The 288,358-nt window shown below is 40.1% G+C and overlaps 1 long non-coding RNA gene across 1 annotated transcript; it reads left to right on the plus strand.

Annotated features, from left to right (window-relative positions):
• The first annotated feature begins 33,370 nt into the window (after nt 1-33,370).
• LOC134810486 (uncharacterized) lies at nt 33,371-173,739 on the plus strand. Its single transcript, XR_010158731.1, has 3 exons — nt 33,371-33,519; nt 161,331-161,363; nt 173,639-173,739. It is a non-coding gene; the product is annotated as an uncharacterized LOC134810486 (long non-coding RNA).
• The last annotated feature ends 114,619 nt before the right edge of the window (nt 173,740-288,358 follow it).

Genomic DNA, 288,358 nt, shown 5'->3' on the forward strand with positions numbered 1-288,358 from the left:
CCTCTTGGCACAGTCCCTCACAGCTTCCCTTGGCTAGGGAAGGGAGTTCCTGACCCCTTGCGCTTCCCAGATGAGGTGATGCCCCACCCTGCTTCTGCTTGCCCTCCATGGGCTGCACCCACTGTCTAACCAGTTCCAATGAGATGAACCGGGTACCTCAGTTGGAAATGCAGAAATCACCCACCTTTTGTGTTGGTCTCACAGGGAGCTGCAGAATGGAGCTGTTCCTATTCAGCCATCTTGCCAGCCCTCCTGACTTCCTGGTTTTAGTTGGTATGTGGTTGCTCCTCTATTTGGAAGTGGTATGAAAACAAAAAAGGGTAGTTTGGTGTAATATAATCAGGTACATATGAGTTAAACAGATTTATTTAGCACAGGATTTCTCAGTACCTTTACAATGCAAACGTTACAATTGAATTTCTGAGAAATAGAATATAATTCCTTCCTATTCTAACTCTCCTTTTCATCTCCCTGTCCCTCCCTGTACCTTTCTCTGAAGTATCTGTTGAAACTAGTATTCTCAGCAACACAAATTAAGAACAGTTGATGTAGACATTGACAGTAAAATTATAGTCATTTGCCACATAATGACATTTCAGTCAATGATGAACCAACTGCATATATAATGGTGGTCCCATAAGATGATATTACTGTATCTTATTCTACCTTTTCTATGGTTAGATATGTTTAGATACAAAAAATTTACCATGTTTTACAGCTGCCTATAGTATTCAGTGAGTGATATGCTGTACATGTTTGTAGCCTAGGAGCAGTAGGCTATACCATATAGTCTAGTTGTGTAGTTGGCTACACCACCTAGGTTTGTGTAAGTCCACTCTATGGTGTCACACAATGACTAAATCGCATAATGATGCATTTCTCAGAGCACATCTTAGTTGTTAAGTGATGTATGACTGTATTTGTTTTTTAAAATTATTTTTATTTTTATTATTTTTATTTATTTCAATAGGTTTTTGGGGAACAGATGGTGTTTGGTTACATGAATAATTTCTTTAGTGGTGATTTCTGAGATTTTGGTGCACTAGTCACCTGAGCGGTGTACATGCCTCCCAATGTACAGTCTTTTATCCCTCACCTCCCTCCCACCCTTCCCCTTGTGTCCCCAAAGTCCATTGTAAAATTCTTATTCCTCCGTATCCTCGCAGCTTAGCTCCCACTTATGAGTAAGAACATACAATGTTTGGTTTTCCATTCCTGAGTTACTTCACTTGGAATAATGGTCTCCAGTTTCACCCAGGTTGCTGCAAATGCCATTTTTCATTCATTTTTATGGCTGAGTAGTATTCCATAGTATGTATGTGTGTGTGTGTACACACACACATATATATGTATATATATATATATATATATATATATATATATATATATATATATACACGCCACATTTTCTTTATCCACTTTTTGTTTGATGGGCATTTGGGTACAATTGCAAATTGTACCACTATAAACATGCATGTGCACATGTCTTTTTTGTATAATGACTTCTTTTTCTCTGGGTAGATACCCAGGAGTGGGATTGCTTTTAGTTCTTTAAGGAATCTCAACATCATTTTCCATAGTGGTTATACTAGTTTACATTCCCACCAACATCCACACCAACCTCTATTATTTTTTGATTTTTTTACTATGGCCATTCTTGTAGGAGTAAGGTGGTATCGTATTGTGGTTTTCATGTGCATTTCCCTGATCATTAGTGAAGTTGAGCATTTTTTCTTATGTTTTTTGGCCATTTACATATCTTCTTTTGAGAATTGTCTATTCATGTCCTTAGCCCACTTTTTGATGGGATTGTTTGTTTTTCTTTTGCTGATTTGTTTGAGTTCATTGTGGATTCCGGATATGAGTCCTTTGTAAAAATTATAGATTGTGAAGATTTTCTCCCACTCCGTGAATTGTCTGTTTACTCTGCTGATTATTTCTTTTGCTGGCATAAGCTTTTTGGTTTAATTAATTCCCATCTATTTGTCTTTGTTTTTGTTGCCTTTGCTTTTGGGTTCTTGGTCATGAAGTCTTTGCCTAAGCCAATGTCTAGAGGGTTTTTCCAATGTTATCTCCTACATTTTTTATGGTTTCAGGTTTTTAGATTTAAGTCTTTGATCCATCTTGAGTTTATTTTTGTATCAGGTGAGAGATGAGGATCTAGCTTCATATGTGGCTTGCCAATTATCCCAGCACCATTTGTCAAATAGGGTGTCCTCTCCACACTTCATGTTTTTGTTTTCTTGGTTGAAGATCAGCTGGCTGTAAGTATTTGAGTTTATTTCTGGGTTCTCTATTCTGTTCCATTGGTCTATGTGCCTACTTTTATACCAGTACCATGCTGTTTTGGTGACTATGGCCTTATAGTACATTTTGAAGTTGCGTAATGTAATGTCCCCAGATTTATTCTTTTTGCTTAGTCTTGCTTTGGCCATGTGGGCTTTTTTTGTGGTTCCATTCATGTGGATTTTAGAATTTTTTTTTCTAGTTCTGTGAAGAATGATGATGACATTTTGATGGGAATTGCATTGAATTTCTAGATTGCTTTTGGCAGTATGATCATGTTCACAATATTAATTCTACCCGTTCATGAGCATGGGATGTATTTCCATTTGTCTGTATCATCTGTGATTTGTTTCAGCAGTGTTTTGTAGTTTTCCTTGCAGAGGTCTTTCACCTTTTTGGTTGAGTAGATTCTTAATTTTTTTTTTTTTTTTTTAGCTATTGTAAAAGGGGTTGAGTTCTTGATTTGATTGTACGCTTGGTTGCTGTTAGTATAGAAGAGCTACTGATTTGTGTACATTAATTTTGTTTTCTGAAACTGCTGAATTTATTTACCAGTTCTAGGAGTTTTCTGGATGAGTCTTTAGAGTTTTCTAGGTATACGATCATATGATCAGCAAACACTGACAGTTTGACTTTCTCTTTTCTGATTTGGATGGCCTTGATTTTTTTCTCTTGTCTGATTGCCCTGCTAAGACTTCCAGTACTATGTCGAATAGAAATAGTGAAAGTAGGCGTCCTTGTCTTGTTCCTGTTCTCAGGATGAATGCTTTTAACTTTTGCCCATTCAGCATAATGTTGGCTGTGGGTTTGTCATAGATGGCTTTTATTACCTTAAAATATGTCCCTCATATGCCGATTTTGCTGAAGATTTTAATCATAAAGTGATGTTGGATTTTGTCAAATGCTTTTACTACATCTATTGAGATGATCATGTTACTTTTGTTTTTTAATTCTGTTTATGTGGTGTATCATATTTATTGACTTGTAGATGTTAAACTGTCCCTGCATACGTGGTATAAAACCAACTTGATCATGGTGGATTATCATTTTGATATGCTGTTGGATTGGGTTAGCTAGTATTTTTTTGAGGGTTTTTGCATCTATGTTTATCAGGGAGATTGACATTTAGTTTTCTTTTTTTGTGATGTCCTTTCCTGGTTTTGGTATTAGGGTGATACTGGCTTCATGGAATGATTTAAGGAGAGTTCCTCTGTCTCTATCTTGTGGAATAGTGTCAATGGTATTGGTACCAGTTCTTCTTTCAATGTCTGATAGAATTCAGGTGTGAATCCATCTGGTCCTGGACTTTTTTTTGGTAATTTTTTTTATTACCATTTCTATCTCACTGCTAGTTATTGGTCTGTTCAAGATATCTAATTCTTCCTGATTTAAGGTAGGAGGATTGTATCTTTCCAGGGGTTTATCCATCTCCTCTAGATTTTCTAGTGTATGTGCGTAAAGGTGTTTACAGTAGCCTTGAATGATCTTTTGTATTTCTGTGGTGTCAGTTGTAATATTTCTCATTTTGTTTTTATTTGAGCTTATTTGGATTTTCTCTTTTTTTTTTCTTGGTTAATCTTGCTACCGGTCTATCAATTTTATTTATCTTTTCAAAGAACCAGCTTTTTGTTTCATTTATCTTTTGTATTTTTTTTTGTTTCAATTTCATTTAGTTCTGCTCTGATCTTGGTTTTTCCTTTCTTCAGCTGAGTTTGGGTTTGGTTTGTTCTTGTTTCTCTAGTTCTTTGAGGTGTGACCTTAGATTATCTTTTGTGCTCTTTCCGTCTTTTTGATGTAGGCATTTAGGGCTATAAACTTTATAGTTCTTTGAGGTGTGAACCTTAGATTGTCTATTTGTGTTCTTTCAGACTTTTTGATGTAGGCATTTAGGGCTATAAACTTTCTTCTTAGCACTGCCTTTGCTGTATCCTAGAGGTTTTGATAAGTTGTGTCACTATTGTCATTCAGTTCCAAAATTTTTTAAATTTCCATCTTGATTTCATTGTTGACCCAATGATCATTCAGGAGCAGGTTATTTAATTTCCATGTATTTGCATGGTTTTGAAGGTTCCTTTTGGAGTTTATTTTCAGTTTTATTCCACTGTGGTCTGAGAGAGTGCTTGATATAATTTCAGTTTTCTTAAATTTATTGAGACTTATTTTGTGGCCTAGGGTATGGTCTATTTTGGAGAAAGTTTCATACACTGATGAATAGAATGTATATTCTGCAGTTGTTGGGTAGAATGTTCTGTAAATACCTGTTAAGTCCATCCATCTCTTCCAGGGTATAGTTTAAATCAATTGTTTCTTTGTTGACTTTCTTTTTTTGTTTTTGTTTTTTAGATGGAGTCTTGCTCTGTCGCCCAGGCTGGAGTGCAGTGGTGCAGTCTTGGCTCACTGCAAGCTCTGCCTCCTGGGTTCACGCCATTCTCCTGCCTCAGCCTCCTGAGTAGCTGGGACTACAAGGGCCTGCCACCACGCCCGGATAATTTTTTGTCTTTTTAGTAGGGACGGGGTTTCACCGTGTTAGCCAGGATGACCTTGATCTCCTGACCTCATGATCTGCCTGCCTCGGCCTCCCAAAGTGCTGGGATTACAGGCATAAGCCACTGTGCCTGGCCTTTTCTTTGTTGACTTTCTATCTTGATGACCTGTCTAGTGCTGTCAGTGGAGTATTGAAGTCACCCACTATTATTGTGTTGCTGTCTATCTCATTTCTTAAGTCTACTAGTAATTATTTTATCAATTTGGGATCTCCAGTGTTAGGTGCATATATATTTAGGATTGTGATTTTTTTTGTTGGACTGTGATTTTATGATTGTAAAATGTCCCTCTTTGCCTTTTCTAACTGCAGGTGCCTTAAAGTTTGTTTAGTCTGATATAAGAATAGCTATTCCTGCTCAATTATTGTTTCCATTTGCCTGGATTATCTTTTCCCATGCTTTTACCTTCAGTTTATGTAAGTCCTTATGTATCAGGTGAGTCTCTTGAAGACAGCAGATTCTTGATTGGTGAATTCTTATCCTTTCTGCCATTTTGTGTCTTTTAATTGGAGCATTTAGGCCATTTACATTCAGCGTTAGTATTGATATGTGAGGCACTATTCTATTCATCATGCTATTTGTTGCCTAGAATACTTTGGGTTTTTTCATTGTGTTATTGTTTTATAGGTCCTGTGAGTTTTATGCTTTAAGGAGATTCTATTTTGGTGTATTTTGAGGATTTGTTTCAAGATTTAGAGCTCTTTCTAGCAGTTGTTGTACTGCTGGCTTGGTACTGGAAAATTATCTCAACATTTGTTTGAAAAAGACTGTATCTTTCCTTCATTTATGAAGCTTAGTTTCCCTGGATACAACATTCTTGGCTGATAGTTGTTTTGTTTAAGGAGGCTAAAGATAGGACCACAATTCCTTCTAGCTTGTAGGGTTTCTGTTGAGAAATCTGCTGTTAATGTGATAGGTTTTCCTTTTTAGGTTACCTGATGCTTTTGCCTCTCAGCTCTTTAAATCCTTTCCTTTGTCTTGATTTTAGATAATCTAATGATTATGTTTCTAGGTGATGGTCTTTTTTGTGATGAATTTCCCAGGTATTCTTTGAGCTTCTTGTATATGGCTATGTAGATCTCTAGCAAGGCTGGGGAAGTTGTCCTTAGTTATTCCCTCAAATTTGTTTTCCAAACTTTTAGATTTCTCTTCTTCCTGAGGAACACCAACTATTCTTAAGTTTGGTTGTTTAACATAATCCCAAACTTCTTGGAGGCTTTGTTCATTTTTAAAAATTCTTTTTCTTTGTTAGCTTGGGTTAATTTAAAAGCCTTGTCTTCGAGCTCTGAAATTCTTTCTTCTGCTTGTTCAATTCTATTACTGAGACTTTCCAATGCACTTTGCAATTCTCTAAGTGTCCTTCATTTCTGGAAGTTGTGATTGTTTTTTATTCATGCTATCTATTTCATTGAAGAATTTTCCATTTATATCCTGTATTATATATTTCATTTCTTTATGTTGGACTTCACTTTTCTCTGGTACCTCCTTGATTGGCTTAATAGCCAACCTTCTGAATTCTTTTTTTGGCAATTCAGATATTTCGTCTTGGTTTGGATCCATTGTTGGTGAGCTAGTGTGATCTTTTGGGAGTATTAAATAATCTTGTTTTGTTACATTACCAGAATTGTTTTTCTGGTTCCTTCTCATCTAAGTAGACTATGTCAGAGGGAAAATCTGGGACTCAAGCTTGCTGTTCAGATTCTTTTGTCCCACAGTGTGCTCCCTTGATGTGGTGCTCTCCCCTTTCCCCTAGGGATCGGGCTTCCTGAGAGCTGAACTGCAGTGATTTTTTTTTTTCTGGATCTAGCCACTCAGTGGAGCTACCTGACTCCAAGATGGTACTGCGGAGTGTGTGCAAAGAGTCCTGTGATGTGATCTGTCTTCAGGTCCTTCAGCCGTGGATACCAGCACCTGCTCTGGTGTAGGTAGCAGGGGAGTAAAGTGGACTCTGTGAGTGTCTTTTGTTGTATTTTTGTTTGGTGTGCTGGTTTTGTGTTCATTGGCCTTCAGCCAGGAGGTGGCACTTTCAAGAGTGTATCAGCTGCAATACTATAGGGAGGATGCAAACTTGCCCTAGGGTTGGTTGGTTAGGTATTCAGATTTCTCAGGCAGTGGGCAGGGCCATAGAGCTCCCAAAGGATTACGTCCTTTGTCTTCAGCTACCAGGTCTAGAGAGAGACCACCAGGTGGGGGCAGGGTTAGGCATGTCTAAGCTCAGACTCCTCTTGGGCAGGGCTTGCTGTGGCTGCTGTGGGGATGGGGATGTGGTTTCCAGGCTAATGGAGTTATGTTACCAGGAAGGTTATGACTGCCTCCGCCGTGTCACACAGGTCATGAGGGAAGTGAGGGAAAATCAGCAGACAGGGGCCTCACCCAACTCCCACATAGTCCACAGCCTGAAAAGCTGGTCTTTCTCCCACTGTGGCCCCTCAACAGCACTGAGTTTATTTCCAGGCAGCCAGTGAGCAAGGCTGAGAACTTGCCCCAGGCTACCGGACTCCCAGCTGAGAAAGCAAGCCGACTCAACAGTTCCTCAGCTGTCCCACAGAGCCTGAAGCAGCAATCCACCTACTTCAAAGGGTCTATGGATTCTCTCAGCTTTCCCGGCATGTTCCTGTGGTAGGTGTTGGAGCAAAAATTCGTGATGTGGGTCTCCACATGCTGCTCTGTCCATCTGAGTGGGAGCTGCTAGTTTGTCCTGCCTCTTATCTGCCATTTTCCCTCAATAAATTGCTTGACTGTATTTGAATGTGGGGAAATGATGTGCCAACCTCATACCACAAGTGTTGGAATTTCAACCCTGCTACCCCCAACTAAAATCTGTTAAGAGAACGTGAGATTTTCCAAACAAATGCCTTAGAATGCAAACATTGAGCTGAATGATTGGAGGTGGTGGTGAGGGACAGATGGTGTCTGGGGTGACAGACTGGGTCTGTATCAATTTCTAACAGAGATGACCTCTGAATCAAGGCAGGAAGAAGCCTTGTACTGCCTTGTTTTTCTCCTGATGGAATTTTCTCCATGGAAATGTTTTTGAACTAAAGGGTGTTTTGGAGCTTGGTATGGAGCTAATGTTGTGATACAAATATATATATATATGTATATATATAAAATTTATATATATAATTTATATATATGGAGAGATATACATATCTCATATAAACATATATACACACATATGGAGATATACATATATATATATATATCCATATATATATATTTGTATCACAACAGAGAGAGAGAGAATTAAATTGAGTCTTGAGCCGAAATCATTTCTCGTTATTTGTTTGTGCCAGAGCGTGGTGCAGCTGTGGTTGTTCAGTGCATCCCTGGATATGGCCCTGTTGTGGTCCTGGCCCCCACTGCAGAGCAGAGGGAGGCCTGGAGGACTGGGCTGACAAGGGTGTTGGAGTGTGTTTTGAATGGGGCCTGACAGCTGCATTGTGTGCTCACTCCTCAGCTGGGCTGGGTTGAGGTTTGAGAGGCTTCCTCTCCTCTCCTCTTGGCCAATTACTCATCTTTGTTGACTCATCAGATACAACCTTTTCGTTGAATCCAAGATATGGTGTGGGAATGACAGCAGCCTCTTTTCTTTCAACTGCTCTTTAAGAGCATGAGCACTTGATTTGTAAGTGCCAGGCAGGGCTCCTTTCTCTCTCACGTATTTCTTGAAGGTTTGTGTCTATAAATGTCCTCTGGGGGACTGGCATATGGCTTTCTTTTGAAGCCAGGTTTTCCTGAGGAGTGGAACTTTTGCAAAAAGAAGTTGTCTTGCTGAGGACTAGGCCTGCCTCTGCTGAGATGACAAGACAGCGAGAAGAGATTGGTGATTCAAGCATGCTTGACTCAGGGCAAGGCAAGAAGAAAAAAGAGAAGGCATACCTCCAGGGAGGCACAGGCTGTCTTTCATTTCTAAGCAGTACTTAGCAAGGCTGTGGGTTATGATTTGAATAAGGTTAACATTGAATTTGGTGAGAGAATACCTGAAAACCCTATGAAGACATTCTGTAATTTTCCCCTAGCGACTATGTCAATGTTTTTTAAAAAAACAAATTTCCAACAGTGAATATCAGAGCTGGTGAGGCTACAGTGGCATCAGCAGCATTAAGTGAGTACTTGCCCTTTGTTAGTTATCATACACACAATCACTTCTAATCCCGATCTCTAATCAGCAGGGCTGACATTGGAGAAAGTGGGAACATGCCACCTTGAAGTATGCCACTTTAGCATGGGGGTTGTTTTGAGCTCAAGGCAATTAAGAAGCAGCACATTCTGCCTGTATCTTCCTAAAAGCAGTACATAAATTTTCCTTTGTGAAGGTCTTCCCCTTTTCCTACTCCATACCAGGAGGGGGAAAAACAACCATTATCTGTCATTGGAGAGAGAAGGTTAGCATGGAGATGGGTTTGTGTAAACAAACCTAACTGCAGTCACCCTTGTTTTCTGTTAGTTTTTCTTATATATTTACCTTTTCACAATTTACCATGCCTAGAAATCCAAGCCCTTTTTCCTTTGTCTTATTACTTTTCCATAATTTATCACTCTTTGTTGAAATTGTATATGAATCCACCAAATATCACTACTTCTTTAGGGTCTTCTTTCCTCTGAAGGCCTTTGTGCACATAAAAATTAAAATATTAACATCAACTAAAATTTGTTCTCCTGGCTTTTGTCAGTTTAATTTCCAGGTCCTAGTCAAAGAATATAAGAGGGTAGAGAAAAAGTGTTTTCTTTCTTATAACGTAATTGCTTTATAGATGAGGGAACTGGAGCTCATACCCTACCCAAGGGATGAGGCCAAGATTCTAACTCAAGGCTGTGGATCTACAAATCTTGTACTCATTCACATTACCTTGTTTCTGGTAATGCCACCTGTGAGACTTGTCTACACAGGACTGCATGCCAGGACAAAATTTTGGGACACAGCAGAGCTGTGGCACAGGGTCCACATTGTTTAGACAAGCCTTTGAACACCACAATAAAGAAGTTATTCTATTTGCTCTCAATATGACATAACAGGATCAGGAGGCAGCTCTGTTTCCACCCTGTGTGTGTCACAATCATGGGCTTTGGGGTTAGGCTGACCTAGGCTGGAATCAAAGCTTTCAATCCCCTTAGGTTTTTGAGTTTAGATAAATAGCTGAACTCTTTAAACCTGCTTCCTCATTTAAGATAAGGGACACGATAGTTTTCCCTATTAGAGTTGATGAAAAATTTTAAACAGATATAGAGTACCTCATTCATTGTAAGAGCTAATACTGTCTCTCTCTCTCTCACACACACTCTCTATCTTTCTGTTTCTGCTTTGGCCACTAGGAACCTCAGAGCCAATCTAGTGGCTCATCTGTACCAGTGGCATAGGCTCAAATGGGCTTTATTTCAGCAAAATTTTATTTCACTCTTCTCTGGACTTCCTGTTGCACTTCCACTTGCACTGAGCTTTTGCTTAACATTTTACTATTTACTTGCATGGATTTCTGCTAAAAGCTTATAAAAGAACAATAAAATAAGTAATAGGAAATTTCATGAATTATTGCTTTCTATTCTCTAGGAGTTTGAGATTATTTTCTCTGTGCAATTTGGAAAAGCTATGTGAGTATTTGAGATGTGCTTCTTGATATGCAGGGTCAAGGAGACACTGGAGCTGACTGGACAAGAGGAAATCCTAAACCGGTAGGGGATGTGTTAATTTCACAAAGGACTTGGTGTAGCTGACAGTCTAACCCACACAGTGAAAGAGCCAACCTATAGCTTAGTGGTTTCTCATTTTCAAAGGGGTTGGTTAGATGATTTATTATTATTAATATTTTTTCCCATGGTTCTGATACTACTTTTTCTAATCTCACTTAATGGGTTACACTGTAATCTTCATCACCTTACCCTTTCTGTTTACCAAGAAAGAACTCTATGTTTGTTTTTAATAGTCATTAATCAAAACAATATTTGGGAGTGTCTATGTCAGTTTCTGGCTTGGATAGTTTGGTCCCTTTGTAGGGATCAAAGCTACCAAGGCCCAGCAGATTTGTTGTGGAGCAGCTGCAGAGCTGAGGAGAAGTGTGTCTGAGCAGTTCTTTACTGACTTTGTGGATGGAGCGTTGGCTGGAAAGCCGTAAACCTGGATTTTAGCCACATATCAGTGTCAACTTTCTGGGTACTCTGCAACAAGCCACTTCTCTGGTTTGCAAAGCAGGGACTTAGACAAGATGGTCTCTACAGTTTCTTCCAGAGCTGCTAACATTCCATTGCTCCACACTTTTTGGCAGATGCAGTAGGAACAGCCTTTGGGAGCGGTATCATTTCCCTTGGTGTAGGTTCAGTGGCCCTGTGGGCTCTTCTCCCATCTTTTCCAGCAGTGTCCATGCCCTCACTACCCCAATACCATGCCCAGCTCCAGCCCTTCTGAGAGACACCCCATGCTGAAGATTTTCCTGACCTTCTGTCAACCACATTTCATTTGCTGCTCATCTGCTGGAAAATACCATTTCCTCTCAGGGACTTGTTAGAACATACTCTGATAGGAAGAATATGATTCTTGCCAACTTCCCAGGTTCATTCCAGGTTCTTTGCAAGAGAATGATTGCTGGGAAGTACAAATTTAACTCCCTCCCTTCAGTGAGTCTCAAATGAAAATTTTTCAAATTTGAGATATGGAAATGAGGATCTATTTCTAAGATTGCTCAGGGCACACTACAATCTTTCCCTCATTTCTGCAGATGGGACCGCTCCACACAGCAACCTGGAAGCCCTTTCCTGGCAGCGGTGATGTGCTCACCTTTGCATCCTCCACAGCCCCTGCCCTGCTTGTACAGGGTAGTTGCTTAATGAGAGCATCTTAAGTTAAAGCAGTGCATTTAGTTTGTGAATTCCGACTTTCAGCTATTTCAGGGGTTAAGGATAAACTAAAAAATATGTAGATAAGGCCGGGCATGGTGGCTCACACCTGTAATCCCAGCACTTTAGAAGGCTGAAGCAGGCAGATCATGAGGTCAGGAGTTCGAGACCAGCCTGGCCAATATGGTGAAACCCTGTCTCTACTATAAATACAATAATTAGCCGGACGTGGTGGTGCACACTTGTAGTCCCAGCTCCTAGGGAGGCTGAGGCAGAAGAATTGCTTGAACCTGGGAGGTGGAGGTTGCAGTGAGTTGAGATCGCACTACTGTACTCCAGCCTAAGTGACAGAGCAAGACTACATCAAAAAAAAAAAAAAAAGTAGGGAAAGTGCAGGGGGTGGTGGGTGAAAGAACATGATGGAATGAATTAATTGATGTCAAGCTCATTAGTTGAGAGTTCTTTTCATAGTGACTTCAATTTATTTCTTTTTTTGTGCAAGCATTTGTGAAATATTTTGAGTGAGTATAGACTGCTGAAAAGTTATTTTTCCTTATTACTATTATGTTACCTGTTGCCAGTTACAATTGTTAACTTCTTTCAGAGTAGGCAAATTTATCTGTAGCTAATCTCAGCAGTTTCTGGATTCCTTTGAATTGTTTTGATTCTAAAGCGATAGGACTTGCAAAATATAGATCATTTTAGGTGAGCTCTCGCTCAAGTTGTTGCATTTTTTAATCTATGCTGTTGTCAAAAGCTGCACCCAGGTTATATCTTCACTTCCCATCTAACTTGATCCTTGATGAGTGCCCTCCAGCATTCCAACTCTGGCACAAACATCATGTAGTGCAATTTAATCTAATCCAGCCCAGCAAGACTGAACTTTCAACAGTGTTATTTTGGAAAGTGCCTATTAAGTGCCAGAAACTATGCTTGCACTGAGAATATGAAAATGATTGGATATTACTCTTGTACTCAAGCCCATCTGATGGGCATGTCACCTACAGTCTCCTTCCAGGGCAAGCAGGAGAATGGAAGGATACCGGGCCTGGAGAAGTGGAGAGGGGTGCAGCTTCCCAAGTGCTGAGCAAGGAAGAAGCTGAGCATATGAGGAACAGAAGGAAGTCATTGGGGGAAACATGTTCTGAAAACAATGTAAGGGAAGAAAGCTAGCAAGACCCGAGACTGGAAGAGATGGGATGCCACAACAGCGAGTGAGAGAGAGAGAAGAGAAAATGGTGAAACAGCCAACTCCAGAGAAGAGGTCAGGGGGTTTCTCAGACTCTTTTCATAATTACGAAGAAGCCATGGGAGCAGCAATGCTTGGGTATACAGAGCACTGCTGGGGTGACCCGGCCATGCAGTGCTACTCTTAGCAGAGTTGCAGCCATACCTTGGGTTTAGCCTGGGTAGGGCTGAAAAACAAACCCAGGGGTATTCTTGAAAATAAGGGCCTACAACAAAATTTTTGATGAATTTCAAGAACAAGTCTCACAGGAATGATAGATGCAAATGATGGGAGAGTGAAGCCAGAGGGCAGGATTTTCAAGTTTGTGTCTGTGAAGCGGAGCCATTCTGAGTCACAGCCAAGTTCAAGGATGAAGTTACATTGCTGCTTACAGGTGACTAGGAGTAGAGGAGTTTTGAAGACAAGTGTTACATACATCACCCAGGTGGGTGCTGAAGTTATTCAGGGTCAGGGGAGAAGAAAAGGCAGGCAGGGAAATGGGACAGGAGCCACGGCCCTTGGAGAATGTGAGAGTCCAATAATGCAGGAAATTATGCAGCAAGGGCTGGAGAAGAGTCCACAGGAGAGAGAAGGGGATATGAAAGGAAGGTGCTTCTCTGGGTTTATCCATTTTTCTTCTTTTTTTTCTTTTTTTAAATTTCCACGTACTTGTTAGGGCTGTCAATCTCAGCAATCCTCCAATCCCCACCTCAGGAATGAGCATATGACCCAGGCCTGGCCAATCCTAGCATTCTTATCAAGCAGCTGATCCAGTGTTTCATTCCAAGAAAGTTTAGTTTGGTTTTGTTTTTTGCCTTGTTCTTTATTCTATTGATATAGCCCAAGCACCCAGAACAGAGGAATTTGGTAAACGTTTTTTAAATAAATGGATATAGATATTGGAAAACAATTAGGGAGAGTTGCTAATCTGGAATAATGGGATGCTGGGGCTGCTGCCAGCGACCTTGCCCATCTCATGCGTAAGCTTTTCTACAGAATAAAGTTAACCAGAGAAAATCAGAAAAGAGAGATGAGGACAGAGTGAGAGGAAGGGGAGAGGAGGAAAGAAAGGCCTGGCTGCAGTGAATCCCTGTTCCAGTTGTGGAAACCACAGCCCTGTCAGACCTTCCTTTGAGGCCACCTCAGCATCCTTTCCAGTGTGTAAGCAACACAATCCCTGTTAGTTGCTCTGGTTCACTTTCTATATCTGCAGTTGAAAGAGAGCTAGCACAAGAGGTGAGCCAATGTTCCCCAGTGTCTTCTGGCCATGTTGAGCTAGAACAGTGCCACCCTGCTGCCAGGGATAGGAAGCCTAGAGGAAATGTGCCACCTCCACCTGTGCTTTCAGTGGGACTGCCACAGGCACCCAGCTGGTGGGATGCGGGGCACAGACTTGCCTGTTTCCCCAGCCTCTTGGACTTTATGGACAGCTTTTAAAACACAAATACTCATGAGTACTAGCAGAAAGGCCTTACACTGTATCAGGATTATTTTAAATAAGAGCCAGATGGACCACCAGGATTGAGCCTAATGATCTCATCATATGTCTCAAAAAGCCAAAGCCTAGAGGAATGAAAAGCCTGTCCTAATCACTAGATTAGCACGTGGTCTGGCAAAGGCTGGATACTGCCAAGACATTTATGGAATGATGAATGTGCTCTTCTGAAATGAAGAGTGATGACTACAAGATAGAGACAGGACATCTGCTCACAATTGACTGGACCCAGCATATTTGCTTGGTTGACAGGAATCAAAGTGCTGAGAGAATGGGGGCCCAGGCTGGGGTTGGTGGAGCATATCAAAGGCAGTGGGCGCCGTCTTCCCAGCTTTGCCTTCTGCAGCTTGTGCCAGGTGCCACACAGCAGAAGTAAAGGCATAAAGGGATCTCTTTTATTGACTATGAATGTTTTGTTCATTATTCACCATTAATTTATATTTGCTGAGACTCAGCTATATGCCAGGTACAGTGTTATCTCCAGTAGGGGCCATGGTGATGAATCACCAAAGTAAAACCATTTTTGATATGGTTTGACTGTGTCCCGATCCAAATTTCATCTTGAACTGTAGTTCCCATAATCCCCATGTGTGGAGGGAGGGACCCAGTGGGAGGCAATTGAATCACAGGAGTGATTTCCCCCATGCTATTCTCATGATAGTGAGTAAGTTCTCATGAGATCTGATGGTTTTTTTTTTTAGAAGTTCCTCTCAGTATTTATTTATTTATTTTTATTACACTTTAACTTCTAGGGTACATGTGCACAACACGCAGGTTTGATATATAGGTATACATGTGCCACGTTGGTTTGCTGCATCCATCAACTCATCATTTATATTAGGTATTTCTTCTAATGCTATCCCTCCTCCAGCTCCCCACCCCCCAATAGGCCCAGGTGTGTGATGTTCTCCACCCTGTGCCCAAGTGATCTCATTGTTCGATTCCCACCTATGAGTAAGAACATGCGGTATTTGGTTTTCTGTCCTTGTGATAGTTTGCTGAGAATGATAGTTTCTGGCTTCATCCATGTCCCTGCAAAGGACATGAACTCACCATTTTTTATGGCTGCATAATATTCCATGGTGTATGTGTGCCACATTTTCTTAATCTAGTCTATCATTGATGGACATTTGGTTTGGTTCCAAGTCTTTGCTATTGTGAATAGTACCACAATAAACATATGTGTGCATGTGTCTTTACAGTAACATGATTTATAATCCTTTGGGTATATACCCAGTAATGGGGTTGCTGGGTCAAATGGTAATTCTAGTTCTAGATCCCTGAGGAATCACCACAGTCTTCCACAATGGTTGAACTAATTTACACTCCCATCAACAGTGTAAAAGCATTCCTATTCCTCCACATCCTCTCCAGCATCTGTTGTTTCCTGACTTTCTAATGATTGCCATTCTAACTGGCGTGAGATGGTACCTCATTGTGGTTTTGATTTGCATTTCTCTGATGACCAGTGATGATGAGCATTTTTTCATGTGTCTTTTGGCTGCATAGATATCTTCTTTTGAGAATTGTCTGTTTATATGTTTTGCCCACTTTTTGATGGGGTTGTTTGTTTCTTGTAGATTTGTTTGAGTTCTTTGTAGATTCTGGATATTAGCCCTTTGTCAGATGGGTAGATTGCAAAAATTTTCTCCCATTCTGTAGGCTGTCTGTTCACTCTGATGGTAATTTATTTTGCCATGCAGAAACTCTTTAGTTTAATTAGATCACATTTGTGAACTTTGGCTTTTGTTGCCATTGCTTTTGGTGTTTTAGTCATAAAGTCCTTGCCCCTGCCTTTGTCCTGAATGGTATTGCCTAGGTTTTCTTCTAGGGTTTTTATGGTTTTAGGTTTAACATTTAAGTCTTTAATCCATCCTGAATTAATTTTTGTATAAGGTGTAAGGAAGGGATCCAGTTTCAGCTTTCTACATATGGCTAGCCAGTTTTCCCAGCACCATTTATTAAATAGGGAATCCTTTCCCCATTTCTTGTTTTTGTCAGGTTTGTCAAAGATCAGATGGTTGTAGATGTGTGGTGTTATTTCTGAGGCCTCTGTTCTATTCCATTGGTCTGTATATCTGTTTTGGTACCAGTACCATGCTGTTTTGGTTACTGTAGCCTTGTAGTATAGTTTGAAGTCAGTAGTGTGATGCCTCCAGCTTTGTTCTTTTTGCTTAGGATTGTCTTGGCAATGTGGGCTCTTTTTTGGTTCCATATGAACTTTAAAGCAGTTCTTTCCAATTCTTTGAAGAAAGTCATTGGTAGCTTGATGGGAATCGCATTGAATCTATAAATTACTTTGGGCAGTGTGGCCATTTTCACTATATTGATTCTTCCTATCCATAAGCATGGAATATTCTTCCATTTGTTTGTGTCCTCTTTTATTTCCTTGAGGAGTGGTTTGTAGTTCTCCTTGAAGAGGTCCTTCACATCCCTTGTTAGTTGGATTCCTAGGTATTTTATTCTCTTTGAAGCAATTGTCAATGGGAGTTCGCTCATGATTTGGCTCTCTGTTTGTCTGTTAATGGTGTATAGGAATGCTTGTGATTTTTGTACATTGATTTTGCATCCTGAGACTTGGCTGAAGTTGCTTATCAGTTTAAGGAGATTTTGGACTGAGACGATGGGGTTTTCTAAATATATAATCATGTCATCTGCAAACAGGGACAATTTGACTTCCTCTTTTCCTAATTGAATACCCTTTATTTCTTTCACTTGCCTCATTGCCCTGGCCAGAACTTCCAACACTATATTGAATAGGAGTGGTGAGAGAGGGCATCCCTGTCTTGTGCCAGTTTTCAAAGGGAATGCTTCCAGTTTTTGCCCATTCAGTGTGATATTGGCTGTGGGTTTGTCATAAATAGCTCTTATTATTTTGGGATACGTTCCATCAATACCTAGTTTATTGAGAGTTTTTAGCATGAAGCACTGTTGAATTTTGTCAAAGGCCTTTTCTGCATCTATTGGGATAATCATGTGGTTTTTGTCATTGGTTCTGTTTATGTGATGGATTATTTTATTGATTTGCATATGTTGAACCAGCCTTGCATCCCAGGGATGAAGCCGACTTGATCGTGATGGATAAGCTTTTTGATGTGTTGATGGATTAGGTTTGCCTGTATTTTATTGAGGATTTTCACATCGATGTTCATCAGGGTATTGGTCTAAAATTCTCTTTTTTTGTTGAGTCTCTGCTAGGCTTTGGTATCAGGATGATGGCCTCATAAAATGAGTTAGGGAGGATTCCCTCTTTTTCAATTTATTGGAATAGCTTCAGAAGGATTGGTACCAGCTTCTCTTTGTACCTCTGGTAGAATTCGACTGTGAATCCCTCTGGTCCTGGACTTTTTTTGGTTGGTAGGGAATTAATTATTGCCTCAATTTCAGAGCCTGTTATTGGTCTATTCAGAGATTCAACTTCTTCCTAGTTTAGTCTTGGGAGAGTGTTTGTGTCCAGGAATTTATCCATTTCTTCTAGATTTTCTAGTTTATTTGCGTAGAGGTGTTTATAGTATTCTCTGATGGTAGTTTGTATTTCTGTGGGATCGGTGGTGATATCTCCTTTATCATTTTTTATTGCGTCTATTTTATTCTTCTCTCTTTTCTTCTTTATTAGTCTTGTTAGCAGTCTATCAATTCTGTTGATCTTTTCAAAAAACCGGCTCCTAGATTCTTTGATTTTTTGAAGGGTTTTTTGTGTCTCTGTCTTTCAGTTCTGCTCTGATCTTCGTTAGTTCTTGCCTACTGCTAGCTTTTGAATTTGTTTGCTCTTGCTTTTCTAGTTCTTTTAATTGTGATGTTAGGTTGTTGATTTTAGACTCTTTCCTGCTTTCTCTATGAGCATTTAGTGCTATAAATTTCCCTCTACACTCTGCTTTAAATGTGTCCCAGAGATTCTGGTGTGTTGTGTCTTTCTTCTCATTGGTTTCAAGGAACATCTTTATTTCTGCCTTCATTTCATTATTTACCCAGTAGTCTGTCAGGAGCAAGTTGTTCAGTTTCCATGTAGTTGTGAAGTTTTGAGCGAGTTTCTTAATTCTGAGTTCTAATTTGATTGCACTGTGGTCTGAGAGACAGTTTGTTGTGATTTCTGTTCTTTTACATTTGCTAAGGAGTGCTTTACTTCCAATTATGTGGTCAATTTTAGAATAAGTGCAATGTGGTACTGAGAAGAATGTATATTCTGTTGATTTGGGGTTGAGAATTCTGTAGGTGTCTATTAGGTCTGCTTGTTGCAGAACTGAGTTCAAGTCCTGGATATCTTCGTTAACCTTCTGTCTTGTTGCTCTATCTAATATTGACAGTGGGGCGTTAAAGTCTCACATTATTATTGTCTGGGAGTCTAAGTCTCTTTGTAGGTCTCTAAGGGCTTGTCCTATGAATCTGGGTGCTCCTGTATTGGGTGCATATACGTTTAGGATAATTAGCTCTTCTTGTTGAATTGATCCCTTTATCATTATATAATGGCCTTCTTTGTCTCTTTTGATCTTTGTTGGTTTAAATCTGTTTTATCAGAGACTAGGATTGCAACTCCTGCTTTTTTTTTGCTTTCCATTTGCTTGGTAGATCTTCCTCCATCCCTTTATTTTGAGCCTATGTGCGTCTTTGCATGTGGGATGGGTCTCCTGAATACAGCACACTGATGGGTCTTGACTCTTTATCCAATTTGCCAGTCTGTGTCTTTTAATTGGGGCATTTAGCCCATTTACATTTAAAGTTAATATTGTTATGTGTGAATTTGATCCTGTCATTATGATGTTTGCTGGTTATTTTGCCCATTAATTGATGTGGTTTCTTCACAGCATCAATGGTCTTTACACTTTGGCATGTTTTTGCAGTGGCTGGTACCAGTTGTTTCTTTCCATGTTTATTGCATCCTTCAGGAGCTCTTGTAAGGCAGGCCTGGTGGCGAGAAAAATCTCTTAGTGTTCATTTGTCTGTAAAGGATTTTATTTCTGCTTCACTTATGAAGCTTAGTTTGGCTGGATATGAAATTCTGGGTTGAAAATTCTTTTCTTGAAGAATGTTGAATATTGGCCCCCACTCTCTTCTGGCTTGGAGAGTTTCTGCTGAGATATCTGCTGTTAGTCTGATGGGCTTCTCTTTGTGGGTAACCTGACCTTTCTCTCTGGCTGCCCCTAACACTTTTTCCTTCATTTCAACCTTGGTGAATCTGACAATTATGTGTCTTAGGGTTGCTCTTCCTGAGGAGTATCTTTGTGGTTTTCTCTGTATTTCCTGAATTTGAATGTTGTCCTGCCTTGCTAGGTTGGAGAAGTTCTCCTGGATAATATCCTGAAGAGTGTATTCCAACTTGGTTCCATTCTCCCTTTCAATTTCAGGTACACCAATCAAATGTAGATTTGGTCTTTTCACATAGTCCCATATTTCTTGGAGTCTTTGTTCATTTCTTTTTACTCTTTTTTCTCTAACCTTGTTTTCTCACTTTATTTAATTAATTTGATCTTCAATCACTGATACCCTTTCTTCCACTTGATCGAATCGGCTATTGAAGCTTGTGCATGCTACACAAAGTTCTCGTGCCATGGTTTTCAGCTCCATCAGGTCATTTAAGGTCTTCTCTACTCTTTTTATTCTGGTTAGCCATTTCTCTAATCTTTTTTCAAGGTTTTTAGCTTCCTTGTGTTCGGTTCAAACATGATCCTTTAGCTCGGTGAAGTTTGTTATTACCAACCTTCTGAAGCCTACTTCTGTCAACTCATCAAAATCATTCTCCATCCAGTTTTGTTCTGTTGCTGGCAAGGAGCTGCAATCCTTTGGAGGAGAAGAGGCGGTCTGATTTTTAGAATTTTCAGCTTTTCTGCTCTGGTTTCTCCCCATCTTTGTGGTTTTATCTACCTTTGGTCTTTGATATTGGTGACCTACGTATGGGGTTTTGATGTAGATGACCTTTTTGTTGATGTTGATGCTATTCCTTTCTGTTTGTTAGTTGTTCTTCTAACAGTCAGGGCCCTCAGCTGCAGGTCTGTTGGAGTTTGCTGGAGTTCCACTCCAGACCCTGTTTGCCTGGGTATCACCAGCAAAGGCTGCAGAACAGCAAATATTGCAGAACAGCAAATATTGCTGCCTGATCCTTCCTCTGGAAGCTTCATCTCAGAGGGGCACCCGCCTGTATGAGGTATAAGTCAGCCCCTACTGGGAGATGTCTCCCAGTTAGTCTACATGGGGGTCAGAGACCCACTTGAGGTGGCAGTCTGTCTGCTCTCAGAGCTCAAACGCCATGCTGGGAGAACCACTGCTCTCTTCAGAGCTGTGAGACAGAGACATTTAAGTCTGCAGAGGTTGTCTGCTGCCTTTTGTTCAGCTATGCCCTGCCCACAGAAGTGGAGTCTAGAAGCACTAGGCCTTGTTGAGCTGCAGTGGGCTCCACCCAGTTCAAGCTTCCTAGCTGCTTTGTTTACCCACTTAAACCTCAGCAATGGCGGATGCCCCTCCCCCGCCCGGCTGCTCTCTCGCAGATTGATCTCCAATTGCTGTGCTAGCAGTGAACAAGGCTCCATGGGCATGGGAGCCACAGAGCCAGGCATGGGAGATAATCACCTTTTCTGCTGGTTGCTAAGACCTTGGGAACAGCACAGTATTTGCTTGGGGGTGTCCTCTTTTTCCAGGTAGTCTGTCGTGACTTCCCTTGGCTAGGAAAGGGAAATCCTCCAACCCCTTGTGCTTCCCAGGTAAGGCAGCGCCCTGCCCTGCTTTGGTTCACCCTCCATGGGCTGCACTCACTGTCCAACCAGTCCCAATGAGATGAACCAGATACCTGAGTTGGAAATGCAGAAATCACCCATCTTCTGCATCCATCATGCTGGGAGTGGCAGACCAGAGCTGTTCCTATTTGGCCATCTTGGAATGGCCCCTTGAGATCTGATGGTTTTATAAAGGGCTTCCCCCTTAACTGGGTTCTCATTCTTTCTCCTGCCACCCTGTGAAGAAGTGCCTTTTGCCATGATTGTAAATTTCCTGAGGTTGCCCCAGCCATGAAGAACTGTGAGTCAATTAAACTTCTTTTCTTTATAAATTACCCAGCCTTGGGTATTTCTTCATACCCAACATGAGAAATATATAGCATGAGAATGGACTAATACAGTAAATTGGTACTGAGGGAGTGGGTTGCTGCTATAAGGATACCCAAAAATGTGGACATGACTTTGGAACAGGGTAACAGGCAGAGGTTGGAACAGTTTCAATGGCTCAGAAGAAGACAGAAAGATGTAGGAAAGTTTGGAACTTCCTAGTGACTTGGAGGGCTGAGGAGAAGACAGGAAAATGTGAAAAAGGTTGAAACCCCCTAGAGACTTGTTGAATGGTTTTGACCAAAATGCTGATAGTGATATGGACAATGAAGTTTAGGCTGAGTTGGTCTCAGATGGAGATGAGGAACTTGCTGGGGACTGGAGTAAAGGTGACTCTTGTTATACTTTGCCAAAGAGACTGGCAGCATTTTACCTATGGCCTACAGATCTGTGGAATTTTGAACTTGAAAGAGATTATTTAGGGTATCTGGTGGAATAAATTTCTAAGTAGCAAAGCATTCAAGAGGTGACAGGGCATAAAAGTTTGGAAAAATTTCAGCCTGACAATGCAGTAGAAAAAGAAAAACCCATTTTCTGGGGAGAAATTCAAGCCTGCTGTAGAAATTTGCATAAGTAACAAGGAGCCAAATGTTAATTGCCAAGATAATCAGGAAAATGTCTCCAGGGCATGTCAGAGACCTTCACAGTGGCTCCTTCCATCACAGGCCCAGAGGCCTTGGAGGGAAAATTGGTTTTGTGGGCTGGGCCCAGGGCCCAGGGCCCCCCTGCTCTGTGCATCCTTGGGACATGGTGCCCTGCATCTCACCTGCTTCAGTCCCAGCAGTGGCTAAAAGGGGCCAACATATAGCTTGGGCTATTGTTTCAGAGGGTGCAAGCCCCAAGCCTTGATGGCTAACATGTGTCGTTGGGCCTGCTGGTGCACAGAAGTCAAGAGCTGAGGTTTGAGAACCTCTGCCTAGATTTCAGAGGATGTATGTAAACACTTGGATGTCCAAGCAGAAGTTTGCTACAGTGGTGGAGCCCTCATGGAGAACCTCTGTTAGGGCACTGCAGAAAAAGAAATGTGGGGCTGGAGCCCCCACACAGAGTCCCCACTGGGGCACTGCCTAGTGGAGCCGTGAGAAGAGGGCCACTTGCCTCCAGATCCCAGAATGGTAGATCCACTGACAGCTTGCACCATGCACCTGGAAAAGCTGCAGGCACTGAAGGCCAGCCATGAAAGCAGCCAGGAGAGGGGCTGTACCCTGCGAAGCCACAAGTGCAGAGCTGCCCAACCCCATGGGAGGCCACCTCATGCATCAGCATGACGTGGATGTGAGACATGGAGTCAAAGGAGATAATTTTGGAATTTTAAGATTTAATGACTGCCCTATTGGATTTTGGACTTGCATAGGGCCTTTAGCCCCTTTGTTTCAGCCAATTTCTTCCATTTGGAACTGGTTTATTTATCCAATGCCTGTACCCCCATTGGATCTAGGAAGTAACTGACTTTTGATTTCACAGGCTCACAGGTGGAAGGGACTTGCCTTATCTCAGATGAAACTTTGGACTTGGACTTTTGGGTTAATGCTGGAATGAGTTGAGACTTTGGGGAACTGTTGGAAAGGCATGATTTGTTTTGAAATGTGAAGACCTGAGATTTGGGAGGGGCCAGGGGCAGAATGATATGGTTTGGCTGTGTCCTCAGCAACATCTTATGTTGAATTAGTTCCCATAATGCCCATGTGTTGTGGGAGGGACCCAGTGGGAGGTAATTGAATCATGGGGCAGTTTCTCCCATGCTATTCTCATGATAGTGAGTGAGTTCTCCTGTGATCTGAAGATTTTATAAGGGGCTTGCTCCTTTGCTGGATTCTCATTCTCTGTCTCCTGCCACTCTTGAAGAGGTGCCTTCTGCCATGACTTTAAGTTTCCTGAGGACTCCCCAGCCATATAGAACTGTGAGTCAATTAAACCTCTTTTATTTATAAATTACCCAGTCTTGGGTATTTGTTCATAGCAGTGTGAGAACAGACTAATACAATTATTAATACAAGCAAAAGGATGAATAGATAATCTCACGATAATGTATAATCTTGCAGGTGCTGATCATCTCTTTTCTTCTGCTTGTGTTCATTCTTTCATTCATGAATGACTGAGAGTTTGCACTTTCAAGATCTGAGGGTGAGCACTGAGCGGGAGATGTGATGGGGAATGAGATTTCAACAAATTTATCAGATGGCCACCTTTCCATAAATAATTGTATAGTTTGAGAATCAGGACAGACTCCTACAAAAATAAGAATTAAGGAGGCGGAAATGCACTTTACAAAATTTCACAGCTGAAAGCAGGTTCCAGCTATGGTAGTCCAGCCAGATGGAATGCCTAGCAGGATGCAAAGTTTTCTCTGCAGCAGTTTTGCTGCCTCAAAGATTTTCTGTGCCACCCACATAAACCACTGGAGGATAAACACAATGTTGGATATAGTCTGGAAATGAGCCTCTTGCACGAGGACTGTCTGAATGTTTTTCTTTGTTTCTCTTTTAAATGAAATGCTGTCCACAAATATATAGCTTTATTATTTGACTCTGAAGGAAACAATGACACTTACACCAGTAATGATTTGGAAAGACATTGTTTGCAAAATAAGTAGATCTGCCAAAAATGTTATCACTTTTTCAGAGAGTATGAAAGTCTTCTTGTGGGAGGTGGAGGGGAAAAAGCTTCTGTTTTCTTTTTTTTTTTCTTTTCTTTTCTTTTTTTTTTTTTGAGACAGAGTTTCTCTCTTGTTGCCCAGGCTGGAGTGCAATGGTGTGATCTTGGCTCACTGCAACCTCTGCCTTCTGGGTTCAAGCGATTCTCCTGCCTCAGCCCCCAGAGTAGCTGGGATTACAGGCATGCACCACTACCCCAGCTAATTTTGTATTTTTAGTAGAGATGGGGTTTCTCCATGTTGGTCAGGCTGATCTTGAACTCCTGACCTCAAGTGATCGGCCTGCCTAGGCCTCCCAAAGTGCTGGGATTACAGGTGTGAACCACCATGCCCGGCCAAAAGCTTCTGTTTTCTAAAGCTGTAAAATTTTACTTTTTGTAAAAAGTAATCACTTTTGCACCAACATAATAGTTTCTAGTGAGGCGACATGCATCAGCTATTTATTTTCACAGGAAGACAAGTTTTCTCACCTGTGAAATGGGAGACTTGTATCTACCTCATGTGGTTAAACGTCTGGACAGTCAGTGTTGGAACATAATCATCAGGCTCTGTAGATGGTGGCTGTCACTGTACTCTTTATGTCTAGGCCCCGTATGGTTTGGCAACTCTGAAAGGCAGACTGTGATGGGGAAGAAAAGTAAAGCTCATAAAGTGTTTGGATTCATGTGCTGGATATCAGGTGGTTGTGTCTCCATCTCCATGGTAAAGAGTTATGAGCATTAACATTTTTTCAAACATTTGTTTGAAATTTTATCCTAGAGAAGGTTCCCTCATGAACATTAATCAACTACTCACAGTGCGGTGTCCTTTGGCCTTTGCTGCCAGAGGGTGAGGCTCTGGGAGGAGGTAGCTATGAGACTGAGGAGTAAAACGTGTCTCTATCAACCAAAAATATCTCTATTATTTAAACTTTGAGTAAACTTAAAATACACACTGAGCACCTCCCCTTCCCATACCAAACCAATGGACAGGATGCCATGGTTATAATCCTCTGTGGTGTATCTCAGCCTCAACCTTTTTGGGGTGGAGCTCAGTGCCTGTTTGTAATATACATGCCCTTCAGCCCTTGAATCTTTAAGGGATTCCCAAAATGCATTTCCCTTTGCACTTCAAGCCTCCTTTTTCCTTTATTTCCATATTTCCTCCAATGATTCAATCCTTTTTTTTTTTTTTTTTTTTTTTTGAGATGGAGTTTCGCTCTTGTTGCCCAGGCTGGAGTGCAATGGCGTGATCTTGGCTCACAGCAACCTCCGCCTTCCAGGTTCAAGCTATTCTCCTGCCTCAGCCTCCCGAGTAGCTGGGATTACAGGCATGTGCAACCACACCTGGCTAATTTTGTATTTTTAGTAAAGATGGGGTTTCTTCATGTTGGTCAGGCTGGTGATTCATTTCCTCTTGAAGCTTCACAGTGTGTGTTACAAACAATCCTCTTCTGTCTTCATCTTGTTCCCAGCAAGCTCTCTCTGCTGCTTGCCTTTGTGGACAACAGATCCCTTCTGAGAACCCTACGTCCATGATGGTCCTTTTGAGATGTCTGACCTTTTTTGGACACTCCACATACCCATAGCCTGTTAGGAACAGTGGTGACTTCTTGGCTTCCCCTTGCAATTTCCGGATTCTTCCAGTATTATGCAAAAACCCTTTCTTCCTGTTTCACAGATTCTGGCATCCCTTAAGTGTAGGCCATCCTACACTTATTAAGGATTTTGGAAATTTCCTTCATGCTCCATTAAGTTCTAGGGGAATTTTCTTCTTTTCTTTCTTTCTTTTTTTTTTTTTTTGAGATGGAATTTTGCTCTTGTTGCCCAGGCTGGAGTGCAATGGTGCAATCTCAGCCCACTGCAACCTTCACCCCCGGGGTTCAAGTGATTCTCCTGCCTCAACCTTCTGAGTAGCTGGGATTACAGTCATGTGCTACCACACCCAGCTAATTTTTGTAGTTTTAGTAGAGATGGGGTTTCTCCATGTTGGTCAGGCTAGTCTCGAACTCCCAACCTCCAGGTGATCCACCCGCCTCGGCCTCCCAAAATACTGGGATTACAGACCTGAGCTACCACGCCCAGCCAAGTTCTAGGGGAATTTTCTATCCAACATTCAAGACTCACATACCTTGCTTATTTAAATAAAATAATTTTCACACTGATTTGACTTCTGCCATCTCAGAACCATAAGTTTGAGCAGGTCATAATCCAGGACCACTCCATGTCGACAAATTCAGTCTCCAGCAGTCTTTATGAGGCCCTTAGACCTCACAAAGGGGTTCATCTCCAGCCTCTCTTGTGGCCCTCTTGGGTCTCTGCTCCCTGCTCTTTGCTGCTCTCCAGCTCAGGTGCTGGGGTCGGGGTCACCAGCCTCTTCCCAGGCACCTCCCCTTCCCCAGTCTCCCCAGCTCCTGTCCAGATGGACCTCCATTGCATAACCACTGATGTATTATACATTCTCTTCCAGCATGAAACACTACTTTTATGAGCTCCTCTTTCCTTCACTTTTCTAACTTTCCCTTCTCAACCTCTTCCTTTTATAGCCAGCCCAAGATGTCCTAAGAAAAGTGATAAAAGCACTTCAGAACTCCAGCTGTAGGTCATGGGCATGTTGGACAGCAGAACCTGGTGAGATAAAAGGATAAAGACTGTTGACCCCCCCAGCCCGAGGGGCCACCCCTGCAACTCCACACGCACCATCTCATCCCAGGCAGAGGCTCCACATTTGTAGGCACCCTCAGTTACTAAGGGCCTAGTTCAATTATGTCTATTTAGAAACTTGAATCTCAGATCCAACAGAAACCCAATTTCCTTCCCCAACCCTTGCCCCCAATACTGGCCATGTGCAAATGGACTGTGTAGGGGAGGGCATGGCATGGATGACGTGGTTGTGAAATGAGTGAGGGAAAGGCCTCAATCATCAAGGCTTATTCAGCCAGCTTCAGTGTGCGCTGGGAAAATCATGAGCCACAGACACATGTGTGGCTGTTTTCCCAAAGAGGTTTTCAGGAGGTTTCATATTTATACCATTTCCTTAAATAGGGGAGGGCATGTAGAGAGAGGGGCCAGCAGGTGGTAAGGCAAGTGGTTACATTCCTATGAGACTTTGGTCAGTGCCTGGTAAATCTACATTTTAACTAAGATAAGGTGGATGCATGAAGAGAGAAGGAATGAGGTAGAGGAAGGGCTGATCTCATCTAGACCTGGTTCTGCACCTGGGAAGAGGAGCTTGTTATTGACATTAGTGTGGAATGTGACTTTAGTTATAGGAGCTAGACTTAGATTGCAGGCCTAACATTACAACTGGCATGTCCTTGCTTATGGGAGGGCAGACAAAGAATTGATTTATGAAAGGTCTGTGAGGACAGCCCTGTGCAGATGCCTGAGACGCTTCACCTTTCCATGAGGACCTGGCTGATGCATAGCACTGGTCACAGCTATTCATTTGGAAGGGGGTGTTGCATGACTCAGCCTCCAGGCATAAGTTTGGGGGTCCTGAGATTTTTAGATTTTCCTTTACAATTATAAGGCCCGGGCAGTGAGGTCATCTCCAGGAAAGCCTCATCTATTTTCCTTCCCCAACTCACCCAGCTTCTATCTCTGAGCCAAACCACAAGGCCCCTCCTCCTCACCCTATAAAACTGCAGCCTTGCCTCTGCCTCAGCCGAGTGAGGCCTTTAGTGTCCATTTGAGTCACTTACACTCTTCCTCAGCATGGCTGCCTTGAAGCCTGTGCAGGGATCTGCCCTCCACATCACGCGTCCCTGTCCCCTCCGGATCTGCCCTCCACATCAGGTGTCCCTGTACCCTCCGTTTCTTCAGGTGGCCTTGCCAGGTGCCCACCATGGTCATCTGCTTAAGGTGGCCCTTCCTCCTGTGGGGCTGCTGTTGTTTTATTGCAGTGCTGTTTTTCTTTTAAACTCTTCTTTTGCTTTTAGGCCTAGACATTTGTTTTTCTTCTAGGTTTCATGTTATGGATCCCCCAGAATGAGAAATGTGAAATAAACGATTTCTGGGTCTACCAAAACCATTTGCTGTCCAAATCAATCCTGCAATCTCTGCTTTCTCATTTTGAGAGGAGCTGCAGCCAGGCCACTACTGCGGCCTCTGAGTAGATTTCTGTGGGCAGCAGTGATGCTGAGGATGTCATGGTAACTGGATTTTGTTCCTCGGTGATCCTGAAATAGCAGGGGCAGGTGGGGTGAAGCGCCCCTGTGTACCCCTTTTCTATGTGTCTGGAGGCTGCCTCAAAATTCACATCCTTCTAAGGGAGCCCCTCTTTTTTTTCCAGTATAATCAGGGCTTTTCCTTTTGTCTGCAACTGCCTCTCTTCTGATACTAATGACAAAATCTAGATTCACACCCAATCCAGCCTCTCACTGATCTCCCGAGGAAGCAGGATTCCTAGAGAAAATGTGAGGCCTATGCCCTCTTACAGAGCCTTTAGCTGGGTAAACAGCCACACCCTAGAAAAAGAAGCAGATTCCCCTATAATTGTATAATTGGCCCCTTGTCATTACCTGCTCCTTGATAACATTGATCATTCCCTTATGGCTGAGCTCACTGTCTGAGTCCTTGAAATCCAAAGACAGGCTTCAGGCTTACAATTTGTTTATTTTTAACAAACACTGCAACAGTGGAGTCCTCATGGGGCCATGTGACTTAAAAAAAAATTTTCTGAGGACAAACCCCAAACACCAGGGGGTGACTGTCCTGCATCCTTCAAAGCCCAGCTGCAACACAGTTTGAAACGAGATGAAGACTAGTAAGATGTTTGAGGGAAGCAATGGAGTGGATGGCATTAACAATTTAAAGGCAGGAACTTCAGTGGCAGGGTCTCCACAGCCCTCCTGTAAAGGAACCACCGTGCTTGTTTAAGGCCCCTGCCTGCAGTCCTGGCTGAAAACACATTTTAAACGGAGCAAAAATAGTTCCCACAGCATTGGCTCAAAAGCCTGTGGTCTGTTTTGAGACAAGCCTTTCATCTCATTTCAGTCTCACCTCACAGGCTAAGGTCAAAGCCAGCGGTTGGCATTGCTTGTCCAGAGTTGACTAAAGTTTGTACCTTTTAAAAACAGCCAGGGGCCTATTAAACGCACAACTGGGTACCTATGGCTGCTGGACACAACAGGCTGCTGGGACCCCAAATGGTAAGTAAGAGTCTCCAGCCCCCACAGCCACTCTCCTTCCTTGGCCACCACTGAGACCTTCCACTTCCCACGTGTGAAGTTGATCTTGCCTGCCGCTAGCTGCATGGACATGTCTCCTTTTCAATTTCCAGTTAAAACCCCTTTTGGTGAAGCTTAAAGAGACCCATAAACCACAACCCCTTTTTCCTCTAAATTCAGAAATGAATGAGAAATTGGCCAACATGAGAAGGGGTGAAAAATGAGCTTATTGTGGTAGCACTGGGCTGAGCAGAGCGTAAACCAGCTTCTGGGGCCAGGTGGGCTTCCTTCTCCTCCCACCCAGGTCAAGGTAGGTGGCAGGAATGGGCACCTGCTGAGAAGGGCGTCCCTGTGCGTTCTGGCCTTGAAGAGAGCAGAGGCCACTCAACCAGGAGTCTTGCCAGCAGGGAGAGAGAAGGTGGATTTGAACACAAGGCCTCCAGTCAGTGGGGGAAGGGTAGATGTTGGATGCCACCCCCATAGGGCAGCTCATTCTCCCCTCTTTGGGAGGGTGAGTGGGGAGCTAGAGAAAGGTAGAGATGTGATCCTCCTAGGCTCTTCCTAACTCTGGAAGTGTGAGGTCACTGGGAAGCTTGTTGGAAATGCAGGTTGTCTGGTCCCACCCAGATGAATGGAATGAGAAATTCAGAGAGTGGGCTTGGTAACCCGTGCTTTAACAAGCCTGCAAGATGATGCAGGTGCAGAGCAGAACTTCCCAACCTCGGTACAGTTGACATTTTGTGGACATAATTCTTTACTCTGAGTGTGTGTGTGTGTGTGTGTATGTGTGTGTGTGTGTGTCCTGGATATTGTAGAATGTTTAGCAGTATCTCTGGTCCCTACCCACTAGATGCCAGTAGTACCCTTGACAACCAAAAGTGTTTCCAGCCATTGCTAAGTATCCCCAAGGGGGAAAAGTCACCTACAGAAATTTTTCTTTGAAACAGTAGCCCAGCAGAAAAGCGTATCCCTTACAACACACAGAGAAGAGGAAAACAAACAAATAAGCAAACGAAAACACTGGGGAGAAATTTCACCGGCACTTAACAGCAGTTATTTCCAGGTCATGGGTTTTAAGTGATCTTTTTATTTTATTTTTTAAATTTTTTTCTGTATTTTCCAAATGTGCTAAAATATTTTACATGTATACTCTAAAGAAATTCAAATTTGTCCAGGCGCAGTGGCTCACACCTGTAATCTCAGCACTTTGGGAGGCCAAGGTGGCTGGATCACCTAAGGTCAGGAGTTCAAGACTAGCCTGGCCAACCTGGTGAAACTCTGTCTCTACTAAAAATACATAAAAAATTAGCTGGGCTTGATGGCGGGCGCCTGTAATCCCAGCTATTTGGGAGGCTGAGGCAGGAGAATCACTTGAACCCAGGAGGCGGAGGTTCAAGCGAGCGGAGATAGCGCCATTGCACTCCACCCTGGACAATAAGAATGAAACTCCATCTAAAAAAAAATTAGAATTTAAAAGACAATTTTGACAGCTTCCCTAACCCCCTCTGTGGGCATGTTGGTTGGGGCCCTAAACCCAGGTTTCCTCTCCTCACTTGTCACGGCGTGCCTGGACGTGCGCACTCTGGGGTTTATTGCGGTGCTGATGCTATCCTACCGTACCCCATCCCCCATGAGTGCCCCTTGGCACAGGGTCATCCTCAACCTAAAGCTTCAGGAAGACAGAATGTGGATTCTAATGACAATGCCAGATCTGTTCAGAACACAAAAGACAAATATAGGAGTTAAATAGGAAGTTCGTGTTACCCTTGTGACTGTCATTCTGTAACTATCAATTGTAGACAAACTGGACTTTGTGAAAATGAAAACATTTCTGCATCAAAAGATAATATCAACAGAGTAAAAGGACAATCCACAGAATGGGTAAAAATAATTGAAAGTAGATTAATAACTAGAATATATAGAGAATTCCTAAAACTTAACAACAATAAACAAACAACCCTATTCAAAAATGGATTGAAGGACTTGAATGGACCTTTCTCTAAAGAAGACATACAAATGGTCCATAAGCACATGAAAAGATGCCCAACATCGCTAGTCATTAGGGAAGTGCAAACCAAATTGAGAGGCCACCTCACACCCATGAGGATGACTAGTATCAAAAATCAGGAATTTACAAGTGTGGGTGAGGAAGTGAAGAAATTGGAACTCTTGTATACTCTCTGTGGGAACGTAACATGTTACAGTCACTAAGACAACATGATAGTATCTCAAAAACTTAAAAAATAGAATTACCTTGTGATCCAATAATTCCACTTCTGGGTACATACTCAAAATAATTGAAAGCAGCATATCCAAGAGACATTTGTATGCCATGTTCATAGCTGCCTTATGTACACTAGCTAAAATGTGGAAGCAACCCAGGGGTCCATTGACATATGAATGTATAAACAAAACATGGTGTAAACAAACGATTTGGCCTTAAAGGAAGGGAATTCTGAGACATAATCCACATGGATTAACCTTGAGGACATTATGCTAAGTGAAATAAGCCAGTCACAAGAAGGCAAATACTGTGCAATTCCACTTATATGAGGTCCCTAGACTAGTCAAATTCATAAAGACAGAAAGTAGAATGGTGGTTTTCAAAAGCTGGGAGGAGGACAGAATGGGGAGTTTGTGTTTATCAGGTACAGAGTTTCCGTTTTACAGGATGAAAGGTTATGCAGATGGGTGGTGGTGATGGGTGCACAATATTATGAATATACTTAATATCATTAAACTGTGCACTTCATATGGTTAAGATGGTAAATTTTATGTTATTCTAATGCAATAAAAAATGGAAAACAGTTTTAAAAAGCAAAAATATAAATTATTGTGTTTCTACCACATGTCACACCATGATGAAAAGGAAACGGTCTTCTGAGGCCATTGCAGTGATGGGAGAAGCAGCTCAGGGACATGTGGGAAGCACAAGGAGGGATGTCAGGGGAGCAGCTTCTGGGGAGTCACAGAGCCTTCACAGCAAAGCTGGCACTTGACCTGGGCCCTGAGAGAAGTTTACCAGGCACAGAACATGTCAGAGAGAGAAACACATATGAGTGAAGGCATGCAGGCCCCAGAGAGCACAGGTGATCCAGCAATAAAGCAGCCAAGGGGTTTGGGTGTGGCGTGCACACTGGAGGATCTGGACTGCCACCTTTCCATCCAGGTGATGTTGACAATTTATTTTATGTCTTCGCCTGTTAAGTGGGGGCAGTTTTGTTGGAAAGATTAAATATGTGAAATGAAATCAGGCCTCTAGCAGGGTACCTGGTAGTGCTGAATTCGTGAATGACTTGCAACAAAGCTGTAAGAAATTTCATCCAGACTACATCACGAGGAGACAGCAAGAAGGATGACAAGAGAAAGAGCTCCATGTGTCGTGTAACTTGAATCTTGTGGATTATGGACACGATTCCTTTTAGACTAGACTAGTCCTTTGAGAGGACACGATTCCTCTCAAGATTATCTTGAGAGGCTGTGTAGAAGATCAGCTTGAGGGGCTTCAAATGTAATCAGAAAAGCAATTAAGAAGCAATTTTCACAGTCTAGGCAAGGGCTGGTGCAGGACTGAGCTGAGGCAATAGCAGTGGTTCAGGGAGACAGAGCAGGATCAGAGATGCTTCTGCGCTGGGCTCTTGTTCCACATATTTCTATTTTTAGATCTTAGTGTAATGCCAGGTTCTTTGCAAAAGGCACTGTTATGTTTACTAATTTCCAGCTTCTGGTTTATTCTGTATTATATGAATTGCTGGGTAAATGTATGCCATTTCAAGTAATATAATGTTCTCCCTCTCAGGCCAGAAAGACCTGCCAAGTCTAATCTGTTGCCATATAATAGACCTGTTCTTTCTGAAGTAGTTTTCTCATTTACAAATGGCCACATAACTAATGTGGCCGTGTTATTATTCCTATCTGCACTCCTACAAGTGAAAAATAGATCTACGTATTGTTTGAATGTTGAACACTAAGTAAAGGTGACATGGCCTTGCTTAAAACTTCCAATCCAAGCACTCATATGAGACGGCCAAAGCCAAGGCTCTGACTCCAATCACGTGTTTAAATCCCATTTGTTCCTCTGCAGGTGGAAAATGCAATCTGGAGTGTTCCTGGGGAGCTCTGCTGTGTAAACCTTGGCTTTACAGTGAGAAGACGGGCTGATCACAGACGTGAACCGTCAGGTAATCAGGGCTGCAGTGAGAGCCACAGATTTCATGGGAAGTGGAAGAGGAGGTGTAAAGAGGTGAGTATGGTGATGGGAGTAATGACATTTAGTGTATAGAGTAAGCAGACAAGGAAGATGGTTAGATAAAAAACTCACATGGTGGACTTTTAAATGACAGTAAAGTATAACGTTGTAGATGATGTACCTTCTGGCAAGTGATCCACTCTGTCCCCAGGTCTCAAACAGCCCTGTGTTAATTCATGGATCAGATTCACTGGTCTAATTCTATATTTAATAATGACTTTATAGATATGTATACCATAAAATTCACCCTTTTAAAGTATACAAACCAGTGTTTTTAGTCTATTCACCGGGCTGTGCAACCATCACTACTATCTAACTTTAGAAAATTATTAGCACAAAAAGAAATCCAGTACCCATTAGCACTCACTACCCATTTGCCTCTCCCCTAATCCCCTGGAAACCACTAATCTACTTTAGGTCTTCATGAATTTTTCTATTCTGGGCTTTTCATATAATGGAATCAACAGTTTGTGCTCTTTCATGACTGGCTTCTTTCACCCAGCAAAACAGTTTCAGGGTTAATCCATGTAGCGTAAATCAGTACTTCATTTCTTTTTATGGCTGAAAAAGATTCCATTGTATGTATATAGTACATGATGTTCGCCCATTAATAAGCTGATAGACATTTGAGTTGTTTACACTTTTTGGTGGCTGATGCTGCTTAGAACATTGATACACAAGTTTTTGTGTGGACACGTTTTTAATTATCTTGAGTATACACCAAGAATAAAATTTCTCAGTTATATGAAGTTTATATTTCAGATTTTGAGGAGTTGTCAAACTATTTTCCAAAGTGGTTGTACCATTTTGCACCAAACTAGCAATGTATGAGACTTCTATTTTCTTCAGGTCTTCACAAACCCTTCATCTTTTTTATTTTAGCTATCCTAAAATTAAAAAAAGATAGCTGAAAGAATAGTGTGAACTGGTATCTCATCATGATTTTGATTTGCATTTCGTAATGACTGATGCTGAGGAGCATTTTTTCATATGCTTATTTGCCATTTCTTTTTTAAAATTAGATTAAATTAAAATTTTAAAAAATTTCCATAGGTTATTGGGGTACAGGTGGTATTTGGTTACATGAGTAAGTTCTTTAGTGGTGATTTGTGAGATTTTGGTGCAGCCATCACCTGAGCAGCGTACACTGCATCACATTTGTAGTCTTTAATCTCTTGGTCCCTCCCACCCTTCCCCTCAAGTCCCCAAAGTCCATTGTATCATTCTTATGCCTTTGTTTCCTCATAGCTTAGCTCCCATATATCAGTGAGAACATATGGTGTTTTGTTTTCCATTCCTGAGTTACTTCACTTAGAATAATGGTCTCCAGTCTCATCCAGGTCACTGCGAATGCCATTAATTCATTCTTTTTACGGCTGAGTAGTATTCCATCTCATATATATATAAATATATATATATATATGCTGTGAATGGCATTAATTCATTCCTTTTTATGGCTGAGTAGTATTCCATCATATATATGAGATGAAATATATATATATATGGAATATACATATATGGAATATATATGTGTGTGTGTATATATATATGAGATGGAATATATATGTGTGTATATATATATGTGAGATGGAACATATATATATGAGTATATATATGGAATATATATATACCGCAGTTTCTTTATCCACTTGTTTATTGATGGGCATTTGGACTGGTTGCATGATTTTGCAATTGTGAATTGTGCTGCTATAAACATGCATGTGCAAATATAATGACTTCTTTTCCTCTGGGTAGATACCCAGTAGTGGGATTGTTGGATCAAATGGTAGTTCTACTTTTAGTCCTTTAAGGAATCTTTACACTGTTTTCCATAGTGGCTGTAATAATTTACATTCCCACCAGCAGTGTAGAAGTGCTCCCTGATTACTGAATCCATGCCAACATCTACTGTTGTTTGATTTTTTGATTATGGCCATTCTTGCAGGAGTAAGGTGGTATTGCATTGTGGTTTTTATTTGTATTTCTCTGATCATTAGTGATGTTGAGAATTTTTTCATATGTTTGTTGGCCATTTGTATATCTTCTTTTGAGAATTGTCTATTTATGTTGTTAGCCTAGTTTTTGATGGGATTGTTTGTTTTTTTCTTGCTGATTTGTTGGAGTTCGTTGTAGATCCTGGATATTAGTCCTTTGTCAGATGTATAGATTGTGAAGATTTTCCCCCACTCTGTGGGTTGTCTGTTTACTTTGCTGACTGTTCCTTTTGCCATGCAAAAGCTCTTTAGTTTAATTAAGTCCCACCTATTTATCTTTGTTTTGTTGTATTTGCTTTTGGGTTCTTGGTCATGAAATCCTTGCCCAAACCAATGTCTAGAAGGGTTTTTCTAAGGTTATCTTCTAGTATTTTTATAGTTTCAGGTCTTAGATTTAAGTCCTTAATCCATCTTGAGTTGATTTTTGTATAAGGTGAGAGATGAGGATCCAGTTTCATTCTACATGTGGCTAGCCAATTATCCCAGCACCATTTGTTGAAAAGGGCATCCTTTCCCCACTTTATGCTTTTGTTTGCTTTGTCAAACATCAGTTGGCTGTAAGTATTTGGGTTTAGTTCTGGGTTCTCTATTCTGTTCCATTGGTCTATGTGCCTATTTTTATACCGGTATCAAGCTGTTTTGGTGACTATGGCCTTATAGTATAGTTTGAAATCAGGTAGTGTGATGCCTCCAGTTTTGTCCTTTTTACTTAGTCTTGCTTTGGCTATGCGGGCTCTTTTTTGGTTCCATATGAATTTTAGAACTGTTTTTCCTAATTCTGTGAAGAATGATGGTGGTATTGTGATGGGGATTGCAATGAATTTGTAGATTGCTTTGACAATATGGTCAATTTTCACAATATTGATTCTACCCATCCATGAGCATGGGATGTGTTTCCATTTGTTTGTGTTGTCTATGATTTCTTTCAGTAGTGTTTTGTAGTTTTCCTTGTAGATGTCTTTCTCTTCCTTGGTTAGGTATATTCTTAAGTTTTTTTTTTTTTCAGTAAAAGGGGTTGAATTCTCAATTTGATTCTCTGCTTGGTTGCTGTTGTTGTATAGAAGAGCTACTGATTCGTGTACATTAATCTTGTATCTAGAAACTTTGCTGAATTCTTTTATCGGTTCTAGGAGCTTTCTGTAGGAGTCTTTAGGGTTTTCAAGGTAAATGATCATATCATCAGCAAACAGTGACAGTTTGATTTCCTCTTTACTGATTTGGATGCTGTTGATTTTTTTCTCTTGTCTGATTGCTCTGGCTAAAACTTCCAGTACTACGATGAGGAGGAATGGTGAGAGTGGGCATCCTTGTCTTGTTCCAGTTCTCAGAGGGAATGCTTTCAACTTTTCCCCATTCAGTATTATGTTGGCTGTGGGTTTGTCATAGACGGCTTGTATTACATTCAGGTATGTCCCTTGTAGGCCAATTTTGCTGAGAGTTTTAATCATAAAGCAATGCTGGATTTTTGTCGAATGTTTTTTCTGCGTCTATTGAAATGATCATGTGATTTTTGTTTTAAATTCTCTTTATGTGGTGTATCACATTTATTGACTTGCTTATGTTAAATCATCCCTACATCCCTGATATGAAACCTACTTGACCATGGTGGATTATCTGTTTGATATGTTGTTGGATTTAGTTAGCTAGTATTTTGTTAAGGATTTTAGCATCTATGTTCATCAGGGATATTGGTCTGTTGTTTTCTTTTTTGGTTGTGTCCTTTCCTGGTTTGGGTATTAGGGTGATGCTGGGTTCATAGAATGAATTAGGGAGGGTTCCCTCTTTCTCTAAGTGTTGAAAAGATTGGTACCAATTCTTGTTTGAATGTCTGGTAGAATTATGCTCTGAATCCATCTGGTCCTGGGCTTTTATTTTGGTTGGTAATTTTAAAATTACCACTTCAATCTTGCTGCTTGTTATTGGTCTGTTCAGGGTATCTATTTCTTCTTGATTTAAACTAGGAGGGTTGTATTTTTCCAGGAGTTTATCCATCTCTTCTAGGTTTTCTAGTTTATGTGCATAAACTTACGTGTTTTGTGTTCATAGCAGCCTTGAATGATCTTTTGTATTTCTGTGGTGTCAGTTGTAATAGCTCTCATTTCAGTTCTTATTGAGGTTTTTTGGATTTTCTCTTTTCTTTTCTTGATTAATCTTGCTAATGGCCTATCAATTTTATTTATCTTTTCAAATAACCAACTTTTTGTTTCATTTATTTTTTTGTATTTTTTTGTTTCAATTTCATTGAGTTCTGCTCTGATCTTGGTTATTTCCTTTCTTCTGCTGGGTTTGGGTTTTGTTTTTTCTTGTTTCTCTAGTTCCTTGAGGTGTGAGCTTAGAATGTCAGTTTGTGCTCTTTCAGTCTTTTTGATGGAGGCATTTAGGGCTATGAATTGTCCTCTTAGCACTGCCTTTGCTGTATCCTAGAGGTTTTGATAGGTTGTATCATTATTGTCATTCAGTTTGAAGAATTTTTAAATTTCCATCTTGATTTCATTGTTGACCCAATGATCATTCAGGAGCAGGTTATTTAATTTCCATGTATTTGCATGGTTTTGAAGGTTCCTTTTCGAATTGATTTCCAGTTTTATGTCACTGTGGTCTGAGAGAGTGCTTGATATAATTTCAATTTTCTTAGATTTATTGAGGCTTATTTTGTGGCCTATGATATGGTCTATCTTGGAGAAAGTTCCACATGCTGTTGAATAGAATGTGTATTCTGTGGTCATTGGATGAAATGTTCTGTATATATCTGTTAAGTCCATTTCCTCCAGGGTATAGTTTAAATCCATTGTTTCTTTGTTGACTTTCTACCTTGATGACCTGTCTAGTGCTGTCAGTGTAGTATTGAATTGCCCCACTATTATTGTGTTGCTATTTATCTCATTTCTTAGGTCTACTAGTAATTGTTTTATAAATTTGGGAACTCCAGTGTTAGGTACATATATGTTTAGGATTGTGATATTTTCCTGTTGGAGATGGCCTTTTACCATTATACAATGTCCCTCTTTGTCTCTTTTAACTGCTGTTGCTTTAAAGTTTGTTTTGTCTGATACAAGAATAGCTACCCTCGTTCACTTTTGATGTCCATTTGCAATGAAATGCCTTTTTCAACTCTTTTACTTTATGTTTATGTGAGTGCTTATGTGTGAGGTGAGTCTCCTGAAGGCAGCAGATGGTTGGTGAGTTCTTATCCATTCTGCAGTCCTGTATCTTTTAAGAGGGGCATTTAGGAAATTTACATTCAATGCTAGTATTGAGAAGTGAGGTATCATTGTATTCATCATACTATTTATTGCCTGTGTACCTTGTTTTTTTTGCTTTTTAAATTGTATTTTTGTTTTATAGGTCCTATGTGATTTATGCTTTAAAGAGGCTCTGTTTTGATGTCATTCCAGAATTTGTGTCAGGATTTAGAGCTCCTTTTAGCAGATCTTGTAGGTGGCTTGGTAGTGGCAAATTCTCTCAGCATTTGTTTGTCTGAAAAAGACTGTGTCTTTCCTTCATATATGATGCTTAATTTTGCTGGATACAAAATTCTTGGCTGATGATTGTTTTGTTTGAGGAGGCTGAAGATAGGGCCCCAATCCCTTCTAGCTTGTAGGGTTTCTTCTGAGAAATCTGCTGTTAATCTGGTAGATTTTGTTTTATAGTTTACTTGGTGCTTTTGTCTCACAGCTCTTGAGATTCTTTCCTTCGTCTTAACTTTAAATAACCTAATGACAATGTCCCTAGGTGATGAATTTTGTGATGAATTTCCCAGATGTTTTTTGTGCTTCTTGTATTTGGATGTTAGGTCTCTAGCAAGGGTGTGGAAGTTTTCCTCAATTATTCCCCCAAATATGTTTTCTAAACTTTTAGATTTCTCTTCTTCCTCAGGAACACTAATTATTCTTAGGTTTGGTTGTTTAACATAATCCCAGACTTCTTGGAGGCTTTGTTCATATTTTCTTATTCTTTCTTCTTCATTTTTATTGGATTGGGTTAATTCAAAGACCTTGTCTTCAATCTCTGAATTTCTTTCTTCTACTTATTCAATGCTATTGCTGAGATTTTCCAGAGCATTTTGCATTTCTATAAGTGTGTCCAGTGTTTCCTGAAGTTTCGATTGTTTTTTCTTTAAGCTCTCTATTTCCTTGAATATTTCTCCCTTCACTTCTAGTATCATTTTTTGGATTTCCTTGCATTGGGCTTCACCTTTCTCTGGTGCCTCCCTGATTAGCTTAATAACTAACCTCCTGAACTTTTTTTCAGGTAAATCAGGGATTTCTTCTTGATTTGGATTCATTGCTGGTAAGCTAGTGTGATTTCTTGGGGGTGTTAAAGAGCCTTGTTTTGTCGTATTACCAGGGTTGGTTTTCTGGTGCCTTTTCATTTGATTAGGCTCTGTCAGATGGAAGGTCTAGGGCTGAAGGTTATTGTTCAGATTCTTTTGACCAACAGGTTATTCCCTTGATGTAGTACTCTCCCCCTTTTCCTATGGATGTGGCTCCCTGTGAGCTGAGTTGCAGTGATCGTTATCTCTCTTTTGGGTCTACCCACCCAGCAAGTCTTCCTGGCTCTGGGCTGGTACTGGGGGTTGTCTGCCCAGAGTCCTGTGATGTGAACACTCTATGGATTTCTCAGCTGTGGATACAGCACCTGTTCTGGTGGAGGTGGTAGGGGGTGAAATGGACTCTGTGAGAGTTCTTAGCTTTGGTGGTTTAATACTCTATTTTTTTGCTGGTTGGCCTCCTGCCAGGAGGTGGCACTTTCCAGAGAGCATCAGCTGTAGTAGTATTGAGAGGAACTGGCAGTGGGTGGGGCCCTGGAACTCCCAAGAGTATATCCCGTTTGTCTTCAGCTACCAGGGTGGATAGGGAAGGCCCATCAGGTGGGGTCAGTACCAGGCATGTCTGAGCTCAGACTCTCATTGGGCGGGTCTTGCTGAGGCTGCTGTAGAGGAACTGGACGAGGTTCCCAAGTCAATGGAGTTGTGTACCTAGGAGCATTATGACTTCCCTTGCTGAGTCATGCAGGTTATCAGGGCAGTGGGGGAAAGTCGGCAGTCACAGTCCTCACCCAGCTCCCACATGATCTGAAGGGCTGGACTCAGTCTTACCGTGCCCCACGTAACAGCCTGAGTCTGTTTCCAGGCAGTGGGTGAACAGGGCTTGAGAACTTGCTCCAGGCTACCCACCTCCCCGCTGAGAAAGAACAGGGTTTTATTTCTTCCCCTGCCTGTGAAGTCTGAACACTGGATTCATGCCCTTCCCTGAGTTCTGGGCAGAAGGCTTTTCACCCAGTTCAAATGGTTACAAAATTGGTCAAATTGGAGACTTCCTTCTCCTTGCAGCATTTCCCCCCACAACTCTGGCTGCCCTCCCAAAGGGTCCCTGTGGTGCCAGGCAGAAATGGCCTGCTTGGGGACCCAGCAAGCATGTTGGCATGAGCCAACATGCCTAGCTGTATATTATCTTCTTTAGAGAAACGTGTGTTTGGGTCATTTGCTTATTTAAAAATTTGATTATTTGTCTTTTTATTGTTGAATTGCAGGAGGTCTTTATACTATTTTGGATACTAGGCCCTTATCAGATACATGACTTTCAGATTCTTTGATTCTGTAGATCATCTTTTCACTTTTTTGATTGTGCCCTTTGAGGAACAGAAGTTTTAAATTTATCAAGTAGAATATGTCCACTTTTTTCTTTCATTGCTTGTGCTTCAGTGTCTTGTCTAATGAAACATTGCTTAACCCAAGATCATGAGAATTTATTTCTATGTATTTTTTCCTAAGAGTTTTATAGTTTTAGTTTTTTTATTTAGGTGTTTGATTCATTTTTAGTTTTTGTATATGGTGTGAGGTGAGGATCTACCTTCATTCTTTTGCATGTGGATATCCAGTTTTTCCAGCATCATTTGTTTTTATTTTTTTATTTTATTATTATTATACTTTAAGTTTTAGGGTACATGTGCACAATGTGCAGGTTAGTTACATATGTATACATGTGTCATCCAGCATCATTTGTTAAAAAGATAATGTTTCCTTCTTGATTTGTCTTGACTTTCCTGTAAAACTACTAAATGATCATAAATGTAAGAGGTCATTTCTAGACTCTCAATTCTATTTCTTTCGTGCGTGTGTGTGTGTGTGTGTGTGTGTTTTCCTTAGAATTTTCTTTGTACAAATCATGTCACCTGTGAACAGAGAAAATTTTACTTCTTTCTTTCCAATCTGGATACTTTTTACTTTTTTTCCCCCTAATTTACCTGAATGGTAAAATTTTGAATAGAAATAATGAGTGAATTGAAAATTGCTTTTTCCTTTTTTATTTTTTGGAAGACTTTGTGGCACATTGATGATTATTCATTAAGTATTTGAAATAATTTACCAGTGACACTATCTTGTTCTGGACTTTTCTTTGTGGTTAGCTTTTCTGATTACTAATTTAACAGCTTTACTTCTTATAGATCTGTTCAAAATTTCTTTTTATGTTTTCGTCCACTTTAGTGGTTTGTATCTTTTTAGGAATTTGTCTATTTATTGACATATAATTTGTCACAGTATTCCCTTAAAATCCTTCTTGTTTATGTATGGTCAATAGTGATGTCCCCTTTTTGTTTACTTACATTGGTAATATAAATCTTCTCCCATTTGTTTCTGGCTGGCTAAAAGTTTGTCAATTTTGTTTATTTTTTCAAATTTTATATATATCTATATAGTATATAAAAATTATACATATATAATTATATATATTATATATTTGTATATATAAATTTATATTTCTATATATATTATATATAATATATAAAAATTTATATTTCTATATATATTTATATATAACATATATAAATTTATATTTGTATATATTTATATATTTTTTATATATATATATTTGTATGTTTTTTTTGAGACAGAGTCTTGCTGTGTCAGCCAGGCTGGAATGCAGTATCACGATCTCAGCTCCCTGCAACCTCTGCTTCCTGGGTTCAAGCGATTCTCCTGCCTCAGTCTCCTGAGTAGCTAGGATTACAGGTGTGTGCCACCATGCCTGGCTAGTTTTTGTATTTTTTTAGTAGACAGGGTTTCGCCATGTTGGCCGGGCTGGTCTCAAACTCCTAACTTCAGGTGATCCACCCACCTCAGCCTTCCAAAGTGTTGGGATTACAGGCATGAGCCACTGCACTCAGCCAAATAATACATTTTTGATTTCAATATTTTTTCTACTGGCTTTCTTTTTTTAAAATTTATTTTCACTGTAATCTTTTTTTTCTTCTGCTTGATTTGAGTTTTGTTAGCTTAAGGTGGATGGTTATTTATTTGAGATTTTCTTTTTTTAAACATAGGTGTTTACAGCCATACCTTTTCTTCTAAGCACTGCTTTAGCTACTTCCCATAAATTTTAGTATGTTGTGTTTTTGTTTTCATTTAACTCAAAATATTTTCCAATTTCCCTTGTGATTTCTTCTTTGATGTATTAACTATTTAAAAATGTGTCATTTAATTTTCATTTATTTTTGAATTACCCACACTTCCTTCTGTTACTGATTTCCAATTTTATTCCTTTGCAGTCAGAGAACATATTTTTTATAATTACAAAATTTTGAATGGATTGAGGCTTATTTTATGTGCTGACACATGGTCTATTCTGGAGAGTGTGCTATGTGCACTTGAGAAAACTGTTTTCTGCTGCTGTTCAGTGTAGTGTTCTATGAATACCTGTTAGGACTAGTTGATTTATAGTGTTATTCAAGTCTATTTCTTTGATGATCTTCTACCTATTTTATTCTCCATATTATTGAAAGTGAAGTACTGAAGTCTCCAACATTATTGTTGAATTGTCTATTTCTCCCTTCTTTTCTCTGTCTTTGCTTCACATTTGTTGAGGATCTGCTGTTAGATGCATGTGTTTATAGTTATTATATCTAATGGATGGATTGACTGTGTTATTAGAAAATATATGTTTTGTCTCTAGTAATTATTTTTGTTTTAAACTATATTTTATCTGATAGTAATCTAGCCTCTCTGCCTCTCTGTTTGTTACTGTTTGCGTGGTATCTCTTTCTGGTATTCTTTTACTTTCGACCTATTTGTGTGTTTGATGCTAAAGTCTATCTCTTTTATATAACATATAGTGAGACCATGTTTTTGTTTGTTTGTTTTCTTAACCTATCTGCCAATATCTGCTTTTCATTGGAGGTACTTACTTTATTTATATTAATGTAATTATTGTTTAGGTAGAATTTACATTTGCATTTCACTATTTTGTTCTTTTATATCAAATTTGTTGTTTCTCTATTCCTTCATTACTGCCTCCTTTTGTGTTAAATAGATTTTTCTAGTCCACCATTTAATTTGCTTGTTGTTTCTTTATATATATATGTATGTATATATATATGTGTATATATATAAAATGTGGATTTAATTATTTTATTAATGATTGTTGCTCTGGGGATTACAATTAACATCTTAACTTAAAACATCTAGATTAGAATAATATAACTTAATTTCAGTAAGTTTAATACCATTTTGCCCCAATGGTATTTATTCTCCCTTTCTTTAGGCTAGTATCATCACACAATTCATATCTTTATTTCTTATAACCTATCGATGCTGCTTAATAATTATTGCTTTATGTAGTTTTCTTATCTATAAGATAGGAGATGAAAAGAGCTATTATGTAAATAGAATTATATTTATACTGTCTTTTATATTTTCTTTTATCAATGCTCTTTATTTCTTCCTGTGGATTTCCTCTTTGTGCAAACCTCCTTTCATTTCTGCCTAAAGGACTCCCTTGAGTATTTCTTGTGAGGCAGATCTGTTAGCAACAAATTCTGTTAGTTTTTTTTTTTAATCTGGGAATATCTTAATTTCTTCTTTGTTTTTAATTAATGGTTTTGTTGGAAACAGAGTTCCTGGTTGATAGTCTTTTTCTTCAGCACTTTAAGTATGTCATCCCACTCCCTCTGGCTTGCATGGTTTCTGATAAGAATTCAGCTGTTATTGTATTAAGGATCACTATATATTCAATCATGTCTCTTTTGATGCTTTCAAGATTCTCTGTTTAACTGTCTTTTGACAATGTGAATATTTTTAAATGTATCTTACTTGGATTCTATTGAACACCTTAGACGTGCACATTATTATTTTCATTACCTTTGGAGAGTTTTCACCATTATTTATTCAAATATTCTTTCTGTGCCTTTCTCTCACTCCTCTTCTTTTCTCTGGGACTCGCATTCAAGTGTATGTTGATATGCTTAATGGTGTCCCACAGATCTTTGAGGCTGTATTCATTTTTCTTATTTTTTTAATGTTCTTCAGAGTAAAAGAACCTCAGTTTAACTCTCTTCAAGTTTGCTCTAACTTTCTTCTGTCAGTTAAAATCTGTTGTTGAGTCCTAATCGATTTTGCATTTCAGTTCTTATAGTTTTCAAGTTCAGAATTTCTCTTTTGTTCTTTTTATAATCTCTATCTCTTAGTAGTAGTCTCTATTTGGGCATTATTCTCATACTTAAAAAAATCCTTTAAACATGATTTTCTTTAGTTTTTTGAGCATATTTGTTGTTTAATTTTTTATTATTTTTTAACATTTTTGTGGGTACATAGTAGGTGTATATATTTATGGGGCACATGAGATGTTTTGATACAGGCATGCAGTGTGAAATAAGCACATCATGGAGAATGGGGTATCCATCCCATCAAGCATTTATCCTTTGAGTTACAAACAATCCAATTACATTTTTTTGAGTTCTTTTAAAATATACAATTATTATTGACTATAGTCACCCTGTTGTGCTATCAAATAGTAGGTCCTAATGATTCTTTCTATTTTTTTGTACCCATTGAGTATATTTATAATAGCTGATTTAAAATGCTTGTCTTAAAAGTTCAACATTTGGGTTTCCTCAGTGTCAGTTTCTAGTGACCACATTGTTTCCCTGTGTACAGCTCCCAGTTCCTTTTCCTGTATGTATCTTGTAACTTTTTGTTGTGGGAAAGCTACACATTAAAAATAATATAATGTGGGGGAACTGGAGAGTCTATTCTCCTCCTCTGTCTCCAGCTGCTGGTTTTCAGTTGTGAGGCTGAAAACCTCCTGTTGTGGAGGCTGCTGGTTTTCAGGCTACTGAGGAGGTAGGGACAGGGGATGATAATACAACAAGTTAAAATATCCAAAGCTTACTTTTCTTACAAAAATTCAGATTTTTTCTTGAGTAAACACCTTAAGATTGTTGCAAGCCTGTCTTAATTTCCAGTGTCCTGAACAAATCAAAGTTGGAAATCTCCCAGGTGTTCTTGCTTCGTTCACCAAGGAATATATTTTCAGAAATGCTTCCACCACCATTCTGGAAGTGCGTCTGCTGCTTAACTCAATTGTAGTGGTGTATTTGGGAGTGTCAGGGTGATGGTCATTCCAGGAGATCCTTGAAGAGTAGGATTCAGTCATACTTGCCTATAGTTCCCAAGCTTCTAGCTCAATGCTTGGCCTGCAGCAAGAGGGTAGTAGCCATACAGTAGATCCCATTCATCCAGGGGAACACATTTCAAGAGCGCTTGTGGATGCCTAAAACTGCTGATAGTACTGAACCCTATATATACCATGTTTCTTCCTATACATATATATGTATGTATGATAAAGATTAATTTCTCAATTAGATGCCAAATAACTGAAACCATGGAAAGTGAAACCGTGGATAACAAGGGACTATTGTATGCTGAGGTGAATGAAAGACGGCATCTAAGGAACAATATGAGAGAGCTCCGTGACATAACAACAGAAAGAATGATATTTATTTTTCCCCCATGTTTAGAAGAACAATAATGGAATTCTACAATTTGCCAATATCTAGCTTATACACCTCTGTGTGCATAACGCCACTTCTGACATTTCTGGATAGGCCTTTGAGAGCACACTGTGTTTCTTTCGTCTGTGTTTCCTCCGCAGTGCATGCCAGGTAGTCAGAGACAAGAGTAACTTAGGAGGCAATGGGGGAAACTTGCTTCCCAACCTTCTCTGCTCCCTCTAACTCATTGCTTTAGATTGCTCATCAGTGGACGTCACCATATCTTGTAGGGAAAGCCAAGGTAGATGTGAAGAGAGAGGAACTTAGTCTTGAAGTATGAACAGAGACTAGCCAGAGTTTAACTCTCTAGTCAGGGAGCTTCAAAGCAGGAGAGTAGGGCAAAGCAAGTTGTGCTTGGGCCAGTAGCAGAAGGTGGAAGAGGAAGAGGGGTGCAGTGAAGCCAGGGCTACAGAGAATATCAAGACTAGCTCTTGAAGGGCCTAGGATGTCAGGCTGAGGATGTCAAATTTTATTCTGAAGGCTCTGGAGCTTCAGAGGAGAATTTTAAACAGGAGTGTGAGCAGATGTGCAAATTAGTAAATGCGACATTCTGGTAATTTGGAGAGTTCCAAAAGAGCAGAAGAGCTCAAAGGTTGCTGTGGGAGTAACCAGGGGAGAATTGTTGAAAGATCAAACCGGGAAAGATTAAACAGACCAAAGAAGGAAAGAGCTTCAAGAGATACATAGAGGTGTAATTAACAAGACTTTGGTAATTTACCTGATGTGGAAGACAGCGAAGAGGAGGGAAGCACTGATTCCAGGTTCCCACCTTTGGAAAATGGGTGCAATTCACTGAGGTAGACCCTAAGAGGGAAGATCAGGCCTTGTAAGGGAACACAATGAGACTGCAGAGGCTGTGGTGTACGTACCCCAAGTGACATTGGCACCCAGCTATTGCATTTCCAGGCTGGAAGCTCAGGAGACAAGTCTGGAGTGGTTATATTTATTTAGGATGTATTATATGAATTTTAGCTAGATGAAGCCATGGGAGAAATTAGATCAGCTAGTGGGAGCATCAAATTGAGGAGAGATAGTGTCTGCAAGACAGCTATGAGGGAAAAAACAGTATTTGAAACAGGTGGAAGAAAAAAACCTAAGAAAGACGTCAAGAAGCACACCCATCGAGATCTCTCTAGCTCCTTCTGGCTGTGTGGTGCAGAGCACACACACACAACATTGGGCTGGTGGTCAAGGCTCAGGGCTGGCCCACAGGAGCTTCCTAAAGCCCTGGGCTGGGGCCGCAGTGGGTGGAGTCTCTCTTTTAACAATGTTCTTAATTCTGGCTTATAAACCTTCAGAGTATGCATCATGGCTGTTATGTAAGCACTTGGTTAGATGATAGTATGGTTTTGGAATTGATATAGTGTTCCTCAGCTTTGCTAAAATTGGGACCAGTGACTACACCAGCCTAGCCACGGGGAACATATGAGATCAGAACCCTTTCCTCCTTTAGGACTCCTCCCAGGGCCTTTGAAGTTGCCATCCCTGCTTCCCTTCCCTGCCCTGTGAATGTAGCCTATAGCCCATCTTCTTTCCAGGTAATCTTCATCTAATTCCTACTGTGTTTTTAATGGAGTAATGCAAGTTAAAGCTATAAACTAATTTTGGAAAAATATGCAGAACTCTGCCTGCAGGCAGTTAATAAATATTAACTATTATATCATGATAGCAACTCGAAAAGCAAAGTGATCAGGTAGGATGGTGCCATGGGGTGTCTGCTCACTCTGCCTGGTCTACCAAATGCCCACAGCTCACGTTTCCCTACAGGGCACCCACTGGGCCAATATACCCACCAGAGAGAACAGGTGCAGGGTCTGAGGGGTTGTGGGGTGCCGGGCCACATTGCGCAGTTGCAGGAGTAAGGCTTCCCAGGAAATGGCAAGGGTGGTGACTAGATCCAGTCTTACTCAAAGGGGCCTGTGTGGATGAGCCAGCAGCATGGAGCTTTTTGCTTAGGGTAAGCCAGACTCATGAAATGGGTCTGTCTTCTCCATGTTGTGGCACCACATCCGAGAGAGAGCATGTGCCCTGCCTGCAGCAGAGCAGTGCGTCCCTTCCATAAGGGTCCTGTTTCCCATTCAGTTATTGGAGACTTTGTGACGCCTCCAGTGTCCTCAGGTGATGTGTTGTGGTCAGTTGGGCATGGTTCCCGGCATTCCATGGACACAACTCACCAGGGAGCAGTCATTTGTTTTAGGAAATAATTCACTAATCATGGGTGAGGAGTGCTTTCCCCAAATTTTCACTCCAAGTAATGTGAAAAAGAAAATAAAACTGGCTTGATTGATTTAATATACCCAAATCATCTATTTATTTGGGTAGAAGAACAATAGTAATGTGAGTAAATTTGGCCAGGGCTAGAGTTGAAGCAGCTTTCTAGAAATCATCAAGCTGTAAATTCTGTGTTGTTTTTCTACTTTGCAGCCTCTGGGGAGCTATAGTTTACCCACAGCCACAACATTTCCCGGTTTGACTGTTCTCTTGGGTTCAAGGCTGGGTGAGAGGGGAGTCCTCATCAAGTCCACAACATGAGTTCCTGCTACAAAACCAGAACCCCCAGGGCCCAGCCTTGGGTATGGACTCTGCATCCTCGGAGATCCGGCCTGCTGTTGCTACCAACCCATAAGCGACAGCCAATTGATTGATCAGTGAAGCCTTCCAGGAAGTTCTCCAGCCAATGCTGCCCAGTCCTCTTTCAGAGATAAAACCTAACGAGGATTGAAAGATGGTTAGCATGTAGTGTGAGGAAATTCCCAGAATGTTAATGGCTCCTAATAGCAATAAGTTTCCAGAGAAAGCCCATAGACTGGACAAGCATTTATGTGTTCCTAAACTTGGGGATTTCTAGAAGTCTTGGGACTTGATCTGTCTGAATGTCAAAGAATGATCATAGCCCGGGTAGGTTAATGTATACGAAACTGCCTAAATTTCTTACTCAATTTTGTGGGTTTAGCAATTTTCAGCAAATCCTTTTCTCTTTGTCATAAATCTTGAGTTAAACAACTCTTTTGAGGCTGGAGTAAAGGGATTCGAGGGATGGGGTGGCTGCATTTGCTGTTGTTGACCAGTCCCTGGTGTGGAGAGAGGGCACAGTGGCCTGCTGTCTGCATGGGGTCTTTCTGTCTCTGTACCACCTGCTGCCCCAGTGCAGGTGAGAGGCAGTGCTGTGAGGCCCAGTGGACTGGGAAGACAGACTTTGTACAGCCTACCATCTGCTCTTGTCCTAACCATTCATTTTCACAGGTAACCCAACCAGTTGCCCACCTGACTCTCAGGGCCTTGCCCTGACTTTCCCAAAGCAATTCCTGACTCCCTCCAAGTTTGCTGTTTAAAATTTGTGATATTTTAAAGCTCATTTGCTGCCTTCTCTGGATTCTTTTGTTTTGGAATCATTGTTCTGACAGAATATTCTCCAGGCTGGGCACTTCCACTAGAAGCTTTCTCAGAAAATGAGCTGTAGTCGTTCTTTCCAGTCCTCACCAATCTGAAATGCCTTTCTCCCGGTCACGGAGAAGGAGCTTTGGACAGATGAAGGTTTCTTTGCAGGAAAGCCAAATGGATTACAACATGTTCCAGCTTTTAGTGGCATGTCAGGATTCCATGGAGTCACATGCTTTTTACTTGGTAAGCCATCTAGTCACTCGGGATACCGATGAGGGCCCCTCACGGTCAGTCAGTGCTTTATTTTCATTAATCCTTCTGGGGGAAATAAGCTGTTTCCATTAAAAATTTTAGTCTTTCTTCACCTCAGGGAAAATTTCTTCTATTTCCTTTACTATCCTTCATGCCTCTTCTGAACTACCGTTATTCACAAATTAATTCTTGCTAAATGTGGAGCATTCCCAGGAGTTTATTAGAAAGGTAGACTCCCAAACCCCTTTCCCGAGTTGGAATCTGTGCTGTACCGAGATCCCAGGGACCTGTGTGCATGTTAAAGATTGAGAAGTGTCGCCCTCCATGGCCTGTCCTTCCCATCCCAACTTTTTGCTCATATTATTTGAATGTTTGAATTAAGTAGATGTTCTTTACCTAATGCCCACCTCAGTTTACCATATTTAAAAAGTAGATAACAACAGTGTCAATTTCATAGGTTCAGTATGAGTGTAATTGAGTTAATATTGGTAAGGTACTTTAACAATGCCTTGCATGTAAGTGCTAGATAAACATTTATTAAATAAATAAAAATGATTTCTGGTGCTCAATATACTTTGTTGTGAGGAAGCATCCCCTTGGCCCTTCCAGGTTATGAATTCATGACTTTCCAGTTCTGTTATTACATTTAAAAAGTCAGAAATAATATTTTGCAATATCTTCTAATAGATGTGCTTCTCAACTTTGGCTAAACTCAGGGAGCTTTTAAAAATCCCAGTGCTCAGGCTGCTGCCCACACCAATTAAGTCAGAGTCTCTGGGGGTGTGAGTTGCATCATTATTTTGTATTCCCCTGCCTGCCAGGTGATAGCATGCAGCCGTGTTGCCCTGTACAGGCATTCTCCGCTCTCCTGCACTAGCATACCAGCTGTGTCCTGCCCTGTTCTCTGCAGTGTTTTGCTTCCCCTGCAGGTGAACGAGCTCCAGGACGTTTTGGGCTCTCTCCTGGCTTCTGCATTTTTGTTCAGGCTGTTGGGGTCTCCAGGGAATGGGGAAATTCAAAGTAAGAGAAAGTTTTTGTTTATGTGGGTTGTTTTCATTTTTCTTAGGCTGGAGATAAAGGGACAGGCAACTGTTGGCTGATAGGCTGCATTTTTTGGTTTCTTTTCATCTTTTGATTGAGAAGTGTGGGGCATAGGCAAGGGGTTTCTTGGGCTTCTCTAGGTACAGGGACAGGGAAGAGCAGTCCTTTTCCAGCTGTAGGGGAGAGGTCTGTTTGAGAACTGTGCAGTCCCTCTGGAGGGCAGGGGCTGTCGCTGGGGTCAACAAGTTTCTCACTGGTCTTGAAATTGGTCCATTTGTTTCACAGAAGTAATATTTACAGGTTTTTGAATAAACATAGAAATTGACTCTCCATCTTAAAACTTGAAACTTAAATTTATCTCATCTGAGTTTCTTCCTCAGGAAACTGACCCTGGCAGGGGACTGAAACTCACTGACTCATGGCATCCAGACAATAGACGCCAGATCCCTCATTCCTCATGATTGCTTCCTTACCCCTCCCTGAGTCCTTCTTGCACATAGCTACATTCATTCCCTGCTATATAAACGCCCCAACGTTAGTCAGTTGGGAAGACGAATTTGAGACTTTTCTCCCAATTTCTCTGTTGACATCGCCAGAATAAAAAGCCTTCTTCCCTTGAAATACTCATTGTCTCAGTGATTGACTTTCTGTGCAGCAAGCAATGGGACCTAGCCTAGACCAAATCCTGGCATTCTGGTAACAGTCTGTGTGTAGGGTAAGATAGGACGGGTGTTTGTGCTGACCAGGAGAGTGCAGGGGTCTGCTGGCTGGGACGTTTAGGATGATGTGCTGTCCCTGGAAAGCAGGCTCATCCTGGTGATGAGCTCGTGGTTTTTTCCAGACCGTTGAATAACAGTGAAGGTAGCCCTTTCCCTGGCTTACAAGTCTTCTCAAGAACTTTAGCCTGCAAAAGTGCCAAGGATCCTTGAGGAGAAGAGGCAGGTCCAGCCAACTCTTAAGTTCATTTTTTAAATTAGAATTCTCTTGAGAGGGATTTGGGGGAGAGAATAAAGGTCTGCTCCTTGGTTCAGTTTTCCAGAATTCACACAACATACTATTTTAATGAGAACACCTTTCGTGTGTTTTCACAGAGCAAGAATTGGGAAATGAAAAATGTTGGCAGTGAATGGCAGGCATTTTTCATCTAGAAACCTTCTTGGGGATGCCTTAAATGGACAGACTGGCCTTACTTCTGTTATCAGCACATTCTGCAGGGTTTCATCCCTATGGGAAACCTGGGACCTCCTTTGCCACCTAATATGAGGCCGCCATTGCACCCATCCCATCAGACACCCATGCAGGTGTTGAGGGTAAGCCATTAACTATGTGCATTAACCATATCTTTTGTTGTCTGTATTTGGATGCTTTGACATCTGGGGCTTTGAGGACTCTGGAGGCTAGCCAATTCCTAGAGACACTAAGGGCTAGCCAATTCCTAGAGACACTAAGCAGCTCACACATGAACACGCTTTTCAAATGCAAGCTAACTGCTGTGAACTCAATGTGTCACCCCAAAATTCATATGTTGAAACTCTAATCTGCAATGGGATATATTAGTAAGTGGGGCCTTTTGGGGGTGATTAGGTCATGAGGGTAGAGCCCTTCTAATGGATTAGTGGCCTTTTAAGAATAGACATGAGGGACTTTGCTTATTTCCTCTCTGCTCTCTGCTCTATGAGGATACAATGAGGAGGTGGCTATCTGCACACCAGAATGTGGACCCTGACCAGACACCCGATCTCCTGCCATCTTGATTTTGGACTTCACAGCCTCCAGAACTGTGAACAATAAATATTTGTGGCTTAAGCTGCTCAGCCTATTTATGGTATTTTTGTTATGGCGGCCTAAACTAAGACAACAATCAAACTGGAGCCTACACCCCCAGCCCCGCCTTTATGGGGCTCTGACACTCAGGGTCACCATCCTCCTGCCCTATTCACTCCAGGGCCAGGCAGCAGACAAGTAGGCACAGCCCTATCTGATCCTAAGCCTGTGTACACTGCCATATGCATTTATTCCAGTGGATACCACAGTGAAGGTTCCTACCCACGTTTCCTCACTCCCTCTGCCTGTGGATGGCCGTGGTGCTTCCTTGTGTGGCTCTCAATGGAGTGCCATATTCCTCTTCTTGGGATCTGTGAGAATAATAGTCTGTCTTTCTGGTGGCAGTAATCTTCCAATCTACTGACCTTCCCATACCTACATAATAATAAACCTATATTAAAACAGCATATGTGCTTGGGAGCATCCAAAGGCAATGTATCAGCAAGAGACTGGGCTCTCAGGCATCTCAGACTTAGAGATGTTCAAGGATACCTTTTCTATTAACACTTGCACAGTTGATCCAGGGATGCAGCGTCTGTAGCTCTACTCCTTCCTGCTTGACAATGATGTACAGCCACGGTGCTAGGCCCTTAAGTATAATCCTCTAAATCTTTATTTCTTACTGAGCCAGATTATTTGTCTTTCTGACAATATTAGGCCCTGGAAATGTAATTTTTTAAATTAAAGAACTTTATAACATGGTCTCCCAGAAGAGCTTCATCCAGTCCAGATGAGGACATTTATCTCCAGTTCTGTCCCCTTGGTGATATTTTAATATTGTATAATTACTTAACAATGTGCCTATTAATTTTAGCAGAATCTCACGACTGCCTTCTTGTGCTACTGCAAATTGGATAGTTTGAGAAAAGTTTTCTTTTGTTAAAATACATGCCACTTTATAAAAATGATTTGCATGAAATTATTACCAAGTTAAGACATTTTTTCTAGAGGTTTTCACAATTTAAACCATGCATGATAAAGAATTTCGTAACCCATAGGAAGCAGGCTCCACTGAAATTCTAAAGGTATTTCAGACCTCAGGATTGAAAAAGGTTCTGGAGTGAAGACAGACCAGCTGTCAGGCTGGCTGAACTCGGAGGATCAGAAGGTGTCCCCAGCCTGCAGTTTCTCCATTTGCATCTCACATCTGTCTCTCTTCTGTGTTGCTTCCATTCCCTATTGGGCTGATTCCTCACGGACACAGCAGGTAGTAGCAGCTCTGCCCCCCTCCGGCTCAGGCAAGTGAGATCTTCTGAATGTCTTCCTAGAGGGGAGGAAGCAGGAATCCCAGGAGAAAACGGAAGAATCAGTACTGAAAAAAGAAATAGAAGCTGATTACAAAAATCACATATATTACTATTTTTTTTTCTGAGAGCAACACCAGCCTAATCGTAGTGTTGAAATAATTTCTGATATAGACCAATATTTTGTGATTCCGTATTTTATAAAAGAAGGTGTTTGTAGGAATTTTAAGTAATTTCTACATCTGACCCAGGCAACTAAAGTGTGTCTTGTGCTCCATATAGAATACCTCACACAAGGAAGTGGGGAGAAATCCTTCAAAGGAAGAGAACAATGAAGATCAAGTTTTAGTGGTCAAGGGAAATAATCATCGACTCATTCTTTTCTTTATGAATTAAACTTTTCAAGGAAGAGAGATCAAAAGGAAAAATAAATAAATCTCCACAATGGGAAGGCTGTGAATGCAAACAAAAGTCAACCTTTGAACTAGATTGAATACAGAAAGGAGACTGTAACAGCCTAAAGTAGAAAAACAAAAAGAGTAGTAGGAGGGTAGAGGATAGAAGTATAGATTAGCTTAGCAGTGTTCTTCCTCTGAGATTATATTTCAGCACAATCTACAAATCTACTTGTATATATATAAAGGATACAAATGTAAATATATAAAGTATGTGATTAAGCTTGATATTTTAGGTTAGGAAATAATGAAGAGTATCAATTGTTGACTAGAATTTTTAAAACATATCTAACTGTGACCTGAGATTTTTCTTTTTCTTTTCTTTTTCTTTTTTTTTTTTGAGTCAGAGTGTCACACTTTTGCCCAGGCTGAAGTGAAGTGGCACCATCATGATCTCAGCTCACTGCAGCCTCTAATTCCAGTCTCAAGTGATCCTCCTACTTTAGCCTCCCAAGTAGCTGGGGCTACAGGTGCATGCCACCACTCCCAGCTGAGATTTTTCAATTTTAGTTGACTTTTTTTGGGTGAGAGCACTTGGTGGTTCCCCCAAAGACAAATTAAAGAAATTGCTAAATTATGCCATGTTAGATCACATCTTCCTAGGTCCCAAACGACCTACAATAGCTCTCTTATGATTTGTTTTTTTTTTGAGACACAGTCTTGTTCTGTCACGCAGGCTGGAGTGCAATGGCATGATTTCAGCTCACTGCAACCTCTGCCTCCCAGGTTCAAGCAATTCTTGTGCTTCAACCACCTGAGTAGCTGGGACTACAGGTGTGCACCACTACATTCGGCTAATTTTTGTATTTTTAGTAGAGACGGGGTTTCACCAAATGGTCAGACTGGTCTTGAACTCCTGACCTAGGGTGATCCACCTGCTTTAGCCTCCAAAAGTGCTGGGATTACAGTGTGAGCCACCCCACCCTGCCTCTTAAGGTATTAACACACAAAGAATGTTTCAATGCTGATTGTGTACTCTAAGTCAAAACCAAAAAGTAATTTCATGGAGTCAGGGATGGTCAGTCTAGATCAGCACTGTCCAGTGGAATTTTTGATGGTGATGGAAATGATTTAGATCCACACTGTCCCAATTTGAGATGCCCAGTGCACCCACCATGCATCTATCCATTCCCTTATCTATGAAATGCAGCTAGTGAGTACCATGGCTTTGGGGCACTTGAAATGTGGCTGGTGCAAAGGAGGAGCTGAATTTTAAATTTCATCTAATATTAATGTCAATTTAAATTTAAACAGGCACATGTGACTACCCCTTTTGGGGTAGTGCAGGTCAGGAGTAATGACAATATGAAGCACAGAGACATTGGCTGTTTGGAAGTGTTAATAGCTTCCATATCAAGTTAGAAAAAAATATGATGCCAACAGGTAAAAAAATCCTACAGCTGGGGTGCATTTTAACCATTGAGTAAAAATACTTTGTATCCAGGGATCAGCAGTCCTTACTGATCCTGCGAAGGATTGGCTACTGTGGAACCTCCATAGGCTCCTAACTCTCCGTGGATTCAGCTCAGGCATTTTCCAGCTCAGCCAGTGTATTTGGACGCATGGTGTGTTGAACGTTGTTGCTGGAAAGAGATGACACTGCTGAAGCAATTATGCTCTATTTTTTTTCCAAAAACCCTTCATGCTTAGCAATTTTGAAAATTATTTTATCTGAAAAAATTACATCTCCTAAGTGTGTTGTAGAAGGCTGCAGAGTTGACCTTACAGAAGTGTTGCTAAATAGGAGGATTTTAGAACTGGAAGAAAATGTAGAGTCCATTTGCCTGGCCCCGTGTTTGCATGTCACAGATAAGGGAATGGCGCTTAGAGAAACTGACTTGCCTCTAGCCATATGGTTAATTAGTGGCAGAGATGAACTAGAATTCAATTCTTCTGGTTCTCAGTTTCTTTTTACTACAGAATGTTGTGGCTTATCTGTGTTATATCTGGAATACACATCACATTTTTGACAACATTTCAATGTTAGAGACATGCTACTTTATTAACAGTCCTCACCTAAATCTTCGTTCTCTTCAAATGCCTCCTGAGTAGATACAGCACATTGCTGATGAAAGAATTTAACTTAAAGAACTCACTTTACTGCATTCAAATCAGCCCGTTAAACATTCTGCACTTTAAGCTTTTATTCTAGATTCCATTGTGAGGTGATAATGAGGTGCTGAAAACTAATTAGATCATCAGACAAAACTGTCTGGCCCGCCATCTGCTGAGTCTGGAGAGTGATAGTCCCTGGTGGAAATGAGAACTGGGACTAAAAATAACCACCCCCACCCCTTTTTTCTTCCTGTTCCTTGCCCTGTTCTTGTCTTGGTGCAGAGTGGAGAAAGGATTATGTAAGATTCAAGGCTGGCTTGCCCAGCCAGCCAGCTGTGTGGCCATGTGTTTCTTTTTTTTTTTTTTCTTTTTTTTCTTTTTATTATTATTATTATACTTCAAGTTTTAGGGTACATGTGCACAATGTGCGGGTTTGTTACATATGTATACATCTGCCATGTTGGTGTGCTGCACCCATTAGCTCGTCATTTAGCATTAGGTATATCTCCTAATGCTATCCCTCCCCCCTCCCCCCACCCCACAATAGTCCCTTGTGTGTGATGTTCCCCTTCCTATGTCCATGTGTTCTCATTGTTCAATTCCCACCTGTGAGTAAGAACATGCGGTGCTTGGTTTTTTGTCCTTGTGATAGTTTGCTGAGAATGATAGTTTCCAGCTTCATCCATGTTCCTACAAAGGACATGAACTCATCATTTTTTATGGCTGCATAGTATTCCATGGTGTATATGTGACACATTTTCTTAATCCAGTCTATCATTGTTGGACATTTGGGTTGGTTCCAAGTCTTTGCTATTGTGAATAGTGCCGCAATAAACATACGTGTGCATGTATCTTTATAGCAGCATGATTTATAGTCCTTTGGGTATATATCCAGTAATGGGATGGCTGGGTCAAATGGTATTTCTAGTTCTAGATCCCTGAGGAATCGCCACACCAACTTCCACAATGGTTGAACTAGTTTACAGTCCCACCAACAGTGTAAAAGTGTTCCTATTTCTCCACACCCTCTCCAGCACCTGTTGTTTCCTGACTTTTTAATGATCGCCATTCTAACTGGTGTGAGATGGTATCTCATTGTGGTTTTGATTTGCATTTCTCTGATGGCCAGTGATGATGAGCATTTTTTCATGTGTTTTTCGGCTGCATAAATGTCTTCTTTTGAGAAGTGTCTGTTCATATCCTTCCCCCACTTTTTGATGGGGTTGTTTTTTCTTGTAAATTTGTTTGAGCTCATTGTAGATTCTGAATATTAGCCCTTTGTCAGATGAGTAGGTTGCAAAAATTTTCTCCCATTTTGTAGGTTGCCTGTTCACTCTGATGGTAGTTTCTTTTGCTGTGCAGAAGCTCTTTAGTTTAATTAGATCCCATTTGTCAATTTTGGCTTTTGTTGCCATTGCTTTTGGTGTTTTAGGCATCAAGTCCTTGCCCGTGCCTATGTGCTGAATGGTATTGCCTAGGTTTTCTTCTAGGGTTTTTATGGTTTCAGGTCTAACATGTAAGTCTTTAATCTATCTTGAATTAATTTTTGTATAAGGTGTAAGGAAGGGATCCAGTTTCAGCTTTCTACATATGGCTAGCCAGTTTTCCCAGCACCATTTATTAAATAGGGAATCCTTTCCCCATTGCTTGTTTTTGTCAGGTTTGTCAAAGATCAGACAGTTGTAGACATGTGGCATTATTTCTGAAGGCTTTGTTCTGTTCCATTGATCTATATCTCTGTTTTGGTACCAGTACCATGCTGTTTTGGTTACTGTAGGCTTGTAGTATAGTTTGAAGTCAGGTAGTGTGATGCCTCCAGCTTTGTTCTTTTGGCTGAGGATTGACTTGGAAATGTGGGTTCTTTTTTGGTTCCATATGAACTTTAAAGTAGTTTTTGCAATTCTTTGAAGAAAGTCATTGGTAGCTTGATGGGGATGGCATTGAATCTATAAATTACCTTGGGCAGTATGGCCATTTTCACGATATTGATTCTTCCTACCCATGAGCATGGAATGTTCTTCCATTTGTTTGTATCCTCTTTTATTTCATTGAGCAGTGGTTTGTAGTTCTCCTTGAAGAGGTCCTTCATATCCCTTGTAAGTTGGATTCCTAGGTATTTTATTCTCTTTGAAGCAATTGTGAATGGGATTTCACTCATGAGTTGGCTCTTTGTTTTTCTGTTATTGGTGTATAAGAATGCTTGTGATTTTTGCACATTGATTTTGTATCCTGAGAGTTTGCTGAAGTTGCTTATCAGCTTAAGGAGATTTTGGGCTGAGATGATGGGGTTTTCTAGATATACAATCATGTCATCTGCAAACAGGGACAATTTGACTTCCTCTTTTCCTAATTGAATGCCCTTTATTTCCTTCTCCTGCCTGATTGCCCTGGCCAGAACTTCCAACACTATGTTGAATAGGAGTGGTGAGAGAGGGCATCCCTGTCTTGTGCCAGTTTTCAAAGGGAATGCTTCCAGTTTTTGTCCATTCAGTATGATACTGGCTGTGGGTTTGTCATAGATAGCTCTTATTATTTTGAGATACGTCCCATCAGTACCTAATTTATTGAGAGTTTTTAGCATGAAGGTTGTTAAATTTTGTCAAAGGCCTTTTGTACATCTATTGATAATCATGTGGTTTTTGTCTTTGGTTCTGTTTATATGCTGGATTGCGTTTATTGATTTGCGTATGTTGAACCAGCCTTGCATCCCAGGGATGAAGCCCACTTGATCATGGTGGATAAGCTTTTTGATGTGTTGCTGGATTCAGTTTGCCAGTATTTTATTGAGGATTTTTGCATCTACGTTCATCAAGGATATTGGTCTAAAATTCTCTTTTTTTGTTGTGTCTCTGCCAGGCTTTTGTATCAGGATGATGCTGGCCTCATAAAATGAGTTAGGGAGGATTCACTCTTTTTCTATTGATTGGAATAGTTTCGGAAGGAATGGTACCAGCTCCTCCTTGTACCTCTGGTAGAATTTGGCTGTGAATCCATCTGGCCCTGGACTTTTTTTGGTTGGCAGGCTATTAATTATTGCCTCAGTTTCAGAGCCTGTTGTTGGTCTATTCAGAGATTCAACTTCTTCCTGGTTTAGTCTTGGGAGAGTGTATGTGTCGAGGAATTTATCCATTTCTTCTAGATTTTCTAGTTTATTTGCATAGAGGTGTTTACAGTATTCTCTGATGGTAGTTTATATTTCTGTGGGATCGGTGTTGATATCCCCTTTGTCATTTTTTGTTGTGTCTATTTGATTCTTCTCTCTTTTCTTCTTTATTAGTCTTGATATGGTCTATCAATTTTGTTGATCTTTTCAAAAAACCAGCTCCTAGATTCATTGATTTTTTTGAAGGGTTTTGTGTCTCTATTTCCTTCAGTTCTGCTCTCATCTTAGTTATTTTTTGCCTTCTGCTAGCTTTTGAATGTGTTTGCTCTTGCTTCTTTAGTTTTTTTAGTTGTGATGTTAGGGTGTCAATTTTAGATCTTTCCTGCTTTCTCTTGTGGGCATTTAGTGCTACAAATTTCCCTCTACACACTGCTTTGAATGTGTCCCAGAGACTCTGGTATGTTGTGTCTTTGTTCTTGTTGGTTTCAAATAACATCTTTATTCCTGGCTTCATTTCGTTATGTACCCAGTAGTCATTAAGGAGCAGGTTGTTCAGTTTCCATGTAGTTGAGCGGTTTTGAGTGAGTTTCTTAATCCTGAGTTCTAGTTTGATTGCACTATGGTCTGAGAGACAGTTTGTTATAATGTCCATTCTTTTACATTTGCTGAGGAGTGCTTTACTTCCAACTATGTGGTCAATTTTGGAATAAGTGTGGTGTGGTGCTGAAAAGAATGTATATTCTGTTGATTTGGGATGGAGAGTTCTGTAGATGTCTTTTAGGTCTGCTTGGTGCAGTGCTGAGTTCAATTCCTGGATATCCTTGTTAACTTTCTGTCTCGTTGATCTGTCTAATGTTGACAGTGGGGTGTTAAAGTCTCCCATTATTAATGTGTGGGAGTCTAAGTCTCTTTGTAAGTCACTAAGGACTTGCTTTATGAATCTGGGTGCTCCTGTATTGGGTGCATATATATTTAGGATAGTTAGTTCTCCTTGTTGAATTGATCCCTTTACCATTATGTAATGGCCTTCTTTGTGTCTTTTGATCTTTGTTGGTTTAAAGTCTGTTTTATCAGAGACTAGGATTGCAACCCCTGCCTTTTTTTGTTTTCCATTTGCTTGGTAGATCTTCCTCCATCCTTTTATTTTGAGCCTAAGTGTGTCTGCACGTGAGATGGGTTTCCTGAATACAGCACACTGATGGGTCTTGACTCTTTATCCAATTTGCCAGTCTGTGCCTTTTAACTGGAGCATTTAGCCCATTTACATTTAAGGTTAGTATTGTTATGTGTGAATGTGATCCTGTCATTATGACGTTAGCTGGTTATTTTGCTCGTTAGTTGATGCAGTTTCTTCCTAGCCTCGATGGTCTTTACAATTTGGCATCTTTTTGCAGTGGCTGGTACCAGTTGTTCCTTTCCATGTTTAGTGCTTCCTTCAGGAGCTCTTTTAGGGCAGGCCTGGTGGTGACAAAATCTCTCAGCATTTGCTTGTCTGTAAAGTATTTTATTTCTCCTTCCCTTATGAAGCTTAGTTTGGCTGGATATGAAATTCTGGGTTGAAAATTCTTTTCTTGAAAAATGTTGAATATTGGTCCCCACTCACTTCTGGCTTGTAGAGTTTCTGCCGAGAGATGAGCTGTTAGTCTGATGGGCTTCCCTTTGTGGGTAACCCGACCTTACTCTCTGGCTGCCCTTAACATTTTTTCCTTCATTTCAACTTTGGTGAAACTGACCATTATGTGTCTTGGAGTTGCTCTTCTCAAGGAGTATCTTTGTGGCATTCTCTGTATTTCCTGAATCTGAATGTTGGCCTGCCTTGCTAGATTGGGGAAGTTCTCCTGGATAATATCCTGCAGAGTGTTTTCCAACTTGGTTCCATTCTCCCCGTCACTTTCAGGTACACCAATCAGATGTAGATTTGGTCTTTTCACATAGTCCCATATTTCTTGGAGGCTTTGTTTGTTTCTTTTTATTCTTTTTTCTCTAAACTTCTCTTCACGCTTCATTTCATTCATTTCGTCTTCCATCGCTGATACCCTTTCTTCCAGTTGATTGCATCAGTTACTGAGGCTTGTGCATTTGTCACGTAGTTCTTGTGCCATGGTTTTCAGCTCCATCAGGTCCTTTAAGGACTTCTCTGGATTGGTTATTCTAGTTATTCATTCATCTAATTTTTTTTCAAAGTTTTTAACTTCTTTGCCATTGGTTTGAACTTCTTCCTTTAGCTCAGAGTAGTTTGATCTTCTGAAGGCTTCTTCTCTCAACTCATCAAAGTCATTATCTGTCCAGCTATGTTCTGTTGCTGGTGAGGAGCTGCGTTCCTTTGGAGGAGGAGAGGTGCTCTGATTTTTAGAGTTTCTGGTTTTTCTGCTCTGTTTTTTCCCCATCTTTGTGGTTTTATCTACTTTTGGTCTTTGATGATGGTGATGTACAGATCGGTTTTTGGTGTGGGTGTCCTTTCTGTTTGTTAGTTTTCCTTCTAACAGTCAGGACCCTCAGCTGCAGGTCTGTTGGAGTTTACTGGAGGTCCACCCCAGACCCTGTTTGCCTGGGTATCAGCAGCAGTGGCTGCAGAACAGTGGAGGTTTGTGAACCACAAATGCTGCTGCCTGATCGTTCTTCTGGAAGTTTTGTCTCAGAAGAGTACCCGGCCATGTGAGGTGTCAGTCCGCCCCTACTGAGGGGTGCCTCCCAGTTAGGCTACTTTGGGGTTAGGGACCCACTTGAGGAGGCAGTCTGCCAGTTCTCAGATCTCAAGCTGTGTGCTGGGAGAAACACTACTCTCTTCAAAGCTGCCAGACAGGGACATTTAAGTCTGCAGAGGTTATTGCTATCTTTTGTTTGTCTGTGCCCTGCCCCTAGAGGTGGAGCCTACAGAGGCAGGCAGGCTTCCTTGAGCTGTGGTGGGCTCCACCCAATTCAAGTTTCCTGGCCGCTTTGTTTACCTGCTCAAGCCTGGTCAATGGCAGGCGCCCCTCCCCCAGCCTCGCTGCTGCCTTGCATTTTGATCTCAGACTGCTGTGCTAGCAATGAGCGAGGCTCCGTGGGCGTAGGACCGTCCGAGCCAGGTGCGGGATACAATCTCCTGGTGTGCCATTTGTTAAGCCTGTTGGAAGGGCGCAGTATTAGGGTGGGAGTGACCCGATTTTCCAGGTGCCGTGTGTCACCCCTTTCTTTGACTAGGAAAGGGAATTCCCTGACCCCTTGCGCTTCCTGGGTAAGGTGATGCCTCGCCCTGCTTCGGCTCACACATGGTGCGCTGCACCCACTGTCCTATACCCACTGTCTGGCACTCCCTAGTGAGATGAACTGGGTACCTCAGCTGGAAATGCAGAAATCACCCATCTTCTGCATCGCTCACACTGGGAGCTGTAGACTGGAGCTGTTCCTATTCGGCCATCTTGGCTCTACCCCAAAAACAAGATAATTCTAATTTGTCACTGCTTACCATGAGTCATGAGTAACTGTCCTTATATGGCCCAGTTTTTAATGTTAGTAATACTTAAAAGCAAAGAAAAAATGATAAAAATAAAAATTTATAATTTAGAAGAAAGTTTTACTGAAAACAGTCAACTCTGCTGGGTCACTGTCCCTTTCTCCCACCATATTGGTACCAACACAAGTATACATCCCTGCATCACTTTTCCTGGTATTGGAGATCATCCGTTTTCCACCACGGATACTTATTCTTTCTTCCTTGTCATGAATTCGAACTTTGTCTTTTTTCCAGTAGATGGTGGGTTCTGGGTGTCCCTGGGGAGGCTGGCACTCCAGGATTGCAGGCTTTCCAGCTGCCACTACAACATCTGTGGGGTTTTGTCAGAAATCATCTCGTAACACTCTGCAGTGAACTTGAAACACCAAAAGAAACAATCCAATCCCATTCTTTTATGTCTCTTAGACTATGTCCTGTGAGAGTCCTCTCTTCAGACCTTGAGAATTAATTCCTGCCATAGGAAGTTGTACCACTGTCTCCTCCCTAGGCTTCTCTGCACCAGGCTGAGCCAGGTCCCAGTTCTTCCTCAGCCTCCCCATGTGTCTCTTATGTAGATGTTAGATCTTATATATCCATAGAGTATTGCAACTGCAGTATTGCAGTGTTCTTCATCTTCTAGTAGGTTTCACCTCCACCTCCATTCACATGCCCTACTCCATCATATGTTTAGGGGCATAGAAGATGGTTTAAGTGGCATAGTATTCACATTAACCAAGTTGTCGAGACCCCAAAGCGTACATGGGCAGAATGTCTCCCACTTGGATTTTGGAATGAATTCCTGGATCCTTTCTTCAGGTGAACTTGATTTCTAGCTCTTCTTTTACCATGGATTCAAATGGCTCATCCTTCTGGAACTAGCTAGGCAGCCTTTCTTTGTTCACAAGCACCTGATTCTATTATTTTCCTGGAACTAAACTTGATGGCCACATTTTCTCCTCAGATTATTAAAATCCTAGTAACTGTTTACTTTGTATGCCTAGTACTCACCCAGAAAGCAAGACTGGCCCAGAACAGCTGGGACTTCATTTTTTAAAATCTATGTACCCTTGGCTTCCACTTCCAGAGCTCTCTGGGGGAAATGGCTGAACTTTTGGAAGTCTATACTAGATGACAGGGTGTGAAGTTTGTGTGAGGGACTATTTTGTCAAATTATTGTGGCTGTCACTTTCATGTTATGATTCAGAACTCAAAAGTCAAGTTCCTTTTGAAAATCGGTCAAACCACATGCTCTAGTATAAAGCAAACAGTAAAGGAGACAAATTCAAAATTGAAATTCAAAATTCCAACACTCAGTAAGACATAAGCCAGAAATTAGTCATATTTGTGTTAATGCTAAATAAGCAATAGCACTTTTGGTATTGAATTAATATTGTACTTTATAGGGTATTTTTTTCTCTTACAAACAGGGGGCACTCTTAACTGTCCAATTTATGGTCTAAAAAAAACCCCAATGACTAATACTTAGGTTGTATTTACACAGCACTTTTGATTCAACTCTTTCACTCAGAATAGATTTGTGTTAGCCCCTTCCACAACATTAGCTACGAGGTCTCTCTGCTGCCCGAATGTAACTGACATCTCCAAACTCCACCATGACCAAAAATAAATCAAGACAAACCTACAACCACCACTATGGAAACAGACAACCAACAAGCTGAAGAGATGAACAAAATTCAACTGCTCCAAAATAATAATGGATGTGTGTCAACTTGGTCCCGAATCTCTTGTTTCTTACTGAGGCCAGAATCACTGAGTTTCTTGTAATAGCTCCATTTCCAGTTTTTTGGACTAATTATTTTAAATGAAGCCCTGAATGATGACCTGTCCCATCATTGCATGCTTTAAACTGGCTCCTCCACCCACCTTTTAGTGGACACAGAGGAATGACAGTGAATTTGTGGTGTCATGGCCAGCCGGTTGGTGTGAATGGGAGCCCTCTGACCTCCACTTCATCTTTGTCTTTGCCTACTTGTGTGTCCCTCCATGACCTGCAGGCTGCTGGCTTGTTCCCAGCTCCACACTCACACTATTGAACTTAAAATGTTGACCTTTGCTACTCAAAATGTGGTTCTTGAAATATTAGCCCAGGCCTCTTGTATGAGTTTGTTAGAATCATAGAATTTCAGGCCCACCTCAGGCCTGGGGAATCATAAGCGGCCCTTTAGTCAGATTGCTGTGCACATTACAGTTCTAGATGTCCTATTGGGCACTGTGAGTGTTTTCTCTCTTTGGCTCCAATTCCTGATTCTCCTTGGCTCCACCTCAGTGCCTGCTCCTGCCCCAACAGCCACTTGCATGGGGATTGCCTGACAGCTGCCTCCCGGCATGATGCGGAGCAGAGGAGAAAGCCTCAGCTGTTCCTTGTCTTGGATAGAGCTGTACTGCTGCACAAGTTTTAATTATCATATGTGTGTTTTCCTCCCTCTAATAGTTTATAAATTCCCTTAAGGGCAGAATCCATTTATGATTCATCTCTTTATCATACCAAGTGCCCTGGATGTGCCTCATTTGGCAATAGATTTAATTTATTAAATTAAGGAGTGCACTTACATGATGGGAAATGGCTGAGACTCAGGGTTTGCATTTGAAACATCGCTGGAGGGGATTTGAAATATTTGATGACCAAACAGCAAACCTTGAGAGAAGAGGCACTAATTGGAAATATAACAGATCCCACATTAAGACAGATATCATTCAACCCCTTGTTGGGCTACTCGTAATTGTCTGACCCCACCGTATCTGAATTTCATTTTTCTTCTGCCTTTCTAAAATGGGAGGTTAGTACCACAATCATGGGATTATTAAAATAAACAATTTAAATCATATAAATAAAGCAAATTACAAACTGCTTGACATATGATAAGGATTTAATAAATCTATGTTACCCCTTCTCCATTTCTAACCCAGCTTAAGTAAGAAATGCAAAGCATATTTTTTCATGTGTTTTTTGGTTGCACAAATGTCTTCTTTTGAGAAGTGTCTGTTCATGTCCTTCACCCACTTTTTGATGGGGTTGTTTGTTTTTTTCTCGTAAATTTGTTTGAGTTCATTGTAGATTCTGGATATTAGCCCTTTGTCAGATGAGTGGGTTGCGAAAATTTTCTCCCATTTTGTAGGTTGCCTGTTCACTCTGATGGTAGTTTCTTTTGCTGTGCAGAAGCTCTTGAGTTTAATTAGATCCCATTTGTCAATTTTGGCTTTTGTTGCCATTGCTTTTGGTGTTTTAGACATGAAGTCCTCGCCCATGCCTATGTCCTGAATGGTAATGCCTAGGTTTTCTTCTAGGGTTTTTATGGTTTTAGGTCTAACATTTAAGTCTTTAAGCCATCTTGAATTAATTTTTGTATAAGGTGTAAGGAAGGGATCCAGTTTCAGCTTTCTACATATGGTTAGCCAGTTTTCCCAGCACCATTTATTAAATAGGGAATCCTTTCCCCATTGCTTGTTTTTCTCAAGTTTGTCAAAGATCAGATAGTTGTAGATATGTGGTGTTATTTCTGAGGGCTCTGTTCTGTTCCATTGATCTATATCTCTGTTTTGGTACCAGGACCATGCTGTTTTGGTTACTGTAGCCTTGTAGTATAGTTTGAAGTCAGGTAGTGTGATGCCTCCAGCTTTGTTCTTTTGGCTTAGGATTGACTTGGCGATGCGGGCTCTTTTTTGGTTCTATATGAACTTTAAAGTGTTTTTTTCCAATTCTTTGAAGAAAGTCATTGGTAGCTTGATGGGGATGACATTGAATCTATAAATTACCTTGGGCAGTATGGCCATTTTCATGATATTGATTCTTGCTACCCATGAGCATGGAATGTTCTTCCATTTGTTTGTATCCTCTTTTATTTCATTGAGCAGTGGTTGGTAGTTCTCCTTGAAGAGGTCCTTCACGTCCCTTGTAAGTTGGATTCCTAGGTATTTTATTCTCTTTGAAGCAATCGTGAATGGGAGTTCACTCATGATTTGGCTCTCTGTTTGTCTGTTATTGGTGTATAAGAATGCTTGTGATTTTTGTACATTGATTTTGTATCCTGAGACTTTGCTGAAGTTGCTTATCAGCTTAAGGAGATTTTGGGCTGAGACAATGGGGTTTTCTAGATATACAATCATGTCATCTGCAAACAGGGACAATTTGACTTCCTCTTTTCCTAATTGAATACCCTTTATTTCCTTCTGGTCAGGAAACAACAGGTGCTGGAGAGGATGTGGAGAAATAGGAACACTTTTACACTGTTGGTGGGACTGTAAACTAGTTCAACCCTTGTGGAAGTCAGTGTGGTGATTCCTCAGGGATCTAGAACTAGAAATACCATTTGACCCAGCCATCCCGTTACTGGGTATATACCCAAAGGACTATAAATCATGCTGCTATAAAGATACATGCACACGTATGTTTATTGTGGCACTATTCACAATAGCAAAGGCTTGGAACCAACCCAAATGTCCAACAATGATAGACTGGATTAAGAAAATGTGTCACATATACCCCATGGAATACTATGCAGCCATAAAAAATGATGAGTTCATGTCCTTTGTTTTGTAGGGACATGGATGAAATTGGAAATCATCATTCTCAGTAAACTATGGCAAGAACCAAAAACCAAACACTGCATATTCTCACTCATAGGTGGGAATTGAACAATGAGAATGCATGCACACAGGAAGGGGAACATCACACTCTGGGGACTGTTGTGGGGTGGGGGAAGGGGGGAGGTATAGCTTTAGGAGATATACCTAATGCTAAATGACAAGTTACTCGGTGCAGCACACCAGCGTGGCACATGTATATATATGTAACTAACCTGCACGTTGCGCACATGTACCCTAAAACTTAAAGTATAATAATAATAAAATAAAATAAAAAAAGAAATACAAAGCATAGATGCTTTTTTGTGAAGGAATTACAGAGCAAGGACATTTGGATTCATTATTTGAAATAATTAGTATTTGTTTTCTCTCCATCATGTCAAAACAGAGAATTTGAAGTAATTTCAAAACTAAGAGCAGTGGTCCAAAAGAAAAAAAAAAACTTCTCATAGTTTATCCATAGTTTAAACACACAATCACTAATGAGCAGAACTGTGTCTATAAGATTTCTGGAGTTCAAGGTGAGTAGGGAAACAAGTTTGGTAAGTCACAGTGCTGGAAAGGAGGAAATGGTACTTCTGTGGAGCAAAGCAGCAGCTCTGAAAGAAGTTTCTTATAAGAATCCTTTAGTGGATCATTCCACGAACATATTTCTATATTTCATACAATGACATGTACATGTCATACAATGGAATGTGTTTATTTCATAAACAGACCCCACATGGATGTGTCTCATAACAATGATCTTGGATAAACTTTGAAGGCATAATCATGAAAATCCATTAATGGAAGTTCATTTTCCCTAATCCTCTCCCTTATTTGAAAATCTCTCTTTCTGTAAAGGTACTTTGTGTTCTCATTTAGCAGGTGTAGTCCCCCGTGTACACGATTCCGTCTCAGGACTCACACCCATGCTGTGATAATTTATTAACGAAGAACTTATGCATAGTTCGCTGCAGGTTGTGAGAGTGAGCATCGTCTGGCTTATGTTTTTGTCTTCGTTGCCCACAGCCGTACCTGGTACCTAGTAGTCAGTAATAAATGGATGAACAGGGAGTGAGTGACAGGCACACTGGTTCTCAGCTCTGGCCGCACTTTAGAGTCCTCTGGGGAGCTTTTATATAATATTGATGCCTGAAAACTTTTCCTAGAAATTCAGACTTAATTGGCTTGGGGTAAAGAACTGTCACAGGTACTTTATAAGCTGGTCAAAGTGATTTAAATGTACAGTCAGAGCTGAGAACCAATAGGACAAATTATCTAAATATAGTATTCAACTTAGTGAGATTACAGCATAATTTTAACCAGTTACTATACGATGTAGGGTAGTGTGATGGATATCAGAATGAGGAAGACACAGTCCTTGCCCTCGAAAAGCTGATAATTTGGTAGCAAGAGATGTGATGGACATTCCAATCAGTATCTGGCATGATGATGATGATGACGACGACGACAATAAGAGCATGTTCTATCAAATGCACGTATGGTGCCAGCCACAGGGAGCTTTACAACCTACATTATCTTATTTAATCTCTACAGCCACCCCGTGAGAGAACCATTGTCATTTACTTAATCCCATTTTACAAGATGAGAAGACTGAGGTTTAGTGAATTGAAGGGTTTTGGACATGACTTCAAACCATCTTAACGTGTGCTTTTCCTTTTTGGCGGGATGGTTTTCTGAGTTTCCCTTTTTACTTTCTACTGTATCATGAAAATGGAAGGGAAATAGGCTGACACCTGCTTGGGGCTATTTGTGCGGCCCCTGGTGCCCGTGCTGGCTCTGCCCGCCCGTGGTTGGGTTGGTGTGGCTGTGTGGCCCCCAGTGCTAGCGTTAACTGTGCATGCCCGTGGCTGGGGGGACAAGGCCGTGTGCCCCCCGGTGCCCCTGTTGGCTGTGCCTGCCCGTGGCTGGGGGTGGCGTGGCAGTAGCTGATTGCCCTCGCGGTGCCCCTGGGTGGGGCCGGATGTGAGGAAGCCGGTGGTGACTGGGGGCTGAGCGGGAACCCTCACTTTACAAATGTGGGAAATGAGGGGGTCATGGTTTAAGAACTTTAGTTCAGGACACACAGCTGGCCAAAGTACGCTATGTGCAGGTGCCATTTTAAACCCTTTATGAGTATTGACTCATTCCTCATAAAACCCTTTATGAGTATTGACTCATTCCTCATAAAACCCTGTGAGGAATGGACCATTATCTCCTTTTTACTGTGGACAAAATGGAAGCAACGCAGTTAATCCACTCGCCCATGTCATAAATCAGTAAGAACCTGAAGGCCCATTTAGGAGGTCTCTTCTCACCCACAGCTCAGGCGGCCCTTAGCAGTAGGTGATTGAGTCTGGATTCCACAGAGGCCTCTCAGAGACTGGAGGGAACGCGGCGTTACATTTTATTACGTAGTGAATTGCCGCTGTTAGCATTAAGATTATTCCTCCTAAACCCAAGCCTGTCCTTGGTGGCCAGGGAGGTATAATTGAGGGGGTGGGAAGCAAGGTCTCTGGCCCTCAGCTCACTAAACATTTCCCGACACTCAGCAGCCTCCTTCCTCAGAAATTGTTTTTAGAGTCACAAAAGGTTTTAAAGACAAAATTTTATAAACTGTTAAAATAGCAGAGTTCCCTGTTTTACTTTATTTTCCTCCTCCTCATGCTGCACTCCCAGGGCTTCACTCTTCTTCACAGCCAGATCCACCGCGAGTTAAATTCGCTGTCTCCCAAGGGAGACCTCCAGCCTGTTCTATTTGAGCAGATTTTCTTTTCTTTCTTTTTGCATTTCACACACACGTACACATACATTCACACACCCACACGTACACACATGTGCACACTTGCATACACACGCACACATGTGTACACACCTATGTGCACACACACATACATACACCTATGTGCGCACACACACGTACATACACACGTGCACATACACGAAGAGGCACATGTACACACACAGTAGTTCATGATCCTTCATTCACGTTCAGTTGTGACTCCTCGTCCTTTTCAAGCCTTCCCAGGCATTTGTAGAAAAGCAGATCTGGAAAGCTTTCTGACCCAAGTTCTGGGATGGGAAGGCACTTAGAGAGAGATTGCTTGTTGATTCCCAGTATTTGGAAAATAGTTGCAAAGGGGTTTCATGCCTTGCCCACCTCCCGCAGCTCCTCGAGGGTGACACTTGGACCAGTGCTGGGTCCCTCCTCCTCCACTGTAAGGATCCTTCATTAGGAAGCAGGCTCTGCTCTATAAGCTTGAGTCAAGAAGAAAAAACCCAGCCTTCGAAGGGTTTATAACCTAGCAAGGGGAAGTTTCTAAAAAGCCAGAGATCTACATATACACTTTTATGACAGTTTTCTGCTTTCATTTGCTGGGGACAAGCCTTGGGGAAGATATTAAGACAACTCTGGAGAAAACCGAGTGTAAGGCTGATGTCTCTCCATCTGTTCCTGAAGAACCCCCAAATGGGGAGAGTAGAAAGGGATGTCAATTTAGCTCCATCCCAACTCGGTTCAGCTCATGCAGACAGAGGCAAGGCTACTGCACCACCACCCTGCCATAGCCCTTGGCCACATGTGAATCCCAAGAGGAGATATGGCCTAAGCTCAAGCTGGGACCCGCCCTGGCTGCCTAACCTTGAAAGTGAAGAGGGTGTGCCCCTCTTCACTAGTGAGAAATCTGGGAGGTTGATGGTGAATACAGAAGTTCTTACACCTCTACATCCTAGGGTGCTGAGACTTCCAGCCCCATCCCTATCCCTGTCCTGCAGTGTTAGATTAGACATTTCTGTGTCTCTCCACAATTCTCTTGGGATTCTCCTGGGGGCGGGGCATGTGCCAGGTACCTTCAGTGCTTCTCCACCGTCTAAAGCTGGTTGTCCTCAGCTCTTTTCTTTCCACTTTGGGGAAAGCTATGTGTTCAGTGACTCACTTTCTCAGACTCATCCATGCTGAACCTTTCCAGGTGCAATAAGTTAACCTGGGTAACGGTGGCCAGAGTAGTCTGCAGGGTTATCCATCTCTGTCTTCTCTTAGGGATGTCATGATTTACATTTTGTCAATGATTTATTTATTTGTCCTTTCTCCCCACTTTCTTCCAGAATGGACTTAATACATAAAAATTGTGGGTTGAGAATTGACTTGATTCAGATGAAGAGAGTAGTTCACAGGCTGGTAGAGGTTGGAAAACAATTCAATTTGCCCCTGAGTCCCTTACTGAGGAAAGACTAGTGAAAGTTACCCTGATAAAATTTTCAGCACAGTTTAGAGAACATCATTACTGGCACCATATCAGTGGCCTAACCCACAACCCCTCTGCTTTAAATAGTTTTTTCATAGTGTTTTTCTAATGATTTCCTTTTATTAAATATAACACACACTCCTTAAAAGTGCACAGAACACTAAGGGCAAGTTTATACAGCAAATATCCTGTAACGAAAATCAAGAATGGCTATGTTATTTATGGAACTCAGTGCAAAATGAGAGTGCAAGGCCCCTTATTAAAAAATTATCAAAAATTTTGACCAGGGGTGGTGGCTCATGCCTGTAATCCCAGCATTTTGGGAGGCCGAGGCAGGCGAATCACCTGAGGTCGGGAGTTGGAGACCAGCCTGACCAACATGGAGAAACTCCATCTCTACTAAAAAAATACAAAAATTTAGCCAGGCCTGGTGGTGCATGCCTGTAATCCCAGTTGCTTGGGAGGCTGAGGCAGGAGAATTGCTTGAACCCAGGAGGTGGAGGTTGCGGTGAGTGGAGATCATGCCATTGCACTCCAGCCTGGGCAAAAAGAGCGAAACTCTATCTCAAAAAAAAAAAAAAAAAAGAATTTCAAGATGACAGAGGCAGAGCATTAAACCAAACACAGGGTCTTCTAAGAGTGGGCTTTGTGCAATTGTGCTGGTTGCAGCCATAAAGTCGGCCTTGATGAGAATACAGCACACGCACCCTTTTGTGCTATTTCTTCATTGCAATATCCTTCCTCTCACTAAAGGTAATCACTGTCCTGAACATCTACATCAGTCAATCTCATGGTTTCTTTATGTTGCATTACCTCCCTGTGTGTATCCCTAATGATACAGTCTTCCCTCAGTATTCATGGGGGATTGGTTCCAGGACACCCTGTGGGTACTGAAATCCAAGGATGCTCAAGTCCTTGATACAAAATGGTGCATTATTTTCATATGACCTATGCACATTCTCCCATATGCTTTCAGTCATTTCTAAGTTAATTATTGATACCTGATACAATGTCATTGCTATGTAAATAGTTGATATACTATATTTTTTATTTGCATTATTTTTTATTGTTGTATTTTTATTTTTTATTGATATTTTTCCCAAAAGTTTTTCATCAACCATTGATTGAATCTGTGAATGTGAAACTCATGGCTACAGAGGGCTGGCTGTAATGTTTTTATTGATTTTATACAATAGAAGTGGGATCACATGGTAGATTATTTTCTTCTCGATATGTCTTTTGTTAAATTCATTCATATTGTGTGTTGCTCATTGATTACAATTGCTCTATGTTATTTCATTGTATGAACATAACACAACACATCCACTTTAATGCAGATAGATGTATGGGCTGCTTTCAATTTTTGGATATTTTGAATACTAGCTTACATATATTTGGTTGCATTTCCTATAAGTTTCTCTGGGGTACATAACTTCATATATTTTCAAATATGGACTTGCTTGGCCATAGGGTATATGCATCTTTAAATTTAGCAGAAAACATCAAAAAGTTTTCTGAAGTATTTATATCAAACTCCAAGGAGCATTAAATCGGAGTTCATATTGTTCTGTGATGTTATAAATACTTAGTGTTAAAAGACATTTCTATTTTTCTAAATCTAGTAGGAGTATAATTGTATCTCATTGTAGCTTTAATTTGCATTTCATTTATTACTAAAAAGGTTATCAACTTTTTCACATATGTACTGACCCTTTAGGTTTCCCCTCTTGTAAAAAACCTGTTCAAACATTTTGTCTATTTTTTATTGCTTTGTGTGTCTTTTTCTTGTAGATGTGTCGATCTTCATATACCCTAGATATTAGTCCTTTGTTTTAACTAGAGGAAATATCTTCCCCTACTTCGTGATGTGAATTATTGCTCTCTCTGTTTTTTTTTTTTTTTGAGACAGATTCTCTCTCTGTCACCCAGGCTGGAGTGCAGTGGTGTGATCTTGGCTCACTGCAATCTCTGCCACCTGGGTTCAAGTGATTCTCCTGCCTCAGCCTCCTGAGTTGCTGGGATTACAGGCATGTGCCACCATGCCTGGCTAATTTTTTTGTATTTTTATTAGATACGAGGTTTCACCATGTTGGCCAGGTTGGTCTCAAACTCCTGATCTCAGGTGATCCGCTCGCCTTGGCCTCCCAAAGTGCTAAGATTACAAGCATGAGCCACTGCACCTGGCCTCTTTTTGATATCTTTTATGAATGGATGTGGGTCAATTTTTGTGTCTGGTGTGAGGTAGAAATCCCATTTCACGTTTTAAAAAACACACGTGCAATTTTTCCTACTCCATTTCTTGCAAAGACCCCCTTCCCTGTGGCATATGGGGCCACCTCTGTCCTGTGTCCAGTTTCCACATGTGTGGGGTCTGTTTCTGAGCACTCTCTTAGGCCCCTTTGAGGCCCTGCATGAAAGGCAGGACTGCATTATGTAAAAAATCAAGGATTGACTCTCATTCCTTTGCTCTTTAAAAAGTTTGTCTATAATGAAATGAGTTTTTAGTGGGGCAATAGGCTGTTTTAGTGGGCTGTGGTGTTCATGAATCTTTTTTCTATACAAGTTTATGAATGGCCAAGTGAGGAAGTGACAGGGTAGAAGTCACAAGGCCCAAGTTCAAAGCCAGCTGGGTTATACTTACAAGGAATTCTGCGTAAGTAACTTCTGTATGTCAAATCTTTTAAATCAAAGATAACAGCTCTCCAGCTGACTTAACAGAGCTGTTAACAGGATTAAATAATATAATATAGATTTTAAAATATTTGTTAACAATAGCAGCACAGGTAGTGCAAATGCAGGAGGAAGACAAGAAAGTAATAAATACCCATGTAACAACAGAGCAGTGTTGAGGGTGGAGTTGATTTGGTCTCATGTAGCCGGTAGACACTGGGCATTACTGTGTGTAGTATCAGTAGAGAACTACTGTGATGCGTGACTACTTACCACTTGTCACCACTGCCTACTTTCTGCTTCTACTATTATTACCAAATTCAGAGAGCAGATCACTGGTCTTGTCATGTTTTAATGTGGAATCAGTAGGAAAAATCTCCCAAATTTCTTTTCCAGTGATGCTTGAGTGTTTTCCATTCTTGCTTAGTTCTTTGGACTTAATCTTCACTCTTTCCCTGGGGATTGCTCATTGTCAGTGGTGGTAATGCTGAATTCCTGCACATGAATGTCACCATGTTAGGGAAACTTCCTGGAAAGCAGCAGAGAGGGAGGGAGGGAGGGAGAAAGAGAGAGAGAGAGAGAAGCTAACATTAATGAATGCTCTTTGTGTGGGGTTTGGATTGCTGAGAAGAGGAGAAGGAGAAAATAAGATGGTGCGTGAAGGCAAAAGTCATACTTCACTTTCTTCATTCCTAACAATGTCACACATTAATTAACCAGTTGACCTCTCTGTCAGATCCGTAGTTTGTTCCTCTAACATAGGAAGAGAAGCAGTGCTCTGAGCCTCTGCCCCTTCCCTCTTCTTCAGCCTCTTATCCCAGTGGGTCACAGGTGGTCCCAGACCAGCAGCATCAACATCCCCTGAGAATGTTTTAGAAGTGCACATTCCCCAAGCCCTGCCCTGCCCTACCTAATCGGGGGTCTGAGGTGGGGGTAGGTGGGAGGAATCTGTGCCTTAACAAATCCTCTTGTGCTTCTGTGTGTGTGCACGTTGTCCTAACCAAACTCCGGGACCAGGACTGTCTGTCTCAATGGGCTGTGCAGTGCCCTCCCACACTGATTCTGCAGAGGCTTTGTCAGAAGCACCCGTGCCACCCCCCTAGAGTCACCTGCGTAATGCTGATTTGTCACTTGAGGCTGTACTCAGGGAGCAGCTGTCTCTTATTTCCAGAGGCCACTTTGTGCTGGGGGCTGTGAGCACCTGTGGACAGGGATGAAACCACCGTACTCGTCTCTGGATTCCAGCACCTACCTTAGTGGCTGGTCCAGCATAGCCACCTGATAACCACTTGCTGAAATACTACAGTACAGAGGCAACATGATATAGTGGGAACTAGTGTTAAAGCAGGAGCCACAAAGCTCTCAGTTGAAAACCAGGCTCCACCACTGTGTAGTCAAGTAGCCTTAGGCAAGTCATATCTGAAGGAAAGATCCATTTGTCCTTTTCTTCACATTTTTCACAAAGCTACTTTCTGGTGAGGATTGGGTGAATTTGATCTCTGGAGTTCCCAGGATGGCCATAGACCTTTATCCGTAAATCCTAGTAAAGAGAAAAACGAAAAAGGAGACAAATGTTCATTGGAAGGCACTGTTCTAAGTGCAGTGGGATAGAGCCTTGAGCTGATCAGAATATGCTATTTTTCTTTGGTCCTGGAGTTATTACATTTGCTTCTTCAAGTAAGTTAAAATAGACTCATTTCTTATTGATTTATAAGAACTAGAAACCCACCTCTAATGCGTTTGTGTAGGTGAGAATATACCCATGAGGAGTGAACTCAGAGTTGAATTTGGAGGTGGACCTCTGGGGTGCACTGGCATTGTGAGTACAAACCTGGGGTCAAAGTTAGAGGTGGGGTAGGCAAGGTTCTAATGAAAATGTGCTCTGATACCTGGCTAAATTTCTTGACCTTTCCTCTCAAATGGCAGCTGAGTTGGGGCTAGCATCAACTGTCATCCCTCTCATAGAATCCTGGTTGGCACAGCCATCAGGAGCACTTGGAGGGCAAGTAGGGGGAGATTGGCCTGTTGCTAATGTCTTTGCCCGCAGAGAACTGAAAATGTCCACTCCAAGAGTCTTATCATGCATGTTGAATTCTGTTGGCTTTTGTGGGTGAATTAGGAGGGATTGAGATTAGTTCTTTCCTGCATCTTATTTCTTCTGCCTAGCCCTGAGTCTGTCTATAGAGAGAGGCCAGAGACATGATCAGTGTGTCTCCTCCAGCTCCCCCATTCCTCCAGTCTAAGGGGGCTTCCCTTGTGGTGGGCACTTGGATACCCAAGTACATATGTTGCCAGTGCTGGTTAGTCACGTGGCACGTAGCTGTGGTGGCTGTCAGAGCCTGGCATGGAGCCTTGTTTTCTGGTTCTGCTAACAAACCAAGCTTGAGCCAAGGAAGACAGATTATTCCTGGTTTGTTTATAAGCTTACAGGGGAGTGGAAACAATCTTTCCAGCCAAGCTTCCTTGGGCCAGTTGAAGTGAAACCAAGGATTGTCCACTTATCTCAGTAATTAAGGCACAAAGAGACCCATGCTGTTTGGGTCTGACTTTTCCAAATCTGAGGGATGATGGTTTTAGCAAATTCAGTGTGGACCAGATCTTTGATTCATTGTGGTCATTCAATCGTTTCTGAGTCATTGCTGGACAGCAGAAGCAGACAGCTGAATCACAGCTCAGAAAACCGTAATGAGCTGAGCAGCATTACAGCTTGTTTTGCTTAATATTTATTCTTAAAACATGACTTCATTTGTGATGGCTATACTTGGAGATCAGATACAAGTCCAGCGTGTTTGCTGTAACAAGTTAATGCGATGAAATATGGAAAAACCTGTTTGCCTCTGTCTTCAAAATTTGCACAAAGCTCCTTTCTGGTGAGGATTGCGTTGCACTGATCTCTACACATTTTCCTGGCATGCAGTGCTGTTTGGCCCTTTATGGGATGGGCACAAAGACCCTGTGTCTACCTTCCCAGTGGGCTGCATAAGAGACTGGGCACAGTGGAGACACATACAAAGGGTGAGTATTTATTCTATAGAAAAACCAAGATTCATAAATAGGAAACAGAGACCAGTGTATTATTCTTGATGTTTTATTCATAATGCTAGAAAAGAACTTTTAGTAACCAAGAATTGTATAAGACAAAAAGGTAGGTAGACTTTTCCCAAAAAGCTATGGCCTTGTTAAATAGCTACAGAAATTGATCATAAATGCCAGGTGGAAATGCTTGTTCCTTGACAAGAGTCTTCATTGTCCCAAACATATAAACAGCAGAGAAGTGATTTATTTACTGGGCTAAGCACTCTGCAAAGTCTTAAAAGGCTGTTTCCTTGTAAGTTAAGTGGAAAATTTGGGGTATAAATGTCAAAAGGTCTCACAAAAGCCTTGAATTAAATGGTAGAAATAAAGCAAAAAAGGAGGCTAAAGCACATGTGATATGACCATAGGGCATCTTTAACCAAAGGAGGAAAATGTGATTCTGTCTACACTTCGGCTAAAAGGAGCAAAAGCCAGTAGACAGGAAGCAGGGCAGATGGAAATGTATTAACATAATGGAGAGGGAAGCTGAGGCCAAATACTGAATGCTGGACAGCTAGCCAACCCTTTGGAAAGCCAGAGGCAGGAACACGTGTGGAGAAGCCTGGCATTCCTGAGAGCTCATGGGCTTTTAATAGGAAAATTTGTGAATAGCCCAGAGACCTTGTGTAGCCCAGAGAGGCATCTGAGGCTCTTTTGCAGCCACCACTCATGGTCAGTGACTTGCTTATTTTCTGAGGCCCGGCATGCATGCCAGTGTGAAGTGGTTTTCATTAAACCTGAGCATGACAGAAAGATACAGACAGTCCAAAGGCATTGAAGGACATATTTGCCTTGCCCTGAGTCTCTACTTCCTTAATAGCTCTCTCCGTGTCCTCAATCTGGGGACCATGTCCACCATCCCCTGGGAACATGGGAGAGAAGGGAGAACTAAAGGAGATAAAGAGAGGTCAGAGACAACTTGGCCTGGATTCTTGAGGGGCTTCCTTTTTGAAGAAGTGGAATAAAATTAAAACATTTCATGGTAAAGGAAATTGGGTCAACATTTCCACATCCGTCTTTCCATCTGCTTTTGCCTGAATTTCTAGATGCTTTCTTTGGTAAAGTTTTATGGCCATGTTAGGAGGGCTCCATGGTGTGAGTGCTTCAAGAGCTTTGAAGTCCCCTGGGGAGAAGGACAACAAATAAGCATGCTTTAGGAAGAGTTCTGTGAAGAAGCCAATATCCTGGAGATAATGGGATGTCACAGGGCAAGTGTGTTCTGGGATCAAGAGAGATAGAGTGTCACCACAAGGGAATCCCAGTGAGGACGTGTGGGATTGTCTTGGATTCTCCTCTGCATGGTTGGCAGCCTTTTAGGTAGGACCACCTCTTTGCTGGGCACCATCTGCAGGAGCATTTCTTCCCCCCTCTTCCTTTGTGTTGGGAATCACCAAGTCACCTACTTCAATGCAGTCTCTGCAGGTGGATTTGGGAGTGAGAAGCTACAGGTGAAGCGAGAGACATTGCTGCCGGTGTGGTGGGAGTGTGAAAGGAAGGCATTGTTCTAACATCATTTATGTATGCCGGGCTGTGCACCCATCAAATTTTGGGTGGAGATCCTTTAGTGGAATCTCTCGGTTCTACAAATAAGAAACTGGATTGTGGTAGTTAAGTAGCTTTTCTAAGAAACAGCCATAGGCATTCCCTGCCAGAGACTTGGACAGACTTTCAGTTTATGTTGGTGGAAACTGAATGTTTCAGTCCATTTTCTGTTGTTTACAACAGAATACCTGAAACTGGGTAATTTATAAGGCAAAGAAATTTATTTCTTACAGTTATGGAAGCTGAGAAGTCCAGGGTCAAGAGGGCTGTGTCTGGTGAGAGCCTTCCTGCTAGTGGGGACTCTGCTGAGTCCTGAGGCCGTGCAGGGCATCCCATGGCAAGGGGGCTGAGTGTGCTCATGTGCTAGGTCAGGTCTCTCTTTCTCTTATTATAAAGCCACTAGCCCCACTCTCATGATAACTCATTAATCTATCCATTTATGGGGGCAGAGCCTTCATAATCCAATCACTTCTTAAAGGACCTATCTCTCAACACTGGCATGTTGGGGATCACGTTTCAACATGCATTCTGGAGGGAACATTCAAACCATAGCTCTGACGTTATGGAAACTCAGGTCCCAAGGAGAGTAAAGGAACTGTTTTCAGGAGCAATTGCCATCAGAACCCAGGCACAGAGTGACCAGAGAGAACTGGGGAGAACAACACTCAGGGCCTCGATGTGACCTGAGTGTTGCTGGAATGAGAGGCTGTTTTATAAAGAATGGGCTTGTTTCACAGGGAGGAGAGAGTAGCTTTGAAAGTTGAGGAAAAACAGAATTGTATAGAAATCCATGACCAGAAAGAGTGGGTATAATAGGAAGGGCTTCCATGGTACCAGTGCGCAGATCACACAAACTAGCCCTAGGACAAGGTCACATCTTGAGCTGTCTGCAGACACGTCCTTGGGCTAACAGCAAGGACTCTGACAAGGTTTTAAATGAGCTTAGTACCTGCTGCTTCTCCCAAAGGGAGAATGAAACAAACAACAGCAACAGCGAGGACAGGTAGGGACACTGTTGTCATGCCCAATCCTGAGGAACAGGAAGCCCAGCATGCATTTCTCTAATGCACCTGCCTTCAGATGTAGGCGGACTCTCAGTTGTCACAGATGACCTGTTCCCCTTCCCCGATCCAAGCTGTTGTCCTTTCCCAGACTCCGGCTGTCTTCAGAGATGTCTCATGTGTATTCCTAAGCAATGCCAAGCTCATCCCTTTGGATGCTCTCACTTGACCACTGCTGTCTGTCTCTATAGGAGCCTGTTGACATTGCTGCCCGGGGCTGCCCACAGGCCCTGTGGTCAGAGCTGTGGACGTTGCAGCTGCTGCATCCTCACAGAAGCAGAATTGCTGACCACTTCCAATCTGTGACAAGTGCTGTTTACTGGAGCAGGAGCCTCTGTCCTCCTCCCAAAGTCTCTTGCTGTCTCGGCTCTGAGCGAAGGCCTCCTCCTTATAAATGGACTCAGGCCCTTGGCTATTCTGAAACAGCTGGCCTACACACTAGCCAGGGGCTCAGGCTTGCCTTGGTCCGGTTAGAACCCAGGTTTCCTGCCTCTGAGTCCCTGCCTTGGTCAGCATTATTAAGTGACAGGGAAATGACAGGAGGAGTCCAGAGGGCAGTATGCAAAGCTATGATTAGTGATCATCCCCAGGGAGAGGGCCCCTCAGCTGAGTCACCAGGACTGCAGGAAGACACATTTCAGAAAGTTCCCAGGACAGGTAGACAAGACTCCAAGCCATGATACCAGGAATGGGAGAGCAAAACGCCCATGAGGTGAGAAGATCCTCAGAAGGGAATTTACTGCACACGTACGTGGGGGTGACAAGGAGAGTCCCCTTTGAGTCCAGGGGTTGCACAGGCACCTGCCACCAGATGCACTCCTTCCTTCCCTGCCTTCTCTTAGAGTTGGCTTTGTGGGAGGCTTCAACAGACTCCCTCTGGGTTCGTGCATGTCGTCTGAAATGATAAAATTTTGTTCTTCTTTATCGCTGAATACACTCCATTGCACATATAAGCCACATTTTCTTTCCCCACTCATCCACTGATGGACACTTAGGTTGACTCCATATCTTTACTCTTGTAAATAATGATGGAGTGAACATGGGCGTGTAGATATCTCTTCAAGATACTGATGTCAATTTCTTTGGACACACACGCAGAAGAAGGATTGCTAGATATGTTTTCAGATTTCTGAGGAACCTCCATACTGTTTTTCCTAGTGGCTGTACCAATTTACATTCCCACATTCCCACAGTGTGCAAGGGTTCCCTTTCTGTACATTCTCAGCAACACTTACCTTTAATCTTTTCAATAACAGCCATTCTGGCAGGTGGGAGATGGTATCTCATTGTGGCTTTAATTTGCAGTTCCCTGATGACTAGTGATGTTGACCATTTTTAAAAGTAGCTGTTGGCCATTTGTATGTCTTCTTTTGAGAAATATCTATTCAAGTCTTTTGTCCATTTTTAAATTAGATTATTTGGATTTTTTTTTTTTGCTATTGAGTTATTTGAGTTCCTTATATATTTTGGACATTAACCTCTTGTTGGATACTGTTTGTAAATATTTTCTCCCATTCTATCGGTTGTCTCTTCCCCTGTTGACTATTTCCTTTGCTGTGAAGCTTTTTAGTTTGATGTAGTCCAATTGGTCTATTTTTGCTTTTGTTGCTGTGTTTTTGGAGTTCTATCCAAAACAATCATTGTCCAAACCAGTGTCATGGAGCTTTTCCCCTATTTTCTTTGAGTAGTTTTATATTTTCAGGTTTTACATTTCAGTCTTCCATTCATTTTGAGTTGATTCTTGTAGATAGGGTGAGATAAGGGCCTAATTTCATTCTTCTGCCTGTAGTGAAATAACCCAGTCACAGAAAGACAAATACTGCCTGGTCTCACTTATATATGAAAGCAAAAATAGTTGAATTTATGAAAGTAGAAAATAGATTGGTGGTTATCGAGGTAGGGTGTAGCAGAGGGTGAGGGGATGGAGAATGGGGAGATGTTGGTCACAGGATACAAAGTTTCAGTTAGGCAGGCAGAATAAGTTTTAATGATCGATTGTACAACAGGGTATTTTAGTCAATAACAATGTATTGTGTACTTAATAATTTCTAAAAGGATATGTTTTGAATGTTCTTACCACAAAGAAATGATAAGTATATGAGGGGATGGTTATGTTAATTAGCCTGATTTAATCATTCCACAATATAAACATAGACCAAAACATCACATTGTATCCCATGAATGTTACAGTAGTCCCTGTTGTCCATAGGGAATACATTCTAAGACCTCCAGTGAATGCCTGAGACTGAATAGCACCAAACCCTACATATACTATGTTTCCTACACATACATACCTATGACAAAGTTTAATTTAGAAATCAGGCACAGTAAGAGAGTAACAATAACTAATAATAAAATAGAACAATTATAAAAATATACTGTAATAAAAGTTAAGTGCATATGGTCTTTCTCTCTCTCTTCCTCTCTCTCACAATATCTTCATATTTTTATACTGCAGCTGACCATGGGTTACCAAAACCTGGGAAAGTGGAGCTGAGAATAAGGGGAGTGCTTCTGTAGATCTATTATTTGTCTCTTAAAATAAAATAAAATAAAATAAAATAAAACAGCCTCCTTGCCCTATAGGAGAACAGCTGGAGGGAGGCAGTTCAGGCAGGGATTTATTCCCCTGGCTCTCTCTGGCATTGTCTAGGTCCCTCCCTCACAAGTCACTGCCCACCTCTAGGCCACCACTCTCTGGGCTCTAGGGTTCTGGTAACTTCCTCCTCCCACCGCCTTTCCCAGCCTGAGGGTGATGGCATCCATGCTGCTGCTGGCCCTGTCATTCCCCGCCCCCCTTCCCGCTCCCCCATCTACACCTACACTGTCATAATTGGTGCCTTTGTAAATAACCTTCCTTGAATCATCCTGTTTCCTGTTAGGATTCATCCTGTTACAGGAGCTATCTAATGACCTCCGATTGTAAAAAGGAGCATACAGCATGGAGGGCACATAACTAAGAAGTCCTACAGAGACTGGAGGGACCCTGTGATCAAAAAGAAGAATCTTTGAATGACATGGATTAATAAATGCTAAACAGCCTGGAACTTTTTTTTAAAAATGTAAAAAAAAATCATGGAATTAAGGAGAGATCCACTGTTTGAGAAAAGTAGTGAAACTCCAAGAGCAATTTCAAATCAATACCAGGAAGCACATTTTCATAAATCTATGCCAGATAGAAAGAGCTGTCTTGAGAAGGAGCAGCATGGCCAGGCGTGGTATCGTTTAACCTCTTGGCTAGGATGCTGGAGAGGTGATACTAATTAGATACCTCCTTGTTCTTTCAAACTCTCCAAATCTACACATTCTTTTACGAGGTTAAAGGTTCTGTTTCTTTGAAGAAGGCCATCAACCTGCTATAAATATGTCAAAATAGTATTCCATGATGCTAATCCTGAAAAAAAACAGGACTTAGATTTTCTAGGGCCTCTGTCTGTTGTGATCTTTTGGTGATGGCCAGGATGAGGGGAGAGTGCCTGGGGGCATGTCTGTGGCATTTCAAGACAGGGCCAGGTGTTTGGGAGAGATAGGTGGAGGCCAGTCACCAGCTTCCTTGGAAAGGGCTGGCTTTGTTTGATTCCTCCAGCCTCAAGGGAGAGGCAGATGCCTGCTCAGAGACACTTGCTTCCTACTAAGCCCCCTGTCGGCTGTGAGTGCCATTCGGCTCATTGGATTGTTAAATGAATCTGTTTAATGCGACTGAGCTGCCTGTGCCTGCCAAACCCGACTCCAGACAGCAGCGATATTCCACACACCAACTGCACCCGTGTTGAAGGGCACTGGGGAAGCTGTGAGAGCCACAGAAAGAATTGTTCTTTATCTGAGCAACCTTTGGTGAATGTCGTTTTGTTTAAAAATCAGTTTATTTGATGTTCTACTCCCTCCCGGCTTCCCCCTGGGAAGAAACACAATCAATTTCTCCCGGGAATGGGAAGCCCAATATAGAAGATGGTTTCCTTTTCTTGAGAATGTATGGAAAGCATATTTTTCAAAGTTCTTGTTGTTATTATATAATAATGCTTTTGGCTTTGAGAAAAGGTAGAACATGTTTAACTTGTGTATAGAATATTTATCCTGCAGAATATTATTGTTTCTCTTTCATGGGTCCTGCTCAGTGTCTAGGAAGACACGATTTGTGTTAAAAGTCCCAGAGTCTGACCAGAAAATAATTAGATTTTTGTACTGCCAGCTCTGTTGACCCTAAGCAAGATAAAGGCATTACAGCCAATGGCAGTTACCTTCCCCACCACAGTCCCCACTTATTAGGTAGTGGTTTTGGGAGGCCAGGACCAAGGAGCAGCAGGCCCCTGGCTGGGAGTTATGCCACACTGAGCAGTTGAGGCAGGACCCAGGTGGTGGGTGCTGCCCCTGTTCAGGTGTTACAGGAAAGCAATCCTGATTCAGACCCCAAGAGAGGGTTCTTGGATCTCATGCAAGAAAAAATTCAGGGCGAGTCCACAGTGAAAAGCAAAAGCAAGTTTATTAAGAAAGTAAAGTAGTGAAAGTACAGCTACTCCATAGACAGAATAGGGCGTTCCCAAGAGTAAGAGGAGGAATGCGTCCACCCTAGGTACAAGACTCATTTATATAGGATAAAAAAGACCATGGGGAGATGTGCTCTACTACAAGGGTTTGTGATAAAGGATTAATTTTCTTAATTGCTATATTTTGCAAGAGTCGATACTATTTTCTTTAAAGCAAAATTAGGAATGTGTTTGTTCTTAAGATATTGAGATATCAGGACACTCCGAAGTCTGGGTCTGTTTAGTTGACATTATCAATCTGTTCCCTTAACTGCAAACATCTAGAGGCTAGGAATACCTAACTTTCGGGGAATGCAGCCCAGCAAGTCCAGCCTCATTTTCTTAGCCCTCACTCAAGATGGAGTCACTCTTGCTTGAATGCCTCTGATGCAGGATATGCCTGGAGATCCATATCGACCCCCTGGTTTTCCACATAGAGTAAGGAACAAACTCTTGGTCAAAAAGATTAATATCATAGGATCTCTAGCCAAATTCACCCTTAATAAATAAGTCCAGAGAGTAATTAAAAAAAAAAAAACAAGAAAACATGGGGACCAGGTAGGATTAGGATGAAGGGCAGAGGGTACTAGAACTATTTTTCTTTTGGAGCCTCTTCCATTAGTGAGGATGTCTCCTTCATATTTATTTTTGGTGCTAGGTTTTATAGTGTTCAACACATAGACCTGGGCTGGAGGCTGTGGAGAAAGGGCAGAGACCACATGCAGCTGTTTATCCCAAAAGTCAGTTTCCAAGAGCCAGCCTAACCCTGAAGGTGGATGGTTCAAAATATCTCATTTTTATGAGAAATAAAGGTTCATGATGCATGTCATTATCTACATTCACTCCAAGTCCTCTGTGGGTATGGCAAGACCACTTAGAAATTGTTATTACAGGTGAAATGATGATCATCCATTCATTGCTTCCGTAAGTAGGAAGTGCTAGCAAGTTGAAGCTAGGTCAGTATTTTCATGGGATGACTGGAGACTGAGATTCCTCCATCCTCATCTGCCCTTATGCAAGAAGGCCAAAAGGAAATAGGTTAAGATGTGTCAACTTTCTTCAAGAACATTCCTAAACTTTACATAAACCGTTTCAAATGTAGACCCCAGGTCTTATTTAAATGATAAAAGTTTAGATGCATGACAACAGGAAGGCCTTTGAGCCCGCTAACAAACAGCTACGTGGTGGGAAATTCCAGCCTCCTAATTCCATTCACCCTGATCCCATGATGCTCTTACTCTTTCTCTTTTTTCCTCCTGATATGGTTTGGCTGTGTCCCCACCCAAATCTTATGTTGAATTCCCACATGTTGTGGGAGGGACCTGGTGGGAGGTAATTGAATCAGGGGGGCAAGTCTTTCCCATGTTATTCTCGTGACAGTGAATAAGTCTCGTGAGATCTGACGGTTTTATCAGGGGTTTCTACTTTTGCATCTTCCTCATCTTTTCTTTGCCTGCTGCCATCCATGTAAGACATGACTTGCTTCTCCTTGCCTTCCACTATGATTGTGAGGCTTCCCCAGCCATGTGGAACTGTGAGTCCAATTAAACCTCTTTCTTTTGTAAATTGCCCAGTTCTGGGTATATCTTCATCAGCAGCATGAAAACAGACTAATACACCTCCTTTCTTCAATTAAAACCTCACATACCTGACTTTATAATGCTTTGTGCTGATGAAACTCTCTCTTTATATAAGATATTTCCCTAGATATGTCCCTAAACCCAAGACAGCAGCACCAGGAAGGAGGTGACTGAAATCCCTATGGGACTGACAAGTGAGCTGAGACCCAGAGCAGTTAAGGGCTTCTAAGATGACACCACCAGTCAGTGGAAGGGCCTGGGTTATGGCTGGACATAGGGACTGAAAAGAGCAGGTGGTAAGGAAGCATGTGCTAGGAGGAACCTTGGGTGTCACAGGGAGAGGAGAACACCTAGGGGTGTGTCCACCCAGGGTCTTTGGCTGCAAATCACATAATTGGACACTGGTTTTCTTTAAAAAAAATTCACTGAAAAGATACTGAAGAGCTCCCCAAACTGAGTAGAGTTGAATGACTCGGCCACACGAAGGAAAGACCCTTGGCAGCCTGGCCAAGCAATCACAAACAACCTCCACTGACCTTCTGTGCCTCTCCTTCCCTGGCTTCCACCAGCATCTACTGGGCACCAACCACATGCCAGGCATAACCGTGGGATCCAGGCAGCCGATAGGGAACTGTAAAATGCCCCGTCTTCAGAGAGGACAAATGCCAGCAGATGGGAAGAGCTAAGATGTAGGATGATCAGGTGAGAGTGGAGAGGTTACAGCCTCAGCGTGTGGTCTCCTGGAATGGCCAGGAAGGCTTCTCTGATGAAGTTTAAACTGAGACCTGATAAGAGTGTGGAGCTACAGGAGCAGCTGGGAAAGGAGTGTCCAGGCCTCCAGCAGGACTGAGGTTGGCTTGTATGTGTATAAATATATACATAAGTGTGTGTGTGTATAAGTAAATATAGATATATATTTAAATTCCATATGTGTGTATATGTATGTGTGTAAACATACATATATATTTAATATAATATATAATATAAATATATATATACATATATATATTTAGAGAGAGAGAAGAGAGGACTGTACATACCCAGTTTTTCCTTGATATCTCTGGGGAATTGGTTCCAGGGCCCTCAACGATACCAAACACTGGTGCTCACATCCCTTATTGCTAATAGAGTAGTATTTACATATAACCTACATTGTTTAGGAAATGATGGCAATAAAAAACATGTATGTATTTAGTACAGACACAATTTTTTTCACATATTTTTGATCCCTGGTTTGTTGGATCCACAACTGGAAATCCAGGGAGATGGAGGACTGACTGTGTGTGTGTGTGTGGAGAGAGAGAGAGAGAGAGATTTAACAGAAAATAGACTTACTGCAGAAGAGCATTTACTCCAACTTTAATGTTAGGAGTGAGAGTGTGTGTGTGACTTCCACAGATTTTAATAGTATATATTTGAGGTGTACAACAAGATGTTTTAATGTGTATATCATAGTGAACTGATTACCATAGTCAAGCAAATTAACATATCCATCACTTTCCATAGTTACTTTTCTGTGTATATGTGTGGTAAGAGCACCTAACAGCTACTCTCTTAGCAAACTTCTGGTATCTAATGCAATATTAACTGTGGTCTTCATGCTGTACCTTAGATCTCTAGATTATTCATCCTCCCTAACTGCAAGTTGTATCCTTTGACCTGCTTCTTCCCATTCCTCCCCCTCCCCACCTCTGGTAACCACGATTTTACTCTCTGATTCCATTTATTTGACTTATTTTTTAGATTGCACATTTAAGTGAGATCATGCAGTATTTTTCTTTCTGTGTCTGGATAAGGAGAATAGATTTTAAGGGCTGTAGAAGTTTTGGGAAACCAAGAGACAGGGCTCAGTTGTAAGGCTCTTAGTGCCCCTTCGTTCCCTGAGACGGTGCCAAGTACTGCAGGGACAGCTTCTGGTCTTGTGCCTAGGGAGGGCCTTGTTGGCCCAGCCAGGCACAGTCCTGTTCATCTGCTGGAGGGCTGGACGCTGAGAACTGGCTGTCAGCTCATTTCATCTCCATGGACAGAACCGGGAAACTGTGTCAAAGGGTGGGATGAGCTGCTGACAGTCTGCAGTGCACGCTCCACAGGGTGGACTCACTGGTGACCCTCATGGCACTCGGTCTTCTCATCTGGCCCCGAGAGGCACGTTTCTTCTTCTTGTCTAGTGCCGAAGAAACACAGCAAACACACTGCTCACTGTCTTCAACATGACTTTGATGAGAGATCCTTCTTGTGCTCCACTTCCTATTTTCTTAGTATAGGACTATTTTATGAAAAAGTGGCCACACAGCTTTTGATGCCGTTTACTTTAAAAAGAATAAAAATAGTTACTGTTTTTAATACTTAAATCTACTTTCAAAAGGAAAGAAAGAACATTCCATAGAGTTAGTCAAGGGTCTCACGAATTTCCCAAGGGTTTCCATGACTCAGAAGTAGGAAGATTATAGACTGGCAAGCTAAGTGTTGATCCCAAGAGAAACCCATGGGAGATTTTTAAGGACACAGGCTGTGAATACACCAAGAGGAAGGAGTGGCAAAAGGAGACAGTCGCCATTCGAAGCAGAAGTCAGATTCGAGTTCCGTTTTTCTGTTGTGTCTTGTACAATTTTCTCAAAGCACAGAAGAAAGCAGTGGTGTTTGCTGTCTTTACTGCTCATTCACTTAGTCCCTCATTTGCTCAGTGGGTTCAGGGCTGCCCATGTCCCAGGCTCCACACCGATTTCTTGGTTTAGAGACCAAGACTTGCGTGGGCTACCCTGATGGTGCATCCACACTATGGTAGTTTGAACATGTTTGTATTGAATTTAAATTATTAAATATGACAAATGTCAGTAGCTTTGTAACAAAATCAAACTCCAAGATGGGCAAGTAGCCCTGTAATTGCCCTTGTGTGCCTCGGCTTCTTCAGTGTGGCGGCTTCCAATCGTATCTTGTGTGTGGGAGGCCCAGCTTGTTCTCTGACTTGTCTGCCTCTGTCCAAGCTGAAAGACCCTCCCTCCTGCTGCTGCTTCCCTTCACCCCATGCTTCCAGGTCCACCGTGGCCATGGCTGTGTGAACTCACCCCACTTCATGTCTTGCTCTGAGTAACCTTCCTGCCCAGCTTCCCCGTGGTGAGTCATCTGTCACACACATGGGGCTTCTCTACCTGCCTCCCACCTGAGAGGCATTGGGATTGGTCTGTGGGCTCGGCGAATAGACAGAAAGGGCTGGGGAGGTTGACTGGTCCCCATGAGGATGCAGAAACTGAGGACACTGAAAACTTCCCGTAAGTCTCCTACCAAACTCACTGGCAGAACCACCCATGTCAAGCATTGCAAATAAGAGCCACAGGGTGATTGGAACAGGTCCTGATAAAGTGATTGAGTGCATCATTGAGTAGGTGGGGAAGTATTTTTTGGACAGCAGAACCTTTTTGCCCATTCCCAAGTCACCGAAAACTGTTGGAAGCCTAGCTTGCCAAATGAGAAGTATATTGCCTGAAATTTCTTTCAGGACGAATGCTAATCTTTTTTCTTATATTCCTTAGTTCTTATGTGGTTATTCTGCTTTGGAGGAAACTATATGACCAGAATTTATGTAAGGTATGTTGAAAAATGACACATGGCACTAGAAGGCTCCATTATAGTTTGCTGAAGAATTTTGGGAGCTCATGCAGTATTCATTTCATCCTCTATATATCCCGATAATCACTCATTATGAAGAGACTTAACAAAAGGTGTGCTGTCAGCTTTGCCAATTAGTGTGTCCATCTGCCTTTGTTTTTGAATTCAATTTTGCCTGTGGTAGCATGCTGTACAATAAATGTCCCTTTTTGGCCTGTTCTGTTGTATTTGATTGACAGTTTTATTTTTTTAGTTCAGCATATGCATAATGAGTATGAGCAAATAAGGAGATGTCTGATGATGAGTCCTAATGAAGGAGACATTGAGAGTTAGCTTGCTGGCTCCCGAACAGTTTAAGTCATGCAATCTAAGGAAAAATCAGTAAATAGTACCAAAACAGGGAGCTGATTGAGCAGCTAATGGAGACAGGGCACTCTATTAGGAGTTTACTCACATTATCTCATGGAAACCTCCTTTTGACCTCTTGGGACATGCATTGCCATCTTCATTTACAGAGAAGAAAATTGAGATCCACAAATATTAAGTACGTAAATTCAGTGTCATAATGGTTTGAGTTGTGTACCAGTAACATTAAAAAAAAAAACACTCAAAAGTGTTATCACTTTATCAAAAGTGTTATCTATGTGAACGTGTGTATGCGTGTGCACGTGTGGCCATCTGATACTTAAATTAGCATGGCCTCAAGATGAAGAGGGATAAACAGAGGAAACAGAAAAGGCTAGTGTCAGCCAGGTGTGGTGGCTCATGGCTGTAATCCTAGCACTTTGGGAGGCCGAGGTAGGCAGATCACCTGAGGTCAGGAGTTTGAGACCAGCCTGGCCGACATGGTGAAACCCTGTCTCTACTAAAAATACAAAAGTTAGCTGGGCGTGGTGGCAGGTGCCAGTAATCCCAGCTACTTGGGAGACTGAGGCAGGAGAATTGTTTGAACCTGGGAGACGGAGGTTGCAGTGAGCCGAGCCGAGATCGTGCCACCGCACTCCAGCATGGGCGACAGAGCGAGACTCCATCTCCAAAAAAAAAAAAAAAAAAAGAAAAGGCGAGTGTCTCCTGGCAGAGCATTTCCCTGTTTAGAACTCCCTGAAGATGAGCACAAACCTATTGAAAGATGAGAGAAAGAACAAGAAACCAGAAGCAAGCCCTATTGTGTGATTGAATTACAATAAGACAGACATGTGGCTTAATGATCAGTGGGAGGTTAGGTTATGCTTAGTGAAGACCATGGCCTGGATGGAGACCTTGGTACTAAAGAGAATGAGCCCAGGTTCACAACTAAATTTTATTTTGAAAATAATTAATTTTTGTTTGCTCAGCAGTACTTTGTCCAAAATATTATAGGGAGAAATCTTGCAATTACAAGACCTAATAGATAAATGTGTCCATAGGATGTCTAGCTGTGTGTAATGCGGGTATTGTTGCCAGGCAAAGGAAATTCTGTGCTGATCCCTGGGTGACTACCACTGTACCTATGGCCACAGTGAGTCTAACACTATACATCTCTCTCTAGGGCGGTGTGATACAACGCTGTGTAAGTTGTAAACACAAGGCAGTGAGGCGCAGCAATGCTGCCTTACTGCCCTTCATGTTCCATGGTGATGCCTGGCCCCGGAGGCTGGTGCTGGACACAGGGCTCCTGCTCTGCAGGGCCTGCTCGAAGCTTACTCAGTGATGTGCCATAGGCTAGACAGTTCAGAGGTGCTGGAGGCTGATGGGCTGAATTCAAATCTTGAGCTTAGAGTTGATGGGTGTGTGAATTTGGAGTGGCAAACGAGGGAACATTTTATTAAATGTGTAAGAGCCAAGCACATTATTAAGTCTTGTTTTCACAACACATCTGTGTGGTGTATATTAATGTATGTTATACATATATGTTATCTTACATGTGAGAAACTTGGGGCTTAGAGTATTTCAGTGGAACAAGTAGGTTTCACACCTATTAAGGAGCAGAGACAGGACTCAGATCAGTCTGGGCCTCCAAAGCCCTCACGCTGTAAACTACTCTGACCTTACTCAGTGATGTGTCATAGGCCAGATGGCTCACAGGTGCTGGCCTTAAGCTCCTGCCTTTAAATGCTGATGCTTCCTGTAGGGTGAGTCAAACGGCCTGCTTCTCCATCTGTCAAGGAGAACTGATGACTGCCTCTCTCACAGCGGCACTGTGAGGAGGAAATGAGGAAACAGATGAGTAACTGTGCCTGAGCACCGCACATAGTAGGTGCTCAATGAAAGTAACTTCTCTTGGCCCATCACTGCCATGATCTCCTTTAGTGTGTTCACAATTTTATACACCCTCCCCAGTCCCCAAAGAAGAACATCTTCAGGGCAAAGTTCTCGGGTTCGATTGGTTTCACGGTCATTTTGATCACTCTGTTTCAGAACCACAGAACTTTAGGCCTGGGGTAGATAGGAGATGGGTATATTAGTCCGTTTTCACGCTGCTGATAAAGACATACCCAAGACTGAGATGAAAAAGAGGTTTAATTTGACTTACAGTTCCACATGGCTGGGGAGGCCTCAGAATCATGGTGGGAGGTGAAAGGCACTTCTTACATGGTGGCAGCAAGAGAAGATGAGGAAGAAGCAAAAGTGGAACCCCCTGATAAGCCCATCAGACCTTTTAAGACTTATTCATTATCACAAGAATAGCACGGGAAAGACTGGCCCCCATGATTCAGTTACTTCCCATGGGTCCCTCCTACAACATGTGGGAAATCTGGGAGATACAATTCAAATTGAGATTTGGGTGGGGACAGTCATATCAATGGGGTTCTGAGGTGCAGGATGTATTGGGTAAACTTGAGTTAAGTTGTGTTACTAGAAGAAACAATGCAATTGATTTGCTGTCATGGTGACAGCACATGAAGTCATCTTTATGACTAGGGCCATGGAGCTGATGCAGGCCATGGTGTGTGCCACCACATCTGGCTAATTTTTGTATGTTTAGTAGAGACGGGGTCTCACCATGTTGGCCGGCCTGGTTTTGAGCTCTTGGCCTCAAGTGATCTGCCCACCTTGGCCTCCCAAAGTGCTGGGATTGTGGGTGTGAGCCACCATGCCCAGCTGAATATGAACCTTTTAAGTATTTGCAATAATGATATTTATCCCATTTGTACTCAAAAATAGAAAAAAAAATTGTTAAACCCATATTAAGTTAAATCTTTAAATATATTTCAGCACTTAAAATGTCAGGAACAGAAAAGTTAAAAGTTGTTCAGGTCAAAACCCAGAAAAGTTAAAAGTTTGTGTGTTTGGGAGGGACACAGAATGTTTTCCTCTAGGCAAGGAAAGGCTGAAAACAGGTCTGTCCCCGGTTTCTGTGGCAGGTCTGTGAAGTGCTACGGTGAGGACTCCCCGGCAGCCTCTGCTCTCAACATATCCACCGTGAATCAGTTCCGCCCTTCCCTGATTGCGGCTGTCTGAAAATAAATCCCTCTCTGAAAGCGCTCGTTGGTGATAATCATTGTACTGGACATTTTATCAGGAGGCAGAGCCAATTGATGTGGTGTAACACAGAGCCCTGATGAAAACACCATCATGCTGCTTCCCGCTTCTCTCTTTCCTTCCTCGAGGTTCTATTTCTGCCAGCAATCTCATTTTTGCCACCAGTGCTGACGATAAGGAAATCTCCTTATTGTCCTGTTGCTTTTGGATTCCAACGCGCCTTTCTGAGGGCCACCCAGCTCCTTCCTGCCACTGCGGTGCATCCCGCGCAGATGCCACTCCCACACACAACTGGGCTGCTGTTCTGGTGTCCTTTCCCCACTCTTCGCTAAGGTGCTCTGTCAGCGCTTTTTCTTCTTTTGAGGATCTGTCTCACCTCCGTGCCTTGGGGCCACCGACCTAGTGAAGGATGGACACGTGCCCCAACAAGCCTCCCTCTCCCGGGAATGGGGCTCTCCTGGGACCCGGTCAGTGACCCCACAGCCGTCTGCTCCTGGGGCCTTGAGGCCTACTCCAATCCTCACCCATGTCCATGGCTCTGCATTGTCTTTAGTGGTATCCTGTATCTGAGTATCAATTTTAGCTAGAATATTTTGTATTGCTGGAAAATGAAGAAAATTAAGTGATGGAAACATTCATCAGGATATTAAAACTTTTTGAATTGATTTATCCTAGTTGTACGTATTTTGGGGGGTACATGTGATATTGTGATACATTTATACAGTGTGTAATCATCAAACTAGGGCAATAGGGTTATTCGGTACCTCAAACATTTTATCAGACTGTTACTCTAATGAACGTTTTCCCATATTTCTGCTTATACCGATTAAGTAAATTTTAATTTCCTTGACCATAAAATAAGTGCTTGCTGTGAGAGTAGACAAGGAACTTTGGGATGAATCCATGCTCCCTGCATGACTCAACGTTTGAGGACAAAGCAGCCACCACACACAGGCACACACGGGCACACAGAGTTGCACAGAGTCACACACAGGCACACACAGGTACACACAGCCACACACAGGCACACACAGTGGTGCTGCGTCCTGGCTCAGGGAGGGGAATGTGAGCCGTGGCCCTCAGAGGTGAGCTCCTGCTGGGACTGCCAGGTCAGGCCCTCCTCCAGGACATCACTGGGACCTCACTTACAGTTGCTGTCACCAACCTACCATCACCTCACATTGTCCCGACAGTGATTCTGACCTTGAACTTATTTCTGCTTTCTCCCAAGTCTCAGCTTAGCCTGGCCTGCACAGTGGCCTCATGCTGGTTAGTCTGGTTCAGCACAGACAGTCAAGCCTCTCTTTACATGCTGCTGTCATGCTCCCCTGGGAAACTCCATAAAATCACACACATTTCATACCAGAGGGACTTAAAAGATCATAGAGGTTTGAAAGTTATATTTTGCTTTGCAACTTTCTTCCCCAAATGTTTTTGCAAAAGCCTAAGTGGCTCTTGGAACAGCGGGGCTCCCAGGAACACAGCTGGAGCAGGGCCCTCTTCAGCCTCCCTTAGAATGCGAGGAGACTGAGGAGCAGACGAAGCTCAATAGCAGCTAAAATGGTGGTGGTGGAGTGCAGAAGAAAACTCAAGGCTTTTTTTTTCTATCATTATTCCAATTTTTATTAACTGAAGAATGATCTTTTGGTCTGTGAAGGATTTTTCATTTATACCCTCTTATGCCCTAGTCTAACATTTTGCAAAAATTTAACCCAGCAAAACTAGTATAAGTTAATTAGATGTGTCAGGAAAATGAAACCAGGCTAGTACTTGATATGGTTTGGCTGTGTCCCCACTCAAATCTCATCTTGAATTGTAGTTCCCATAATCTCCATGTGTTGTGGGAGGGACCCAGTGGGAGGTAATTTAATCATGGGGGCAGTTTTCCCCATGCTATTCTTGTGATAGTGAGTAAGTTCTCATGAGATCTGATGGTTTTATAAGGCGTTTCCCCCTTTGCTTCGTTCTCATTCTGTCTCCTGCCATCCTGTGAAGAAGTGCCTTCCGCCATGATTGTAAGATTCCTGAGGCCTCCCCAGCTGTGTGAAACTGTGAGCCAATTAAACCTCTTTCTTTTATAAATTACCCAGTCTCAGATATGCCTTTATTAGCGTAAGAATGGACTAACAAGGCAATTTTATTGGTCCTCTTTGAGGTCAAATTTGAGAAGATTCTAAAAAGTGCTGATGTTAAAAAAAAAACACAAGATCTGTAAATTTGGAAAAAAGACTTCATTTCTCATAAAGAGTTACAGCCTGCAAGGAGGCCATCCTGACAGGCTGGGAAGTGTAACCACTGTTAGCAGATGCTTCAAGGGAGGGAAGGGTGGAACAGGGATTTGTGCTGAACGGGTTGGCTCCATGTACACATTCAACAGGTTACAGAAGTAGCTATGAATACTCAGGAAAGGGTCTCAATGAATGCACACAGAATAAATATTCACAACACGCATGTTACATATGACCCATATTCCCCTTGTGGTGGAGTTTTCACATTTAAATACATTCCCATCAGGTCCTATCCTTCAAAAGGTGAAGCAGGAGAGTGCATGTAGGTGCTCAGTGTGCAGCCTCAGTGAACCATTCAGACTCAGCCCATGGTTCATGGTCTTTTCCACGAGAAAGTCACTGAAATCAGCCTGTGTCCAGTCAAAGCTGTAGTTATGGCTGTGAAGTGAGGTCAGTCAGCGTTGGGCAGTGGATGCACTGCACTTGTTTCAATGTGGCTCATCTCCAGGCCAGTGCTTGTTTAGCTGCTGGAGAAGAAGAAAACCTTGTGGCAGTTAGAACAGAGTTGATTCTTTAAGTGTAGAGATGAGTGACGTAACCCTTGCCTGGCATGGCCTTAGGTCCTGTTTATGATTTGGTATCTTACTGCCACAAAGAGTTCGTTCTGTCAGTCCTATGACCTCTATTTTAATATGAATGCTGGTCAGTTGTTGAGTCTAAAATGAGAAAGGCAGGGGGCATGATGACGTGGGTCTGACCTCCCATCCCGTTGTTACTGGAAAAGTGGTCTTGATCCAGACCCCAGGAGAGGGTTCTTGGATTTCCTGCAGGATGGAATTCAAGATGAGTCACAGAATGTAGTGGGAAGAGAGAGTTTATTGAAAGCTCCTTAGTTACAGAGTACGGCATCTTCAGAAAGCAAGAGAAACAACACCTCGGCTTTGTTTTTGTTTTTCTTATATAGGAGTTTTGTCTATGTAAAGACTAAACTTACCTGTGCCTACATGTGGGTTGGCTGGCAGCATGACAAAACCTATTATTCTGTTGATTTAAAGAAAACAATCCTTGACATTTTAGTGTGTGAGTACATCACAGCATAACTATAATTACCTTGAAAGCATATATTGCTATGGGCATTGGGACATCTGGACTTTCTGTTTTATAGGAGTGTGTCCTGCAGGTATCTTTAGGCTGTTTCCTCCGCTATAAACAGCTTATGACCATGGGTCGTGACTGGCAAGGTATGTGCCTTGTTAGTCTCCAGATGGAGCTGAACATGAAATGGACTGGGCTCTCCTAGCCTCCTGCTTCCTTAACACTGCCATGGCCAGGAACTCAATTTTTATAGTTTCTCTGGAGTCCTCTTGGCTAAGAGGGGTTAGTTCAATCAGTTGGGGGCCTTATAATTCTATTTTTTGTTCTCAAATATAAAGAAGAGAAGGAAAAATACAGTAAGAAATAGATGTCAGGGCACTTCCAATGTGATGTGTACAGACATGGGACAAGCGGAAAATTTCCCAGTAGAATTGCAACGAGGCATGGTCCTGGGGGAGATGAGAGTGTGTGGAGGATTACTGGAATGTAGAGAGTTGGGAGAAGCACAAGACAGAGAGCTGGGTGGTGGGAAGGAGAGTCTGCTGGGGCTCAGTCCTCTGCAGAGCATGCATGTAATTTCTGAGAGTGGCTTGCAACTTGAGCCTCACTCTAGAGTTCCTGATTTGGTAGGCTTGGGTGGGGCCCAAGAATCTACATTTCTAACAAGGTCTGAGCTCATGTGGATGCTCATTTGAGAACCTACTGCTTTATAATATTTATGGTTATATATTCATTGTGATTTTGTTTTTTTTGTGAGACGGAGTCTCACTCTACCACCCAGGATGGAATGCAGTGGTGTGATCTTGGCTCACTGCAGCCTCCACCTCCCGGGTTCAAGCAATTCTTGCCTCAGCCTCCTGAGTAGCTGGCGTGCGCCACCATGCCCGGCCAATTTTTGTATTTTTAGTAGAGACGGGGTTTCACTATGTTGGCCAGGCTGCTCTCAAACTCCTGACCTCAGGTGATCTGCCCACGTTGGTCTCCCAAAGTGCTAGGATAACAGGCATGAGCTACTGGGTTCGGCCAAATTGTGATTCTTACAATAGGACCACAGAAAGAGTACTGTTCTGCTTTTTCACATATTCCCCCAAATTCTGGAAGAATTCCAACAATATTCCATGAAATTTGTTTACTGCAGAAATTTGTCACCAAAACGCACTGGCTATCAACAATAAAGCTAATGTTATTATTTTAATCATGATTACATTTATATGTCCTGTTAAATTTCAGACCTCAAAAGATGCAGGAAACGGACACTGACACATCAGTGTCTATTCACAAATGTAAATTTTCCCAAAAACCTCATAAAAAATAATCAGACTTGAGATATAAAAATAAGAGATATAAGAAGATACAAGTTCAAAAAGTTCAAAGTACAAGCTGCCTCTGACTTATCTTGGTCCAATTTATAGACATATACTATAGATAGTGATCTTGTTTCTCTAACCAGGACTCAGAGCAGAGTGAACAGAAGTGGAACAAATATTTCAATCCTTCCCTTTGAGGCAATCCCCTCCTCTTGTTAAATCCCCTTCCTGTGGGCTGCTGGGGCTTGTCAGCTTTCTTCTCTCTCTCCTCCCCTCGTATTGTCTGAGGTCTGGGAACTGTGTCTGAGACTGTAACCACCTGGTGGGTTCTTCCTTCCTGCTGTACAAAGAAAATCAATACTATAGCATTGCAAGAAAAAGAGTTTAACTGATGTGAGGCCAGCCATGCCACGTGTAAGACGGAGTTATTACTCAAATCAATCTTATCAAAGGCTCATAGGTTAGGGACTTTTCAAAGATAGTTTGGGGGAAATGATGGGGGAGGCTAAGCAGTGGGTGCTTGCTGCTGATTGGTTGGGGTGCAATCATAAAGGTGTGGGAAATTGTCCTGTGAGCTGAGTCACTTCTGGATGGGGTTGCAGGAGCACTGGCAGGTCCACGTGGAGCCATTGGTTGTCAGACATGCAAAACACCTGGAAAGATATTGCAAAAGGCCAATCTCAGGTTCTACAATAGTGATGTTATCGGCGGGCATAATTGGGGAAGTTGCATATCTTGTGGCCTCCAGAATAATGGCTGATGACTATTTATGTCTACATCTTAGCAGGATTCAGGTTCTTCACCCTTCTAGCCTCGTGGTCTCTCGCTAGCTTTACAAATGCAGTTGAGTTTTGGGGAAGGGATATTATCATTTAAACTATAAACTAAATGTCTCCCAAAGTTAGCTTGGCTTAAGCCCAGGAATACATAAGGGCAGCTTGAAAGCTAAAGCAAGAGTGGGGTTGTTAGATCAGATGTCTCCCACTGCCATAATTTTCTCACTGCTATAATTTTTGCAAAGGCCATTTCAGGACACCCCATGGGTCTTCTGCAGCCTACTCCCTTCCTCCTGGTGCCTGCACCTCTCAGTGGAGGGGAAGCAGCCTGGGTGAGAGCAAGGGGAGGTATTCCTAGCTGAGGGAAGCTACATGGGAAGGGGAAAGGAGAGGACAGGCTCCTCATTCCGCTGGTCTGGCTGTGCAGAGAAGAGGAGGAGCCAGAAACCCGCAACCCCTGGTCAGACTCCCCTGACCCCTCTCAGCTCTTCACACTCTTCAGGGCCCCTTTCCCAGTGCACCAAGAATAACAATGAAACCTGCAAGCCTATGAAGATGGGAGACTCTCCATGCGCATTTTGTGGGCTAACAGCTAGCTGAGTCTCTTGCTACTGATTGGGTTTTTGATAGTCTCAACACTGGTTGCATATTAGAATCTTCTGAGTTGCTTTAAAAAATATCAATGCATAGGCTAGGTCCAGTCCTGAAATTCTGATTTAATTGGTCTTAGGTAGGTTGACATGGTCCCCCACTTTTTAAAAAAACGTGGGCTCACTATGTCACCCAGGCTGAAGTTCAGTGGATAGTCACAGGCATGATCATAGCTCACTGCAGCCTTGAATTCTTAGGCTCAAGTGATGCTCCTGCCTCAGCCTCTTGAGTAGCTGGGACTACCATCATTTTTTTTTTTTTTTAACTTCACAGATGATTCCACCATGCGACTGAGCACTATCGCCAGTTGTTGAAGCGTGGTGCATGGAACGGCAGCATCAGCATTACCTGGGAATTTAGTAGAAATGCAAATAATGGGGCTTCCCAGAATCAGAAACCCTGGCAGCATGGTCAGTCATCTGCAGCCATTTGCATTTTTTACACACTCTCCAGGTGACTCTGGTGTGCGCAGTTGAGAACCACTGCTGCAGATCAAGGAAAAGGCCTTATAGAGAGAGAACAGCATGCATCCCAGGAGAGAGCAGAACAATAGACAGGAACTCTTTGAAAGAGGAAAAAAAAGAACAACACTTTTGCCACTAACATTCTCCTCGTTGGCTTCATATAGAATCTCTGTGTGGCACTTTTATTGACCAACAGTAACAGCTGTAAAGGAACAAGGTTGCTGGGGTTGGAGCTTAGGCAGGGAGGAGACCAGGCCTGGGGAAAGTGGGAGCTGGGCACTGGAGTCCCCGTGCCCATTGTAGCCTAGGAGAGAGCACCGTGCAGTGTGGAACTGTCACGTTTTTTACATGAAAGAAGGATAATCTGGGGACCTGGCATGAATGTAGATTGCCACTTTTTACTCCTGGGGATTCAGGTCCGGCACCTGGGCTGATACGAATATCTGGAAAAGGATGGGGGGTTAGAGGCAAAGTCTCCAGAGGAGTCAGAGAGGAAAAGAGATAGAAGGGGAAGCCATGGTGAAGAGGATAAAGGCCGCTTCTTAGAACCAGGGGATCCCTACCCCTCATGGCTTCATGGATAACTTGGGGTCATCAGGAAAGCTGTAGTATGTCTGAGAGCATGCCATAATACCTCCTGCTTTATAGCATCACCATGATAAATGTCTACATCCTTTGCCATTGAAGTATATTGACATCTTCTAATGCAGCAGGGCTCAAACTTTTGCCTGCATGGGCATCGCCTGGAGGGCTGGTTAAAGCAGCTTGCGGGGCTCCATTCAGGCCTTTGGATTCTGTTGGTCTTGAGCTGGGGCCTGAGAACGAGCATTCTCCACAAGCTCCCAGGTGACTCTGGAGCTGCTGCTGAGGGAAGTGTAAACCAGTGCCCTGGCATCCTTCCTTAATCCCACCAGTGCTACTGTGGCATGATGCCAGTGGGTCCCATGGATTTTCATTTTATGAAGCCCCCAGTTGACGCTCCTGCAGATTGGCCATGGACGTATTTTCAGAAACATCATGAAATGTATGAGTTGTAAAGGGAAGCCAGGTATGAAAAATCATCACAAGAGGGCAAAGTGCCTGCAGAGTTGGCATGGCATGGGGCTGGAGGAGCAGACGGGGCTGGAGGAGAAGGTGGAAGGAGGAGGTGAGAGACCAGAAACTCTAGAGGTCCTGTCAACTCATTTCCTTCCAGCCAGTGCCAGGTCCTCACCTACCTGTCCTCTCCTTACCCTGGCAGTTCCAGCTGCCCCATCCTCAGCAGGCCCCAACGCTTCTCCTCAACCCAGATGCCCTGGAGCTTCTCTCCTCCTCTGATTTCTCCCTCCCCTGGAGGAGGAGCTGTGTGACAGCAGCCTGTTCCTCGTTGGTGCGGCCAGGCACGGGAAAGGGGGTTCCCAGAGCAGAATCTGCACAGCATGGCTGGTTTCTAGTTAGCTCAATTCTGAAGAATCAGAGCCAGGAGAAGAGACATTTAAAAATAGTAAGACTTAATGTTTACCCTTAAGAAGTCCATGGGGAAACCTTCACGTAACTATCCAGGAGCCAGGAGAAGAGGCATTTAAAAATAATAAGACTTAATATTTTCGCTTAAGAAGTCCATGGGGAAACCTTCATGTAACTATCCAGGTACAGAACAATATTATAAATATGCTCATAGAAATGAGCGTTTCTAGGAACTGGGGGAAAGTAGAGGTGAGGACTGCCCATGTCCTCTGAGGGTCTCCATGAGGCTTGGTGCCGCTTCCTGTTCAATATTTTCCCACTATTAGGAACTAGGGCCAGCTCTCCTCTCCAGGACATACCCAAGTCTCTTAGAAAGACAAGGAAAGGAAGGTAGGATCCTCAGATGCCAGAGATTGGTGCAGAAGTGAAGACAACTTCCAATTTAAGAATAGGTACCCCAGGAAGGCTGAGCACATGAAAGTGTCAACTTATTCAATCCTTAAACAATTTCAAGAGAAGATACTATTACTGATCTTCTTCAATGTGTGTGATCACATGAGGCTTAGTGATGTTAAACAACTGGTACAAGGTTGCGTAGCTAATCTATCAAATCCAGGCTTTTCTGATGCAGAAGCTGCTGTTCTTAACCGTTCTGCTGTGTTCTTGCTACATCTTGCTACCCAACAAGGGTGCAGCTCTTGGGGAGTGGGATCCTCGTCGTGCTCACCCTTACCCGTGGTGGCTCCTTCCCACCCCTGGCAACTGTGTCTCCTAGGACTGCCTGCCCAATATGGTAGCCACTAGCCACAGATGGGTCCTGAGCACTTGAAATGTGGCCAGTCTGAATTGAGATTTGCTGTAAGCATAAAGTACACACTGGATTTAGATTTAGTTGAAAAAAGATCACTACTCTTTTTCATCTTTATCATAGGTTGAAATAATAACATTTTGGACAAACTTGCCTAAAAATTTATGATGAAAATTAATTTGACCAGTTCCTTTTAAATTTTTATAATGTGGCTCCTGGAATATTATGTGTGACTCACACTGTGTCTCCACTGAATGGCGCTATTCTAAGAGAAGCTGCTCAAAATAGGATTATTAGAGAATTACTCATACAGAAGAGCCGTGCATTTACATGAGGTGCCTCCTTGGGAATTTGAGTTACAAGCTGCAAATCGTTGCTGCTGAGGAAAATATAATTTAAGTGAGAAAAGGAAAGGGCAGAAGTGGAGAAAACATGTGATATGGACTTTGGAAGAAGGGGCGGCAGCTGGGAGTTGGTCCTCCTTTCTCCCTCTCCCATAATGCTCTGTGACCCCCTGAAGCACAGGGAACCAGGCAGTGAGTCATGAAGCCATGGAGACACTGTTCGCACACCACCTCTCAGTATGACAGATGTCCCTGCAAGGTGACAGGTGCCAGTGTCCCATTTCTAACAAGCCCTTTCCCAGCTTTAGGGACGATGCAGTCTCTGAAGCTCTAATTCTGCATCACAATGATTCTGCGTATCCTCCTAAAAATAGGTAAAACCTAACTTAGAAAGGAAGCTCCCTGGCAGGAATAGGAAATCAAATACAACCCATAAATCCAAACTTAATGAATCTGCCTATCGGGGTCCTCCAATAAGAATCTCAAAATCCCCGTATCTAGCTGGGTTTCTGGGAAATTGGCATTAGCTCATTTTTAGTATAAGCAGCCCTTCGATGGGAGCTCATGGAACCTATACAGGCAGCACTGAGTTCTCCATAAAACCCAGAGGAACTTCAGTGCTTTCTATCAAACAAACAAACAAAAATGTTTCCGCATGGCCAGGCACCTTAGAAAAATGTTTACCGGCCCTTGGAAATGTCAGCAGCCACTCACTGCTTCCTGCAGTCTAAGCAATAATATGTCAGAAGGTGTTTTGTCTCTGAGTTGGAAGCAAGAAGCACTCAGGGCTGAATTTTTGGCTTTTGTGTCTTTCTTGACTTCAATCACACTTCTTTATGCTGAGAACATAGGCTTGTATCAAGTTGCCTGACTAATAGTTTTACCTGGAGGGAGCGAGGCTTTTATGCTATCTGAGGAGAGAGTAGAACACAAAATGTTCAATTTGAAGCATTTTGACAGTTGCTCAGGGTGAAGATGCAGGAAGAGCACTAAGGTATTTATTGACCGTTTCCCGTCGCACCAGCCTTGGAACCAGGCCCTTTACCCCGAACATTCTGAATCTCATGATAGCCTTGGGAGGTAAGAGCTATTATCTCTACTTGATAATGCAGGATATCAGCATTTCCTTTTCTTACATAACTTACCAAGGCCACCGCGTGCATGGAAGTCTGCTTGAACTCCCAGCTCAGTTCATTCCAGGATGCAGGCTGAAGCTTCCACCTTCCTGATGAGCCCTGAGAAACAGAGAGGAGGAGAAGACAATCCCATCCTAACTGCAGACATAGGGGCCAGGCCGGTGGCACATTTATAGGAAGCACCTGTTGTAGATTCACTGGGACTGTGGGACTCATGTGAATTGAGAGGGCATGACAGGCTACAGATGCAAATGTATACTTTTAAATTCTATGTTCCAACAAACCAAAGGCTTGTGTGAGCTCAATATGGCTTGCAGAGCTCCGCTTTGCAAAACAGTTTAGAGTTTGGTGACCACAAACGTGATCTTGACGTCTGAATCCATGATCTGCTCCATGGAACCAGGCAGGAAGTGGAGAAATCTCCAGACACTTCATGTTTCTCTGAGCCATCTGTCAAGGAATATGGCCAGGTGGGGATAAGTTTGGCAAGGCCCACTTCAGAACGATGCAAAAGAGGGCTATGTCAGGTGGGCTCCCCTGTCTCTGTTCTCCCCTCTTATCATTATAGGCTTGAGCAGGTAGGGCAGGTTCCTGGCATCACAGAACACTGACTGACCAGTCATTACACTCCTTGCGGTAAGCCTGACCCTTCCCCATAGACACTGCAGGCTTCAGGACTGTAGTCCAGCCTCACACCAAGAGCTATATCAGGAAGGTGAAGTTGACCTTCCCTCACCCCATCCTTTCTAGCAGAGGAACCTGAGGCACGCTCTCATGGAGCCTGTAATTCTGTGTGAGTCCAGACCCTTTCTCTATAGAGGCAAAGGGAAGAGATGGGAAAAAAGGCCCTGGCCCCAGCACTCGTGGCAAGCATCTGTGGAGACTGAATCAGCTCAGATGACAAGACCCTAATGGCCTGAGCAATGGTGTGCCACACCGCCAACGTAGGGTAACACAGAGGTGGACAATGCCTCCTCCACTAAGATGTGTTTGAAAGTCAGTGTCGCTCACGCTGAACAGTGTGAAATCTCTGCTGGGCTGTTAGAATCCTAAGAGTCCAGTGGACCCTGTAAAGTGGTGGCCGTGGTGATTTTCTCCAGCATTTCCTCCTGCCCCTGCGCAGTTCAGTTGCAAGAACATGCATACATCCTACGACCTGGATGAGGCGGTGAAGCCACCCCAAGGACACCCCTTTCAGGGGGAGCAGAAGTGCTTTCCAGATTCTGCCTCTTGCCCCTTTGTTCAACAAGGTCCACTGATAAATCGGGAGAACACCACCACTCAGACTGATGGCTCCCAGACAAGGAAGAGCTGTCCTGTGTGACTGACAAAAACCCAAGGAATGGGAACTGCCCAAACACCCACCATAGGGCACTGGCTGTGTCATGGAGGGTTGTCATCCAGTGTAACCCCAGACAGCCATCACAATCAATATCGCAGCCTTCTAGGAGCTGATGGGAAAGAGTCTCTGAGATTTATTGTCAAAATAATGAACATGGAGCAGCTCAGTGGGTAAAACGTGTTTGCATTTATGTCAATAAGATTATATATGTGCATATTATTATTAACATTATTTGCCTCTGGGAGGAGGATGTGCTGGGGCTCAAAAAAAAAGCGAGATTTACTTTCTACTATATAGGCTTACATATAATTTTTATTCTGTACCATGAAGCACCTATGGAAAATAAAATAAAAACATTCTGTCCTTGCTGCCCTTAAACTTTTTGCTCACTGGCTGATTTGTCCCTGGAAAGCCAGGGGTGGAGAAAGCAGGGGAAGGGGTGGAATTGATGTGAGCTCATGACTATATGGCTTGGACTACAAGAAGAGAAACTAAAATCTTCTTTAATCTCTTGCTGAACCAGAGGATATAATTTAGGGTAATAATAAGCAGAATCGGTTCATTGAATTTGAATACTTTTAATATGCCGCCATTATAAAATTAAATGTTGTATACCCACGACTTTATAGGAGCCTCCATTCTTAATATAATTTAGAAGGAAATTTATCCAGATTGACCAAATCATCTTGACAGCCAATTGCATTTATTCTATTGAGTATTTGACTGAGGAAGGACTTTTTAAAATACGAGATAATATAGAAAAGGGAGTTGGAAGTAAGATTTAGCATGAATAAAGTACAATGCTGAATATACTTATAGACGATGAGAACTGATTGTTCATGGAAAAAGTGCCCGAAAGAGAACTGTGGCAGTGTCTTTTTGTCTTTGCTAAATAAAGTTAATTTTTTCATTTATCCTGTTATTAAGAGAGCAAATTACTTTTTCTGTAACCTTTGCACTGAATACTTCCAGTATCAATTCACCACTTAAAAATTTCTTTACGTATTAATGCATTAATGTGACTCTCTATAGAAGCCAGAGGGCAGGCTGTGGCAAATGGTGTTTTAAAAAAATAGCCATGACAGTAGTTCTGGTTCCACATGCTCCTCCAGAAGCTTGCCCCTCCCCATCAGTAAATTGAGTCTATTTTTTCTTGAACCTGGGTGGGCTAGTGACACTTTAACCAATGAGTGTGATGGAGGGATGCTGAGTGACCACTGAGGCCAGGTCATAATAGGGTACAGTTTCTCCTGGCTCGCTCTGTCTCAGTCTCTGCCTCTCTCTTTTTCTCTGTTCTGTCTCTCTCTTTGCCTGTCTTTCTCTTTCTCTTGTTTCTCTCTGTCCTACTCTCTCTCTGTCTCTCTTTATCTTTCTCTCTGTTTCCCTCTGTCTCTCTGTCTCCCTCTGTTTCTGTCTGTCTCTGTCTCCCTCCATTTCTGTCCCTCTGTTTCTGTCCTGTCTCTCTCTTTCTCTGTCCTATTCTGTCTGTCTCTCACTCTCTTCTGGTTTCCTCACCCTGGAATCTGGCTGCCATGTTGTTATTAAGCAGAGGCCACATGAACAGCCCCAGTGGACATTCCCACTGCCAGCCCCGCTGAGTTGGCCATGCCTGTGGTCTGCAGGAGCCTCGTGGGCAAGCGGGGCATCTTCAGACGCTTCCACCTCAGCCCTCCACCACACCAGTGACAACGAGCGGAGCAGGGATGCCCTGCCTGTGCCTGGCTCAGGGGCTCCAGGATCAAAGTCCTGCCCAAAATGCAGATTCATGAACAAGACCGGTGTTGCTGTTTCATGACTCTGGATTTTAGGTGTTGTGTTCCACAGTGGGGTAACCTTCTCCCAGCCCTCCCCACTGCGTCCACACTGGCCTCACCCACCCTCCTCTCATCTGGCTCCTGTCCCTAAGCCCGTCTGGGAAGTTGTGTTAGTCTTCTTAGACTGCCATAACAAAGTGTCACAGATTGAGTGGCCTGAACAACAGGAACAGGAGCTGGAGGCCTGCCATCAAGATGTGCCCAGGGCCATGTGCTCTGAAGGTGCCAGGAAGGAGCTGCTTCAGGCCTCTTTCCTGGCTCCTGGTTATTCCTTGGCTTGTGATAGCATCACTGCAATCTACACATGCCCTTCTCCCTGAGTATGTGTCTGTCTCCGAGCTTGCCCTCTTTATAGGGACATCAGTCATATCAGAATGCGGCCACCCTAGTTCAGTGTGACCTCATCTCAACTAATTATATTTTCAGTCACCTTATTTCCAAATACGGTCATATTCTGATACAGGGGCTTAGGACTTTAATATATGAGTTTTTGGGGCCCACAGTTCAACCCCTAATGGCAGTGCTACCCCACTTTCTGTTAGAAGCCACAGTCCCCCAATGGTGCAGAGCCCAGCTCCTACACAGCCTCCACTGCACCCACTTCCCCTGCACAGATTGAGAGGTTCCTGGTCATCTTCGCTGCAGGGTGTTAGTTCCTGACCTGGGCTTTGATCTCCCCATTTCATTTTCCAGTAATCTTTCCATTTTCTTTGCAAGGTGAGCGCACCTGCCTGGGACTGCAGCCTGCTCAAGGTTTCTGAATAGTTCTGCTCTGCTGTAGACATTTGCATGCAATGACTGCCTGCTTACTGTACCTTGGTGTATTGAATCTTGCTGGGCCAGATTCACCAGGGAACACATTGCTCCCTATTCTGGGACCCTGCTTTGAAGGTGGATCGCTGCTCTCAGGTTTCTGCATGAGGATTTCTGCTATGGAGCTTGTGCCCTCCAAGTGGGCAAAGCAGGTGCCAGCCCCACCCTGCTCAGGCTCTCTCAGGCTGGGACAAATGCAGTTGCATCTCCTGATGTGCACACAGTGTTGGGGGGTGTCCAGATGATCTCTGCTGATGTATGTCTGGTGTCTCAAGGTTTAAAGCAGCTAAGTGGCTTCATTTATCACTCTGCAGCCTTGTGCATTTATCCCTTATATAAGGCCCCCCTTCTAAGACTTCCAGACACTTCAGATGAACATCAAGCCATAGATAATTTTAATTGCCTTTGTTTACTGAGTGCTTGCTGTGAGTCAGACTCCGGGCCGAGTGCTATTCATGCATTAACCCAAGGAATGCTTTGTGTGATGGTGCTCTCCACATTCCCACATGAGGAAACTCGGGAATGCAGCAGCCCCTTCTCCCCGGGTCAGCCAGAAGTAGCCAGGAAGCCTGCGCCCTGCTCTCTCTTGTGCACGTTGATTTACGTTGGTACAAAAATCTGCCTAGCCCCTCTTCTCCTATTGAAGCCTGGATAAGAACCTGAATCCTAAATGTCTGGGGGCTTTGCCCTGTGCTCCTCAATCTCCAGGGGTGGCATTTCTCCCCAGGTGATTCTGTCACACAGGAGGAGGCAGGTGAGAAGCAGCAGGAGTCGACTTGTCCCGCAGGATCCTGGTCCTTGGGTGTCCCTCCCTTAGGTGGCAGTGTGCCACCGTCCTGGCCCCGCGGGCCCCACCAGCCTGCCGTCAAGCGCTGGATCAAATTCTCTTCCCCCATGTCTCCAAGGGGTTTTCCACCTTCATAGTGACAGGGCTAAATCTGGCCACTCAGGATTAGATTTCTGTGAGACTGTAACAGAAACTCCTCTGAAGATGGGCTGGCGGTGGGTGTGGGGGCCCAGGGAGCCTGGAAACCTGGAGCAGGAGGAAGAATGGCGGATCAGTAAGATCAGCAATGGGGAATGAGAGACAGAGGATGGGAGGGGAGACAGGCAGGTGCAGGTGAATGTGTTCTCACTCATCGCCCTGTGGACATGCTGCAGCTGTAATGGGAGCCCAGGGCGGGAACACACGTGTGCGAGTTCACTCCTAACAGCTCTATGTCTGGCCCTGGTCTCTCGGGGTGGTGGGCAAATTGAGAGAGGTCAATCAGCAATGCGAGCTCTAGTTTCTATTACTATTTCAATTTTCATGATGAGAAAAGAAAAACATAAATTGTATTAAGGAAACAGGTGGAGAGATCATAAGGCACCTCCAAGGAATGAAAAACGTCTGTAACATGGTGACGACCCCGTTCCTGCGAAGCTTCCTGCGAAGCTTAACCTGGCCCAATATGCAAGAGACCTGAGAGCTTAGGGACCATCTACGAGCCTCCCCGCAGAACTTTCTCTCTTTCCTGGGATGCATCAGTAGAGAGCCCTCAAGGGATTTGAGTGAAAAGTAGAAAGCCACGTCTAAACTGTCTTTGCATGGCCCTTGACTCCTATTAGCCACCTTTAACAGAAAATCATCTTCCCGGGAGGATTTTGAGAACCAAACATAATCAGGATACGAGGCACAAAGTGGAAACTGGACTTTCCTTGACTCCTAAGATGTAGTTGTTCTCTTAAGAATTGGGTGAGATAGGAACAAAGACAAAGAAAACCAAAAATGTAACAACCGAAAAACCTGAAGAAGCTAATGAAGTATGATTTTCTAGAAGATTCCTATGAAATTAGTATGGGATTCAGGGTGTTCAGATGACTCATGGGAACATATACTTTTAACATTTTCCTGCACAGAACCATAGCCCAGCCCTTTCTCGAAACAAAGGCTTGTTTGTGTCTGAAATTGCCATTGAGATGGAAGGTATCCTTACAATCGGCCATCGGGTGACCAAACACCAAAATGCAACTATCGGAAAAGAAAACCAATTTAAACTGGCACTAGTGAGAGTGAACATTCTGGAAACCTAGCTCACAAATGGGGTTTGGTAAGAAGGATTGGGGAGTTAGTTAGCTCAAAAGCTCTGGGTAGCCGAAGGTCCTGGGTGAGGGTAGGTAAGACCAGGGAAGACAGTGTGGCCCTGCAGGCAGTGGGCTTGGCATTTGCCCCAGTGCTGATGAAGGTGGTCTCACAGCCACAGAGGTGGGCAGTGGGGCACATCTGGTTGCATCCACCAGCCCCTGCTCAGACATCTCTGAATCACACCGAGTGTCTGTGGGCGGCTATTACCAAGTGCTAATGCTCTCTCCTGACATCAACTCCCACTGCGAGGTCTGATAAATGGGCCACATCACCTTCGTTCCCCTCCTTCCTCCTCCTCCTCATCCAAGGCTGCTAAAAACTGTAATGCTCCTCAGGTTGTTGCTTGTTATTTCCTTTGTCTGTCTTGGTCCCTAGCAGTTTATTTTCTTTTGTTAGAGCCTCTTGATTTTTCAAAGCACACCAGCCAAATGCCTTGAGATGCTGTAAGCCACTGATTTTGCATCGGCATGGCTTTGCTCCCAGCCTGTTAGCTACAGTTGCTAGGCTGGCTCCTGCCACATGTCACAAAGAACTCTGCTAAAGCCTCGGTAAACACTATTAAGCCCTAAACGGATGATGATAGTGAAATCGGCTCTAAGCTGTGGGCTAATGGAATGATATATTCATTGTGCTGTGTAAGAACGAGGACAAAGAACTGGACACACGCCAGATTTCATAAGCAAGTTATGCAAAAACCGCGTGAGGTAACAAATGGCTTTGTGTTTCCTAGAAGCTGTCTGCCTTAGCGGAGCAGGGCTTAGTGGGTGCTGCCTTGTCTGCGAACCCCTACAGGCAGACACGAAGTTGTAGTACAGCTGTCTTGGCTTGCTCCTTTTGGCAGCTTCCGACATCTGCCTCTGGCATTTGGAGGTTGTTGAAATCCTTGTGCAGCACAGAGGGAAGTTGTTTGGAAGTGGGTGACCTGGAACTGAAGCTACGTGTCAGGGGTTTCTGAGTTATCCCAGTAGATCTGGCATCCCAAGGAGCACCTCAGTTTAAGGAGGATCACGAGCCCTGCTGTCCCTCTTCAATACAGGAGCATGGGCTGAACTTAAAATTTCTTAAAATACTGATGATAAAAAACCAAACAACAGTATTTCAATCAGATGCAAATAGGAAAACTTTGTCTTATTCTCCCAAATGAGCATGGTGGGTATTTTAGAATGTGCTGAGGATATGTGCTGAAGAATAATCCAAAATGAGCAGAATTTACAGGCAGGAAAGACTTAGATCATTATATTTTGTTCATTGAAAGAGTGGCAAATTACTATTATTCGTAAGTTTAATTGATAAGTGACTAACCTGGCCCCTTCCATGGCTTCCACAGCCCTTTCTTCAAGACACCCCATTCTGTCTTATTCCATAGTAGTTGCAAGCTCGAGATAAATACAAGAAGCATATTGGAATCCACAATGAATGTTTTTCCCAACAGGACACACATGGTGGTGTCTGGACCCATCCATTTCAAAGTGTCTCCTTCGGGCTAAAAATTCCTAGACTAAGTCATCTGGGGAGTCAGTCTCTTTCCTAATCATAGACATCAGTTGTGACTGTCTGATATATGATGCCCAGGTGACAGAAGTAGTAGGTAAAATTCCAGAGAACTTGCTATCTTGTGGCAGTGTGGTTTGAGGGGCACAGTAGGACCTTGACAGATTGAAGATCCCTACAACATTGACCTGTGACTCTATGGTCCTACCTTGCTATCTGCTTGGAGGTGTCCTCCACAGAGGCCCCTTTTTATGATGCTGTGTTAGAATTCTGTAACTTCTCAGATGTAAAAGGAAGTCTCAAGGAGACCTAGCTGAGGACTGTGAGGTCATTATGTGTTGTCTGCCACATTCTCACTAAGTGGCCGCGCAGTTTCTGCTTGAGTATGTCCATGAAGAACTCACTGCTTGTTGAGATAACTCAGTCTACATTTCCACTTCTCTGGCTCCTTTTTACACTCAGCATAAATATTTTCTCCTATGCCTTGTACTCAGTGGTCCTAGTTTTAGCCTCTGAGATAATATAGATCAAGCTAATGGTACCCTTTCTTCTTCTACTTAAGAGGAGTTTTGGCTTTAATTTTGGCTTTAGTCTTTGCTCATTTGGAGACCAAATAAAAGTGATTCAGATATACTTCTGTTCAAAATCAGCACAAGATATATTTAGATCACTGTGATTTCTGTCAAGGAATAGGTAGGTAATGGTGCAGGCAGCTCAGTTTCCTTTATGCCACAGACTTCCATGCTGTTAACCCCACAGATTTCTGGGCATTGCTCGGGTGTTTCATGGGTCATCAGTTCTTGATTCCAAATATCTCTGATTCTTAGAACCACTGGATTTTAGATGTCAGGGAGACAGCAGCTATAGTTCTCTTAGGCCCACAGCTGAGGAAATGGCTTCCACCGTCCTCTGGCGAGTCAGTAATGCACTCTTAGAACACAGTCACTATATCCTTATGGAAAATTACTGATCATAAATACTCTCAAATCTGTCTCAAGCTCTGACCCTTGGAGATGAGGATTATAGTCATTTGAATCTTCTCTCCTCTTAGCTCCTCAGCACAATTTCTGCAGCTATTTCATATGCAGCAAAACTCTTACTGCTGTATTTCACATGCAGCAAAACTCTTACAGCTGTATTTCCTTTCAGCTTGTTCCAGCTTGTCTAGATATTTCCAAAGCATGGCATTTGAACGCAAACAGACCGATAGTCCAAGTAGGGGGCTGACAAGTTTTCTTTCACGGGCATATTGTTGCCAACAAACATATTAACTTATGATATTACCCTTTTGCAAGGCACTGAGCAGCTGATCCAAAGGAGGTGAGATATAAATCCTGAAAGTTCACACCAGGAAACTCCAATGTGAGAAATGACCATGATATGAACACTGGTGGGAGCCAAATGGGTATTAAAAAGCTCAGCACAGGTGCTACCAATGGGAGGAATGGAAATTCATGTTCGTGAACCACCAATACGTGCCATGCACTGTTCTTGCTCCTTGATATAGTTTGGATGTTTTTCCCCTTCCAAATCTCATGTGGAATTTTGACCCACACTGTTGAAGGTGGGGCCTGATGGAAGGTGTTTGGGTGGTAGGGGATGATCCTTTATGAATGGCTTTGTGCCATCCTCCTGGCAATGAGTGAGTACTCACTCTATTAGTTTCTGCAAGAGCTTGTTGGTTGTTAAAGAGGCTGACCCCTCTCCCTTTTCTCTCTTGCTTCCTCCCTTGCCATGTCATTTCTGCACATGTCAGCTCTACTTTGCCTCCATCATGAGTGGAAGCAGCCTGAGGCCCTCATCAGAAGCTGACGTTGGTGCCATGCTTCTTGTGCAGCCTACAGAACTATGAGCCAAATAAACCTCTTTTCTTTATAAATTACCCAGGCTTAGGTTTTCTTTTATAGCAACGTAAATAGACTAAGACACTCCCCTTATATTGTTAGTTCACATACTCCACCACAGTGTGAATGAAGTATAGCTGTCTCCACCTTACAAAGGACAAAGTGAGGTTCAGAGAAGGTAATTAACTTTCTCAAGTTTACAGCCCAGATTTACAGTCTGTTAGGCATTATTTTGAAAGTCTGCATGAACACTTACAGTACACTAAGTTACTTTTGGTTGCTGGATTGCTCGACTGTGTTCTGTGAAATGGGGTGGCTCAACACTGGGCTGCTTGGGAGCAGTTGAGATTTCTCAGCAACTTTTGTGTCCCCGGATTCTACACCATTCCAGAGTCATCCTCTCATTAATGTTTTTAGAAATCTATCTTGAGATGCTTCTCTTGTAGAGTAAGCAGTCCAGATTCTTTTCCCAAACTAAGAAGGATTGTTTGAGGGCCTCCAGCTTTCCAAGTCTGTTTGATTGTTCTACTGAACTTTCCTTCTCCACTCTGCAACTCTGCTCCTGTGACTGTTAAATTCCCTCCACTTGAATGCAGCTAAAAAGTTTATCACAATGCCTTCCCCCACCTTTCTTTCTGGACAAAATATCACCAAGAGAAGGCACTGTGTAGAGAAGATTTTGCTGAAGGTAGGGGAATAATGGAAGTGGTGGAGGAATGTTACATGACATGATAGCCAACAATACACAATTTAATATTGGCTAGCACCAATATGAGATGCCTGCTACCAGGAATTTCTACCAGGAAAATCCCGGTGGGATTTCCCTCAAGCCTCATCACCAGTTTTCCACTAGAGGGAAATCCTCTTCCTCTTCATAATCCTTTTGAGCACATGTGCACGCACACACACACACACACACACACACACATACCTCCTTCAGAAATAAGATTTACAAAGAAAAAATAAAGTACAACTGTTATATCAGAGTTATATCAGAGTGGTACAAATATGGATTTCTGTCATTATTTTAGATTCTCCATGTTGCATAATTCTTCTCTAATGAATATTATTTCTTTCATTGTAAGGAAAAGAAGAAAAAAGGAAGGATTATTTTCAGTTTAAAGGGAAATAATGTAAGAGTTCTTGTTTCAAGGGAACTGGGCCAGAATAATGTTTCTTACCTAGTTGTTCATCGTTGGCTCTTCTGACCTCAAAGGATTCCACGTTTCAATCTTCTTTCTTTTAATGTTTGAGGAGAGCAACTTAGTAGGGGTTCTGATGAAAGAATTTGAAAAATGGACTTTTTATATATGAAGCCTTACCTACTCCTAGAACAAAATCGTGACTGTTCAGCTAGTAATTGCTCTTGACTTCAGGGAAGAAGAGACTTCCTCACTCAGGAAGATGAAGGGCTCACCAATTGTAAAATCAGTTTCAACAACTGATTAGTGTTTAGAACTGTTAGTTCTTACTCCTTCTCTGTAACCTAACTCCTATGAGGGTTCATGGCCCCCTGGTCATATGTTCGAAGATGACAGCAATGGCTGGCTGCTGTTTGGCTTTTAAGATCTTATGCACCAGTTGCGTCCTTCTGGCTGCTCAGCTTGGATTCTGAGCCAGGCCAAAGCATCCTGGACTGGCAGGTGAGGTCCAGAATGTCCCGCAGGAGGCTTCTCAGGCTCCTTTGCAGCAATTGGCCCCAGATTTTCTTAAATGTTTCCTGTGGGTTTTATTTCCTGGGTGCATTTGATGCTTGGTTCTCTCTTCTCTTTTTGAGCCTGTTCCTGCCCTTTTTATATGGCATGTGTGTTTAGTCTCTTTATCTCCGGACTTGGGTGCCAACACCATTCCAGAGTCATCCTCGCATTAATGTTTTTAGAAACATAACTTGAGATGCTTCTCTGTAGAATAAGGAGCCCAGATTGTTTCTCCAAACCACTAATGATGTGTCAAAGGCCTCCCAGTTTTCCTAGTCCGGAAAGATATTAAAGGGGCATAGAGACTGGGATTCAACTTTGACTTAATTACCACATAACTGGTTAGTTGTAACCACTCAGAACCTCAATATCCTCATATTTAAAATGGTTTCATGGCTACTATGAAGAGTGCACGGTATATTGATTATACACATACAATAAAAATAGATACTATTTTTATCATTCAATCAGATTTCCCTCAAGAGCTGTGATGTGAAATTGAGCTGTCAGATTTTTCTACTCTGGAGTAAATTTGATGGTTAACCTTGGCCTGTGGTGTTATTGGAGACATACTCTTGAACCCTGTCTGTTGGCCTCTGCCTCTAACAGCATATGCAGGCCTCATAACGGGGTGCTTGGTATGAAGCTGTTTATTATTCTTTCCAAGCTGACCATAGGGTGCTGAGAACACACAAGGAAATATTGAAGCCTAGCCCACTGGGGTCTCATAATAAAAGGATTTTTTACCTCTTTGCTTTGCAAGATTAAATTTAATAAAAAATACCATTGATTTTTTGTGAAGAAATCAAAAAAATAATTTTAATTATTATAAAACAAAAAATATAGCTCCCACATTTTTCAGCCAGTGAATTACCTTCCCATAGGCAAAGCCACATGGAAAGTCTTATCCTAGTCAGAAAGAATCATGGTGATAATTGATTTCTTAATGCACTGGCCCAGGCATTAGTTAATTTTATCAGAAAGTCATTACAAGAAAATATCTTCTTTATGAAATGAGGCTGGTTTTTATACAGTGCTTTTTATTGCTCGCCTCTTCTTAATCATGCTAAGAAAGTCTTCGAACATTTTCTTACTCAAATATGAATTGTAATACATGGACCATATACAGTATGGTAATATGCAGACTTTATTTCATAATTTTAATCCTTTCACTGGTAGCAGCAGCATTTTAAAACTTTGATCAAAGTAGCTTTGAATCTCTCCTGGGAAAGCATACTGAAAATTAAGAATAAAATTGCCTGCAGGGGTTAAAGGAGATCACAAGACTGCATGTATTTCCAAGGAAACTGTGAAAAATAGTTGAATTCAAGTATCTGTACTTCTACAACTGGGAAGAGTTTTGTAGTTCTCTTGATTATTGTTTTCCTTGACACATTTCAGGCCACCAATCTCTGGTGCACAAAATAAAACAACAGAAAAGTAAAAGTGTATTGGCTCAGACAGTTTTCTTACATTGACTGAGTCTGATTCTATTCATTGAATGATTAACAAATTGTTGAATATTGGACTAGGAAAGAGTCTTAGCTATCCTTTAGGAGCCCCTGCCCCATGTCCTAAGTCAACACACACATCTTGTTTACAGATGAGAGCATGAGAATGCTGGGGCTGAGGAATGAAGAGGCCTTCCAATTCACACAACCACTGACCCACTGCGTGCTGATCCACGTGTGTCTGTGCTGATGGTGCATGTCATCCCTAGGTCTTGGCCCAACTCTTCCATGTATTTAAAAACATCTTGGGTTAAAACGAGATTACTTTCCTGCAGATACTTGTAACAAAGGATCGTGTGCCGGTTGTAGGGTTCCTCAATAACCTGTTTTATTGACAACAGCGTTATTTTCTACATGTGATAGGAACATGAAAATAAAGGACTCATAGATATTTCTGGATGCCTGCAGGCAGCAAGAGCATTGCTTTCATCAATGTTCTCCTGAGTGCCCTCAGACGTTGCTCAGAACCATTGATCCTGAGCTTGCTGACCCTCTCACCTTCTCTGGCCACATACATGGCCTCCTTCCATGGTACTGTTGCAGCTGAGGCTCAGCATGGCTCAGAAGAAGTTTTCAGAAAGACATGCCTGATCCGAGGTGCTGTTGGGACCTCAGGGGTATCACCTCTGAAGATGGAAAAACACCAGAGAAGAACAGGAACCTGAGTGCTTGTTTCAAAGTCATCATCAGAATGTGTGAAACTTGATTCATTTGTTCATTGTTCTCTCCTTCATCCAATATGATTGATGCCCCACATGCCAGCCACTGGATGAAGGCCTCAGAGCTCAGTCAACAAGAGAGACATGATCTGTTTTCCCCCAACATTGGCCATAGGCAGGGCTGGGTGGGTTAAGATAGACAGCAAACCAGTGATTACTGGTCTAACAGGCAGGATCAATGGGAAATTCAATGTCCTCTGGGAATATTAGAAAGGGATGTCAAACCTGAGAGTATGACAATGCCACTCTAAAACCTGGAGGTGAGTGGGGATTAGCAAGAGCAAGAGTAAACACCAGTGGGGCAGACACTGCCTGTGAAACGGCTCTGATGGTGAGGTGGATTCAAGGAGCTCCAAAACCCCTATGTGGCAGGAGTGTCCGGAGCAGAGGGAGGAGGCACGTGGTCCGTGAACAGAGGCAGGCAGTTTGAATTGGATCACCAGCCCAACCTTTCATGCTACAACATAATGTAGTTTATTATTGCCAGTACTGCATGAACACCTTCAGAATCACTTAAAGTCTTATTGGAAAGGCAAAAGACCCATGTATAAAACAGAGAGGCACAGTGAAAATGACATAAGGTGGCCAAATGCTTAGCAGGAACAAAGAAAGTTCTACTGAGAAATCAGGGCAGAGAGGAGAGAAATCCACAGGATGGGTCCACAGTGAAATGAGTTTTAAGATCGCATATTAGTTAGGATTGTGTATATTGACATCTTTTGTGACTTTCCAGGTGTTTTACAGTCTGGTTCAGGCCCCGCAACAACCTAGTGACTAGGTATTGGTATTTCATATTATCTGCATTTTACCAAATGCAGGAAACTGGGACTCAAAAATTAAGAAATGAGTAAAGAGAATGATTGGAAGAGAAGGGATTTGAATCTAAATCTGCCTCACTGGGGGCCTTTGCTCTTAACCAAGAGATCACACACCCACAAAGAACCGAGGCTAAAAAGGCAGTCATTGCTTTCTACCCCCACCAGTTTTCAGCTCTGAAGAGCAATTGTGACCTTTCCCTGAAGCTGCCATGCCCGCATGGGGGGTTCCCTTGAGGGTGAGGGAGACATTTTATTCAGGATGGGCTGTGCCTCTCTCAAAGGTTACACATAGTGAGTTCTTGATCGTCACACTTACATATGTTTTATGCCATCTGATGGAAAGTTGTGCCTATGTGTGTAGTTTTACAGACTTGGTAAAAAGCAGTGAGTTTATTTGATATGTTAATTCGTTGCAAGCAGACAAGCTAAAGAAAAATAATTGTTAAATATCAGATTTCTCACTGGACTTGTATCTCTTTCACTGATTTTTAAAATTTTTTTTTATTTTGAGGGGAGGGAGAGCTGATTTTAAAAGAGGCAACCATCGAGGTCCAGGTGGAGGAAGGCACAGAAACTGAACCTGACATTTATTAGTTACTATTCCCAGGTAAAGCACTTTACGGTTGCTAGAACTTGACAGATGTCTTTATCCTCCAACTTATTACTTTCAAAATGTTAATCATTGGTATCAATCTCTAGATCTGCAAACAATTGCATAGAAATGCAGGTTTACATCTTAATTACCTGACTTGGTTTGGGATTTAGGTCAGAGAACTCAGCGTATTTGTAAGGCGTGCCCCTCACGGGAGCTGGAACTTATAAAATTGTAAGCTTTAAGCTGGCCCCTTTTGGATGCTTTGTGAGTACCAACGATTTTCAAAGGTAGTGAGGCATTTCACATCAATATTATTTTAAAGTCAAATTTAGAAACCTGACTAAATGTAACATTTGTCTTCAGTGTTTTATAGATTTCCATTGATTTGCAGCCATTCCCCCTAAGTCATGGAATGATAATATTCGTCATCCTGTGGAGTGGTATATCTGGTATAATATTTATAACTACACACACTTGAATATCCCTTAGGTGTATCACTTTATGTAACTTTATATGATACATAAAAGTACTTTTACATATTTCATATGCATCATTTCATAGATTCTAAAGGTTAGTCAAGGGAGACTTGGGGTAAGTGCCTGTTCAAGGCCCTCCACCTGGTCTCTCTGGCTTTGGGTGTCAGCCGAAGTCAGGGTCCCCTGTGACTGCTCCCACTGGGTTAGCACAGCCTCCAGACTCTGGGTCCCATGTAAGGCCATGTAGCCTGACTCCAACCTGGCAAGCTTAGCAATAGAGAATGCATCTTTTAGGTCATGTGTTACATTAATTTTATAACAGCTTGAATTTTAGAATAAAAAATAGGCAGAAAACTTGGAATCAGTACAAGGAAATATCAGAAAGCTTATAGTATACTGGGGATTAAAATGAGAAAAAAAGGAAGAAAATTTGGCCATGACAGTAAAACAGGGGTGGGGGAGGCTTTAAACTTGCTTAATGACCAGAAAGGACAGAAATTAAAAGAAGAGAGTGGAGGCTGGTTTCCAGGGAACAAACCATATAATGAGATGATTGGAACAGTCAGTCTTGCCCTCTACCTTCAGGGAGGGGAGAGGGGCTGGAGATGGACATAGTACCAGTGGCCATGGATTTCATCAATCGTGCCTATGCCATGCAGCCTTCACAAAATCCCTTAACCACGGGGTTTGGAGAGCTTCTGGCTGGTGAACAAGAATGCATCTTTGAGCCAGGAGGGTGGCACACCCCAAACTCCACAAGGACAGAAGCTCCTGTGTTCTGCGTTTATCTGCAGAGAATGCTTTTTGAACAAGGCTAAGGTTATGGTGCAGGAGCATCCAAGCAGCTCCTTCCATGGAAGAAGGGAGGTCTAAGTATGGTGCCAGGACCTGGCTTTGCTGATTGCGGAGCTGGGCTGTCTGTTGTAACTGATGTTTCCAGATGAACACGTGATTTTATGGGCCACTGTTGTCTCACATAAGGACTCTTTGAAGATCAAATCGAACTGAGCCCAAGGATGTAAATTTTGGCACCGCTGAAGTTATTGTCTACATGGAAAACCCAATAGTATCTAATATTACAAAATCTCTCTGCTGACAAGCCTAAATACATCCTATGCAGAAGAATGTTTTTTGAGCATGCCATGATAAAAGGCCACAAACATTCAAGGTGATTTTGATTCATGCTACATTTTGCCATTTTACTTAAGTAGTATCTTCCTGCCGCAACAGTTTATCTTCCTGTGCTAGGGAAACAAGTTTCATAAAAAATATAACTACAAAGCATAAATAGGAAAATCCTACCCTGACATGGAAACTCTCTTTTAGAGAAGAGAATTTTTTTTTTTGTTTTCAAATATTGAGTTATATCGTAAGAAGGAAACACTTGATCTACTTTCAGTGTGGAAGGGTGTTTGGACATCCAAAGATTTAGGAACCTAAGTGAACACACCATTTTCTCCAAACAGTGATTCAAAAGTGCACCTACGTTTTTGGTTGGATTTAAATCTATTCCCAAGAACAATGCCACACATTACACTGGTTTGCTTAGAAACTAAATGCCCATTGCTCCTTAAAAATGAGGACTTCAGGGTCAGATTCCACCTGCTGGGCACCATTCCCATGGCTCCTGCCAAGCGGATATGGGCACCGTCCTCTCACTGGTTCAGCCTGAGGACCAGTAGGAAAAGAGAGAAATGGTTTTCCTGATATCTAACAAATACAACCAAGAATGCTTGCAAGAAATTGAACTTATAATTTATGAAATACTCATGGCAATCAGTCATTTTTTTCTTTGCACTTTTCAGTTATAGAACATATCTTAAGGCAACTATTAGGCCATTTGAAATCACAGGCAGAAAACAGTAAATACAGCCTGTGGCATTTGCAGGGCCTAATGAAGCAAGTGGCAGAGGCAACTGAACTGAGTAAACTGGGGTGCTTAGGGAGGCTGGTCCCTGAGATCACTCGAAGGATGATCACCAATACACTTGAGCAAGTCAAAGGTTGGATTTCTCACAAAAGTTTTAAAGTACTTTCCAAAGGGAATGGCTGGAGTGGGCTCTCAAGCATCAGAGGCAGGTATGTGCTGCGTGCAGGGCTTGCAGGGAACTGTAGAAGGGCCATTTCTCAGAGCCTGGGATCTCCACAAGGGTCTCTACAGTGGCGAGGGAGTCCTGCTGGGGGCCTTGGACAAGCAGGGACTGCTAACAGTGGGGGTCTTGAGGTCCTCTGACACGGACGGCGCAGGGTTCAACCACTTATGCTGAGGAGCAGCCCTGCCCGAATGCTTATGTGTGTGTCAGGCTCCATGCAAACACACAAGAGTACCTCCTTGGATCCTCACAAGAACTTTGAGATGCTGATACCACTGTAACCTCATCTTACAAGGAGAAAACTGAGATGCAGAAGAGTTAAGATATTGGGCAGACGGGCAGATCACGAGGTCAGGAGATCGAGACTATCCTGGCTAACACAGTGAAACCCGTCTCTACTAAAAATACAAAAAATTAGCCGGGCATGGTAGCACGTGCCTGTAGTTCCAGGTACTTGGGAGGCTGAGGCAGGAGAATAGCTTGAACCTGGGAGGCAGCGGTTGTAGTGAGCCAAGATAGCACCACTGCACTCCAGCGTGGGTGACAGAGCGAGACTCTGTCTCAAAAAAAAAAAAAAAGATATTGGCCAGAGCCAGGAGTGAAATGAGGTCTGTAATGCTGAAGTTTGTGCCCTTAACTCTTGCACCCTCCCAGCTCTGTCCACGGAAGGGACGGACTTCTGCAGTGGGGGGCCCAGCTGCTGCGGACTCTGCAAAATGTCCCCATTCCTGTCCTGTACAGGCTTTCCTTGTCACTTGCTAAAGCAACCCAAACCCAAAGCCTTTGAGGCTGTTACTGCTGCTGGTGGCTCGGATGTGTCACTTTTCTCCAAGGTCATATATAGCTAATGGATTCCCTCTTATTCTTGCATGAAAGTTTAACATTCTTAGGGTTCAAAAGCCATGGAGAGGCAGGACATTTTGCTCTTTAATAAGCATTATCTATTGATTTCCATGAACCACTATTATATTGGGTGCTTCTGTGGGCAAAGAATGGTGCTAGGACCTGAGCATACAAAAGCAAGACAGACAGTTCTTATTGATACAAGGCATAGAAAGGAAAACTGAAAAAAAAAGTTTCAGTACTTACTCTGGCAGTCTAGACAATTCACTTATCTGTATTGATCTTTAATTCCTCATGTCTTAAACGGGTATAGAAATAGATTTGTGGGATTTGTTTAAAGGATTACTTTTTAAAATATATTTAAAGTCTCCAACACAATGCTGTATGTCGCAATTGTTTCTTAAATGGCAAACAGCTGACATCTTTCAAATCATATAAATAATAAATTAGGATCCTGAGTCACTGTGAGAGCAATGAGAGGAAAAAAATCCACCCCTGGGTGGTGTGATATAAGAGTTTCTTAAACACATAGAGCTTACTATTTCAATATTATATAACCTGGTTCTGCCAGCTTGTCCTGGGCTGTGAAATTATAACTTTACGTTTCATTGTTATTGCGGTATCATTTCACCCCAGACTCCATCCTGCTTAGGCAGCAATGGGCTTTTATGAGAAGTAGACTAACTCAGAGCAGACAAATACAAACAGAGCTTGTGTTCAGCCTCCAAGAAGGCGCAGGACGGGATAGGAGACAGTGATGAAGCATCTCAGAGGAGGCCATCTGACCCAATAGGTGTCAGAAACCATCCTTCCAGAAAGCTCTTGAAAAAATTTTGGGGAGAGGATTCCTGTATTTTTTCTTGGATGCTAATGGCATGCAGCACCACTAAGAAAAATTTTATGTTTTGACTATCTTAGATTTTGGAGTTAATATCAGTTAGGGGATTATAATAGTATGCTATAACAAAGTAGCACAAACTGGGTGGTGCAAGCAACAGATATTTATTGTCTCTCAGTTCTGGAGGCGAGACGTGGAAGACTGAGTGTGAGTGCGAGTTTGCTCCAGGCTCACCTCCAGCCCCTGCAGCCGCTGGCAGTCTTTGGCGTTGGTTGGCTTGGGGAGCCGTTGCCCTCACCTCTGCTTCATCTTCACATGTATTCTTCCTGTGTGTGTCTGTGTCCAGATGTCCCCTTTGTATACGTTCTAGCTCAGTATAACCTCATCTTAACTAAAGACATCTGCAGCAACCCTATTTCCAAATGAGGGGGTTAGGACTTGTCCCTATAATTTTGTTAGAGAGGCATATTTCAACCCATAGCAACTACTTCCATTGGGAGTTAAACTGTATTAAGACCACTAAAATCTTCTGGAGACAGACAGCCCCACTCTACCTCAATGTGCTTGCCCCCTGGTCTAGAATTGCACTTCTCAAACTTTAACTTGCACAGGAATCAACCGGAGGATCTGATACAATGTGTCTGGGGTGGGCCCTGAGAGTCTGCGCCTCTAACACACCCCAACAGGGCAATGCCCATGGTGGGTCCAGGGACCCACTCAGGGAGGCAAGGGCCCATCCTCTCTGAAGAACATCCGTAGGGTGAGAAGACAGATTTGCAGAAGATACTCAGAAGGAAGGGTAAGGAGGGAAGGAAGCCTGTTCCGGCAATCTAAATGCCTATGTGATTCCAGCAGCCCTTGATGCTCAGGTGATGGCGAGAGGAGCACAAGCTGGGTCTGCGCTCAGCAGAAGCAGGTACACAGCTGCAGATGCATATGCTAATGGTCATTAACAAGCCCATCATGGCCCAATTTCTCTGTCCATCCCACATCACATCATTAGCCAGACAAATCACGTCAGGCTGCTTATTCCAATTGGCACAATCAGCAGGGCCTGATGAGCTGCAGACAGAGTTTCAGAGCCAGAAAGGACTTTGAGTCGATGGGGCCCAGTCATCCCTTCCAGGTGAGGTTCCAGTTCCCAGGACTAACAACTGTCCTGAAGGTGGCAAGGGCAGCACTGGCCTTTGATGCAGTGCCCGACCCCTTCCTTTATACCCCTGCTGCGTTAGGAGACAGAGGCAAGACCCCTAATTGTGCCCTAATAAGAAAATTGTGCCCTAATAAGAAAATTCCTGCTTGGCTCTCCAGCCAATAGATCAAATTTATGGAAAACAAGAGATTGAATGTTCATAAAGGAAGAAAGCCCAGGCAGCCAGCAGGGTTGAGGCACCCAGAGCTGGCACAGGGCCTGCACACACAGCAGCCATGGAGGTGCTGCCAAGGAGGCTCCTTTGCAGCCCCCAACCCCCATTTCTCAGTAGCTTTCTCGACAATGCCCACCTGCAGTGTCCCCAGTGGAAATGCATTAAGTTAGTTAAAGTAAGGACGCCATGTCAAAATCAAATAACAGAAGGCAAATGGGAAAATAAGGTAGCAGCCATTCACCACTTGGTATAAAGTTCATGAGAAAATCCTTCCCTACATAAGGAAATGATCTTCCAAGTCTCTGCTGGCTGAGCATCTCTGGTGCTTAGGAGACAGAGTTCTTGTGTCCTTTAGGAGAGGAAGATTTGGCCATGAGCCCTGTGAGAAAAGAAGATGCATCAAACCTCAAGGTCCCCCTGCATCTTGATGGCACTATCAGGGTTTCAACTAAAAAATGGTTTATCTATTCTACAGTGCTGTTTCTCCTGAGATACAATTTGGAGGGGAGATTGAGGGCACAGGTTGCAGGCAGGGTGATGGGGTGGCACAGGGTCGGGGATCTGGAGGCCACCAGAGCTAAGAGCTCAGCTACGGGAGAAGCAAACCGAGCTGGGGGAATGATGGTGCCACTGCAGGGCTGCAAAAGACGCTGACTTTCACCACTGTCCTCTCAGCTTAATTTCAAGACACTTGTCAATGGATATGGTCTCAATTTAGCAAACTGCTTATGAACAGAGGTCCTAGGATGAAAATGATGGAACACACAATGTGAAATCGGGTAGGACAGAATCCTAAACCCCTCTTGTCACTCTCTGGCTGTGCAACCTGGGACAAATCCCTAATAGTCTCAAGCCTTTTTTTCTCCTCATTTACAGACAAGGATCTACATTACTTTTTTGCAAGCTTTTTGAGAGGATCAACTAAAGTTATTTCCATCAAGTGCAGAATGTAGGGCAGCAAGTGGAGTGGCAGTATTGTGACCAGGGGAGTTCCAGTGCAGTTCAGTAAAAAGCCTTAATTATGCATGATTAAAACTACAATCTTCTTACTTTCATTCACAATGGGTATTCTGGAAGAACTTCTTCATGGACTGATCTTAAGATTTGTTGACTAGTTGGAGTAGGATGGCACCGACGTATCGTCAGTAGCAGAGCTTGTAAGATGCTTAGTACAGTGTGCTGCCTAGGTTTTCAATGACATAGTCTGTCTGGCATTTTTTTCTTCAAGATAGCACTAAAGCAGTGGTTATCAAGTGGGGTGATTTTGCCACCTCGCTGAAACCCCTTTCATTCACCCTATTTGGCCATGTCTGAAGAAATGTATTGTTGTCAGTACTAGGGTGGTGCTACTGGCATCTAGTGGGTACTGGCCAGAGAGGCTGCTAAATGTCACACAATAGGGGAGACCCCATAACAAAGAATTACCTGGCCCAAAATGTCAATAGCACCATGGTTGACAAATCCTAAAGTAATTCAACCAGATAATATCAGAATTATCCAAATCTCCTTCAATTAATAGGATATGTATTCATAAGCCTTAAGGAATTTCTCCTAATAGTATTTATCTATTTATATGCATACAAGAGTATAGGTTGCCACTCTATGATGTTTATTTATTTATTGATGAACATTTGTTTATTACTATTTTTAAGTGTATTTTTATTTCTTAGTTGTTTTAATTTTAAATTGATACATATTGTACATATTCATTGGGTATATAATGAAGTTAAAATACATATAATATATAGTGATCACATCAGGGCAATTAGCACATGCCTCATCTCAAACCTTTATAATTTCTTTGTGTTGGGAAAATTAAATATCCTTCTTGTTCCTATCTGAAACTATATAATATGCTATTGTTAACAATAGTCATTCTACAGTGGTACAGAATGCTAGGACTTATTCCTCTTGTCTAGCTGTAGTTTTATATCCTTTAATTTTTCCTTCTTCCGCCTGCCTTTCCCTGACTCTAGCATTATCTGTTCTGCTTTTTACTTCTATGAATTCAGCTTTAAATTTAGCTTCCACATATGAGTGAGAACACAGTGTTTAACTTTCTGTTCCTGGCTTATTTCACTTAATATAATGTCCTCCAGTTCCATCAATGTTGCCAAGAATGACAGGAGTTCATTCTTTTTTATGACTAAATAGTATTCCAAGATACATGTGAAACTACAACTACATGCATGTAATGTTTCATGCCCTTTAAAAGTGAGGAAAATAATCAAAATATGTGTATCTCAGAAAAGAGCTACAAACAGTTACACACTAAAGATGTGGACTTTCACATCCAGTTACGCTTGAGACACACTGAACTAAAACCTTGACATATTTTTAGACTTTTCCCTAAGATGCCATCAGAATTTCAAACTTGCCAATATCATTTAGTTTGTATTTTTGCATTTGTTGTAATGATTAGGTAAGGACCTATACCAGAGGAGCAAAACCCTGTTGAAATGTGAACACTGGCTGTTGACAAGGTTTTCTTCGTTTCCCAGAGGCTGAGATTAAATCTGTGCTTTAACAACGTTTCTTATTGTAAATACCATGAACAACTGGGCTTACTTCCACATAGAGGGAATTTATGACACCAAAAACTACCTGGTCAACATGGCAAAATCCTGTTTCTTCTAAAAATACAAAAATTAGCTGGGTGTGGTGGCACACGCCAGTAATCCCAGCTATTCGGGAGGCTGAGGCACGAGAATTGTTTGAACCCAGGAGGCAGAGGATGCAGTGAGCCGAAATGGCACCACTGCACTCCAGCCTGGGTGATAGAGTGAGACCCTGTCTCAAAAAAAAAAAAATCAATTCTAATCATGAAAAACCGAACTTTAAGATTTACTTCTGTATAAATTTAAGAAATATTTTTTGTTTTCCTACAGCATGCATGCTAGGCTTCTCTGGAAAACACACCCAACCTCACGTGCATTGTCCCTTGTCTCCTTATGCTTCCATTCCAGTGGAGCAGATGGATGTTTAACATGGAATTGCAGGTGAGCAGGTCAGGGTGTAGTTTAGCATTATTTGCATGATGCTAATAATCGCAAAGGCAGTAGAAGGAATATCACCAGCTATCATAGTGTTCTTCCAAAGAAAAGACACAGAGAGCCCCATGAGTTGAGAGGACCTGTGATTTCTCATGGGCCAAGGAAGTCAAGAATGTCATCAAGGCAATGATGTGTTTTCAGCGGGCATTGTGTGTGGAGCAGGAGCACAAATGGACAATTAGGGAAAAATCCTAGTGTTGATCTGAAGCCGATGGCATATTTTCTGCAAGAGAAGCTATGTTCCTTGGGGGAAACATCCTGTGAAGCAAAACTGAAGTCGGCTACTGTGAAATTTAATTGGTTGCCCCCCATTCCTTAGTGTTGCATTGAATTGTTAGGTGCCACTATTGCCCATAGTGGCGAGGTCTGGCGAAATCTGCTGTGAGTCATGGCATGGTTTCCTGTACCAGTAAACGAAGGTTCACTGGAGAAATGCTGCATTTGATCGATGTATCATCTTAAATCTAGAATGTGGTGCTGCTACCAGACTCTACATTTTCCTTGGGGATATTAGTTGTTACATGCAGAGTGTTAAGCAATAAGCTATATTTATTTTTGAAATTTTGGGGTACGTCTTGTTTTCCCTAAGATGCCATCAGAATTTCAAAATAGCTTCTTTGTTCAAGGACCAGATGAAAGCAGCAGTTTGCCAGAATTTGAATTTCCCTTCACAGCAGCCAGCAGCAAGCCTGCGCAGTGGCCTTTTGTGAACGTAAAGACATCTTCAAAATAGAACTAGAGTGTTTTCCAGGCAGCTTTAGGGAATGAATTGGAGTTAAAAGTGACTTAAACATCTTGTGGCTAATTTCTTCCTTTTTTTTCAAGTTCAATGATTGGCATTTGCCACTATTTACATTCTCAAGAAATAATGATCCAGCTGAAAAATTAAAAACAAATCTCATCTCAAGCACCATTTCTGGGAGTTTCTAACAATGCCTTTTAAATATTCTTTCCCTCCGGGGCTGAGAGACAAGAAGACTGAGAGAAGATGGAATCTTAGGCTTCCTTCCTTTCCTGCTCGAAGAAAGCGGAGCCAAAAGAGCTGAAATTCATAAGAAATTGATTCCTTCTTCATTCAGATCCTTATCGAGAACTCAATTAATGGCTTGCTAAATCTGAGCCTGCTCAATTACATTTCTCGGACCATCACTAAAAATTTAAGTATCTTTAATTAGTTTTTATTGAAAAACATAAATAATGTAAGTATTGACTCTCTTGGATTTAAGTTTCAGCTATTGGAAATAGTAAGGCATTGAGGCACTTTCATTATTGCCTCCAAGTGTCTGGTGAATCACTGTGGGATGGCTTTTTAAAGATATCCTATAAAAATTTCCTGGTCTGTTATATGAGGTACCGCTAAAAACATACTCTCCTTGTAATTGTGAGCTTAACAGTTTTAAACTGTTTTGATGTTGGCTGCATAAGGGGAAAAGGAAATCTACATTTTTATTCTCTTTTATTCCTTGACCTTGAACAACATCCTATCTCTTGCTGCAAAAGCCTTGATTCCTATGGCTAGAACTCCACATATTTTACAGGACTGGTCGAATGCAGCAAGCTGTCAAGGTGTCAGCCAATCTGCTTCAAGTGGCACAGGACACAGAACACTGACACCTGAGATTCCTAAGTGAGCTGCACTGAGCTCATGGCTGCCACTCAAGGTTGTTAATCTGTGCTTTACGAGGGTACTTTCTCGGAACCAAATATTTGGTTAGAAGGCTAGAATTCTAATTATGAATCGGAATGCATTCTTGAATATTTAGCTTTTGGCATGCAAAGCTGATTAATAACCAACCATTCAAAGACAGATTAACTGTTGGAGCTCACCATCCACCCCGCCCGCCATAACCTGTCTTGCTGTTTGTTTTTCCTTCTGAAACACTCCAGGAAACTCTGGAGGCTTGCAAATTGTCCAGCAACATGCCCGCTATATGATTCCTTTCCAAATAGCTTGTGCGTTTATATTGAAAATAAATCTACTATTGACTTGTAAGAATAATTTCAGCATTGAAAACCATGGTTAGGAAATAAAGGCTGTATCCTGGCATCCTGGCAGTCCAGGAAAGTGGTCTGGTCCTGGAGAAGGGAGGCGGTATGCTGAGTCGTGCTGATAAACTGGTCTGTGCCTTCCCAGATCACAGTCTCTCTTTCCAGGCTGCACACACATTATTTCTCTGAAGATGGAGCCAGAGATATTTCACAAAGACAGAAGGGTTTATGAGAAAAGAAGAGCAGATAAACTCATATCTTTTCTCAAAAAGTACTGATAAGCCATGTTTTTCTTACTTGCAATTTTGGAATTGGACATCAGTAGCTCATTCGTTATCCACAACTGTCATTCAAATCAATTAATTAAAATAATTATAAGTACATCTTAACGATAAAAATAGATTTACTTCTCCTTCACTTTCTTTTAAACGAACATCTTTTACACAGCCACATCTAACAGCAAAGATGTATTACATTGTTTAAAATCTTTTGTCTTGATTGTATCATCATATTCTTTATTTCCTTGGAGTTACTGTTTAGTATTTTAGTGAGACTTTAAAAAATGCAATTTCTGTTTGCTGAAAGCCTATCTCTCTCTCTCTTTTCTTCCTTCCTTCTTACTATCTCTCTGCCCTTTCTTGTAATTTTTTAAAGAATGCTTCCTTCAACTCTCTCATTGTCTATCCTCTGATACAGGCAATATTACTGTTGTTGGTCATAAAGAGAGACTATTGCAGGAAACAGCCAAAATACTTATATTTTGATTTAAAAATTGAATTCCTAAAAAGAAAATGGACACTCTTTCTTGGCCGGCTTATCTCTCAGAGGGAAAGAAACTTATAACCTGACTGATTTGACTACAGTTTTTTTATATTGCTTAGCTTTTTGTTTTAAATTGATCAAAGTTCTGACACTTCACAATATATTTCTTCAATGCTTTCACTATCACCTTAATATTAGAATTGTTCAATTCATTGCATACACTAAAATCAATAAAACCTTTGTCTGGAAAAGAATTAAATGATGGTGTGGTCAAATCAGATTTTCCTGTTTTCAGCTTCTTTTAAAATAGCATCTATTAGGGTTCCTGCTAGTGTCAAAAAGAACTGCCTAATCTTGAAAATGAGAATAAACACGAAGTTGCAAGAATGTTCATTACAGATCCTGTCTTGTAAGAATATACTCTCTCTCTATATATATACATATGTACCATAAACATATACGGGTATACATGTATATTCCTTGCCTACCAATACCATAAATACAATCTAATGTACCATATGAGGTATCTACTATACACATATACTGCTTATCTCTGTGAATAAAAAAATGAATTAATGCTTTCATACCTAGACCTTTCAAATATGAACACACCTTACCCTCTGATTGGCTCTCTGGGCTCTGAGTTAGCTGTGGAGCCTGAAAGTGAATCTTCAGAGAGCCAATCAGCGGGTAAGATGTGTTCCAGGAAACTTAGCTGCTTTAGCTATGGCACAGCAGATCTTCCATGTACCATGCCTCATACACAGGCTAGGTCAGAAAGCAGAGGCCTTGAAACTAACTTGAAGATGGGTGGTTGGAACTTCTATGTGCTCTAGGGAGATAAGGACACATTTTGAGGAGGGAAGAGATGTGATTTACATCTGCGCACTAACACCAATGTGGAGAATAGCATGGACTTCCTATGAATGTGCCACATGTTTGCCCTTTAATGTGCTTAAGACATTGTAGCATTTTTATGTCTTGGTTCCAGTAGCCTACTGGTTGAGTCGCAATGGCTCAGGGTCACCTTCTCTGATTCGTCAATTATGCCAGTGTGCATTGTCTTAAGATGGCATGAAGGATAATCTCAAAATCATTTGTCCATGAAATTGTTTAATGTTGAGTATCTCAGAAGATACATAAGAGACTTAAGTATAACATAAGTTTATTCATTCAGTCAGTCAGTCACTTATCCATTTATCTGTTGATTCATTCCAGAGCTATTTACTGAGCACCAACTATGTGCCAAGCACTAAATAAGGCACTGAGGACACAAAGAAACACACTTTGGTAATCAGGGTGAAAACACATCAAAGGCTGAAAAGAAGCCCACTGGCTGTTAGCTACCTTCTAGAAAACCACTCAGATCATGTTTTCCTCAAATGCACACATTCAGAAATAAAAGAGGACATATTACAACAGATGCCTCAGAAATAAAAATGGTCATAAAGAAGGCCTATTATATGACTATTATATATCAACAAATGGGATAATGTAGGAGTAATGGATAAATTCCTGGAAACACATAACCTATCAAGATTGAATTGGGAGGCAATAGAAAACCAGAACAGATCAATAACAAATAAGAAGATTGACAGGGTAATTTAAAAACCTTCCAATAAGGAAAAGCCCAGGACTATATGGCTTCTACCAAACATTCAAAGGAGAAGTAATACCAATCCTTCTTAAACTCTTCCAGAAAATTAAAGTACAGGGAATGCTTCCAAGCTCATTTTATGAGGCCAGAATCACCCTGATATCAAAGTCTGACAAAAGCACCACAAAAAAAAAAAACAAAACAAAAAAACTGCAGGACAATATCTCTGATAAACATAGATGCAACAATCATCAAGAAAATACTAGCAATCAAGAAAATACTAGCAAACTGAATTCAACAGCACATCAAAAAGATTATAACCCATGACCAAGTGGAATTTATCTCTGAGATGCAAGATTAGTTTTATATATGCAAATAAATCAATAAGATGTACCACATTAATAGAATAAAAGATGAAAGCCACATGATCATCTCAACACATGTGGAAAAAGAATTTGATAAAGTTTAACATCCATGCATGATAAAAAAAACTCTCAACAAAATAGGTATAGAATGAAAATTTATTTACTATTATGTAATGGCCTTCTTTGTCTCTTTTGATCTTTGTTGGTTTAAAGTCTGTTTTATCACAGACTAGGATTGCAACCCCTGCTTTTTTTTTTGCTTTCCATTTGCTTGGTAGATCTTCCTCCACCCCTTTATTTTGAGCCTATGTGTGTCTCTGCACGTGAGATGGGTTTCCTGAATACAGCACACTGATGGGTCTTGACTCTTTATCCAACTTGCCAGTCTGTGTCTTTTAATTGGAGCATTTAGCCCATTTACATTTAAGGTTAATATTGTTATGTGTGAATTTTATCCTGTCATTATGATGTTAGCTGGTTATTTTGCTCGTTAGTTGATGCAGTTTCTTCCTAGCCTCAATGGTCTTTACAATTTGGCATGTTTTTGCAGTGGCTGGTACTGGTTGTTCCTTTCCATGTTTAGTGCTTCCTTCAGGAGCTCTTTTAGGGCAGGCCTGGTGGTGACAAAATCTCTCAGCATTTGCTTGTCTGTAAAGTATTTTATTTCTCCTTCACTTATGAAGCTTAGTTTGGCTGGATATGAAATTCTGGGTTGAAAATTCTTTTCTTGAAGAATGTTGAATATTGGCCCCCACTCTCTTCTGGCTTGTAGAGTTTCTGCCAAGAGATCAGCTGTTAGTCTGATGGGCTTCCCTTTGTGGGTAACCCGACCTTTCTCTCTGGCTGCCCTTAACATTTTTTCCTTCATTTCAACTTTGGTGAATCTGACAATTATGTGTCTTGGAGTTGCTCTTCTCGAGGAGTATCTTTGTGGCGTTCTCTGTATTTCCTGAATCTGAATGTTGGCCTGTCTTGCTAGATTGGGGGAGTTCTCCTGGATAATATCCTGCAGAGTGTTTTCCAACTTGGTTCCATTCTCCCCGTCACTTTCAGGTACACCAATCAGACATAGATTTGGTCTTTTCACATAGTTCCATATTTCTTGGAGGCTTTGTTCGTTTCTTTTTATTCTTTTTTCTCTAAACTTCTCTTCTCACTTCCTTTCATTCATTTGATCTTCCATCACTGATACCCTTTCTTCCAGTTGATTGAATCGGCTACTGAGACTTGTGCATTCGTCACGTAGTTCTCGTGCCGTGGTTTTCAGCTCCATCAGGTCCTTTAAGGACTTCTCTGCATTGGTTATTCTAGTTAGCCATTCGTCTAATCTTCTTTCAAGGTTTTTAACTTCTTTGCCATGGGTTCGAACTTCCTTTAGCTCAGAGTAGTTTCATCGTCTGAAGCCTTCTTCTCTCAACTCGTCAAAGTAATTCTCCATCCAGCTTTGTTCCGTTGCTGGTGAGGAGTTGCGTTCCTTTGGAGGAGGAGAGGCTCTCTGATTTTTAGAATTTTCAGTTTTTCTGCTCTGTTTTTTTCCCCAATTCAACAAGAAGAGCTAACTATCTTAAATATATATGCACCCAATACAGGAGCACCCAGATTCATAAAGCAAGTCTGAGAGACCTACAAAGAGACTTAGACTCTACACAATAATAATGGGAGACTTTAACACCCCACTGTCAACATTAGACAGATCAACGAGACAGAAAGTTAACAAGGATATCCAGGAATTGAACTCAGCTCTGCACCAAGCAGACCTAATAGACATCTACAGAACTCTCCACCCCAAATCAACAGAATTTACATTTTTTTAATAGAAAAATTATTTACTTTAAAAATTGATACATACATATCAATCATACATATTGTAATTATACATATTTTAAGGATACAATTCTTTTCAGCACCACACAACACGTATTCCAAAATTGACCACATAGTTGGAAGTAAAGCACTCCTCAGCAAATGTAAAAGAACGGAAATTATAACAAACTGTCTCTCAGACAACAGTGCAATCAAACTAGAACTCAGGATTAAGAAACTCACTCAAAACAGCTCAACTACATGGAAACTGAACAACCTGCTCCTGAATGACTACTGGGTACATAACGAAATGAAGGCAGAAATAAAGATGTTCTTTGAAACCAATGAGAACAAAGACACAACATACCAGAATCTCTGGGACACATTCAAAGCAGTGTGTAGAGGGAAATTTGTAGCACTAAATGCCCACAAGAGAAAGCAGGAAAGATCTAAAATTGACACCCTAACATCACAATGAAAAGAACTAGAGAAGCAAGAGCAAACGCATTCAAAAGCTAGCAGAAGGTAAGAAATAACTAAGATGAGAGCAGAACTGAAGGAAATAGAGACACAAAAAACCCTTCAAAAAATCAATGAATCCAGGAGCTGGTTTTTTGAAAAGATCAACAAAATTGATAGACTGCTAGCAAGACTAATAAAGAAGAAAAGAGAGAAGAATCAAATAGACGCAATAAAAAATGATAAAGGGGATATCACCACTGATCCCACAGAAATACAAACTACCATCAGAGAATACTATAAACACCTCTATGCAAATAAACTAGAAAATCTAGAAGAAATGGATAAATTCCTCGACACATACACCCTCCCAAGACTAAACCAGGAAGAAGTTGAATCTCTGAATAGACATTGGTCTATTCAGGCTCTGAATTTGAGGCTCTGAATTGTCAATAACAGGCTCTGAAATTGAGGCAATAATTAATAGCTTACCAACCAAAAAAAGTACAGGACCAGATGGATTCACAGCTAAATTCTGCCAGAGGTACAAGGAGGAGCTGGTACCATTCCTTCTGAAATTATTCCAATCAATAGAAAAAGAGGGAATCCTCCCTAACTCATTTTATGAGGCCATCATCCTGATACCAAAGCCCGGCAGAGACACAACAAAAAAAGAGAATTTTAGACCAATATCCGTGATGAACATCAATGCAAAAATCCTCAATAAAATACAGGCAAACCGAATCCAGCAACACATCAAAAAGCTTATCCACCATGATTAAGTGGGCTTCATCCCTGGGATGCAAGGCTGGTTCAACATACGAAAATCAATAAACGTAATTCAGCATATAAACAGAACCAACGACAAAAACCACATGATTATCTCAACAGATGCAGAAAAGGCCTTTGACAAAATTCAACAATGCCTTCATGCTAAAAACTCTCAATAAATTAGGTATTGATGGGACTGATCTCAAAATAATAAGAGCTATCTATGACAAATCCACAGCCAATATCATACTGAATGGGCAAAAACTGGAAGCATTCCCTTTGAAAACCAGCACAAGACAGGGATGCCCTCTCTCACCACTCCTATTCAACATAGTGTTGGAAGTTCTGGCCAGGGCAATCAGGCAGGAGAAGGAAATAAAGGGTATTCAATTAGGAAAAGAGGAAGTCAAATTGTCCTTGTTTGCAGATGACATGATTGTATATCTAGAAAACCCCATTGTCTCAGCCTAAAATCTCCTTAAGCTGATAAGCAACTTCAACAAAGTCTCAGGATACAAAATCAATATGCAAACAAATCACAAGCATTCCTATACACCAATAACAGACAAACAGAGAGCCAAATCATGAGTGAACTCCCATTCACAATTGCTTCAAGGAGAATAAAATACCTAGGAATCCAATTTACAAGGGATGTGAAGGACCGCTTCAAGGAGAACTACAAACCACTGCTCAACAAAATAAAAGAGGATACAAACAAATGGAAGAACATTCCATGCTCATGGGTAGGAAGAATTAATATCACGAAAATGGTCATACTGTCCAAGGTAATTTATAGGTTCAATGCCATCCCCATCAAGCTACCAATGACTTTCTTCACAGAATTGGAAAAAACTAAAGTTCATACAGAACCAAAAAAGAGCCTGCATTGCCAAGTCAATCCTAAGCCAAAAGAACAAAGCTGGAGGCATCATGCTACCTGACTTCAAACTATACTACAAGGCGACAGTAACCAAAACAGCATGGTACTGGTACCAAAACAGAGATATAGATCAATGGAACAGAACAGAGCCCTCAGAAATAATGCCACATATCTACAACTAGCTGATCTTTGAAAAACCTGACAAAAACAGGAAACGGGGAAAGGATTCCCTATTTAATAAATGGTGCTGGGAAAACTGGCTAGCCATATGTAGAAAGCTGAAACTGGATCCCTTCCTTACACCTTGTACAAAAATTAATTCAAGATAGATTAAAGACTTAAATGTTAGACCAGAAACCATAAAAACCCTAGAAGAAAACCTAGGCAATACCATTCAGGACATAGGCATGGGCAAGGACTTCATGTCTAAAACACCAAAAGCAATGGCAACAAAAGCCAAAATTGACAAATGGGATCTAATTAAACTCAAGAGCTTCTGCACAGCAAAAGAAACTACCATCAGAGTGAACAGGCAACGCACAAAATGGGAGAAAATTTTTGCAACCTACTCATCTGACAAAGGGCTACTATCCAGAATCTACAATGAACTCAAACAAATTTACGAGAAAAAAACAAACAACCCCATCAAAAAGTTGGCGAAAGACATGAACAGACACTTCTCAAAAGAAGACATTTATGCAGCCAAAAAACACATGAAAAAATGCTCACCATCACTGGCCATCAGAGAAATGCAAATCAAAACCACAATGAGATATCATCTCACACCAGTTAGAATGGCAATCATTAAAAAGTCAGGAAACAACAGGTGCTGGAGAGGATGTGGAGAAATAGGAACACTTTTACACTGTTAGTGGGACTGTAAACTAGTTCAACCATTGTGGAAGTCAGTGTGGCGATTCCTCAGGGATCTAGAACTAGAAATACCATTTGACCCAGCCATCTCATTACTGAGTATATACCCAAAGGATTATAAATCATGCTGCTGTAAAGACACATGCACACATATGTTTATTGCGGCACTATTCACAATAGCAAAGACTTGGAACCAATCCAAATGTCCAACAATGATAGACTGGATTAAGAAAATGTGTCACATATACACCATGGAATACTATGCAGCCATAAAAAAGGATGAGTTCATGTCCTTTGTAGGGACATGGATGAAGCTGGAAACCATCATTCTCAGCAAACTATCGCAAGAACAAAAAGCCAAACACTGCATGTTCTCACTCATAGGTGGGAATTGAACAATGAGAACACATGGACACAGGAAGGGGAACATCATACACTGGGGCCTGTTGTAGGGTGCAGGGTGTGAGAAGGATAGCATTAGGAGATATACCTAATGTTAAATGACAAGTTAATGGGTGCAGCACACCAACATGGCACGTGTATACATATGTAACAAACCTGCAGGTTGTGCACATGTACCCTAAAACTTAAAGCATATTAAAAAAAAAGAAAATTTCTTAACACAATTAAGGCCATTTATGAAAAGCTCACAGTAACATCATAATCCATGGGGAAGAACTGAAAGCTTTTCCTCTATGACTGGGTACAGGGTAAGAATGCCCACTCTCACTATTTCTATTCAGCAAAGTACTAGAAGTACTAGCAAGGGCAATTAAACAAAAATGAAGAAAAAGTCATTCACATTAGAAAATAAGAAGCAAAATTATTTGTTTTCAGGTGACAAGATTCTATGTGTATGTGGAGAAAACCTAAAGATTCTACAAAAAATTATTATAACTAATATATGACTCCAGTAGACTTGCAGGATACAAAATCAACATATACAAATTGGTTGCCTTTCTTTTTTTTAAGTTTTATTTTAAGTTCAGGGATACATGTGCAGGTTTGTTACATAGGTAAACTTGTGTCATGGGAGTTTGTGTACAGATTGTTTCATCACCCAGGTATTACGCCTAGTACTCATTAGTTATTTTTCCTTATCCTCCCCCACCTCTCACCCTCCACCCTTTGAAAAACCCCAGTGTGTTTTCTTTTCGCTCTATGTGTTCCTGTGTTCTCATCATTTAGTCCCCACTTATGAGTGAAAACATGTGGTGTTTGGTTTTTCCGTTCCTGCATTCGTTTGCTGTGGATAATGGCCTCTAGCTCCATCTATGTCCCTGCAAAGGACATGATCTCATTATTTTTTATGGCTGCATAGTGTTCCATGGTGTATATGTACCACATTTTCTTTATTCAGTCTGCCACTGTTGGGCATTTAGGTTGATTCCATATCTTTGCTATAGTGAATAGTGCTGCAATGAACACACGTGCATCTGTCTTTATAACAGAATGATTTATACTCCTTTGGGTATATACCCAGTAATGGGATTGCTTGGTCAAGTAGCATTTCTGTCTTTAGGTTTTTGAGGAATCGCCACACTGTCTTCCACAATGGTTGAACTAATTTACAGTCCCACCAACAGAATATAAGTGTTTCGTTTCTTCACAACCTTGCCAGCATCTGTTATTTTTTGACTTTTTAATAACTATTCTGTGTGAGATGATATCTTATTGTGGTTTTGATTTGCATTTCTCTAATGATTAGTGATGTTGAGGGTTTTTTCATATGATTGTTGACCACATACATGTCTTCTTTTGAGAAGTGTCTATTCATGTCCTTTGCCTGCTTTTTAATGGGGTTGTTTCTTTCTTGTAAATTTGTTTAAATTCCTTATAGATGCTGAATATTAGACCTTTGTCAGATGCATAGTTTGCAAAAATTTCTTCCATTCTGTAGATTGTCTAGGTACTCTGCTAATAGTTTCTTTGCTGTGCAGAAGCTCTTTAGTTTAATTAAATCCCATTTGTCATTTTTTGTTGCAGTTGCAGTTGCTTTTGATGCCTTTGTCATGAAATCTTTGACCGTGCCTATGTCCTGGTTGTCTTTCTTTAAACCAACAACAATTTAACTGAAAAAGAAATCAAGAAAACAATTCCATTTGCAATAGCATCAATAAAATACTTAGAAATAAATTTAACCAAAGAAGTGAAAGATTTTACACAGAAGGTGGTAAAACATTGATTAAAGAATTTGAAGAAGACACAAATCTTATGTTCATGGATTGGAATAATTTATATTGTAAAATGTCCACACTAACCCAAAGCAACCTACAGATTTCATGTAAACTCTATCAAAATCCCGATGACATTTTCCACAGAAAGAGAAAAAACAGTTCTTAAATATGTATGGGACTACAAAAAAACCCCCAATAGGTAAAGCAATATTGAGCAAAAAGAACAAAGCTGGAGGCATCAAACTTCCTGATTTCAAATTATGTTACAAAGCAATAGTAATCAAAAAAATATGGTACTGGCATATAGATAGACATATAAACCAATGGGACAGAATAGCCCAGAAATAAGCCAAACCATAAGTGGTCCACTACTTTTTAACAATGGCAATGAACATACACAATGGGGGAAGGATAATCTGTTCAATATATGGTGTTGGTAAAACTGGATATTCACATACAAAATAATAAAATTTGGCCCTTTCAACACACACAAAGTAAACTCAAAATAAACACTTAAACATAATACCTGAGATCATAAATTTCTGGAAAAAAACATAGGGGAAAAGCTTCATGACATTGGTCTCGGAAATAAGTTTTTTTTTAATGTGACACAAAACTCTCTTTTTGCAACAAAAGCAAAAATAAATAAGTGGGATGATTACAAACTAAAAAGCTTTTGCACAGTAAAGGAAACAATCAACAAAATGACAAGGCAGCCTATAGAGAGAAATATTTTTAAACTGTATATCTAATAAGGTGTTAATACCCAAGATATATAAGAAATTCACACAACTAAATAGGAAACAAACAAACAAAAACCCCAAATAACTCAATTGAAAAATGGGCAAAGCACTTGGATAGTCACTTTTCTAAACAGGACATATAAATGGCCAGCAGGGACAGGCAAAGGTGCTCAATATTACTGATAATCAGGGAAATGCAAATCAAAACCACAATAAGATACCACCTCATTCCTGTTAGGATGGCAATTATCAAAAAGATGAGAGGTAAGTGTGGGTGAGAATGTGGAGAAAAGATTGTACACTGTTGGTGGGAATGTAAATTAGTACAATGATTACGGAAAACATTATAGATGCTACTATATGATCCAGCAATCATTCTTCTGAGTACATAACCCCAAAAATGAAATCAGTACCTTGAAAAGATGTCTGCACTCCCATGTTCATTGCAACATTATTCACAGTAGCCAAGGCGTGGAAACAACTTATGTGCCCATCAACAGATGAATAGGTAAATAAATTGTGGTATATTATTCAGCCTTAGAAACAAATGAGACTCTGCCATTTGTGACAATATGAATGAACCTGGAGGATATTGTGGTAAGAGAAGCCAGACGCAGAAAGAATAACACTGCATGATCTCACTTATGTGCAGAATCTAAAACAGTCAAATTCTTAGAAGCAGAGAGTAGAATGATGGTTCCTCAGAGGGGTGGGGAGGTGAAGGAAATGAGGAGATGTGGTGCAGTTACGTAGGATGAACTTGTGTAGAGGTATAATGTACAATGTAATGGCTAGGAGTTGATAATTCTATATTGTGTGCTGGAGATTTTAGGTTTCAAGTGCTCTTACTACAAAAAAACAAAAATGGTACAATGAGATCACTTGGACACAGGGCAGGGAACATCACACACTGGGGCCTGTCGAGGGGTGGGGGCTGGGGGAGGGGTAGCATTAGGAGAAATACTTAATGTAAATGATTAGTTAATGGGTGCAGCAAACCAACATGGCACATGTATACCTATGTATCAAACCTGCACGTTGTGCACATGTACCCTAGAACTTAAAGTATAGTAATAAAAAAAAGAAAATACCAAAAAAGGTAACCGTGTGAGAAGGCTATGTTAATTTGCTTGACTGTGGTGATCATTTCATATATGTATACGTATACCAAAACATGTCATACACCTTAAATATATACAGATTTTATTTAAAAGTAGCAAAACACTTAAAGGTCTTTGGGAAGGAAATAAATGACTAAAAAGCATTAGAGAAATTTAGATTGAAGTTGTGAGAGGTAGAAAAGCTGATGTGAGCAAAACTATAGGCTATATGAAAATAAAAATTCAGAGGAAATGCTGGCCTTTGGAAGACATAGATGCATTATCCTGGGTAGTCACTGAGTTGATGAAAATACAGTGGTATTTTGAACTGGATAGCAGGGTATGTAAAGATGATCATGCTTTTTTCTCAGGAAGAATAAGGACAGGACATTGAACATGAGGTGCTTCTGTTGAGAATTATGTGTGTTCCCTGTTAACCTAGGAGTTTCTGCCCTTACTGAGAACACAGGGCTGCAGAGAGTGGATAATGAGATAGTCATTAGGCTAAACTCAGCCAATCAAAGACTAGGCAAGGATACTCTTTAAAATTTAAACTACTAATATATACATATGTAACTCTTTTTAAAAAATATTGTGCTTTAGGGAAAATTTTAACAATGTTTTTGTTTTTCTATCAAAATTCATCTGTCATGAATTCATAGTTGAAATAGCTACATTTAAGATTAGAAATGATCATGCTATTTATTTAGATGATCTGCCAATGAAGCCTCATTTAGAGTGTTCTCTAAATGAATGTTTAGAAACCAAAGCAGGTTAGTAAATATTTTCCACTAAAATGTGGGGAATATATTTTTTAAAAAACAGAAATCTTATGATATAGCTATAATTGGTCTAGTTTCAGCTAAAGGAAATTGAGATAGAAACATAACAAGTATCTTCCTGTGGACATAAGAACTTCCCGTGAATAACAAGTTACCAAAAATGCCAACTAATATGTATTACAGCACACTTCTTATCGTGGAGGTAAAAAAAAATATGAAATTGATCTTCAAGAGTGAAAGAGTCCCCCGTGAGACTGGAGACTGAAAAATGACCATTTTGTTTGGTATAAAAAGATGACCAGAGACCTCCAAAAATGTTCAAGTAGAGTGTTGGAAAAATAAGCCACGTGACACTGGCATTAAAGGGTACTAAGAAAAATCAAGACACGTGAGGAAGTCAAGATGAAAGAACAAACTTGTCAAGGAGCTCTGAGAGTGCGTCTGAGTTTGGCTGGTATAAACTTATAGAGGTTAAGGTCTCCCTGTCTCTCTCTGTGTGTGCGTGTATGTGCATATGCGTGTCAGGAGCAGAGGGGTTGGAGGAAGCGGTGGTGGTTGGCGCATAGTTTGTGCCTGAAGGGAATAAAGTCCCACGGCTTTTGCATCTTTGAAGTAGCTGACCAAGGGACTAGAGTCTTCTTTTGGAAGTAGGGAGACGTATGGAGAGATAGAAAAAACATGCCTTTGGTGTCAGATAGATCTAGTTTTAATTCTAACTCTTCAGTTTACAAGCTTTGTAAATTTAAGCAGGCTACACAGCTTCACTGACTTTCAATTTTCTCCTGGTGAAGTGGAATGAATAATACCTATGAGATAATGTAACAGAAGTCCCTCCCACATAGCGAGGGTTCATTATCTTCTAGGTCTTCCCTGACAGCTACTAGACACATGTCACTGTTGGGCACTAGGAATGTAATTAGAATCACATATTAACAGGATGGTATTTTGAATATATTGAGTTCAATCATTGTTGTTTAAATGAATTTATCTTTTCTCATTTGTTTTCAGTGTGATTACTAGAAAGTTAAAATTACCTATGTTGCACTCATTGTATTTTTATTGAATAGTTCTGTTCTAGATATTCTCCTTATTTGGAAGGGGCTGATGATCTTGGTAAACTGTTAAGATGAAGACAGTGATCAGAGCTCCCAACAACCTTGGGAATAGGCTTAGAGAATGTTGTGGAGTAAACAGATGTGTGAAGGAGATGGCAGAGAAGGAAGGGATTGGAGTGAGGAGAGGGGATAAATGTTTGAAACAATGATTACAAAAATGCTAACAAATAACGTCATTGACTTCAGCTGGTGAGAGACGCTGCTCTGCACTAGGGGAGGTGCCATTGGGTCTCCCTCTCTGAACTGGAAGGAGCTAAAGGTGAGGCTTCTTGGACACTGAAGCTGCTGCATTTGGAGAACACAGAGTGTGTTTGTGGAGTCCTGAGTTGGCTGCATGTGTTTTACCTTTAGGGTGGGCAAGCTGGCAGCAGGCAGGATACACTGAAGAGATAATGGAAAGGCTACACACGGTACAGCATCACCAACAGGGACACTCCCTGGGATCCCACATCCCGCAATTCCAGTGGCGCATTCATGTGAGCCCAGGGTCTTACTGGCATAGTTTGTACATTGCCTTGTAGAGCTGTGTGTCAGTAAGTGGGAAGAGGTTGCATGCGGTTTGCTTTTAACTGCAGTACATGGGGAAACATTTTTTTAAGAGCTTTAAAGAACTGTGGAAAAATTAGATTATAGAAAATGTAGTGAAAATATCTAATTATGGTTAAAATTTAAAAGCCTAACTTCAAGGCCAGAGGGAGAGTGAAATTGAGACAAGAGAAAAAGATGTACTTTAGACCTAATGCAGTTTGGTTTATAAGCTCAATTTGAATGTTTACTTCCACGATTCAGCATTTTATTGCTTTTTTTTCTCACTCTCGGCTTGGAGTCAGTATCATCCTCTCAAGCGCAGATGGCTGGCTTTGGCTTATTTTGCTTTCACCATGTGGCTGTGTGGAAATCCACTCAGACATTTCCTCTGAAACCCTCCACCAGCCGCCTCTCCTCTGCTCTCAGCTGGATTTGCCCTGTGAATTAGATCTTTAATTGCACATCCCTTTTTACCTCGGTGGGTGGGATCTTTGATGCAGAAACTTTTACAGTTGCATTTTTTTTGCCTGAATTTTGGATTTTAGCTTGTGTCTGTGTGGACACTCTACAATATAAAAGCAGTTTCACAAATAGGATTGAGAGATAAAGTGAAATATTAGTACAACCCAGAAGTCTCAGAAGTAATCAAAGTGTACTGTGATAGAGCAAGCATTGGGCACCAAGAGCAAGGGCAAGAAGATGGAGGAACAGAGCAGCAAACATGATTGGTCCATTAAACGTGGCTGACTCCTATTTGCTTGCTCTTACCAGTTCCACTGATTCTTTCAGGACCATCTGGGTTAAGTACAAAAGTGTGGCTCTGTGATGGTTTCACCAGCTTCTCTCTCTGAAGCAGAGATTAAAACAGAGAGTTAGGTTTGGAGCTGCAGCCTTCTGTAGAAGATACCCCAACTGTCCCACCAACAGTGTATCACACTGATTTTCTATGACTGCTGACAGATGCACACACAGCCAGCCTTGGGGAGGAGGAGTCTGAACCTGGGAAGCCAAGAACACTGGGTAGAACTTACGCTGTGGCCACTGACTGGCTGTGTCATCCTGGGCAGCCTCTTTTTCTCTCCAAATGCAATGTTTTCACCTAGAAGTGGGGATAATCGTACAGTGCGGGGGTATCCTGAACATAGGATGAAATGTCTTTGTAAAGAATAATGGCCAGGAGGGCATTAGGCAGGAGAAGGAAATAAAGGGTATTCAATTAGGAAAAGAGGAAGTCAAATTGTCCCTGTTTGCAGACGACATGGTTGTATATCTAGAAAACCCCATCGTCTCAGCCCAAAATCTCCTTAAGCTGATAAGCAACTTCAGCAAAGTCTCAGGATACAAAATCAATGTGCAAACAAATCACAAGCATTCCTATACACCAGTAACAGACAAACAGAGAGCCAAATCATGAGTGAACTCCCATTCACGATTGCTTCAAAGAGAATAAAATACCTAGGAATCCACCTTACAAGGGACGTGAAGGACCTCTTCAAGGAGAACTACAAACCACTGCTCAAGGAAATAAAAGAGGATACAAACAAATGGAAGAACATTCCATGCTCATGGGTAGGAAGAATTAATATCGTGAAAATGGCCATACTGCCCTAGGTAATTTATAGATTCAATGCCATCCCCATCAAGCTACCAATGACTTTCTTCACAGAATTGGAAAAAACTACTTTAAAGATCATACAGAACCAAAAAAGAGCCCGCATCACCAAGTCAATCCTAAGCCAAAAGAACAAAGCTGGAGGCATCACACTACCTGACTTCAAACTATACTACAAGGCTACAGTAACCAAAACAGCATGGTACTGGTACCAAAACAGAGATATAGATCAATGGAACGGAACAGAGCCCTCAGAAATAACACTGCATATCTATAACTATCTGATCTTTGACAAACCTGAGAAAAACAAGCAATGGGGAAAGGATTCCCTATTTAATAAATGGTTCTGGGAAAACTGGCTAGCCATATGTAAAAAGCTGAAACTGGATCCCTTCCTTACACCTTATACAAAAATCAATTCAAGATGGATTAAAGACTTAAACGTTAGACCGAAAACCATAAAAACCATAGAAGAAAACCTGGGCATTACCATTCAGGACATAGGCATGGGCAAGCACTTCATGTCTAAAACACCAAAAGCAATGGCAACAAGAGACAAAATTGACAAATGGGATCTAATTAAACTCAAGAGCTTCTGCACAGCAAAAGAAACTACCATCAGAGTGAACAGGCAACCTACAAAATGGGAGAAAATTTTCGCAACCTACTCATCTGACAAAAGGCTAATATCCAGAATCTGCAATGAACTCAAACAAATTTACAAGAAAAAAACAAACAACCCCATCAAAAAGTTGGCGAAAGACATGAACAGACACTTCTCAAAAGAAGACATTTATGCAGCCAAAAACACATGAAAAAATGCTCACCATCACTGGCCATCAGAGAAATTCAAATCAAAACCACAATGAGATATCATCTCACACCAGTTAGAATGGCAATCATTAAAAAGTCAGGAAACAACAGGTGCTGGAGAGGGTGCGGAGAAATAGGAACACTTTTACACTGCTGGTGGGACTGTAAACTAGTTCAACCATTGTGGAAGTCAGTGTGGCGATTCCTCAGGGATCTAGAACTAGAAATACCATTTGACCCAGCCATCCCGTTACTGGGTATATACCCAAAGGACTATAAATCATGCTGCTATAAAGACACATGCACACATATGTTTATCACGGCACTATTCACAATAGCAAAGGCTTGGAACCAACCCAAATGTCCAACAGTGATAGACTGGATTAAGAAAATGTGGTGCATATACACCATGGAATACTATGCAGCCATAAAAATGATGAGTTCATGTCCTTTGTAGGGACATGGATGAAATTGGAAATCATCATTCTCAGTAAACTATTGCAAGAACAAAAAACCAAACACCGCATATTGTCACTCATAGGTGGGAATTGAACAATGAGAACACATGGACACAGGAAGGGGAACATCACACTCTGGGGACTGTTGTAGGGTGGGGGGAGGGGGGAGGGATAGCACTGGGAGATATACCTAATGCTAGATGATGAGTTAGTGGGTGCAGGCACCAGCATGTCACATGTATACATATGTAACTAACCTGCACATTATGCACATGTACCCTAAAACTTAAAGTATAATAATTAAAAAAAAAAAAGAATAATGGCCAGGGTTTGATGGACAAGGTGCCTGGGGAATCTGGGTTTTTCTGCCTTAACTCTTCACTTTATTCCTGGTCACATTCTAGGCATAGCTAGATGGGGTTAGATTTTGGTGTGCACCATTTGCTAGCCCTTTGCGTGTATGAGAATCAAATTTCTTTAGGAAAGAATGAATCTATTATCCAGAACCCATGAATACAGTATTCTAACCAAGTGAGAAAGAATGATGTACGTATCATGTGTATATAGTGTTTAATATACACAGGTAATCATGGGTGTATCAGATGTGGTGTAACCTCCAGAGGTTCGGGTAAATATAGGTGTAGACTCCTAGGCCCTGTTTAGGGGTCAGATCCCTACTGCAGGTTCCAGTGTCCCCCTGGTACTTTGAGCCTGGAATGCAGTGATAGGATGGAAAAAATAGTTACAGCCAATCAATTCTTTGGTTTATAGCACTGAAGGAAACTAAGTTGTTGTGGATAACAATGATGGCTCGTTAGCGAGACTTCCTGCCTCTTACCACTTGTCGCTTTAATTTTTGGCAAGATGATTCTTATTATGTCTCTATTTTCTTTTTGCAGAACGGAATAATAATAACTACCCCCTAGACTAATTGTGAGAATTAAGTTACTTAATTCATGTACAGTGTTTACTATAATATTGTTACATAGTATTCTCTCAACAGATAAAATCTATCATTATTATTGTTATTGTTGCAATTATTATTATTACTATCATTATTAAATTCCTACTCTCAAGATCCCTGAAGCTACCCAGATTTCTGTTCTTTTGTGACCCTGTTTTTCTAGGCTTCTTGATGATTCTGCTGTACTTGATATCCTTCTAAAGATTTTTTTTTCTATTTACACTAGTCAGAATCATTTTTCTTGTTTATTGTAAAAAGATACAGGGGTTTGATCAGGGAGCAAACCCTAATATTAAAATTCTTTCCCACTAAACCTCAAATATTGTTTATTATACTTGACTAATGGTTTTCTGTCCTCAGTACAGGAAAATCTTTAGTTTTCCTTTATTTAAAAATCGAATGTAATTCTTCCTGAAGTCACTCATTGTAAATTTTACACTTGTCATTCCGTTAGTCTTCTATTCCTAGACACTTAAATAGAAAGAAAAGAAACACTGGTAGTAGAAAGCTGAGTCCTAAAATATTCTAGGGGCATTCACTGTAGTGGTCACTTTCCAATCTGGAAAAATTAATTCTGGTAAGACTACCTCTAGGATGCACACTTGCTATCCACTTTTTCCTGTTCCTTGTTCATATTTCTATTTCATAGAACAATTCTCTGCTAAGCCAGAACTTACTGTAAACTATGGACTTAATAAGAACGATTTCATTGTTTTTTTTTTCTTTTTTTTATTATACTTTAAGTTTTAGGGTACATGTGCACATTGTGCAGGTTAGTTACATATGTATACATGCGCCATGCTGGTGCGCTGCACCCACTAACTCGTCATCTAGCATTAGGTATATCTCCCAATGCTATCCCTCCCCCCTCCCCCCACCCCACAACAGTCCCCAGAGTGTGATATTCCCCTTCCTGTGTCCATGTGATCTCATTGTTCAATTCCCACCTATGAGTAAGAATATGCGGTGTTTGGTTTTTTGTTCTTGCGATAGTTTACTGAGAACGATGATTTCCATTTTCATCCATGTCCCTACAAAGGACATGAACTCGTCATTTTTTATGGCTGCATAGTATTCCATGGTGTATATGTGACACATTTTCTTAATCCAGTCTATCATTGTTGGACATTTGGGTTGGTTCCAAGTCTTTGCTATTGTGAATAATGCCGCAATAAACATACGTGTGCATGTGTCTTTATAGCAGCATGATTTATAGTCCTTTGGGTATATACCCAGTAATGGGATGGCTGGGTCAAATGGTATTTCTAGTTCTAGATCCCTGAGGAATCGCCACACTGACTTCCACAATGGTTGAACTAGTTTACAGTCCCACCAACAGTGTAAAAGTGTTCCTATTTCTCCACATCCTCTCCAGCACCTGTTGTTTCCTGACTTTTTAATGATTGCCATTCTAACTGGTGTGAGATGATATCTCATTGTGGTTTTGATTTGCATTTCTCTGATGGCCACTGATGATGAGCATTTTTTCATGTGTTTTTTGGCTGCATGAATGTCTTCTTTTGAGAAGTGTCTGTTCATGTCCTCCGCCCACTTTTTGATGGGGTTGTTTGTTTTTTTCTTGTAAATTTGTTTGAGTTCATTGTAGATTCTGGATATTAGCCCTTTGTCAGAGGAGTAGGTTGCGAAAATTTTCTCCCATTTTGTAGGTTGCCTGTTCACTCTGATGGTAGTTTCTTTTGCTGTGCAGAAGCTCTTGAGTTTAATTAGATCCCATTTGTCAATTTTGTCTTTTGTTGCCATTGCTTTTGGTGTTTTGGACATGAAGTCCTTGCCCATGCCTATGTCCTGAATGGTAATGCCGAGGTTTTCTTCTAGGGTTTTTATGGTTTTAGGTCCAACATTTAAGTCTTTAATCCATCTTGAATTGATTTTTGTATAAGGTGTAAGGAAGGGATCCAGTTTCAGCTTTCTACATATGGCTAGCCAGTTTTCCCAGCACCATTTATTAAATAGGGAATCCTTTCCCCATTGCTTGTTTTTCTCAGGTTTGTCAAAGATCAGATAGTTGTAGATATGCGGCGTTATTTCTGAGGGCTCTGTTCTGTTCCATTGATCTATATCTCTGTTTTGGTACCAGGACCATGCTGTTTTGGTGACTGTAGCCTTGTAGTATAGTTTGAAGTCAGGTAGCGTGATGCCTCCAGCTTTGTTCTTTTGGCTTAGGATTGACTTTGCGATGCGGGCTCTTTTTTGGTTCCATATGATCTTTAAAGTAGTTTTTTCCAATTCTGTGAAGAAAGTCATTGGTAGCTTGATGGGGATGGCATTGAATCTATAAATTACCTTGGGCAGTATGGCCATTTTCACGATATTGATTCTTCCTACCCATGAGCATGGAATATTCTTCCATTTGTTTGTATCCTCTTTTATTTCCTTGAGCAGTGGTTTGTAGTTCTCCTTGAAGAGGTCCTTCACATCCCTTGTAAGTTGGATCCCAGGTATTTTAACCTAGGAATACCTAGGATTTCATTGTTTTTTCACACATAGATTTTAAGTCATACACGGACTTGTATTTTTGCTAGACTTTATCTCATACTTTTTGGTGTTGCTATTTTCAGTTACAAAAAAAAGAAGTGCTGTCAATAACAGGAGATAAACAGTAAACAGCTGATTTGATTCTGATGGAAGAGACTACTAAGGTAGGAAGGAAATCAAGTGAACACAAGTTTTAAGGTAAAATTAGGATAATTTTAGTGGTTGTGAATGTTTCTGAGAACACCAGGTATGAAATTTGATTCCATTATCCATTTCTTTCTCTTTCGTCATCTTCTCTCAATCTTGGCACTATTCTGTTTTGAATTATTTATGCAAATAAATCAGAAATTTTACCCTTTAGTTAGCTAAAAATATGTCAGCATTCGAAGTCCATTTAATTTTATATTGGAAATGTAGATTGTATAAGTTTTGCTCAAGCTTTTCACTGGGGCTGGAGACAACAGAGCAAATTACCAACCTGGAGACGGAGCATCCCCAGGTTCCAGCTGCTGCCCTGCCATGGATTCCCTAGCAGGGGTTCCGTGTGTAACATGTGCATGAACAAGCTGGTATTTGCTTTGAGATTTCATGCTGTCAGCATATTCTTGACTTTGTAGAATTGAAGAACCATAGTCGGGCCTTTATATTGACTTGTGAGCAAATTATTTTCATGTTGTTTTCATTGGCTTTATTATACAGCTTTTCCTGTGAGGTATAACCTATGCTCAATTGTTATGCCACATCATCACTAAAAACATCTCTTAAGCATGGCATTTAAAAAATCTAATAATGAATTTTAATTTTCAAATCGTGAGATTTTATTGTCTCAGCTTTAGAAATACAACCTGGTAAACTATTATAGGAGAGAGAAGGAAAAAAAAAAAGACATCTGTATTTGCATTATTTTAACAGAAAACTTCCTGACATTTGAACACCATTCAATTTCTTTCTTAATCTTTTGTTTGTATGTTTTTTATATACTGCTAATCATCATCCCAATTCTCTTTATGTTACCAGGGCTTTTACATTTTCTATTAAATCAGTTTTTCCCAGATAGCAGAGTATTTACAATAATCATTTTTAATTCTTTTGAGTGAATATCCCATATTTATTTAACCATTCCTTGATTTTTGGTCACTTATGTTTACCCTTTGATATATAATAGTAAAATAAGGATATTTTACATGTAATTATTCTTCAAAATATGAGTTACTTCTGAGAGGTGGAATTAATTATTCAAAGACACGTGTAGTTTATAGCAAAGACTTGGAACCAACCCAAATGCCTATCAATGATAGACTGGATAAAGAAAATATGACACATATATACCATGGAATACTATGCAGCCATAAAAAGGGTAAGTTCATGTCCTTTGTAGGGACATGAATGAAGCTGGAAACCATCATTCTCAATAAATTAACAGGAACAGAAAACCAAACACCACATGTTCTCACTCATAAGTGGGAGTTGAACAATGACAACACTTGGATAGAGGGAAGGGGAATATCACACATGGGGGCCTGTCGGGGGGTGGGGAGCTTGGGGAGGGATAGCATTAGGAGAAATACCTAATGTAGATGATGGGTTGATGGGTGCAGCAAACCACCATGGCACATGTATGCCTATGTAACAAACCTGAACGTTCTGCACATGTATCCCAGAATTTGAAGCATAATAAAAATAAAAAGTGACATCTAAACAAAACAAAACAAAGATATGTATAATTTTTTTCTAGATACATACTGCCAGTAAATCACAATAATTTATGAAACAATTTTAAACAGTACTTACTTTCCATCTCATTATATATAACTTATTATCTATCTATCTATCTATCTATCTATCATCTATCTATCTATCTATCTAGTAAGCAATCTCCATGGGGTCTATATGTGGAATAAAAGAGGGAGGACAGCCCATCATGTACTTTACTTGTCTCAGGGTGTTCATAATCTTTTGAATTAGATGATATCAACCTCTTTCAATTTTTTCTCATAATTTTATCTCAACCCTTGTGTTTGCTTGGTTTTCCTCCTACCTTAGAAGCCTCTTCCATCAGGATCAAATCAGCTGGCTTCTGTTTATCGCCTGGAGCAGCCTAGGGCTCGGTCTTTGAATTCCTTCTCTTCTTGATTATATTTACTTCTTCAGTGATCTCATGTAGCCTCCTGGCTTTAAATATCATCTACATGCACTATTGATATTGATAACATTTCAAATTCGTATTAGAATTCTCTACCCAATAGCCAACTCGAGTCTCCACTTGGAGGAGTAATAAGCATTTCCAAATGTTCACAACTGAACTGCAGACCATTTTCCCTAAACTGGTCCTCTCACAGCCCTCCCTTAGTTAATGGGTGCAGCACACCAACATGGCACATGTATACGTATGTAACAAACCTGCACGTTGTGCACATGTACCCTAGAAATTAAAGTATAATAATAATAAAAAAAAAGAAACTCCATTTGCTCATGCCAAGAACCTTGGAGTAATTGACTCTATTTTGTCACTTCTACCAGGCAAACGATCCATCAGTCAATCTAATCAGCCCCTCTATGAAAATACATCCAGAGGCTAACAACCATTCATTACCTGCTCTGCCATCCCTCTTCTCCAAACCACTGTCATCTCCTGCCTGAATTACTGGACTCTCTCCTATCATCTTTGGCCCCTACAGTTGATCCAAAACACAGCTGCCAGCATAATCTTGTTAAAAACCAAGCCAGACGATGTTCATTCTCTGCTCAAAGCTCTCTAGTAGATAATTGTTTTATTTCGAATACAAATGAAAGACCAATGGCTACCAAGGGCAAACCTTGCAAGACCTCATGTCCTAATACTCTCTTGCCATTCCTATTGGTGACATGACTGATTCTGTCCTGCTCTCCTCCAGGGGCTCTTACACATGTGGCTTTTGCCTGGATGCTCATTCCACAGATGTGCACATGACTCTCCCATCAACTCCACAAAGATGAGAGCTTTTGTCTATTTTGTTCGCTACTGCATTTCTGCTACTTAGAATTACATAGTATGTGCCAAATAAATATTTGTTGAATGTATGATAGGGAAACTGTACAGGTTAGATAACTTATTCCAGAGTTCCAGCCTAGTACTTGGCAGATTTGGAAATTCAACCTAGGTCTGGCTGAAACCATATTCATATGACATGAAATAAATGGGAATATTCTCACTTTTCTAGTCTCTGAATTTATCTTTTTCTTGAAACTTTGGTAAAATCACTTGTGAAATCATTTAGGTTAGTGTTTTATTTGTTGGAATATTTAAAGAGTCAAAGTTTTGTTGCACATTCTGATTATATATTATACCAGGTACACAAGCTTACAATGGTTTTATCTAATTGTCTATGGAGTCTTTCTCATATGTGTTGACACTCATATTTACAAATGTACTTTGTCTTACATTCTCTTTTGTTTGCTATGATTATTGCCACAGTAGTATCATTTTGGTTGCATTTGCCTAAATATTTCTCCATCATTTTACATTGAAACATTTTGTGTTTTTCAAGAAATAACTGGATAACCATACTTGGCAATGGTTACAGGTACAGCCCTTTTCTAGCTTTACAAACATTTCTCTTATCCATTTGTATGAGAATATCTTCAGGAGCTAAACCCATGAGTACACATTTTGCAGATTATATTATGAATATTTTAAGTTGAACTCAACACTGCCAAACTGCTCTCTCGAATGTCTGCACTGGTCTACATTCTCCCCAGCAGAGCAAGCGGGTTTGCATCTATATACATCCATTCCCACTAATACTTGACATTTTCCAGCTCTCTAAATTTTCTAAATTTAATTTGTGTACAACGATGTATCATTTTTGCTGTAATTTGTATTTCTCTGATTTCTGTAGAATTTGAGCACCTTTTCTTTTTACTTTTTTTTTTACTTTGAGATTTTATTTTCTGAAAATTATCTTCTTTATCCATTTTTAATGTAGAGTAATTGTTCTCTTATTTTTGCAAGAGTTTGCTGCCTTTTCTAGATATTAATCCTTTTCACTTTGGGCATTAGAACTGTCTTCTCTCAATTTGAAACTTTTCTATAAACCTTGTTGAATGGGCATAAAGTTTTAATTATGCAAGCTTAATGAGTTCTAGAGATCTGCTGTACAACATAGTGTCTATATTTGACAATATGATATTGTGCACTTTGAAATGTGTTAAATGTGTGGAGCTCATGTGACGTGTTCTTACCACAAAAACAAACAAAGGGACACAAAGCAATTTTGGGAGATGTTGGATATGTCTGTTACCTTGTGGTGATGGCATTATAAGTGCTTGCGTAAGTGCAGACTCATCAAATTAAATATGTGCAGTTCTTCGTATATCAATTATACCTCAATAAAAGTGTTAAAAATAAAGATAACATTAATTTTTATATTATCAGATTCACTATTGTCTTGGTTATGTGTACTTTTGAAGTTTTCTTTAATCAGTGTTCTTCCCCTTTATGTTCACAAGTTTTCTTCTACAATATTTTCTATTAACTTTGAAAATTTACTTTTATACTTGAGTCTTTTTTTAGTTTTTTAAATATAGACTTTATCTTTTAATCTTTTTAAAAAATTTATAGATTTAGAGGTACAAGTGCAGTTGTGTGACATGGATGTCTTGTGCAGTGTGGTGAAGTCTGCACTTTGAACGGATCCATCACCCAAACAGTGCACATTGCACTCAGTAGGCAGTATTGCCTCCCCAATCCCCTTCCCCCGCTCCTACCTTTCAGAGTCTCCAATGTCTATTACTCCACTCTGTTTGTCTGTGTGTACCCATTGTTTAGCTCCCACTGTAAGTGAAAGCGTGTTTTTTGACTTTCTGTATATGGTTCATTTCACTTAGCCCAATGGTTTCCAGCTCCATCATGTTGAGGTAAAAGACATAATTTTATTCTTTTTAACGGGTAAGTAGTATTCCATAATGTGTGTGTGTGTGCCCTATTTTTTAAATCTGATTATCTGTTTGATAGACACAGGTGGATACCCATGTCTTTGCTATTGTAAGTAGTGCTCTAATAAACATGTGAGTGCAGGTTCCTTTTTGATATAATATTTTTTCCTTTTGGGTATATACCCACTAACAGATTGCTGTATTGAAGAGTAGTTCTATTTTTAGTTATTTCAGAAACCTCCATATTGTTTTTCATAGAGGTTGTACTAATATATATTCCCACCAACAGTGTGTAAGTATTCCCTTTTCTTCACGTCCTTGCCAGCATCCGTTGTTTCTTGACTTTTTGATAATAGCCATTATGACTGGTGTGTGATGGTATCTTATTGTGGTTTTAATTTGAATTTCTTTAATGATTAGTGACATTGAGCATTTTTTCATGTTCGTGTTGCTTGGATGTCTTCTTTTGAAAAGTGTTTGTTCATTCTTTGCCCACTTTTTAATCAGGTTATTCAATTAATTTATTTGTTTTTGGTCTTATTGGGTTGTGTAAGTTCTTTGTAGATTCTGGATATTAGCTCTTTGTCAGATGCATACTTTGCAAATATTGTTCCTCATTCTGTAGCTTGTCTGTTTACTTGGTTGATTATTTCTTTCACTGTGCAGAAGCTTTTTAGTTTAATTAAGTCCCATTCATCTATTTTTATTTTTGTTGTGTTTCCTTTTGGGGACTTAGTCATAAATTCTTTGCCAAGGCTAATGTACAGAAGAGTTTTTCCAAGATTTTCTTTTAGGATATGCATAGTTTCAGATCTTATGTTTAAGCCTTTAATCCATCGTGAGTAAACTTTTATATATGTTGAGAGATGGGGGTCCAGTTTTATTTTTCTGCATATGGCTAGCCAATTTTCCCAGCACCATTTATTGAATGGGGTGTCCTTTCCCTTAGTGCATATTTTTGTCAACTTTGTGAAAGGTCAGTTGGTTGTAGGTATGTGGCTTTATTTCTGGATTCTCTATTCTGTTCCCTTGATCTATTGTCTATTTTTGTACCAGCACCATGCTGCTTTGGTTATTATAGATTTAGCCATGGTTTACCTTATATATGACATTAGGTCAGAAACCATCTTTATTTTTCTCTATTAAGTGAACGAATTTTCTCAACATTATTTTAAACTACCCATCTTTTCTCCATTTAATTCTGGTGGCATCTTTACCAAATGTAAAATTTGTATATACATGTAAGTCAATTTCTGTCATATCTATCCTGTTTTATTGGCTTATTAGCCTGTTCGTGTTGGTCAATAAATTAATGTATTTTACCAAGACTTTGTAATATGTCTTCACAACCGGCAGGGAAAGCCTTTCCACTTCACTTGTATTTTGCAACATTGACTTAGAGAGTCACCAATAACAATGCTAAATTTAATTTCAGCCCTTTTCTTTGCACATATTTTACACATATAAAAATTAGCATTATATTTTCACATATTTTAACTGAATTTAGGTCATACTACCCATAATTTTGAGCTTACTTTTCTCATGATTCTTTTTTCCTATTTAATTTGGTATTCTCGCACATGTCTGCTAATCACTCTCTTGAATTTCATCATAGTTTATATGTTCCATATTTTAAAAACCAATTTCTTATTGGCAGCCATTTAGATTGTTTCCAATTTTTCACTATTATAAATTATGCTGCAAAGAACAGTACTGCACATGCATCTTTTTAAACATCTGTGATTGATTCCTTAGGACAAATTGCTAGAAATAAAACTCCTTCATCAAAGTGTATGCTATTTTTTGAGGCTTTCTCCTTGTGCTGCCTAATTGCCCTCCAGGCAGTTTGTACTAAGTTATACTTTCATCACAAGAGTATATGAGTGCCTATTTCCTTGTACTGCACAATACTGAGAATAATTATTACTGCAATTGTTTAATACTTAAGTAGGAAAAATAGTATAATTATTACTAGATGTTGAATATTTTAAGAATATTTTTGCTGCTATAATCACATATGCAGATTTCATTTTGATTTTGTGTAGTTTTTTTGTGCAAGGGTTACTTTTTGCATTTGCATTGTTTCATTTACATATCAACAATAATGCTTAGTTATACAACTCTATGCTTGACAGATATTACTGCTCTGAGCCAATCAATTCTGCCTACTCCTCCCAATCCTGAATGATTTGATTTGACTTATCCTTCATTTTACTGGGGTACATGTGAATAATTCCTCTTCTTGAAAGCTGAAACACTCTACTCCTCTCTACATGGTCGTGCATGACAACAGGTAACTGGAAATAAAATACATTGCTCTCAGTTGTTCTCCATAAAGCTCTGTAGACATCAATAGCTTCCTTGGGCAGTGAGTGGCTAAAGGAGTCTGACCCTCATTTTATTTATTTGTTTGTTTATTTTATTTACTGGTAACTTTTCCCCTTTCCTTCATGATTGTCCTTTAAAAAAACACAACTTGGAATTAAAAAGCACAAAAATATCTGTAGAAATATATTTGCTTTTCTCCATTTTATATTAATGATCAGTTATCTTTCTCAACCTTCATAGTCTCTGTTCAGCTCAGGAAAGTTATCTTCAGTTCATCTTGCCAACCATTCTTCCATTCCTTCATCCATCTATCCACAATATTTACTGTGCACCTATTACACTCTAGAGATACCACCAGGCAGAGTTTCTCCACCTCAGCACTATGGACATTTTGGACTGAATATTCTTTGTGGTGGGAGTCCTCCCTGTGCACTGTAGGATGTTTAGCAGCATTTCTGGCCCTTGTCATCTAGATGCCAATAGCATCCCCTCTCTCCCCAAGTTGTGTCTAGAAGCAAAAAATGTTTCCAGACATCCAAAGCCCCTTTATGCCGTATCCAGAACCACTGCACTAGGGAACAAAACAGACAATGTGCCTGCCCTCATGGGGTAATTGAGAAGAGATGTAAAATAAGTGAATGCACTAACACAGTGTGTTCTCTGAAGAAGAGTGCTGTGAAGACAAGTAGAGCAGGCAGGTGGAAGAGGGGGTCCCTGCGGAGCACATGCAAGGGCTGAGTGTCGGGGAGACCAGGAGGAAGTGGGTGAGCGGGTTAGGGAATGAGCAGGGCAGGGTCCCTCAGCAGGGCATGTGCTTGGTGGGACCCATGAATGAAGGCACCCTTGCAGCTGGGCCCAATGAGCGAGCAATGGGTGGCAGGTCCGAGAGGAAGCAGTGGCCACAAGGTGGACGTCCTTGTGGGCTGGGCAGGGGTTTTGATTTTACTCTGTGAGAGGAGGGAAAAATCTTTGGATCAGGAGAGCTGCACTGTTATTTCTTTGGTTACTTTTCCCCCCATTTTCCTTACTTCTTGGATCCATATTGCAAGTGGAGTGGGTTTTCTGGTTCTCTCTTCTTGTTCACTTTATATGCTTGTGTATGTTTACTTTTATATGCTAAGCTTTTTAGCATCTTCTCATGTGCTTTAGGACACTTCCCTTCACTTTTGCTCTACTTTCTTAATTCACCTTCTGAATATCCAATCAAATATTCCTTGCCCCTATTGAAATGTTAAATTTGGCAACTATAGCTTGTGCTTTCATTTGTTTTTTTTTTTTTTTTTTTGACCTTACATGGCTTTATCTTCATGACTATCTGGCTAGTTCATAGCTAGTCCTTTTTAAATATATATATTTTTAGCACTCAAATGGATTCAGTCCAGATTAGTTATTGGTGGAATAACATTTAAATTTACTGAAATGTCATTTTCAGTTCAGTCTCTTTATTTCAGTGACTCCCTCTTGTGTCTTTGGTATGGTACGTCAAAGCTAGGTAGGGACACGTTGTCTAATCATTCCCACAAGCAGGCGTCACCATGACGTGTGAGCAGGGAGCATGGCTCTACTGCCCCAGGACCACATCCAAGCAGTCCGGGCTGAATGCTTTCAGATTTGCTGTAGCAGGTCTGGATAAGCTGTGTGTACTCCTTCTTCCAGTTCTTCCCTCCTCTAAATGGGCGTATCAATAGGCTTCTGCTGCATCTCCTTCATTTCCTTTCCAGAGGAGCTCTTTTCTCCTTCCTTCAGTTGATGCCCTCTGCACCATGTGCAGCAGAAATGCTTCTGTTTTGATATTCAGACTGTCTTACTTCTCTTGTTTTCAGCATCTATATGGGGGAGAGTTTTCTCTTTTATATTCTGTTATTTTAATAGGTCTCTGAGAAGGTAGAAATTAGACGTGCCCGATCTGCGATCTTACCTGGAAGATTCTTTATCGTGATCCATCTGCTTACTTGAGTGGGTATGAATTTCTATATGGAAACAGTAGAACACTACACAGGTGTTTGAATGAGCGTCATTAGACACAGATGAAATGTGAAGGAACAAATCATTGAGGAGAGTGGTTGCTAAGCTGCACACTTTGAATAGAAGATTTGATGCCTCAACAGCTCCAGGAGAGAGTTGTCTTTCTCCATACAGAGTCTGAAACGACTGATTGTAATAACTCCTGTTTGACCAGGACTGAAAGGACCTTTGCCCACTGCATGCTGTTAGACTGGCAGTATCCGAACTTGGGTAACACTTCATATCTTCTGTTGTCCCACTATTTTCCACTATTTTGCTATTTTGAACAGTGTATAGTTCTTATATATAGGGTTTTCTTCTCTAAACAAAAACACACTTATTGTTTTACTTATGATTATAAAGAAGACATTTGAAGTAATATCCATGTGGAGACTGACATTTTAATGATGTTCTTTTCAGGCATTTTCTTGTTTTTTCTCACCATATATAGCACTATATTCTTATATATGATAATTTTATCCTCTTCTTTCCTGTCAGATAGGTCTTCTAGATATTTCCTCATGTGGATAAATAAGCCTGTGCCATCTCTGGTGGATGAAGTTTATGCTTTTTGGATATGCTATAACTTCCATTGATTAGGAGTGATTTCCAGTTATTCATGCTTATAACATGGTTTCAATAGACTTCTTTTTATATCTCTGTATGCATATTTTTTCAGTTACCACTACATTAAAAAATTCCTGAAAGTGGCTTCACCAGATCAAAAGATAAACAAACACACACACTTACACCCATGTACATGTGCATCATATATATGTGTGTGTATACACGTTATGTATATTTTGCTATTAATTGCCTTCTGGAAAAATATACCTATTTATGCTTAGAATACTTTAAAGATAGTATAACCCACAACTTTTTGTGTCATTGACCTTTACAAAATGAAAAAATCATTCTCCCCAAATTGCCTTAGTATTCCTCTGTAGAACAACTTGACTCCAAATCATGAAGGTCAAGACGTCAAACTCCATGAATTAATAGCCATCTCCCATATTTGAGATACTATCATTGGCATAATAGAATACTGAGAAAGAAAACAAATCTGGATGGGTTATTTTTTGACAAGTTGCTAGGTTCCTAATCAGATTTTAGCTTCTTTTAAATGTTGTTGGTACAGGAACTTGTTTCCACATTAATTTCCTCTAGAACATCTATTCAAAGGCCAGTCACTTAGGAAGTTTTCTTCAGCAGGTCTAGTCATGCTAGAGGGATACATTTGACAAACACAAAAAATCCATTTCATTCATGCGAAATTTCTTGCTGGGGGCAAAACTACTGTTAATGAATGTGAGAATCAGAACAAGAACAATAGAATTTGGTATGTGTGCCTTCAATCATGTATGAGGGGGAAACCAGGATTGTGATTAGTGTGTTTTTATAACATTATTCACTTAAAAATATATTATAAGTAAAAGATATATGGTGCATAACAACAGATGATATGCATAGCATATCTCTTTTATTTTTCTAGGAAACAGCATTGTCTAACAACCAAAGGCAATTGTGGCAGAAGCTTTGTCACAAGCTCGGTGGTTACTATTTCCCTTTCAGAAACAGATCCTGGCTTCATCTAGCAATTTCTCAGGATCAAGCATAGAGGAAAATGATCTCAACCCATAAATGCCTATTAAACTCAGGGAGTCAGAGCAACAGACAAAAAGTTCATGCACACTGGATTTTCTTGCTAAGTTTATGTACTTTCTCCCTAGTTAATTCAGACTTTTTTTTTTTTTTTTTTTTTTTTTTTTTGCTACCTACCAAATATACAAAACACTCCTGACCACCAAACAGAGAGGGAGTCGTGTAGATGGTTAAATGTAAGCCTGCTCAGGTAAAATCAATTAGCACTAATTATCAGAATCTTTCATATTTTAAACCCACCTTATCATTGAGGTGTTTAAAGGTCTGAGAACTGCAGATGAGTGACTGCTTGTCATGGTTCTGGGAGGTAAGTGGTCAATTAGTAAGCCGGCGTTCGGCCTCCATGGGCAAAGATGCGGTGACCTTTCCTTCAGGGTGATTTTCCATCTCTCTCTGACTCTGCAAAAATACATTCTCTCCCAGTGCCTTGAATTGCATGCTTGAAGTCTGTTATTTCTGATTCTGTTTGCAGTCTTACCCTTTTCTGAGTGAAGGAAGGTCAAGAGATTTTGGCCTTTTTTGCCCTAGAGGGTAAAGGTGAAGGAAGAGGGAGTGTGAAAAGTTGTCAGGGAGCTAGAAAGCAGGGAGGAATCAGCCTCTGTGAAATGGTACTTAAAATGCCACAGCATTAGGATTTGTATGTATGACTCCCTGAGTCCACTTTGATGAAGAGGAAAATACTATTGATTTTGATTTTTTTCTATTTTTTTCTGGGATGCAGCAGTTTAATGATAATGATAACTCATTAGTTGGTGATAATTTAATACATTAAGTAGCTATTTTATATCAAAATAAAAATGGAAAGATCAGTCATCTTTTTGTCATATAAACAGAAACTGATGATAATATCTCAAACAGACTGAAACCTTAAAAAAACTTTCTCTGTCAATGATTGGGTCTGTTCTTTCTCCTCCCCAGAAGTCAGATTGTGAGGATGCAGCGATGGAACAGGTCAGTGCTCTGTCCCTCTGTCTCTCTTGCTCTGAGCAGACATTTGATATCTGTTTATTGAAATAATTGGTGAACTTTTGCAAATGGGAACAAGTCCTGGGGTCATTTTCCAGCTACTTATATGGTTGTACTCTTCCACAGTATGTAATTATCTCAGCAGCTAATGAAAGCTGTGGCTCTTCTTGCATAAAAACATATATACAAAATATCTGGGGTCTCAAGGGCCCCTTGAAGTTCATCTATGAACTGCAGCATAAGAACCCTGGTTGCAGAGTAAGTCCCTGAGAGTGAACAGCAGACACTGTGTAGACCTACTTCACTCTGACTGAAAGGCATATGTGAGCTATGGCATTCTCATGCCATATGATATGTTTCATTCTCCCCCAAGTCTCCACACTGATAACAATATCAGCACCTTTTCTGCTTTACTGAATATCTGACCAGAGACTTCTGGGATATACAATGGGTGTAAATAATGGCAGTATATTACTTCAAGTTACCCTGTCCTAATTTTTCCCTGCCAAGCAAAGTTGCTGTGCAGGAGCCAGCATCCCCTTGTAATTTCTTGAATTCTAAGCCTCTGCCATCAGGCTAATCTTTATATGATTCTGATTGGATATGAACATTTCTCCACTTGTTTTGTTCACAAATACTTATGAGCACCCAATGCATCCCATTCTGTATACTAAGTACAGGGGATAAAAAAAGTGACCATAAGAGACACCTTACACAATTTTCCCTAATCTTAAGGGAAAATTGACATCTGTAATGACCACTGGTTTGGGATTTGTAGAGCCAGAAAATAATTATCTTACAATTTACTGATTAATGGTCCCCCCTAACTTTGTGAATACAGCTCATTAGGAGGAATTCTTACTTTATCATGACAAGCACCCCCACTGTGTTGCCTGGTCTTGAAGGCTGCAGGCATCATTCTAATTTTACTGTATTAGACATTCCACCAGATTCTGTGAGTACATGCCTTATACATAGTAGCACTCTGAAGATATGTGCTGATTGATCAAAGATAAATAATTTTTCCACTGGCATTTTCATTTGATCTGGCATCTCAGCCCAATGGTTAGTTTCTAAATTTAGATTCTATATTCTTAGATGAATTGAGTGCATGAGTAGAGGAAATGGAACTGGCTTAGGAATAAGATCTGGTTTTGAGGTTAGTGTAGCAGTCTTACCTCCGACCAGAGTCAATTGACTGTAAAGATGATCAGAAACACTAACTCAGGAAAATATTTTTGGGTGTTATGAAACATAGTTTTAGACATTTTAATGAAATCAAGGAGCTTCCAGTTTCTGCTGCTACATGGAAGGTGCTTGGAAGTCATCAGTTCCAAGGAAAAAAACTGAGTAAAGAGAAAGTCAGCAACTTGACCTAGATCTATCAGATAATTAAGGTCACAGGGCAAACTCCTACTCTGCAAACTGGAGAGACAGGCAGATAGATACAGAAAATCACAGCATGGAGGCAAGAGAAGGAGCAGAAGCAGTCGCTGAAGCTTGAATCTGTAGAATCATTTTAAGATTGATGAGTTGGTAGGGAATCCATGTAGACGAGGTTGGGAGTTCATTTGGAAGGGACCCAGTCTTAGTGGCCACCCACTTTCATGAGTTTATCTACAGAATCCCTACCAGGTCCTCACAGTGAATATCTGAAAAAAATGCCCTGGAGCTCCAGGCAGAGAGAGGGGAAAATAAACTATTTTAAAATACACCTAGATTTTCTGTTGTCTTCAATAAGGCCTCCCCTCACTGGAAATTATTTAAACTAAGCCTAACCTACTATGTTTTACCAAAGCCTAATTGCCTGGAGAAAGATAAACACGCAACTCCTGCCATGTCCAGCTTTTGACACAGGGGATGGTAATTCAAACTCACTAAAAAGACTGAGACTTAATAGAGGACCCTAGAATGCGAGTCCCCTCCCACCACCATTGCCACCACATCACTGCTCTCATGAGCAGTAACACTTGATTACAAGTAAATGAGCTGCAGCCTCAGGTCCCACTTAAAATGTCTCTAGGGACGCTCAAAGATGATATGGTAACAAAAACAAAGGCCCTAAGGAGATTTTAGCCTATAAAAACACAACTACAGCAATCAGTAAATGCAGCCTAACTCCTAGCCAGATTACCATCAAAACATACATTAAAGCCTTGTCTACCTCAATTCCTACTTCCCAGAATGTCATATACAGCTTTCAACAAAAAATTACACGGAATTCTCAAAGCAGGTAGAAAGCATAGAACAGAGACAAACCAAGCATCAGTTTTGCCAAACTCAAATATGGCAGAGTCTTTGGAATGATCAGTCCGGGAATATAAAATAACTATGATTCATATTCTAAGGATTCTAAAGGGAAAAATGGACAACATGCAAAAAAACCAGGAAAGGAATCAGTGAGCTTAAAGGTATGTCAATAGAAACTTGAACATCTCTTCAGAAACAATGCAAACAAGAAGAGAGGGGACTACAATATTTGTAGTGCTAAGAAAAAAAAAAAAGTGCCAAACCCATCAATCTAGAATTCTGTATCCAGAATAATTATCTTTTAAAAGTGAAGGAGAAATAAAGACATTCTCACACAAGGAAAAATTAAGGGAGTTTCTCACCAGCAGATTGTCCCTGCAAAAAAAAAAAAATGTTAAAAGAAGTTCTTCAGAGGAAAAGAAAATGGTGTAGGTCAGAAACTCAGATATACATAAAGAAAAAAAGTGTTAGAGAAGAAATAAATGGAGGTAAAAGAAAATCTTGTAGTTTCCTTATTCTTAATTGAACTGACAGATAACAGTTTATCCAAAATAATAATAGCAACAATATTGGCAACCATAATGTGAATGGAACAGAACAGAACGGAACGGAACAGAATGGAAAGGAATAGAATGGAATTGAGTCAACCCCAATAGAACGGAATGGAATGGAATGGAATTGAGTGGAATGGAATGGAATGGAAAGGAATGGAATGGAATAGAATGGAATGGAATCAAACCTAGTAGAACGGAATGGAATGGAATGGAATGGAATGAATGTAATGAAATGGAATGGAATGGAATGGCATGGAATGGTATAGAATGGAATTGAATTAACCCGAATAGAACGGAATGGAATGGAATGGAATGGAATGGAATGGTGAATTACAGCAATGTTACAAAGGATAGGAGAGAGGAATTGGAAATACTTTGTTCTAATATACTTGCGCTACTTGTAAAGTGGAATAGTATTATTTGAAAGTAGATTTGGATTGGTCATAAATACATATTGCAAACTCTAGGTCTACCAGTAAGAAAATTTTAAAAAGAAGTATAATTTATATGCTAAGGAGAGAAAATGGAATCCTTTAAAGTGATGGCTCAATTAAAACCAGAAAAGACAGAAAAATAATGGAAGACCCCCCCAACTACCCCCTTAAAAAGAAAAAAGAACAGGCCAATATATAAAACCCAGTTACATGAATAGAAGATATTAATCTATTTCAACACTTTATATTAGAATCTTTTTAAAAATATATTAATCTATATCAACTTTAAAAGGTCAATAATCTAAATGTGCCGATTAAAAGACAGAGACTGCCACAAAGGATTAAAAAATAAGATTCATCTGTATGTTGTCTGAAGAAATATACTCTAAATGTAATGACATAAATAGACTAAATATAAAGAGAAGGAGAAAGGTATGATGCTAACACTAATCAAAAGAAAGATGCAATAGGTATATTAATTTCAGTTAAAGCAGATGGCAGAGCAGATAAGATTATCAGGGATAAATAAGGGCATTACATAATAATAAAGGGTGTCATTTTTCCAGTAAGACATAGCAATTCTGTCGAATAACAGAGTATCAGTTTACATAGAGGAAAACTGACAGGATTGCATGGAGAAATAGACAAATTCACTATTACAGTTGGAAACCACTACACCCCCATCTGCGACTGACAAATCTAATGGAAAATCAGTAAGGACATAGCTGAACTGATCACTATCATAAATCAACTGGACCTAACTGACATTTATAGACTAATTCATCAAGCAACAACAGAAGACACATTCTTCTCAAGCTTATGTAAAACATTCAGATAGACCACATTCTGGGCCATAAAACAAACCCAAACAAAATTTAAAAGAACAGAAATCATACAAAGAGAACACTCAGACTTTAATAGTACTAAAGCAGAAATCAGTAACAAAAAGATAGATGGAAAAATCTGAAAATCCTGGAAGATAAGAAAACACACTTCTAAATAACATATGGATCAAATAACTCTCAAGAGAAATTTTAAAATGTTTTGAACTAAATGAAAATACAACCTATTAGAATTCATGGAATGCAGTGAAAACAGTACTTAGAGAGAAATTTATTGAAATGAATACCTAAATTAGAGAAGAAGAAAGATCTAAAATCAATAATCTAAATTTCCACCTTAGGAAGCTAGAAAAAAAGGGAGTAAATTATATCCAAAGAAAGAAGAACATAAATAATAAAAATCAGAGCAGAAATAAATGGAATTAAAAACAGAAACACAATAGAGAAAATCAACAAAGCTAAAAGCTGGTTTTCTGAAAATATCAACACAATTGATAAAATCCTAGCCAGGGTGACCAAGAAAAAAAGAGAGAAAATATGGATTACTAGTATCTAAATAGGCTATATATATTAAATAGATTAAATTTAAAAATTATAAGCCTTTCAAAACAAAGCACCAGGTCCAGATGTTTTTATTGTGGAAGTCTACCAAACATTTACGAAAGAATTGATACTAATTCTCTACGAAAAATAAATAAATAAAGCAGACAGAAAACTTTCTAACTCATTCTATGAGGCTGGAATTACCCTAATACCAACACTAGACAAAGACATTACAAGAAAGAAAAACTACAGACTAATATCTCTCATAAACCCACATGCAAAAATTTTTAACATTTTGTTTCAAGAATGTATACAAAGAGCTATATACCATGAATAAGTGAGATTTGTGCCAGGTATGCAAGGTTGGTTCAGTGTTCAAAAATCAATTATTGTAATTTATCACATCAATAGACCATAGAAGAAAAACTATATGATGGTGAGAAACTAGGTAATTCCTTCCTAAGAGTGGGAACAAGGCAAGGACACGGTCTGTCACCACTCATATTCAACATCATATTGAAAATTGTAGCTAATGCAATAAGACAAGAAAATGATAAGACAAGAAAGATAAGTAGATAAAGAAATTAAATAAAAATCAAAGTTTGCAAAACTTTCCTATGGCACAATAAAAGTATCAAGTACACATAAAATATTTTTAAAAATACACACATACAGAAACTGTAAAGATTTTTCAACCTCCTCATTTTTTTAATCATATTTATGTTTAGATAAATTATTTTTTTCTCAAAAATTTACCAAAGGGACATCTTTGAATATTTTCTCAAAAATAATTAGAAAGCTACTGAGGTGTGTATGTGGGTATGTGTTTAATAGGTTTAATAATTAATATTTAATTAAATACTTTAATAGGTTTAATTTCCTTTAAATAAAAGAGGTCTTTCTATAACTCCAAATATTTACAAAACACTTAAAATTTATTAGTCAGACGATTTTGGCATTATTCAAGTTGCTTTTGACTGAACACAACAGAAACCAATTTGAGCTTGCTTAAGCAAGGGAAGGAAGCTTACTGCGGATCAGAACGCACATTCAGTGAAACAGCTGAAACTCAGGAATGGAACCTAGCACACAAGAGAAGTTCAACATCCCTGCATTGCTAGTGTCTCATCTGATTCCTACTTTATTTTATTGTATTTTTTGCTCTGCAGACCCCCTTTTGATTTTTTTTACTTCATGTGTGAAATAGGGATTCCCCCACTTTCAGTTCCTGAATTTACACAATATACACATTACTAGTCTAGTCACATGCAGAAACCAATTAACTATGTTATGAATCTCAATTCAATGGACTACCAGAAGAAATACAAATGGCCACTATAAACATGAATAGTGCTCAATATCATTCTTCATGAAGGAAATGTAATTGGATACCACTTTATAGCCACTAAAGTGACTAAAATGATGAAGACCGATAACACTTAATGTTGGTGAATATGTCCAGCACTTGCAACTTGAATATAATGCTAATGAGAATATAGAATTACTTTGAAAAGTTGATGAGCTGCTTTGGTCAATGAAGTGTTTTTAAAAAGCATAACAATCCAACTCTAGATATTTTCTGAAGAAAAGTGATGACATTTGTCTACATAAAGATGCATTTAAGCATGTTCATATCACTCTCTGTTTTCTTTTTGCATAGTAGTCTCAAACTGTATACAATCTAGATACCTGCTGATAGGAGCATAAAGAAGCTATGGTTTGCTCATTCCACAGAACGGTGCTCAGCAGCATGCAGGAATGACTACTAACATGTACAGCAATGTCAACAAATCTCAGAAATATTATGCTGAATTAAAAAGCCAGACAAGAAGGAATCAGCATTATTTTATTTATGTGAAGGCCTAGAACAAGCAAAGCTAATCTGTGCTGATAAAAATCATAGAGGTGGTTGTGGATGGCAGGAGGTTGACTGGAAAAAGGCACAAGGAAGTTTTATGAAAAGATGGAAATGTTTTATATGTTGACTTGCATCTTAACTACACAGGTAATGCGTTTGTGAAACTTATCAATCTGTATGTTTAAGAGCTGTGCATTTTGCTGTATATAAATGATATTTTGATAAATAAAAGTAAGCAACATACGGTTGAACCATATTAAATTGCTTATTTTTAGCTACTTTTAGCTACAAAAATGGCAATTTTATATGGTCCAACCTACTAATAACTTTTGTCTCTGAGAAAAATGTGAAAATTGTTTTTGAGGCTTTTTGTACAACTGCTTTACAGCAGATGGGAGAATAAGAGGTAACCTGGGAAAAGAATAAACTATGTACAAGGAGCATGTCCTAGGAAGGTCTATTGTCCCTTCCTTACTGGTGTGTGCACATGTGTATGCATGCATGCATGTATAATAGCACATGCATTTATGTGTGTACATTGCATGTGTGGTGTGGTGGAGGGCACCAAATAGGCCTTTCCACAAGAGACAGATGTTGAGCTTGTGACAGATTGGACAATGTATCTGCATTAACTGGCTTTATTTACATGGCATTTTGCTCAGTCAATTTATGGCATTCTTCTGAGCACCTGGATCTGGTTGTTCTGTGTAAAAATGGTTTTCATTCTGAAAATCACAAAATCCACTTTTGCTTGGAATATGGTTTTCTACTGGCTGAGATTTATTTTGATGCTGAAAAGCCGGACCCAATTTATTGTGAGTTTTCAGCAAATCCTTCTCAGATTGCCAGGAATCCCACTGTTTGAATGCACATGTGGAAAAATATTGAGACTGAGCTGTTGAAATGTGTTGAATTATTGAGAAACTGAAAATAGTAAATAGTTAATTGAGTAGAAAATAGGTTGGGCAAGGCTTTATGAGCTAGAGAGAAAAGCTGATAGACTGGACCCTGGAACCACACATATGAGAGAATTTATATTGTTGAAACTCAACTCAATGGCCTGTAACTGCTGTGGGTCAGTTGTGAGTGTGGCCAGAGCCTTGGGAAGACATTCTGAGCACATGTGCTCAAATGACCACTGAAGATCCTGCATGAACAATCCTTTCTCTACCTGTGACCGCCACCCATTTTTGCTGATTGAAAATTAACCCATAATAGCATAACCTCATAGTGCTATGTCAGTTGGTCATGTTGTCCTGTCTGTGTTCAACTGTGAAGAAGTCTTCTTCTGGGCAACACAACAGAGATTCCTATTCTGAAATATAGTTGAATGCTTTATAGCTTTAGATAATTTTGGATTATAAAACCTGTTGGAAGTCCTTTATGGAAAAAAGAAAGCTGTAAACAATGAAACAATGAAAAATTAAGAAGGAAATAGTAAACCACTTTCCAATGAAACATACGAGTAATAACAATAGCTAACAATTTTATAACAATGATAATTGGCTAGGGAAAGTTCTAAGCACTTTAGATACATAAAATCATGTAATCAGAAATTCTAGTAATATTGGTACTAATATTATCTTCTTTTCACAGCATATAGACTGAGTCACCAAGAATTTTAAGGACTTGTCCAAGATAGCACAATTACTCAGTGGCAAACACAGGAAGTTTGGCTTTATATGAGCCTCTTTTGATTATTCTATAGCAATTTCAGCATAGCTCTGTAAATTGCTGAACTGGAGTTTGATTTATATTCACATGATAATACACTGACTGAAATACATATGTATGGACATGTGCACATACACGTAGTTCTACATATGCATGCACAGGCATCCACATGGTCACACACATACACAACTTCTTAAGGGTCAAAGTTTCACAAGAGAAAGGGCAGCAACGCTGGAGTCAGATCTGAGACTGAATCCTGGTCCTACCTTTTCCAGCTGTGCACATCACTTAAACTCTGCCCCTCAGTGTTTCTCATATGGAATATGAGTTTAATGATGGTTTCCTTGAAGGATTAAGGAGACGAAGCTGGAGCTAGTCATTAAAAACCCTGGTATTTTTTATTATTTTGTTCTTAATATCTTATTAAGAACAATTTTCTTTTTTTGGTGACTAAGAAAGAATTGTTCTCTAGACATGGCTTATTAGAGTTGGGGCCTCCATTCTGATTTTTCTCCCTGAATTATCCTGTTTCTGTCTTTGCCCTTTTCTCTGCTAGGCTACTAGATGTATTTGTGGCTGTCTCTCAGACCTCAGAATTTGAAATCTCTCTTCAATTTCCTGCTGTTACCTGCTTGAGTTTCATTTATAAAGAGTGGGGTCAGCAAGAAAATGGACTTATTAACCACATTCTCTGTTGCTGTACCAATTCTCCTTAAGGCTTCCCAGCATGGCCTGGCTTGTCCTCAGAGTTTGGTGGTTCAAGGGGGAGGGGGAGCTGGGGAGGCTGTGGCAAAAACTAGGCCAACCTCAAAACAAAAACTCTCACAGAAACCTTTGCTTGAGCATCTAAAATCTCTAGTTTTAATACTGAATTCCACAGTTTCTTGGGTCCTGTTATGGAAATTAGGCACATCTTCTTTTTGGATATTTTACATTTTGGTACTATCATTGGAAAACAAAGCAAAGCAAAGCTAGACACAAAAGCCCCCTTTTCCCTCATTGCTTCTGATAATTGCATTGTTATTTTGAAACTAGAGAGTGACATTTGATTTCCTGTTAACTGTTTTTCTGCAATGTTTTGGAATTTTACCTTTTGAACAAGGTTGCGGCCTGGAACAAAATTTGGCCTGTGAGTAGCCCTAAAATAACAGGTGGCTCTAAGTATTTCAAAACCAAGGTTCCTAATCACAATCGTCTTCTTTATGTTTATACTATTTCTACAGCATAGATCTTGTTACATTGAATGTAGAGAGGCACAAAAAATCTCATAAGCCTTCCATGATTTCTCCTTGCTGAGTTAATAATTTCTTTCTCTATTTCTAGAGCTTATTTGTATTAAATCCTTTATTATGGTCTGCCTGTGTCAGAGCTATCTATCCATTTATTCGTTTTTCTACCTGTCCATATATCTGTATTATCTATCTATCTATCTACCTACCTACCTACCTGTCTATCTATCCATACATCTATCAATACACCTGTTTATCCACCTGTCTATCTAGCTGTCTGTCATCATCTATCTGTCACATTCCTGTTTGTTCTACTAATGTGTGGTTTTCTGGGAGAGCAGGGGGCAGAGCACATGCCTTCTTCTTCTTTTCTTTTTTTTTTTAAATTAGGTCTCACGGATACCAGCTCAATGTTTTACAAACAGTAGTGCTTTAAAATACTTGTTCTTTTGGTTGCTTTGATTCGAAATAAACACATGTAAAAAACAATAATTTAGACTTTCACTGAATACTTTTGTACCTGTCCTTTCCATCTCTTATCTCCGACAACAGAAGACCTTCTTACATACCACTTTCAGTACTATAGTGCAAAGAGATCATCCAAAAAAAATCAGTGGGAGGCGATGAGTTGGGAAAACGCCAGCTGGATAGTGTGAGGTGAAACATAGCTCTAAAATTTCAACATATCTTGGTTAGAACAATGAAAATTGTTATGCCCAAGACATTTCAGGAAGGAAGGAATATGGCTGTAAAAACAAGACCAAAAATTGTTACGTTTATGAATTTCAGTGCCAGTTGTGTTTGTTGATATAATAAACACATTTAAAAAAATATTTTACTTTACTTTAAGTTCTGGGATACATGTGCAGGTTTGTTACATAGATATACACGTGCCATGGTGGTTTGTTGCACCTATCAACCCATCATCTAGGTTTTAAGCCCTGCATGCACTAGGTATTTGTCCTAATGCTCTCCCTCCCCTTTCCCTCCAGCCCCTGACAGGCCCTGGTGTGTGATGTTCCCCTCCCAGTGTCCCTGTGTTCTCATTGTTCAACTCCCACTTATGAGTGAGAACATGCAGTGTTTGATTTTCTGTTCCTGTGTTAATTTGCTGAGGATGATGGCTTCCAGCTTCATCCATGCCCCTGAATAAGCACATTTTTATTTTCTGTGTTCTTAAAGGAAGCATTATATCTGAACAAATCAGCATTGCTACAAGATGGAAGGCTTTTCTTTGGAAGAGCAACATTCAATTGCAGTGGTTTTGAATGCCTCTTTTTTTTTTTTTTTTTTTTTGACAGTCTCTCTCTGTCGCCCAGGCTGGAGTTCAGTGGCATGCTCTCAGCTCACTGCAACCTCTGCCTCCGGGGTCAAGCAATTCTCCTTCCTCAGACTCCTGAGTAGCTGGGATTACAGGCGTGCACCACCACGCCTGGCTAATTTTTTTGCGTTTTTAGTAGAGACGGGGTTTCACCATGTTGGTCAGGCTGGAACCACTGCGCCCGGCCTGAATGCCATTTTTGCCTGATTGCCTTGATTTCAGATCGTCGCTTGCTGCCACACTTGAGGCATCTGCATATGAATCTCACATGTAGTTGAGAAATCATGGATGTGGCAACTGTGAGTGTTTGAAGAAGTGAAGCATTGCTGTACTCACAAAATGCCATGGTGAGGCATTTGACTTTCTGATTTATAGTTACAGTAATGAGGATTCCAAGTGTGATTTTCTGAGCCAGGTTTGAGGCCGTCTTCTCATTCATTTTTGTTGACAGTCACCAATCGTTAGCCTGGTGCTTGTCTGCCACCTACTAGATAAATATTTGTTGAATATAACAGAATTAAAGCAATGGGCATTGATGTGCCAGACCTAATACTAGATGCCAGAAGGTAGAGAGATAAGTTTGTTGTTAAATGCAAATGACAGTGCTACCTAATAGGTACACAGAATCAAGCAGAGACATTCTCCATGAATTTTGAATGTTAAAGAGGAATAATCTCTGGGGAATGGGAAAGGACTTTTCACCGTATTAGCAAGCATGGGCAGAGACATCACTGTGTGGAGGAGCAGGGCGTTTCAGGGAGGAGGGAGAATTTTAGCCATTGGTTATAGCATGGTGTAGAGAGTGTGGCCACATGGAAAAGAGGTATAATCTAGTGGCCAAATTGTGTTTCAGTTCCAGGTTTGGGTTTTTCTCCTGAAAGTGACAAGGATCAATTGAAGCATGGCCATGCAGAAACATGGGCTGGGATGCTTTCTCTCTAGATCAAGCTTTTCCAACCCATGGACTGTAGGCCTCATGTGGCCCAGGACAGCTCTGAATGTGGCCCAACACAAATTCATAAACTTTCTTAAAACATTATGAGGTGTTTTTTTGCAGTTTTCTTTTTTCTAGCTCATCAGCTATCATTAGTATTAGTGTATTTTATTTGTGGCCCAAGACAATTCTTCTTCCAAGGTGGCCCAGGGAAGCCGAAAGATTGGACACTCCTGCTCTAGATGGTGAAAAGATTACCCAGGGCTGGAACAAAGAGAAGGTTGTCTCTATGGGACTTCCAGTTCTCTGCTGTCAGAACAGATGCATCTCTGGTGCCACAGTGTGTCTCTCACTTTTTCAACCCATGGGCAGTAGCCAGCAGCTTCTACCACAAGTTACAGTGAGACAGAATCAGTGGGAGGAAATTTTTTTTCCAAGTGTTTATTATAAAATGTTTCAAAACTGCAGAAAAGTTGAAGAAATAATAAAACAAACACCCATTTACTTACCATCTAGCTTCAACAATTATTAAAATTTTGCTGTATATGCTTTATTTTCTTTGTGTATGTAAATTACCTGGACTGTAATTTATTTTTTTCTTGTATCTCCTTTATTTTCCAGAAACTTGAAATTAAACCTAAATACCTTATTAGACTCAAATCACATATTTTTGGCAAGAAAATTGTATTGTTCATGCTATCAATTGCCTTTTGTGTTATATGAGAAGGTAGGTGATAATAAATTATCCTTTGGACTTACTTGTTTCTTGGAGCATTTCTTTGATTTCTGGTCCAAAATATCCAAAGTTTATCTTGTAATTCTCTTGCTTGATTCCTGTTAGTAAGGAATATTATTTAGAAGCCAAGATCTGATTTGATTGATATTGGGATGACATTGCTTCTACGTTCATTGTATGGAGCTAGGAAATATGTGTATGTATATATATATATGATATATATACAAATACATATATATAATTTGTATAAGAAAAATAATATATACATATTCATATTTCCAATTAAAATTTAACCAAGTAGTATATTTTGTGGAATTTCTTTGATACTGTCTCCTTCTTACACTGAAAAATCTGGGTATTTCACAAATTGCCATTTTTACATAATCATCACAAGATGCATATTTTAAAAATTATAATATTAATGCTACTATTAAAATCACCAAAAGAGGCTTTGCTTTCTTTGCACGTTTACTTGTATCCTGAATAGATCCCTCTAAGAATGTATACATATGCAGTCAGAGCATTCTGTTACACAACAGCTTGAAATAATTATTTTCTATGTGATTATATTACCAGGTTCATAGTTGTAGATTCATTTGTTTCAGTTCGTTTTTTAATTTTTTAGTTTTCTTGTTTCCGTTTTGATCTAAAGTGATTTTTTGATCACATAAAATATTGCATTCAAAACAAGGTACACTCAGACACTCAGAGAAGTTTCATTCCCATCCCTTTACCCTTCACCCCACTTTGACTCCCATGCTATTTCCTTCTTCATGTACCCAGAATTTCTTTTTGCAAAAATACATCACTAGGTGTATTTGTACTTTTATTTCTACTACAACACTGAAAGGATTCAATATTCACTGCTGTGCACTTTAAAATACAGTCTGGGACTATCTCTATTTCAATACATAGAAATTTTGCTCATTTTTTCTTACAGCTGAGTGATATGTCATTGTGTGAATATACCACATATACAAGCAGTTCCTTAACTAAAGGTATTTGAGTTGTTTCCTGTCTTCTGCTTTGTAAACTGTGACACAGAACATGACCTTGTTCATATAATGCTTCATATTTACAGAATATACCATCTGGATAGATTCCTAGAAGGTGGATTTCTGGTTCAAAGTGTTTCTGTGGTGTGTGTGTGTGTGTGTGTGTGTGTGTGTGACAGAGAGAGAGAGGGAGAGATTTTTATAGATACTGCCAAAATATCCTCTATAAGACTTATTCTATTATACAATATATGACTATGCCTGTTTCATCATAGCTTCATCATGAGTTTTGTCAAACATCAGGACGTTTTACTGATTTGATGAATGAGAATTGGATCTAAATCTAATTTTCACATGTATTGTTCTTATATTTATTAGGAGTAAATTTGATACCTTCTGAACTTGTTTCTTGTATATAGATTTGCTGATTATTAATCTACAGTGGGTAAACATTTAAGAAACTGAGCAGATGGCTGCAAAACATCTAACTGGAGCTTTTGAAAATCTCATGGTTCTAAAAGGCAAAATTATGTTTCAGGACCAACTCAGGGAAGAAGTTCATTGGTACAAACCCCACACCATGGGACCCCTGGAGGACTATACCTTAGAAGCAGGGATGAAAGAAAGGTAGGTTGAGCCTTTAAAAGTCTGAAAACTGACCTCAGGCCAAGGCATCCCTGATGGGATTAAGGTGATCTGTTCTAACCCCAGTAACTTGCCAAAAAAAAAAGTAGAGGTAATGCCCAGTCATCACCAGTATGCAATACATTCATGTAACACAACTGTACCTGTACCCCTTAAGTCTATAAAAATAAAAATAAGTAAAAAAAGAATAGCTAACATTTTGTCCTTTATGTTTATAAGGCTTATCATCTGGCAAAGGAGTCATTAAAGTAATAAAAAAACCCCAGCAACACAATGTTTTAGAGTTTATAATTGAAGACAGCATTGATCCTAGGATAGCGCAGGGACACTGATTAAGGTCCATCCTGGAGGAAGGGGTTTTCTTCATTGACTCTTATGGGAGATGATATTTGAGATAAATGATAAGACATGGAAGAAAGTCACTGGGTAAATGAGGGATTTCTGTGTGCTTGTGCTGCGGGAAGACAAAGAAGAGATTGACAAAGGCAGCTAGGTGTGAAATTGTGGATTAGGACAATGGCAAGAATTTCAGTGTCTTGAAGCTTGCTCAGCACATGGGCAAGTATCAGGACATGAAGTGGGACAGGAATTAAGTATTTTTCTTTACCTTGAATGATTTTAAGGAAGATAGTCATAAGGTTAGTGCACTTTAGAAATGTGACTCTGGCCACTGTATAAGGGTTATGAGTCAGCTAATAAAGAGGTAGTTTCAGTTGTGAATATTAACTACGGTGGGAGACAGAATTGTGGACACCCAAGAATTAAAGAAGCCTTAGTTTTTATCTCACTTTATCTTCATAACGACAGTAGGGGTATTAACTATTAGAGATTCAAATACTAGGTTATAAGGTTAGTTATGTTTAGGTATATAATAAATGCAGCTTTATTTGTTCCGTATTTAGTTTCAAAATACTTTGAATCCCTTTCCACTAGTACGGGAGATGTAATTTCAGTTAATTGGGTAAAGTCTGGTAACGGCTCATTCCTGGCATCTGCCGCAGCCTTTCAGCTGAGGGCATTCGGTTCTAGGCAGTTGTTCCTTCTTGGGGCATAGGGACGTTGTCTCTCTTTTCTAAGCTGAAATCCTTTGCAGCATTCTCACTCCTTGTCAGTCCCTGGCAGGTTTGCAGGGGTCACATCCAGACCTTTGTGTCTTATGCCTGGACCTCAAGTTTTAAAACTTCAAAGCCAGTATTTGTCTGTTTTATTTAGTTCTTTACCATCCATTTTGGAAAAGCATTTCCTGGAAGCAATGGATGCCTCACGGTCTAGTTCCCGAGTTGGCATTACTACAGGGTAACAGGAAATACTGCAGGAAAACATGTCAGTTGATATTCCAGAATTTTAAATTGACACATTTTTGTCTCCATATTTACATGTGAAGAGTCAACACTTAACGAGATGACTGTCAGCAGTCAAAGATGTGAGGAAGGACTGAGAGGACAGATTTGATGTTTAGATTTCACATCAGAATATATGTGGTTGGGGGAAGAGGTATTTGACTTGAATAAGAAGCTAATGTGAACAGAAAGCCAGGTTGCAAAAAATACATAAACAAGTAATTCAACCAAATTGCCTTTTAGAATCAAAATGGAGGGGTGAGGAACTGTGTAAGTTGATGATTATGTTGCTATGGTTCCTTTTCCTGATTGGAACAATGCTATTGAAGAGTTGGTTATTTTAAGCTGACATCTGGTAACATTTAATTTATTGGGAAAAGAACTCGGTTTGCATTCAGATGTATATTTTAAAATCATAACTTCTATTGCATTTTGGTGTAGGTATGCAAATCAAAATTAGAAATTAGTTGTTTACTGTGTTAGACTTCTTGAAAGTAAATATATGTACTTTTCAAGAAAACAATGCTGGGTATTTGGCATATTTGAGAATATTATCCCAGAGGTAGTAATGGAAACATCATCAGGTTGGGAGTGGGACAGAACTATGGCCATGTTATGTTTCCACCGCCTACTAAGCATGCAGCCAAGACTAAGCTAATTAAACTCTTTGAACCTTACTTTTCTAATTTATGGAGCAGTATAACATTCTTTTACATGCAATAGGATGTGCAATATTCTGACGAAACTCTGTTTCCATTATCCTAGACTGCCATTCCCGTGGTTACAGCTATTGAAATGACACCCATAGAAAACAGAAGAAAATAATTAGCTTCCACTCATTTCCAAACCCAGTACTGTGAGTTAAAAATTAACCACAAAGCATAAATGTATTTTTGTATGATACATCCTAAAGAATATTTAAAGGCATTCTGAGTTTGCTATTAAATTTATCTTGTGGTGGAAAAATCTTTCTTTCCCACACACAGTGGCTTGCATTACTTTGTTAAATGTACACTTATTGAACCCTTTCTTGGCACATTGAAAGGTACACTTATTGAACCCTTACAGGGCACATTGCAAATCTTGGGGGAATGGCACTTCAAGTGACATTGTGCCAAGTAGGAGATATTATAAGACATAAGAGCAGTGCCATGCCAAGCCAAATAGGAGTCTGAGACAAAAAGAAAATCAATAACACGGAGCCAGGCTTTATTTAAATTTTTTTTATATTTTGTTTATTATGATGGCTGGTTTTATGGGCCATCTTAACTTAACTGGGCCAAAAAGTGCCCAGGTATTTGTTTAAATACTATTCTGGGTGCTTCTCTGGGGGTGTTTTGGGATGAGATTAACATTTAAATTAGTAGACTAAGTACAGAAGATTGCTCTCTCTAATGTGGGTGCGTTTCATCCAATTGCTTGAACGCCTGAGTAGTACAAAAAGACTGACCTTCCCCAAGTGAGAGGACATTCCTCTTGCCTAATAGCCTCAGATTGGAACATCAGCACTTTTCCTGCCTTCAGATCTGAACTAAAACATTGGTTATCCGTGAGTAGTTAGCCTGCCAGCCTTTAGACTAGAACTTACACCATCAGATGTCTGGGTCTTCGGGCCTTTGGACACAGGCTGGAGCTACACCATAGCTCTCCGAGGTCTCCAGCTTGCAGGCAGACCCACCCCACAGAACCTGGGACTTTTCAGCCTCTATAATCATCTGCCAGTTTTTCATAATAACTCTTTTCTTTCTTTCTCTCTGAAACTCTAATACATTCATCATGGATTTTTACATTGATATGGTTTTTTTGAATATTACATTAAAATATTATATCTCTTGATAACTAAGATTTTTAGTGCTTCTTTAGATTGTGCATCAATGTGAGTGTCTAACTCATAGATCCGTGCATCAAATGTGAGTGTCTAACTCACCTTACCCAGACCTGGACTTGCATAGGAGATAGTAAAGCACAACTCCCCATCAAATTGCCTCTTGAGAAACGCAGAAGCTTTCCTCGCCTTCTTTCTGCCTCCATTCTTTACAATTCTTCACATCATGTTTGCCAAATCCATTCTGTCTCTCACTATTGCCAATGGCTCTAAACCTCACTCTTATTATTGCAATAGTTTCGTTTTGCTTATTTTTTCTCCAGCCATTAATCCCTCAATCTGTTCTTTACACACTTTTAAGGGGTTATCTTTTAAAAACACAATTCTGATTTCATCAATACTCTCTTTAAAATGCCTTTTTTTAACTCAACATTTCCAATCTTCTTAGCACTGTACTTAATTATGTTTCCAACTTTGTTTTATGCCTTTTGCTCTTGATAATACCCAGTTAGCTCAAATGACACCACAGTGCTTACCAAGATTAAACAGGCAATGCTCTTTAACAGTGTTAGCTATGTTCATGTGCAGCTTCTCCTGCCAGGCTCTGATGAACTCTACTTATTTTTCACCATGATGCATAATTGCTATCATCTCAACTTTGATTTTTACTCCCCCTACAATGAAAAGTTTTATCTCTTCTCCTCTGTATTTCATAGTACTTATCATTATCTTGAAAATAATAGTAATCTTTACCCTGGAATTTTAATTATATGCTTAGAAATTCATCTCCCCCAACAAGCTGTTGGGGAGGGAAAGACGTTGCTGTCCTTATCCATGAATCTTTTACACATATCTCAGTGTCTAGCCTAGATGAGTCTGGTTGTTGAGCAAAGAAGTACCATAAAGTAGAAAGTCATAAGTGTTATGAAAGAGGATGGCTTTACAGGTATCAGATGATGAGAGAAATAAGTGGAATAATGGGGAAAAATCCCTAGAAATTATAATTCTCCAGGAGCTTGGTATCTAAAATTTGGTATGTCTGGCACCAAATGACAGTGATATATTGGAGACTCTATAGCCAAGAATCTTATACATGTTAAAACAAGAAATAAGAGATCCACACCATTTATTTTGAATGCAATTAATATATATATATAAATCCAAATTTCTATTTAAATTGGAAGATATAAAGAGCAATGTTTAAAAGTATGAGAAACTAAAAAACTTAGCTATTTGGCAAAGAATTCTAACTTCTTAATTTTGTATATATTGTACTTTGCCCCAAGAAACTAAAATCTCTGGAGCTCTATTCATCTAAACACTGGTCTTGCTTTATTAGTGGATAGTCTCACCATCACTCCATTCTATCCCTCCACAATTTTTCTACCAGAATCTGTGTTGGTTACCCTAAAATATTTTGCATATACTGACTGCCTCCAGCCAGTAACTTATTTCTGCCTGTGTGAGTTGTTTTCAATAATGGATCCTTAGTTCTTATAATCTGAGTATGGATTATTTTCCACAACTCTCCCCGTGGCTTTATTTTAGACAGGGAGCCTCCAGGAATACATCTTTTCTTATGATTCTAAACTTCAATCAAGATAAATGCAACATCACTAGTTTGTGTCACCTGACTTTGGTCCCAGGTTTAGTCTTATTTGTCAACCACTGAGTAATCTGCTCACAGATTCTGGCTAAGAAATCTGCGTCTAGCTAGAGTCTATTCACCTAAAGTTTCCATTATTTTTAAAGAAATCAAGTATTTTGCATACCATATCTGTCATTTCTTGAAAAAGAAAAGTGAAAACTGATCCAGATTCTTCTTCAATAGGGATCTTAATTACGGTAAGTATTTGAAAACATCACTTTTCTGGTCTTCTTGAGCTCTGAAGTTCAGTGATCATATAATCTCCAGAGTCAACACTGTGTATATTCATTTAAAGTATGTGCTTTTATGCAAGTACCTCAGATATATGTTTCCAGTACTGTGAATACTGAAGAGGCAAAAAGCAGTTTATTTTATGCCTATCCTTTCACTCTCTAGGATAACACTTTTTATTTATATAGTTTTTAGTTTTTAAATACTAGGTAAGGATGAATAATTATCTCCAAATTACAGATGAGGTTAAGAGACCTATACTCTAGGTCACACAGAAGAGAAGAGACAGAACCATAATTCCAGCTTAGCGTCTATGATTGCAAGTACAACATTCCTTGTAAAATACTATTGTATAATCTTTCCCCTCAATGAGACAGAAAATTTGAGGTTTAAAAAATTAATTAAAGTTATTGACTTTGAATATTTGTTGATTGCAATCACCAAAGATTTTTCTACTACAAACGTTCACTTTTTAAAAAGTAAATTATAAGTTAAGATTCTCTTTTTAAAAAAAATCCCAGAACACCCCCGGGGCAGTGGTGGGTGCACATAGTCCAGTGGGAGGATTGCTTGAGCCCAGGAGTTCTGGGCTGTCATGCACTGTGACCATGAGGTGTCCACACTAAGTTCCACATCAATACAGTGACCTCCTGGGAGTGAGGGACCAACAGGTTGTCTAAGGAGGAGTGAAGCAGCCCAGGTCAGAAATGGAGCAGGTCAAAACTTTCATGCTGATCAGTAGAGGAACTGTACCTGTGAATAGCCACACTGCAGCCTGGGCAACATAGCAAGACAGTCTCTTAAAAAAATCCAGAACAGAGAACATATTATCTTGCCAATTTAATTTTTTTTTTTCTTAGAGACAGGGTCTCACTCTGTTGTCCAGACTGGAGTTCTGTGGCATGAATGTGGCTCACTGCAACCTCGAACTCCTGGCTTCAAGCAATCCTCCTGTCTCAGCTTCCCAAGTAGCTAAGAGTACAGGTGTGTGCCCCGTGCCCAGATAATTTAAAAAAAAAAAAAATTTGTAGAGATAGGGTTTTGCTATGTTGCCCAGGTGGGTCTTGAACTCTTGGCCTTAAGCAGTCATCCCACCTTGATCTTCCAAGTCACTGGGATTGCAGGCATGAGCCACTGTGCCCAGCCTAATCTTTGTGCAAAGATGTTAGGGGGCAGAGGGCTGGCAATCTCCTGGGGATGACATGCAGAAAGTCAAACACCACTGTGATGGTTAATACTGAGTGTCAACTTGATTGGATTGAAGGATACAAAGTATTGATCCTGAGCGTGTCTGTGAGGGTGTTGCCAAAAGAAATTAACATTTGAGTCAGTGGGTGGGGGAAGGCAGATCCACCCTTAATCTGGTGGGCACAATCTAATCAGCTGCCAGCGAATATAAAGCAGGCAGACAAATGTGAAAAGGAAAGAGGGGCCTAGCCTCCTAACTTACATCTTTCTCCCATGCTGGATGCTTCCTGCCCTCAAACATCGGACTCCACATTCTTCAGTTCTGGGACTCAGACTGGCTCTTCTTGCTCCTCTGCTTGCAGACAGCCTGTTGTGGAACCTTGTGATCAGGTGAGTTAATACTTAATAAACTCCCCTTTATCTATATCTGTATCTGTATCTATATCTATATCTATATCTATCTGTATCTATATCTGTATCCTATTAGTTCTGTCCCTCTAGAGAACCCTGACTAGTATTAGTCACCACCCTTGGGCACAGAGGCCATCTGGCCAGTTTGAGTGGTCCTGACAAAGGGCACCTCTTCCCCTGCAGGACTCAGCATTGGAGCCCTGCCTGAGGGTGAGGGAAAAGGTACCTCTCCATTTCCTTCCATATTATGCCTCTCAAGTTCCAGCAGCCTTTCTTGTGGAGACTTCTGCCACACTGGTCTTTTCTCTGGGAAGCTGTGCCTGACATCCTCAATGAGGTCCTGATTCCTGGATAAAAACCCAGCGAGCAACTGCGGGAGGTGACTCTCCACCAATAGTATTTGCTAACATTACCTGCCAATTCTGCATCTCAATGCTCAGAGACGATTCCTAAAACTGTGGAAGCCATGATGATGGGCGTGTCTTGCTTATTTTCCTCTGTCACTCACCTTCTACTGGTTGGCTCTAATAATATTTAGCAGCTACTCAACAGTCCAAATTCCAATTCAAAAAAGAAACTCACTACCTTACCATGGCAATCAACAATAAACATTTCCAATATTAGCATCATCCATGATCATCTATGAGTATTTGCTGACTGCTTACTACGTGATAGTTTCTGCTAAGAAAAACACGCTAAAGCTTGATGCTAAGATCCAGAATCAAAGGTTTTGTTAGAATGGAAATATATTCCACAATAACTGTGCTTCCAGGTGGCCTATACTCCTCATCATAGATACAGCTAAGATTCTTGCAGTTCCCACCCTTTTTATAGAAGTAGGTGTTTCTAATAAGCGACTGTTACAGCTATTATATGCTGAAGTCATGCAGGAAAATTACCCAGGTCTATATTTCCTCCTGAGCACATGTCATAAGATTGTTGAACTAGCCCCAAACATGCAGTATCTGAGGAGGTTAATAGAATATTTTCTCTATAAAATTGAGGTCATAGCTCTTGCCTCTCACAAGCTTTGTTTTCTTGTGCAAAACTGTCATGACTTGCAGATGTGTACTACTAAAAATAATAATTATAGACAAGTAATGGTCATTATTTTACATAAAATTAATGATTTAATGCAAGTGAATATAGAAGAAACATTTTAGTAGGAGATTTGTGTTCCAGAGATGATGTAAACCTTCTGGCTTCTGTGGGCCATCTTGGGTAAGTCACCGGGCTTCTCTCAGCCACTTTTTTCATATTCAGATCTTTACTGTCTATTCGCTCAGAATTCTCAAATATGTATCTCAAACCAAGACATTTCTGAGAATGAGACTAAGTGTTTTTTTCAGGTTGGGCTGAAAAATCCATTTCTCATGGTTCCAAAGGCTGGGAAGCCAGGATCAAGGTCCTGTAGATCCAGTGTCTGGCGAAGCCCTTCTTCCTGGTTTGGAAATGGCTGCCTTCTCCTTCTATCCTCACACAGCAGAGAGAGAAAGAGACTGTGAGAAACAGAGGAAGTACTCCAGGGAGTTCTGCAGTGTCTTCTAAAAGGACGCTAATCACATCATGGGGGCTCCATCTTTGTGACCTAATCACCTCCCAAAGGCCCCACATCCTAATACCATCACATGGGAAGTGAGGGTTTCAACATGTGAATCCGTGAGGGGACACAAACATTCAGTCCATGGCACTAACATACCCAACACCAGAATCTGAGTGGAGAGTTTCATTTGGGTGATATCCCTTCAGTTCGTGTAAAGCCCTGAACTCCACCTCCTCTTTCTCAGCTGCTTTTCCTGTTTTCTCTGCCATGGTGATGCTGCTGCCTTCCACTCAAGTTATGAGGAGACAGGGTCCCACAGTTTACCATCTGCTTCTGTCACCCGTCTTGAGTTGGTCACAAATTCCTACTGATGATACCACACAAGGGTCTCCTGGGCATGTCGTCTCCTCTCTTGAAAACATATGGTCTTAGTCCAGGTCTTCATTTATGCATTCGTCCAACATTTCCTGTTTTACTTTCTTTCATGCTGTTCTCCATGGTGGTGATTAAATAAGCTTCCTAAAATACAGAAAAAATAATGTCATTATTTGCTTAAAAACTCCCCATTTCTTCTCCATTGCTCATTTTTTAAATAACACATTTTTGTTATTGTGGCAGGATACGCATAACATAAAATGCACTGTCTTGACCATTCTGAGTGCACAGTTCTGGGGTACTGAGTCCATTCACATGGTTGTGCAACCATCACCACCACCCATCTCTAGAATGCTTTCCATCCTTCAAAACCGAAACTTCATACTCATTAAACAATTCCCCACTTCTCTCTCCCCTCAGAACCTGGCAACCACCATTTAACTTTTTGTCTCTGTGAGTTTGACTATTCTGGATATCTCATATAAGTGGAGTCACACGTTGTCTTTTTGTGACTGGTTTATTTCACTTGGTTTAATGTCTTAAGGTTCATCCCTGTTGTGGCACATTGCTGTGATTTGAATGGGTCACCTTGAAAATCCAGGTGTTATCAATGTGGTACTATTAAGAGGTGGGGGTTTTAGGCGGTGATTAGATCAAGAGAGCTCTTCCATGGTGAGTGGGATTAGGTGCCCTTATAAAAGGACTTGATGAAGGAGTTTGTCCCCCTTTTGCCCTTCTTCCTTTTGCCATGTAAGAACACAGTGCTCCTCCCTTCTGGAGGCTGCAGCAATAAGGCCTCCTCTTGGAAGTAGACAGCCACCCTGAACCAGATGCTGAATCTGCCGGCATCTTGAGCTTGGACTTATAGCCCCCAGAACTATAAGAAATAAATTTCTGTTCATTAATAATTACCAGGTTTTGGTATTTTGTCATAGCAGCGCAAGCAGACCAAGACACATATATAAGGATTTCTTGCTTTTGATGGGTGAATAATATTCCATTGTATGTGTAGAGAACATTTCAATTATTCTATCATCCATAGGTGGACCTGAGAGGTTGCTTCCATATTTTGACTATTGCAAATAATGCTGCTATGAACATGAGTGTACAGATATTTGGGTCCCTGCTTTCATTCCTCTTGGGTATATACCCAGAAGTAGAATTGCTGGATTGTATGGTAATTCTATATTTAATATTTTCAAGAACTGCCACGCTGTTTTCCGCAGCTGCTGCACCAGTTTACCTTCCCACCAACAGTGCTCAAGGGTTTCAATTTCTCTACATTCTTGCTAACACTTGTTATTTTCTGTTATTTATTTAGTTTTTTATTTTTGATAATAGTCTAATGAGTGTGAGGTTGTATCTCATCGTGGTTTGATTTGCATTTTCCATTATAACTAGTGATGTTGAAGATCTTTTCAGGTAGTTACTGGTCATTTGTATATCTTTCTTGGAGAAATATCTATTCAAATCCTTTGCCCATTTTTCGGATAAGATTTTTTTTGTAATTGAGCTTTAGGAATTCTCTATATATTCTAGATATTAATCTTTTATCAGATATGAGATTGTCAAATATTGTCTCCAATTCTGTGAATTGCCTTTTTACTTTGTTAATAGGGTCTTTTGATGCATAAAATTTAAAAATTTTTATGAAATCCAATGTCTAATTTTTCTTTATTGTCTGTGTCTTTAGTGTCATACCCAAGAAATCATTACCAAATCTAATGTCATGAAGATTTTATCCTATGTTTTCTTTTAAGAGTTTTATAGTTTTAGCCCTTATATGTAGATCTTTGATCCATTTTGAGTTGATTTTTATATATGGCACCACTTTTATATATGGTGCCCACATTAATTTTGCATTTGGGTATCCAGTTTTCCCAGGACCATTTGTTAAAAAGAGGTGAATCTTCTTTCCACATTGAATGGTCTTGGCACTCTTGCTGAAAATCATTTGAATATATACACAAGGGTTTATTTCTGGGCTCTCTGTTTTGTTCCATTCGTCTACATGTCTTTAGGGACACTTAATGTCTTAATTTGGATACTGTCTTAATACCAGTACAACACAGTTTTGATTCCTGTAGCTTTGTAGTAAGTTTTGAAATCAGCATACATGAGTCCTCCAGCTTTTTTTTTTTTTTTTTGAATCAACATTTACTTGGCTGCTTGAGATCCCTTGGGATTCTATATACATTTTAGGATGGGTTTTTCTATTTCTACCAAAACTTGTGATTTTGTTAGTGACTGCATTAAATTTCTCAATCACTTTGGGTTATATTGACATCTTAACAATATTGAGTGGTCCAATCTATGAACATGAATCTTTCCATTTATTCATGTCTTTAATTTATTTCAGCAATGTTGTATAGTTTTTTTTTTTTCTTTGAGACAGAGTCTTGCTCTGTTACACAGGCTGGAGTGCAGTGGCATGATCTTGGTTCACTGCAACCTCTGCCTCCTGGGTTCAAGCAATTCTTCTGCCTCAGCCTCCTGAGTAGCTGGGATTACAGACATGTGCCACCATGCCTGGCTAATTTTTTTGTATTTTTAGTAGAGACAGAGTTTCACCATATTGGCCAGGCTGGTCTTGAACTCCCGACCTTGTGATCTGCCCACCTCAGCCTCCCAAGATGCTAGGGTTGCAGGTGTGAGCCACCGCGTCTGGCCTAGAATTTTTATCATACACATCATTAACTTCTTTAGTTAAGTTAATATGAGTATTTTATTTTTGATGCTCTTGGAAATTGAATTGTTTTCTTAATTTTATTTTCAGATTGTTCATTGTTGTGTATAGAAATCCAACTGATTTTTGCATATCAATTTGTAATTCTATTTCACTGCTAAATTTGTTTATTAGTTCTAGCAGGTATTTTGTAAAAGCTTTAGGGTTTTCTATATATATGATCATGTCATCTGTGAGCAGAGATAATTTGACTTTTTCCTTTCCAAATTTGGATGTATTTTATTTCTTTTTTCTTGTCTGATTGCTTTGGCTAAAACTTCTAGTACTATGATGAACATATGTCATGAAAGTGGGCATTTTTGCCTTTTTCTCTAGCTTAGATGAAAAGATTTCAGTCATTCACTATTGAGTATGTTTGCTGTGGGCTTTTTATGTGTTATGTCTATTATGTTAAAGTAGTTTTTCTTTTTTTTTCTAGTCGTTGAGTGTTTTTATCATGAAAGGATGTGGATTTTTGTCAAATGCTTTTTCTGCATCAGTTGTGATAATCAGTTCCTCCTTCAGTTTTGTTAATTGGGTATATTACATTGATTGATTTTCATATGTTGAACCATTCTTACAAATATCACTTGTCATGGGTTATAATCTCTTTAATGTGCTGTTGAATTTGGTTTGTAGTATTTTGTTGAGAATTATTGCATCAATATTCATAAGAGATATTAGTCTGTAGTCTTTGTCTGCCTGTGTTTTCAGAGTCATGCTGGCCTCATGGAGTTAGGAAATGATCTTTCCTCTCAATTTTTTGGAAAAGTTTGCAAGGGTTTGGTATTAGTTCTTTGTGAAATGTTTGGTAGAACTCACCAGTGGAACCATCAGGTCCGGGGCTTTATTTTGTTAGATGTTGATTCTTTATTTAATCTCTATATTAGTTATGGACTTCTATTTCTTCATAATTAAATCTTGGCCAGTTTTGTGTCACTAGTGATTTATCCATTTCATTTAGGTTACCCAACTGATTGGTGTACATATGTTCACAGTACTCTTATAACCTTTTTTTTTTTTTTTTGCTGTACCATTGGTAGGGATGTTCCCACTTTCATTTCTGATTTCAGTAATGTTAGCCTTCTCTCTTTTCTTAGTCCATTTAGCTAAAGATTTGTCCATTGTTGTGAATTTTTTTCAAAACAACTTTTGGTTTTGTTGATTTTCTCTATTGTTCTTCATTTTCTATTTCATTTATCTCTGTTCCAATTTTTATTTTTTCCCTCCTGCTGGCTTTGGCTTTAGTTTGTTCTTTATCAGTTAAATTGTTGATTTGAGATCTTTCTTCTTTTTTAATGTAATGGTTTATAACTGTAAATCTCCCCCTTCACTTTCCTTTCATTGCATCTCACAGTTTTAGTAGGTTGTGTTTTCACTATTATTGTCTTGTCTCAAGATATTTTATTTCCATTTTGATTTTTCTTTGATTCACTGGCTTTTTGAAAGTGTACTTTTAATTTCCACAAATTTATAAATTTTCCGGTTTTCTTCTGTTATTGATTTCTAACTTTATCCTGTTGTCATTGGAGAAGATACTTTGCATGATATCTATTTTTAAAAATACATTGATACTTAACCTGTGGCCTAACATATGGTCTATCCTGGAGAATGATCCACATGCAATTGAATGTACTTTCTGTTGTTGTTGAGTGGAATGTTCTACATATGTCTGTTAGATTTCATTGATTTATCTCTTTATTGCTTTTTTCCATACTTTCTAAACTGTATATTATAGTATTCAAGTCCTTTTGTAGTCAGCTTCATAACAAGGTTTTCTGAGACTCATATCTCACTAAACCCAAGCTCATTTTATGTGATAGTCACATGGAATCAGTTGCCGGCCTGCACGCAACATGCCTTTTCATCCGTTATTGTCTCTACCCACAGTATCCTTACTTCATTCTCTACTCAGAACTTCCGATGCTTCTTTCAAGACTCAGAACAAAAGAGGGAGAATGTGTAGACCTCTACAGGCTTCTTTGGATTCCCTTCCTCCGCTCCTTTAGCACTCTGTGTCACCTACCTTATGTGTGTATCACACTGGATTGTAAATGTTTGAAATGTCCATACCTTTTAGACCTAAAAAAATTCTCAGTGGCAATACTAAGTTGGCTACATAATTAGAAAAGATTCATTTTCTGAACTGAATTACAGAATTTGGCAGTCATTTCATGGTTAGCTCCCTAAATGGCCACCCTCAATTGGTGAAAACTTCCAAGGTAGAGACAGTACTCAATCAATAGAATTCTCATTGTTTCTTCTCTGTCCACAGCTCCCCACAGCCCTTATAACACAAGGCAGACACTAAATCACTGCATAAAAGTGGAAAGAATCAAAGGCTGAATCTCCATCCTGTTATCTTCTCTGCTCAAAGCTTCTGTGGACATGCACATGTGTCTTCTGGTTTTCCTGCCCCCTTGATGAAGGACGAATGGTGTTTCCATTGCTCATTGTGTTCAAGGAAGGAGGGCTTCCTCGCAGAAGCGAGTTTCTGGGGTTTAATTTGATGAATTCATCTGCTCATTGCTTACTGATTAGAAATTTCTGTCACATTGTAGGATAGCTGAGAGTTCAAGATTATTGGGACTATGGGCATATCATTTTTGTTCCATTTAAATTGCTATGAAATGGAACATTAAGCTTGGCATAGATCACGTTTCAATATCATTCTTAGCTGTCTGAAACTTGCATAATTAACCATCGTAAAATTTGGTCAGCTATATAATCAGTCAGCTGCAAAATGACACCACGAGCAAGGGAGCATCATTGGAGCCATGGCATATATTGTGTGCTGTGGACAAATACTACTTAACATAAGAAAGCACACAAATGTGCAGGACAATCTTACTTCATTGTCTCACAGGACAAACCCAACTGCTCTTCAAAACGGGTCAAGGAAAGCAAGATGGAGGAGTGCCACAAGATTATACTTATGGGAAGAGACTGGGCATGTTCAGGGTGGTATGGGTATGGACAAGACTATATTTTTCATGAGTTAGTGTTGATGATGCATGTGCTGCCAATCTTTCTCTCCCTCCTTGGGGCTCAGATTCCAAAAGGTATACATGACCGATTTTGATATTCATGCTAGCTACTTTCTGGTAAAATATGGTGAGAAGCAGGGAGCCAGCTGGAAGTTTTCATTGATTTGGAATTATCTGTAGTATCAAAAAGACAGAATCCAGATGTGCCTGTCATTGTTTAATTGGTCTTTCCTCTTTTGTTCTCCTTATACCGTCCCCTGCCATGAGTCTTATCTCTATTTCTGTTACTTGAGGGAGCATCCTAGCTTCCATGATGTCCTTTCCTTTCCCTCCTTTCAGTAGGTTTGCAGCTTAGTTAGGGTCAATCCCTGCTTCTGATTTTCATGTGACATGGCAACTCTGAATAAGAAGCCCTAGTAAAACTTGGCTCTTGTGATAACTCACAACATTACATGTGTGTTATGTCCTGCGGCCTGGATACTTCTTGCTATCTACTCTACATAAACGTGAAGCTTAGCAAGTAAAGCAATAGCAGCTTGTTATTTCTCAGGATTTTGTGGGTTTGCTGAGCTGAGCTGAGCAGATCTTCTGCTCCACTTGGTGTCAGCTGGTATTGCTCTTGCGTCCACCTTCAGCTGAAGGCCTGGTTGGGTCTGGCACTTTCAGAACAGCCTCTCTCACATGCTTAGCCATTGGTGTTGCATAAGAGCTCACTCTTCCTCCAACAGTTTCTACTTGCTTCCTTAGACAGTAGTGACAGGGGCCCAAGAGAGTAAAAGCAAATGCTTTCAGTCCTACTAAGGGCTAGACCTAAAACCTGCACCCGTCCAACAACTCACAAGTTCAACCCCTATGTAAATGAACGGAAAATAAACATAATTCCTTGACAAATAAGGAGCATTCACACACGGAGGAGGGAGCAGTTGTTGGAGCCCATCTTTAAAGACCACTGACCACACTCCGGTTCAGTTCAGACTTCTCACAAACACCCTTACAGGGTCCTGTCGACCACTAATCCCAGGATGCGAATTAGAAAGGGAAGAGTGTTAGGGCTGGCTGTGTACGAAGCCTTCACATGCCTCACACCCAAAAACTCAGGATGAGATTGAGCCCCTCTTCCTTGAGCTGCCACCCTGCCAGATGTTGCTTCCATTGCAACATGAACAACACTAATTGCAAAGAGTTTGCTGGGATATTTTTTGAAAGAGGACCTAGTTTTCACTTTAATTAAACTTCTTATCCCAAACCACAGGTTTTCCCTTTATCAAGAAGACCTGAAGCAAAGAGAGGGTGGTCATCTGTCCAGGTAAGGAAGATGCTCTTACCTTACAACTTAAGTGGTATTGCTTGGCCCTTCTAGTCATCAGAAATGCTCTTTGCTTAGGTAAGTTGTCCAGTTTCTCTTGGCCTCTTTTCTCATGTATAAAATCAAGGAATTTGACTTACATCCTGCAAAACTATGAAAAACTCATTTTATTTTCCTGGTTTCACCTTAACACCGTAGTCAATCAACTGGATGTTTTTGTTCAAAGTCTTCATCCAGCTAACTTTGACCTCAATAGAGAAACATGGGAGATGACTGGCTGAATAGTTTATTTTTCCCACAAATGTTTTAGCATTATATAGACATGGATGTAGTGTGTCCTCAGGCATCATAAGGAACTGACAATTTTTGGTTTTGAAAAATGAACTAAACTTGTCCCGATAATTTTGCCTGGCACTGCAACTCAATGAATAATTCAGCTAATTTACACCATAGTCATTTGTACATTACGAGTGTACATGCTTTGAAAGTATTTCTGTACCTTTGTCATATTGCCTATTAAATGTGTTCCGAAAATAGATACCATGTGTGAATGTAAGTCCTTGTTTAGAGTATGTGAATTGACACCGTGGGACCTCGTGAACAATCTTTGCCACTTCTACAGATTATTTTTATATGGCGATGGCTAGGAAACAGACTCTCCGTTTTAAAGGTTTTGAGAACAAACTTCTCTCAAGTTGAATATATATGTCTGGACAAGAATAAGTTTCTTGGTTCTACAGTACTGTTAAACTTTGTACTTATGTCTTTATAATCTATCAACTGTTTAAAATTTTTAGGGTTAGTTTAATAAACATCCTTGAAGTGTTCACACTAGTTAAGGAATTTTGTCAGCTGCTCCCTCCTGGGGGTGAGAGTGAGTGGGAGAAGGTGGTGGCAGAGAAAGGAGAGGCATTGCTGACTCCAGCCCGGAGCTCAGGGTCCTGCTGATTACTTTCTATTTCCCTGTCCCAGGGCGTCTGACACAGAGAAAGTGTGTAAGATGCAGGAATGAATCACTGAGTGCCTGGGCTTTCTTATCAGAACCTGTACAATTGGCACAAGTACAGAACTAGTTTCTCCTTGGACATGTTGCCTACTATGTACACACATGTCAAATATTTTGTTCAAAATGTTTTTTCTTTTCCATGCTGTCATTTAGTATTGAAAATTAACATATGTGTCATGTTGTAGGTGACATGTAACATTTTTGTTTTGCCATCTATATTTTCTACATTATATGTGATTATTTTGCAATAAAAATGTGATTGACATATTCACCAAAATTATCCTGACATTAACTAGCAAACATGCCTGCTGATATGTGGCCCCAATCTGTGTCATGTTCTCCGTAGCCAGTATCTACAGCAAGGTTTTCATAGAGATTTTCTAAGTTGCTTTTTTATAGGCTGCTGTTTTTTTCTGACTTTGATCTTTATTTATTGGTACAAATTGTCCCTGACGTACCATGGCTGGACTTACAATTTTTCAACTTTACTAAGGGTTTATTGGAAGGTAACGCCATCGTAAGTCAGGGAGCATATGTACCACAATTGGTTCAGCTTACTATTATTTGACTCTATAATGGCTTCATTGAAGTATTGAATGCATCTTTAACATACTTCATTTTCTTCTTATGGTGGGTTTATGGGATGTAACCCATTCAGAAGTTGAGGAGCATCCATATATCTAAGGTGTTCTTACTCATGGGAATATGCTCATCACTGTGCAGCCCCTTCATAGAGTTCCAACAAACTATCCACAATGCAATTTTAATACTGTTTTCAGAATTATTTGGTATATCTGGACATAAGTCAATTTTCACAGAAAGAACATTTAGATTATCATAAATTGGGCCTTTTTGTATTTAATTTCATACAGAAAACATAATGCATTGCAATAAACTTGCATCTTAAAATGACAAAAGGCCATATTCTCAACCCCCTTTTCTCTTTTATTTAGGTCAGATTCCTATCACTGTGGCTTATGTAATAAAATCTGTTGTTGCCACAGTCCTGTGTCACTCTTTCCAATAACCTACAGCCCATCAGTCTCTCTGAGAAGGCTGCCCTGTAGCAAATTGTTAAATCCTTTCAAAAACCAAGAAAACATGGAAAATAAATGCAAAAGGAGAAGATAGCTTAACTCATGCTGGTGTTTGCATGATCATGGAAACTCATGTTATGTTGTTTGGAATTTTGAACAGGGAAGTTGGAGGAAGGAAACATGTGCAGTCCTCTTAGATGGTGAAACTAACTTGTATCAGGAATTTATACCAGGTGCGGCATTGAACTGAGCTGGATTTCCATACAACAACCTGGGAAGCGAGCCTGCCAAGAGGATGAACACCTAGGTAATGGACCTACAGTTCACTCAGACTCAAAATAAAGATTTAGGCAAGTGTTGTGTTGCTACTATTTGTTTTCAGTTACTCCCACAAATGGACAGGTAACCACTCAGCTAGAGATCCTAGGGTGGCTGAGAAGGACCAGAAAGGCACAAAAATCCCTGTGGGAATGGCCAAAGGAGTTTTCCCATGGGCTCTTATAGTGAGAACTTTACTCCTTTATAGTCTGAACAGCAGACAGCTCAGAGGTCAAAGGAAACTGCCCCTTCTGTGGAAAGGACTCCATGCATGTGTCTTTGTGCCTCTTCCTGGTCCTTCGTCTCTGTCTGTGGGTACCTTTCTTTCCATCACAATCATCCTCTGGATCACATACTACGCAGGACTCATAAGGGTGCAGAGGGTCAGGGATGCTGGAAATGTCACCCAACAGCAAGGTGATAGAGTTCCGGACAGAATTTGGATGGTACTTTCTATGGCTCATGTCTCTCGGTTTTCTGCAGTCCTTGCTGAGGTTCTTAATCCAGTGTCTGGAGACCTCCAAGGGGTCAAATGCATGCACATTTAAATTTAAATTCTAGGTGTAAATAAAGGTAATTTCTAGATTTGCTTCCATCTTGATTTTCCATGTCATAGTTCTATTCAATTAGCATAAGTAACTCAGAGGTGACAGTCATGCAGAGAATGTACTGATGGGTGATTTTGATTTTTGTTATTTTCCTACAATGTTAAAGACCTGGAAGCTTTTAAATAATAGTAAAAAGTGCACAACCAAAAATTATTGTGTTTTTTTTTGAGAAATGATGCCATTATTTCACATGAATGCTCTACTTAAAAATAGAGGTAGAGAATCCAGGGAAAAAAAGACCTAGGAAGATAACCTTTAATTTGAAATTGGATGCATTGTGATACTTGTGCTGTAAAAATCTGATGGTATATTAATGTCCTCACATATATTATCTGAAATTGTACCTTTCAGTTATAATGGCTGTTCCAATAACATAATAGCCACTCACCTGTAATTATAAGTTTTCAAAGCCTGAAATGATTCCAATTGTTTTCTCTGTACTTTTCATGTACAATGGCTTTGTGCAGCTACAAGTTCCAAAAGGCTTATTTCAACTTTCTCTGTTTCCATCTATTGTATCATGTTGCAGTTTAAATTAGAGTTGGGTGCATACAGAACCCTGGGGAGAGTACCAAGGGCGTTTTCCAAATGAAACTTCAACCTTGAAGACGTCAGTGACGTGTGTCAGCCACCCCAGCACTCACCTACACACATCGAAGTCCCATTTTCCTTTTTAATGGATTTAGCTCAAATCCTGTGCTTCTGTGTCTCATAATGAAATATCCCCAGGCCAGCCCTCATTTGACCCCATGAACAGCCCCTTAGAAGGGGGCAGCTTCTGTGGGTAGAGAAGTGAGCTCAATAACAACGTCTCCACCAGGCTGGAAGGTTTCCCTCTTCCCAGAGCACATGTCAGAAAAAAGATGGGAAGGAGTCTTTATCAGTTTCATAACCCTTTTCCTCCTTCACCTGATTTCTGCATATGCCCCCAATTCTGCAACAGGAAAAAGTGGACATTCCAGAAGAATCCTGGAGAGAAAAATGGGAAGGGAGCTCTGTCCAGGTACCAGAAACTCTCCCCAGGAGGTCTCTTGGGGCTCAAGAGCTTCCTGAGTATCCCCAGTAAAGTCGTATGAAGTGATGTGGGGCAGGTTGAGGGCTGGAAGGAGGGCAGACAGGACTTTTTTGGTGTGATTAGGTGTGATGAAAAGGTTTAGCTTGTGGCACTAGCATGAGACAACAAGTATTGTTTCCCTGTCCTACTGAGAGTGGGTAATATGCATAGGGGTGTGCAGACACACACACTGCACATACACACACTCACACACATTCACACATGCATGCACACAGGTGCTGAATATTCCATGTAGCTAAGTTCAGCTGGAGCTACAACCAAGGACTCATTCCCTTTTGACTGTCTCTCTTGACTACAGTGTCAGATATGGGGTTTGATTCTGCACTTAGCTGGAGGGATGGCTCTGGGTACTTCTTTACTGAGCCCCAGTTTCCTTCATGTAAAATAAGATGATGATCCCTACTTTGTAGTGTAGGGACACAGTCTAACTGTGCACACTCAAGATCAGCTCCTGCCTTTAGAAGAACCTGTAAATGTGCGGGCCTCCCCCTTTTGTCCTGCTAGCCAGCATTTATGCAGAGGAGCTACTATTTTTCATGTTAATGCCTCTCTTGCAGAGTAGTGGCAAAGAACAAAAGAGGGAATGAGTTAGATAGAGCTCCCAGCACCCTGTCAGGCTCAACAAAAGTAGGTTTATTTATTTAAAATTATGATCATGACTCAATGAGCACACTGGGAGGGCCTGCAAAGCATCCTAACTCAGATCATGCTGGCTGGTTACATTGGAGGCCAGGGGCGAGAGGGACTTCGTGCTATTATTCTATCACTCAAAAAAGTTGAAACTGCTATTCCTTTACCTCAGCCTCCCCAAACCAGTCATGCTTTCTACTGCAGACAGAATCCCAGATTCACTTTGGCTTTTTGTGAGAAACTTTGAAGATCTTCTTGCAAAAACATTTAAAACACAGAAATATTTTCCAAAACTGAAGTTGAATCATGCTGTCCCTTTGTTTTATTGCTTGATTTTTTTTTCACAACACAGCATAGACTGACTTGTTCCCATGTCAGTGCTACATTCTAGCTCATTCTTTCAAATGGCTGCATGGTTTTCTATTATATTTCTAATATAATGTATTAACTATTCCTACATTGATGGATGATGTGTTTCTAGCATTGCCAGGAACCTTGGAAGCTGTTGATGAGGTGTAATAATACTAATCAGGTGTCACAGATTAGGCAGCCAAACCTGGCCCCACCTAAGTTGCCTTGTTGACCACTCTTTGAGGGTCTCAGAGTCTGTTTCTCCTTCTGTGGAGAAAAGACTTAGCTCAATAAAAAGAATTAGTCCCAGGTTTGTAGGAGGATTAAAATACAATAATGTTTCATCAAGAGCTTTGAAAATTAAAGAGCAAAGTGTTGTTATATCATGACTGATCACAGCTAGTTTATTTAATAATGACTCCATTCTTTTTTCCAAACTTGTCACCTGAAAACGGGAGAGAGAGTGTTCAGAATAAACTGAGCCTTTCAAAGGCAGGCGTGAAGTTGAAGCAAGCCTGGCTGGTGGGCATGTTGCTAAGTGCCCTTGGCAGCTCGAATTGCTCAGAGCACTCCTGCCTCTCCCATGGAATTCTGCAGCCCTGGGTATGTGTCTGCCCAGGGCTGGCTTCAGTCAGTCCAATAGGCTTTCATTCCCCAAGTGAATCAATACCGAGAGAGTGATTTTCAAAGGGCTCAAGTCATTTGTAGTCTATCTGTATCCAGAATGTTATTTCAGCTTCTTTCCCACAGAGCAAATATCACCAGAAGGAAGACCGTATCTTTTTCATATCTACACAGAAAAAAAGGGACAGTTTAGCACCCTCAGTAAAAGATACAAAGATTTGAGGGTTTGGGGAGTTTTTATGTTTTCTTCCCCTGAAAATTTAAGAAAAGTAAAGCCAAAGGGCAGAGATGACTGGAATGGCAATTGCAGTTCTTTTCTGAATTTAGTACATGCTTGACATGGTAGACTTTCAGCAAGACTGAATACCTAGTAGGGGCTAGTCTTAGCTAGTTCCTTGCTGTCTCAACAGACTTTGCAAGAACAATCATTTTTAATTTCTCACTATCCTTATGATGAGTTTTAGGCAAAGAACATAAAATCAGCATGCACACACCTGGATGAAAAGTAAAATCAATTAAACACAGGATAATTTTGTCTATATGATGCCATGCAGGCCTGTGAATTTTTATATCCCACATCTATTGACCAACTTTTGCATTTTTATTAAAAGAGTAGAAACAAATATTGACAGACACATAATACAGAACTAGGCAATATTTGTGTAATGCTTCTTTTATTTTGTACTGTAATTCTATAAGCATTTTACAAACCAACATTGTGAGCCTCAGTGTGATTAAGCAACTTGCCCCTCAGTGAAGAGATAGGAAGTGAACAGTGTGTTTTAAAGCAATTCTGTCTGGGATTGGAGCAAGTTCTCCTTCCACCTAAGGCCACAGGAGGGCCATGTTAATATAGACACAAATACAGTTCAACTTGTGTCCTTGCCATTTCCATTTTTATTCAGACTGGTAAGATCTGAGAAGTGCTCCTTTGTATTATTTTAATTACTTGTTGGAAGATGCACATCTAAATCTCTTTTGAATAAACATAGCTGCATACACAACCAAGTCACCTTCCCAAGTCTTAAGAAAATATGTACAGTTCTGTGTATAACACTATTGCTTGTGAGTGTACTATTCATAGCAAGAGTCCTGTTGATAGGAAGTGTGCTTGATTTTTAAATAGCAATGAATCCAGCTGCCTAATAGTTTAGAATTTTAATAAGAATTGAAAAACCTGGGCATTTCTTGAGCACCAGGCATTTTCACATACACTCACTGAGATCCTATGCCCTGGTGTATTAGTCCATTTTCATACTGCTATGAAGAAATACCCGAGACTGGGTAATTTATAAAGAAAAAAAGAGGTTTAGTGGACTCACAGTTTCACATGGCTGGGGAGGCCTCACAACCATGGTGGAAGGTAGAAGAGGAGCAAAGTCACATCTTACGTGATGGCAGGGAAGAGAGCGTGTGGAGGGGAACTGCCCTTTATAAAACCATCATATCTCATGAGACTTACTCTCTATTGCAAGAACAGCACAGGAAAAACCTGCCCCCATGATTCAATTACCTCCCACTGGGCCCCACCCACGTGTGTGAATTATGGGAGCTACAATTCAAGATGAGATTTGGGTGGGGTCACAGCCAAACCATATCATTCCAGCCCAGCTCCTCCCACATCTCATGTCTTCACATTTTAAACCAATTATGTCTTTCCAACAGTCCCCCAAAGTCTTAACTGATTTCAGCACTAACTCAAAAGTCCACAGTCCAAGGTCTCATCTGAGACAAGGCAAGTTCTTCTGCCTATGAGCCTGTAGAAAACAAAAGTAAGTTAGTTAATTCCTAGATACACTGGGGGTACAGGCATTGGGTAAATACAGCCATTCCAAATGAGAGAAATTGGGCAAAACAAAGGGACTACAGGCTCCATGCAAGTCTGAAATCCAGCAGGGCAGTCAAATCTTAAAGCTCCAAAATGATCTCATTTGACTCCATGTCTCACATCTAGGTCATGCTGATGCAAGAGGTGGGTTCCCATGGTCTTGAGCAGCTCTGCCCCTGTGGCTTTGCAGGGTGCAGCCCCTTGGCCTGGCTGATTTCACAGGCTGATGTTGAGTGTCTGAGGCTTTTCCAGGCACACAGTGTAAGCTGTTGGTGGATCTACCATTCTGGGGTCTGGAGGACAGAGGCCCTTTTCTCACAGCTCCACTAGGCAGTATCCCAGTGGGGACTCTGTGTGGGGACTCCCACCCCACATATCCCTTCCACACTTCCCTAGAGGTTTCTCCATGAGGGCTCTGCCTGCTCTGCCTAGACACATAGACACTTCTACACATTCTCTGAAATCTAGTGGGAGGTTCCCAAATCTCAATTCTTGACTTCTGTGCATACACAAGCCCAATACCATGTGTAAGCTGCCAAGGCATGGGACTGACACCCTCTGAAGCAATGGCCCAAGCTGTACATTGACCCCTTTTAGCCACCACTGGGATGCAGGGCACCAAGTCTTGAGACTGCACAAAGAAGCAAGGTCCTGGGCCAACCTACAAAACCATTTTTTCCTCCTAGGCCTCATGGCTTGTGATGGGAGGGCCTGCTATGAAGATCTCTGAAATTCCATGGAGACATTTTCCCTTTATCTTGGAGATCAACATTTGACTCCTTGTTACTTATGCAAATTTCTGCAGCTGTCTTCACTTTCTCTGCAGAAAATGGGTTTTTTTTTTCTATCGCATCATCAGGCTGCAAATTTTCCAAACTTTTATGCTTTGCTTTCCTTTTAAACATAAGTTCCAATTCCAAACCATATATTTGTGGATGAATAAAACCGAATGCTTTTAAGAGCACCCAAGTCACCTCTTGAATGCTTTGCTGCTTAGAAATTTCTTCCACCAGATATCCTAAATCATCTCTCATGTTCAAAATTCCACAGATCTCTAGGGCAGGGGAAAATGCTGCCAGGCTCTTTGCTAAGACATAGCAAGAATCACCTTTGCTCCCATTCCCAATAAGTTCCTCATCTCCATCTCAGACCACTTTGGCCTGGACTTCACTGTCCATATCATTATCGGCAGTTTGGTCAAAAACATTCAACTCATCTCTAGGAAGCTCCAAGCTTCCCACATCTTCCTGTCTTCTTCTGAGCTCTCCAAACTGTTCCAATCTCTGCCTGTTACTCAGTTGCAAAGTGACTTCCACAGTTTTGGGTATTTTAATAGCAGTACCCCACTCTACCAATACCAATTTGTTGTATTAGTCTATTTTCATACTGCTATGAAGAAATACCTGAGACTGGGTAATTTATAAAGAAAAAAAGAGGTTTAATGGACTCAGTTTCACATGGCTTGGGAGGCCTCACAATCATGGCAGAAGGTAAAGGAGGAGCAAAGCCACATCTTACATGGTGGCAGGCAAGAGAGCATGTGTAGGGGCACTGCCCTTTAAAAAATCATCAGATCTCATGAGACTTACTACCACAAGAGCAGCATGGGAAACACCTGCCCCCATGATTCAATTACCTCCTTTTGGTCCCTCCCATGACGTGGGGATTATGGGAGCTACAATTCAAGATGAGATTTGGGTGGGGACACAGCCAAGTCATATCACCTGGTGTTATTTACACCAGCCTATTTTAATGATGCAGAAACTGAGGCTTATTGGGGTGAGATAATTTGCCCAGTGACAGTTAGAATGAGGTCCATCAGAGCTAAGAATTTAGTCTTTTAAATTTAAAGCTCATACTGTAGTATGTTCCTTGTCTTTCTCTTGCGGATAGAGTGAGTTTTGGGGTTTATCTCTTTAAACACTTTCATTGTATTTAACAGCTTTGGTGACATATAATTCACATACCATACAATTCATCCACTGTGTACAATTCAGTCGTTTTCTGTATATCCACAGATATGTACAACAATCACACTGTCAATTTTAGAAGATTTTCATCACTTTATGATATGGGTTGGGTGTGTCCCCACCCAAATCTCATCTTGAACCATAGTTCCAATAATCACCATGTGTCGTGGGAGGGACCTGGTGGGTAGTAATTGAATCACGGGTGCAGTTACCTCCATGATGTTCTTGTGATAGTGAGTTCTTACAAGATCTGATGGTATTATAAGGGGCTTTCCCCCCTACCTTTGCTCTGCACTTCTCCTTGCTGCAGCAATGAAGAAGGACATTTTTGTTTCCCCTTCTGCCATGATTATAAGTTTCCTGAGGCCCTCTAGCCCTGCAGAACTGTGAATCAATTAAACTTCTTTCCTTTATAAATTACTCAGTCTTGGGGGTGCCTTTATTAGCAGTGTGAGAATGGACTAATACATTTTTTAAAAACTTCAGTTTTTACAAGTGAGAAAATTCAGTGCAAAGGATTTGCTCAATGTTATACATAGGAAAATCTTTGTTTTCTATTATGTTCTAATTTTATAATGAATGACTAAATAAAAAAGAGCTAAAAAATCACAGCATGGATTGCTTGCTGGGCTACAGCCATTGATATTCATGTTCTGCTCTGGAAGGAAGCTTAGGATATGGTGGCATCAGACTTGGGCTAAGCTGGAGGCTGGTGCTCTGTTTTCCTGTAGGTCTCACCAGTTAGCTCTGGGGCATCTTCTCTCTGCACCTTGGTTGCTTCATTTGTAAAAGGATTTTGTAATGCTCTGACCCCACCAGTGCCTCTGCCATCCCAGCACCTGTTCAGTTATGATGTGCTCATGATTACCTATTCAGTGTTGCTAAGTTCCAGCTTCTTTACATTCATAGTTTCCAGACCCCTGGCATCTGTGAGATGGTCACTGCTATTACTGAATTATAAATCAAAAGTCCCCATTCAGTGACATAACACTGACTTTCCCAAGGCTTCACAAACAGAAAGTGATGGAGACCGAGTTTGAACAATCCCAGGATTGTGTCTACATTACATTAAAATAAATAGATTCTAGGTATCCAGATAAGAAAGAAAGAGTCATTCAAATTTGGTGAGGCAACAGGGTAGGTATTCGTAAACTATTTACTTGGTTTTTTGAGTCCCACTAGTAGGGACATAATACATTTTTTTAAACATTGGGAAAACAAGAGTACCTATGCTGTTTCACAGGCTTGCACCTGAGTTAATTGTGAATACACAGAATGACTGTAATGTCCAAAAGGCTTTTTGTGTGTGATTGAAACATGTTGAACCCTTAAGCTAGATGAAAGTGTTATTTGGCATTTACCTTTTATCTCTTTTAGCTCTCTTGTATGAAGCTTCTTATTTGATTGATGTTTGGCTGTCTGCCATGTGGCTGTGGATCTTGATAACATCACAACCGTTTGGGTATACTCTGTGTTCTTGGTTCTAATTAACTGAAACACACCAGCCTTGACTTCAAGTTCCATTACCCCTTGCACTTTGGTGTGCAGGTTTGCCCCTGCCTAGCGGGAACTAATCAACCAGCCAGCATATGTGCTGGGCAGACGGGCTGAGACAGGCACGGGTTGTCTTCTCTTATGGATTGCCCCAGTTAGACCTCATTCTGGCTGCCTTTGCCCCTCGGAACTGGGGCAGGGGTGATAATTAGAACTGTGCATCACAATACGTGTCACATCCTAGTGTCATGGGTCTGCTTGGCATAGTTGCGAGCAGCGAGGCCTTTCTTTCAAAACTCTACCACCTCTCAGATCACATATATTTCAGCCTTTGCACTCCTCCCTACCTCTCCCCAGCAAAGGCTCCACTCCTCTGACCAACACAATTTAAATTCTCATCTGTCACTTATGAGCTAAGCTAATTTTGGTGAGCTACTTTACTTTCCTGTACCTTATTTTCCTCATCTTGGAAAAGGAGGATTGCCATGTAGGTTGAAAGAAATATAAAATCCATAATGACATTTCAAAAACACTGCCTATAACTTAGTGGGTAGTTCACAAATATGTTTTCTAATTCACATCCTTCCTTTCTTTTCCTTGTTCTAATATGTCCTAAAATCCTACTGTCATGAACTGCTCTCTAATTTTGCTGTCAGATTTTGCCACTACTTAAAAATCTGGGTAATGATCATGATTGCAGTTAGTTTTCCTCTTTATCTCACAAAGTCTTGGGTATCAAGAGTTGCTGAATATGTCCTGTGCCGAACATGTATGTCCTCCTGTGCAGACAGAAGTGTCCAGGCTATGATGGTCATCAGCTATCTATATTCAGAAGGGAAGGATGACCATCATTGAGAACAAGCTTTTACCCCAATCTAAGGGGAAATTGGGGAACATTTTCTGCTCCAGGAGTGCCTGTGGGAGAATAGGAGCTTCACGAGCCACACCTGCTGAGGGGGTACACTATAACCTATGGGTGTGTCCAGCTATGCACATTCTGGTAACTGTAGAGTCTGTTCCCACCCTTGCCAAGAGCTCATGCAGGAGGGGTCCACAGACAGGAGCTGTGAGAAGATCCTTGGAAGTGCTGCTGAACCCAGCTGCTGGGTCTGCGAGGTAGTGTGGGGCTGGACACTGTCCTGTGACAGTAGCCACTGAGATATGCCACCAGGAGTTGCTGTGTGACCTTTAAGGATAGGCACCAGCAGTTTGGCATCCTGAGGAGAAAACGGATTGTGCTACATTTTTGATAATGTTCTTGCTGAACAGAGAGAGAACAACATTTTTTAAGCGAGATATATTATGGAATTGGTAGCCCAGAAGCTTCTGGCAGGTGCTTGAATCAGTTATCAAGAAATAGACACCTGGTCCTTCAAACTGCTGGTACATTAAACACTATTTCCATGCCTTCTATGAGTAAATAAAATATAAATAAATGTACATATGTATGTATATATTATGTATGTAAAATAAAATATACTATCCAGATAAAAAAGAAAATCTTATTCCAACCAATATTTTTTGGAAAGATCTGTCTGTCAGGGAAGATAATACACATTTTATTTATTTATTTATGTATTTATGTATTTATTTATTTATTTATTTTAGTGTGAGATGGTGGTCTATAAAGAATGCAAGCTGGGGAGGGGGAGAATAAATGGAGCAAAGGAGGAGAAAAGAAAAAGATATATTTAAGAAAGAGTCTGAACTTTTCTAAGAAAATGAGCCCTTGTTTGTAGCAAAAAAACCAGAGAGTGGCTGTGGGCTCCGAACAGATTTTAGGAAAACAAGGCATGGGACCCCTGATTTTTTTTTTCTTACATCTATTTGCTGTGATTTAGAAAAATGAGTATTGAGAAAATTCTATGCTTAGAAAAGGTAATACCCAATGCTGGCAATTATACAATGAAATGGACATTCATACAGTGCCAGTGGCAGTATAAACTGGCACTGGGATAGACCTTTTGGAAAGCAATTTGGCAGCATAGGTCAAAAGCCACTAAGTGCACACTGTAACTCAGGAACTATATTTGGATTTTTTTTGTCCTAAAGAAATTATCCAAGAACATGGCAAAGCTGGTATTTCTGTGTGCACAGAAATGATATTGAAAGGTATTTTTCATGATTTTTAAGAGAAATAAATTGAATATTCATCTATACTGGAGTAATTAAGTAAATGCCATGTCTACTCATTGGGATTTTAAGCAGCAACTTAAAAGAATATATAGAAGTGTTGAAATTTTTATGATTTTATGTTAAATGAATAACTAAATTACATACTAGAAAATAAACAAATTTATGCCTATTATAAAAACCGAATTTTAAATTAACCCCCAAATTTTAAATTCATTCCATGTGATACATTTCCCAAAGTCTTTAAGGCAGTGCTTCTGAAAACTGTATTAGCTGCAGAGTAGCTTGTGTTCGTGTTTTTAGCTGATGGAAACCTAATTCTTGGTAAGCTATTATACCTCCCAATCTTGGACTTGTTATGGGAGATAGAAAACGTAAGAGTACTTGTGTTTTGAAATTTACCAAATGACCCAGCAAGTCTAGTCTTAAGTATCTTCCAAAGCAGGAGAAAACAACACCACATGTCCACACAAAAACTTGCATGTGAATGTTTATAGCAAGATTATTCATAGTAACCCAAAAGTGGAAATAACTCAAATGTTCATCAACTGGTGAATGGATAAACAAAATATGGCATATCCATCCATACAATGGAATGTTATTCAGCAGTTAAAAGGAATGGAGTATGATGCATGCTACAATGCAGGTGAACCTCAAAAATATGCCAAGTGCAGACAACCAGAGGCAAAAGTCCAGTCCTGTATGATGCACTTTACATGAAATGCACCTGTAGGACAAAAATATAGGGATGTAGAGTAGATTAATGTTTGCCTTAGTTGGATATGAAGAAAAAATTAAACTCCAAAGAGGCAAAGGGATTTTATTAGAATTTTGAGAATGTTCTAAAACCGGATAGTGATGGAGGTTGCACTATACAGTAAATTGACAAAAATCATGAAATTGCACTTAAAATAAGTATTTTATGGTATTCAAATTACACCTCAATAAAATTGTTGCATAAATCTGCTTTACTTATCTGATATGGTCAACATTAAAATTAGAATACATTTTGAGATTTTCCTGGAGCATTGAGGAACCTGGTTTAGAATATTGTGTGCGAGAATAAGTGCTTTTTGCAGAAATGTGAAGGTTCTTTGGTTTTCTGTCTCCCACTGCTCATTTGACTGATTTTTCACAAGTATCCGTGTAAAACTCTGCTTCCTAGCCCATGGTAAAGCTCAGGCAGCTGAAACATGGAGGGATGAGGTGGCTGTTCATTCTGAGGGTACCCTGCAGAGCTGTGATGCAATTTCAGCTGCACCAAATATGCTCTATTTTAAGTTACAAAGCACTTCAAATTACAGAAAAGCATCCAAAATGATACAATAGATTTGTTAAAACTCACTAGTCAGATCTAGGAAATGTTAACATTTTTTCAATCTTTGTGTTATATTTTTGAGAAATAAAAATATGCAATTTTGCAAAGGCACCCTCCCACCACATTTTTGTACCTCCTCCCACTGCACAGGTGATCACATGTTGGAAGTTGGTGTTCACTTTTTCTGAGTATGTTTTTATAATTTATCTCATGTGTGCTTCTTTATAACTTGGCATTCACTGTTATAACTTGGCATTTTCACTGCTGGAGTGACAGATTCCCCAACTGCAGGAAGCTCCATCCGTAAGCATGTATCAGGCCTCCACCAGCCACAGTCTCCAGGCTTTCTAGTCAGTGCTGCAGGCTGGCTGCAGCTCAAGTATCATTTCTTCCCACAGCAAATGGAAAATCTAAAAAGTAAGTGAACTTGCTTCTCACAAGCATCTTACTTTTCATCATGAGGAAAAACATTAGAAGTCTCCAAAAGATTTAACAAACCTAATCCTTTGCCAGGTTTGGGTTACCTTTTCACACTCAGCCTAGGTTGGACATAAAGATGGCCCTGAGATTCTTACTTCTGGTGGACATACCCTGTACAATTGCTTGCCTTGAGTGTGGGTGCAACCTGGGCAGTTGATGTATCACTCCTCTGCATAGACTATAAATCAGTCACTGTTAAGTTACTCGAAAGGGAGACCATACTGGGTGGGCCTTCCCTAATCAGAGGAGCTTTTAAATTAAGATGAAGCATCAGAGAGATGAGCTTTTAAAGCCAACAGTCATGTCCTGAACTGCCTATTGGAGCCTTGAGGCAGAGAACAGTGGTGGCCCCTGGGAGCTGAGAGAAGTCTCTATCTAACAACTAATGAGAAAATGAGGACCACAGTCCTATAAGCTCAAGGAAATGAATTCTGCCAACAACCAGGGAGCTTGGAAGAGAACCCTGAGTATCAGGTGAAACCCTGGCCCTGGTCAACACTTGAATACCAGCCTGGCGAGATCCTGAGCAGAGGACCTAGCTAAGCTATGCACAGACTCCTAATCTGCAGAAGCTGTAAGATAATAAAAGTCTGTTGTTTTAAGCTGCTAAGTCCACAGCAATTTGTCATGCAGCAGTAGAATACAAATACATCCCTAAATGAATCATTGGGAATAGTAATTACATCAATCTTCATTTATCACTTGAGGATTTCAGAGGGGTCTGTCTTCCTTGGATTTATTTCTATCATATAATTTTACACATTCTGTTTTTTTATGCTTCTCCTCTGCTTTTCATTCCTGCTTTTAATTATACTGATTAAATTTTCTCTATTCACCCAAACACACTTTTTTCTTCTACTGGTATTTATTCTCATTCTTGTAAATGAAACACAATAAATAATTTTAATATAATAAAATTTAAATTGAAGCGGTATGACTATAATTTTTATTTTCCTCTCATCTTTCATGACACTATTGTGTATCATTTTAATTCTAATTTGTTTTCAGTCAATACTATCTAAATAGTAACTATAATTATTGTCCTTATAATAAAAAAATTAGATTTATTTACATGTTTACCAGTAATTTATTTGCTCACCATGGCTGCTTGTATCACCCTCCTCGTTCTTGGTATAGGTTCTTTCTTTTGTTTTTGTTTGTTTGTTTGTTTTGGTAGAGACAGGGGCTTGCTCTGTTGTCCAGGGTAGAGTACAGTGGTGCAATCCTAGCTCACTGCAACCTTGAACTCCTGGGCTCAAGCCATACTCCCACCTCAATCTCCTGAGTAGGTGGAACTACAGGTGTGTGCCACCACAACCAACTAATTTGTAAATTTTTTGTATAGATGGGGTCTTGCTATGTTGCCCAAGCTGGTCTTGAACTCCTGGGCTCAAGTAATCCTCCTGTCTTGGCCTCCTAAAATGTTGGGATTACAGGCATGAGCCACCATGCCAGGCTGCCTTACCTATTAAATGACAGTTTCAGTAGATCTAATGAGAATTTAGTCATGTGGGTGTGGATGACTCTGGTGTTGTGTTGGAATGGGAATGGAATCCGCAAAAAGAACTATAAAGCCATGCTTTTTTGAAGTCATTCTGTGCCTGATTCCCATGCCATGGATTACACTATTTTTGAGTAATATCTCTTTCAATTCTACCAATCTGGATATCCCAGGACTCAAAGAGAATACCAATACATGCTATAAATGCATCTCAGTGCATTGTACCATGCAATTTTATTAATAGTACCTGTGTACTATTACATACATAATTTTTATGTATGTTTAAAGACTGACTGCAATTTTAAATAAAGAGAAAGTTATATGCAAGGGGAATGTATTCCTGGTGTGGCTTCATCTTAGTTTTATGTTAAAACAAGATGAGCAAAAAAAAAAAAAGTAGTATACCAAAATGCTTAGGGTATTTGTAGTAATATAATATAATCTGATTTCTTTTCTTATAATCAACCATTCTCCAAAAAAATTTAAATTCCAGCTATGGTATGTTCATAATGCAAAAATTGGTACTAACAAACTAAGATGCAAAGCATTATTTATAGTGCAGAGACCAGGGTCAGAGATTATGGCCCTTACTGCTGGCTGCAGTGCAGATATTTCCAGCAGCTTTCTCCTTGTGTTCGGAATGCTGTGGTGATTTTATTTGCTTGAGCTCCACAAATATGATTCCAGTATGATTATAAAGTAATCAAAATTCAGTAAACAATTCATAGTAGGCATTGTGTACAATCATAAAATGTCAGGGCTCAGGAAAACAGTGCCAGGTGCTGACTTTTAAAAGGATCACTGTCACTTTTTAATAAAAACATTTGTTTAGCATCGCAAACATGCAAGACATTGAATATACTTGCTTTGGATTGCTGGAATTAAAATGAGGATTGTCTTAGCTCTCATCCTAAGACCTGCAATTCTCACCTGCTCACAAAGTGAGAGAATTGTCAGTGTGGCTGCTGAGTCCATCCCTACACAAAATAATGACAAAACTCGCCAGTCTCCCTTGCAGCTAAGTGTGACCATTTGACTACGTTCAGTTCTACATAATTGGACTCGAAGAAAAGTGTGCAGCTTCTGGGGCATGTGCTTAAATGATGGAACTGCTCCCTTTCTTCCTCCCTTCCTCCATCCTAGAACTTGACCATGGATGTGATGGTGAGTCATCTCACGCAGAGGAACAAGGGGCTGGCAAGCTTTTCCTGCAAAGTACCAGAATGTTAGTACTCTGGGCTTTGTGGGCTGAACAGTCTCTGTTACAACCACTCAACGTTTTTTGCTGTAGTAGAAAAGTGTATATGAACAAGACTTCAACAAATGAGCATGGCTGGGTTATAATAAAACTCTCTCTGCAAAGACAGGCTTTGGGCCTCATTATGTCCACAGCCTTAGTTTGCATATCTCCACTCTAAAGAGGATGCAACAAATATATTGGTGATAATTTGGTCTTTGGAGGACAGCAGGGTCTTCCCATTGAATTCCACAAAATATAAAAGGACATAAAATTCAATGCAGGAGGCTGGTATATAGTGATCATTACATCTGAGAGGCCAAGTTGGGGGAATCTGGAGAGCAGCAGAAGCAGGAAACCACCTGGCCTGGATTGAAGGATATAGTGGCAGGCACGACCACCAGGGACCAAGGCCGGGTTTCCCCACTGAAAGCCACAGCCACAGCTCTAGAGCTTCCCCTTTGGAATTCTGACCTGAGATGAGAAATAGCCCTTCAACTTGCTTAAGCTGCTGCTTGCATCTTTATGACATGAAATTCACTAACATCATATTGCCACGGACTTGTGCCTTTAGTGCACGAGTGGGGAACTGTGTATACAAAGGCAGTCTGGTTTGGAAGCTCACGTATCTGATCCCCTGGCCCAGGATTTCAATCAAGGTTGGAACTCCTATTGCCTTTTAGAAATAGAAAAAGTAATTCCAAGTTTAGGTGCAAGTTGCGGAAATAAAGTTCTCCTCAATGTCCCAGTTCCTTTTTCCTTTGTTTAAACTTGAAGCTGGGATATTGCAGAAGGCATATTATGGTGGAGCATGTGGCACCTCTGCTTTTCTCTCTTTTGAATTGGGCCATTCATGTAGACGACATGGGAGACTGGGTGGGCTGTGGGCTGGTGCTAAGACTTGAGGTAGCCCTTGGCAGTTCAGTGAACACCACAATGTCACCTCTACATGGTGATTTCTGATAAAATGACATGGGTTGTCTGATCCCTGCCTTCAGTGTGCTTGAAACGGAAACAAGTCGAATGGTGCCGTTGAGGAAGTAACTGCCTTATCTTTCCATGACCTGCAATTGCCATGCTTCTGAGATGGCGCTCCCTGTACTTTTACAGCTCTTTCCCTCCACACTGCACTTGCCATTCTTTGATGCTCTTTTTTCCTTCATTGCAACCATGCATTGAATTACCTCAAAATTTTTTTGAAATGGTAGAAGTACAGATGCATACAGAGACAGAGAGAGATGGAGAGAGGTGGGAGAGAGAGAGGGGAATTGTGCCTGTATAAGTCTTACACAACAGTCATTTTATATTTAGACTACACCATAGTCATTTTGGAATATATATGAGAAGAAATGATTACAATGCAAAGATAGATAAGACAGAAAAAGAGAGAGAGGGTGAGAAACAATAAAAGCTTAATGTTTTTCTTGGTTATGCAGTACTAGAGGAACTGAAATGTATTCCCGGTGTGGCTTCGTCTTAGTTTTACGTTAAAACAACATAAGCAGAGCCAGGAATGGTATTGCTTTCTCAGTGCCTATGAGGCTTTATCAGTGAGACTAGCACTGTTTTTGTTGTTAGTTTCACCTTGCAGTATAAATGCATTGGAAAGTCTTCTCCAGTAAATTTCAAAAGTGTCTAAACAGCTGGTCCTTTAGAAATATATTTTTGCTGACATATATTTATCTTAATGCAAAATTTATAAAAGAGAAAGGTAAATGCTCAAATGTGTTCCAAATGAAGGCATTCTCATTATAGACATTTTGCCTATTTTTTTGAAAACATTATCAGGCAGAAAACTGAAGTTTGAAACATGGCATGATAAACTTTGCTCAGTGTCTGGAAATCTGCTTGAAGTGAAGCCTACTCCAGGTGACAGTGAGTTCTTGATAGATTCCATGGTACTACCTGATGTAAGTATTACCTGAGGAGAGTAGCGGTAACAGTATAGGCTTTACTCACCTTTCCTTCCTCTGTTCTCATCTCTTATTAAAATCTCCCATCATACAGCTTTTCCCGAAGTGAGAATTTCACAAAATGCAAGCTTTGTAAGCTCTTCTAGGAGAACAACTAAAAATGGGCTGTGTGTTCAGCAGTTGTGAGTCCAACTGGGAGCTCCCTTTGGGGAGGCATAACATATTCCTGTCTAGTATAGCCCATACTGTGTGCTTCTTGCCACCATTTGCCTGCCTGGAGGTGACAGATTCATTTTCATCAATTACAAATGTATTTTCTTAAATGGTGATCATTTTGGGTACTGCCAAAATCCTTATGAACACTGGCAAGTCAGCCTTTTTTATTGGTATTCTCTTCTGAATATTTAAACACAGACATTCATCTTTTTTTTATTTTTAATGCACACCTTCCCCTGTCTTCAAGAGTTTAAACTTTATAGCCTCATTTGTTGTGCCACGCACAGCAGAAGAGCTTTTAGTTGATTGTTGTCAAGGGCTCAGTAATTTGATTGAGGAGATTCGAAGATTTTGAACAACAGTCTGGTTTAGTTGAATGCATCTTCTCTAAGTCATGGTAATTCTCTCCTTGCAAGTTTAACACTCTGTGAATGAAGTCATTTCATCAATATCACCCTCTCCACTTGGAGGAGAATCTGATTGAATTGATTTAGAGACAAGAGAAGTATCCTTGAATTTCCTAATATTTCCATGCTGTGCTCTTTGCTGTCATTAATTTGCTGATTTAACCCTATACTTCTGATTACTTGACTTCATGCCTGGCAGACAATCCTGCCCCCCAGACCCCAAGGTGCAGGCTTTGGCTTAAGTGTTTGGTATGAGGGACTGTGTTATTGTCCTCCAGGGTGTGATTTGTATGATGAGGTTTCCTGTTCTACATTTTGCTTTCTCCTTTCTGAGTTAGGTGCAAGGATTGAAAAGAGGACCAGAATGAAATCTTGTCTGTTCACAGTTGAAAAGGTACCTAATGCCAGCTGGTCCAAAATCAATCCAAATTTCTAATGCTGTATAACCCAGAACAAAGCATCTAAATTTAAATATCTATTTTTCTATCACTATCAGTATATATTATTATATGTAATACAAACAAAAAATTTTGTATAAATCTTTTAATTTTAATTTACAATGCAATTCACATATTTTTTCTGAACTACTATTTTATTAAACTATTACAATTAGAATTTTTTTATTTTCAGGGAGTAGAAAAGATAAGTTTCACAAAAATGGGATTTGTTTCCTGAATAAAAAATTGTTGCAAGCTCCCTCAAGTAAATTCTAATATCATGGAAAGGTAAAATAAGAAAAATAACCTCCCCAGAAATCCTATGATTAAGAGACAAGAAAAATTTAGTTTTATGGTATAAATGTATACACACACATTTCATAAAATTAGAAGCATACTCTTTTTAAATATATTCTACATGTGCTTAAACATGAGCAAGATTTTTCCCATGGGATTACAGTCATCCCTTTGTATCCATGGGGAACTGGTTCCAGGACGCCCTCACATACCAAAATCTGAGGATGTTCAAGTCCCTGATATAAAACGGTGTAGTATTTTCACATAACCTATGCACGGCCTCCTGTGTACTTTAAATAATCTCTAGATTACTTATAATATCTAATACAATCTAAATGCTATATAAATGGTTGCTGTGCTATATTTGTTTTTATTTGTATTGTTTTTATTGTTGCACTATTTATTTATTAAATATTTTTGATGTGCCATTGGTTTAATCTGTAGATGCAAAACTTGCAGCTATGGAGAGCTGGCTGTGTCTAATTTTTAATAATAGAACCCTATTATTTGGGATATTTTTAAGGAATATACCTATCATAAGAGAAAATAATGCATATATTACTATTTCTATCGTCCTTTGGTGTTTTTACATCTTTTAATTCCTTTTATTTCTTTCCTATCTGCTTACGTATATTTTCTTTAATTATTTTAAATTTTTTCTTGACATTTAGAAATCATACACTTACATTTAAATTATTTTACGTATTAGTGTGTTCTTATGCTGCTAAGAAAGACAAACCTGAGACTGGGTAATTTACAAAGAATAAAAGGGGTTTAATGGACTCACATGACTGGGGAGGCCTCACAGTCATGACCCAAGACAAAGAAAAAGCCAAGAGATGTCTTACACGATGGCAGGCAAGGGAGCATTTGCAAGGAGACCCCCTTTATAAAACCATCAGATCTTCTAAGACTTATTCACTATTATGAGAACAGTATGAGAAAGACCTGCCTCCATGATTCAATTACCTCCCAACGGGCCCCTCCCACAACATGTGGGGATTATTACAATTCAAGGTGAGATTTGGATGAGGACACAGAGCCAAACCATATCGGCTAATTTAGGGATTATTTTTATAACAAACTTACTAGTATTAGCTAACATCCACAGAGAGATGTGATTTAGCTGATAGCTTAAAAATTATCAGCATTGAAAATGAAATGTGTCTATGAAGTAGAATATAAGATAAATGCACCTCCTCACATCTCTCATGGGTACTTTTGGTACAAGCTGGGATTATCTTATTTATTAATGTTTAACTGTGTATCTTCTCTCTCAAAAAAAAATCAAATCACTTTTGACTCTTCTGTTTGGAAGCACACTCAAATCAATTATTTAGTCCTTATTTGTTTAGCTTGTTACCCATTTTATATTGTAACACTACGATTCTTGAGTTTAAAAAAATTGATTCAAATTTTCATAAGCTCAAGTATTCCTAGGGATATTTTCATGAAGGGCATATTGAGGGCTTAATTAACAGATCTTTAGATGTCTTGGAACATGTTTTATTGCCTGCACACATGAGTTAAGACTTGCCAGTTCCCTTCAAACTCTTAGATATTGTATCATAAGATTCAGTTATATCCATGTTTTAAGTAATAATCATGTCAATGAAAATAATAATAAGGCTAACTGTGTGGAACTGAAAACTGTCTACCAAATAGCCATATCCATTTGTGCCCACAGGCTTCCTTCCAGCTTCGGGCACCTACCCTTCAAAATCGTCAGGGATCATCTTTGAGAGTCACCTTCCCCAGTAATACATCTATTGTCACACCACCAGAACCTTCCAGTGCTTTACTGGCCCGGTCCTCTCCCCATGCCACGGACATCATTCCAGCAATGAAGCCTTAGCCTTCTGGTGTCAGCATCAGGTTTTTTTCTCTCTCTCTTTCATTTGTATAAATTTATAAGCATAAATGCAATTTTATCACATATATAGATTTCATAGTCATCAGCTCAAGACTTTAGGGTATCCATTGCCTGAATAATGTACATTGTACACATTAAGTAATCTCTCATCTTCCACTCATCCTCCCACCCCATCATCTTTTTCAGTCTCCATTGTTTATCATTTCACACTCTACATGCATATATAGATATTATTTAGCTCCCACTTATACGTGAGAACATGTGATATTTATCTTTCTGTGTTTGAGTTGCTTTGGACCCCAAGTTCCATTCATGTTGCCGAAAAACACATGATTTCCTTTTTTATGGCTGAATAGTATTCCATTGTGTATACATAGCACATTTTCTTTATCCAATCATCTGTTGATGGACACTTGGGTTGATTCCATATCTTTGCTATTGTGAATAGTGCTGCAATACACATATCAGTGCAGGTATTTTTTTTAATATATTGATATTTTCTCTTTCTAATGAATGGCCACTCTTACCTCCCCACTTCTTGCCTTATTTCCCTGTTCTCCTTTAGCGTCAGTTCTTCAAAATTGCTCATTGTCTCAGAATTCTTTCCACCACTTCTCTTTCAAACTTCATACAGCAGGCATTCACTTCCACCATTGCCAACGTCACCAAAAACTTCCATGCTGTTAAATACAATGGTCACGTCTAAGTCCTCATCTTAGTTGCACCCAAGTCATCATTGAACACAGCTAATGGCTCCTGCCACCTTGAAATCTTTCATCAGATAGTTTCTAGGATACCACACTGATTTTTCCCTAGCTCACTCATCTCTTCTTTTCCATATATATTTTCTTTATACTTTGTTGTACCCTCATCTCTCTAAACTCTTGATGCTAGAATGTCTCAACTCCCCATCCATGAAGATCCATATCACACCAGACTCATAGATCAGCTGTTGACATTTTCCCTGTAATGTCTAATTGGGCATCTTGTCTATACAATGGCCAGAAGGAATATCTTGATTCTTCTGCCTCAAATCTGTGGCCCCATCTCCACATTCTTCCTCTTCTTAGCTGGTAGCAACTCTGACTTTGTTTGATAGATAAATAGGTCATGAAGCCATTTTGCTTTTCTTTCTTGCATACCCCATATCCTATCTATCAGCAAATTCTCCACTTTCAAAGCATGTCCAGAATCCATCTCTCAACCTCCACCTCTATCACTCTGCTGCAATCCAGTGTAATGTCTTCATTAGGATGCTGTCATAATCTCTTAACTGGCCTTCCTGCTTCCAGCCTTGCACTCAATCCCTACCCCGATCCATTTCCCGCATGGCAGCCATTTAATTTCCTGTTAAAATGTACTTCAGGAAACATCATTCCTGTATCTTCTAAATGACACTGCAGCACCTGGTCTCCTCTGGTATCCTCATCACTGGGCCTCTTGTGGTCTCCCTCGCTCCTTCTCTGGCAGCCACTCTTGCCTCTGTGCTATTTCTGGAACAGGGCAGGCATCTGATCGTTCCAGAGCTCTTCCCCTCTGATTCCTCTCCCTGGGATGGTCTTCCCCTAGATATCAGCAGAGCCTTGTCCTCCCCAAACCCTTTCAGTTCTTTATTCAATATCACCTTCCAAGCAAGGCCTTCATTAAATTTGTTTCAAAATTCACAACTTCTGCTTCCTGCAATTCCCTATTCTTTTTCTCTGCTTTATTTTGCTTCCCAGCACTTATCGCTTTCTAGTTTTACTCCAAGTTTTGCTAATTTTCTCTGCCCCCTCCCTCCTCTCACCCATCATAATGTAAATTCTATAAGGGCAGAACATCTGTTTCTTGGATTAATTCTTATATTGCCAGAAACTGAGATCAATACCTGGCACACTCTAGGCACTTTATAAAATTGTCAAATGAATTTAAGGTATCATATCACAGTGTGCTGTACACGTTCTCCCAGCGTGACAAATATAAAGTGACAAAAAGAACATCTTTCAAAATTGTCAGTGCACTGCTGAATGTACGGACAAACCCATGTGGGGATTCCAGCAGAAATCAAAATTCCACTGACTGAGTGGAGGTGAAGCCACATGAAGCCTCCGACTCTTCCCTTACTCACCTCCCCAACCCCTCACCTTCTAGTGGGCCTGAGTCACCTTCTCTCCTTGGCCTCTGCCTGGGGGCTGCCTGCACCGATTCAGTACGTTCAAATTGGTCTGTGGACATCCATCTCTTACATATAATCATGTTTCAGAATGTCTACTTCCTTACTTTCTTGAAATCCTAAAGAGAACACCATTTTATGTGTTAGTGTATGCTTTGAAGAATTCCTTTCCTATTTATAATGAGTACTATTTTTCTTTTTTCTGTAGACCCAGGGTATGTCGGTCACCCTTCATCCACCTTCTAATCTTTCCATAAAGAGGAGTGGTCCATTCAGCTCTGGACACGTGTCTAAATGGAGAGCCAGATTCTCATTATTCTCCTGGTCATTGGTAGACTCTTTCCTTTTTTTTTTTTTTTTTTTTTTTGATGGAGTCTCGCTTTGTTGCCCAGGCTGGAGTGCAGTGGCACGATCTCGGCTCACTGCAAGCTCCGCCTCATTTTCCTGCCTCAGCCTCCTGAGTAGCTGGGACTACAGGTGCCCGCCACCATGCCCAGCTAATTATTTGTATTTTAGTAGAGGCGGGATTTCACCATGTTAGCCAGGATGGTCTCGATCTCCTGACCTTGTGATCCGCCTGCCTTGGCCTCCCACAGTGCTGGGATTACAGGCGTGAGCCACCACACCAGGCCCAGAATCTTTCCTTTACATTTAAAGTCAAAATTTGAGGCTTCTGGTCCAGTTCCTGATTTCACTCATTCATTTATTTTATGTTGATCTGACAGAGGAGATAGTTCCTTTTGTGCTCTGCAAGAAAGTGAGAAATTCATTGTTTAAGTGTCTGAAAGTATCATTTTTTTCCATATAGAAAAAAGTGAATGAACAACTACAGTCTTCAGATTGCAAAAACATATCAAACCTATTTATCTTTTTGACTGTCTTCAAAATCTTGCATATAAAGTACCATGACATAGTTACTTTTATCCCTGGAGTTGTTCTCTGAATTGGATTTTTGTATGAAGGACTGATGCATAAAAACACGGATTTATAGATAATAAAGGATATAGACTCTGAAGAAGAAAAAAGTGACTTTCTTTTTTTTTTTTTTGAACTTAAGATGTTTTATTTTCTGGTTATTTTCCTCTTATAGTCTCCTCAGCTGTGAGCTAAAACGCTGCTGCTCCGTATGGGTTATGCATACGCTGTCATTTGGCCCCTTTCTCTGAATTTTAGGACTCTATAAGTCATTACATCCTTTTGTTCCCATTCTGTGATGGCATTCACACCCCTGCAGCAACTTGCAAGGGATCAAATGTTCTTTATTAAAACCAGGTGGAAAACCTCCAAGGTATCTTAGAGAAAAGCAGCAGCAGAAGGAGAAGACTTGGTCCGGTCAGGAGCAACGGCCCAAGAGAGGAAGAGGCTGCTGTCATCACCCTAGCCTTCTGAGGCATCTCCACCCTAGCTTCCTAGTCTCCTCTTTAAAATTCTGGTGCAAAGCAGACAAAATCTCTTTCTTTTTCCATGTTCTCCCTAGCACATATTTGATGCAAAGAGAACAAGAAAGACACCGAAAAGTATATGAAATAATTTACATTAAAAATAAAAATTTTCATTTTACCCTAAACTCACATACAAGGTTCCTGGGCTCTGTGCCATTGGGTGTATTCTCTTTAGATAATTATGCTTAAATCTCCAAAGCTTCACATGGCACCTTGCTTCTCAACTCCTACTCTGCTTTTTAAATAGCTATGGGTTCATAATAGTTGTATACATTTATAGGGTACATGTGATATTTTGATGCAAGCATACAATGTGTGATGATCAAATCTGGGTAACTGGGATATCCATCACCTCAACTGTTTATCATTACTTTGTGTTTGGTGCATTCCAAATTCACTCTTCTAGTTATTAATATTTTGAAATATACAATAAATTATCATTAACTACATATGTCCTATTGTGCAGACTCTTCTATTTCATTGGAGAAAATAAAATTGGAATCAGTGTGTTCAATCAAGGGTGAACCAATAATTCATCCCTATATCAGAAATTGTACTATATTTAAATACATTTATGATTTTCCTCCCAAAATCAATTGTTTTTACCATACCAAATATATATTAGGTTTTCTTTCAGATCAAACTTTTCAATAAGGAAATAGTAGTTAAACTATCTTTTTCTATCATTAGCAAACCACATGCAACATTTCTTCAGCAGGTGAAAAACTATGTTAGGGTTTTTATCTTTTATGGGACACTTTTAGAAACTCATCCCAATTTGAAACAAAACACCAGGGAAGTGTGCTGAGCACTCTGAGGTATACCCCAAAGCACAGTTGCCATGATCATTATCATGTCTGTTCATATTAACCCTCCCCGGAATATTTCTGTGAAGCCACAGCAAAAAAACACACTTGAGACAGAAGCACATTTTAAAAGCAAAATTCAAAAGTTGGGGCAGTCCCTGGGGCTTGATTCTATGGCAGATAACATTAAAATGGTACTTTGTGTGCACTGGGCAAGGGAGTGGTGCCCTCGCTAATCACATAGCCCCGCAGGGCTCAGCATTGGCATGGCTGCTGTTATTCCACCAATATGCAAAAGTAAGACCCCAGACCTGCAGATGTGGTTTCAGATATCTCACCAATAATTCTAAGCACAGACTATTAGAAAGTGATTAACAACTCTATGTGCTTTCATCTCAAGACTGTTATTTTCTCTTCCTCGCGGGGACAAAGCCCAGGCAGCTGTACCCTGTTATTTATGAAGCTGTGGTAAAGTAGCTGGAGATTTTGCCATCTTAATCGGCTCTATTTCAGTGAAATAATAAATGCATGGGGGAAATTTTAGAAAAGAGAGGAAGAAAAATAATACTACAATCCAAAGCCTATGGCATTAAGCAAATCTTCACTTCCCAAATGTTTAATTCATAAAGAGCAACAGGTGGCAAAAAATAAAAGTTTATTCACACACACATATATCTGTGCACAAAGACCCACATTCATAATTGAAGGCAGTTATTTTGTCTTGGGGTACATACACATATACATACCTGACTCTGTCTCTTTCTATATATATATATATATATATATATATATACACATATATATATATACACATAGTTATTCATCACTTAGTGAAGTGATGAATATATATACAGTTATTCATCACTTAGTGAAGAGGATACTTCTGAAAATGTGTCCTTAGGTGATTTCATCATTGTGTGAACATCATAGAGTGCATTTACACGAACTTAGGTAGTACAGCCTACCACACACCTAGGCTCTATGGCATGGTCTATTGCTCCTAGGCTACAAAGCTTCACAGCAGGTAACTGCATTGAACACTGTAGGCAATTGTAATACAGTGGCAAGTATTTGTGTATCTAAACATAGAAAAAATACAGTAAACATATGGTGTGATAATCTTATGGGGCCACTGTCTGTGTGCAGTTCCTCCTTTGCCAAAGCATTGTTATCTGGCACATGCCTATATAATGTATGTGTGCTTTGTCTCATTTTATATATTTTCAATTTGTATAGGCTAATATAGAAAAGGTGGATTTAGAGAGTTGGTACCATGAATACACAGGCAGTGTTACGCCCTTCTTTTTAATACATGTTTCATTTAAGGAGCCAAAAAAGAAATAAAAAACAATGTGTCCAGAGAGGGTGGTATCAGAGATGAGGGAGATGCTGTAGACGTAGTGGCATCTGATTTAGTTGAAAGTGTAGTTCTCTGCATGAAAACCTAAAATATTTGAAATATTTTCATCTGGGAAAGGAGAATTTCTGTGTTGAAAATAAGATTTTTGTTTGTTAAAACTTTAAAGTTAATTTGATATTATTTGGCAAAAGTTTTTTTTTATTTGTTTTTGTTTTTGTTTTTGAGACGAAGTCTCACTCCATAGCCCAAGCTGAAGTGCAGTGGCACAATCTTGGCTCACTGCAAACTTCACCTCTGGGGCTCAAGTGATTCTCCTGCCTCAGCCTCCCAAGTAGCTGGGACTAGAGGGGTGCGACACCACACCTGGTTAATTATTTTGTATTTTTAGTAGAAATGGGATTTCACCATGTTGCCCTGTGTGGTCTTGAACCCCTGAGCTCAGGCGATCCACCCGCCTCGGCCTCCCAAAGTGCTGGGATTACAGGCACGCGCCACCACACCCGACCTGGCAAAACTTTTTGAGGAGGCTGACAACCACATCCTCTAGTCTCTCTCTTTCTCTCCAGGTGCATGGATACATGTGTGCATGTCTGGGTGTATACATGTGTTCGTATTTATTACCACCAGTGTTCAGAAATCCTTTAGCCCTGTTCTCCTTGTTTTTTCCATTCATATTTTCATGTCTAGGAAGGAAAACATGGGGAACAGAGGCCTGGGAGTGGGGAGGAGTCATGAGACCATGAGGATCCCTTTAGGAAAATGCTCTCATGACGCTTGCAGCATTTTGACTATGCACCAGGCCCCTGGAATTTCTGACTCTAGTTGAAGAGACATAGTTTTAGGGTCAGAGCTTTGATTTGATTACCATAGAACAAGGGATAAAGAAATTGGGAGTTCAACAAAGGTTTGCTTGCCTCTCTATTCTTTTATTAATCTAGGTTTCGTTAATCGTAGAATGATGGAAGAGATAGAGATTTTTTTCCTTTCTTCTCTATAACCTTCTCTGTTTTCACTATTTTCATCAACATTTAATTTTGAAGAAATTCAAGCATATAAACATACCACAAGAATAGTAAATGGTCATCTGTGTCCACCTTAGTTCAACAATTGAGGGCATTCTGTAATAATTGCTCTGTATGCATGTCTCTATCAACCTATCTCTATCTGTCTATCTGCATGGAGCTAATACGCTCTAAACCAAGGAAACAATTAAGCTGCACACATCACATCCCATTTTATTATTAGATTTATTACTAGTTTATTCTAGACTAGCCACCCTACTGTTTAATTTCAAGAGTTTGAATTTGGGGCATGTAGCATTTGTAGACACTGAGCTCATCTGAGTGCTTCCTTGGTGGGGCCACTGACTGCTTCTCTATCCCCTGATTTTCTGTAACTGCTAAGTGTGGCTCAAAGGCTTGACGAGAATCAGACTTAAAATTTAAGTGATACTTCACAGGGAATGCCATGCACTTCATTATGTCCATATTTTAAGAACTGAGTTAAACCCCTGATTTTTAAGACTAGAAAACATGTGGTGACTCACTGTAATCATACTCTTAGTTGTGACTTTTAGTAAATATCAGAGCAGCAAGATCAACTTAAGCGCTTCCTCCTTAAAGTGAACCCCTACATAAAGCAGTCTGTGGACCCTCGATTCCCTTACTCCACGGGAGCTGCAGAAGCTTTTGCTTCTTCCCTTGCCGATACTGTCTTCACTTCCCTAGCTTGACCATCCAGAGCAAGGGGGTCACAAGGCCTTTTCAGCACAGTTGCATCTTCCCAAGTTTACAGATATTAGGGGTAAGACAGCCTGCAAAACAGTGATTTCTAAAAACATTGTTTCCTCTTTAATTCCTTTTTGTTTTTTAAAATAACGTTTATTGTGCATATTTGAGGTTTACCATGTGATGTTATTTTTATACATATAGATAGGAAAATGCTATTATAGTGAAGCAGATGGACATATCTATCATCTCACATGGTTACTTTTTTGGTAACAAGAAAGGCTAAAATCCACTTATTTAACAAAATTCCCAATACAGCATAATTTTATTAACTTGAGTCCTTAAATGGTACATTAGATCTCTAAACTTGATCTGGTTTGAACTTCTAGATTCATACTAACTCCTCTGGCTAAACCAAAGGCTCTTTAACTCCAGCAAGCATCAGAATCCCCTGGAGGGCTCCTTAAAACACAGATGCTGAGCCCCACCCCAGAGGTCTCAATTCAGTAGGTATGGGGAGGGATCTGAGAATGTCTATATCTAACAAATTTCTAGGTGAGGATGTTGTTGGCCCAGGACCACGCGTTAAAATCACTGAGCTAAAGGATACACATTCTCACAGTGGAATTCCCTGCGAGTCATCCTTTAGGCCAAATTTATGTGTTAACAATTTGAATAATAAATAAATCAGAAGTGGAGGAAGCTCAGGATTTGGTTCTAAGACCTGTACTTACATTTATGAGTTTCCACTCCACATTTAACTTCCTACTTTAATCTGTTTTCTTATTTGTTAAATGAAAATGCTAATACCAGATTATCTCATAGGCTGGAATATATAATAGATCAACTGAGATAATGTATGGGAAACCATTTTTCAAACTGTAATCAGCTAAATTCCTTAAAACACCACTGAGGTACCAGCTTCTAGATGCCACAGCTCTGTGAAACATCCTGGAAGCAAACCCAGAAACAACTAAGTGTGAGAAGACAGAAAAATCAGATTTTATTTACTTCTCAGTCATAGTGATAGAAAATATTAATGACTATTAAGAGACGGCAAGGCACAAGAGGAGAAAACATTTAGGCTGGCTACGACGTTTGAGCTACATTTTTCTCAATAACGAAATGATTGCCTGGATGTAAATTCGTGACCTTTGAACAGTCCAAGAATTCTCATAGCTTATACCTTTATGTGATTATTCATTCTAAAATGCTGACAAGCAGAATGTTGGCCCATGGAGGCTGGGCTTCAGAGTTGGGCAGACCCACCTTCAACTTCCATTCCCACCATTCATGCAGTGCACAAGCCAGGTACTGTGTTAATCCATTTTGTGTTGCTACAAATTTATACCTGAAACTGGATAATTTGTAAAGCAAACAGGTTAATTTGACTCATGGTTCTTCAGGGTACAAAAGAGGAGTGATGCCAGCATCTGCTCAGCTTCTGGGGAGGCCTCGGGAAGCTTTTACTGGGATGGAGGAAGGTGAACGGGGAGCAGGCATGCCATGTGGCAATAGTGAGAAGAAGAGGGTGGGAAGGGAGAGAGGGAGAGAGTGAGAGAGCAGGAAAGTGAGCTACAGAGACAGAGGATAAGGTGCGAGGCTCTTTAAACAACCAGATCTCGCAGGAACTAACAGATAGAGAACTCATTCATTACTGCCAGGGGGCTGTTCATGAAGGATCCACCCCTATGACCCAAAACTTCACACTCAGCCCCACCTCCAGCATTGGGGATGACATTTCAACATGAGATTTGGAGGGGACAAACATCCAAACTTTGGTACCAACCTTTGCAAGCCTTCCTTTTCATCATTCAAAATTTCATAATCCTCTCTAGAGGCTAGGTGACTTTTTGTGTGTGTGAAAGTACGTATCAGATGACCTAGTGTAGGATGAGTATTCGAGAGCACTCAATGGAAATGTTTTTATTCTATGATGTTAAAATAATAGATGATAGTACTTTTTGTGGCATAGATAAAATTCATTACATGAAATATATCAAGCGAGCCAAGAAAAATCTAGGTACTGATTATATTTATAGATCTTGAAGCAACTGTGGTGTTCCATAAACATTTAGAATTATTTATATTGCCCCCCTCTAAGTTCAATTTTTATGCTATTATGATTTATGCTGCTCATGTTTTCTCATTAAGGGGTTTTCTGACTTCACTCTGAATAACTCTTCCAAGACTGACTAGGCCATAAAATACGGGACTCATTTTCTTTAATTTATCGTTTATGGTCTGGATAATCCTCTGTGTATCTCATTGTGATCGACTGCCGTTCCAGCAGAGCAGCCACTCTGAGGGTCTTGGCAGAGCCTGAGAATCTAGGAAATTTGGAGCCCTGGGCTGCCTTGAACACTGACCGCCCTTACATTTACCCAGACCTAGGCACACGTTTGAGGCGCATCAACCAAAATTTGTTAATTGCCTTCATTTGCCCAACCTTGCCACTGAGTAGAAGCCAAAATTTGAGGTCCTTCAGGCTTGGGTTATTCTCTTAACTTGCTCCTTTTGTTCAAGGATTGGTAAAATTTCACATTTAAGGGCATGCATTTCTTCCTACATGTTGTCAGGACCAGGCTACTTCTCCCCTTTGTTTTCTATGGTCTGTCAAGCACATTGCATCCTGAAATAAAGCCACAGCTGATGGCAGAGGTAAAAATTATGAAAAGTGAATGGCATGAAAAAGACTTAAGGAAAAAGGAAGGACTCCAGGAGTGCAGAAACAGCTAATGAAAAATCAGAGACCTCTGTCAAGACCATTAGATATAGAAGTCCAAAATATCAATAACTTAAAGCTAGTTTTAAATAAAAAATAATCCAATTCGGTAGCTTTTCTCTTCTAATGGCCTTGATTACGATTCAATGTAACATTTCAAAATTATAGTTTGGAGTTTCAAAGCCTTAAAAAAAGTCAGCATTCACTGAGGGCAATAAATGAATTAATTGTTTAGTTTAGTCTTGGCTTTGACATATTATGAAATAACTCATTGAACAATTCCCTCCTGAAAAAGTTACTTAGAGAAGAATCAGTGGACTCAAAAGTAGAGTTTCATTTCGTGCACAGATCATGGCACCTGTAATATGTCTCACTTTCTATCATTTGAGAAAATGGGAAACAGAAAGAAGCAGTAAGCTCATTTAAAGCAAAGGAAGAAAGAATGGGTGATTCAGGCATTTTACCCTGAAATTTATCAATCCGTGGGCAGCCTAATGGGGAGTCCTGAGGGAGGAACCATTTACACAGAGAGATTTATTGAGCCAGCCACCGTGGCATGTGTAGGAGCTAATGAAGATGCTAAGGTGAAAGAATTAGCTTCAGGACCAGAGAGTGGAGCTCATTTCAGGTAAGAAACCAAGTTCCATTAAATGCAGAAAATAAAAAATAACAGAGACTATGGATGATATTTTAACTTCAAAAATTGGAGCTGTTGATATTTGGGATGTAAATCAATTGACAGTACAAGATGGGGTTTGACTGTAACTAGTCAAAAATTTAAAAGTGGAATGTGTAGAATGTTTCAGCTGGTTACTGACAGTGAATTCCATGCATATCTGAGATGGGAGGTACAGAAATGTAGATTGCAGGAGGCAGAAGTATTGCCCACACCTCTGGCATCCCAGCATCCTATGGGTCCTACTTCTGTTTTCCAAGCCAAAGGCTCTGCAGAACATTCAAAAAAAGAATTGCAAAACCCTAGTTTAGTTGTTACCTTCCAGTTCTGCAGATCTGTGACCAGTTTGTATGTGTGAGCTTGCGTTTCTACATTTGTTTTTTAAATTTTTAAAAAATTATGGATATGCAATAATTGTACATATTTAGGTACATATGATATTTTGATAAAAGCATTCAATGGATAACGATTAAATAAGGGTAATTGGGGTATCCATCACTTTGAGCATTCATCATTTCTTTGTGTTAGGAACGCTCCAATTCCACTATTTTAGTTATTTTGAAAGACACAAGAAATTATTGTTAACCATAGTCTCCCTACTCTGTTACTGAATACTAGATCTTATTCTTTCTGTTTTACTGCATTTTTGGACAGAAAAATTGTTCTCAGTGACTACTTTGCTGAATGATAATAATCTTGACCTTTCAAACCATGCTTTATTCAGCTAATTTTTCTTTATTTTTCACTCAGTAGTTTGGGCAATTGTGTTACAGTAACCTTTTTTGGTGCTACTGTTTTATAATTAAGATAATTTCTCTGTGGTGAGGTTTCTAATGAAATCATTCAAGAAGCAGTTATCGAGTGCTCGCTGTGTTCCGAGTGCTGCTTCCTCCCAATTAGCTGCGCTGAAGACGAGGATTGTGGGAAATGAGGGAGCATCTGGCACCGGAGATGCTGACTCCCAGGCCCACCTCCAGGCCATGCTGGCAGGTGAGCAGCTCCATTTGAGATGGCCAAGGGGAAAAGGTTTTCATGGCAGAGACAGGTTTCAATCAATGTCAGCATTGGCAACATAATATAAGCTCTAGGGGAACTTCTGCTGTTGAATTATTTCTTAGGGATAAATACCCAAGAGTTGGATTAATAGTTCAAAAATTAATAACTTTCTCTTAGCTCTTGAAATGTATTACCATTATGTTTTCCAAAATTGTACCAATTTGCAACATTATTGAGAAGGAATTAGTGCGGTTCTGTTGTCTCATTTTGGATTAAGTCCTAACATGTATTTAGATTTATGTTAATTTAATAGGTATGAAATTGAATTTCTTTGTTGCTTAAATTTCTGTGCCTTCATTACAAATGTTCTTGGACATTTTCCATGTGTTTCTTTATTGTTTCTATTTCCTAATTTGTTATGGTTCCACTCATAATAATTACTCATTTATCTATTGGAGTTTTGATAATTTTCTTGCAATTTTAGAAGCATTATTATTATGAAAATGATACTTGCTAATTGTAAAACAGCAAATACTTACAGAGAAGCATAAATAAAAGGTGAGATGCTTCCATTCTACAGAGGCCTGATGCTGTTTACGAGGGAACAAGAATACAGACACGCTCGTTTCCCGAGGATAGCAGGGAATAAGGGAGAATGACTTAAAAGTCCCACTTCCTAGTTAACCGCCATGAAGTGGTAACAATTTGTGTTACCAATTTTGCAAATAATTGTCCGTTTTGTTTTTGTGTCCTTTTTATGGAGTTTGTTTTTTCTATGCAACAGTCACTTTTTTGGTTATAAAATCTATCAAAAACACTTAAAAGTGACTTGGATTGGAACATAAAATTGTTTAAGTTCTGTGGGATCATTGCAAACTCACGCTCCATTGATGTCTGACAGAGTCTTATTTGACTAAAGAAATGTGACTAGCAGTGGTGTTGCAATATTCAAGTAGAAGCTTTGAGACATTGTGTGGTTCTACCATGTTCTCTTTTCTTTATCCATGGCGTTGGAAATGTCTTCACAGGGCCTACTCCTTCACCAGGACTGTCAGATAAAGACTAGCAGAACAGCACCCAGCCACTGTGCGATGTACATGTAGCAGGAGGAAGAAATACATGTTTTGCTTCTAGAAGTCATTGAGATTTTAGGGATCGTTTACTAGCACCATGTAACTTAGTCTAAGCTTCCTGATAAAGTCACATTCGTTCTAAATGGCATTTCATAATTCCCAAGTTTCTTATTCTTTGCTATGCATTTGTGTTGCTGTTGTAAACAACATGCCTTGTTTTATTCTGTTTTCTTCTGGACCATTGTTTATACAATGCAGTGATTTGTACTTTTTTTTTATGTTGCAAAACCAAACATCTGCACTATGAACAATATTTTTCAGTTCCTCATTTCTTCCATAATGTCCACTACTAGGTAGCCACAATTCCTTACATGCCTAATAGGTCCCAAAGTTAAGTCTAACAGACCCCTTGTTTGAGCACCAACAGTATACTGTGCATCTCAGCCTGGATTTTTATAAGTTCATCAGTGAACCATAAAAAAATGAATTCTTGATATTACTCCCCGATACTATTATCTGCCCAGGTTTTCTATCCTAGGTAACAGCAGTGGCAGCACGGAGTCACCTAAGCCTTGAATGCAGGAGCTCTCCTTTGTCCTCTCGCCTGCTTGCCATTGAGCCTCACCTCCTCCACTTTCTACCTCACTAAAACAGGCCACCATCTCTACATCTACATGGTAGCTGCCTTGTTTCAGTCTCTTACCTTTAATCACTTACATAGCTACTTTCTTCTCAGCTATCTCTAACCTTTTTTTTCTTGTTAACATCATTACCAAAGTGATTTATCTACAGCTCATTTTTAATTACTTTGATTTATTTTCTATGGTTTGCCATTGTTTCCAGGATAAAGTCATTGAATTGTATTTTGTGCTAATTGACAAGAGCATTTCAGTTTTGTGATTGCATTCCCTATTATTTGAGGTTCAATAGACTTAACAGTGAAAAACAGGCAAGGCATGGCATATTTGCCTAGCAGGGTACTATCTCCTTGGGAGTCAGCACAAGCAACTGGCATATGCAATACCATGAGAAATAAATCGTGATTTCTCTTGGCTGCCCGTGACAATGCAACACTCGGCTAAAACAGTTGGTATTGACCTAGTGCCATATGCTTTTCATGGGTTATGATACACAGTTCTTAGTCACAAGAAATTATGAACCCTGAAACACTCACTCCTGCCTAAAATTCCCACTGAAGTGCTCTTGTATCTCTTGGGAGTCACTAACAACAGCTTGCCATGATCAACATGCACACAGGATTGGAAGGCTGCCTTCCTCCTCCTGGAAGAGTAAAAATATAATTCTAGACTTCAGGGATTGGCCACATTATGATTTGTAAGACCTCCCATGATATAGTTAATATTTACTTATCCTGCCTTATTCTCAGTCATTCTGCCTTTTCATTCAGCAATATTAAATTGTCTAGAATTAACTGGTTTTTGCTCATATCTCCTCGCCTTGTGCCATTACATGAACTTTCCTTTTTACTTAGGATGTCATTCCTTCTCTTTTCTGTCTGGTAAATGCCTCATCATACATCAGTTTAGTGCAAAGACCAGGTATCACACACCACACCACCCACTCCCATTCCCCTGAAGCATGATAATCTCTATACACCTTCTGTATTTATTATACATTCACGGTGTATTTTGCATAGTTATCCACATATTTATCTCCTTGATCAGGTTATGGACTCTTTTCAGAAAAGCTATTTGGTTTTATTCATCTTGTCCAAATAGGCACTCAATAAATGCTTGCTGTTTAAAAGAAGAATGAGGGCAAAAATAGGGAAGCTTTTGGCCTCTATATTGAAAAACTCAAAGAAAAACCATTTCTATATTGTTAAAATGCTCTGAAAATATCTACCAGGTCCACATAGTAGTTCTAATAATCATAGGGAAGTTACCTAATGAAAACAGCTGACCAGTTATAAAGGAAGTATCACTTATTATTTGCCAGTCTTTTGACTTTTATTATGAAAATGTTAAGCACATAGAAAAATAGAGAGTATAATAATGTACACACTCATATGCAGATTTAAGAATTGATAGTTTTTTTCCATAAGTGCTGTATTTTTGCTGAAATATTTTAAAATAAGTTCTATTACATCTCTTTAGTTGTTGAATTGGTTAGGTCCCATCGATTGATGGTATTCTTGAATTCTTCAATGTTCATGCTTATTTTCTGTCTAGTTGTTCTATCAATTGTTGACACAGGAGTTGCTGTTTTCCTTTACAGTTATGAATTTGTCCATTTCAGTTTTCAGTTTTGTTTTATGCATTTTGCATGTCTTTTGTTCATCGCATACACATTTAATATTGCTATGACTTCTTGGTGTATCAGCCCATTTTTCACTATATGTATCCCTCATTGTGTCAGCTAAACTTTTTTTTCTGAAATCTACTTTATTTGATAATATATAATGAATCCTACTTTCCTTTGATTAATGTTTATCTGATAGATCCTTTTCCATGCTTTTGCTTAAAACCTGTCCAGATTGTTAACATTTGAAGTCAGTTTTGTAAGGACAACACAAATGTTAAAACTTTTGTAAGGCCATGCACGGTGGCTCACACCTGGAATCCCAGCACTTTGGGAGGCTGAGTTGGGAGGATCGCTTGAGCCTAGGAGTTGGAGGCCAGCCTGAGCAACATAGGGAGACTCCATCTCTACAAGAAAAAAAAATAGTTGGGCATGGTGGTATATGCCTGTTGTTCCAGTTACTCGTGAGGCTTGAGGTGAGAAGATCTACTTGAGTCCAGAGGTCGAGGCTGCAGGAGCTGTGATTGCACCACTGCACTCCAGCCTGGGTGACAGAGTAATACCTCATCTCAAACAGACCAACACTTTTATAACATCTTATATAAGAAATAGTTTACCTAACACTGTATAATATAGAGAGCTTCCTGAGGCTGTCTTCATTTTCTTTTGATTTTTTTAAAAGTATAGCTTCTATCTGTTGTTCAGACTATAATTTCTATTTTTCTATTTTTATTTTGCTAATTCTTTCTTCTGTCCCCTCCATTCTGCTGTTGAGCTCATTAACTGAGTATTTTCTTTTGTTTATTGTATTATTTAGTTATAAAATCTCCATTTCACTCTACTTTACCTCTTCTATTTCTTTGTTGAAATTTTGAACTTTAAAAGTTTATTTAAGCATGTTTGTAATTGTTTGTCAAAGCATATTTATGATAGCTGCTGTAAAACCTTTGTCAGATGCTTCTAACATCTCGTCATCTCGGTGTTGGCAATGACTAATTCTTTTTTTCATTTAGCTTTCTTATGTTGCTTGGTATGATGAGTAATTTCTAACTGCAATTAGACATTTTCATATTACGTTATGAGCATCTGAATCTCATTTAAATGTTCTGTATTAGATGGCTTTGTTTGGCACTGCCTCACTACTACCATGTGGATAGAGGTGTTCAGGTTCCTCCTTCAGTTCCCCCTGACACCTGAGGGAGAATTCCCTTTATTCTGAATGCGAATTCTTGCTCCCCATGTGATCTTCACTCACAATGTCTTGAGGGTGGTCTTTTTACTATTGGATGATGGGGAAAGTTTAGACTCCTCACGAGTCCTCCTCTGGCACCACCCTCGTGGAGAAGGGCGTAGAAATTCAGGTTCCCCATGTGATACCCACTAACATTCTCAGGATAGAGGCAGCTCCCTAGTTGACCTTCTCTGACTTGACCTTGCAATGGATGTTGGAGTAGTTCATTATAGTCTTGCTAGGGTGGCAGTCTAAACTCCACACTCAGCCTTGCAGTATGGATGAAGATAGTGCCATCGTTTTTTTCCATGGTTTCCTTGCTTATTATGCAAAAGTTTTCCATCTTGCTCTCTTTCCCCTTTCCTACACCTTTGGCTAGAAAGAGCAGAGCTTTTATTGGCGCTGTCTTTCTTCATGTCCCTTGGCATTTCTGGTTTACTGACTTCTTCAGTTCCAAGTCAGGGATATTTGAGACGAAAAGAAAACCTAGAGAACTTACTGCCCTGTAGTTGCTTGGATCCCAACATCTCTGGACAACCTGCCTTCTTCTCTACACCTCTAAACACAGAATTTTCCTGTGTTTATTTTATATATAATGTCCAGGAATTTTACCTGTACTTCAAGTTAGTTGAGACTACGTTTAGTTGTGTAGGAGGAATATAAAAAACTATGACTGTTCCATTTTTCTGGAAACAGAAGCCTCTTCTCTCCTTTCTTTTCTTTTCAATTTACCAAAGAATCTTGCTATGCTGAAAAGCAAGGAAACTCTCAAAACCAAACAGGATACGGACAAAGGGAAACAGGAGCTAGGCTGCAGGAGACTCTATGGGGCAAAGCAGGGACAATTAGGATATCAAGGAAAAGAAGGCGACTGTGATCGATGGAGACACAATAAAAAGATTCTATCTGGGAGTGAGTGTGTGCATTCCTTCATTCTATAATTATATTCACAAAATAGAAAGCCACACACACACACACACACACACACACACACACACAAAATCAAGATTGTATTTGACATGATTGGAGGTGACTACACTGACTCCTTTCTCTGAAAATATATAAAAGAAAGAAATTAGTACTAAACTGCTTTTCCAATACAACTATATTTCAAGGTAACCAAAAAGGTTAATTTCTTGGCCAAAAGCTCTTGATATAAATATAAAAGGAATTATTTAATATAGTAATGCCCACTTTACAAATCCTAATGTAATAATTGATTAAAGCAGTCATCATCGGGGGCGATAGGATCATTCTGTGAAAGTTTGTCAGAAAATGGAATGTTCACATTGTGCAAAATTATCATTTCACATATCATTTTCTCATCCTGAGTAATGCAACACAACTTCAATGGAGAGATCTGCCTGTTAGTGGCTTAACCAGAGATTAATCTCAGCATCAGTACTGGTTAGCTTATGTCACTGTGTGTGCACTCTGATGTGATGTAAATGAAGTATTTAGCACCACCTGTGAAAGACTCTTTCTAAAATCTATAACCTGGTCTAGTCAAGTCTTTAGATGTAATTTTCAGTTGACAATACATGTAAAAGACAGGAGAACAAGTCAATATATGTAAAAGACGGAAGAACAAGTTAAATGACATCAGGATGAAATCAGAAAAATCCTGAGGGGGTGTCACTGTGTAGCACAGATAGGTGGTCTTTTCAGCAAGTCCATATATTGGGTAGGAGGATAATGCTATTTATGAGAGCTTCAGTATAGCTTGGGCAAAGTGCTTTCAGTGGCTTTTAAATACTCAATTTGACCATAGTAATATATTCTCAAGGATAAAAGAAACAGTGATACAAGACATTCAATATTTCCTGATAATCATCTTTATGTAGAATTGATCTCCATAAAGAAGAAAGGTGAGATCATGAAATGGTTATGGCCTCCCTTTAGAGTCTAAAAAACATACTTTGGAAAATCACACAATTAATTTTCAAAGGGATGCTTTAGGACTCGTTTCTTTCCTTATTCTGGGTGAGATGGTCTTGATACGCAAATGACCAGAAGACGCAAATTCTGAAGAGTTCCAGCGCTGCCATTCGCTATTTCAGAGGTAACTGTCAGCATGCTAGAGAGCACAGGTGGTGGGTGCAAACTCCCCAGATCTAACCCCAGCTCCCAGGTGTTAACTGTGCCCTTTGGCAATTTACTAAATCTCTTTATGCTTCAGTTCTTCATGAATAAAATGGAGATAATAATAGTACAAATATCACAGGGTATATTGAGAATTAATAATATATGTAAAGCAGTTAGAAAAAGACTGCCACATATGATGACAATTTTCATTAATATTGCTGTCAGCACCAATCCTGCAATTGAGTCAGGCCAGAAAAAATTTATCCAAAATGTGCCCTCTACTCTTACGTTCAAGCCTTTCTTCTTCCCAAAGAGGCCTGAGACTCTATGCTATTGACGTTCAGCACATCCTTAGGGCTCAGCTCAAATGTTGGTCTTTTTCTGAAGTCATCTGTACTACCTTCATCTGGAAAATGATCGTACTTTAGCTCATGCATAAGGATTTGTTACTACCTCTTTTATGATATTCATGCAGTTTTATTTGGTATTGTAGTTATCATCTCACTTAGCATGCCTTATGTGGTGGGAGCAATTTGATTGATTTAATTTTTAATTCATTGAATTCTTTCAACAACACTGCTGCTTCTTTTTCTTACTCATCCCTTTTATATTTGGGGGAAGCTGTGGCACAAAGAGGTTCTCTAAAATGCCCAAAGTCATTGCTCGGAAGGGGTGGAGCTGGGATTTGAACCCAGTCTATTGTGGCTGTTGAGCAGAGAACTGTACTATGCAGGAATCCTGAAGGCAGGGACAGTCCTAGAGAGGATAATCAGGTAACAGCAGAACTATTTCCACCTGAGACCTCCACTCCTTTCAGCCACACAAATAAGCATGCTGTAAGGTAGGACAAGGAGGAAGCTGCTGACATGTTTCAAAGCCTGTGTCCCCTTCTCTATGTTGGGGAAACTATTTGACCCAATCACTTCCCATAGGTGCCACACAAAAAAGAGGTGGTCAGAGCCATCAGCTTTATGACAGTTCCTGGCCCTCACCCAACATATTTACCTTTCTCTCCTCAGTTCAATGTGTGCTGTGTTGGAGAACATCTTACCTAGGAAGTCGTATTTGAACATAATTGTGCAGCAGCAAATGTGAACTTGAAGTAAAATCTTGTATTACGTGAGCCCTGAAATGCAAAGCTAGACTTATTTATTCCAAATTCTCAAGCCAAAGTGATTAGAGAAGCACACACCTTGCAGGTTAGATCCCAGGGGCCCTACTGAAAAAAGCAGCTGAGCTTTATTGATGCATAAATCTTGGCTATTACTTTCTTCTGTTTCTAAGGGATGGATTCAGCCTTTGGCATTATGTTTGCTTTGTTTGCTGAGTAACTTCATCAATTGCTTTTCATTTGTTAAAAAGTTCAACAATCAAAACAGATGACAGGTAGGTAAAATGAATTCCTCTCATAGATTTTTGAAAGTCTAATTAGATGGATATTTTCAGATGTTGTTAGAATTCAAGGACATTGACCTTTTTAATTGAGAAATGAAATCAATTGTATTGGAAATATTTTCCAGGTCTTTGATAAATTATGGGCAATCCTCGCTTGACAACTACTTACCACAGAAAATGGGGAAAAATTTAATTCACTAGCAAACTGTAATTCACATGATTCCCTCTGAGTAATTTTATACAAAGCCACATTGAAAATCATATTGGGCTTGGCTCCTTCTTTTGGTTAATGAAATCCCACTCACGTGGATTGTGTCATAGGTGAAGAGCGTTCACCTGGGACCACATGATTTCAGTCAATCTGTTTGGTGATTGACTGGCCTATACCCAACAACCCTGGTACTGAGTATGTCTGATAACTCAGACTTCTCTCCACCGGCTTCCCTCCTGGTGCATGAATTTTTGATGAAGTGAATTATTTGTTCACAAACTTGTATTGAAGGTACTGATACTATAACGCATTATCAGCAATACTGTGGGTACCTATGTGAACTTTGCTGCTTTGTCATGGTTCAACACAGCACTCCACATCATGGCCACATGTTCTGTGCCGGCAGGTCAGGACCCTGGTGAGCATCACTCCCTTCTTGCTCACTGATCTCCCGCCCCACAGGCCTGCTTGGCCACACTTGCTCTTTTCTCTCCCTGGAGCCCTCTGGTGCTTCTTTCTTCTGTAACCGTTTTATACAACTAGCTCCCATAGATCCCACATACAAGCAGAGGTGTTCAGCATCACAGCTGTGGGCAGCACTGCAGCTGTTCCTGCCTCTCCCTGATTCCTAACCTTCCATCCTACATGCGATTCTCTCTGGAGTTTGACCTGTGTTCCATCACCAGATCGTCTCCCCGAGAAAGTCCTGTTTGAATGTGTCTCTGCAACGTAACTGCTTCACCCCTTGACCTTGTCTTCTTTTTCTTATGCCCCTTCTACCATCTGACAGTATGGTTAGTTGTTCATTAGTCTTGTATGTGACACGTTGCCATTCTTAAAGGCAACCACCTTTCTGCTCCTGTTCACTATTGAATCCCCAGTCCCTATGATGGTGCCTGGAACATGATATGGGCCTCTTACTACCTATGCAGCCTTGGGCATGCCATTTAACCTGCTGGACTCATCTGTTTAATGGGGAGACTATTAGTACCAACTCATTGCAATGTTGTGAATGTTAAATTTATTATTATAGGAAAAGAGTTTGGAAAATTACCAAGCTCTTAGGAAATTGAGCTCACAATAAATATTAGCTATTATAATTATTTCCATAATGTCTTTTAATTTTCAAAGTAATTCCCATTTATTATATTGTTAAATTATTGTAACAATTTTCCGAGGCAGAAAGGCATTTAAAAGATGAACACACTGAGGAAAGGGGGATGCTATGTATTGAGCTAGGACAGCACAGGCTGGCCCCACAGCTCTCCTAGTCCCTACTCTCCCAGTCCCTAACCTGGCCTTTCACAGTTCTCTTCATTCTTCATCTTTCAAGTTAATAACAACAACCCCTTCTTTTCCAAAATGATACCTCTGACTCAGATCACCTATTCCTCTTGGATCATTATATACACACACACACCACACACACACACAAATATACACATATAATGTATATATACATATATTAATAATACATAATACATATTATATATATATAAATATATATACACATATAATGACCCAAGAAGAATGGGTGATCCGAGTCAGAGGTATCATTATATTATGAGGAAGCTTCATAAGCCTGTGTGCCCTTCTCTATGTTGGGGAAACTATTTGACCCAATCACTTCCCAGAGGTGCCACACAAAAAGAGGTGGTCAGAGCCATCAGCTTTATGACAGTTCCCAGCCTGCATCCAACATATTTACCTTTCTCTCCTCAGTTCAACCTGTGCTGTGTTGGAGAACATCTTACCTAGGAAGTCCTATTTGAACATAATTGTGCAGCAGCAAATGCGAACTTGAAGTAAAATCTTGTATCACGTGGGCCCTGAAATCCAAAGCTAGACTTAATTATTCCAAGTTCTCAAGACAAAGTCATACGAGAAGCACTTGTCTCTGCCATAGAACTGCTTCATGTCTTCCCCTTGTCTTATTTTTCTTGCCTGGTATGAATATATATCATTTTGATACCACTGACTCAGATCACCTATTCCTCTTGGGTTGTTATATATATATATATATGTTTTGGCTACCTTCAGGCTTCAGGCTTCTGAGTTACTAAAGCTTTCTGGATTTTGATATCCACATTTAAAATATGTTTGATATATAGTGTCTCTACTAACTTTGATAAGGTTGAGGATGATAACGATGATGATGATAAGTATGATGACAGTACTCTTTAGGTAGCATTTTATTATGTACCCATTACTATTCTCAGTGCCTTGTAACTTTGCTATTCCCCAAAACAAGCCTTATAAGAAAGGTGCACTTTTCTGTGTATGTGTGTGACAGAGTCTTGCTCTGTCTCCAGGCTGTAGTGCAGTGGCATGATCTCAGCTCACTGCAACTTCCACTTCCCGGGTTCAAGCGATTCTCCTGTCTCAGCCTCCCCAGTAGCTGGGACTGCAGGTGCATGCCACCATGCCCAGCTAATTTTTGTATTTTTAGTAGAGAGGTGGTTTCACCTTGTTGGCCAGGATGGTCTTGATCTCTTGAACTCATGATCCTCCCGCCTTGGCCTCCCAAAGTGCTGGGATTACAGGCATGAGCCACCATGCCCGGCTGAAAGGTACACTTTTAATTCTCATTTTACAGCTGAGAAAACTGAGACACAGAGCATTAGGATTCTCAGCCAGTCCAACTCCAGAGGACATACCCCTGGCCCTTATTGTTTCTGCCTCTTGGAGAGAGCTACTGTGGTTCTTGCTGAGTCAGCCAACACCCAGACTATTCCCTGACCCTCTCTCCCTTGAAAAGAAACTGCTTCTGGGCTCATTATGGAGAGGCTCCTGTTTCAGTTCTTGCTATTCTGATAACCTCATCTGTGCTGAGAAGTCAGCAGATGAAATATGCTCATGTATGATTATCCCAGAAAGTGATTTTCCATTGATCTGAAAGGCTGCTGGGGAGAGTTTTTTGGCCTGGAGAGTTTCTGGCTCTATCAAAGAAGAGCATTTATTCTGCCTGTGTCTTCAAGCCTCGTTTCACTTCAAATAACAAGCCAAGATGAATCAAAGACAGCATATGACTTCAGATTTGACTTATTACATGAAAGACTTGATTCCAGCATCCCAAAGAGACTAATATGTTTCCCGATTATGAGCTCTGGATCACAGTGAAACAGTCCAATCTTCCTACCAATTCCGGGACAAAGTAGAATAAAACAAAGTCTTCTGAATATATGATACAAAACACGTAATCCCAAATAATGATTACTCCACAGACATGCTGCCTTCTGTGAAAATGTGAAGTTTGACCTTTCTTTTTGGTTTCAAATTTCAAACGCATGAACTCTTTGAACTCACAGAAAGGACATTTGAAATGTGCAAGAAGTTTCAGCTGAATGAATAACCTTGAATTGCAAGTTTAAATGTATTGATTTATACCACACTTTAGTTTTCAAATGTATTTGGGCTTTTGGTTTCCTTTGAGGCACTCTGGGGACTCCTCAATCTGTTCTCTTCTAATGACCGTGGTCCTGCTTTTCCTCTGGTGAATATTTTAGTCCATCTGGATGCCAGCCTAAAGAAATGGACCCCTGCAGTGCTTTCCACCAACGTGTCTGCACTTTGATTGCATCTTCCCTGGAGGGCTGCGGAGTTTTAGGGCACTCACGGAGGATGAATCTCATATCACGAGACGAAGGTTGCTGGAGCAGGTAGAGGGAAATAATGATGGGTTTCTGTGGCGTGCACGTGTAATGTGCAAGGAGCAGTCAAAGCACTTCCTGCACCACATTAGGCTAGAAGCATATGATTTAAAAAATAAAATCAGCCCGTTCATTCGATGAGGGGGATTTGGAGGGAATACAAGATGAAGCTTTCCTGTTTCTTGCTCCCTTAGGGTGCTCTTCTTGGTACAGATATCACCTGATTCTAACATGAAAATGGAACAGCAAGAGGAACTGGTGAAGGGCCTGGAGTTGCTTAAAATTAAGGCAGCTGATGGGCGTTTCTATTAAATCATCTCTGAGGTCCACCTGGAATCTCTGTTTCACTCTGTTGCCCATCTTTGGGTCAGTAGGTGGAGCACACAATTCATTGCAGTCTCCCTGCTCTCAAGTCCGCCTTCACAGGGAGAGATTTTTCAGGTCATGCATTTTCATGATCATGCATTTCTTGGCATATGAAACCAAGTTGCTTTCCTTCCTACAGAAGTGTGACTTTTAAAATAAAATATATCTCCCTTGCTCCTCCCCAATCCCATTGCTGTTTCCATTATAAACCTCTTCTCATTGTGCCTTGGTGCTTCCTAGGAGATAGTGTTACCTTCACTGCATAGCAGTATATAAACACGTAGGTCTTCGGTAACAACAATCTTTCTTATCTTTGTCTAGAATACTGGACATCTCTCACATGTTATTTATATTTCTTAGAAGATGAAGTCTATTTCATTCAGCTTTGCTGCTTTGTTGCAGCTTTTATCTTTTTTCCTACGATCTCCAGGTTCATTTTTCAAGCCACTTGGTCAAATTAGGTGGTCTCTAGGTGATCAAACTTTGCTATATTTTTGTGAGATGCCTGCCCATTAGAAGTCATTTATTCCTTTATCTTAAGCATCAGCTGGAAAAAACAAACCTTTCAGCAACACCATCTTTATAACCTTGCTTACTTCTCATTTTCTCTTTTCTCATCCAGGCTGTGGATCCCTCCTGTAAACCAAGAAAAATGGAAATGTGGCCTTTGTTTGACAAAGGCCTTTCTTCTGCTTCCCAGGTATCATCAGATCCCCTTGTGACTCAGGTGAGTCAGGCTACAGAGGGCAGCTGCGCTCTGCTGGAGGCTCGGCTGTGGAGCAGGAAGAGGCCCATGAACTCTGCTCTCCTCTTGCTTGGCGCACTGGCCTGACCTGCACTCAGCGGCCACAGCCTTCCATTACAGCTTCCTCGGGGCCCAGATGTTGTCCTCATAGCTTCAGGTATGAGACAGAGTTTATCCACTTCACACTGCATGCCACAAAAGTGTTCAACAACGCATCTGTAGTAGCCTCACAGATCAATGCTGTCCGTAAGCTTAGTAAAGGTATTTCTGGCTCAGGGGCAAGATATAATTTTGCGTAAGTTTTGCATATTCACTTGTATAACTGTGAACATCAACTTTCAGAAGAAAGTATAAGAATATGGTAATTGAATGAATGTCTCTTATTGGTATGGAACTCAACATAGAATAGGTTATACCTGAACTATACAAGTTATAGTTAACAAAAGAATTAGTGAATATTTGCTCACCTGTAAAATGGGCACTGTAATAGTATTTGCCTCATGTACTTCTCGTGAAGAGTAAATGAAGTGGTTCATGTAAGGCTTTTAGACTTGTGCCAGAACTGTAAATATTATTATTATTATTTAAAGTTTTAATTATTGTATGTATTTTTAAAATTTGTTTCTTGACAGGTAATAATTGTATATATTTTGGGGTACAATGTGATGTTTTGAACTCTATACAGTCTACAATGGTAGAAAGAGTAAATCAAGCTAATTAACATAACAATCACCTTACCAACTTATGATTTGTTTTTGTGGAAAGAATGTTAAACAACTATGCTTTTAGCAATTTAAAAATATACACTACATTTTTTTTTCTTTTTTTTGAGAAGGAGTCTTGCTCTGTCGCCCAGGCTGGAGTGCAATGGCACGATTTTGGCTCACTGCAACCTCTGCCTCCCGGGTTCAAGCAATTCTCCTGCCTCAGCGTCCTGAGTAGCTGGGATTACAGGCACCCCCCACCATGCCCGGCTAAGTTTTGTGTTTTTAGTAGAGATGGGGTTTCACCATGTTGGCCAGGCTGGTCTTGAACTCCTGGCCTCAGGTAATCCACCCACCTCGGCCTCCCAAAGTGCTGGGATTACAGGAGTGAGCCACCGCACCCAGCCTATACACTACATTTTTTTTTTCAACTTTTAAGTTCCAGGGCACATGTGCAGGATGTGCAGGTTTGTTACATAGGTAAACGTATGCCATGGTGGTTTGCTGCACAGATTAACCCATCATCTAGGTATTAAGCTCACCATCCATCAACTATTCTTCCTGATGTTCTCTCTTCCCCCATGCCCTCCAACAGGCCCCAGTGTGTGAATTATTTTTTTATAAAAGAGAAGTAAGGAGTTTAGAAAATTATCTATTTTCTAATTCAGGCAGCACGCCTTGCTTTTGAGGATGGAGACATTTAGGTAAATACTGGGTAGTTTATTAAAATCAGTAATATAGTAGATACTGATACTCTATATTCAGTAGATTGATCAATTATGAATAAATATTATTAATAAATCTGTTGGTAAAATCCGTATCTTCCTGGAAGTCATCAGCTTAGGGATAAATTGAGTAACCCTATTTTAAATAGAGTAGTCCTGTCAATATAAATATCACAACCCCATCTACTCAAAAAATATTTTTTCCTGAAGATAGCCCATGTAAGATTTTGGGATGCAATCCCCAGAGCTCGTGGTGGGCTAATTGATCCCAGCTGTTGGTAACAGTCAGGTAGGATCAGTAGGGTATTTGGGAGATAAGTCATTATGAGTTAGCCAGATCACCAACCAGGAGATGGTGCAAAATGGCAGGAACCCCAAGCAGGAAGCTGAGATAAGGGGTGAGGCTCCAGTTCTGAGGACAGCCATCAAGCACCTGACAAGGCATCAGTGTGCTGTGACCACCAGCTAAGCTTGAGACCTGGAGGGAGTTGAAATCCTCGAACATGCGGGGTTGGAGCTCAGCACACTCCTATGGAATCCACCTCCACTAGTCTGCCCGGCTCAGAGGCTGCCTGGAGCTGCAGCCTGGGGAACATGCGTGCTTGGACCTCATCTCCTGGGACAGTGTAGGCTGGGTCTTATACATGGCATAGAAACTCCTGGCATCAGCTGGATCTCCAGTCTGGCAGAATGACTTGATTCTACCAGCACAGCAATGGAGGCTTGCTCACAGAGACTTGGCTGAGAGCCTGTGCCACAACTAATGTGTGTTGTGTGTGGCATTTGTGTTATGTATGTGTGTGTGGTGTGTGGCACGTGTGTGTTTTGTATTGTGTGTGTGTATTGTGTAGTATGTCTGCATGTAGTTTGTGTGTTTTTTGTATAAGTGTTGTGTGTGTGTTGTATGTTTTAGGAATGTGTGATGTATGTGTTCTGTACTGGCTGTGTGTGTTGTGTGTAGTATATTATATGTGCTGTGCATGTGTTGTGTGGTGTTTGGTGTGTATTAGATGTGTGTGTTGTGTGTGTGTTATGTGTGTTGTGTGGTATGCCTGTATGTGTTGTGTGTGTTGGGTATGTGTTATGTAGTTGTGTGTGTTCTCCGTGTTATGTATGTGTTGTGTGTTGTATGTGCTGTATGCGTGGTGTGGTGGTGTGTAGTGTGTGTGTGTTGTGTCTATAGTGTGTGTTGTATGTTATATGCGTGCATTGTGTGTGTGGTTGTAGTGTGTCTATAGTGTGTGTGTTGCAGGTGTGTGTTGCATGTGTGTGTTGTATATCTGTACTGTGTGTTGGGGTGTGTGTGTTGTATAAGTGTGTCACGCAGCTATGAATCCAGAAGCAGGAGAGTGGGGTGAAGCTGGGAGGAACACAGTCCTCAATAACAATGGGCAGCATTGATTGAGGACTGAGACGCCAGGCACTAGGGTAGAACTATTACATAGATTACCTTTCAGGAATGGTGATGATAGATGGTAGCTTTGCTTGTCCCCATGTACCAGCTGAGGATAGAAACTCAGGGCAGTGAAGATACAAGTCAGGACCATGAATAAGTAGCACAGCCAGCACTTCTAGCTAGGTTTGTTTGACTCTGAAGACAGCATCCTTTCAGTTCAAACATCCTTCCACACTGAGTGCCTCTCTCTGCTGTTTAGTATCTAGGGTGACCAAACATCCTAGGGAAAGAAGGGTGTTGACCCCAGCGCCAGCCCCTGCCCCTCCTAGGCTGGTGCTGAGGTCATTCTAATTTAGGCCCAGCCCAGCCACATACCCTGATGGCCTCCTGCTTAGGTCCATGGAGGGGGAACATGAGTGCAACCAAGAAAGAGCCACATCTATTGCCGACAAATATCCTATTCTTAAAATAGAGATGATAACGTTCTCATATAATACAAAGTTATTGATTTCTATATTTCACAAATACTTATTGAGTAGTTGTTATCTGTCTCACTATTGGAAGTTTAACAAATAATCATTATTACATTTAATCCTCAAACTAAATTTGTAAAAAAGCTTACTATTACTTGATTGTTTTTCAAAATGCATTCAGGGAGGTTATGTAACTATCCTCCAATATTCTATGGGAGAATGAGGCTTAAAACCCATGGCTTTAAATGTTTTTTTTTTCCCCACTACCCTACTTTGCTTCAAGGATAGGAATAATGGCACTAAATAAAAGTAAAAAAAATATTATCTGGAAAAATAATAAAATTTAGTCAGAGTTCTATTTCTGACTAAATTACATCCATAAGTAACAACTTTAGATGAAAAAATGGCTATAATAGGTAAGTTTTGACCATACTTCTATAAACCAGGCACATCTTCATGATATTAACACATGAATAAATGCTGGGAATTGGAGGGGCCTCTTTGCTTAGGATGGATAGCATCTTTAAGTCCTAGATGAATATAAATATGCTTTGTGTTCAGTATTTAGAAGAGAGAGACACAATAGCATTTCTCATATTAAAAAGAAACAGATAATTAGAAGCACTTACTTGGACTGTAGTGATTTCTTTATTCTTTTGTCCTGGCCCTGCACAGCTGTGCCTATTATTGCCAAGTCTTCCATCTGTTATAATCTATCACAGGAGTTACTGGGGGTAGAATAATACATGCAGCCTTCTCTTGCATTCTGAAATACGTGTAGGCATGTTACAGGGTCCGGGCAGTGAATGCTTAAAGGAACTCTGTGATGTCTCTACCACAAGGTCTCTATATTCTGAGTTTTTATTTTTAATAGGTCACAATTGTGTTCAGTTATGGATTGTAGAATTCCCCATCTAACTAGTCTAGTTGGTAGATAAATTCCCAGAAACAATGCCGGTAGAATACCCTCCCTTCCTCCTAAACTGAACATAAAGCTAGTGCTGGGTTTACTGAGGCAGTTTAATAATTTTTGGCTGGTCATCAGAGATGCCAACAGTGTAAGGAACTGGCAAATACAAAAGAAAGGTGTCTCCTTTCTTGTTCACCCTGAGGGTATCAATGTAGGAAGTGAAAATAAACGTTTGATTATGAAGTTTAACTTCCTCATGCTAGATAACGTTTTGATTCAAGGGTGTTTCTCTTTACTTTTGGTGCCTATTTCCTTGGGGCTTAGGGGTTGGGAGAAATAATTCAGTTTACAGAGCAGTAAGAAGGTCTTGGGCTGTCTTGCTTGATTAATGTATAACATTTCAGCCCTCTACCCCAATTGGTTCTTAGATTCATTCAACATACATCAGATGAAGAAAGAAAAATGGGTGATTGAAATTATTTGAATTTTTAAAAAGCTTGAGATTGGATATGATCTCTGTGATGTTTGCAGTTATTATTGAATAGTATTCAATCAAGGGCAGAAACCTTAATGACAAATTTTGCTATTACCTTTGTCCCAATGTGCCATTGTTTTACTTTCCAAAAGCATCAGGAGATTAGGAACCGCCAGTACATAACTTTATTTTGACATGTTTCTCTCAGGGAAATTCCTTTATTCTTTGGTGAACTCAGATGCCAAAGAAAATAGAATTTGATGTGGGTGATCATCTTATTTCTTCAGTTCTGCATTGCAAGCTTCTGTTGCATAAAATCCTTGCCTGATGATCCTCTGTGTTCCCTTAGTTCCTTGCACACTGCAGGTCCTTAGCAAATAGCCACTGGATGGTGGATGTATCCCACCCCATTGCATCAGGGATCTGTGATGTCCAAATAAGTGGCACAATGTGAGGATTACAAAGTAGTCCCATTTTGGAATCACTTTTTGAAAGTAGAAGCAAGAACTGGCAATATCAATTACTGCAATCCTGTGTGACAATTCCTTGAAATACTCCTTTGAGTAACACAAGACAGATGACCTCACTGTCTCAGTTTCCAGCTCACTGAGCATCTACAGCACAGACCCAGCCCTACAGAGGGACCCATCCAGTGTTCTCTTTTCCTACTCAAAACTCATGGTGGGAGAACTAAGATTGACACATATACTTATGCCCCATCTAACCAAGTATGGCACAAGGGAGGGTTAGCATAGGAACAGAACAGAAGATATGTCTGCATGTAGATTAGAAGAGGAGGAAGTTCTAGAAAATGAGAACTTGTCAACTGGGCAGCCATCCAGAGGATTTTGACCATAACGTTTTTGTTGGACGGGATGGTTCCCTTATAAGAGTCATTTCCAGTGGGGCTGATCTGGCGGCAGTGAGATTTTACTTAGGGGGATTGAAGGAGGGACCATGAAGAAGGCCTTTGCTATAGCCCATTCTGAGGTGATAGGGTCTGAGGGAGACACCCTTCTTTTAAGGAGCCATTGGAATCAGGTGAGATTTGTTTAAGGGAACAACCTGAGCTCAGGTGGTAGCAGAAAGCCCATCTGTTCTTGGCTGATATGCAGAGAATTCAGTGGCACAGCTCAGTGTCCATCTAGGTTCCCAAGTAGCATGTCCAGTCGGGACAATGGGACTTGGCACTGAAAATTGAGGGGAAGCTGCCTTCATCAAGTTATATTAATGAGGCTGGCAGGGACAGACCATGAACACCAGGGATTCCTTCAGCAGGAACAGAAGCCCTGGCTGAGGGTGGGTGTCCAAAGCTAAGTGCAGTCATCCTTCAGTAACCCCAGGGGATTGGTTCCAGGGCCTCAGTGGATACCAAAATCCACAGATGCTCAAGTCCCTTACAGTCAGCCTTCCACTGCATCTGAGGGTTCTGCATCTGAGCACGGATTCAACCAACTGCAGATCCATAAAAATTCTATCCTTGATTAGTGAAATCCTCGAATTTGGAACCCACAGATAGGGAAGGCCAACAGTAATGCCCATGGTGGAAGGAAGGGAATTCTTTACTTAATCAAGGCAGGGATCCATGTACCAGAAATGGAAAACAATTTGGTTGAATTGATCCTATTAGTACAAGTAATACTGTGGCATCACGACAGCAGAGGTGGAAGTGGGCTCCACTGTATAAAGTGGGCAGTGGAAGCCTAAGGTGGGATGATGGTGAGAGGGGCATGCTGGGAACCAGTGATGGATGCTGAGGCCAACACCCATGTGACATCCATGCTGGGGGACAGAGACAGAAAAGTAGAGACTGAGGGTGGGAAGAGCCATGATCTGATGGACAGATGGGATCTGGGTGACAGCTGTCCCTGAAGGCAAAAGGAAAGGTGCACTTAAGGAGAAAGGGGATGATTGTCAATAGCAAATACTTCAGCCAAGTCAAGGCAGATGAAAAGCTGAGAAAAGTCCTATGACTAGGAATTACTGGCTATCTGCTTAAAAATCTGAACTCCATTACACTTTTTTCTAACATCTCCCCCATTTCCCCCGCTACAAGTGCAGGCTGTCTTTCCACACCCATTTGCGTTTCTGAAGTTCAGTGTGGGTCACTCAAAGGCAGTGCCCTGCCAAGCCTCTCAGTGAATCAGGAAACACCACAACTCTGGCTCCTGGTTTCCCACACTTGCTGCCACTAAGCATTGCAGGATACGATGGCAACGTTGTTGGTGAAATTTTAAGGCAAGTTGATTGACAATTTTTTGCACAATAATTTATCCACCTCAACTCATTTTCAACTCCCCTAACCTAGTTGGTGTTAAAGAAAATTCCTAGCTCAGTAATTCATTCTGTTATAATGTTACCTCGCAGGTCTTATCCTAGATTATTTTGGAAATGAACCATGCTAGAAGGCTTGAACATATGGAAGAACAAAAGGATAAACACCGAAGGGAGATTCCAGAGAAGGGTGAAGGTGATGAGGTAGAAAACTCATGTGTGGGGATAAGTCTAGACAAGATGAGAGCTGCGACATTTGCTGAGATGACAAGAAGGGTTTGTGGGTGGGTATAATAATAATAATAATAAAGTGTGTGTGTGTGTGTGTGTGTTGGGGAGAAGTGAGAATAATTAATGTCTGATGCAGAACTTTGTAAATTACAAAAAAAAAAAAAGGCACTTCTTCTGGGTGGACTGACTGTCAAAGGATTCTCTCTCCCATCAAGCAAATTATACAAACCGAGGAGCCCTCTACCTCAGCACAGACTGGATTTCAATTCCCACACTGTTCATGGGTCAGTAGCCTTTATGCAGTGCACATGCTGCACATCTGTATTTAACAACCTTTCATGAGAGTTCTATTTTATTTTTAATATTAAAAATGTGGATCTGATACCGAGAGTAAGGAAATTGATAAAAGGAGATTAAAGGAAATTCATGTATGTTTAAAATATTCATTGAGTCAAATAAGAACGGAACCTTACTAGAGAGAAGCAAATGGAATTAGGGCCACTTCTGAATTTGGGGGAAAAAGGGTATTTTTTGGCAATATTTGTGTCTGTCTCCATATGGGTAGACATCTGAGAGGTGGGGCAAAACAATGGATGACTTAATGATTGAGGGTGACATCATATTGCAAGAAAGACCAATGGAAAGGGGTTAAAAGTATTGCAAGTAGATAGAGAGTAGAATGATGGTGACCAGAGGCTGGGAAGGGTAGTGGGGTGAGGAGTGGGGATAGTTAATGGATACAAAAATATAGTTAGATAGAATGAATAAGAGCTTGTATTTGACAGCATAAGAGGGTGATTACAGTCAATAATAATGTACATTGTTAAATAACTAAAAGGGTATAATTGGAATGTTTGTAACACAAAGAAATGATAAATGCTTGAAGTGATGGACACCCCATTTACTCTGATGTGGTTATTATGCATCATATGCCTGTATCAAAATATCTCATGTATCCCCTAAATATATATATCTACTGTGTGCCTGTAAAAATTAAAAGCAAAAACAAAAACAAAAAAATGTAAATGTGAGAGTATGATGAAAATCAGCAAATGAAAAGTATCACAAGCGGTTTGTTCACCTGATGGACTATGAACTTGAAGATGGATATTGAAAAGTGAAGCCAGTGAATGGTGGCTAGACTGCAAACATGGTGGGGTCAAGGGGTTGAAAGAATTGTCAAACTCAAGGAGTGGGTGCCGTGGAAGCAAGGAGGTGAGCACGCTGGAAGTGCAGTTTGTGATCTGAGCACATCGCTGGGCACTGGGCTTTCAGGTGTAGATCAGTTGTGGGTGATGGCAAATTGTGGACCACAGCCACTGGGTGGCTAATGGGTCTGAGCCTGAGAGTCATTGGAATTGAGAATTTCAAAGATCATGGTTTAATTGGTTGGATGGCTGCTTTGCAAAGACCTTGAAGTCTTCCAGGATAATGGGAGGAGGTGAATTAAAGAGGTGTGAACTTGGATCTGCAAACCTGGATTAATGAGAGTTGTGTGTAGCATGGGGTGGTCAGGGATCTGCATCCATACGTCTTTATATCAGGAATTTCAGCAAGGAGAAAAGGGATTTTGAGCGAGTAGAGGTGAACTAGGAAAATCACACCTCTCCAGTTGTCTTATTAGCCATCTGTGGGAGAATGAGCTGCCTCTGCTTACAGTAACCACTCTCCTCAGGGGAAAGATTGCTTTCAGTTAAGTGGAAAGGGAGAAACTACCTTTGAAGAGCCTGTGGATTTTGTGCCGGCCCCTATGACCTAAAACCCTTGGGACATATTTATCTTCTGAAGGAATCCCCACCCCTGCCTCCCCAACAGTATAGCTATTTTTTTTTTTAATGTTGCTGGCTTTCTTTCCTTTGACACTGAACATGCTTCCAAATTTCCAGGAAACTGTGCTTCCCTGGAGATTTCAGATTCTCTCTAGGTATAATGTTGTTTCAAAGACAGCTGTGACTACAGTAATAAGTGTTAGCCGTGAGTCTGACAGTGTTGCACAGCCAAGTGTGACATTTACACAGGGTTCAAATGAAACATAGCCACAGCCGCCTCAGTGCCTCTGCCTTCCCAGGCTGGGCTACTGGGCCAGGAAAGATGGGCTGGAGTTCTTCCCTTCAGCTGTAGTATTAAAAGAGTTGAGAAAAATAATGTCTACATTACATACTTTTTGGGTAGTTTTAAATTAATAAAAATAATCAGGATCCCTTAAAAAAGTCTGAAATGGACAAACAAGGTTGGAGATTTGCATTCATAGAGCAACACAGCTATGAAATTTCCTGTTTCAAAAAGGAGGAAATGTGGCTCACAGCTATAATATCAGCATTTTGGGAGGCTGAAGTGGGCAGATCACTTGAGCCCAGGAGTTCAAGACCAGCCTGGGCAATATAGTGAGACCCTGTCTCTACAAAACAAAAAACAAAAAACTTAGCAGGGTGTGGTAGCACAGTCCTGTAGTTCCAGCTACATGGGAGGCTGAGGTGGGAGGATCACTTGAGCAGAGGAGGTGGAGGCCTCAGTGAGCCCTGGTTGTGCCACTGCACTCCAGCTTAGGCAACAGAGCAAAACTCTGTCTCAAAGAAAAAAAAAAAAAAAAAAAGGAGGAAAGGAAATGAAATGCAGAAATACAATTCACAGAAACAACAAATGAGACCCAATAGGTAGAATTCTATAGTGTTCCTGATGGAAAATACGTGTGTGTGTAAATGTAAGGAAAGGTCTGGAAAATATTGCTCTAAAAAAGGGAAGGAATTATGGTTAAACTGCTATCACTTTTCTGATAAAATATTTAGAATGGCAAAAGTCCTGAAAGATACACTTATTTTGTTGTATTTTTTAAATTTAGCTTCAGAATATGTCTACTTTAATTCAGATGAAACCAAATATTTCCATGCAGTTTGAAAGACAGTAAAGAACAAACAAAATATTGGAATGACAAGAATAAAATCAGTCCACAATTTCTTGTAGACAGCACAAAACAATAGATTTCCTTCAACTCGTCACAGCTTGTACAAGCTGAGTTCATTAACTAATATCTGCAACAAGAACTATTTTTTAAAACCCTGAAATACTATATATCTAGCAGTATTTTCTAATCATAAAATGGTATCCAGAAGAATATTCAGGAGGATTTTAAAAGACTGACAATGGCAGCATTTGTAACAGGAGGAGTATAAAACAGTATTGCTGGCATTTAGAGGTGGCATGAAACAAAATTCTAGCTTGTGGCTAATGTTTTGGGAATGGTAAGAAAGGGAGTTTTCCTGAGAACATAGCCCCTGAGTTGGTCCCTAACCTAGCCCTCTTATGAGCATTATTATTCCTAGAATTTAGGGATCATATCTAAATCTTTGCATCTCCTACAGAAGTATTTTTCAATTTTTCAAACAAGTGATAGTGTATGACATAGTACTCATGTACGTCCGTGCATACCTCCATTGTACACACACATAGGTTTGTATGTACTATGTGTGCATATATCCATAAGATGCACAGTGATACTTTCTTTTTTTTCCTAATCTCTTCTCTTCTTCATTCACTTTTAAAACGCTGAACTTGACTCTACTACATTGATTTCATAATCTACTAATATGTTGCCCTCATAGATGAAATAACGGCCTGCTTATGATCATCTTGTAACGAACATGTGAAGATTTGGTTTCTGATGTCCCTCTTCTTGCTTCACTTTTTCAAATAATAATAATTTTTTTTAAATAAGTGGTCTTGCTCTGTCACTCAGGCTGGAGTGCAGTGGCACAATCATAGCTCACTGCAGACTCATACTCCTGGGCTTAAGCAATTCTCTCACTTAGGCTGGCCTTGCATGTCTTCACTTGTCTGAGCTGTGCTTTCTCGTGATGATTCAGAATGTTTTTCAACCTTTACATGCAGAATGAGGCCCCATTACCACTGTCTACTAGTAAGGAAGGGTTCATTGCTTGTGCGTGGACCAAGTGCTCTCAGTGTCTCCCAAGTCCTTGGTTCTGGAGTGTGCATGGGAAAATGAGGCTCTGAATACTTTTTATTTTATCGGAACATACTTAGGCCTAGACCTCGGTATTCACAGCTCGAGGAGGTAAAATTATTCGCACACCCTTCTCCTCTATGTCACAGCTGATGGCTTTGCCTCATTTTGCAGAGAAACTAAATGGATGGGAACATTCTTATGTTCCTGCCCCAAATGTACCAACTCCACTGCACTGGCCTCCACACCTGGCACCTTCTATCCCTCTAGGATGGCCAAAGTGGCCCTTCTTCAAAGGCTGACTCCTGCACCATGCTTGAGTTACTTCCCCTGTTGTTGAATATTTTGCACCTGCTATCATTCTCTCTTCCTCTGCAAAAACACATCTCACTCTTGTGCGCAGGCTCTTCATCAGCTGTCTCCTTGTTGCTTTGCTTTTCTAACAGCAAAACGTCTTGAAAAAGTGCCACATATTTCCTCCACCCGCTTTCTGAACCTCTGTCTCACCACAGTGCACTGCTCTGGGGCGTCAGTTCCTGCGGCTCCAGGACATCTGCTCTCGACATGGTTATGAATGATGTCACATTGCACAGTCTGATGCCACTTGTTTGGTCCTTCTGTTCAAACTCAGAGGCATTTGCATAACTGACCACATCACCTTTCTTAAAAAACTCTAGGCTCCATATCCTGAGTGCCCTCCCATCTGGCGGCTGCTGCTTCTTAGTTCCCTGTGCTTGCCTGGCCCTTTCCAGCTTTCTCATTCCCTGTTGTCCTTCTAGGTTCCATTGGTTTTCAAATCAGCACATTGTCAGTCTCCACCCTCTGAGTTGCATGCTCCATCATAATAAGGATATATATGTATATTTTTGCCCCTAATAAACTCCAGTATCTAGAACAGTTTAGGATCCAAAAGAGTTGTTCAATTCTTTGTTGAACAAAGGTAGTACTCTTTTACACATTTATGTTTCAAGGTTTCATAGGTAAATACTGTCAGTGCTATTGTGCAATAGATATTCTTTTATGTTTTCTTTTATAAAAGCATAACCCCAAGCCTTTAAATCCATCAACATTGCTATGCATGAATTTAATTTGTTGCTTTAAATTGTAGAATGATGTTTTGTATCATGTAAACATTACAATTTTCTTTTTGTCTATTTTCTTACGGATGAACACTTTGGTTGCCTCCAACTTGAGATATTGCAAATATTGAAGCCAAAAGTTGTCCTATGAATGTTACATTGGAGGCCAGTGAATTTCTCTGCATTTATCAGTTTGATCAGTGCAGATTGATATCTTGTTTTTCTTTGAAATTGTCTAACAACTAATAAATTTGAGCATATCTTTCTGAACTGGTTAGCTTTATGGGTTTTCCTTTTATTATTTGTCTTTTTCCTGTCTTTGCTGCATTAAACTTGTTTAGGTTTCCTATATTTGCTTACGTTTTTAGGAATTTCTTATATTTCTAAATAGTAATCTTTGCTAAAGTTTTACATTTCAATTATCTTCTCACAGGCTATCCTCTACCATAGCTTCATATTTGTTTATTCTGGTTGAATAGACATTTCAAATTTTGATACAATACGTTCCAGTAATTTCCTTGATCCTAATGGTTTGTGAGTGTTTAATTTTGTTTAAAAGAGAATTCCCTACCTCTAGATCCTAAAGATGGTGTTCTATATTTTCATCTCTTAGCTTATGTTATCTTTCACTTTTAAGTCTATAACACTGAACCCCCTTATAGTTAGTTTAAGATATAGATCCAGCTTTATTTTCATGTAAGCTCAGCAGTCTGACCCAAACAAGCTATTAAATATTTTTCCTTTTATTGTTAGTGTATTGGTGCCACTTCTATTGCATATCAGGTTATATATGTTTCATGAGGTTTTATCTCTGACTTTGCCATTCTATTCGAAAAGAGTCTATATTTTAGTTGGAACAATCGTATCATACAGTTTTTTTATTATTAATATTAACATTATTATTATTCCATTATATCATAAATTCTTACAAGACAAATTTTTATTTTCTCAAGACTAATTTAGCTATTCATGAACCTTTATTATCTCATGTAAATTTTTAAGTAATTTTATTGAGCACTTAGAAATAAATCCAGCTGAGTTTTCATTGTGATTAGATTATACATTTATAGATTAATTGGAATTAAATACAATATTTTTATTTTTTTACCCTAATCAGGTTTTAAGAATTTTCTTTAAAAAGTTGTGTATTTTCCCACAGAATTGGAAAAAACTACTTTAAAGTTCATATGGAACCAAAAAAGAGCCTGTATTGCCAAGTCAATCCTAAGCCAAAAGAACAAAGCTGGAGGCATCACACTACCTGACTTCAAACTATACTACAAGGCTACAGTAACCAAAACAGCATGGTACTGGTACCAAAACAGAGATATAGATCAATGGAACAGAACAGAGCCCTCAGAAATAATGCCGCATATCTACAACTATCTGATCTTTGACAAACCTGAGAAAAACAAGCAATGGGGAAAGGATTCCCTATTTAATAAATGGTGCTGGGAAAACTGGCTAGCCATATGTAGAAAGCTGAAACTGGATCCCTTCCTTACACCTTATACAAAAATTAATTCAAGATGGATTAAAGACTTAAACGTTAGACCTAAAACCATAAAAACCCTAGAAGAAAACCTAGGCATTACCATTCAGGACATAGGCATGGGCAAGGACTTCATGTCTAAAACACCAAAAGCAATGGCAACAAAAGATAAAATTGACAAATGGGATCTAATTAAACTCAAGAGCTTCTGCACAGCAAAAGAAACTACCATCAGAATGAACAGGCAACCTACAAAATGGGAGAAAATTTTTGCAATCTACTCATCTGACAAAGGGTTAATATCCAGAATCTACAATGAACTCAAACAAATTTACAAGAAAAAAACAAACAACGCCATCAAAAAGTGGGCAAAGGATATGAACAGGCAATTCTCAAAAGAAGACATTTATGCAGCCAAAAGACACATGAATAAATGCTCACCATCACTGGCCATCAGAGAAATGCAAATCAAAACCACAATGAGATACCATCTCACACCAGTTAGAATGGCAATCATTAAAAAGTCAGGAAACAACAGGTGCTGGAGAGGATGTGGAGAAATAGGAACACTTTTACACTGTTGGTGGGACTGTAAACTAGTTTAACCATTGTGGAAGTCAGTGTGGTGATTCCTCAGGGATCTAGAACCAGAAATATCATTTGACCCAGCCATCCCATTACTGGGTATATACCCAAAGGACTATAAATCATGTTGCTATAAAGACACATGCACACGTATGTTTATTGCGGCACTATTCACAATAGCAAAGACTTGGAACCAACCCAAATGTCCAACAACGATAGACTGGATTAAGAAAATGTGTCACATATACACCATGGAATACTATGCAGCCATAAAAAATGATGAGTTCATGTCCTTTGTAGGGACATGGATGAAATTGGAAATCATCATTCTCAGTAAACTATTGCAAGGACAAAAAATCAAACACCTCATGTTCTCACTCATAGGTGGGAATTGAACAAGGAGAACACATGGACACAGGAAGGGGAACATCACACTCTGGGGACTGTTGTGGGGTGGGGGGAGCCAGGAGGGATAGCATTAGGAGATATACCTAATGCTAAATGATGAGTTAATGGGTGCAGCACACCAGCATGGCACATGTATACATATGTAACTAACCTGCACATTGTGCACATGTACCCTAAAACTTAAAGTATAATAATAATAATCATAATAATAATAAAGTTTTGTATTTTCCATGTGAGTTTCATTCCTCAATATATAGTTTTTAATTGTTATTGCTGATATAGAGAAGTGATCTTTATTCTTTTAAATTCTGTGCTAGGAAACTTGTATTCTTACTTCTAATAGTATATTAAATTCCTGTTGTGTTTTCTATAGTTGATCATAAAATCTATAAACAGTGAACATTTTATTTTTTTCAATTCTGTACATGCATTGTTTCTTTTGCTGGGCTTTATATATTACCCAGAAGGTCTGGTCCCTAGCAGGCATTCTTGTCCTCTCTGTATTTAAAGGGAGTAGTCAAGACTTCTGGTTACTGCTCCAGATATAAGAAACTCAGAGATCATTGCTTCTGTCCATGCAACAAGAAAAAAGCTAAGCAAACCAAAAATCAACAACTCTTCTTAGAGCCATTAGAGGGCAGTCATAGAGCAAACGGTCACTCCCAAAATGAAGAAGATAGGCAGCACCAGGCAACTTACCAGATCCATAGCCCAGGAGCAGAGATGCCCACAGGGACAAGTACTGAAGAAAGAAATGCAACTCATAATGAAGGAAGTGTGGGAGGCTCAGGGAGAACAAATTTGAAAGTTAAAACTGAGGAAGACTCTGTCTTAGGAGGGTCCCCACACTTCCATCAGTTTTGCTCTTCTAGCCCTGCCAGGTTCTCACAGTGAGGGTGGGAGAAAAATCCCCTGATGCTTTTGGCAGGGTGAGATGAGAGGAGCTATTTTGAAGTATGCCCAGAGCATTCTGATTTTCTTAACAAGGCCTGCATCCAACTATATCAAAATTGCTCTAAATGTCAGTAGTCTAAATATACTGGTTAAAAGACAGAGATTGTTAGAATGATTTTTTTTTAAAGTTCCAACTGTACGTTTTCTGTGAAATTCCCACTTTAAATATAAAAACTTGGATGGATTAAAAGTGAAGAATTGGAGAAAGGTATACCATGTTAATACTAGTTAAAAGAGACCTGGAGAAGCTATACTAACTTTAGACAGAGCAGACTTCAGAGCAAGTAAAACTGCCAGGCATATAAAGGTATATGAAGGTATATAAAGGTATGTAAAGGTATATAAAGGTAACGACTGAGGAGTTGATTCTATCATAACATATATGGATTTAACAGAACGTTGAAAGACGTGAGCAAGAGCATTGGTAGAAGTGCAAGGAGAAATTGATGAATCCACTTTCATAGTTGGAGATTTCAACATCCTTTCATTACTAATAGGTCCAGTGGTTCAGTGATGATATAGTGAATTGAACAACACCTTCAGTCAACTGGACTTAATTAACATCTATAAAATACTTCATATAATAAGAACAGAATACACGTTGTTCTCAAGCTCACATGGAATATTCACCAAATTAGAACACATTTTGGGGCAGAAAACATACCTTAACAAATTGAAAAGATAGAAATCATGCAAGGTTTGCTCTTAGATTACAATAACAAAAAGATAGCTGGAAAATCCCCAAATACTTGGAGATTAAAGAAAACACTTTTGAATAACGTGGATTAAAGAAGAAATTTCAAGAAAAATTTAAAAAATATTTTTAACTAAATAAAAATTAAAATACAATTCTTTACAATTTGTGAAATGCAGTGAAAGCAGTGCTTAAATGGAAATTTATAGTATTCAATGTATATATTATAAAAGAGAAAGATTTTATTTTTTATTTTATTTTCTACCAAATAGAAATGGGGTCCTGTTATGTTGCTCAGGGTGGTCTCAAACTCCTGGGCTCAAGGGATCTTCCTGCTTCTTAGTGCTGGGATTATAGGCATGAGCCAGCATACCTGGCCTTAAAAACAATAATGTAGGCTCAACTGAAGTAAATTAGAAAAAGAAGAAAAGATTAAATTAAAACTAAGTAGAAACAAAGAAACAATAAAGCTTAAGGCAGAAATCATTGAACTTGGAGACAGGAAATCAATACAGAATATCAATGAAGCAAAAAAAATTTTTTTTGAAATAATTGATAAAATTGGCAAACCTGTAAGAAGGAAAAAAAGAAAAAAGGAAGAAACATCATTATAGCAAGCTTGCAGGAAATAAGGTTAATGTACAAAAGTCAGTTACTTTCTTATATGCCAATAATGAACAATTGGAATTTGATATTGAAAACACAATACCATTTACATTTGAATGAAAAAATGAAATGCATATACAAATCTTTGAAAATATATACTAAATCTATTTGAGTGAAGACTGTAAAACTGTGAGGAAAAAAATCAAACATAAATAAATAGAGATACTCCATATACATGGATAAAAAGACTCAATATTTTAAAATAGCAGTTTTTCCCAATTTGATCTATAGATTCAATACAATCCCAATGAAAATCCTAGCAAGTTATTTTGTGGACATCAACAAACAGATTCTAAAGTGTATTTTGAGGCCAGTTCGGGTGGCTCATGCCTGTAATCCCAGCGCTCTGGGAGGCCAAGGTGGGCAGATCACTTGAGGTCAGGAGTTTGAGACCATCCTGGCCAACCTGGTGAAACTCTGTCTCCACTAAAAATGCAAAAATTAGCCAGGTTTGGTGGCGCATGCCTGTAATCTCAGCTACTGGGGAGGCTGAGGCAGGAGATGCTTGAACCCAGGAGATGGAGGTTGCAGTGAGCAAAGCTCGCGCCACTGCACTCCAACCTGGGCAACAGAGTGAGACTCCATCTCGCAAAAAAAAAGTGTATTTTGAAAGTAAGAAAACTTAGAATGGAAACAGTATTGACAAAGAAGCACAAGGTCAGAAGATTGATACTAACTGACTTCAAGGCTTACTATGAAGCTATACGAATCAAGACAACGGGGTATTGGCTAAGGAATAGACATATAGACTGTTGGAACCAAATAGAGAGTCCAGGCATAGATCCACAAAAATATAGTCAATGAAACTTGGACAAAAGTGCAGAGGGAATTCAACAGAGAATGGATAGTTTCTTTGACAAATGGTGCTGGAACAAGTGGGCATCCGTATGCAAACAATAAAATAAATTCAGACAAGGACTGTATACTTTTTATAAAAGCAAACTCAAAATGGATCATAGACTTAGTTATAAAATTCTAGCATAAATCTTCTAGAAGATAAATCATATAGAAGAAAATCTAGGAGACTTTGGGTTTGGTGATTATTTTTTAGATACAGTGACCAAAAGCATGATCCAAGAAAGAAAAATAAAATGATAAATTAGACTTCATTAAAATTAAAAAACTTCTGCTCTGAGATAGACACTGTTATGAGAAAGAAAAGATAATCCACAGACTGGGAGAAAATATTTGCAAAACACATGTAAGATAAAGGACTGTTATCCAAAATACACAAAGACACAAAGCTCAACAATAGGAAATTATTAAATATTGTAAAGGCATTGAATATTGTACTGACATTAAATTGTATTATTGTAAAGGCATTAATTCCTTTATAAATGTATTATTGTAGAGGCATTAATGCCTTTATAAATGCCTTTACTATTGTAAAGGCATTAAATACTGTAAAGGTCAATTAAACAATCCAATTAAAATGAGCAAATATCAGAACAGATATCTCATCAAAAATATACAGATGGCAAATAAGTATATGAGAAGATATTCAACATTATTATAATACAATTATAAATGAAAACAACAATGAGATACCACTATACACTTACTAGAATGGCTGAAATCTAAAACATTGAAAACTCATAAGCCAATTAAACATTTAGTAACAGGAACTCTCATTCATTGCCAGCAGGAATGCACAGTGATATAACTAGTTTGGAAGAGAGTTTGGCAGTTTCTTACAAGACTAAACATAGTCTTACCATATGATCCAGTAATCATGCTCCCTGGTATTTACTCAAATGAATAAAAAATGTACATGCCCATAAAACTCTGCAAACAAATGTTTATAGCAGCTTTATTCAGAATTTCCACAATTTAGATGCAACTAATTCTTTCCATAGGTGAATGAATAAACAAAGTGTGGTTCATCTATACAATGAAATATTGCTCAACAATAAAAAGATGGCTGGGCATGGTGGCTCATGCCTATAATCCCAGCATTTTGGGAGGCCAAGGCAGGAGGATCACTTGAGCCTAGGGATTTGAAACCAGCCTGGGGAACACAGCGCAACTCCATCTCAACAAAAAAATACAAAAATTAGCTGGGCATGGGTGGCATGTGACTATGGTCCTGGCTACTTGGGAGGCTGAGGTGGGAAAACCGTCTGAGTCCAGGAGGTTGAGGCAGCAATGAGCCATGATCACACCAGTGTACTCCAGGCTGAGCAACAATCTCAAAGAAACATACAAAAAAAAAAAAAAAAGAAATATTTTCTTAGTCAGCTTCAGCTTCCATAACAAAATTCCATAGACTGGGTGATTTAGACAACAGAATGTATTTCTCACAGTCCTGGAGACTGAAGTCAAATATCAAGGTGCCAGCAGGGCCAGTATCTGGTGAGGACTCTCTGCTTGAGTTGCAGAAGGCTGCCTTCTGGCTGGTTCCTTATATTAGCCTCTTTTTGGTGTGTGTGCATGAGGTGATCAGGAGTTGTCTTTCTTTTTCTTTTTTTCTTCTTATAAGGGCAGTAACTCCATCATGAGGGTCCCACCCTCATGACCTCATCTAAATCTAATTAACTCCCAAAGGTCTCATCTCCAAATGTCATCACACTCGGACTTAAGGCTTCAAGATATGACTTATGGAGGAGACACAAACATTCAGTTTATAACAGGTTCCTAGCCACATAAAGACATGAAGGAAACTTAATTATATATTGATAAGTGAAAGAAGCTAATGTGCAAAGACTATATACTCTATGATTCAACTATATCACATCCTGGAAAAGCTAAAACTATGGAGGCATAAGAGGATCAGTACTAGCCAGGGATTTGTGGGGCAGGGATGAAATAGTGGAACACAAGGGATTTTTTGAGCTGTGAAATTATTTTGTTGGATACTTTAATGGTGAATGTATATAATTATACATCAGCCAAAACCCACAGAGTGACCAAATTATGAACTATGTACTTTAGTTAGTCAATAATAATGTGTCAATATTAGCTCATTAATTGTAACTAATGTACGACACTCATGTAAGATCTCAATAATCAGAAAGGCCAAGAGGGTATATAGGAACTCTCTATATTCTCTGCTCAAATTTTTGTAAACCTAAACTGCCCTAAAAAATGAATATTAATTTTTAAAAAGACAAGAAAAAAGTGAGTGACCTCAATTTTTAAATTAAGTGGCTTGAGAAACATAGTAATCAAATGAAATGTATATCTCTCAGTCTAGATTCCGATTTGAACAAATCAATGTAAAAATTAAGAGGAAATAATATTTTAAAGTGAAAGAAAAGGAGTGCAGTTTAGTTTGTATGTATATATAATTTTGAAATTACACATGTAACTGTATAACGCAGATACATTGATGATTAATACCCAAAATAGCTATAAATGTTATCATATTTCTATTGCATTATAAATGTATTTTTCATTTAAGATATTTTGAATATTAATCATCAATGCATTCATGAGAAACATGATTACCGTATTTTACAATAATGTGTTAGGTACAATTAGGAACATCTTAACTAAAATTTTTGCACCTATGTTTATACAAAATAATGTGGATCTGTTGTCAAAATAGTATTTATTTATTTATTTAAATTTTTCTCTTTATGCTTTAGACTTTGTTATCCTTTTGTTCTTGTCTGACAAAATGATTGGGTGACTTTGCCTTTTTTTCTTTTCTTTTTTTTTTTTTTTTTAAGAAGTCTTATAGTATAAGTCAGCAGCCCGCAAGCTTTGTGACACCAAAGACTGGTTTCGTGGAAGATAATTTTTCCATGGGTCAGGGTGGCGGGTGGCGGGGGATGTTTTTGGGATGATCAAATGCATTACATTTATTGTTCACTTTATTATTACATTGTAATATATAATGAAATAATTATATAACTCACCATAATTTGGAATCAGTGGGAGCCCTGAGGTTGTTTCCCTGAAAGTAATCAGTCACATCTTGGGGTGATGGGAGACAGTGACAGATCATAAGGCATTAGATTCCCATAAGGAGCCCACAAGCTAGGTCCTTTGCATGTGCAGTTCACAATAGAATTAGATCCTCTCCTATGAGAATCTAATGCCATGGCTGGTCTGACAGGAGGCAGAGATCAAGCGGTAATGTGAGTGATGAGGAGCAGCTGTAAATACAGATGAAGCTTCACTTCCTTGCCTGCCGCTTACCTCCAGCCGTGCAGCCGGGTTCCTAACAGGCCACAGACAGGTACTAGTCCATGGCCCAGAGGTTGGACCTGGTATAGATTCTCAGTTCCTTGAAACGTTGACACTATTTATTTGTAACAGTATCTTCGCCTGGGACTTTTTTGAAGAGGTAACTTGAATTATCATTTTAAACGTATTTAAATATATCTCTTCAAGTTATCTATTTATTCTTGTTCCAAGTTATTGATTTATTTTTCATCCAGGTTTTAAAATTATTATTATACAGTTGTTTATATATACTTTTATAATTTTAACTACTATTATATATGTCTTCACCTCTCATTTTCTTTATTCTAAATTTTATTTATTTGTATCTTCTTTTTTATCTTCATGAAATCAATGTATCTTTTTTTACATGCCAAATGTATTGCATAAAGCAAGAAAATGAAATTTTAATTAATTAATTAATCTATTTATTTTTAGGTTCAGGTGTGCATGTGTAGGTTTATTATATATGTAAATTTGTGTCATGGGGGTTTGTTGTACAAACTATTTCATCACTCAGGTATTAAACCTAGTACCTTTTAGTTATTTTTCCTGATCCTCTCCCTCTTCCCACTCTCCACCCTCCAACAGGCCCCAGTGTGTGTTGTTCCCTTCTATGTGTCCATGTGTTCTCATCATTTAGCTCCCACTTATAAGTGAGAATATGCAGTAGTTAGTTTCTGTTCCTGCATTAGTTTGCTAAGGATAATGGCCTGCAGCTTCCTATATGTTCCTGAAAAGGACATGATCTTGTTCCTTTTTATGAATGCACAGTATTCCATGGTTGGTATGTACCACATTTTCTTTACCCAGTCTACCATTGATGGGCATTTAGGTTGATTTCATATTTTTGCTATTGTGAATAGTGCTGCAATGAGCATATGCATCTATGTATCTTTATAATAAAATGGAAATCAATATATCTTATTCATACAGGAGGTAGAAAGAAATTATTTAGACAGGTAGTGAGGACAACAAAGTCCTCGGCAGAGCTATCCTTTTAGTAAAAAGCAGCCCCCCAAATCATTTCTTTTCTAACAAAGAGCAGCCTGAAAAATTGATCTGCAAAGATAGATAGGCAAGCTGGATGCTTGCAAGAGGGAATGCTGGCAGCTGCACCAAGAGAAAAGGGCTACCTGGGCGCCAGGCATGTCCAACATGAAGGCTCCATCTTCCCTTTTTGGTTACATGTGTACAGAAACAAAGAAATGGGCAACATGGCACAGCTCAGGCAGAGAACTTGCCTGCATAATAAAGATTAAGGTGGGGGTTACCAGAAATTTGCAACCTATGTAAATGGCACACCTGGTCTAACCAGTTTTTTGCACCTTATGTGTGAATCAGACACTGCCTCCTCACCAGCTCATCTATAAAACCACTTGCATTTCACTGCGGTCTGGCAACCCATTTTTCCAGGACCTCTCTCTGCAACAGAGAGCTCTTCTCTTTCTTTTGCTTATTAAACTTCCACTCTCAACCTCACTCTTTGTGTGTTCGCATCCTTGTTCTACATGAGTGTGGGACAACGAACCTCAGGCGTTACTTCAGACAACAATGCTGTTTCATTATTGATTTCTTGAAGAATCAGATTTTGGATTTGTTAAATTTCTCTATCGCGTTTTTTCATTATTTTATATATATCTCTAAAATTTATTATTTTCTTCTTCATGTTTAAGTTTATTTAAGTTTGAGATGCAGTTACAATTTGGACACAAAAACTTATATTGCTGCTGAGTTTCTATTGCTGCCCAGTTTCAAATATCTCTTAATTTCTCTTTCTTTGTATTTACTCTTCCAATCACTGCTTGGTATCAGGGATGATACCGAGAAATAGATCTTCAAAAACAGGATTCTGACATTGGGTTGATCACTATTTGCTCTTTAATAATTACCTCCTTTCCAGTGGCAAATAAAACATTGTAATAATCTGGCATCCAAATTATTTTTATTAATTACCTGCTGCTCTTTGGTGTAGAAAACTTATAAGTGACAGAATTTTGATATGATATGGCAAATAATACATTTGAGCAGAGTAATAATAGCTACAAGACCAAGGGTTGGGATGATGACTCAGCGATCTCACTCACAACAATAACAAGCTCACAGCTAAAGTAACAGAGAACCTGAGAATTTCCATGAATATTCTAAAAATATCTTCTGTTTTGTAGCTATGGAGAAAATTTGGCTGAAAATAAGATGCAATACACAATTGTGCAAAAACATTGAATTGAATACAGAGCATCCATTAACTTTTCTCTGGGAAAGTAAAGGCATTGAGTGCAAGGCAGTGAGGAATGAGACTTTAGATAGGGATTTTGGGGTAAGACATGATAAATGTGAGAACTTTGAACCTTCAGAAATCCTCAGTCTTCCCTCACCAACAGAACTAGCTCCTGCTTCTAAGGAAATTACACGTCTCTTGCTCAAAGACTTTGTAAATACTTGCATTTTTACCTGCTTTTTTTTGCAACAAGATGACTTTTCTCAAGAACAGTTTACCATTCACTATTGCCTTCTGATGCATAACTAGAGTAAGATGACTGCATACCCAAGAGGAATTAGTGCAAAACTGACTCATAAGAATCTAAGTTGTATGGGTACATACACACACACACACACACACAAACTTAAATTTTTATGAGTCAGATTTTGCACTAATATACATTCTATATACATTTATGGATGCATATATGCACATAAGAAACCTAAGAACATGGGTAGAAATGGTGCTTGCCAATGGAGAATGCAATAACCTACCTGAGACTGTGTGGTCTTTTTAAATCTTGCTAATGTGGTAGAAAGAAGTAAGAAAGAGGGAATTTCTGCTGCTTGCTCCCTGACCGAGAATAGCAAACTGAAAACAGTGACACTTTTTTTGTATAATCACAGAGTCTGTGCCAACATAAACCACTAAAAATTACATTGCAGGTTTTATTTCTTCTACTCCCTTTTATCTCTCATATTTTACTTGAGCATTAAGTCAATATGTCTTTAAAAATGTCTGTGTGTTATCTTAAACTTTATCAGGTGGAGGCTTCAACTGCAGCTCTTTTTCCAGATGCAGTTTCTTTATTGGAATAATTCTATGTGCCCCTGGCACATGGTATGTAGTGACGGGTTTAGAAAATGCTTTTTCTTTATATTATTTTTAAAGTACTATCAATAACAGTTTACCTGGAAGGAACAGCAGTACACTTCCACTGGGCTATGTTGTTTCTGGTTTTCTATCATGATCTAGTTTGCAGAGACTATCCTCAGTCTTCATCAGTCTACTCTATTGACAACACTGTTCTGTTGTACCTGGTAAAGGGAGGAGAACTTCCCTTGTATGCATAAATAAGACACATATTTGTCAGAAGGTGATAAGCTAGAAATTTTTTAAAAAAATATTTGCCTACAGTAAAATTGGTATTTTGTTTTGGCCTACAGGTCTATGTGTTTTAACAGAATAATAATTTGTGGAACTGCACCAGAATCAGAGTACAGAAAAGTTTCATAATCCAAAATATTCCATCAGGAATTTTATAGTCACATGCTTCTTCAACCCTTAATGCCTACAAACCACTGTTCTGTTCATTTCTAGTTTTGCCTTTTCCAGAATAGCCAATAAGTAGAATCCAAAAATACACAACCTTGTAAGGCCTCTTTAATTCAACAGAATCCCTTTGAGATTCATTCATTTTGTTTGTTTGTTTGTTTTTTTACTGAGACAGAGTGTGGCTGTGTCGCCCAGGCTGGAATGTAGTGGCACAATCTCTGCTCCTGCCAAACTCTGTCTCCCGGGTTCAAGAGATTCTTATGCTCAGCCTTCCGAGTAGCTGGGACTACAGGCATGCACCACTACGCCCAGCTAATTTTTGTATTTTTAGTAGAGACGGGGTTTCACCATGTTGGCCAGGCTGTTCTTGAACTCCTGACCTCAGGTGATCGCCTGCCCCGGCCTTCCAAAGTGCTGGGATTACAGGCATGAGCCACCACGCCCGGCCTCATTCAAGTTTTTGTTGGCTGAATTTTATTGATGACAACTATTCTATTATACAGATATAGCCCAGGGTTTTTTTAACCCATTCACATGTTGCAGGATATCAGAGTTCTGAGTTCTGAGCTGTTTCCAGTTTTTAGCTTTTATAAATTTACTATAAACATTCATGTGGAAGTTTTTCTGTAAATATAAACTTTTGATTCTCTAAGGTAAATATCCAGGAATGTGATTGCTGGGTCATATTTTAAATATATATTTAATTTTACAAGAAGTTGAAGAACTGTTTTTCCAGAATGGTTGTATCATTTTTAACCCATCAGCAATGTTGTTCTGCATCCTCATCGGCACTTGAAATTGTTGATAATTTTTATATTTTAATAGGTGTAGTGGTATCTCTTTGATTTTAGTTGGCACTTAAAGGATGCTCCGCATCCTTGACTATCCTCTTTGGTGAAGTGTCTTTTGTCTGTTTTTAAATTTGATTGTTTTCCTTTCTGTTGAGTATTGAAAGTCTTTTGTATATTTGCAATGCAAGTCTTTTTCAGATATGTTATTTGCAGATATTTTCTCACAGTTTGTAGTTTGATGTGTCACTCTCCTAACCAGTCCTTCACAGAACAAAAGTTTAAAATTTTGATGAAATGTAGTTTATCACTGTTTTCTGGATAGTGCTTTTGATGTCATATATAACACTTTGCATAACCTTGTGCCATGAAAGTTTTCTCCTGGGTTTTCTTCTACAAATTCTGTATCTTTGAATTTTACCTTTAGGTCCATACTTAATTTTGAGTGAAATTTTTTATAAGATGCTAAAGTGTACATTGAGGTATATATTTAAGTACATACCCCTATTCAATTGTTTAGCACAATTTCTTAAAAAAAGACTATATTTTCTCCATTCAATTGAGCGTGCACCTTTGTCAAAAATCATTGTTCATATTCGTGTGGTCTACTTCTGAGCTGTTCTGTTACAGTAATCTAATTTTTGATCTTTCTGCCAATACTGCATTGTAGTGTTGGCTATCATTGTAGCTTTATGGTAAGTCTTAAAATCAGGTAGGTTGATTCCTCCATCTTCATTCTTATTTTTTTCTTATCTATCAATTATTAACTTATTTACTTAAACTTATTTTGGTTATTGTGTTTTTTAGTTCTAATCTTTCCATTTGGTTCTTCTTTCTATCTTCTATTTATTTGCTTAAACATTCTATACAGTTGGCCCTCCATATCCGTGGGTTCCTTATCCACAGATTCAACCAACTATGGCTCAAAAACATTTTTAAACATTACATCTCTACTGAACAGGCACACATTTTTTTCTTGCCATTATTTCCTAAACAATACAGTATAACAGTGACTTACATAGCACTTACATTATATTAAGTATTTTAAGTAATTTAAAGATGATTTAATGTATAGGGGAAGATACCCATAGTTATATGCAAATACTATACCAGATTATGTAAGGGATTTGAGCATCTGCAGATTTTGTTATTTGAGGGAGGTCCTGGCACCAATTTCTTGGGGATTTCAAGGGATGACTGTGTTTCCATTTGTTTCAAGAATTTTCATGATTGCATGCTAGGTAATTCCAATATCTGTGCTCTCTTAATATTGGTATCTGCTCTCTTATCACATGTGAGTTAATATTTTCCTAATCCTTTGTATGCCAAATAATTTTGGTTTATAATGTGGACATTTTTAGGTTTCTAGAAACTGCACAATACATATTTCAATCCTATCAATTTGGTTTGATTTTCTCCTTTTATATTGCAAAAATATTAGAAAATCTATTGCAGTTAAATTTTTAAAATTAGTCGTTCTTGAATAAAAGGTTCTGTGTATAGTCATAAAGAGAGGACAATTGTCTCGAGTCTTTCATTGACAACTTAGTTTCTTTTTAATGTGTTTCATTATATGGTTAACACATGAACAACATGGATTTTAATTATGTGGATTTACTGATATGCAGATTTTCTTCTGCCTCTGCCATGCTGGAGACAGCAAGATCAACCCTTACTTCTCCTTCCCTTCCTCAGCCTACTCAATGTGAAGACAAGGAGGATGAAGACCTTTATGATGATCCACTTCCACTTAATGAATAGTAAATATATTTTCTCTTCCTTATGATTTTCTTAACAGCATTGTCTTTTCTCTAGCTTAATTTATTGTAAAAATACAGTATGTAATATATATAACATAACGTGTTAATTGACTGTGTTATCAGTAATGCTTCAGGTCAACAGTAGTAGTTAAATTTTGGGAGACTCAAAAGTTATATGAAAAGTTCCAGTTGCTTGAGGGGCCAGTGGTCGTAACTTCTGTCTTGTTTAAGGGTCAACTGTATATTAGCTGAAAATATAATCGAGTTGCATTTATATCATCTGTTTCCATCTTCTACTTTGATGAAATTAGAAATGCAGCTAAAAGAATATGTTTTCCAAGCAGAGAACTTATATCTGTGGGATCCATTCTTTGCATGTGCTACAGGTATGGTAGAAACTCAATTTCTGTTTCCAGTTCTATATTTAGATAGACTTTTATGTGTTCCTTCCAGTGTGGCTGAACAAAGTCATCTTTGCATGTGAGCTGCCTGATGTGTTAGTGAGAAGCCCTATTGTGTGGCGTCTTTCTCTGTGCAGCTATTGCAGGAGATGTAGAGCTTCCCATTGTAGCTGGTTTCTGATGATGTTCATTCCGGACAGCATAAAGGGTTTGGAATTTTTTGTACTCCAGGAATACTAAGTCTTGATTTTGCCATGAGCACTTGGTGATGTGAGTGAGATTTTACTATTAGCAAGAAGAATAGGCAAGGAGGAATTAGTTGGCTGTGCCAAGATGCAATTTCATTCAAAGGACAACATGTGTATACACACACACACACACACACACACACACACACATTCTATGCTTTTATCGGTAACTACATCTATGACATTATATATTAGTTAGAAAGCAAGTATTCGAACACAGATGACCTTTACCACAGCATGTTTGATTCCCTGTGTCCTGGGAACACCAAATCTTCATAATTGAATCCACATAGCAATACCTTCAGCTTGAGAAGCATTCTAGGATGAAACCTGTTTGGATACAGTGTGAAAATCTAAGCCAGTCATTGAGATAGCTTCGCATCCAAGTGACTGCCAGTCCGCTTCTGACTGTGCTTTTTTCTTAATGATCTGACTTCTTTCTCATTCCCATGTTTGTGCATCATTTTGGAGCTCAGTCTGTTTATGTGGGCATTTTCTTTCCCACTGATGCCTAATACATAGATGGATAACCTGGCTAGGAGGATGGGGCATTGCCTGTCCTTACCAGTCCACCAAACCTATATCAGCCTATCCTCATCAACCCTACAGCCAGCCCTGTGGGAAATCCTGGGCTGTTACATTTTCTGGGCCTCGCTGCAGGAAACCAGCCCTTCCCCTGGCTGCTTTCCAGAACATCTCCTGCTGCTGGTGCCCTTTCTTCCCTCAATGACTGGCAGACTTCTGTCGTTGTGTTCCCTCCGTTTCCCTCCAGGGACAAGCCCACTGCAGCAGGCTCATCCATTTCCAGGTTTTAAACCACAGGCTTCTCTTATGAACCACCTCTGTTAACCCCTTTGTGGCTGGCTGCGTCGGTCACGGGTTCAAACTCAGCCTTTGTTCAGTAGAATTGCACTTTTCTAATTCTTGACTAATTATGTCGTTTTGCTGGCTTGCCCATGCAGACTTAGTAACCTATGGCTGTGTTGTGCTTAAGAAGCAGGCTGCCTATTACTACTTCCATTACTTGCCTTGAAAATGAGAGCTCTGAGCACATCATTTTATAACGAGGGTAGATTTTCTTCTCAGATGCATTATCTTTCCTTCTTCACAGTGAAGATTGTCTGTCAGATTTCTGCTCACTCACTGAGCCCTGTGAGTTTTCTTTTCCCTGAAATTTATCTTTGTCAGCCTGGCATTTCACTACCTCTGCAATCTGTAAAATAGAGTATTTCATGGAATATTCCATTCCTATACCATTTATAAAATGGTTAAACTAGGCCTACCAGCAGTGTGTGAAGGACCAAACTGTTTACTTTTATTTGTCTTATTCTTCCAAGAAACATTTATTAACAATGTAAAAAATGGATATGCTATTCTAGCATAGTGTGTAGTGAGGAGACGATGGTGGGGGTTGTAGTTGCAAAGATGAAAAATAGACAGTTCCCGTTTTCTAAAAAGCCAGAAATGCAACAGAACATATTTTCTGTAATTCTGGGACCATGGGTGACTAACAGTGTATTTCAGAGGATGCCAAAATTATGTATCATTTGTTTGATTGTGTATGAGTGAATACAGCATCACTGAGGCTCTCCAGTACCTGCAATACTACATCTCCTGGAACATGATGCAGGGGAAATCACTGCACAGAAGGTGTCAAGGATGGTGATGCTGTTCTACCACGAGGAATAGACACAAGGTATACAATCAGTGAAGGTGTGGAATGGAAGAAGAATCAAACCATTGGTTCAACTGGAGCTGTATGGTTCAGCACGGTAGCCACTATCCCCGGGTGGCTCTGGAATACTTGAAATGTGCTTAGTCCCAGTTGAGATGTGCTGTAGGTATAAAATGCATACCGGATATCAAAGACAGTACCAAAAAAACCTCAAACATACATCATTAATCTTGTTTTGTTTAAATTCTTTAAATTTTCTATAACTTCAGGGTTATAAGTGGTTTTGGTTACATGGATGAATTGTATAGCTATGAAGTCTGGGCTTTTAGTGCACATTGTACCCAATAGGTGATGTTTTTATCCCTCACACCCTTTCCAAGCTCCCCTCTTCTGAGTCTCCAATGTCCATTATACCATTCTGTAAGCACTTGCGTACACATCGCTTAGCTCCCACTTATAAGTAAGAATACGTTGATCACATGTTGTAGGGATACTACTTTGGTTATATTAATTTAAATAAAATATTATTAAAATTTATTTTACCTATTTCTTTTTACTTTTTAATTTAGCTACTAGAAAATTAAAATTTATATATGTGGCTCACATTATATTTCTATTGAACAGTGTTGGACTGGAGCATGAGGTAATTTCAAGAGAAGAGAAGTCAGTTAGAATGAGAGCATCAAGGGCATTAAATACCTGACTAAGTAATTCATATAATATTTGCCAGCTGGTGGGAATTCATTGATTTTTGAGTAGAGAAATAAAATAGAATACCAAGGGAAGATTAATCTAGTGGCAGGGGCATATTTCAATTTCCAGTTCCTCATTCATGATAAAACCTTGCTCCAGACCTTAATGATAATTCATTTTATAGCTTTTCAGTTGAAATTTTACCAAAGGAAAAAAATGATTTGTGTCACCATGCTTATTTACTCATTTTCAGATAGATCCTAGGTAGATTAATGCACCCCATTTCTCCTTATAGAAACCTTGGTACCTTTCTCCAAATCATTATGTTGGTATAATTGCATAGTGAGCTCTCTTTGATAAATCTTACACAATTGCAGAGAAGCAAAGTGATTCTCATTCTTCTCCTACTCATAGCTGTCCCAGCAGCTTTTCTCACCCTGTATAGTGGGCATGTGAGGAATGTTTGCAGGAAAACATGTTGAGGTCTCATTCTGTACAAACACAGCAGTACATGGTATTTTTAGTATTTCCAAAACGATTGCTTCTGTTTCTGCTAACTTTGAATTCAAACATATGGGTGCATTTGGGGATGTGGTGCTATATTTGTAAAAACTGTTTTATTCAAATTTTAATATCTAAAAATTAGAAAATGTGAATATTTGCTGGGCTTCATCTGATTGTACCAAGTTTTCAGTTTAAATAAATGACAGGTGATTTAGTCACTCTTCGCTCTCTGTTTCTTTGCTGTCATATTCGCTTTTGTTGTTTTGTGCTTAGTATGAGACCATAGAATTCTGTGCCTACCTGATCCATTACACATCAGTAAAACCTAATTCTCATTCCAACACCCTTTCTTCTTTCAGATAACTAGAACAACCTTGACAAGTTCCAAACAATATGAATGTGATTTTATCAAAATTATGTTAAAGCATTTTAAAGGAAGGTTTAAAATCATTACCATACAGAAAAATCCCATTTAGGAACCTGATATGCCTAATCTACTTTTATTACCGTCAACAATCTTCTGTAATTTTGCTTGCATAAGATATTGGGAGGTGACAGCGTGCTGGCAGTCCTCACAGCCCTTGCTCGCTCTCGGCACCTCCTCTGCCTGGGCTCCCACTTTGGCGGCACTTGATGAGCCCTTCAGCCCACCGCTGCACTGTGGGAGCCCCTTTCTGGGATGGTCAAGGCCAGAGCCGGCCCCCTCAGCTTGCAGGGAGGTGTGGAGGGAGAGGCGCCAGCGGGAACCGGAGCTGCACGGGGCGCTTGCGGGCCAGCTGGAGTTCCTGGTGGGCGTGGGCTTGGCGGGCCCGCACTCGGAGCAGCAGGCCGGCCCGGCGGGCCCTGGGCAATGAGGGGCGTAGCACCTGGGCCAGTGGCTGCGGAGGGTGTACTGGGTCCCCCAGCAGTGCCGGCCCTGCGCTTGATTTCTCACGAGGCCTTAGCTGCCTTCCCGCGGGGCAGGGCTCGGGACCTGCAGCCCGCCATGCTTGAGCCTCCCCTGCCACCCGGCCTCCGTGGGCTCCTGTGCAGCCGGAGCCTCCCCGACGACCGCCGCCCCCTGCTCCACGGCGCCCAGTCCCATCGACCACCCAAGGACTGAGGAGTGTGGGCACACGGCGCAGGACTGGCAGGCAGCTCCACCTGCAGCCCCAGTGCCAAGATCCACTGGGTGAAGCCACCTGGGCTCCTGAGTCTGGTGGGAACGTGGAGAACCTTTGTGTCTAGCTCAGGGATTGTAAACGCACCAATCAGCTCCCTGTCAAAACAGACCACTCGGCTCTACCAATCAGCAGGATGTGGGTGGGGCCAGATAAGAGAATAAAAGCAGGCTGCTGAGCCAGCAGTGGCAACCCGCTGGGGTCCTCTTCCACACTGTGGAAGATTTGTTCTTTTGCTCTTTGCAATAAATCCTGCTGCTGCTCACTCTTTGGGTCCACACTGCCTTTATGAGCTGTAACGCTCACCGCAAAGGTCTGCAGCTTCACTCCTGAAGCCAGCGAGACCAAGAACCCACCGAGAGGAACGAACAACTCCAGACGCGCCACCTTAAGAGCCCTAACACTCACCGTGAAGCTCTGCAGCTTCACTCCTGAGCCGGGAGACCACCAACCCACCAGAAGGAAGAAACTCCGAACACATCCAAAAATCAGAAGGAACAAACTCCAGAGGCGCCACCTTAAGTGCTGTAACACTCACGGCAAGGGTCCGCGGCTTCATTCTTGAAGTCAGTGAGACCAAGAACCCACCAATTCCGGACACAATATGCCATATCTAATTGAATTATATTTACAAGTATTTTATATTTTTTGAAGGCTTTTGAAAAGGATTTTTCACCCTATTTGCAAAAAACCTATTGCTGTAATGAAGAATAGTAACTTTAGTATTTATTTTGTGCACTGCCTCATTATTGAACTCTTATTTCTTTTCATTTTCTTTTCTCTTAAGATGGAGTCTCACTCTGTAGCCAGGCTCCAGCGCAGTGGTGCGATCTCGGCTCAGTGCAACCCCCACCTCCCAGGTTCAAGCGATCTCCTGCCTCAGCCTCCCAAGTAGCTGGGACTACAGGTACACGCCACCATGCCCAGCTAATTTTTGTATTTTTAGTAGCGATGGGGTTTCACCATGTTGGCCAGGATGGTCTCAATCTCTTGACCTCATGATCCACCCACCTGGCCTCCCAAAGTGCTGGGATTACAGGCGTGAGCCACTGTGCCTGGGCTGAACTTCAGTTATTTCTAAGGGCTGTTTTGTTTGTTCTTGTGGCATGCAGTCATAAATTTCTAAGTAACAATGATTGTCTATCCTTTTCAATAATTATGACTCTTGTTTATATTGACTTATACATAAACAGGTATCCAAAACAACAATAAATGACAATACTCATAAAAATAATTTTGGTAATTTCTAAAACTTGTGGATAGTGTCTTTATTAATTGTGATTTCTGTTGTTTGTAAATGATTTTTCTATGTCATGTTAGGTTTTATGAATATATTACCAATTTGGCAACAATATTTGCTACTAATAAACAATTTCACTAGCTGCTTTTCAGAATTATTGAAGGTAGTCATATACTTTTTCTTCATTTAATTATTAACATAAGGACTTATGCCATAAGTTTTCTGATAATATTAAATCATTCTTGAATTATTATATTTAGTTGCAATATATTAATGTTTTAATATAACACGAAATCTGTGCAGATTATAGTCAAAATGCTTGCATGTACATTCAAAGATATTGTGTTATTTGAATTGCTTTGACTAGATTTGATGTCAACCTTACATTGAATTTACAAAAGAGAATGGAAGACATTCAATTTTTTAAAAATTCGCTTTCATGTTTTAGAATAGAAATTACCTACTACTTGTAAATTTGAAAAGACTTGTCCTTAACTCCATTGTAGACTTACTGCCTTTTGTCATGTATTTGTGTCAAACATTTTCCTGTTAGTAATTTTTGTATTATATTGTCTAGTTAAAGGAGTGGAATTTGATGTAATTGTTAATTAGAATTTTTCGACTTTAAAAAGTCATTAATTTCTTATTTTCCTCACCACTAGTTTACTTGTTTTTGTGTTTTCATTATATTTTTCTTGACGCTTAGTGAATGATTTTGATTACCATGTGTACATCTTTTCTCAGTTTAAAACAGTTTCTTCTGTTAAATCTTACAGTAGTGTTTCTCTCTGTTTGTGATTTTCAGGAGCATTGTGGGATTGTTAGAAGTCTAATGCCAGGACTCCTTTTACTTTTTCTCCTAATTTGTATTTATAGCCGCCTTTTGTCTCTGTGTTCCAAAAGACTCCAGACTTGACCTCCTCAGACTCAGTTATCTGCATTGTCAATTATAATTTGTACCACTTTTATAGGCATATTAAATTACGGTGTGGTAATACCTATATATTGTTTTCCTTAAGTCAGTCTCTTTTATAAATCTCTTGTCTCTTGATTTGACATCTTACCATTCATCTATTTTTACTCTCAAGGGATCCATATATTCTTTATAACCCTTCAGAAAACAAGTAGATGCTTTTAATAAATTATTTCTTGTAATAAATTCTTTTTCAAATCTTGTTTTCAATTTATGCCATGATATGTTTATTATAAAACTGGCTCCAATTTTCCACTCCTTCCTGTATCTGCACCATTTGCAATATTACCTTGCAGGCGGAATCTTATTTCTCTACCCTTTGAATCTGGGCTGGGCTTGTCACTTTCTTTGGGCAACAGAAGTGAAAGCAGAAGTGAGGTGTGTTTTTCTGAGCCTAGGTACAGTATTCTGGTGATGGGTACACAAAAAGAGGATTTGGACTCTTCCTTTTTCTTCCTGGGAACCCTGCCTCTTTTTCTTTCTTTTTCTTTTGTTTTTGTTTTTGTTTTTTGTTTTCAGATGGAGTTTCTCTCGTGTTGCCTAGGCTGGAGTGCAATGGCGCAATCTCGACTCCCTGCAACCCCCGTCTCCCAGGCACAAGGGATTCTCCTATCTCAGCCTCCCAAGTAGCTTGGATGACAGGCATGCACCACCACGCCCGGCTAATTTTTTTCTTTCTTTCTTTTTTTTTTTTGTATTTAGTAGAAACGGGGTTTCACCATGTTAGTCAAGCTGGTCGCGAACTCGTGACCTCAGGTGATCCACCCGCCTCGGCCTCCCAAAGTGCTGGGATTACAAGCCTGTGCCACTGCGCCTGGCTAGAACCCTGCCTCTTAAAGAGACAATGCTCACTGCAGCTGGCTAGATTAGAGACACACATGGCAAATTGCTACCATCATTCCAAATGACAGCTAGTCAACTTCTGGAAAAATGAATGTGGATAAATAAACGCTGACTGTTCTAGGCCACTAAATTTTGAGTAGTTCCTTTGTGTTTCTTATTGTGGCATTAGTTAAATGATAAAAGCAATATATTGATCTCCCTTTTTTAATTCACATTTTTTCATCAATACCAAAATAAAATATTTTCCAAGGTAACCATTCTGAAATAAGGACATTTCCTTCTTTGATAGTGGAGCATTTATTTGTCCACTGTCATATGGATGGATTCTTCTTGTACCTGCCTTTATTTGCTTGGGGATCTCTGGATTGACCCTCTCACATTTAATTCAATGAAGGAGGCGGTATGGAAGTAAAGTCATGCATGGGCCAGTAGAAAAACCTTCATTTGCTGTGGTTTTCTGAATGAACATCTAGTGTTCCATGAGGTGAGGTCTTGGAGTGTGAGAGGTGTCTGTTTCTGCTTCCCTGCCTCTGCCCTCAGCTACTGGGTTAGGTGGGTTGTCCTTGCCATGGAGGACACTCCTTTTTTTTTCTTTTTTTTTTTTTTTGAGATGGAGTCTCGCTCTGTTGCCCAGGCTGGAGTGCAGTGGCGTAAACTCGGCTCACTGAAACCTCCGCCTCCCGGGTTCAAGCAATTCTCCTGCCTCAGCCTCCCAAGTAGCTGGGACTACAGGTGTGCGCCACCATGCCCGGGTAATTTTTGTATTTTTAGTAGAGACAGGGTTTCACCCTGTTGGCCGGGATGCTGTCCGTCTCTTGATGTCGTGATCCGCCCTCCTCGGCCTCCCAAAGTGCTGCGATTACAGGTGTCAGCCACGGCTCCTGGCCCGAGGACACTCCTTTTAACTGTTAGAATGCTTCCTCTGGCTGGTGAAGGTGCGCTGCAGGATCTTGTCCATCTTCACATGCCTTTGTTGGCATAGCTACACCTGGACTCCACATGGCCGTCTCCAAGTGGTGATGATCTCTGGAGAACAAAGTGGGTTCACATGAAATAGTGAGTTCTAAATCCATCTTCTCCTTCCACATTGGTCATTCCCATGGGAGGCTTCACCAAGATTTCCTCTCAAAATTCACTAGAAAAATATAGCAACGTGGCCTCATCTGTACCACCATAAGAAGAAATGTGTTGATGGTTGGCATTCCTACCCTAGTTTCAGCAATTATGCAAGCTTTTTCCTATTTCTGATTTTCTTTCTTCATTTCTGAGCCTGAGTGGGATTAAAAAAGAGTAAGTACATGCACCAAATGTAATCTCTACTTACTGAACATCAGCTTTCCCTGTGATCCCTCCATGACACTCCCCTCAGCCCAACAGTCAGGATCCTCGATCACCCTGCCCTAGAACTTTCTGGCAACTGGAGGATCTTTGCAAATATTAATGTAGTGAAACACCATAACTCTCTGTGAAATATCACTCAGAGGCTTAAAACATTGTGATCATTCACAAAATAATTACATCCATAAAAAGTCAATACCTCCCTGAAGACTATTGCAGTGCACCAAGATTTATATATTTTCCACATTACACGAGTGATGTTAACTCACCTATTGTACATAATAAGTCCAGAAGGGCTAAGGGAAGGAATGAGGTTTTGAAGCACACTCTACATTTCTATTAGCCCTTCAGAGAACCATCTTTAAAAGATTTATATACAATAAAGTGAACCATCTACACTATTAGAATAGTGTTTTACAACTTGCAGGTTGAAGTATACCTTAGGTATGATAACACTTCTGATTCCTGGACTAAGTGAGCCCAAATTCCTCTCTAAAAAGTATAGGCTAAAGTCTTCATTTCCTGAATTTCTTTATTTTATCCCAGTATCTCATCATCTGCTTACTTTAAGGATGTGATACGTATAATTTTGTCATTTAATTATTAAGCCCTTTTTTTCTTTCTTCGTCTATCATTCCAAAATCCTTTGGAGTTGTGAAGTTCCAGCCACTTACTTATCTATATAATTGTTAAGTTAAAACCCCTTTAAGCCACCATATCCTAATGTGGAAATTGGAAATGATGATATTTATCCTATAAGACTGTTAAGATAATTCATTGAGCTTATTACATAAGAATGGTTGTGGAATTTTGAAAGTCCATTTTCTCTCTTTTCACCTGTGGGTCACTAGGATCCAACTGAACACATATTGTGTTCCCTGAAGTGGCACATGCTGGCCTCAGGACCTCTGGCTTTAGAGTTAAAGGGCAATGGGCAAACTCTTTATGAGTAAAAGCAGAGGTCAGACTAGTGAGCATCATTTTATTTTAATTGACCTTGGTGAAAGACTGGTTCAATTGTTTGGAATTTTGACCTCTGGCTTGATGACTTGGGAGAACCCAAAAGTGCCTTTAGTTTGCCTTAAGTGAAAGCTTCGTTTAATGGCCAGCTATGGAGAGGAACAGATTTGTGTTCTGGGCTCCATAAAGTCTTATTTGGCTGCCTGGTCACTGTGACATCAGAACTGCTCTCTAGAAACTACTTACTCCTTGTCCTCTTCTCCATGGTATGAACTCAGTGGGTTACAATAGCATTGATGGCATTTTTCTGAAGACTCCTGTTGGGGTGGATATAGACTTGGAACATGTATCACAAATCTGGAGATGTGTAGATACCACCTGAAGATTCTCAACCCCATCCTGTGAAAGTCCACCCTCAATGCTCACTAGGTGCTGCCCAACTGTCAAGTGAGGAAGACACAAGCAAAGCAAACTCTCTTTGGTGGCATGGTGGGTGGGAGGTGGGGCTCTCCGTGGCCTGGCTTGGTCAGAGCCACTGCTGTCATTCTGCTCTGAGGAGGAGCACTCTCCATGGATCTGCCTTGTTTACTAACTTACAATCCGGGGCTTAGCAAAAGGTCCCAGGGATCAGGCACTGAAAATGCCAATTTGAACATTGCATTATTACAATGATTATTGATCTCTTCACTTAATGTTTGTGTAACATTGGCCAAACCTTCATCACTTTACACAGCATAAAGGCTGACAATGCCATTCGTTATGTTCTCTAAGTAAAGAACTGTGTTCTAAATAGAAACGCAACTTGATTTTAACCTAAAGGTCAATCTCATCATTGACATAGAATTACAAATGAGGCCATCTTAAAAGAGAAAATAATCAACTATTAATTATTTAAAATGCTTAATGATGCATGAAATTTGTTACATTTCCAAGTGCATTTCTAATTAAATATGCACAGATGATAAAAGCCCTGGAATCTAAATCAGCTATTAATTTCAAATCAAAATATATTTGAAATTCAGCACTCTGAGCTTCTATTTTTCAAAACGTAAAGATTTTGAGGAATCTATGCCTTGCCTTCACATTTTATTTACGTCTACAAATTTCAGTAATATGTACCTGCTTATATTTGAAAAGAAATAGTGAAGTTATCCTTGCAAAGGCTTTAGAATTTTAGAATAACTTTAAGTCAATATTGTTTAAAAGCAATTGAGCTAGTTTTTTGGAATATTATGTTCAAATATTTTCATTAACAAAATTAGAATAAATCCTAGCAAAAGATGTAAAAGAATGAGGTCACTGTGTTTAAATATTGTACCTTATGTGAGTTCAAAAAAAAAATGTAGATGTTTGAAAAACACAGCTAACCTTTGAAAAGAAAAAAATGCCACATTCACTTTAGGGAATGGGCAAACTTAACTAATAAAAATTTATAGCCCTGGAATGTTTGCAAAAAAAAAAAAAAAGTCTCTCTCACTTGAAATGTCAGAATGATCTCAGATCTCCTGTTAAGCAATTTGTTAAACTGTAAATGGTAATAAATATTAGATTTAATAAGTGGAAAATTCTCAAGTAAGAATAAGGCTACTGAAGTACATTTGAAAGACGTATCTTTTTAAATTTCAAACATCTGTTTGTTTGTTGATTCAATTATTTATTCATCCTTTTAATCACTCCTTCAGCAAATTGGATGGCTCCTAGGTGCCACGCATTGCAAGCATTGAACTAGACTTTACTAACACTAAAATGAAAGAAATAAGGTCCCTTTTCTCAAGGCCCTCACAATCTTGAATGTAAGACCCATGTGAGTAAATATGTAAATGACATGGCAAACGCATTAATAGATTATGTGGCCTTGATTGCTAATTATTCCATTAATACAACCCCACTTTTTGTTGTGATATGAAATAAAAGACATGTTTTCCCAGATTCATTTGCTTCTAGATGTGGCCATGAGAAAAGGTTTTGGTGGTTAGATCTAAAAGGAAATGTGTAGGGACTTCTTGGAAATCACAGATAGGGTCATGTTCTTCCTCCTAAGTGGAATGTGGTCGTGATGGCTGAAGCACCTGTGACAATTTTGGGCTGTGAAGTAACTTCGAGGATACACAATATGCCAGGAGCCAGAGGTGAAAGTCAGAAGGTGTCTCAATCCCTGATGACTATGGAACTTGCAAAGCAGCCCTGAGGGCATCATCTCTGAACTTTGTGTTGTGAAATAGAGAAAATATATTTCTACTTATTTTAGGGTCTTTTGTTATAGAAAATAGAATCCAATTCTGATAATGTAGTATGTTTGATTATTACAAGCTAGTACCTTATAACCTTCCACATATACTCAACATGATTGTAATACACAGGTGACTCAATGGTAGAGAAAATAGTCTCCATTCCCATGGTTTGTCATAGAGAAAGACAACAAAGAAATAAACATAATAACATAAAAAACATAATCCTGAATAAGATATCTTTTCTGAAGAAATGATAGTGGTGGCCCCAAACACAGAGCAATAATCCAGAGGAAGACATGAGTAAGGAAAGTTTTCACTGTGGAGTCCTGATGAGCAGAACTTTGATTAATGACTCTTTCAAAGCTTCTACTGGAGCATGGATCATCCAGGCTGAGGGTGGCACATGTGAGGGCAGAGGGACACAGGACAGCCTGGCATTTTCCAGGGCATGCAAATAATTTACTCTGTGCTGCGGCAGAGGGTACCTGTGGCTGTATTCTGAGGTTTGGGAGAGGCTGGAATGAGATCATCCAGTTACAAAGAACCTTGAGAAGGTTGTGAAGATGCTTAGAAAAGTTGGCATAGATGTGGGATTTAAAAGATTATTATTTATATTTTTAGATTTTAATATGCCTTTGGAAGACATTGAAGAATTCCATTGTTTAACATGGAAATTTGAAAGCTTTCTATATTTACAGACGAATCAATTATAACCCAAAATTTATACAGTACTTAATCCGTGTGAGGCATTGCTCCCAGCTTTATGTTTAGCAATTTATTTAATCCTAAAACCAATTATATAGGCCTTTGGCCAGGTGCTGTTATTACCCCTCGTTTGCAGATGAGAAGACTGAGGCTCAGAGAGGAGAATAACCAGGCCTAAGTCACTTGGCTAGGAAGGGGTAGAGCCAGGATTTGAATCTGTGCCCTTACACACCATGAAAAACCGTCAGTCTCCATGAAACTAATCGTCCATTTAGATTCACGGAATAATAAGCAAGAAGTGCTTAAATTTCCATAGCACTTAGGATTTTGGAAGGTCAAGGGTCATAAATAATTTTTACTATTATCCTGTGACTTTGTTCTATCCCCTATACATAGAAGCTAAGATTCAGTGGGGTAGAGTGACTGATCTAGCACCACTCTGTGAGATTGTGTCAGACATGGGATCTGAGCCCCAGCTTTCCTCAGAGGCAAGTTGTTGATAGTCTGTAAGTTTCCTCATCTGTGAAATGGGGTTAGTAATAGCACCTAGCCTAAGGCCTATAAGATTGTTCTCAGGATTTAATAAATTTTACTGCTAGTAAAGCACTATCACTCCTTTATCAAAGATAATTCTTTACTCAAAATGACAGAAGCTAAGCATTTTTTATTTATTTATTTATTTTTCTTTTTCTAAATTATACTTTAAGTTCTAGGGTACATGTGCACAACGTGCAGGTTTGTTACATATGTATACATGTGCCATGTTGGTGAGCTGCACCCATTAACTTGTCATTTACATTAGGTATATCTCCTAATGCTATCCCTCCCCGCTCCCCCTACCCCACGACAGGCCCGGGTGTGTGATGTTCCCCTTCCTGTGTCCATGTGTTCTCATTGTTCAATTCCCACCTATGAGTGAGAACATGAGGTGTTTGGTTTTTTGTCCTTGCAATAGTTTGCTGAGAATGATGGTTTCCAGCTTCAGGCATGTCCCTACAAAGGACATGAACTCATCATTTTTTATGGCTGCATAGTATTATATGGTGTATATGTGCCACATTTTCTTAATCCAGTCTATCATTGATAGACATTTGGGTTGGTTCCAAGTCTTTGCTATTGTGAATAGTGCCGCTATAAACATACACGTGCATGTGTCTTTATAGCAGCATGATTTACAATCCTTTGGGTATATACCCAATAATGGGATGGCTGGGTCACATGATATTTCTAGTTCTAGATCCTTGAGGAATCGCCACACAGTCTTCCACAATGGCTGAACAAGTTTACAGTCCCATCAACAGTGTAAAAGTGTTCCTATTTCTCCACATCCTCTCAAGCACCTGTTATTTCCTGACTTTTTAATGATTGCCATTCTAACTGGTGTGAGATGGTATCTCATTGTGGTTTTGATTTGCATTTCTCTGATGGCCAGTGATGATGAGCATTTTTTCATGTGTCTTTTGGCTGCATGAATATCTTCTTTTGAGAAGTGTCTGTTCATGTCCTTTGCCCACTTTTTGATGGGGTTGTTTGTTTGTTTCTTCTAAGTTTGTTTGAGTTCTTTGTAGATTCTGGATATTAGCCCTTTGTCAGATGAGTAGCTTGCAAAAATTTTCTCCCATTCTGTAGGTTGCCCATTCACTCTGGTGGTAGTTTCTTTTGCTGTGCAGAAGCTCTTGAGTTTAATTAGATCCCATTTGTCAACTTTGGCTTTTGTTGCCATTGCTTTTGGTGTTTTAGACATGAAGTCCTTGCCCATGCCTATGTCCTGAATGGTATTGCCTAGGTTTTCTTCTAGGGTTTTTATGGTTTTAAGTCTAACATGTAAGTCTTTAATCTATCTTGAATTAATTTTTGTGTAAGGTGTAAGGAAGGGATCCAGTTTCAGCTTTCTGCATATGGCTAGCCAGTTTTCCCAGCACTATTTATTAAATAGCAAATCCTTTCCCCATTGCTTGTTTTTGTCAGGTTTGTCAAAGATCAGATGGTTGTAGATGTGTGATGTTATTTCTGAGGGCTCTGTTCTGTTCCATTTGTCTATATCTCTGTTTTGGTACTAGTACCATGCTGTTTTGGTTACTGTAGCCTTGTAGTATAGTTTGAAGTCAGGTAGCGTGATGCCTCCAGCTTTGTTCTTTTTGCTTAGGATTGTCTTGGCAATGTGGGCTCTTTTTTTGGTTCCATATGAACTTTAAAGTAGTTTTTTCCAATTCTGTGAAGAAAGTCATTGGTAGTTTGATGGGGATGGCATTGAATCTATAAATTACCTTGGGCAGTATGGCCATTTTCACAATATTGAATTTTCCTATCCATGAGCATGCAATGTTCTTCCATTTGTTTGTGTCCTCTTTTATTTTGTTGAGCAGTGGTTTGCAGTTCTCCTTGAAGAGGTCCTTCACATCCCTTGTACGTTGGATTCCTAGGTATTTTATTCTCTTTGAAGCAATTGTGAATGGGAGTTCACTCTTGATTTGGCTCTCTGTTTGTTATTGGTGTATAGGAATGCTTGTGATTCTTGCACATTGATTTTGTATCCTGAGACTTTGCTGAAGTTGCTTATCAGCTTAAGGAGATTTTGGGCTGAGACAAAAGAGAATTTTAGACACATATCCCCAATGAACATCGATGAAAAAAATCCTCAATAAAATACTGGCAAACCGAATCCAGTAGCACATCAAAAAGCTTATCCACCATGATCAAGTGGGCTTCATCCCTGGGATGCAAGGCTGGTTCAACATACGCAAATCAATAAACATAATCCAGCATATAAACAGAACCAGCGACAAAAACTACGTAATTATCTCAATAGATGAAGAAAAGGCCTTTGACAAAATTCAACAGCCCTTCATGCTAAAAACTCTCAATAAATTATGTGTTGATTGGACGTATCTCAAAATAATAAGAGCTATTTATGACAAAGCCACAGCCAATGTCATACTGAATTGGCAGAAACTGGAAGCATTCCCTTTGAAAACTGGCACAAGACAGGGATGCCCTCTCTCACCACTCCTATTCAACATAGTGTTGAAAGTTCTGGCCAGGGCAATCAGGCAGGAGAAAGAAATAAAGGTTATTCAATTAGGAAAAGGGGAAGTCAAATTGTCCCTGTTTGCAGACTGAAGCTAAGCATTTAAAGCGGCATAACTCCAGGCTGGGTCTCAAAACAGGAGCCTGAAAGCAGACCTGTCAAAACAGAGGCAACAGTGGCCCAAGAGAGATTACCAGAGGGCCATCTCAGACAGTTTCCCAGGAAAGAGGCTGGCAGTTCATCAAAACAGGAGGCCTCTGGGATTCAGTGTTCATCCTGCCTTTGATGGAACTTACGCAGTGTTTTACGCAAGGCCCTTTGGAGGCCTCTTTCCAGGGGTCAGCACTATATTTTACTGGTAATCCTTTGGAAATTCTTTGTGAGTTAGAAGGACTTCAGGGATTTGACCATCTGGTTATGTTAGGAGGCATCTGTGCTTGCAAAATAACCATCACCTCGCCAGCTATTTGAAAATAACTTATTTTAGAGGTGCAAGTAGAGGTTTTCAGTTGCGTTATTAAAGCCACTCTGAAAAGGGAAATGTATTAATTGTTTATAGTTAGAAGCAAATCACTTAATATTTAATTTTATTTAAATGAAAGTGTTTAAACATAGTTTCCCACAACTGTTCTTGATTTTTAATCTAGTGCTGAGGCAATTCCAAAGTTTGTGACAAATTTTCCCTTTAAGCCTGAGTGTGTGAGCTTCTGAGGACCAATAGCTTCTCAACAGAATGGCAAGCTCTAGGGGGCATTTGGGCTCTCCTGGAATTGAGAACTCACCAGGGGCAGAGGCAGTTCATCCTGTAGAAAGAGGAGTCAGGGTCGTGAAGCAGATGGGGTGGGTTGGGCTAATGGGAACAGCAAGATCTCGGAGCAGAACAGAGTCTTCCATCTATGACACATTCTTGGCTTCTCAGAATAGTGACAAAATAAGACTTCAGATCTCCTTTTTGATCCTCATCTCTGATAGTTGTTGGAGGATTAATTGTTCATTGAACATATATTATTGGGTGCCAACGATATGTCAGGAATTGTTCTTGGCCTTGAGAATGCCAGGGTGCACATGACCAATTAATCCCGGTCTCTCTAATCAATAAAGTAAATGCATAATTTCAGGCTGGATAAGTACCAGGAAGAAACACATGCAATAGAGTGGCCCATGGATGCGTCGGACAGTGTTCCATCCCACGTGCCTCAGAAAACGCAGGCAGAGGCAAAGGAGTAAGTGGTACTTCCTTACTAAGGAGGGGAATCCTATGGAAGTAAGAGTGGAGCAAAGGGGAAAGAAGCAGGAAGCATGGAAACTTATATCCAGGGGTCACGCATGGAAGAACTTATCTACGCACTCCCACCTCCCTTTAATTAAACCCAAGAGAGTCTCATGCCATGTGCTTCCAGGTCTTGCACACACATGGGTGCAGAGCCACTTGCTGAGGGATCTTGGTTGGGATAAGAAGAGGAATGTGGTGAGGAGCTGCCAGGCTGCCCTGGCATGGATCTGACCAGTGCACACAGGGCTGGTCTCAGAGACAGCAGCTAAAACAAGCCCCAGTGGGCTGAGGTGCTGCAGTGAATGTGCACCCAGCTCAGCCTGCACCTCTCTGGTCTGCTTATGCCATACGTTACATTTGACTTTCATAATACGATATAGGGTCTTAATTGTTTTTTAAACAATAAGATGTCCTCTCTTCTTTCCTGGAAAAAAAAAACAAACAGGTAGCAGGCAATCAGTTGCTTTGTTTTTACTTGGCCATGATTGCTGCAATTACCCAGTTCCTATTACTGCACAAAGAAGCACCAAGACATGCTCAGGGAATCCTTTAGGGCCCAGACAAACTTTTTCCTGCCCCCATTGTACAGGAACAGCTCTCACACCTTATAGTAGTCAGAGGTGATTCCCCTTGAACTAAATAACAAGTTTATTTGCCTGCTGTTCCACAGACACAAGGAGCCCAAAATGCCCAGGTCACAGCCACGGATTCAAGCTGGCAGAAACATTCATTTCTTGGGAATTAGAGCATCTAAATCAGTGGAACCTAAGTTAGTAGACGAAAATTTCAAATTCTCAAGTAGGTCACTGTTTTAGATTGGACAAGTTACACTGCTTTCTGGAGGGGGCCACTCCAACCTGTAGATGTTGTCCCCCAAGGTGACTTTTTAACTGAGTTTTTACATGTTACCACACAGTTCTATTAGACCAGCTGTATCTGGGTGATGCAGCTGGGTAAGACCAACGCATTTCAGGTTAATGTGCCAATTTTTAGCCCATATTTGCCATAAAATATACCCCTTGGTCTGCAGCAGCATTGAATGGGGATGCCATATTCATAGAACTTAGATTTCATAAGTCCTCAGATGGTAGGGTTGGTTGAGGCACTGTAGGCAGAGAAACAAACAATATGCAAATATGTACATGTTTATTCCAATAAGGACAAATCACTAATCACTTCAGGATGGAAAAGGCCATGACGCTGGCTAGTCTGATCAAAGAATGGTGCCAAGGCCTGGCTTATGCTCTTTGCAGGTTGGAAAGTCAACAGCAGTGTCACCATGCTAGTGTCACCATTTGGTGAGAGAGGCAGCCCATGTGTGACTCTATCCCAGTCACCATGACTGCTCTGTGAATGGTGAGCCCACAGTGCAGCACTAGGCAGGCCAAGGAGAAAGGCTTTACTGCATGCACAGGACTAGCCATCTGCCCATCTGGTTGTTGAAAGGCTCCTCTGGTGTAGATGGCCACTGTTGGCCATTAATGGAATACATTAAAAATGTACTTGCTTCTTCCCTAATTTCACTTTTCTGTTCATATACTAACTTCCCCTGCCCTACCTGTACTTGACTTTTGACTTTTGTTCCTTCCTTATCTCTAATCAACTAGCCATGACTTTACCCATTGTCCAGGTCTCTGTTTCCATAGGTCAGCCCAATTCTTTCCAAATAGAATAGTGACCTCCTCTTTATACTGTCCCCAGGGAATTTTCCCTTTAATTTCTTTAGAGCCACCAACAAGTGGGCCTATAATGTGTCAGAGATCCATCTTCCCCTGACACCACTGTATTATATTAAAATATCTGTGAACTAGGTCAGAATTCATTCCTTCTCTGATTGCTGGGCATTGGAAATCTCCCAAAATTAGTGTCATTCAAAGCACAGGCTTCAGTGCAAAACAAGTATATGACATGGGCATCTGGACTATCTAATAATAAAACGTATTCATTCTTCCCCAATTGGACCTCATTCCAAATATAACATTTTCATTAAACAATGGATTTCTCCACCACTGGTATGGCTCAGCAGACTTGAAAAGACTTAATGGTGGGTAGCTGTGATCACTCAGTCCATTGGAAGTCAATTCCTGCTAGGTTCTTGTCATTAATACTATGGCAAACTAGATGCAGCATCTCCTTTTTTTTTGCAGGTCAAAATTTTGTCCAAGTTCAATGAGCCATCTTATTAGTATAATAAGATCAGTGCCAGGGTTCCTGGCTAGAACTCTGAATTCCAAGTCATGAGTAAGAGTTCGCAGGTTGTCACATTCTCCCTATCCAGCCATATATTCTGATCTTCTTCCGCAAGTAACTGAGCCTCAAGATTCATGTTCACATATGTTTCCCTGGTAGCTGCAATTCCTGTGCCATTTAAGGTGTTTTTATCCAGGCATGGGTCCTGCTGAGACCTGATCTTGGTGATGCTTTGGAAGGTAATATGGGATAATGTATTAGATATTTATTGCTGCATAAAAGATTACCTCCAAAACATAGTGGTTTAAAGAAACAACATTTAGTATTTCACAGATTTCATGAGTCAGAAATTCAGCCAGCTTAGCTGGATGATTCTGACTTAGGGTCTCTCACAGGGTGCAATTTAGGTGTCTGTTGCGGCTGTAGTCTCATCTGAAGGCTCAACATAGGGAGAATCCTATTTCAAGTTCACTTATGTGGTTGTTGGCAGGATTCAGTTATCCCTGGTTGTTGGACTGAGGGTCTTATTTCTTTGCTGGGTGTTTGATGGGGCCTCCCACAGTTGCTTGCCATGCACAGCTCTCCTTAAGGCACCTCCAACATGGTATCTGGCCTTCCTCAAAGTGAGCAAGTGAGTGAGGGAAGATAGCCTAAGACCAAGGTCATAGCCTCTTTGTAACCTAATCTCACAAGTGACAGTCATTGCTTTTGCCATATTCTGTTTCTTAGAAACTTTATTATTAGTTCCAGCCCACACCCAACAAGAGGGTATTACATAAGGCTGAGAATACAAGAAGGTGAAGATCTGAGACCATCTTACAGACAATAGAAAGACACAATTCTCTCTTCATCCTAAACATGAAAGCCTTAAGGCATTGCTCTAACAGTTCAGCCCAAAAAACAACTGTGAGTAAAGAAATAAATAAATTACTTTGAGATTCAACTTTCATTAGCTTACTTCCCTGTTGATAAACTTTTAATGAGTCTAATTGTCTACACTACAGAAAAAAGCCTAATATACTGAGTTTAATTCAAGTATTTTTCTAAATGCCAAAATGCAGTGGCTTGTTTAAGTTGCACCATCAAGATCCAGAGGATGAGGGACACATTATGGATTTTATGAGCTTTGGGCAGGCATTTTTGACTTGATAGACCACTAATATTCTATGTGCATGCACTCACACACACACACACACACACAATGTATACATATGTATACACATATATGTGCATTTATACATGTGGTTTTAAGACTGCATTGGTATAAAGACAAATATAATCCATGTTGGATCACATTCTTTTTGTTTCTTCTGATTTTAAAAAAACATTAAAATGTTTTCCTAGGCTCCAAAAAGTGACATGGGTACTTCTTGGAGCAGCAGATTAGATTTATTATCCCCTGAGAAGAATAAGTGCAAGAGTTAAGAGCATACAGTCTGGGGCAGACTGCCTAGTTTGAATTCAGCTCTGCCACTTACTCTCTGTGTGCACATTGGCAAATTCCTTGTCTGTGCCGTTTTCTCATCTATAATTTAGAGATAATGACATTACCTACCCCACTGCATTGTTGTAAAGGAGTTTTTACTTGTAAGGTAGACAATAAAACTGCTCGTCAATAACTGATTTCTATCTCTTTTCAGGCACATGGGAAGGCTATAATGCCTTGACCACTTTAAGTTAGGCATGGCCATATGACTTCATTTGGCTAAGGAAATATTAGTGGAAGATGGGTGGTACTTGTAGCTGAAAGCATTTAGTTCTTGGTCTTGCCTCTCTGCCTTGCTTTTTCTCTGCCCCAAGGTTGAAGTAAGGAGTCAATATGATGCCCAACCAACTTAAGATGGAAATGTAACATGCAGGAAAAACAAATAATTGTGGAATTAAGCCACTGAGACATCAGGGCTATTTGTTACAGCAGAACAACCTACCCTGTACTGCAGCAATAGGAAAAACACCAAGAGCAGAATCTGTCAATTAACACTCAGTAAATATTAACACTCAGTAAACACCTTCGATGAAGATGGGGCCTATAGCATTTGATTAACTTGCTTTGGAATCTAGTGATTTGAATTCTGCTGTTTTGTAGTTGTGCAACCTTAAATACATCATATCATATCTCTATGCCTCTGTTTTCTCATCTGTAGTATAGGATTAGTAATAGCCCAGCACTCCATAGCTTAATGTGATTTTTAATATGAACAAGAATATAAAGTATGAGCAGTGAGTATTTTGTGTTTTTATTTGTTTAATTCACCATATGAAAAACTCTGTGCTAGGTACTTGCACGCAGGTGCCAATAACTAGTCTTAGGCACTTAGGATCTATTTATCTTGTAGTGAGAGAGACACCAACAAAAATAACCAAGTAGTATACAAAAGGCCATCAAAAAGATGCAAACAAAAATAATTTATCTTTACAAAGATATAACTAAAATGCTCTAAATTTGAGTGGGGTTAAATTGATATAATATCTAACACAGATCTTGAAAGACTAGTATGTTTGGAGTTTGGTTAGTAGTGTGAAAAAGAAAGCAGAAGCATTTAAGATGGAGAGAGGAGTGGTTAAGAACTAGAGATGGTTCTAGTACCTGCGGTTTTGTGAGCATGCAGATCAGAGAGGAGGCTTGACTGCCAAAGAATCTGATGTCTGAGCACAGGGGTCCTAATGGGGAAAGGGCTCCGCAATAACTTCCTCTTGCCCTCTGTGTACGTTTCCTTGGGCAAGCAAGCTGCTCTATCCACATGGGAGCTCTGTGGAGGCTGCACTGCTCTAAAGCCAAGACAGCCTTTTGCAGATAGTGCTTCCTTTCCTTACAGGGAGCAGGACGGGTTGGTGTCAGAGCCCATTTCCTACTATACTCAGGAGTTGTTTAATCACCATCCCTTCTTTGTATTCTCTATGTCATCCTCCAGCTCAGATCCTCTGGGCCTCTCAGTTTTACTATTTCAAGAGACTCCGTGTGAGTGTCCCTGTCCCTAGACTCTCTGTTTCC

This window comes from Pan troglodytes, chromosome 6 (assembly GCF_028858775.2).
Source record: "Pan troglodytes isolate AG18354 chromosome 6, NHGRI_mPanTro3-v2.0_pri, whole genome shotgun sequence".
Classification (NCBI taxonomy): domain Eukaryota; kingdom Metazoa; phylum Chordata; class Mammalia; order Primates; family Hominidae; genus Pan; species Pan troglodytes.